General features: G+C 40.9%; 6 protein-coding genes, 1 long non-coding RNA gene, 1 other non-coding gene and 3 pseudogenes across 20 annotated transcripts in view; 6 read left to right on the forward strand and 5 right to left on the reverse strand.

Annotated features, from left to right (window-relative positions):
• Positions 1-15,915: 15,915 nt before the first annotated feature.
• MYOCOS (myocilin opposite strand) lies at positions 15,916-18,613 on the forward strand. The gene is made up of 2 exons (XM_028847778.2): positions 15,916-16,010; positions 18,172-18,613. Exons 1-2 carry the CDS (start codon positions 15,916-15,918, stop codon positions 18,317-18,319), a joined length of 243 nt encoding a protein of 80 aa, XP_028703611.1. The 3' UTR covers positions 18,320-18,613.
• A 7,544-nt stretch (positions 18,614-26,157) lies between these two features.
• MYOC (myocilin) lies at positions 26,158-42,219 on the reverse strand. The gene is made up of 3 exons (XM_001099905.5): positions 41,536-42,219; positions 29,357-29,482; positions 26,158-27,454 (listed from the first exon to the last, which is right to left on the reverse strand). The coding sequence occupies exons 1-3, from the start codon at positions 42,098-42,100 to the stop codon at positions 26,670-26,672; spliced, it is 1,476 nt and encodes a 491-aa protein (XP_001099905.2). The 5' UTR covers positions 42,101-42,219; the 3' UTR covers positions 26,158-26,669.
• A 15,827-nt stretch (positions 42,220-58,046) lies between these two features.
• Positions 58,047-65,649, reverse strand: LOC106994707 (uncharacterized; annotated as a pseudogene).
• A 5,136-nt stretch (positions 65,650-70,785) lies between these two features.
• On the reverse strand, positions 70,786-72,480 carry LOC707072 (large ribosomal subunit protein uL4 pseudogene; annotated as a pseudogene).
• A 7,255-nt stretch (positions 72,481-79,735) lies between these two features.
• On the reverse strand, positions 79,736-120,629 carry VAMP4 (vesicle associated membrane protein 4). Of its 7 annotated transcripts, none has more exons than XR_013416386.1 (9): positions 120,570-120,629; positions 116,860-116,974; positions 109,794-109,840; positions 99,477-99,527; positions 90,942-91,042; positions 89,898-89,977; positions 86,167-86,218; positions 84,186-84,333; positions 79,736-81,656 (listed from the first exon to the last, which is right to left on the reverse strand). XR_013416386.1 is itself a non-coding variant. In XM_028850383.2 (8 exons), the coding sequence occupies exons 2-8, from the start codon at positions 116,923-116,925 to the stop codon at positions 84,305-84,307; spliced, it is 426 nt and encodes a 141-aa protein (XP_028706216.1). In that variant the 5' UTR covers positions 116,926-116,974; positions 120,570-120,629; the 3' UTR covers positions 82,585-84,304. The 7 variants fall into 7 exon arrangements, 4 of the variants coding, with proteins under 4 accessions (XP_077856043.1, XP_028706216.1, XP_014979620.1 ...); XR_003730926.2 differs by having other exon boundaries at positions 120,441-120,629; XR_013416385.1 differs by lacking the exon at positions 120,570-120,629 and adding an exon at positions 120,157-120,499.
• On the forward strand, positions 120,320-137,546 carry LOC106994782 (uncharacterized). Its single transcript, XM_077982072.1, has 4 exons — positions 120,320-120,828; positions 122,725-122,849; positions 133,384-134,412; positions 136,917-137,546. The coding sequence occupies exons 1-2, from the start codon at positions 120,320-120,322 to the stop codon at positions 122,846-122,848; spliced, it is 633 nt and encodes a 210-aa protein (XP_077838198.1). The 3' UTR covers position 122,849; positions 133,384-134,412; positions 136,917-137,546.
• A 5,981-nt stretch (positions 137,547-143,527) lies between these two features.
• LOC114675182 (small Cajal body-specific RNA 20) lies at positions 143,528-143,633 on the forward strand. The gene has a single exon (XR_003726282.1).
• Positions 143,634-157,411: 13,778 nt separating this feature from the next.
• METTL13 (methyltransferase 13, eEF1A N-terminus and K55) lies at positions 157,412-173,822 on the forward strand. Of its 2 annotated transcripts, none has more exons than XM_015124123.3 (8): positions 157,412-157,876; positions 159,478-160,237; positions 161,642-161,841; positions 163,504-163,699; positions 166,224-166,388; positions 167,794-168,012; positions 170,190-170,321; positions 172,268-173,822. In XM_015124123.3, exons 1-8 carry the CDS (start codon positions 157,724-157,726, stop codon positions 172,540-172,542), a joined length of 2,100 nt encoding a protein of 699 aa, XP_014979609.3. In that variant the 5' UTR covers positions 157,412-157,723; the 3' UTR covers positions 172,543-173,822. The 2 variants fall into 2 exon arrangements, with proteins under 2 accessions (XP_014979609.3, XP_077856049.1); XM_077999923.1 differs by having other exon boundaries at positions 159,478-159,777; positions 161,650-161,841.
• Positions 173,823-198,949: 25,127 nt separating this feature from the next.
• On the forward strand, positions 198,950-210,378 carry LOC144340354 (uncharacterized). Its single transcript, XR_013416395.1, has 2 exons — positions 198,950-199,138; positions 209,789-210,378. It is a non-coding gene; the product is annotated as an uncharacterized LOC144340354 (long non-coding RNA).
• On the reverse strand, positions 201,735-202,138 carry LOC100425715 (large ribosomal subunit protein P1 pseudogene; annotated as a pseudogene).
• An 8,013-nt stretch (positions 210,379-218,391) lies between the features above and the next one.
• The window catches only part of DNM3 (dynamin 3), a 563,268-nt gene continuing 493,301 nt past the window's right edge, over positions 218,392-288,358 (forward strand). For all 6 annotated transcript variants that reach the window (XM_028850447.2, XM_077999966.1, XM_015124070.3 and 3 more), the window contains exon 1: positions 218,392-218,701. In XM_028850447.2, the coding sequence (XP_028706280.1) occupies positions 218,541-218,701 (161 nt within the window). In that variant the 5' untranslated portion in view covers positions 218,392-218,540. The remainder of the gene's footprint in view (positions 218,702-288,358) is intronic.

Genomic DNA, 288,358 nt, shown 5'->3' on the forward strand with positions numbered 1-288,358 from the left:
CAGCTAATTTTGTTTTTGTATTTTTAGTAGAGATGGGGTTTCACCATGTTAGCCAGGATGGTCTTGATCTCCTGACCTCATGATCTGCCCGCCTCAGCCTCCCAAAGTGCTGGGATTACAATCGTGAGCCACCGCGCCTGGCTGGGGAACCAGACTTTTATACCCTCACATTTTCCAGTTATTGCCCAAGGATGGGCATGTGGGAAGGGAATACATGATCTTGGATGAGTCATTCTCTGCTGAGGGCAATTCCCAGAAAGGATTGTGCTCAGAACAAGAGCCAACACTCCCAGCAGCTGGGGAAATGAGTCCCTCAGTCCAGAAGAGGATCTAGGTGGTGCACATAGCATCCACTTTAGTTCACCTTTCGCTGCTCAGTGATAAGCTCTGGAAATAACTCCTCCAGATTCGGATTGGTCTCTTCCTGGGAAACCTGAAGAAGATTAGTGGGTTAAGTATACACCCTGCCATTACAGCTGGTCTCAGCCACAGCTGATGTCTTCCTCTCCTAGCCATTCTAGATTTCCCACACCCTCAGCTAGCACCTCTACTGCCCCTGATGGCTTACCCGGGCCCTAATATCTGAGAGGGTCTAAGCCCTTAGTCACTTTGCCTTTCTATGACTGGAAGCTACATTTATTTCTTGTCAAAACTAGACAAGCATGTACTAAAAAGATCCATCACAGATAACCTGGGAGTCACATGTATTCCTCCTTGGCCCTATCTCTTCCTAGTGACTAGAGTCAAGTATCCCTGCTGTATAACTTCTTTCCTTACCTACTGGTCTCTTGGCAAAATAAGCTCAAAGTGACTAGGTGGAAGCTATGTCTCTTCCTGTGTCTCTGGTGGATGTACTCCCCTCCTGCAAATGAGAACCTCTAAACATACAGGTCTCAGAGTTGAGAAGGATGAGAAACACAAATACCCCAAGTGGGTCACTGGGAGCGATGGTGAGACACTTCTTTCCACACTTAGTTCCTTGAAGGGCAATCTATTATTATCTATTGCTGCGTAGCATATTACCCCGAAACTTAGTAGCTCAAGACAGCACATATTTCTTTCTTTTTTGTGTCTGTGTTCGTAGAGACAGGGTATGTCAGTGTTGCTGGTCTCCAACTCTTGACCTCCAGTGATCCTTCCTCCTTGGCCTCCCAAAGTGCTGGGATTATAGGCGTGAGCCATTGCACCCGGCCAACAAGTGTTTGTTATTGCACAGTTCCTATGGGCCAGGAATACAGGTGCAGCTTAACTAGGTCCCTGTGGCTCAAGATCTTTCATGAATTTGCTGTCGGGTTGTTTGACCAAGACTGCAGTCTCATTGTGAGGCTCAAATGAGGGAATATTATTTTCCAAGATCACTCACATGGTTGTTAGTAGGCCCCAGCCCCCTTTCACATGGGTCTGTCCACAGGGATACCTCACATTATGACATCCAGCTTCCAAGCAAGCAAGCCAAAAGATGGTGAAAAAGAAAGCATCTGAAACAAATCTTCTTATAATTTAGTGTTAGAAGTGACAGCCTATCACTTCTACCATATTCTGTTATTATAAGTCAGTCAATAAGTTCACACTCAAGAGGCAGAGATTACACGAAGATGTGAATAATAGGAGTCAGGGATCACTGAGTCTCATCTTAGAGGCTGCTTGTCCCACCATGTTTGCAGGGTATTGTCTCCAAGTTGGTACCTCAATTTTATCTTCAAAGGTCATTCCATTATGCTATCAGGCTGGCAGCTTCTAGATGTTACAGAATGTGATAATGCCACACTAGATACCCATGCTTAGTATCTGTCTTAGTCTGCTTTAAGTGCTAAGGCTGCATACCACAGGACTGGATACTTTATAAAGAAAACTTTATTTAGAGTTCCAGAGGCTGGGAAGCCCAGGAGCATGGTGCTAGCATCTGGAGAGGGCCTTCTTGCTGAGTCATAATATGGCAGAAGGGCAAGTGAGCATGAGAAAGAGAGAGAGAGAAAGAGAGAGAGAGCTGCTTGTATAACAAGCCCACTCTTGTGATAAGTAACCCATTTCTGCAATAATGACATTGATCCATTCATGAGGGCTTTGCTGTCATGGCCTAATCACCTCTTAAAGGCCCTACCTCTCAACACTGTTGCATTAGGGATTAAGTTTCCAATGCATGAATTTTGTGGGGACACATTCAAACCATAGCATTCAGTCACTGCCAATCCCCTTCATTGTAATGTGGGTACCTTGGTCCAATGAGGTATTATGCTGGATCTCATGAAGGTAAAACAAACACTTAACACTTTAAGCCCTCTGATAATGGTGCTAGTTTAGGTCTTGCCCAATTTTACATAGAATACGTTTCAAATCTAGTCATCCAGTGGTTGGGTGGTTTTCCAGTTGTTTTCCTTAGAAGCCTCTGACCAATCATCCAACCCATTTACCATCATTCATGAGTTTGTATGAGTTCTTCTCTTGGGCCAGCCACTTCTCTTTCCACACAAAGTAGATGATCAAATGCGTTGCTTGAAACTGCCCACTGGGACAATTTTCCCTTGCTGCTATCGTTTAGGGCCACCCTGAGAAGAGCTGCAGGGCGGCAGTTTTCCAATGCTGGCTTGCACTTACCTACTGAATTGACAAAACCAAACTTGAGGGGTTCTTTTTGTTTTTTTTTTTGTTTTGTTTTTGTCTTTAAGCTGACTATAAGAGACTCCTTGAGCAAACAAAGAGATAAATTGAGGGAGAGGTGCTGGTACAATATGAATGAATAATATGGGGGTCTGGGCTACCTGCTTGTTCCCTTGGGCCCTACTTGTGCACAATTCTCAGTGTACCACTTCCATCTTGTAGATTGCTCCTGGGCCTGCTCAAAAGCATGGTTTTCAGGATCTAATAGAACTACGCAAAATGGGCTGTTCTGGCCATTTGCTCACCTCCCAGGAACTTTGCATCAAACTTCATTGCAGATAAAATTGCATTGTAATTCTCCTACTGGAGCTTGCCACAAAACGTCCTTGTGAGCCACCAATACCTCTTACCAGAAGGTCTTCTGCTTAGTATCAACCAAGTGGCTGTGGGACCACTTGCCCCACTGCCTGGACCTGCAGGGTCCTTTCCTGCACTAATATCTGCTCAAAGTCAGCAGACTTTCATGTTCGTCAGTATGTGGGTTGCAGCAGTATTCCTAAATACGGACTATGCTACCTCAGAATCCAAAGAGGCCTACCAGGCATTGTGCTTCTTTCTTAGTGGTGGGAGGTACAAGGTGCAACATTTTGTCCTTCAATTTGCAGGGGATGGAAAATCATTCCCCAGACCTCTGGATCCCTAAAACAAAAATCTGACTGATGGGTAAACTGACATTAATCTACCCTAACAAATATATTACTTCTGTCTCAGCAATTACAATTACAGCTACAACTTGGTTGAATTTGCAGTAGTCTTCAGGCTGGTTTTTGTAGGGGCCAGAGAAATAAATTCAATAGGGATATTACGAGAACTGCTGGCCCTGTATCCTTTAGGTTTGTTTTCTTTTTCTTTTTCTTTTTTCTCTTTTTTTTTTTTTTTTGAGATGGAGTCTCATTCTGTAGCCCAGACTGGAGTGCAGTGCAGTGGCACGATCTCGGCTCACTGCAACCTCTGTCTCCCGGATTCAAGCAATTCTCCTGCCTCACAGCCTCCTGAGTAACTGGGATTACAGGCGTCCACCACCATGCCTGGCTAATTTTTGTATTTTTAGTAGAGATGGGGTTTCATCATGTTGACCCGTCTGGTCTCGAACTCCTGACCTCAGGCGATCCGCCTGCCTAGGCCTCCCAAAGTGCTGGGATTACAGGCATGAGCCACCGAACCCGGCCTGTACCCTTTAGGTTTCTAACAGTGGCATCAGTCAGAGCTATTCCTACCCACCGCATGACATTTTATTTACTACATTGACTGGGCGGAAGCCGAAAGACTTTCATTTAGCAACTTAGCATTTCCCACTGCAATAATTCCTACCTCAGGTCAAAAACGAATGTGCAGCCAGGTGCGGTGGCTCACACCTGTAATCTCAGCACTTTGGGAGGCCAAGGCGGGTGGATCAGGAGGTCAAGAGTTCGAGACCAGCCTGACCAACATGGTGAAACACCATCTCTACTAAAAATACTAATACTACTACTACTAATAATAATAAATTAGCCAGGCATGGTGGTGCACACCTGTAATCCCAGCTACTTGGGAGGCTGAGGCAGGAGAATCACTTGAACCCGGGAGGAGGAGGTTGCAGTGAGCTGAGATCGTGCTGTTGCACTCCAACCTGGGCAACAAGAGTAAAACTCCATCTCAAAACAAAACAAAACAAAACAACAACAAAAAAACAAAACCTAATGTGGGAGTACTATCAACTTCCAAGTATGTCCATTCCAAGTATACATTCAAAGAGCAAGGAAATAACCACTTGATAGGACTTGGACCAAGTGGACTCACTGTGAGTTAGAACTGGGCCACAATTCTATTTATTTCTAGCCTTCATGTGTCTTCAACTCTGATGGAGGGTCCATGTTTACACTTTGAATACCAGTGTCATCTTGAATGTTACATTCCACAACCTTCAAAATGTATGGGTGTTCCTCTGTCTCCAGTGGATGGTTCCTTGACTAAATGTCCCTAGATCTCTGTGGGAAATCATTACTATACACTTGTCATGGTATTATAAGATCCTTCCTCCTGAGGACCCAATTTATCTTTTACCCAGTGGGTTCTGAGTCCAGAAACTGAACAAAGGATGGTGACCCTAGATATTCATCTGGTTGCGCAAAGGGAGGTCCCAAGGAAAACACATGTTGCCTTACAAGGTAGAAGCCTCTGCAGCATCTTCAAGCCAAGTGAGTTCTAGTCTCTGTTTAACAGAGAGGACCAAACCATTTCTGCAGGCCTGGAGGGTTCAGGGGGATCTGGGTTTCAAGGTTTCCAAGTATATTAGCCCATTAAGACTTCATCTCAGTCTCAGAATCCCACTTTTTCTTGACTTGCTGGGACTGAGAATTCAACATTCTCTGTGATGCTTTTTTTTTTTTTTTTTTTTGGCGAGACAGGGTCTTGCTCTGTCACCCAGGTTGGAGTGCAGTGGCACGATCACAGCTTGCTGCAACCTTGAACTCCTGGGCTCAAGTGATCCTCCCACCTCAGCTTCCTGAGTAGCTGGGACTACAGGCACATGTCATCACACCTGGCTAACGTTTTCATTTTTTGTAGATTATAGGGTCTCACTATGTTGCCCCAGTTGGTCTTGAACTCCTGGGCTCAAGCAATCCTCCTGCCTTGGCCTCCCAAAGTGCTAGGATTACAGGTGTGAGCCACCACACCTAAATCCTCAGCCTTATCCTCAGCTTTTACTGCCCTTTGGCTGTGGGAAATGAAAGCCTCTTTATTATGCTGCCAAAGAGGCCTCTGACTTGGTCACTTCACCTGCAATGACTGATTGGGAGTCCAGTCTTTCATTGTCTTTCTCAAATTCATCAATAGCACCCAGCAAGAGGCATTATATTTAGTACTTCCCCCTGAATCTCGCAAAAGCTTGAGATAATGCACCTGCCAGTTTGTCCCCTTCCAACAGTATCCCCTCCCAATTCAACACCAGGGAAAAATTTAACAATTGTGCCATTACAGTTTTCCAAGGGATACTAATGCTCAATTACTGCCAGTGATGAGGTCCACATTACTTGGTAATCTAGTGCCAAAAGTCTTTTTAGAGTTTACTTCCTCTATCCCCTACTGATACAAATGGTGTTAGGTCAAGTTTCTAACAGAATACTAGGAACAGACACTGAAATCAAGATTTATGTGCAGAAAGCTCATTGAGGGAGTGCCCTCTGCATCAATATCTGGGAGAATTAAGTAAGTAGGATTGGGCAAAGGGAGCCGTTGAACCATGGTGCAGTTACAATAAAGGCCTCAGCTGACCCTACTGGCAGCTCTGCAGCTGGGGATGAATCTTTAGAGTCATCCCAAGTTGAGGCAAGGGGGCTGAGCCTTCATATCCCCAGTGGTGGGCAAGTCATTTGTTGCGGGCTAGCCTTTAGCTCTAGGAGAGGAGCAGAAACATGGCTAAGGCAACTTTCTTCAGCTGAGAGCAATGCCTGGAGAGGCACTCAGCTGAGGGTCATCACCACCAACACTCCCAGCAGCGCAACAACTGCCTCAGCTGCAAAGGGGATGTGGATGGGAGCCCCATAGCGTTCACTGCAACATCATTGTTTTAGGTGTTGAGATATGGCAGTGAACATGGTAGACAAAAATGCGTGCTTTTTTTCTACATTTTAGATGCAGTAGTCAAAGAAGGCCTCACTGTGCAGACAACACTGAGCAAAGACTTGAAGGAAGAGAGGGAACAGATATCAAGATATTTGGGAAAAGCATATTCCAGGCAGAGGTATGAGCAAATGCAAAGACCTGACTTGAAGGGAGAATATCTCTGGGTGTTCAAGGAATGGTAAGGAGGCCAGATGGTTGAAACTGACTGAGAAAAGGGAGAGTAATAGGAGTTGACAGATCAAAGAAATCGGGGTCGGGGGAAGAACGCAGATTCTATCAGACCTTGAAGGCCATTGTAAGGCTTTTGGCTTTTACTCTGTGAAATAAAAAGCCATGGAGAGTTTGGAACAGAGTAGTAACATGACATAATTTTAAAGATTGCTCTGGCTGCATGTTGCAAATAGATTGAAAGTGACAAGGATGAAAGCAGGGAACCAGACAGGCTTAATCTATGCCAAAGATAATGGTGAGTTGGACCAGGATGGTAACAGTGGAGGTGATAAGAAGTGGCTGGATTCTAAGTATAACTGAAGAGTAGAGTTGAAAATCCATTGCTGACGGACTGAATGTTGGTTTGAGAGAGAGAAAGAGATAAGACAAAGATGACTTCTAGATTTGGAGCTTGTGCTGCCAAAAGGATGGGGTTGCCATTAACAGAAATGAGGGGCCAGGCGCGGTAGTTCACACCTGTCATCCCAGCACTTTGGGAGGCCGAGGCAGGTGGACCACTTGAGGTCAGGAGTTCGAAACCAGCCTGGCCAACGTGGTGAAACCCTGTCTCTACTAAAAATACAAAACTTTGCCGGGCATGGTGGCACACACTCGTAATCCCAGCTACTCGGGAGGCTGAGGCAGGAGAACCACTTGAGCCCCGGAGGCAGAGGTTGCAGTGAGCCGAGATCATGCCACTGCACTCCAGCCTGGGTGACAAGAGTAAAACTCCATCTCAAAACAAACAAACAAACGAACAAACAAAACAAAGAGCCAGGTGCGGTGGCTCATGCTTGTAATCTCAGCACTTTGGGAGGCCGAGGCAGGTGGATCACATGAGGTAGGGAGTTTGAGACCAGCCTGGCCAACATGGCGAAACCCTGTCTCTATTAAAAATATAAAAATTAGCCCAGTGTGGTGGCGCACACCTGTAATCCCAGCTACTGGGGAGGCTGAGGTAGGAGAATCGCTTGAACCCGGGGAGGCAGGGGTTGTAGTGAGCTGAGACCATGCCATTGCACTCCAGCCTGGGTGACAGAGTGAGACTCTGTCTCAAATAAATAACAACAACAACAACAACAAAGAGGAAGACAGCTGCTGGAACAGGTTTGAAGGAGGTGATCAGGAGTTCAGTCTTGGACACGTGGAATTTACAGGTTTATTGGTTATATTGAGATGTCAAGTCAGTAGCTGATATATTGGTTGAGTTCAGGAGAGAGATCGGGGCTGGAGAGACAGATCGATAGATGTCATCTCCTATAGATGGATGGCATTGTAAGGAACATGGCTGTGCTTTGGTCAAGGATAGGCCGAGGTAAACATCCAGAGTGACTCAGTGAGTTTAGAGTGCAGGCATATAACTCCACTTGTTATCACAGCCATGTAGCCATAACATGGGAAGTCTCATCATTTGGCTTTAAGCCACTGTTGTCTGTAAAAGGTATAATTGTCCTGCTGACACTATACAGGCATGCTGGCACCTAGAGAAAGAGAACCAAAGCTGTCCATTTTGCAGACAGTGGGAAGCCAGGGTACAGCATGGCTCAGCTTGAGCCTGGAGAGAGAAAGAGTTAAGCTGCTGACCCTGAGGCAGGGGGCAGCTGTCTGGGCAGCGGTGTGTGGGAGCCACTGGACTAAGCAGCTGAGACAGCGCAGATAGTGTGAGAAAGTTGTTGATGAGAGCTGCTGCTGAATAAAATCATCTTTCACCTGCCTACAGCTTCCCAAATGTTCTTGCTGCTCATCTACCTACTCCCTTCGGACCTCAGCATGGACTGGAAGCTGACCCCAAGCATGATAATTGGCATAGTTGTGAACCCAACAGGCAATTAAGTGATGAGACTAGGTGAGATCAACAGGGAAATGAGTGTAGAGAATAGAAGAGATTCAAGGACTGAGGCTTGGATGCTGTCCTGTTACGAGTATAGCAAAATAAGAGGAAACAAGCAGAGGGAACTGAGAAAGAGTTGCCAGTGACTTTGGACCAAGTGAGAGGGCGGTGTCCTGGAAGTCAATGAAGACAATGCTTCAAGGAGGAGTGAGTTATTTACTGTTTCAACTACTGCTGGTGACTGAGTGATATGAGAAATGTTTTTTAAAGTGGATTTGACAGAGAATTGAAGGAAAGGAATTGGAGGCAATGAATATAGACAAGTCTTTTACAAGCAAATTTTGTCTTTGTTTTGTGGTGGGGAAAAGTGGGAACAAGAGAAGGTTAAAATGGGAGAAATAACATGGTTGTTCACTGATGAGAAAGTTCCAACAGAGAGGGGAAATTTGTTAATAAAGAGACGGGAGAATTGTTCAAACGAAGACCTTGAGTAGATGAGAGGGAACGGAATCTAGTGCTGGAGTGGAAGGGTTGGCCCCTGAAAAGAGTGCCAATAGTTCATCTAGAGTAAGGTGAGAGGAGACAGAGAACATGGGCACGAAGGTTGGAAGGTGGGTAGGTGTGGTGAGTGTGGAATTCTCTTATAATTGCTTCCATTTTCCTCAGCTAAGAATGAGAATTGGGAAGACGTGTTGGAGGTTTGAGGACAGAAGAGAAGGTATCTAGGCCTAGGATGAGCATGCACTGACAGCTGCACTCATGAATTTAAAGGAAGACTGGCTATCAAGGTTGTATGTTTTCCACTAGCCACATACAGCTGCACAGGTGCAGGTGCTGAGTGGGTAGAGAAGTGAATGTCACCTGGGTTGGCACTCAACCAACCAAGTTCAGAGACTCAAGAGCTGGTCAAGGGAGCTGATAGTACACTTGACAGACTCATAACCCCACCTTAGTGCTAACTGTCCTTTATCTCAGATATGCATATATGTCTAGAAAAAGTTATGTTGGCCTTAGACATTTTGCAGAGATTGAGGATAACTGAGTCACATTTGTGATAGTGATCTAGTGCCATAGCCTCTGCTGTTGAGGGGATGACAAGGTAATCTAGTTCCTACATGTGCCTTTGGGGTTCCAGTTCAATTCTTCCTGCAAGGCCCACGAGGGTCACCCATCCTGTTCTTTCAAGAGGATCACTATCGCCTTTTTGTTTGTTGTTTGTTTTTTGAGATGGTGTCTTGCTCTGTCATCCAGGCTGGAGTGCAGTGGCGTGATCTCAGCTCACTGCAACCTCCACCTCCTGGATTCAAGCGGTTCTCCTGCCTCAGCCTCCTGAGTTGCTGGGATTACAGGTGCCCGCCACCACACCCAGCTAATTTTTATATTTTTTAGTGGAGACGGGGTTTCACCATGTTGGCCAGGCTGGTCTCAAACTCCTGACATTGGGTGATCTGCCCACCTCAGCCTCTCAAAGTGCTGAGATTACAGGTGTGAGCTACCACGTCTGGCCTCACTATCTCCTTTTTTTGACATGAGTATCCTTCTTTTTTGACCTGAGTATCTTTTGACATGAGTATCCTCTCAACCAGCCCTTATCATTTGAGATAATTTCAATCTATTTATCAAGTAACTAAGAATCTAAGAAAGCTTTTGGTGCCCTCAATTTGTTTTAAAATTGGTAACAGTATCTTGTCGTTGGATACTTTTCTATTGCTTCTAAAGTATGCATTTTCTTGCTTTATTTTACCCATATATGTATTTGGAGAGTGGAAAATGTGGTTGTTAAATGTATGGACTTTGGTATCAAGCAGACCTTGTTTTGAATCCTAGCTCATTACATCTTATCCCCCCAAATAGCAGATTTCTTCTATTGTGCTTTCATTATCATCAGTGTAAAGAAATAGACTCTCTTATTGTTCAACGGCTTTATTACCAGGACCTCTCCTTGTATGAAATGTAAGCTTCATGTTTAGACGTCAGGATTCAGGAACATGTTTCAGCAAAGTATGACACATCCTAAAGGATGGCTAGTGTGGGAAATAGTGATTTTTTTCTGGATTATACTATTGTCAACACTTTAGATGTATCTGAACTACAACAGACTCCCTGAGGGTTCCTAGCTAAAGCTCAGATTTTGTTTTCAAAAGTCATTGAACTAAAACAGTAGCAAACAAACACACACAAAACAGATTATTTAAAGAAATCAAGACTGGGCGCAGCAGCTCATGCCTGTAATCCCAACATTTTGGGAAGCCAAGATGGGCAGATCACTTAAGGTCAGGAGTTCAAAACCAGCCTGGCCAATGTGGGGAAACCCCCATCTCTACTAAAAATAAAAAAATGTGGTGGGCACCTGTGGTTCTAGCTACTGGGGAGGCTGAGGCACAATAATTGTTTGAAACCGGGAGGTGGAGATTGCAGTGAGCTGACATCACTGCATTCCAGTCTAGGCAACAGAGCGAGACTCCATCTCAAAAACAAAAACAAACAAACAAAAACAAATTATTACGGTGGCTGTATATCTCCTGAAATTTACATACAATAATTGCTTCTGACATATTCAAATACAATGCAAAAATTTGTCTATACTTTGAAAACCCTTCACGATTTAGAGACTTTGGGAATCATATAGCTAAAGGAACAGATGAGAAGACAATGCTTCTGAATCTTCTGATTCAATGTAAGTAATTGTTGGGTCCCCACTAGGAGCTCAGCCTGGCCAAGCCCTGAGATAGGAGGAAGGGAAAAATACTGGGCTCCTGCTTTTTTTTTTTTTCTTTCTTTCTTCCTTTTTTTTTTTTTTTTTTGAGACGAAGTTTCACTCTGTCACCCAGACTGGACTGCAATGGCGCTATCCCAGCTCACTGCAACCTCTGCCTCCCGGGTTCAAGTGATTCTCCTGCCTCAGGCACCCAAGCAGCTGGGATTACAGGTGAACACCACCATGCCCGGCTAATTTTTTTTGTCTCTTTAGTAGAGATGGGGTTTCACCATGTTTTCAGGCTGGTCTCAAACTCTTGACCTCATGATCCATCCGCCTTGGCCTCCCAAAGTGCTGGGATTACAGGCATGAGCCACTGCACCCAGCCCCTGCTTTCAAAAAGTATCTAATTGGGCTCGGAGGGTGTGATTGTCAGAGGCGTGGGAACCAGAGCAACTGCATCTTAAACAGGAGCTGGGGAAAATGAGGCTGAAACCTACCGGGCTCATTCTCAGACAGTGAAGGCATCCTGAGTCACAGGATGAGATAGGAAGTTGGCACAAAACACAGGTCATAAAGACCTTGCTGATAAAACAGTTTGCAGTAAAGGAGCCAGCCAAAACCAAAATGGTGACGAGAGTGACCTCTGGTCATCTTCACTGCTACACTCCCTGCAGCGCCATGACAGTTTACAAATGCCATGACAATGTCAGGAAGTCACCCTATATGGTCTAACAAGGGGAGGCATGAATAATCTACCCCTAGTTTAGCATATCATCAAGAAATAACCATAAAAATGGGCAACCAGTTGCCCTGGGGTTGCTCTGTCTATGGAGTAGCCATTCTTTTATTCATTTACTTTCTTGATAAACTTGCTTTCACTTTGCACTGCGGACTCGCCCTGAATTCTTTCTTGCACAAGATCCAAGAACCCTCTCTTGGAGTCTGCTTCAGGACCCCTTTCCTGTAACATGATGGTTAACACTGAGTGTCAGCTTGATTGGATTGAAGGATACAAAGCATTGATCCTGGGTATGTCTGTGAGGGTGTTGCCAAAGGAGATTAACATTTGAGTTAGGGCCGGGCGTGGTGGCTCACACCTGTAATCCCAGCACTTTGGGAGGCTGAGGTGGGAGGATCGCCTGTCAGGAATTTGAGACCACCTGACCAATATGGTGACGGGGTAAAACCCCGTCTCTACTAAAAATACAAAAATTAGCTGGGCATGGTGGTGTGGGCCTGTAGTCCCAGCTACTGGGGAGGCTGAGACAGGATAATTGCTTCAACCTGGGAGGCAGAGGTTGCAGTGAGCCGAGATTGCGCCACTGCACTCCAGCCTGGGCAACAGAGCAGGGCTCTGTCTCAAAAACAAACAAACAAACAAACAAAAAACGTTTGAGTCACTGGGCTGGGAAAGGCAGACCCACTCTTCCTCTGGGTGGGCACAGTCTACGCAGCTGCCAGCTAGAATATAAGCAGGCAGAAAAATGTGAAAAGGTGAGACTGGCCTAGCCCCCAGCCTACATCTTTCTCCTGTGCTGGATGCTTCCTGCCTTCCAACATCAGACTCCAAGTTCTTCAGTCTTGGGACTCAGACTGGCATTTCTTACTCCTCAGCTTGCAGACAGCTTGTGGGACCTTGTGATCATGTGAGTTAATACTTAATAAACCCCCCTTTTTTTATATATATATATATATATATATATGTGTGTGTGTATATATATATATATATAATCTATCTGTATAAAATCTATCTATCTATCTATCTCCTATTAGCTCTTTCCCTCTAGAGAACCCTGACTAATACAGGGGACAGGGCTTACCTTCATTCCATTATATGAAGGTGAGGACTAAACTCTGATTTTTATTTTGCCCAAATTCCTATCTAAGGGGTGTGGGGTATCAAGCCCTGCAAATCATAAATTCTCTTCAGATGGGTTTTATTTAACACTAATCGTGGCTTAAACTCTCCAACCTGACTCTGGCATAACATTATGAGACAAGAAAGAAAATCAAAATATTTTACCCCCAAACATGTTTCTTCACCATATTTTGAAATGGTCATGCGAAGCCATTCTTTGTGGGGGCAAATTTGCATCTGTAAAGAATCTCTATTAACATAGCTAGATCTTTTTATTCCAGACCCTCCCAATCCTAAGGAGATTAACTGAGATCTAAATAGGAAACATTTGTCATCTATTGTCTCTAAGGTCAGTCACTATAAGACTTTGAAAGAACCTTTGGCCTTCACCATCTTTTATCTTAACCTGAACATTCTCTTTCCATCAATGCCAGGTCTTTAGAAAACTCAACCAATTATAAAAAAGAAAATTTTTAAATTCACCTATAGCCTGGAAGCCCCCCCGCTTTGAGTTGTCCTGCCTTTCTGGACCAAACCAATGTATTTCTTAAATGTATTTGATTGATGTCTCCTGCCTCTCTAAAATGTGTAAAACCAAGCTGCACCCCGATCACCTTGGGCATGTGTTCTCAGGACCTCCTGAGGGCTGTGTCACAGGTCATGATGGTCACTCATATTTGGCTCAGAATCTCTTCAAATGTTTTACAGAGTTTGACTCTTTTCGTTGACAAAGGGAAATAGCTATATCTATCTATGTATATATAGACCTTGTGTCAACCTTGTTTTTAATCCCAGCTTCATTACATCTTATCTTCCCAAATAGCAAATTTCTTCTATTGTGGTTTTATTATCATTGTAAAGAAATCGACTGCAGCCTTGAACTCTTGGCCTCAAATGATCCTCCCACCTCAGCCTGATGGGATCTATGCTATGATCTCACCATTTCACTTCAGCCTGGGTGACAGGGTGAGACCCTGTCTCAATAATTATAATAGTAATAATACATTTTTAAAAGTAAAAAAATGCAAGAAAGGCAAAATTAGGAATTTTTTGCAAATATTTTCTCAACCCTCACGACTGCCCTAGAAGATAGTATTAGTCCTCTTTCACAAATAAGAAAACCAAGGCTTCTAGAGGTTAAATTACTTGCCCGAGATCACTCAGATCAAAAGTGGGAGTTGCGCAGACAACTCCTTTAATTTCAGAGCTGAAACACCTGCCAGCATGGCAGAAGTGCTGTGAATTATCAGGAAGAGGTGGGATCAGTGATGACTGCTGGTGCTGGGAGGCGGGGCGTACGTGAATTAGCTTTTTAAAAAGTAGCCGATAAAGAGACTAGGTCACAATGTCGTGTTTACCAGCGTCTAAGACAGTGCTTCACCACTGCTCACATGACAGAAAGCTCTTTCCCTGCTCTGCCCCCAAGACCCGTTCTCTCCCTGTGACATCTGTGGGGATTTCTCAAGGACATGGCTCCAGGGGTAATTTGTTTCAGCTGATGCTTTCTAAGGTTGCAAATCAGTCTTATTAACCCAAGTTCCTCAGAGAGACTGACTACAGGAGGATAAAAGACTCAAGGGGAGGAAGTTGACGTTGGTGGTCCTTTTTCCACCTTTTCTCTTTCCAAAGTGGTGAAGTAGCTGGTATGTGGGTACAGAGTATGTCATAAGGACATTTCTTAGCAAATCCATGAGTTGACGCGTAAAAGCGGTTATATGCTAAGCTGACCTGGGATTAAAAGGTAAGTTGGGCATCCTTATAAGAACAAACCTTTCCAGCCAAAAGATCAAGCTGGTGAGCTCCGGCTGTTGCAATCTATACTGTAGAATGGCAGAGTCACCACGTTGAGTGTGACCTGGTGTCTAGGAATGGGAATTATTCTAATTCATCTTCTGTTTATTGGGAGATGACTTGGCTCTGTAGTGGAGAGAATATAGTCTTTGAAGTCAGACAGACCTAGTTCTAATTCTAGCTCTGTGACTCCTGAAAAGCTACCTAATTTCTCTACTGCTCAGTTTCCCCATTTGTTGAATGAGGATCATAATACTTACATGTGGGGTTACTGTGGTTATCAAATAACATGAAGTAAAAGGGCCAGGCATGGTGGCTCTCGCCTGTAATCCCAGCACTTTGGAAAGCTAAGGAGGGCAGATTTCTTGATCTCAGGAGTTTGAGACCAACCTGAGCAACATGGTGAAACCCATCTCTACAAAAAATACAAAAATTAGCTGGGCATGGTGGCATGCACCTGTAGTCTCAGCTACTCGGGAGGCGGAGGCTGCAGTGAACCGAGATGGCTCCGATACACTCCAGCCTTCATAACAGAGCCAGACCCTGCCTCAAAAACAAACAAACAAACAAAAAACCCCCCCAAAAAAGGAGGAGGGGGACAAAGTAAAAGGACATCCCAAGGTGGCTGACAGTAAATGGGTGGCCGCTATCTCTGTTATCAAAATCAACCCTCCAGTCTCTATGCCATGTGCGTATCTGGACAAGTTGCTTGGCTCCCAGCCGCAGTCTTGTTTATGTCCCTTTCCTGCTTTTTAGAAGGTAAGTGTTCCAGGAAGAAAGCTCTGCACGTGTCAGTGAGGCCAAACAGCCCTGTGAGGAAAGGGCTCCTCTGGAATGGCGCCATTAGAGGGAAACCAGCATGAGACAGGGCTGCTGTGCAACCTGGGGAGATTCAGTTCACCTCTCTGTGCCTCCACATCCTCGGTGTTATCTGGGGGTAATGAGAGCCGCCCATTGCACGATTGGAATAATCACATTTGTTATATATAAACAACCAACAAGGATTTTACTCTTAGCCGCCCACTCCTCATAATAGGTATTTGAGGAAATATCTGCCTCTTGACCTGGGGGGAAAGAGGATGATGGCCAGGCTGTCCAGAAAACCCACTGAGAGTAAGGCAGTGAATGTTCTCTGCAAACTGCGTCATGCTGGACCTAGCTGGAGCATTCCTGACCCCTGAAGCATGGGTGCTAGCATGTGTGTTTTACACTCACAGGTGCAGTAACTTTAAATTCCTCAAATCCCCTGAGTGCAAGGCCATGGCTCAGAGAAGCCCTGCAGACAACGGCATTAATCTCCCCTACAAGGACTTGACCTCCGAGGTAACCAGGCGCCGAGTCACCATGACCACGAGGTACCTAAAATCTTTCCTCTGGATCGCTTGTGGGGTTGGGATGGAGCATAACACTGAGCCCCAGCAAGTGCCTGAAACTGTAGCTGGCACTGGTTATTTAAATGTATTTAATGCTGCTGCAAGACACGTCTCACAGAAGAGGAAACTGCTTTGTCATCCATTGTGGAAAACAGACTTTTCTCACATGGCCCTTCAAAGGGTGATGACACCCATTTGTGTATGTTCACTGCGTGGGTGGTGGTGCGATAAACTTCACATTGGTGGCTCTTGATAGAGGGTGGGGAGTGGGGATCACTTTGTTTTGTTTTGTTTTTTCGAGACAGGGTCTCGCTCTGTCACCTGGGCTGGAGTTCAGTAGTGCAATCACAGCTCACTGTAGCCTCAGCCTCAGCCTCAACCTCCTGGGGTTTAAGCAATCCTCCCACCTCAGCCTCCCACTAGCCATGCGCCACCATGTCTGGTTAATATTTTGTATTTTTAACAGAAACAGGGTTTTGCCATGTTGCCCAGGCTGGTCTCAAACTCCTGGGCTCAAGTGGTCCACCTGCCTCGGCCTCCCAAAGTGCTGGGATTACAGATGAGAGCCACTGTGCCTGGCCCAAGCTGACACCTCTAGCTTGAGCTCTTCGTCGGGTACATTATGAGATTAAAAATAATAATCTTACTAAATCTGTTAAGAAGTTGGTCAAAAAAATCAAAATTATTGATTTGAAATAAAAAATACAGATTCCATCTAATGTTGTTTACAATGCCCTTTGACCTTAGAATTTATTAGGATTTAAGATACTAACAAATGAATAGGAATTAGGTACCATTTCTTAGTTACCATACATGGGAATGTTAACTCCTTGTTGATAGTGGTGCACGGCCAGTTTTACACCACGGGTTTAGACCGTGAGAGTGGGCATTGTCTGCAGGAAGTGTGGTCCCTGCGCTCTAATGTCCATCCAAGGACGAGATGGCACAATTCTGCGGCCTGTCCTAGCCACCAAACAATTCCTTTCCTATCATCCCACATCCTTTCAGCAACATTAGGGATCAGCTTTGACTGGGAGATGGCAGCCGTGAACTTGTGGCCAGATTAAAATTTAAATTTGGATTCCAGTTCTGCCTTCTACTGGTCACATGATCTGGGTAAATCACCTTCTGTCTCAGCTTGCTCAGCTGAAAGATTTAATGTGGGGGTTGAGATTCTACATGTGGTTACTTTCTAGGTAATTTCTAGTCCCTGGAACATAGTAAATGTTCAGGGAACAGTTAAATCTGAACCTGTAAAAGCTTGACAGGCTAGTCCTATGCGCTTGATGGCAAGGTTTGCCCAGCCCTGGAGAGGATGGGAAGACTCCAGCAGAAGGGGAGGTGAACCTCGCAGCCTGGCGATGGGGACAAGTTAGGCCAAAGCTGTGAAGTGAACCTGAGAATGGACTGGCCCTACGAATAGCTGGAATGCAAATGCAAGATTTAGACACAGCCTGTCCCAGGATGAAATGCACAGAGGCCAGTAGGGGATGGAGAAAGCTAATTGATGGGAAGAACTCCTGCTCTAATCCTAAGAGACCCTTGGAGGATGGGGGTGGAGGAGTGAGGGTGCAGACTCCAACTCTGTTGGTTCCATGGCACCAACGGGGACAGCTGAGCTCACTCTGAGGAGAGCTGACTGACAAAGTGTTCATAAAGTAGATCTCATTTCTGCAAGGTGAGTGTGGCTGGAGGAGCTTGAAAGGATGTCCTCTAAAATGTTAACTATTCTCTTTAGATGCTGGCATCTGGGGTATTTCTTTTGTTCCTTCTTTTTGGTTGTTTTGAGACAGGGTCTCACTCTGTCACCCAGGCTAAAGTACAATGGTACAATCACAGCTCACTGTATCCTCGATCTCCCAGGCTCAAGCAATCCTCCCACCTCAGCCTCCCGAGTAGCTGGGACCACAGGTACATGCTACCATACCTGGCTAATTTTTATTTTCTTGTGGAGAGGGGGTCTCCCTATGTTGTCCAGGCTGGTCTTGAACTCCTGGGCTCAAGTGATCCTTCTACCTCAGCCTCCCAAAGTGCTGGGATTATCTGTATCTGCATGAAACACCATGCCCAGTCTGTTCTTTCTCTCTATTTATTTAAACCCCTATCTTTATTCAAATGGCATTCAATGTGCCTTTCTTCCTAGAAAAGAGATAATTACCCAGAAAAGTGATGAAGCCAAGGAGATGCTCTCCCACTTGGATTTGGAACAAACCCCTCCCCCTCGCAGGACCCACCTCACAGTACCTCCTGCCCCACCTCCTTCTCCAGCTGAGGATCCCACAGTCTCCTAAGATGTGAAACTTATTTTGAAGTGAATTCTTACACAGAACTCCAGAAAACAGTTTCAGTGGCATTCTTGAGGTTTGTCTTAGAAGATTCTTGAAGATCTTTGTTCTTTCCTATTTTTCTTCATCACCTAGAACCACTATAGAGCATGGTTTACCCTTGCTAATATACTTAGCCGTTTTTGGTTTTTCAATCCAAGTCTCTGATATGATATGCATATATTTTGATCTTTCATTCATGTTATGTTATAGAACTGTTGCTGTCGTCAGTTGTATTCAAATTAATAAACAATTATCAGGCCTCGTTGTTTATTACTAAATCTGAATCAGTGAAAAGTCTAGGCCTTTGAAGTCCAGAATTTAAAGATCTTAGGTCCTGGGAAGCCTGAGGTAGCTGGATTTTCAAAACACAACCTGAGACACTACAGTTGTGTGGCCCTGTATTTTGGAGCTGCATTCCCATGCCATGTGCTGGGGCTACGGTGGTTGAGTTTCACGTTTATTGACAGTGTTTTTAAAGTTTGCTTCCGGGAGATTTGAAGTGATTTTCAAACTCTGTAACAGAAAACTCTGCCCTGAAAAGCAGCCAAGTGTAGAGTGGTTCTGCTGGGGAGAAGTCTATTGCTTGAGTCCTCTCCAAGCTCCTTGACAGGCCCCAGTGCACCTCTAAGGACTTCCAGGGCTCTTCAAAATTGTTTGAAGGCTTCAAAAATGTGATAATTCTGGCATACATATACATATAAAAAGTATCCCCACGTGTCATCCTTTATTTCATCTGCTTCTTCCTAGAGTCCTTGCAGCTGTTCTCTCTCCGGGCCTGCGCTTATACATGTGCTCTGACTCCCCTGTGAGAAAGGGAGCCAAAACTTCTGTACCCCATTGTGGAGTTGGGGCAATCACTCTGTGATCTCCCTGACCCCATGCATTTAATAAAACCAACGTGCCTTCTTTAAAAACAAAAAGTGCTCCAGTCCTTCTACCCCCATAGTAGCGGACTGTGCCGTTGGTGTGGAAGTTAGGCTTCTTACCTGTGGCCTTCGGCAGTGTGGGGCAGGGAAGGAGCCTGCACTGAGTGTCTGTCTTTGCCAGCTGGATGCTGGACATACACATCTCTCTCTCCTCAGTCTGGTGAGGAAACAGGCCTGCAGTGTCCAATAGGACGACCACTAGCCACTTGTGACTACTTCGATTTAAATTCATTAAAATAAAATAAAATAAATTCAGTTCTTCAGTCATTCTAGTCACATTTCAAGTGCTTAGTAGCTTTGTGCAGCCAATGGCTACCCTATGGGATGTTGCAGATATAGAATGTGACTGCCATTAAAGAGAGTGCTATGTGGCTGGGTGTGGTGGCTCACCCCTGTAATCCCAGCACTCTGGGAGGCAGAGGTGGGTGGATCACCTGAGGTCAGGAGTTTGAGACCAGGCTGGCCAACTTGGTGAAACCCTGTCTCCACTAAAAATACAAAAATTAGCTGGGTGTGGTGGTGTACACTTGTAATCCTAGCTACTTGGGAGGCTGAGGCAGGAGAATCACTTGAACTTGGGAGGTGGAGGTTGTGGTGAATTGAGATTGCATCCTGTGCTTCAGCCTAGGCAACAGGGTGAGACTCTGTCTCAAAAAAAAAAAAAAAAAGTTCTGTTAAACAGTGATGGGGCAGAGGTTAAACATGTCCGAGGACACACAGCCAGTTAGCAATAGAATCAAAGAGAGGTCAGGCTGGGAAAGGCTAATTCTTGTGCTTTATTTCCATTTGGTTTCTGAACACATTCTAGGATGTTCTCTCTGTTCATTTGTTTGAATATCGAGTACCTACTATGTGAGCACGGCACTGTTCTAGGGATATATCACTGTACAAAACAATCCCTACCCCATGAGGTTTATATTCCAATGGGGAAAGACTAACAAAAAACATACACAATGTAAGGCCAGGTGCAGTGACTCACGTCTCTAGTCCCAGCACTTTGGGAGGTCAAGGTGGGCAGATTGCTTCAGCTCAGGAGTTTGAGACCAGCCTGGACAATGTAGCAACCTCATATCTACAAAAACATACAAAAATAATTTAGCTGGGCATGGTGGCGGGCTCCTGTAGTCCCAGCTACTTGGGAGGCTAAAGTGCAAGGATCACTTGAGCCTGGGAGGTGGAGGTTGCAATAAGCTGAGATTATGCCACTGCACTTCAGCCTGGGTAACAGAGTGAGACCGTCTCTCAAAAACAAGACAAATACACAATGAAGAAATAGTGAATTATACATCAGGAGGTGATAAGTATAATGGAAAAGATGTGTTAAAGCAGTGAAACAGGGTAAGGGAGATTAGAAGTGCAGGTTGGTTGTCGTGTTAAACAGTGTGGTCTGGGTAGGTGTATGAGTCCATTGTAATGCCACTGATAAAGGCATACCCGAGACTAGGAAGAATAAGAGGTTTAATTGGACTTATGTTCCACATGATTCTGAGGGGAGGCCTCAGAATCATGGCGGAGGGCAAAAGGCACCTCTTACATGGTGGCAGCAAGAGAAAATGAGGAATATGCAAAAGCAGAAACCCCTAATAAAACCATCAGATCTTGAGAGACTTATTCACTGCTCGGGAACAGTGTAAGTGGAAACTGTCCCCGTGATTCAGATTATCTCTCACCAGGTTCCTCCCACAGTATGTGGGAATTAAGGGAATATAATTCAAGTCGAGATTTGGGTGAGGACACAGCCAAAACGTATCGTTCTGTCCCTGGCCCCTTAAAATCTAATGTCCTCACATTTCAAAACTAATAATGCCTTCCCAGCAGTCCTCCAAAGTCTTAACTCATTTCAGCATTAACCCAAAAGTCCATAGTCCAAAGTGTCATCTGAGACAAGGCAAGTCCACCTATGAGCCTGTAAAATCAAAAGCAAGCTAGTTACTTCCTGGATACAGGAGGGTACAGGTATTTTGGTAAATACAGCCATTCCAAATAAGAGAAACTGGCCAAAACAAAGGGGTTACAGGGCCCATGCAAGTCTGAAATCCAGCGGGGTAGTCAAATTTTAAAGCTCGAAAATGATCTCCTTTGACTCCAGGTCTGTAGGGCCTCTTGAGGAAGGTGGCATTTGAACAAAGACTTGAAGCCAGTGATGAAGTTAGGTGTGTGGACATTTGGGACAGAGGGAAGAGCTAGTGCAAAGATTCAAAGGTAGAAGCGTGCCTGGTGCATTCAAGGAGAGCAAGGAAGCTTGAGTAGAGTGGATCAGGGAGTTTTGTGGGATGAAGGCACAGTGGTGGAGGAAGGAGGCAGATGATGTGGGGTTTTGTAAGAACTCTGACTTTGACTTTGAATGAGATGGGAAGCCATAGAGGTTTTCAGAAAAAGAGGCGTGATCTGGTTTGTGTCTTAATGGGATTGTTCTGGCTACAGCATTGAGAGTAGGCTGCATTGGTCGGGGGAACAGAAGCAGGTCAGCTGCTATTGTAGTAATCCAGGAACAAGACGATGGTCATTTAGACCAGTTACAATTGGGGTGATGAGAAATATGGGCAGATTCTGGATCTATGTGTTTGAAGATGAAACCTACAAAAGCTGCCGATGGATTGGATGTGGGGTATGAGAGAGAGGTGGGTAAAGGATAACTCCAAGATTTTTGGCCCGAGCAACTAGAGGGATGGAGTTTCCTCAGCCACAAGAAGAGCAGATTTACCTGGGTGCAATGGTTCATGCTTGTGGGGGCTGAGGCAGGAGGATTGCTTGAGGCCAGGAGTTTGAAACCAGCCTCGTCAACATAGGGAGACCCTGTCTCTACAAAAAAAAAAAAAAAAAAAAAAAAAAAAGCCAAGCATAGTGGCTTAAACCTGCAGTCCCACCTACTTGGGAGGCTCAAGCTGCTTCTTGCTTGAGCCCAGGAGTTTGAGGATACAGTGAGCTATAATTTGCCACTGCCCTCCAGCCTGGGTGATAGAGTGAGACTTTGTCTCAAAAAAAAAATTAAAAAATAGTAATAAAACCAGCAGATTTGATGTGTCTGATGAGGAAAGAGGAGAAGGTCAGATGTTCAATATGTGCTAGTTTGACATGCCTAACAGACATCTAAATGGAGATGCCAAGGGGGCAGGTGATGTGTGAATCTGGAGTTGAGGAGTAATCACTAGGCTGGAGACATAAGCATGAGGTTCGTTAGCATATGTGAGTTGGAATCTAAAGCCCTGATGTTAGATGAAATGCCCAAAGGAATGAGTAGATAAGAAGAGACCCTAAACTGAGCCCTGGGGTGCTTCAATCTTGACAGAGAGCTAACCTGTAATCCCAGCACTTTGGGAGGCTGAGGCGGGTGGACTGCCTGAGGTCAGAAATTCAAGACTAGCCTGACCAACATGGTGAAACCCCGTCTGTACTAAACATACAAAAATTAGCTGGGCGTGGTGGCAGGTGCCTGTAATCCCAGCTACTCAGGAAGCTGAGGCAGGAGAATCGGTTGAACCTGGGAGGCAGAGGTTGCAGTGAGTCGAGATCACACCATAGCACTCCAGCCTGGGCAACAACAGCGAGACTTAATCTCAGAAAATAAAAATTAAAATTAAAATTAAAAGTCGGGGTTAAAAGGAGGAACCAGCAAAAGAAACAAAGAAGGAACAGTCAAAAATGGAAGAGGAGTCTAACATTCTGGAAGCTTCATGAAGAAAAAGTTTTTCTTCCTTTTGTTTCCTCTTCCTGTTTCTTCTTCCTCTACCCTCTTCTTCCCTACCAAAGCCTGATGCAGTGGGTTATGGAGAGAAAGAACAGGAGCCATGGGAAGGGCTGTGCAAACAGGATTGGCTCATCTCAGCATCTCAGTGTCTTTCTACCTTCCACTTTTCATTCAAACACCTGGCAGGTAGAGGTGCTTAGTAGGATCAGTGAGCTCATGCATTCTGATTTCTGGACTTTCCAGTTTTTAAGAGTCTGCTGTCAGTGGGGGAGAGTGGTTGACACCCAGATGTTATGGGCTAAATGGTATCCCCACCCCAAATTCATATCTGAAAGTCCTAATCCTAACACTTTAACTTTTAGGTCTTTTTTAAGACAGAAACTTGCTCTGTTGCCCAGGCTGGAGTGTGGTGACATGATCTCTGCTCACTGCAGGCTTCGCCTCCCAGGTTCAAGCAATTCTCCTGCCTCAGCCTCTCAAGTAGCTGGGATTACAGGTGTGCACTACCACACCTGGCTAATTTTTATATTTTTAGTAGAGACGGGGTTTCACTATGTTGCCAGGCTGGTCTTGAACCCCTAACCTCAAGTGATCCTCCCGCCTTGGCCCCCCAAAATCCTGGGACTACAGGTATAAGCCACCGTACCTGGCCCTAATCCTAATACTTTAGAATGTAACTGTCTTTGGAGACAGGGCCTTCAAAGAGGTGATTAAGCTAAGCTTAGGTCATTAGGGTGAAAAGAGATTGTACATGTACAGACATGTACAGAGGGAAGATAATGTGAAGATGTAGAGAACAGCCAGTCATCTATAAGCCAAGGAGAGAGGCCTCAGAAGAAACCAACCCTGCTGACAACTTGATCTTGGACTTCCAGCCTCCAGAATTGTGAGAAAATTAATTTCTGTTGTTTAAGCTATGAAAGGAAAATAAATCTTGGGGTCCCCAAATCACTAAGCTAAAGTGAAAAGTCAAGCTGAAAACTACTTAGGGTAAACCTGCCTCCCATTCTGTTCAAAGTCACCCCTCTGCTCACTGAGACAAATGCATATCTGATTGTCTCTTTTGGAGAGGCTAATCAGAAACTCAGAAAAATGCAACTGTTTGTCTCTCACCTACCCGTGACCTGGAAGCCCCCTCCCTTCTTGAGTTGCCCCACCTTTTGGACAGAACCAATGTACATCTTGATTGGTGTCTCATGTCTCCCTAAAATGTATAAAACCAAGCTGTTCCCCAACCACCTTGGGCACATGTCATCAGGATCTCTCCTGAGGCTCTGTCATGGTGCCCTCAACCTTGGCAAAATAAACTTTCTAAATTAACTGAGACTTGTCTCAGCTATTCAGGGTTCAAAAGCCACCCTGTCGGTGGTATTTGTTATGGGGGTTCAAGTATATTAATACACCAGTGGAGAGGCATTTTGAGATCTCATCCTCTCCCTCCTCATTCATGGCATGTGTAACCTTAATGAGAATAAACTCCCAGGGGAAAAGAAAAGCCAGGCCTGGTACAGTGGCTCACGCCTGTAATCCCAGCACTTTGGGATGCTGAGACAAGCAGATTACTTGAGGTCAGGAGTTTGAGACCAACATGGTGAAACCCCTGTCTCTACCAAAAATACAAAGATTAGTTAGGCATGGTGGCACATACCTGTAATCCCAGCTACATGGAAGGCTGAGGCAGGAGAATCAATTGGATCCCGGAGGCGGAGGTTGCAGTGAGCTGAGATAGCACCACGGCACTCCAGCCTGGGTGACAGAGTGAGACTCCTGGGGAAAAAAAAAAAAAAAAAAAAAAAAAAAAAAAAAAAAAAAAAAAAAGCTGCCTCATGGGTCTGGCCATTGGAACTCAGAGGACACCAAATCTGGAACTGGAAACAGAGATGTGGATGCCAGCAGCAAAGCTGGAATCTGCCTGATGGCTAAAATCAGGTGTGAGACACTCTGCCTGGGTCCTTCCCCCTGAGTGCCAGGTGCCAGTGTGCCCTCACCCTCACTTGTCTCAAGCATAGATGCCACCTCAAAGACGTGGGGAGATGAAAGGCCTGAATTGGTTGACAACACACTGATGTGGTGGAATCCAAGCTGAACTGGCAAATGAAGTGTTCTACCATTAGGTACAATGGCAACTGAAGAGGGAAATTAAGTTTGTCATTAAAACATAATGCAGCCAGGTGTGGTGGCTCGTGACTGTAATCCCAGCACTTTGGAGGCTGAGGTGGGAGGATTATTTCAGGCCAGGAGTTTGAGACAAGCTGAGGAACATAGTGCAATCCTGTCTCCACAAAAAAATTTAGAAAATAATATTGCTATAAGGGCTGGGAGGATAATGGACTTATTAATGGGTGTAGAGTTTCAGTTTTACAAAATGAAAAATGTTCTGGAGATGGATGGTCGTGATAGTTGCCCGATAATATGAATGTGTTTAACACCACTGAGCTGTGCCCTTATAAATGACTGGGATGGTACATTTTGTTATATTTTACTACAGTTTTAAGAGTTGGAAGAACAAAACAATGCTATAAGGTTTCTCCACCTGAGGTTGAGGCTTATAAAATTCATGCTCCTGATGACTGATAAAAACTGAAGTGGAAGGCCAGGCGTGGTGGCTCACACCTGTAATCCCAGCACTTTGGGAGGCAGAGGCGGGCGGATCACGAGGTCAGGAGATCAAGACCATCCTGGCTAATATGGTGAAACCTCATCTCTACTAAAAAAAAAAAAAAAAAAATCAGCCGGGCGTGGTGGCGGGCACCTGTAGTCCCAGCTACTTGGGAGGCTGAGGCAGGAGAATGGCGTGAACCCGGGAGGTGGAGTTGCAGTGAGCTGAGATCGTGCCACTGCACTCCAGCCTGGGCAACAGAGTGAGACTCCGTCTCAAAACAACAACAACAACAACAACAACAAACCAAACTGAAGTGGAGTTAGGGCGAATAGAGGGTGGGTTCAGGGGAGAGATTGAAAGATTGCTCAGGTAGTACCGAGAGCACCAGGAGATGTAGGTGGGAAGGTGTGATTGCTGCTATTTGCTTGGTGTCATCCTGCACAACACCTCAAAACCAGGCACAAGCCTCTCAGTTACACACACACACATCCTGCAATCACGTCTCCCAACCTGAAGGAATGACTTGATGGTTGGAATCTGTACCCTTCTCTTAAGCAAAGATTCCCACAAAGTTCAAGGCAGAGAATGTTGGGTAAGAAAATTTTATTTCACAATGCAAAGGGTTATGTGAGATCCAACTGTATTCTATCTGAAGCATTAGAAGCCAATTGTAGTAAATGCATCTTACTTATGTTCGATGCTGGCCAGAGGAGCTATTCTGCTTCCTTTAGAAGTTATGCTTTTCATTGTGGCTTGTGGTAACCATGTAACATGCAAGAGCAATGGTTTTCAGGAAGAAACTACTATACCTTATAGCTTTTGCCCCAAATCACAAGAAAACTTGAACTATGTCATTAAACATCCCATAAATGCTGACAGAAGAAAAGGATATTTATTCTCATATGAAATTGTCTATGCCCTCAGACTACAATTCCTGCATAGTCAGATGGTGACCATGTTCATCCTTGTGGATTAATGAAAACCTGGAAAGCAGTCAGAGCTGCCTGGGCCCTGGCTGGCTGGCTCTCCCTTCAGCCTGCTCCCCTCAGGAGCCCTGAGCATCTCCTTCTGACATTGCTGGTACAGCTTGAAGGCTTTTCACATCTTGGAGAGCTTGATGTCATAAGTGACCATGTTCAAGTTGTCCCAGGCAAAGAGTTTCTTCTCCAGGGGGTTGTAGTCAATCATGCTGCTGTACTTGTAGCGGTTCTTGAATGGGATGGTCAGGGTCTTGCTGATACCTGTGCCTGTGTCATAAGCAAAGTTGACGGTTGCATCTGCTGAGGAGTAGCTGCTAACGGTGTACAAGGTGCCACAGATGATGAAGGCATTGGCGACTGACTGCTTACGAATGTTCGTCTCCCAGGTTTGTTCAAGTTCCAGATTCTCTGGGTTCAGTTTGGAGAGGACAATGGCACCTTTGGCCTCATCAGTACTGTAAATGACCCAGAGGCCTGATTCATCCACAGCCAAGTCAATGTCTGTGTAGCCACCCCAAGAATACGGGAACTGTCCGTGGTAGCCGGCTCCAGGGATTTCCTTCTCAGCCTTCACTGTCTCGGTATTCAGCTCATATCTTATGACAGTTCTGGACTCAGCGCCCTGGAAATAGAGGCTCCCCGAGTACACCACAGCACCGGTGCTTTCCAGTGGCCTGGGCAGTATGTGAACCTTAGAAGGGTAGCCCTGCATAAACTGGCTGATGAGGTCATACTCAAAAACCTGGCGGACATCTGTGCCAACTGTGTCAATTCTCCATGTGGTCTCCCGGGTGTAGGGGTAGGTGGGCTTGGGATCTCGCATCCACACACCATACTTGCCAGTAATTGTTTCTGCTGTTCTCAGCGTGAGAGGCTCTCCTACCCAAACTAGTTCTCCACATCCTGGTGAATTCAGAAAAGAAAACGAAGCACCACTTAATCCATAATCTTTCCAAACACAGACAGTGATCATGCGGAAGCTTGGCAGAGCCAGTAGATGTGACAGCCCTAGGGACAAATCGTCTGGGTTTAAAGACAGGCTCTGCCACCCACTGGCTGTGTGACTTTCAGTAAGTTACTTAGCTCTCTATGCCTCAGTTATCGCATTTGTAAAAGGGGATACTAATAGTCTTTTGGGTAGTAGGGCTGTTGTAAATTTTGAATGTAATTATATATGTTAAGTGCTTGGTATAGAGTAAATATGTGGTAAATGCTATGTGATCAATCTGTGCTTCATGTTATTGACAATTATTGCTACCACTGAGGGGCATGCATGGGAGTGGGAGCTACAAATATTTAAAGTACAATTCACTCAGTATCAGTTGTAAGGATGAAAGTTGCACGGAGGGCTTCAACTGCATTTGTAATATTCTACTTAAGCTGAGCAGGGACTCATGGGTATTCATTGTATTACTTATTGTGACTTTCATGCCTGGTTTGTTTCATTACTATAAGATAGGAGAGAGAAAAATCAACTCATAAGAATAATCTCCATACAACAAAGTTTTTCGAGCCCGATCTGATGAGTCATATATTTCATACATCATTTTAATATAATAAACATGAAAATAATTATTTTTTTGAGACAGGGTCTTGCACTGTTACCTAGGCTGGAGTGCAGTGGTGCAATCACAGTGCACTGCAGCCTCGACCTCCCAGGTTCAAGCAGTTCTCCCATCTCAGCCTCCTGAGTTGCTGGGACTACAGGTGCCTGCTATCACTCCTGGCTAATTTGGTTTAGAAAATAATTTTTTAAATGTAGTGAAGAGACTGTTGAAAATTTAGAGTTACCAGAATCACAACGGATGTCTGTAATTTTTTTTTTTTTTTTTTTTTTTTTTGAGACGGAGTCTCACTCTGTCACCCAGGCTGGAGGGTAGTGGCGTGATCTTGGCTCACTGCAACCTCTGTCTCCTGGGTTCAAGCAATTCTCCGGCCTCAGCCTCCCAAGTAGCTGGGATTACAGATGCGTGCCACCATGCCTGGCTGATTTTTGTATTTTTAGTAGAGACAGTGTTTCACCATGTTGGCCAGGCTGGTCTTGAACTCCTGACCTCAAGTGATCCGCCAGCCTCAGCCTCCCAAAGCACTGGGATAACAGGAGTGAGCCACCGCGCCTGGCCCAGATTTCTCTACTTTTAATGGGCACCTTCGGTTTCCTCATAGAAGGTAGAAACACTTTGCTGCTCATATCTTAGAGAACCGTGTTTTAAATATTTTATAACCACTCTTTGCGTGCATGCCCTTCAGTGCCAGTAATCATTGTCAATAACATGGATAGTCAAAGTTTCTGGAAATCACAGTATTAGTCATAAAGTTGGACTTTCAGGGAACACTTTGAAGAGAGCCAAACTGTACTTTTCCTAAGTGGCCAAAGTTCAGAAAACATACTGTTAGTAACAGATTGTGGCTGAGATGGTGCTTGGTGTACACCTGTCCCTAAAATAAAGATATGAAGGCGCTACTGAAAAATGTAACTTCTCAAGTATACTTAATTCTACATGACAATCAAGGGGATGAAATCAACACATCTCTCATCTTGCCCTGTGCAGCCCAGCCCAGCCTCCCAAGTGTGGGTGATTGGATAGAGGGCTTTGTTAGGGAAAGGCTGGCTCCTGCAGACCTGCTCTGACAAGGGAACAGAGCGAGAGAGAGTTCTGTTCTTCTCCTCCCCTCCCTCTGCTCCCAGGGAAGTTAGTTTCCCCTTTGGGTGGGCATTTACCCTATACTGATTCTCTGAAACACAGCACTAGACATGAATAAAGACCATATGGGCACAAAAGGGAAGAAACCTTAACTTCATACCGTTGTCTCCCTCTCTACTCTGGAGATGGCCAGATGGGCTCTCCTTCAAAATTCGGGAAGCAGGAACTTCAGTTAGCTCGGACTTCAGTTCCTGGAAGGCCAAAGTGTCCAAATTCCATGTAGAAACTGCATTAAAAGAAAGAGACAAAATTTTACTATAAGAAAAATATGGCCCAAGGATTGACTATGTTGAGGATGACATTTGAATAGGCTGCCGGCTGGGCATGGTGGCTCATGCCTATAATTCCAGTACTTTGGGAGGCTGAGGCAGGCAGATCACCAGAGGTCAGGAGTTCGAGACCAGCCTGGCCAACATGGTGAAACCCTGTCTTTGCTAAAAATACCAAAAACCAGCTGGGTGTGGTGGCAGGCTCCCGTAATCCCAGCTTCTTGGGAGGCTGAGGCAGGAGAATTGCTTGAACCCAGGAGGTGGAAGTTGCAGTGAGCCAAGACTGCACTATTGCGTTTCAGCTTGGGCAACAAGAATGAAACTCTGTCTCAAAACTAACTAACTAGATAAGTAGGCTCCCAAAGATATGGTGTTTGAGATTTGATTTTAAATAAGGACTGGGGATGGGGTAGGGGTCAGAGAAGGGAAGATAAAAACTGATTGGACTGTGCTGATAACGGTTGGGCCTGAGTGATGGCTACATTGGAGTTCATTGTAGTCTCTATACTTTTGTGAATGTTTGAACAATCCCATAATTAAAAATCTCATAAATAATAAATTGCATAGCAATGTGCCTGCCTTACAGTAGGATATTCAAAATCAAATAAGGTTTTAATTAATTTCCACTAGAAGGGCTGATTTGTGAATAGGTGAGCTGTAATTTCAGGAATATGGAGACAGTCCTCAGCATCTTCTTAGATGTCTGAATTTCAACAATTAAAAATTCACGAAAAATTAGCTGGGCATGGTGGTAAGCATCTGCAGTCCTAGGTACTTGGGAGGCAGATGTGGGAGGATTGCTTGAGCCCAGGAGTTCAAGGCTGCATTGAGCTATGATCCTGCCACTGCACTCCAGCCTGGGTAACAGAGCAAGGCCCGGTCTCAAAAACAAACAAACAAACAAACAAACAAAGAGGCCAGGCACAGTGACACACGCCTGAAATCCCAGCACTTTGGGAGGCCAAGGCGGGAGGATCACTTGAGGCCAGGAGTTCAAGATTAGCATCTCTACTAAAAATACAAGAATTAGCCGGGTGTGGTGACACGTGCCTGTAGTTCCAGATACTCAGGAGGCTGAGGATCATTGAACCCAGGAGGCAGAGGTTGCAGGGAGCCGGGATTGTGCAACTATACTCCAGCCTGGGCAACAGAGCAAGACTCTGTCTCAAGAACAACAACAAAAAGAATTTAATTGTGGCTCGTATCTGTAATCCCAACACTTTGGGAGGCCAAGACGGGAGGAGCACTTGAGCCCAGTTGTTCAAGACCAGCTTGGGCAACATAGGGAGACTCCTTCTCTTAAAAAAAAAAAAAAAAAGATTAAAATGTACTGCATGACTTAAGGGTCCTTCCCTTGTTATATGCAAATATTCTTGTAAGAAGTAACATATTAAACTTTATACTTTCAGTAGAAATATTCTGCCTGATTCCTTTCTGAGACCAGTTTTGCATAATGGAGAGGCAGCGTGTGCACAGTTCCTACAGGAGTTTGGGGTGGGGGCGGTGCGCCATACAGAAGGGAAGTGGGTGGGCAGCACTGGTTAGACAGTAAGTGATCACAGTGTGCTACATGTCTCTACTCTTGCTTAGGATTATGATCTCACAACAGTTCTTGAATACGAGGATGAGGCAACAGCCACAAGGAACAGGCTTGGCTGTTTTAAAATGCAGTTTGGCCAGGCATGGTGGCTCACACCTGTAATCCCAGCATTTTGGGAAGCCAAGGCAAACAGATCACTGGAGCCCAGGAGTTCAAGACAAACCTGGGTAACATGGTGAAACCCCATCTCTACAAAAAATACAAAAAGTTAGCCAGGTGTGGTGATGTGTACCTGCAGTCCCAGCTACTTGGGAGGCTGAGGTGGGAGGATCACTGGAGCCCAGGAGGTCAAGGCTGTGGTGAGCAGTGACCGTACCACTGCACTCCAGCCCTGGCATAGAGTGAGACCCTGTCCTCCCCTCCAACCTCCCAAAAAACCCATCACATGCACACAAAAACAAATAAAACGCAGGTTTGATGAGTATTCAGGTATGGCAAGGCCAACATCCCAGGAGGCAATTGTCACTGAAAAACAAGTTAAAGCCAAATTATGGAGACAGTAAAAAGATCAGCAGTTTTTGGGTGAGGAAGGGATGACGAGGTGAGGCACAGAGGATTTTTAGAGCAATGAATACTGTGTATGACGCTATAATGGTGGACACACGGCACTATGCATTTGTCCAAACCCATAGAAGGCGCAACACCAAAAATGAACCCTAATTTAAACTGTGGACCTTGGGTGATGTGATGCAGGTTCATCAGCTGTAACAACTGCTCTGGCGGGAGACGATGATAATCGGGGAGGCTGTGCATGTGTGGGGGGCAGTAGTATCTGGGAACTCTGTGTACTTTTCTCTCGATTTTGTTGTGAACATAAAACTGCTCTAAAAAAAAAAATCATTTTTACAAGTTGTTGTACTCACGGATCCCAAGAGGAAGGGGGCCACACTAAGCCCAGGAGGCCACCTGGGGAAGCACCAGGGTTGCTCCAGAGGAAGAGGGTGCCAGGGGAAAGTGTGGGAAAGAGCCTTTATTCTTTCTATGGGAAGAAAAGGGGAGGCAGGATAAGCAGGTTTAGGGTTGGGGAGTTTGAATAATTTCAGCAGGCTCTGAGGTCATAGGCATTTTCTCTAATTGTCTGGAACCAGGCCCTGGGGTGATTAGGTCAGGGGGACAGTGGCCTTGAGTTTGAGCCAGATGGAGGAGGTCACAGGGTGTGGGCTGTGGACTGGTTGGTTTGCATATGAAAGCTGTGCTCCCAGGCGAGTCCTTTGCTATCTGTAGGAACTGGAGGGGCAGTCCCTCCAGTGTTTGCAAGGCCCAGACAGCAAAGCATCAGAATAAAAACACACGCTTAATACACTGGGCTTTTCTCTTGCTGAACCTCTGAGTCACTTCTCTGCCCTTTGAGCAACTGATTCCCCACTCAGGATTCTCCGGTGTTCAGGACAGTGGGAGGAAAGTGAGTGCATCCCCTGAGGCCGGGGCGCCTACACAGCTGAGGGTCAGGAACACATGTTCTGCCTTTGATCATTTGTTTGCTCAACTCTCCTAAATTTAGATTTCTGGCAGAGAGGATCACCACAGCAGTCTTAGTCCTCTGGTTGTACCACATTTCATCAAACCCACACATTATTTTACATTTTCACATCTCCGGAATCAGAGTACCTTGTTTGAGTTGCTGGGGTTCGGCTTCAACAAATTATAGTACTGGAAAAAAATTCTCCCTGGAAGGAGCGGAAGAAAACATTCAGCGAGCTCTCAGGTATGGGCTGGGCCAGACAGCCCTGCTGCCCACGGTGAGCCAGCTCAGCAGCTGCTCAGCTGCCTACTCCCGATCCCAGCTACCCTTCTCTCCTCTCCACCCCTGCCTCTGTGGCTGCAGTTGTTCAACAAGCCTCCCTGAAAGTTTTAATGCCCTGGAGTTGGGTGGGTCCTCCATCCCTGGGATATCCCTCAGTCTAGAGTGCACCATGTGAGTAGTTAAAACCCATAAGCTGGCCAGGCGCAGTGGCTCATGCCTGTAAACGCAGCACTTTGGGAGGCCGAGGTGGCGGAATTGCATAAGGCCAAGAGTTTGGGACCAGGCTGGGCAACATAGCGAGACCCCATCTCTACAAAAAATTAAAAAGTTAACTGGGTGTGGTGGTGCAGCCTGTGGTCTCAGCTACTCAGGAGGCTGAGGCAGGAGGATGGCTCTTGAGTCCAAGAGGGTAAGGCTGCAGTGAGCCATGATCATGCCACTGCACTCCAGCCTGGGTGACAGAATGAGACCCTGTCTTTAAAAAAAAAAAAAAAAAAAAAGTCTCATAAGCCAAAATGTATAGGCAACTGAGGACATCCTCAGTGTGCATTCCAAACTCCAGGGGCAATTGGGAGTAGCCCCAGGGACATGGCAGGCTTTCATTATCCCTAGCCTCAAATCCACAGAGCTATTTATCCATCCTTTCAGTCACATTACTGGAGCACCTATTGAGTAGAAGGCTGTGCTAGGTGCTCAAGATAAAAGGTGTCTAAGACACAAGTTTGTCTAATAGGCTAGTCTATGTTAAACACACACACACACACACACACACAGTTGGTCCATGCCCTTAAGGAAATCATAATCTGGCAAAGTCCTCATAGCCGAGAAGGAAAATGGTTTATTCCGGGCTGCTGCAGAAACCAGAGTCTCTTGGACAATCCCAATGGCTCCTGAAGAGTCCTGGAAATTTTATTTCGTTCCCTGACTCTCCTTCTCCCTATCTGAGGTTCTGCGGGGATGAGGAAACCCCTTTGTTCTTCATTCTAAAGGTTGCATTGGCCTAGGAGGGTATCCAGGGCAGGGACTGATTCACTAGGTCAAATGGAGGTTCCTTAGACCAACCTGAGACCACTACCAGCTGCTTCCCTTCTCCCCTGGTGCAGGCACCACACACCTCTGGCAGGGACTTGGTGCTGCCCATGGGGGAGAGGGACAGGGTGCCCGAGGTTCCCTGTTCTTCTGTGCTGCCAGGGGGAGGTAAGAGAGCGTGACCCCCTTCCTGTACACAGGGTGGCAGAACCATCTGTAACCCCCCTCTGTGCTGCTGCCTCGCCCATTGCCACGCCTTCTCTCTTAGGCCCAAAACACACACCCAGGCTGTTAGGAGCAGGCCACCGCTGCCTGGCCTCCCCAGCCTCCTGTAATGTGCAGAGGCTTATATGATGTGGCAAACTCTTGCCAGGACAATTTTTCAAAATCAGGGCATTAAGCAAGTTCCTTGAATTGAGCTGGTTTCCTTTCATCTGTACCTTTTCTCAGATCACTGCAGACTCTGCCTCAGGACAATTCAAATTTCATTGTCTCGACTCTTAGAATATAAGAGTTGCTGGGCTCTTAGAATATAAGAATTACAGGCTCACGCCTGTAATTCCAACACTTTGGGAGGCTGAGGTGGGTGGATCATGAGGTCAGGAGTTTGAGACCAGCCTGACCAACATGCTGAAACCCCATCTCTACTAAAAATACAAAAATTCGCCGGGCATGGTGGCGCATGCCTGTGATTCCAGCAACTAGGGAGTCTAAGGCAGGACAATCGTTTGAACCTGGAAGGCGAAGGTTGCAGTGAGCTGAGATCGTACCATTGGACTCCAGCCTGGGTGACAGAGAGAGACTGCAGACAGCACCTGATAAAGTTTAACTATCGCTACCACTTATTAAGTGTCTCTTATGAGCCAGTACTGTGCTGGGTGCTTGCTACTCACTACTTTCAAATAACGGTCCTAAAAGTGAACGTTAATATCCCGTTTTGCAAATGAGGAAACCGAGGTTCAGAAAGGTTAAGTAACATGCCCAAGGTCACACAGCTAAGTGGTGTAGCTGGGACTTGAACCCATGTCTTCCAAGGCCATGGCAGCTGTGAACTCTTCTATCCTGTGCTGAGGAGGTGTGTCAGTTAGAAACGTATTGCCTCTCAGAGCTGAGTGCACCCTTGCACGCATGCTGTCTGAAGAACAAGAGCTTTAAAGTGAGCACGATATTGAACTATCTCAGTAGAGGGCGCTGGAGGGACATCGTGGGAGGAAGAAGGTCTGCAGGTTTCCTGCCCTGCGTCCATAGGCGGTGCGACCGTGAGGACATTTGGTGGAGTCCTGCCCCAGCCACGGACCCAGAGCGAAGTTCTTCTGTGACCTCACAGCCACAGCCTGGCCATAGCCTTTCCACAGCCCTCCCAGCAAGGAACCCAGAGTCCCTGCACAGGGACCTCAGTGCTCGGGAGGCCTCCTGCCTGTGCCTGCCCTGACTCCCACCATACCCATGCCACGCGTTGCAGGTTGCCCTCCTCACCTGCACTGGGAGGCGGCCTATTGCAGCTGCAGACCAGATGAGGCCTGCGCACATCAGCCACCTTCTCTCCTAGCTGATGTGCTGAACCTCACCTTCCCCTTCCAAGCTTGTCCGGCACCCTCCCTCAGCCCTAGGTGCCTGTGGAGTTCACTTCTATCTACAGTTGCTCTTTCATCACGGTCAGTAATCCTTCAAAGTAAACTTCCCCAGCTTAACCCACTGTGTGATTTCTATCTCCTGACTGGACCCAGATTTCTCCTGGAGGCTTTAGAAGAGCCTCAAAATGCTGCTCACCACTTTGTGCGGTGACCCACTCCTGGGGCTGAGCTCAGGTCCCAGTGGGTTGCCCTATAAACTCTCAGCTCCCGGGCTGTGCACTCAATCCTCTTATCAGTTCTTCCACGCTCACTGGCAAAGAAGAGGCAGCAAAGGTGCCTGACTGGTGCTGGGTTCCCCGCCGGCTCCCACCATGGCCCTTACGGCTCTGAGCAAGGAGCCATTCAGTTTGTGCCTTGCAGGAGCCACTCCTTTTGTGCATTAGCTGGAATAAACATGAACTGCAATAAAACATAACGTCAGGAAATGGCTTCCAGGATGACTGCAAGGCCAGTTCCCAGTTGGCAGGGGAGATGGTTAAATTATGAGCCTGCTGGCTTCTTCTAGGTCATGTCAGCCAGGAGCATCTGGCAATGGTCAGCCTCCAGGAATGGAGCCATCTGGCATGCGGGTGGAAGCCCAGAATAGAGGATACAAGACCCAAAGGCAGAGAAGCAATCTCGTAAAGGGGCCTGGACCTAAGCCAGAAGTCGTAGCTCCTAGTTCAGCTCTTCCACGTCCTAGCTGTGTGACTTAGGATAAATGACTCCACCTCTCTGAGTCCCAGTATTCTGAGCTGAGTTGTTTAGATGATCACATAAGTATAAATGAAATGGCCCTCAATAAAGATGTGTCAACACTAAAATTTCTCTGGAATGTTTTAAAATCACTAACATTTCATTGTGAATGTGGAGGAAAACCAAAAAGAGGTTGTGAAAATATAAGGACTGGACTGTGTCAGAGAGTTAGCATTTTTAGGGTTTTTATGTTTTAGGTTTGTGTTTTTTTTTTTTTTTTTTTTTTGAGACAGAGTCTCACTCTGTCACCCAGGCTGGAGTACAGTGGCATGATCTCAGCTCATTACAACCTCTGCCTCCTGGGTTTAAGCAATTCTTCTGCCTCAGCCTCCCGAGTAGCTGGGATTACAGGTGCCTGCCACCATGCCTGGTTAATTTGTGTATTTTTAGTAGAGACACGGTTTTACCATATTGGCCAGGCTGATGTCAAACTCCTGACCTCGTGATCCACCTGCCTCAGCCTCCCAAAGTGCTGGGATTTACAGGCGTGAGCCACTGCGCCCAGCTGTTTTTTTTTTTTTTTTTTTTCCTAGGTTTTTAAAAATGTTAAATTCAGTCCTGTGGTTTAAAGGTTCATGTCTATTACAAAATTCTGGAAATGTTCTGTGTTCTCTGCCCTCACTTCTTTATAGACTTGCATTTTAGAGACCTCAGTCTGGAAACTGAATTTATTAACTCATTTGCCTATAGACATAGGCATTGTAATAATTTTCATAGATATTTTCTACCACTGATAAGTTCAGTCCATATTACATAAATGAAAGGAATGAAATAAAACAAGCTATGCCTACATATCTACAGGTTGTCAGAAACATCTTAGGAAAGTGAAGACTAGCTAATTGACTATTGTCCTGAGTACTGCTCTAACTTGTACTGTCTCTAGAATCAATGCATGTTATTAAAATGTTATGCACATGTTGCCATATTGATTATTGAATGATGCTTTAAAACAATAGTGGAACTCTGGCCGGGTGCAGTGGCTCATGCCTGTAATCCCAGCACTTTAGGAGGCCGAGGTGGGTGGATCACAAGGTCAGGAGTTCAAGACCAGCTTGACCAACATGGTGAAACCTCATTTCCACTAAAAATACAAAAATTAGCTGGGCATGGTGGTGTGTGCCTGTAATCCCAGCTACTTGGGAGGCTGAGGCAGGAGAATCGCTTGAACCCAGGAGGCAGAGGTTGCAGTGAGCCGAGATCGTGCCACTGCACTCCAGACCGGTGACAGAGCAAGACTCCATCTCCAAAAAAAAAAAAAAAGGTGGAGCTTAAGCAAAAGAAGCCTTTCTAGTTATATTTTATCCACTGAATGACCACTGTTCAGCACTGCAATGGGTGCTTCCCTGTGTGACTGCTAATTTGCATGATGACTCCCATGAGGGATTATCATCCCCATCCTATTCTGGGTAAGGAAAGGGAATCTGCAGCACTTGTGTTGAACATCTCGGGTTTCTCCCCTCCACCCTCCACTCACATCCTGCCCACCTTTTTGCAGTCATTGCTGAGGCAACCTGCCTCTTGCAGGTATCACCTGCGGGGACCTCGCCTCAGCCACCCTGGCCCAGCTTCTCTGACTTTCTGCATAGAAAATCTATAAGAACAGGCCGGATGCAGTAGCTCATGCCTGTAATCCCAGCACTTTGGGAGGTAAACATGGGTGGATACTTGAGGTCAGGAGTTCAAGAAGTTCAAGACCAGCCTGGCCAACATGGTGAAACCCTGTCTCTACTGAAGAAGAAAAAAAAATACAAAAGTTAGCCGGGCGTGGTGGTGTGCACCTGTAATCCCAGCTACTCGGGAGGCTGAGACAGGAGATTGCAGAGAGAAATCCAGGAGATGGAGGTTGCAGTGAGCCAAGATCGTGCCACCGCTCTCCAGCCCGGGGGACAGAGCAAGACTCCATCTAAAAAAAAAAACAGTCCACAAGAACAAACCTTGTCCCCACATCCGAGTATCATGGAAATGCAATATACTCCATGGGATAGCCCTTGGCCAAGAGGGTATCAAATCCATGGGGAAACACTCCCCTCTTCTGTCGCAGTCTACACAGCCCCTCTGAAGGGCTTGACGGGTTCAAACCTCCATTGCCCACTGTGGTGACCAGCTTGAGAAGGCCCCCACTTTGTGGCTTTCCTGCCTTCCCTGTCTCACTCTCCCCTGTCTCCACTTCTCTAGGATCATGGTTCATATAAACCAACTGCACACAAGCCCTCTCTTCCTGGCTCTGTTCAACAGGAGACCAGTCCAAAGCAGGGGCTAAATAACAAAGCAGGCCTTCTCTTGTGACAGTAATAACCAACTCTAATGTATCTTCTGGTAAATTATATCAATTATATATATTTTATTTTATATACAATAAAATTATATATTATACACAATAAAATTATATATAAAATTGTATATATTTATATGTATTATATGTAACATATATATATTTTTTGAGACGGAGTCTCCCTGTGTCACCCAGGCTGGAGTGCAGTGGCGTGATCTTGGCTCACTGCAACGTCTGCCCCCCAGGTTCAAGCGATTCTCCTGCCTCAGCCTCTGGAGTACCTGGATTACAGGTGCCCACCACCACACCCGACTAATTTTTATATTTTTAGTAGAGACAAAGTTTCACCATGTTGGCCAGGCTGGTCTCAAACTCCTGACCTCAAGTGATCTGCCCACCTCAGCCTCCCAAAGTGCTAAGGTTACAGGTGTGAGCCACCATACCTGGCCAATTATATATTTTTTCTACTTTTCAAAAACTATTATATATACATAAAATTTATATATGTACATATATGAAACTTTTATATAAGCCCAGAGTAGAAAAATTTCTATATAACTTTGTAATAATAGTTATGTAGTAAAATATGTCATATTATATATATGTATAAACAAGTGATTTCCATTGTTACAATGGAAAAAATTGTAGTTTTTTCCTACATAACAACTATTAATACATGATCAAGAAAGTGGTGGTAACAATTTGAGCTGCAGGTGGAATACGGAAAGGCTGCCTTCTCAGGCCTTACCTTTGTCCACTCAGCCTCACTAAGCTTCTCTACCCAAACCTCCACACCTAGTTCTTGCCACTCCTACAGACTTATATTCCAGCCTCCAGAATGCTCCCTTTTCCCTAGATCTGGAACCTTGAAACAGATCTTTTGTTCCAAGCATTCCTGTACCTTTCTGTCTTTTACCTTTAGGGTCTGTAAACCAGAGGTCAGCTAAATGTCCTGAAAGTCACTGAACCTCATGGCCAGGTGCAGTGGCTCACACCTGTAATCCCAGTGCTTTGGAAAGCCAAGGTGGGTGGATCACCTGAGGTTAGGAGTTCGAGACTAGCCTGACCAACATGGTGAAACCCCGTCTGTACTAAAAATACAAAATTGTCCTGGCATGGTGGCATATGCCTTTAATCCCAGCTACTTAGGAGGTTGAGGTAGGAAAATTGCTTGAACCCAGGAGGCAGAGGTTTCAGTGAGCTGAGATCATGCCATTACACTCTAGCCTGGGCGACAAGAGTGAAACTCTGCGAGAGAGAGAGAGAGAGAGAGAGAGAGAGAGAGAGAGAGAGAGAGAGAGAGAAAGGAAAAGAAAGGAAAGAAAAGGAAGTCACTGAACCTCAGAGGAAGAGGCCAGAATTCTAGCTTTGCCACTAACTGGTAGGCGGCTATCAACAAACTGAATAACCTCTCTGGGCCTCAGTTTCCATATCTGCAAAAATCAGCCAGTGGTACCGGATGCTCGTTAGGTCCCTTTCCAGTTCCACATTCTTGTACTAATATAATTTCCTTCTTTTGAAAACCATCCGCTACTAGAAAAGAACTTCCATGTTTGGTCTTCAATATAATGGGATGTTGCCCTTATTTCAAAAGTGGAGTAGCTGGAAAGATCAAGAAGAAATATAAAATTAGGAAACACATCTAATAAATCCCCAAAGACTTGTTAAATGACCACAAAAGAAGTTTTTCAAGCCTGTAGAAAGACTGAAAGAATAGTACAATAAGCTCCCCATATACTTAGACTCACCAGTTTGCAATTCACCAGTTATTAATATGTTGCCACAGTTGTTTTACCTTTCTTTCTCTCATTATCTGTATATTTGCAGTCTTTCTTCAACTATCTGAAAGCAAATTGCAGACATCCTGACGCTTCACCCCTGGGTACTTAAGCATGTATCTCCTTAGAACAAAGATTTTATCCTTCACAACCACAGTATCATTATCTCACCAAGAAACTGAACATTAATACAGTAACATAGTAATGAGCAGTCTATATTCAAATTGCCTCAGTTACCCCAAACCTGTTCCTCATAGCCTTTTTCCCCCTTGGATGAACACACCAATCAAGACTCATGCACTACATTTGGTTAACACATTTCTTTAGTATCTTTAATATAGAAAAAACCCATCCCAACCCCTTTTTTCTTTCTTCCTTGGCACTGACATCTCTGACCCATCCAAACTAATTGTCCAACAACTGGATTTACTTGCTTAGTTCCTCATGATTAGACCACTTCCTCAACAGCGAATATTTGGGAGCACACTTTCACAAACAGTGACACAAATACTGTCTTCCCAGCTAGTAAGAGGAGCATTCTCCCTCCCCCAACACACACACACACACACACACACACACACACACAGACTCACCTTCAGGCAAGAAGGAACCAGGATGAACAGAAGAGCCTATCAGTCATCTCAAGAATTTGGTGACTTAAAAGCAGAGGTTCTCAGATTGGACTGAGTAAGAAAACTTTCAGAACAACATATTGAGGAAACTGACAGAGAGGTGCCACTTCTTTATTTTACCAAGGAAGAACAGTTAAAAATAAACAAAAACTTACCACTTATTATCATTTCCTAAATCTATTGTAATTTCATAAATAAAGGTCATTTTAACACCAAAAGTTATGAATAACAATCTAAACAAAGGTTCAGAAAAGGATAGTGTTTTTCAAAAGGGACAGTGGGCAACTTTCTACTGCTCACATGCAGACACGTCTCACCCAGTCCTTTTATTTCTCCTTTTGCTACAGACTATCAAAACTGTTGTGGAGGGGCACAAGAACTCTGAACCACTAACCTAAATGAAGCTCTCAGGAGCTAAATTACTAGTAATATTTGAAGGTAATCGCTGTGCTTTCCTTATCTGTCTTGTGCTAGCTGTGCAGTCTCTGAGAGAAAGGGCAGGCAGGGAGGCCTGGGGCACCTGTAACAGGTCACTATGAGCCATATCACCTGCTGAACTCAGAGTCCCCCCACTCTGCATTCTTACCTTCTCTGGAGCCTGGTGGCACATCCCGAGCAGTGTCTCGGGTCTGGGGACACTGGCCCCTTCTCAGCCTTGCTACCTCCTGGCTGCTGCTTTCCAACCTCCTGGCCAGATTCTCATTCTCTTGCCTCAGTCTCTTCTTCTCTTCCTCCAGAACTGACTTGTCTCGGAGGAGGTTGCTATAGGCAGTCTCTAACTCTCTGGTTTGGGTTTCCAGCTGGTCCCGCTCCCGCCTCAGGGTACCCAGCTCCCTCTGCAGCCCCTCCGGGGTCTCCTGGGGCCCGGCAGCCCGGTCCAAGGTCAACTGGTGGTGGAGGAGGCTCTCCAGGGAGCTGAGCCGAGCTTTGGTGGCCTCCAGGTCTAAGCGCTGGGTGCTGCTGTCTTTCTGTAGGTTATGGATGACTGACATGGCCTGGCTTTGCTCTGGGCAGCTGGATTCATTGGGACTGGCCACACTGAACGTATACTGGCATCGGCCACTCCGGTCATTGGCCTTCCGGAGCTGAGCTGTCCTGGCCCCCACATCCCACACCAGGCAGGCCAGAAGCAGCAGCTGGACAGCTGGCATCTCGGACCCAAAGCTGCAGCAACGTGCACAGAAGAACCTCAGTGCAGACGCTGGGTGAGGCTTCCTCTGGAAAGCTCTGCTGTGCTGAGAGGTGTCCGGATGGGTGGCCTTGCTGGCTCATGCCCGAGCTCCAGAGAGGTTTATATATACTGGGGAGCCAGCCCTTCATGAGGGAAAAGAGAGGTGGCCACGTGAGGCCGGGTGGGGCTGTGCACAGCGGGGGTTGCCTTCACACTGCCAGCAAGATTCTTAGAAAATAACCTTCCAGAAGTCTGTTTGGAGTTTCTTTTGAAAAAGAACATCCCGATTTATATACCCACACCCCAATAATAGTCCCTATGTCCCCACCTGATTTTACACACACACACACACACAAACACATATACAGACACACAAACACATGCACACACACACACTCTTACACATGTCCCCCTCATTCAACAGGACTACCAGTGTGCTGATTTCAACAAGGATATATTTCTAGTGTATATTTCCATTCACTCTACAAACTCATTGAGAACCGGCACTGTGCTAGGTACTATGCTAGGAAGTGGAGATCCAGACAAGTCCTTTAAGACACGTAGCAGGGACAGAGACAAATAACAGCCAGCCAGAACACAAGGACGGCACCCCACCAGGCTCCAGGGAGAGCATTCCTATGGAATCTGCAGATTTCCTCCCTCACCCCTAGCTTTAAAACAACTGTGTATCTTTGGGAGAACTTTCTAATTTCAGTCTTGTGTCTCAGGCACCAATGTCAATGTTAGTCTCTAAATCAGTTCTTACCCTGTGTGTGTGCATGCGTATGTGTGTCTGTGTGTGTGTGTGCATGCCATGAACCTCACTGGTGAAACCTGGGGGACCCGTCTCAGAAAGATGTTTTTAAATATATAAAATATAGATTATAAAGGAAACAAATGATAATGAAATATAATTATCAAAATATTAAAAATTTAAAATAAACATATGTTTTGTTAACACGTTAAAAACAAGATCCAGCAGGAGGTCTAATTTCAAAGCAGTTTTTAGTGTAAATGATATTTCACTTACAACGTATCTGCAACAACTGTAATGTAGTGTAAAATGTCTGTGATTTCTATCAGTAATGACAAAATCACAGGTACTGTTATTAACTCTTTGACTTTATGGCTTTATTCACAATGAAATAAAATGTTAAATTTAGTTAGAAGGTGGTAAAAATAAAAATGTAATTTTTTCCCCATTCAAATTCACAGGCTTTCTGGACTGTAGGTTAATAATCCCTGCTTTACATTAATAAACCCAAAGAGAAAAACCAAAAGCAAATGGCAATAGCCGATAAATATACCAAAACTGTGGGAAATAACTTTAAGCCACTTAAAATAATGCTTGCATTTGAGCAACTGCATGTTGTTAATACCAACAATAATGTCAATACTTGTGAAGTAAATATTTCCAATCTGCCCTGGCCGACTCACCTCCAGAATGGAGAAACACAGTTTGCTCTAAAGATTCTATTCTTATTTGATTGGTTCTGAAGCTAAGCCTAAACTCGAGACATTTACAAATGGGTGTCTGTTTACAGCTGACCAAAGGGTACTATTCTCACTTTCTGAATCAGATAGTGAACATCGTCGAAATGATTTTTCAAAAAACCAATCATATAGTCAGCAAGATCTAGGCTTGAATCTGTTTGGCTTTACTCATAGGAATGTTTTCTTTCTCTTAAAAGAAAGAGAGTTTCCAATAAGGAGAAATGTAAGTAATCTTACAGCCTCCAATTACTACCTTGTGACTTGCTCAGAATTACTCTGTAAAGGAAAAATATAGTATTAGAAATTGGGTCTCCTGACTTCCCTTGATTTTTTTTCCCCCCACAATATAGCCCTGCCTCCTAAAACCCGGGATCATGTGGCCTATAATCCCTGTGGTCAGTTCCCACCGCCCTTGAATGAATCTTTGTCTTTTTTGCCCATACACTACCCCTCTCTTTTTCTTCTCCCCTGCTTTGCAGGTTACTCCGTGCTGTCAGCAGTCACTGCTGAGCTGCGTGGGTGCTGGTCAGGGTGAAAAGTTTAACAATGTCTGGCATTTTCCACTTGCTCTGGCCCAGTTTTTGAATGCCAGGCAAAAGCTACCACCAGTTAGTCTCTGCATCCTTTTTGGTTCTTGGCAAATGCCATTGTATATGCTTAGGGAAAGAAAATGTGGCTGTTGGGTTCATTGAGCTTTCCTGAAGCATTGTGGCTCTCAGTCCTGGAGTCTGATGTGATCAGTGAGGACTGATGGATCGCCCAGGTTCTGCCTACCTTCCTGTGCTCCTCCACCTCCCCTGTGGCTCAGCTGCTCCAGCTCTGCCTCCTTCCCCTCTCAACATCCCCCCTCACAGAGAATCACAGGGAAGTGTTCACCGAACACGACAGCTGCAAGGGTCTTTACAGCCGAGAAGACTATGGCCCAGGGAAGGAGAGAGACTTGCCCATGGTCTCACAGCCAACAAATGGCCCGAACCAGAAAGAAAACCAAGTCTCCTGATTGCAAGGTTTTTGAACGTCTTGCATAAGCCAAGTCCACCAAAGGGCTGAGTAGTTGGCCAGAAGACATGAAAGAAATGACTCCAGTCACTTCTCCCATAAATGAATGGCCTAGGAAATGAGCTTGCTTCCTATATTCCCATTAAATAGAGGCCTTCGTGAAGGAAAACCCATGCACACCCCGAAATTCTAACAGCTGACTTTATGAAACTGCATCCCTTCATGAAATAGACTTATTCTCCTCCAAGCAGAGAAAAGAGAAAAAAAAAAAAAAGGCTCACAGGAAGCAACGGAAAACTCCCAACCCCGTGAACGGCACTGAACATCTGGGCAGCTTCAGCCTTGCCCTTTTCACCTTCCTGCCTTTAGCACCCGCTCAGCCCCAGCATCCCCAATCCCTGCAGCCCCCACCTCCTGGAATACTCCTGGACGTGGAGGCCCCTTTCCCTGTGAGGAAACACTGTCCCCTCCAGATTCTCCGTTAGACTAGTTTCCATCTCCATTTCCTTTCTGCAGCCTGGAGCCAAGGAGTCTCCAGCTCAGATGCACCAGGACCATTCACGGGACATGAGGCAGGCCAACTGCAGCCCTGTGGCTGTTAAGGGATACTGCACACAGTTCTTCAAGGTAGTGGTTATTTCCCTTCTTTCAGCACTGGGTTTAAGTTGGCTGGCTATTAATTTTCTTCTGCATGTCTTCCATGAGAAACTGTCACCTCCACGAAGGTAGGGCAGTGACTGCTTTGCTCACCATTTTGTCTCTGTTGTCTGGCAGCTATAAATACTCAATAAGTTGTCAATGAATGCCTGGATGAATGAATGGGTCACACAGAAATAGAAAGCAACAGGCCCCTGAAGAGTGAAACCAAAACAACCAGTTGCGCTGGCTGGCCGTTTGCTCCGGACACCCAGGACCCCGGGTGCTTGCAGGGCTCTCCCAGCTGGAGAGGAAACCTCTGCCGCGGGCTTCAAGGAGTCTCTGGGATACAACCTCCTCCCCTAAACACACACACAGATGGCCCCAAATGGAACTAGTTTATGTATACTCTTATTTCAGTAATGATGTGGAGGCTTACCACAAAAGCATGGGGAATACAATGGTAACTTAGCCTGAAAATGAGGCTGAGGGAAGGAAGTGATGAGGACCAGTGGTCTCGGACTCGGCAGGCAGCTCATGGCACCATTCCCCATCCCAGGAATCCCTGAAATTATCACAGCTTTTGGCTGTTTCCCTGTTGGTTTAGTAAACCATTCAAGTCATTCATTATTAAACACCCACCCTTGGCCGGGCGCGGTGACTCACACCTGTAATCCCAGCACTTTAGGAGGCTGAGGTAGGGGGATCACCTGTGGTCAGGAGTTCAAGACCAGCCTGACCAATATGATGAAACTCCATCTCTACTAACAATGCAAAAATTATCCGGGCGTGTGCCTGTAGTCCCAGCTACTCAGGAGGCTGAGACAGGAGAATTGCTTGAACCAGGGAGGCAGAGGTTGTAGTGAGCCGAGATGTAGAGCATACGGGTATATGTAAGACACAGAGCCTCACCCCCATGGAGCTTCTGGCTGTAACATCGTGAGGCAGAAATCTAGAGTGGGGAGACTTCCTGTGGAGCGGGATGGATGCACAGGGGAGGTGGCATTTGTAATGGGACCTACTGAGATGCCATGTTAACAATGGTTGAGACTCTTGGGTTATAGACTTGGTTGTAGGTCAGACACATCGGGCCTGTGTGTGAGGGCCATGACAGATCATTCTGAAAAAGTGAGGAAGGGGAGACAGTGATTTCTAATGATTTCTAACCTATCCGGAGCTGGGACACAGTATCCTTTTATGCCTGACTTTATAAAATTGTGACTCATGTCTAAACTGATTATGCATCACATATTTGTTTTATACTTAAAATGATTAAAATTCATGATCTTTCAAGAGTTTCTTAAGATTCCTTAAGAAAACTGGCCTTCCTAAAGGCAAATGCCTCAGGGTCCCTGCCAAGGGGCACTGCTGCTTTGAAGGCTCACAAAGTTCTAGTTGCCTTTTAACCGTGTCTTTTGTTTTGCTCTCAGTTTTTCATATTTCCCTTAAAAATGCAGCCTTAGCCCAGTCAATTTTTGTGTTCCCAGATATAGACGGGAGGTGTTGCAAACATGCTCAACTGCCTAATCACCCTGTTGTGAAAGCTTTCCCAGTCCCCATTTTCCTCCTGCATTTGGGGAATTTTTATTTTCCTGTTATTGTTATGTCCTTTGCTAACATGACCTTCCTGAACTTGCCTCCCCAGAGCGATGCCATCTGGTTTTTAAAATAATAATCCACTTTGGGATCTGATCAGATCATGCTTTTGACATTTTTCCCATTTTTCCGTCAAGCTCACATGGAGGTCTCTTCCCAAGGAACAAATACTTAATGACCAATTTAGAAACATCTTTTTCTCTGAGCCGTTTTCCTTATTCATTGACTTTTGGTCCTCATCATTTTTTTCCTGAAATTAAAAACAAAGGGAAAAGTTTAGTTTTCATCATTATTTGCTCTCCTGGCATTTTTCCTTGGACAAGTGCCCATCTCATTCCTGTTTCTTAGCTCCTGTTTGATGGATTTACCATATTGGATGTGATGTTTCCTGAAGAATAGCTTCTGTCCGGAGCAACGTCAGTCACTAATATAAGAGCAGACACAGCCTGGACACTTTGCTAACATGGATACTCCTTCTTCCTGATTCTTTATCATCCTGCCAAAGACATACATCCGAATGGAGGCTAGACAGTTTATAGGACATTTTCATATTGCTTATCTCATTTCATTTCACGATAGCCCTGAGGTAAACTGAATAAAGATCAGAATTCTTCCTTCACAAGTGGAGAAACTGTGGATCAGAATAATTAGCTGATTTATTTAAGGTCACATAGATAGTCCACATAGCTGTGTGTGTGTGTGTGTGTGTGTGTGTGTAAACAAAAACTATATATATATATTTAAACATATACACACATATATACTATATATATGACTATACATACACACACACACACATATATATATATATGGAGAGAGAGAGAGAGAGTCACCCTAAAATGAGCTACAGCGTGATCAACTCCCCAAAACAAAGAGTTTATTCAGGAATAGCAAGGGATTGTAATTCGGGATATGTGTGCTATATGGCAAACCCCTGTTGCATCTGAGGAGTTTGAGCAAGGGGAAACTTTTAAAGGCAAAAAGGAGAAGTCCACGTAAACTGTTTGGAAACAAATATCATAGGTTATAGGGACTTATTGCAGGTAGTGGCGTTTGTTCGTTGGTGGTACTGGCTATGGCTACAAAAGGGTCTTCATAGAAGTGGCTTAACAGGAAAGTTCAGTTGGAAAAGTCTTGTCACAGTTCCTGTTATAGGGTATATGTGTGTGAGAGCCCTTTCCTCTTGGCCTCGTGACTCTATTTTGTTAGGATTTGATATAAGCGACTCCATTTTGGTACTGACAATTTTCCCAGTAACTATATATATAGCTGATCATATAGCTGAAATACAGCCTTCTAATGCCATCTAATTTCTAAATTTTATGCTGTTTATTCTTGAGGAAAGCCCTCAAGAATGAACTTTAGGCCAGGCGTGGTGGTTCATGCCAGTAATTCTACCACTTTGGGAGGTCAAGGCAGGCGGATCACCTGGGGTCTGGAGTTTGAGAGCAGCCTGGCCAACATGGCAAAAACCCTGTCTCTACTGAAAATACAAAAATTAGCCAGACGTGGTGGCGGGTGTCTGTAATCCCAGCTACTCAGGAGGCTGAGGCAGGAGAATCACTTGAACCCAGGAGGCCGAGGTTGAAGTGAGCCGAGATTGCACCACTACACTCCAGCCTGGGCGACAGAATGAGACTCTGTCTCAAAAAAAAAAAAACAAAAAACAAAAACAAACAAAAAAAACTTTATGGAGGTTCTTCAGATATTTTTCTTTCACCCAATCTATTGACTAACAACTTGAGGACTAGATTTGCCCAAACATATGTAGGACATCTGCTTCGGACTTGCCCTGTGGTGTGGGATTATGTGTCCTATGCTGTACAGGGCCAGAGTGGAAACTATGAGCAGCTGTGGGGAGACCCAGCGCTGGTCGAGTCTTGGGCCAACCTGAGGGCAGCTACAGACTCGTTCTGAGTCTTTGCAAAGGCTGCCGGCAGTAATCTCCTTTAGGTGCAGCACAGAGCTTCTCCCATCTTACTTCCAAGGTACAGAGTTTCTTGAGGGAAATGTTTCAAGTTTCTTTAGGGAAATGGGAAAGAGTGTGACGGTGAAGGGGGGTTTAGTCCATTCTTGCATTACTATAAATAAATGCCTGAGGCTGGATAATTTATAAAGAAAAGAGGTTTAATTGGCTTACAGTTCTGTAGGCTGTACAGGAAGCATAGCACCAGCATCTGTTTCTGGGGAGGCCTCAGGAGGCTTACACTCATGGCAGAAGGCAAAGAGGGAGCAGGAATCTCACATGGCAGGAGCAGGAGTGAGAAAGAGAGTGGGGTGGGGGGAGGTGCCACACACTTTTAAATTATCAGATCATGTGAGAACTCACTATCCCTAGGATAGCACCAAGCCATGAGGGATCCACACCCATGACCCAAACACTTCCTTGTGTAATATAGTAAGTATTCTCCAAAACCAAAACAGAAACTGGCCTTTCAAAAAAGGTCAAGTCTACTATTCTCCCTGTCTCTTAGGAGCTGCAAAGTCTCACTCAGCATGGTTCTTGTTGACAAGAAAATCCATACTCTATAAAATATTTGAAGAGATTTATTCGAGACAAATGTGAGTACCATGACCCATGACCCAGCCTCAAGAAGTCCTGAGAACACGTGCCCAAGGTGGTTGGGTAACAGCTTGGTTTTATACATTTTAGGGAGATATAAGACATCAATCAATACAAGTGAGGTACACACTAGGTTGGCCCAGACCCAAGGGAGTAAGGGCTTTCAGGTCATAGGTGGAATTAAAAGATTTCCTGATTGGCAATTAGTTAAAAGAGTTAAGCTTTCCCTAAAGTTGAAGTCAGCAGGAGGAAATACTTGGGATTAAGATAAGAGGGGTTGTGGAAGCCAAGGTTCTTGTTATGGATGAAGCCTCCAGGTAGCAGGCTTTAGAAAGAATAGATGATAAATGTCTCTTTTTCAGACCTTAAATGGTGCCAGATTTAGTTAATCTCTTTGGGGTTGGGAGGACCTGGAAGGGGAAATACCTAGTTACATTAATTGAGATTTTTTACAGATGCAAATAGTCATTCCAAAATATGGCAAAGAAACATATTTTGGGGTAAAATATTTTGATTTCCTTCTTTATCTGTCATGTGATGCTATACTAGAGTCAGGTTGGATTTTGGTATCTTATTGCTAAAGAGTTCATTTGGTAGGTCTTAAGATCTGTGTTTTAATGTTAATGTTTGTCAGTTGTGTCTAAATTCTAAAGGGAGGAGGGTATAATAAAGCATGTCTGACTCCTCCTTCTGGTGGTCTTAGTTCAGGTTAGTTTTTCAGGTTTCTTTGGAATCCCCGTGGTCCCATTCAGCAAGTTGGAGGGCTTAGAATTTTATTTTTGGTTTACAGAATGTTTCTCAGCATCAACTCCATTCTCCACTTCACCAATATCTAGCTGCTGACTTCAGCTGTAGTCCCTGATAGCCACCCCAGCCCTGAGCCTACCTCCCGCGTGTGACCTTTCAGCTCATTTCCTCCATTAACTGACCCAGCTTCTGTGTTTCCCAAACCCCTTCTTAGAAGAGCGCTTATTGGCTGAGCTCCTTCTTTCAAGTGACCATACCAGCAGGAAGTTGTCCAGTAGGCAACTGAAGCACTGCCCTGGGACAGAAACTCAACTTTGATTCATGAAATTATGTTTTATAGAGAGGGATGAGGGCCTATTTAGAGCAGAAAGATCTGTAGGCAAAGAAGAATCCCTTAGAAGGAGATGTGGGTAGGCAAAGGATCATCATCAACTGTAGTTCAGTGCCTAAAAGTAATCTCTTTCTCACTGTGTTTAGGCAGTATGTTTCTTACCATGGAGGTAAAAAGTGTGGGACATTCAATAACATGCTTGGGCCTTCTGTGTGCCTGACACTGTGCTAGGCATGGAAAAGATATTTCCAGGGTTGTCGGTAAAGGTTGTGGGGTGAAAAGAGATAAAGGGAAGATGGAGACAACTTCCTAATGACTTGGGCTTCCCTTCTCACTCACATATAGGAAAAATAATAGTGTACATGGTGGCCACATAGCAACAGCATAGGTAAAATAGGCTTTTATGGTTTTTTTTTTTTTTCTAGGGCTCTCCTTACCATTTACACTTTTTTTTTTTTTGAGACGGAGTCTTGCTCTGTCGCCCAGGCTGGAGTGCAGTGGCCGGATCTCAGCTCACTGCAAGCTCCGCCTCCCGGGTTCATGCCATTCTCCTGCCTCAGCCTCCTGAGTAGCTGGGACTATAGGCACCCGCCATCTCGCCCAGCTAGTTTTTTTGTATTTTTTAGTAGAGATGGGGTTTCACCATGTTAGCCAGGATGGTCTTGATCTCCTGACCTCGTGATCCGCCCATCTCGGCCTCCCAAAGTGCTGGGATTACAGGCTTGAGCCACCACGCCTGGCCCGTTTACACTTTTCTATGAGAAAATGCTTCTCATGGCTTGCATCAAAAAAGAAAAATATACTTTTTTCTTAAATGCACTCAAAGACTGTATTTGTGGGGGTGAATAGGAGAAGAAAAGATGAACAGGTGTTCCGTTTGGGCAGGTGTTAGAGCCTGGAGCCTTAATTGCGCAGGTCATGCGTGAATATACATTTTTTCTTTTTCTTTTCTTTTTTTTTTTGAGACGGAGTTTCACTCTTGTTGCCCAGGCTGGAGTGCAATGGTGTGATTTCGGCTCACTGCAACCTCTGCCTCCCAGATTCAAGTGATTCTCCTGCCTCAGCCTCCCAAGAAGCTGGGATTATAAGCATGCACCACTATGTCCAGCTAATTTTGTATTTTTAGTACAGACGGGGTTTCTCCATGTTGGCCAGGCTGGCTTTGAACCCCTGACCTCGGGTAATCCACCAGCCCCGGCCTTCCAAAGTGCTGGGATTACAGGTATGAGTCACCATGCCCAGCCGTAAATTTTTTCAATCAATACATATTAAAAGTCTAACAGGTACTCCAGTGGGGTTATGTAAAATATTTTGATGTTTACAATAGCTTCTCATACATTAAAAGTTTTTAAATTACTGACCAAGCATAATCTACTTGCTGTCTTTGGTATGGAATCAAGACTATTTTCAATCTATCATTAAGTGGTCAGTACTCAGTGGAGGGGTAGTCAGAGGCTCAGAGTGCCGTGTTGAAGAGTAACGTGTTGGAAAGTGTCCCTAGCCAGAAATGTGGACTGGCTTGGGGGGTGTGAAGATGTACTGCAACCTCTGCCTCCCAGGCAAAACCTTTTGGCTTTTGGGAAAGTTCACAAATAGATAAAATATTGCTTTACCTCATTGAATAGTTCCTTGTTCCTAAAACGTATGTTCACACGTGAAGACACATGAAATATCTATCATTCTTTCAACCACCCAACTAGATGGTTCATATTTTCTCCATGTTACTGTTAAGGAAATTCAGTTTCTACATCTCAAAGAAAAACGTTGGTAACTATAGGAGCTGGGTATGAACGCAACTTTTCCCCAGGGCCTGGGCTCTCTGAGCGACTGGTTAGTTCTTCTGATTTGACTGAAGTTAAGTAAACTTACCAGTAGATAATACTTCATTGTGGCAAGTATTATTAAAGGGAGGGATTTCATGACTGGAACATTTTCATCTATTCATTTCCTTTCTAAGTTCTTCAATTCCACAGAGAACAGAAAATCTCTTCCCTGCAGATCAGTTAAATCCATGTAACAGATTTCAGTAAGCATGACTCAAAGGGTTTTTAATTAAGAAAGCATTACAATATAATTTGTTTTTGAAGATGGAACTGTGATCTCCCACTAGCAAAATTAAATGATGAGAGACAGCCAAGGAGGCAATCACACACAGTCACTCTAAGTCAGCTATTTGGCTTTACGTGAGAACAGTGTGTCCTTTAAAAAATCCAGTTCGGGTAGGTTAGATCCAATTCTCAGGCTGGGGAGGGGATTATCTCAACAGAAAGAGCTATCTTCTCTGTGGCTCTTTGGTCTATGTAAAAGTGAAATAACATCCGATATGGAAAATCAGGAGACGTCTTCATGTCAGTGGCCTCTGAGCATCCTCCTGGGAACTGTGTGCATTGCAGATTATCTGTGGTTATAGTTCCGGTCCAGCTAGCTCCCTACCGAGCTCCTCGTCTTGCAGAATCTAGCCAGCCTATGCTCAGGAAATTCAGAATGATTTTTGCTATTAGCACCAGCAAGACTGAATTGAAAAGGTAAATCTGCTAAAAACAAAAACAAACAAATAAACAAAGAACATAATGTGACCAAGTCACCTAACAGGACCCAAGTTAAATATAACTTTGGATTAAAATTTTAAAAATAGTTTATATGCTTTTCTCTGCAACATTTAGTGTTGATTCTGCACTCTTTTAGGAATCTGCCTCCTGGGTTCAAGTGATTCTTCTGCCTCAGCCTCCCAAGTAGCTGGGACTACAGGCATGGGCCACCACACCTGGCTAATTTTTGTATTTTTAATAGAGGTGGGTTGTTACCATGTTGGCCAGTCTGGTCTCGAACTCCTGACCTCAGGTGATCTGCCCACCTTGCCCTCCCAAAGTGCTGGGAGATCCTGGGCATGAGCCACCACGCCCGGCACAAAGTTGTTTTTTTAATAACTTATTTTTTTCAGTGAAGTCAAAGGCTTCAACACACACTCCCTCTTTGTTCTTAAAGGCGGCGACAGACACCTCTCAACTTGCTCTCAAATCATTTTTCATGCATCAGTCTTATCACCTCAACAAGATTGCAAGTTGCAATGAACTTTATATTTTTGGTGATAATTATTTCTTACTGTGCATTGCATTGTGCTGTATACTTTATGTGCATTATGCGTTTTAACCTCACTGCAGTCCTGCAAGGCAGATGTTTTTATCTCTAGCTTATTGGTGAGAAAGCTGAAGTTCAGAGATGATAAGAAATTTGCCTAAGGTCACACACCTAGAAAGTTGCAGAGCCAAGATTTGAACAGATGACACCCTGGCTCATAACCTCATGCGCTTCTTCTAGGCCACATGCTTTCCTTGCTCCTACACCTTGGTCAGGTGAATATTACTGACTCCTTAGTCATTGACGTTGGCTATGTGTATGTGGCCAAAGCCGAAGTGGAGGATATGACCAGAGAAAAATAAATTGAAGGAGAAAAAGAAATAAAAGGTAATATCGAAGGGATATTATTTATTTTAGGTGGAAAAAACTTAAGGTGTTTATATGCTAGAGGGAAAGAGCCGACAGAGCAGAAAAGGCACAAGTTATGACGCTAATAATAGCTGACATTTATTAGGCACATCCATGTGCCAGGAGCCACGCTGAGCACTTTACCAGGATTGCTTCACTAATCTTTCATAACACTCTTATAAAGTAGGTACTATTATTATCATAATATTTTACAGAGGAAAAAGTGACACTTTATCCAAGCTCACACAATGGGTGGTAATTTAAAAACAGGGCGTCTGAACTGCTGTGCCTAGGAATGAAGAGGTAGACAGACGCCTATTCTGGTGTGGAAGCTAAGCTTCTGTGTCACCAGCACCCAGTAAATATAATACCCAAGTGCTTTATTGACATTAGTTAATCATGTTTATAGTATCCTTTCGGGTAAGTCTGTATACATCCCCTTTTTACAAGTAAGAAAACCAAGATTCAGGGGCTAGTGACTTGCTCCAAGTCTTTTTCATGTTTAACATGAATTACAATATATGTGGGGGTCTGTATCCTGAAAACATTATCAACCTTTGTTTCCAACACTTCTCATCTAGTGAATTGGAATGAAAATTCCTAGCTCAGGAAAGTAATGCACTTGGAAGCAGTCACTTGGGATATCTGACTCTTCTAAAGGTGTCTGATCATCTAAATGATACAGGCGTGGTACTGTTTTACAACACATCTCTCTGAATAAGACAACTAAATCTTTGTATTTAAAAAAAAAAATATGCACAGAATATTTTGGTTAATTATATACATTTTAAAAAATAATCACAGCATTATACAATTGAAAATAATGTTGAAAGAGTATAGGAAATGTAATATAAACTCTAGATGAATGAGAAGCTTGGAGAGAAAAAAAACAGATCACAAGTAGAAAGACAACATTTAAAAAAAACTTTTAAAAAAAAAATTTATAGAGATGGAGTTTCACTCTGTTGCCTAGGCTAGTCTCAAATTCCTGGGCTTAAGTGACCCTCCTGCCTCAGCCTCCTAAAGTGCTGGGATTATTGGTGTGAGCCACCGTGCCTGGCCAGTCAGCCTGCTATTTATTTTATTTTATTTTATTTTATTTTATTTTATTTTATTTTATTTCATTTTATTTTATTTTATTTCATTTCATTTCATTTCATTTCATTTCATTTTTTGAGACAGAGTCTGGCTCTGTCCCCCAGGCTGGAGTGCAGTGGCGCAATCTCGGCTCACTGCAACCTCTGCCTCCCGTGTTGAGCCATTCCCCTGCTTCAGCTTCTTGAGTAGCTGAACTCAAGTAGCTGAACTTGAGGGACTGCAGGCGCCCGCCACCACACCTGACTAATTTTTTTGTATTTTTAGTAGCGACGAGGTTTCACTGTGTTAGCCAGGATGGTCTCGATCGATCCTGACCACTTTGGCCTCCCAAAGTGCTAGGATTACAGGCGTGAGCCACTGTGCCCGGCCTAATTTTATATTTAATTGTTCAGCAATACATTGGTTCCCATTTTATAAAGCACTGTCCTGTATATACCTCATTTGCCTTCACAATAATTGGTATATTAGCTCTAATATCTTTAATCTACAAGTAACAGAAAACCTGGTTTAAACAGATGGAGGTTGTTTTCCTCATTCAAAAGAGGCCTGGAGGTGGCATTCTGGGACTGGTGCGGGAGGACCTACATGTCTTCAAGGATCCAGGCCTCTTAGACCTTCCACGTCACCACTCTTACCATGTTAGCCACTTACACTCATGAATGTCACCTGGCTGTGGGACAGCTGCTCCAGTTGTTACACTTGTGTTCACAACTGGAAGGAGGAGGAAGGGAAGGAGCAGGCACCAGGGCATCTTTGCTTTTATTAAAAGGCAAAAGCTTTCCCAACAGACTTTGTTTTCTAAATTTTTTTTTTTTTTTTAGGGACAGGGCTTCACTCTGTCACCCAGGCAGGTGTGGAGTGGTGTGATCATAGCTCACTGCAGCCTCGAACTCCTGAGCTCAAGTGATCCTCCCACCTCAGCCTCCTGAGAAGCTGGGACTTTAGAAACATGCCACCATGCCCAGCTAAATAAAAAAAAAAAATTTTTTTTTTTGGTACACATGGGTCTTGCTATATCGCCAAGGCTGATCTCAAACTACTGGACTCACGCAATCCTCCTGCCTTGGCTTCCCAAAGTGCTGGGATTACAGGCGTGAGCCACCACACCTGGCCCTCTCAACAGACTTTTCATTGGCCAGAACTATGTCACCTGGCCATCCTTACTACAAAGGAGAATGATAAAGCAATTATTTAGCGTTTACAGCCTGTCTCTAGTGGAGGTAGGCAAGAGAGAAGCTCACCAATTTACAGATGAGGAAGCTAATGTGCTTTCTCATTACTCAGCACAAACCCAAGTCCCATGACTCCAGCACCTATGTTATTTCACTATACTACTCAGCCTTTCTAAATTCTGCCACAGGAAAGTATAAGTCAAAAAGAGGACAACTCTCAAAAATATGTAGTAATGGGGGCTGGGTGCGGTGGTTCATGCACCTGTAGTTCCAGCTACATGGGAGGCTGAGGCAGGAGGATCATTTGAGCCCAGGTGTTCAAGTTCGATGCTGTAGTGAGCTATGACCCGGCCACTGCACTCTAACTCAGGTTACAGAGTAAGACCCTGTCTCTGAAAAAAAAAAAAAAAAAAAAAAAAAAGTATAGCAATGGGATATATTATATTAAGAAATAGATTACTTTTTAAATTAATAATTTTAATATATGATACCTCTCATTTAACAAAAATCATGATTCCATTTTTATAGATTAAATAGCAACTAAGCTTTAAAGAGATTGATTGAAGCATTATTATTGCAAAACATTGCAAGGAAACCCACAGGTGTTTGTTTGTTTGCTTGAGACGGAGTCTCACTCTGTCGCCTAGGCTGGAGTGCAGTGGTGGGATCACGGCTCCTTGCAGCCTCGACATCCTGAGCTTAAGTGATCCTCCCACTTTAGCCTCCCAAGTAGTTGGGACTACAGGTATGTGCCACCATGCCCGGCTGATTTTGTTTTTCAAATTTTTAGTAGGGACAAGGTCTCTCTATGTTGCCTAGGCTGGTCTTGAACTCCTCAGCTGAAGCAATCCTTCCACCTTTGCTTCCCATAGTGCTGGGATTACAGATGTGACCCACTGCACCCAGCAACCCCCAGTTTTCAACAACAGGGCATTGGTTGAAGAAACTGCAGCATATCTATACCCTATGAAATAAATAGTCAGACATAAAATTTCAGAATAATATTGTTATTTACAATATTTTGTTAAATGAAATAAGTAAATCATAAAACTTGATATACAATGTCACCCTATACTTTTAAATATATATTATCTATATAAAAGCTAGATTTAAATATAGCAAAATGTTCATAGTGATTATATTTAGGTGATGAGAATATATGATATTTTGGCTTCCATCTTTGTATTTTTTGTAATATAATTTTTAGGAGTCAGGTTTATTGAAGGATTATTTACATCTAAAACTCACCCATTTTAGGTGTATGTGTTTTGACCAATATCTACAATAATGTATCCACTACCATAATCAAAATACAGAATATTCCTTTGCCCCTAAAAGTTCCTTTGTGCCGTTTTGTAGCCAATTCCCTCCCCCTAGTTACCGGCCCTTGGCAACCACTGATCTTATTTTAGTCTTGACAGTTTTGCCTTTTCTTTAATGTCATATAAATAAAAACATATATAGACTGTAGCCTTTTGTTGCTGGCTTATGTCAATTGGCATGAGTGCTTTTGAGAGTCAGCCATGTTGTTGCACTTACAAGTAGTTCGTTTCTTTGCATTAATAAGCCATACTTCACAGCATAGAGGTACCGTAATGTGTTTTCATCGGTTAGTGGACATTGGGTTGTCTTCAATTTTGGACTAATTATATCAACTTGCTAGTGCTGCCCTAACTAAGTACCACTCACTGGGTAGCTTAAACAACAGAAATATACTGTTCGACAGTTCTAAAGGCTACAAATCGAAAATCGAGGTTCCAGCAAGATTTGTTCCTGTTTTTTTTTTTTTTTTTTTTTTTTTTTTTTTTTTTGGGGGGGGGTAGAATCTTTTTTATTCAGAAAAAAAATTCCCCCAAAAAAGTTTTCCAACCACACACAGAAGGGGTATGGGTAGGGGGACGTGTCTGGGCATCAGCCCTGTCCCCCAGCCCATGTGGTTTTGGCAGCAATAAGGGGTGTGGGATAATGGTCCCCCAAATAAAATGGTGTATGGGTAGGGAAGGGGGATGCAAAGCTGTAGGGGGCGGTAAAGGGCAAGAGAGGGACGAAGGCAGTACTGGGAACGCCAAAAGTGGGAGGTCATTTCATAACATTTCTTGTTGATCAAACCACCGTGGACACTTTCTTTGCCCATCAGCAGGACTAGCGTCAGTCTTGGTGACAGTGACATTGAAAGTGGGGGCTCCAGCGGTACTCTTGGTATACTAAGATCCATGCAAAATTCCCCATCCTGCAGCAGTGAGTCCCGGATCACTGAACATTTCTGGCCCCCAAGCGTCAGCCCATTCACAAAAACACTTGACCGGTCTTTGCCAGCTAGGACACTAGCCTCAGCTGGCGTGATGCTAGCGAAGGTTTTCCAGGAGATGGCGGCCCAGATGGAGGGCGAGTCCTTGTAGCCCATGATGGCCGCGTCCTGACAGACGGAAGGGACTTCTGCCATGAGGTTGTCGATGTAGGCGTCCACCCGTCCATGGCGCTGCTGCTGGGGCCGCGGGCTGCGCTTGGGCTGCCTTCCCTGGCGGGCAGCGGGAGGTGGAGGTGGAGGTGGAGAGCTGGGGGCACGTGCTGCAGTCCAGACCCTGGCTCCGCTCGCTGTGCAGCAGCCTTCATACCGCCCCCGGTTTGTTCCTTCCCTGGGTCATGAGGGAAGAAGGATCTTTTCCCGTTCTCTCTCTCTGGCTATCTTTATGTTTACATGGCATGCTCCCTGTATCTGTGCCTGTGTTCACGTTTCTCCTTTTAAAAAGACTCCAGTCATACTGGATTAAAAGCCCACTCTACTCCAGTATGATTTCATGTTAATTAATTATATCTGTAACCACCGTATTTCCAAATAAGGTCACATTCTGAGGTACTGGGGTTAGGACTTCATCATATTAAGTGAGGAACAGGGGGTAATTCAACCCATAACAAATAGTAAAGCTGCTATAAGCATTTGTGTATAAGTCTTTGTGTAGTCATATATTTTCATTTCTCTTGGGTAAATACATAGGAATAGAATTGCTGGATCATAGGGTAATTGTATGTTTAACTTTATAAGAAACTGCCAAACTGTTTTCCAGGATGGCTGTACTATTTCATATTCCTACCAGCGGTGTATAAGAGTTCCTGTGGCTCCACATCCTTGTCAACATTTGGTATTGTCAGGTTTTTAAAAATTGTAGTCATTCTGACAAGTGTGTGGTAGTATCTCCTTGTGGCTTTAATTTCACATCCCTAAAGACTAATGATGTTATTTATCATCCGTATATTTTCACTGACAAAGTGAAACTTTGAACAAAGTGAAATGGTACACATCTTTTGCCCATTTTCAAAATTAGATTACTTTTTTTTAGTGAGTCATGAGACTCACTACATATATATGTCTTATATATATTATATATTCTAGATACGAGTCCTTTGGCAAACATGAGATTTGTAAATATTTTCATTCAGTCTGTAGCTTGTCTTTTCATTTTCTTTTTTTCCCCTGAGAAAAATAGTCTTTTCATTTTCTTAAGAATGTCTTGAAAAGCAGAAAATTTTCATTTTGATAAAGTCCATTTTATCTTCTTTTAAAATGTTTGTTTATGCTTTTTATGCTTAGTGATAAAGTCCATTTTATCTTCTTTTAAAATTTTTGTTCATGCTTTTTGTGTCTTATCTAAGAAATTTGCCTAAGTCAACATCACAGAGATTTTTCTCCTGTCTTCTTCTAAAAATTTTATGATTTTATGTTTCACATTTAGACCTATGGTTCATTTTGTGTTAAGTTTTGTATGTGGTATGGAGTATTTTTTCTTAAAATTTCAACAATATAACATTTTTGGTTCTGGAAAGATGACATAATGTTATTTATTATCTGTATCTTTCCTTTCGTAAAGTATACACATCTTTTGTACTGGTAGCACCAGATATACTAGATAAAATAAAACAAAAACTACTTTTAATACAAAGCTTGGTTTATAAGAAAAACCAGGAAATTTCCTGAGCAAAAAATGAGAAGGGATCTGAAAGCAGTGTGCTGAGTATATGGATCAATACAGGTAGCTGCCTGTATTTTTTCATGCGGGTAAGGATCAGGGTACAAAGTTTCTACTGACCTAGGGACTTGGGGTAAACAACCATGTGAGCACAGGAGAGGAGTCTCGGGTTTACTTACAGTTGCCTATTGTGGCTGAGACGCTATATAAAGTAGGAATCCCTGAGGGGGTGTGCTTTCAGTGAGAGAAAGGCAAAAGGAAAACAATCATTTACCTACTTAAGAAAATGAAAAGTAAGCTTGAGTCACTTCTGAGAAGTCTCTTGAAAAACTGAAACTGCCTTGCACCTTGCACAGATTTGATGATTGAGTTGATAATGCCTGAGGGGTCCAGAAACCTCCACTGTTTAAAAGAAATAATCATTTAAAAATTGATACCTGGCCCAGGCATGGTGGCTCATGCCTGTAATCCCAGCTTGGGATCCCAGTTTGGGAGGCTAAGGTGAGTGGATCACCTGAGGTCAGGAGTTTGAGACCAGCCTGGCCAACATGGTGCAACCCCATCTCTACTAAAAATACAAAATTAGCTGGGTGTGGTGGCAGATGCCTGTAGTCCCAGCTAGTCAGGAGGCTGAGACAGGAGAATCACTTGAAACTGGGAGGCAGAAACTGCATTGAGCCAAGATTCGCACCACTGCATTCCAGCCTGGGCCAGACAGAGTGAGACTCTCTCTCTCAAAAAAAAAAAAAAAAAATTGATACCTGATACCTGATAATTCCCTCTGAATGCTTGGCACAATTCATGTAAAACAGGAGAGCAATTTCTACTGAGATTCCCACAGGAAAAAAATACCCCTATTAAAGATAAGTTACTGATAAAAATGTATAAAACAAGGCAGAACCCATTAGGCACACCATAGATGTCTTCTTAACTTGTGTGTTGCACGCAGCAAGGGCACATGGAGGATGATGAGAACAGAGCCCCTACAGTGTATATATGTTGTGGTGGCCCCAGAAACCGTTTACCATCAGCAAGAACCAGCAGGCATTGCAACAGGGGGATTAGAGCCCAAGAACTTCATAATATTGCCACAACAATAATATCAAAGAGAACTCAAAACAGACATTTAAAAATAATTGAAGACTTGACATAAATACTTAAAATCCTAAGAAAATAATATGACATTATAAAAATAAAAGAACAAGCAGATTTGAAATTTTGGAAAAAGATAATATATGTTGTCAAGATGGCACCACAGAGAGCTAAAGAGAGAAAATATGACAGAAAAGAAGGTGCTTGGGGGATGATTGACATGCTCTTTTAAGATGTGGCTCTTTAGCAGTTTTTTTCGATAGAAAGAGACTATTACAGGGCAAGAAGTTCTTTAGCTTTCTCCATTTTCTGAGCTGAAAAAGAAAATTGCACAAAGAAAAATCTTAAGGGATCTGGACTTTAGATATTATATATCACGATAAAACCCCAAGAAAGGGTCTTTTATTAGAGAATTAGAATTAATAGCAAGGTGACAAACTGCAGAATATAGTTGTTATTAAGGCAGACACGGTTGGAACAGACAGAACTGTTTAGGCATCTGATAAACTCCAAGTGGAAGAAGTTTTTAAACATCTTTATGGAAAAATGGGAGAAATAAGAATTAAGTGGTGATACTTAATGCTTCAGTTTCATGGAAAAAGAGAGCCTAGATTGTATCTGGGGTTTCTTTAAGTCTTTCTAAAATTATTTATTTATATTAAGCAAAGTAGTTGTGGGGAAAGTTACATTCATATTTACACTTTTCATTGTTAGATCATACTTTGGATTATTTCAATCACATCTGGAGTATGTTTACAATTGGGGGCTGTTGCCAAATGCAGGGATCCAATATTTACTTGGTAATATCATCTACAATCACAAGCAGAACGCCAAGAAGGAAATCATCAGTCTCTTCAGAGCTGACATATACTTCCAATTAATACAGTACAGCAAGTATCTTATCAAAATTTCCTTTCAAATATAATATGAACTACTGGTGAATGGACAAAAGTAGGAAGCACTAAAGACTAGAGCGAGGACGAAGGCCTTCAGCAAGAGACAACGTGCTTACAAAAACAGGCCTGGACTGCTTTAGAAAGTCATCACCAATGGTCTTCAGCCTTCCTTATAATAAAATAAGGAAGGAAGAAATCACTTCAAATTTTAAAAGTAGATTAGTTAGAATTTTAGCTGCACACTTCTGGGAAAGTGATTTTCTCTCCTTCTAACGTCTCCCATTAAGTAGGGCATACTGTTCAGAATTCAAAACCTGCTGGCCAAGTTTCCAGGGTAAACAAGACTTTGTGGCTCTAGAATGAGCCCTGTTTTGAAAGCTGAATGATTTTTTGGGAGAAGAGAGAGGAAGAAGAGTTCTTAAATAAAAGGAATATGGACTTTAAAAATAAACAATGAAGTCTGAAATGCCTGAAGTTTGTTCCTGGCACCAGGATGTCTCCAGGCAACTTGAGGCACATACAATACTGAGCCAACTTGGCTGAGCCCAGAGCAGGCGGTGGACCTGAAAACAGCTCGGTGTAAAAGCCATCAAGAACTGGGATTTGGGCTATGTTTACAGAGATTGATCTTAGGAGACAACATACGCTTTTTGGGAAAGCAGCATAACAAAATTTTGGGGACAACAAACTTTTTAGGAAGGCTAGGAAACGATGAACACTACTTGAAGGAAAGACATAGTATGGGGAAATGCTCCATTGAATAAATTAGATAGAAGAATGTAAGGTTAAGTATCAGAAATGAAAGAAAACTAAGTAAATAGTTGGCTTTTCATTGTTGTTGGCTGATCTTTGTCTGAAATAGAGGATTTTAAACTTTTGTTTTAAATCTACCTTGACAATGCTGAAGAAACTCCTTGACTCAAGGAAGGTAAGATGGGAAATAAAAGTTTCACCTTACAGGATAATAAACAGGTTTAGTTTAAGGATAGCCAGCAAGATTGAGAGTTAAAGAGAAAAAGTTGCAAAACAATGATATTTTCCCAGTTTTCTTATGAAAGAAGCCATTGTTCACTGAGCTAGTAACATTTTTTTCGTTAAGAAAATTATGTTTTTATAAGGCTAACAGCCCTACTTTTTTGCTCTTCACTTTATGGAGATAAAATGTGCTTTGATTTGTAGTTGTTTTATGTCTTTTTTTTTTTTTTTTTTTTTTGGTTTGGAGACAGAGTTTCGTTCTTTTGCCCAGGCTGGAATGAAGTGGCGCGATCTCGGCTCACTGCAACCTCTGTCCCCCGGGTTCAAGCGATTCTCCTGCCTTAGCCTCCTGAGTAGCTGGGATTACAGGTGTAAGCTACCATGCCTAGCCAGTAGGCATGGTGGCAGCGCCTATAATCCCAGCACTTTGGGAGGCCGAGGTGGGCAGATCTCCTGAGGTCAGGAGTTCAAGACCAGCCTAGCCAACATGGTGAAACCCCGTCTCTACTAAAAATATAAAAATTAGCCGGGTATGATGGTGCATGCCTGTGATCCCAGCTACTTGGGAGGCTGAGGCAGCAGAATTGTTTGAACCTGGGAGGCGGAGGCTGCAGTGGGTTGAGATTGTGCCACTTCACCCTAGCCTGGGCAACAAAGTGAGACTTCGTCTCAAAAAAAAAAAAAAAAAAAAAAAAAAAAAGAAAGAAATGTAGTTATCATGACTGCAGCAAGGTGTGAAAATTGTTTTAAAAATTGTATAATTTGATGTAAAAGAGTTAATGGCAACCTAAGTTTTTCTTAGTGGTGCATTTTTTTCTAATCCCTATAAAAATTAGTTTATCTCAGGGTTTATCACCATTAGCACTCTTAACATTTTGGGCCAGATATTTCTTTGAAGTGGGGGGCTGTTCTGTGCATCGAAGGATGCTCAGGGCCTCCCCTAACTAGAGCATCCCCTCTAGCTATGAGAACCAAAAATGTCTCCAGATAGTGACAGATGTTCTCTAAAGGGCAAAATCATCTCCAGTTGTGAACCACTGGTTTATTTTAATAGTGTTAAGATATGCTACTTAAGATTCACTTTCTAATTACAGTAGCAGTACAGTAAGCTTGTTTAGTTAATATGCTCAACAATAGTGTGCTTGTGACAAAGTAATTGGAGTTGAGATAATCCATATAAAGAACCTAGACTGTGCCTGGCACCACTTCAGTACTTAAAAATACCAGTGATGATAATGATGGCTCTGAAGGCAATGGAAAGGGGGAAGGAAGGAGAGGAGGGACGGAGAAGAGGAGGAGAAAGGAAATGAGTGAGAGGATGAGCACAGGCATATGTTATACTCTCTCTGCTTGGAAATGTATAGAATCAGCTGATTCTGATTCTCACTTGGTACCAACTCAGAGCTGGTGAGCAGGGAGGAGGCAGAGGAGAGGGGAGCAGTCATGTGGGAGGTAAAAGAATTGGATGGGTTTGGCCAGGTGTGGTGGCTCACTCCTGTAATTCCAGCACTTTGGGAGGCCGAGGTGGGTGGATCACCTGAGGTCAGGAGTTCAGGACCAGCCTGGCCAACATGGTGAAACTCTGTCTCTACTAAAAATACAAAAATTAGCCAGCTGTGGTGGCGGGCGCCTGTAATCCCAGCTACTTGGGCGGCTGAGGCAGGAGAATTACTTGAACCTGGGAGGCGGAAGTTGCAGTGAGCCAAGATCATGCCACTGCACTCCAGCCTGGGTGACAGAGCAAGACTCTGTCTCAAAAAAAAAAAAGAAAAAAAGGGATGAGTTTTTCATTCAAAATATTATTTTTTCTTGTTACAGTTATCTCTAGGGCTTAACTTCCTTACACACAGGGCATTTTCTGGTACAAATTAAGATCAACTTGGTGTTAGAAAAATACACACCCATCAGACAAGTAGGATTTATTTCCAGGGCAGATTAGAGAAAGTAGATGTACATTACTTGATTCATTAAGGCATTAAATGTTCTCATATTACATTTGTATTTACTTAAGTTCACACTCATTTTGTGTATAGATTCCATAAATATTTAATGTGTGTGACACACTAATAAATGTTAATTGCATGCACTTCTATTAACTTTACTTCAGTGAATACCAGCAAGCATCTTGGGAGGAAGATGTCCTACCCATTTAAAGGGAGGATACGAGACTCAGAAAAGATAAGTGGTTGCCCAGGATAACTCTCAACTTATTCTGACACGTGAGCACAGGTCTTTCTTCCCTCAGGCCGTGGCCCTTTCTGCCACCACACAGCTGCTCTTCATGAACTCAATTGCGTACAACTGGACGCGGGCAAACCATGCTGCTCCTGAGAAATGGCAGATGGCTTATTTTCTTCCCCTCATACCTTTTTTCTCTTTGTTGTCTCTTTTCCTCCATCTCCCTCTTCCACTCCTTAGGCCTGTCAGCAACACCCTGTTGCTCGCTTATACTGCTAAAGGGAGCCAGAGTTAAAGACATTGTTGTGGATGGCGTTCTACTAGGGATCCGGCTGCTGCATTAAGAAGGACAACCATTAAGGTAGTTTGTTTGTTTGTTTTTGAGACACAGTTTTGCTCTTGTCACCCAGGCTGGAGTGCAATGGCACAATCTCGGCTCACTGCAACCTCCGCCTCCTGGGTTCAAGTGATTCTCCTGCCTCAGCCTCCTGAGTAACTGGGATTACAGGCACCCACAACCATGCCCAGCTAAATTTTGTATTTTTAAAGTAGAGACAGGGTTTCACCATGTTGCTTAGGCTAGTCTTGAACTCCTGACCTCTGGTGATCCACCCGCGTTGGCCTCCCAAAATGCTGAGATTATAGGTGTGAGCCATCATGCCCAGCCAAATAGTTCTAATAGAGATTTCTTATTGGTTTTGTACCATTGCAGAAAGCAAGAAGAACCCTCAGGGGTGTCAATAGAAGCCTACTGTAGTGCCTGCCTGATATTAGCCAGTGGGTATATGTGAGTACAGCTATACTAGTTTTGTTTGTTTGTTTGTTTAGATGGGGGTCTCGCTCTATTGCCCAGGCTAGAGTGCAGTGGTATGATCATGACTCACTGCAGCCTCAACCTCCTGTGCTCAAGTGATCCTCCTGCCTCAGGCTCCTGAGTAGCTGGGACTACAGGCGGGCTTTAGTGTCCGGCTAGTTATTTTTTGTACAGACAGGTCTCACTATGTTACCCAGGCTGGTCTTGAACTCCTGACTTCAAGTGATCCTACTGCCTCAGCTTCTCAGAATTCTGGGATAATAGGAGTGAGCCACCATGCCTGGTCAGCTGTACTAGTCTTAACTTATTTAACTACTTCTTTTTCTTTGGTAAACAGTTGCTTTCCTGAGCCCCTGAGTGCTCCTACCCTGAGCCCTGGGCCCAGTCCTCCCAATTCCTCATTGTACAGTACCAATTTTAAAGTATTTGGAGTATCACCCTGCTTTGGGCTAGTGCTTCGAATGCTTTTAGCTAATAACTAAGTTCTATAAAAAACATATTTCATTGAGCTTGCAGGTCACACTAAGGAGGGTAGACTATTAAGAGGACAAATTTGCCAATTAAAAGGGAGTATATGGCTAGTAAAAATGGGAAGAAATTTAAGAGAAGTGGGATGAAAATATAGCAGTAATCTGGCCAGGCGCGGTGGCTCAAACCTGTAATCCCAGCACTTTGGGAGGCCGAGACGGGCAGATCACGACGTTAGGAGATCGAGACCATCCTGGCTAACATGGTGAAACCCCATCTCTACTAAAAAATACAAAAAACTAGCCGGGCGAGGTGGCGGGCGCCTGTAGTCCCAGCTACTCGGGAGGCTGAGGCAGGAGAATGGCGTAAACCCGGGAGGCGGAGCTTGCAGTGAGCTGAGATCCAGCCACTGCACTCCAGCCTGGGCGACAGAGTGAGACTCCATCTCAAAAAAAAAGAAAATATAGCAGTAATCTCTCTGCACCTTGATGTTGATGTCATCACCATTCCTCAACTTTGATCTAAAGAGAAAGGTGAGAGGAATGAGGAAGAGGCCTGAAAGGGAAGGAGAGAGGGCCTGGCATGGTGTAGATGCACCAGAAATATTTGTAACTGAATAGATAATTGAATACATGACTGAATGACAGTAGAACTGCCACCACAGAATATTTGCTTCTGAGCACTGAATAAGATAATCCATCAATGCAACAAGTGTAAAGCACATGCCCTGTGTTAGGTTTGGGCTAGGATACAAAGTGGAATCAAGCATGGTCTTACCAAAGACTATTAATTAATTCAGAAGAAAAATATAAGGTTGAGAAATGAGAAATGTATGCAGCAAGGACTTGATGGGCCAGAGAAAGTTCTGGATTAAAAAGAAAAAGAAATTAACATGATACTGGTATTAGCAGAAGTAAAACCACCAAGTTTTATGAGATCCTTCTCCCACTCTACCCAACCTTGCTAAACTGACACTCAGTATGGGGCCCACCTTTTAAGACAATGTCGAGAATGTGAAAATGCTCCAAGAGAGTAGCCAGAAGCAGGGCTGACTTCATGGGCATACGACAAGCGCAGTCCCAGCAGGCCACTCTCAGAAGGGCACTGCACTTGGTGGTTAAAAGCTCTGTCATCTTGAAATTTTTAATATTTTATCTTTGAACTTGTGTGCTGTGAGTGAAGTCCAGTGGGACAATGGAGCACGCATGTGAGCAGAGGAGATACGGGCATGTTTGTTTCCCTCATGCCTTGCAATTCATTTGCACATAACATTCATGATTGCTACCCCACTCCCATGACACACAAGAAGTGTGTCTACTTGCTTGTGCTTGCTTTGAGTCTTGCCCAACTCCTATGTATGTGGGTCCACCAGAATTCTGTGCTCATGTCTACACACCTCATATCAGCAGATGCTCATACTGGCATATGCTCCACATGTATCAACATGTGCCCAGACCAACACATCTACAATAGCAGAAGTGCTGATAGCACCAAGAGGCCATCCTTTCCATTAGAACCAGAACTTGTTTCCAATGCAGAAAGAAGGTAATGGTATTCAGAGAAATAAGAATGACCTAGCAACCCTATCATATACAGTTTTTTATTTTTTTAAGACGGAGTCTTGCTCTGTCACCCAGGCTTGAGTGCAGTGGCATGATCTCGGATCACTGCAACCTCTGCCTCTCGAGTTTAAGCGATTACAGGCATGTGCCACCAAATCCAGCTAATTTTTGTATTTTTTAGTAGAAATGAGGTTTTGCCATGTTGGCCAGGCTGGTCTTGAACTCCTGGCCTCAGGTGATCCACCTACCTCGGCCTCCCAAAGTTCTGGGGTTATAGGCATGAGCCACTGAGTCCGGCCTCTATCATATACACTTTTACTTGCATTATTTCCTGTATGACCCAATCACTTATGTTAAAAATGTTGACATAGAAGGAAAGGGGAAATAGGTCCATCCCTAGTTGCCATATTATAAGGAATAAGTTATTTCTTTTTTTTTTTTTTTAGACAGAGTGTCTCTCTGTTGACCAGGCTGGAGTACAGTGGCATGATCTTGGCTCACTGCAACCTCTGCCTCCCAGGTTCAAGCAATTCTCCTGCCTCAGCCTCACGAGTAGCTGAGAGTACAGGCGTGCACCACCAGGACCAGCTAACTTTTGTATTTTTAGTAGAGATGGGGTTTTGCCATATTGGCCAGGCTGGTCTCAAACTCCTGACCTCAGGTGATCTACCTGCCTTGACCTCTCAAAGTGCTGGGATTACAGGTGGGAGACACTGCACCCAGCCAGGAATAAGTTCTTTCTTAATCATCAGTGATCCAAAGGTAGAGAGTGTTGGTAGAATGTGAACATATCAAGAAATTAAAAAAAAAACCACCAGTTTTATGTAGTATTATCATCCTTGTTCTAATAAGAATGAAACAATTTATATTTATGAGCTGTAAAATGCAAACTGTGAAATTTTAGTGATTCCGCATATAAGATAAAAGCTCTTGTAATTTCTATTTAAAACTGGCATTGCATAAAATAAGATGAATGGTAAAATTCATTCTAATAATTAAATTTAAACTTTAAAATTTAGAATACTTCTATTACACTTAAAAAACATTATTTTTAAATGTGGTAAAATACATATAACATAAAATTTACTATCTTAACCATTTTTAAGTGTACAGTTTGGTGACATTAAGCACATTCACATTGTTGTGCAATGATCACCACGATCCAATTCTAGAATTTTTTAAACTAGCAAAACTGAAATTCTGTACCTATTATATACATATACATGTGTGTGTGTGTGTGTGTGTGTGCGTGCGCGCACATATATATATATATATATAGAGAGAGAGATGGAGTCTCGCTCTGTCGTCCAGGTTGGAGTGCAGTGACGCGATCTCCGCTCACTGCAAGCTCTGCCCCCTGGGTTCATGCCATTCTCCTGCCTCAGCCTCCTGAGTAGCTGGGACTACAGGAGCCTTCCACCATGTCTGGCTAATTTTTTTGTATTCTTAGTAGAGATGGGGTTTCACCATGTTTGCCAGGATGGTCTCGATCTCCTGACCTCGTGATCTGCCTGCCTCGGCCTCCAAAAGTGCTGGGATTACAGGTCATGAGCCACTGCACCTGTCCATCTGTACCTAGTAAATATTAACTCCTCATTCTCTCCTCTCTCCAGCCCCTGCCAACCACCATTCTACTTTGACTACTGAATTTGATTACTCTAGATACCTCATAGAAGTGGAATCGTAAAATATTTGTCCTTTTGGGACTGACTGGCTTATTCTACTTTATATAATGTCCTCAAAATTCATCCGTCTTTTAGAAGTGTCAGAATTCCCTTCCTTTATTTAAAGCTGCATAATATTCCATTGTATGTACATTCCACATTTTGTTATCCATTCATCTGTCAGTGCACACTTGGTTGCTTCTACTCCTTGATTATTGTGAATGGTGCTGTCATGAACATGAGTATACCAGTATCTGTTTGAACCCCTGCTTTCAATTATTTTGGGTATATACCCAGAAGTGGAATTGCAGGATCATATGGTACTTCTATTTTTAGTTTTTTGAGGAACTGGCACAATGTTTTCCCTAAAGTCTATAACAATTTACCTTCCCAACAACAGTGTACAAGGGTTCCAATTTTCCCACATCCTCACCAATACTTATTTATTTATTTTTTTAATAGTATCCATTCTAGTAAGTGTGAGGTGGTATTTCTTTTTTTGTTTTTTGAGACAGTCCTACTTTGTCACCCAGGCTGGAGTGCAGTGGCGTGATCTCGGCTCACTGCAGCCTCCGCCTCCCAGGTTCAAAAGATTCTGCTGCCTCAGCCTCATGAGTAGCTGGGACTACAGGCATGCACCCCTACATCTGGCTAATTTTGTATTTTTAGTACAGATGGGGTTTCACCATGTTGGCCAGGCTGGTCTCCATCTCCTGACCTCAAGTGATCCACCCACCTCCGCCTCCCAAAGTGCTGGGATTACAGGCATGAGCCACCGTGCCTGACCTGAGGTAGTATTTCATTGTGATTTTGATTTTGATTTCCGCAATAATTACTGATGTTGACCCTCTTATGCTTTGTAATTAATAAAAATATTTTTAAAGGAAAAAGCCATATATTGGTACTTTAACATCATTTTCTCTGTGCTCTTTTTTTCTCACTGCCTCTTTGATCAGGTCTTTATTCAAAAGAAGCTGTCCAAAATGATTTGATCTTTATGGAATAGTCAAATTTAAGAGTTTATGCAGCAGACTTCTCTTCCTCTGTAGTAGGCTTCTTTTCTGCTGGCTTCTTTTCAGGGGCTGGTTTTTTGGTAGCTGCTGCCTTTTTTCCCACCAGAGGTTTCTTCTGCTTTTTAACATCAACAGCAAGCTTCTTTCCTTTCTTACCTACCACAGGCTTCTTGCCTGCAACCTACTTCTCATCCAATTTGGCTTCTAGTGCGGCAGCTGCCGCTGCTGCCTTATCCACCCCGAGCTTGTGATTCCTGGCCTGGCGAAGAATGGTGTTCCGACGCATGGTCTTTGCGTATGGGTTTAGCTTCAACATGATTCTCACATTTTTCAGTGGGTTCTTCTTTAGGACTCTGCAATGAATCTCCTTGCGTGGTGCTCGAAGGGCTCTCTGGATCTCTGGGCTTTTTAAGATTTTGCTACGATCTGTATTGATCATCTTGTGGATGGGAAGATTGTAGTTACTCTTGGGGGAAGCAGCTTTACGGCAAATGCCATACAATTCATCTAACTTCCGGAAAGCACTTTCGGTCCAAATGCAGAAACGTCCCACAGGCCCACCAGGAGCAAGTTTCAAAATGTTCAGTTTGCTTACGTTAAGCAGAGTAATTCCAGGGATGTTTCTGAAGGCCTTGATGATACCATTATCCTCATGATGGATGATGCAGGGGCCTCTGTGCTGGATACGGTGACGGTTTCTCATTTTGCCCTTGCCAACTCTCATTTGCTGAGAGGCATAGTCCTTTTTGATATCATTCCAGGCTTTAAGTTTCTTAAGAAGCAAAACAGCCTCCTTGATCTTCTTGTATCCTCCAACTTTATCTTCGACTACCAAAGGAAGTTCAGGAACTTCCTCAATACGATGACCTTTAGATATGACCAGTGCTAGTAAGGCTGAGGCAGCCAGGGTAGAACAGATGGCATATCGTTTTTGGGTTGGGTTCACTCTATGATGCTAACGGCATCAGGTTTTGGTTGGTGCAAACATTCGGCCTCCATAACACGTTTCCAGAAGCACCCTGGCCAGAAAGGTGAGTCCCACCACCTCGAACTCTGGGAATTTGAGCCACAGCTCTGTCAGTACCCAAAGACTCAGCACTGGTCTGATGACCTGCTAATTCACCGACAGCATACAGCTGCCTGTTGTGTTTGTGCAAGTTGGTGTGAACAAAGTTCACAATATCTGGTCGAATAGGAGCCTTGAATACAGCAGGCAAAGTGACATTTTTGTCAGATGACTCCCCCTTTTCAGAGTACAGCGATATCAGTGGGCGAGCACACACCATGGCGGAGAGGAGAGAGCCATGCTCCTCTCAGCACCGCTGCTGCCACAGGAAAAGTTTTCTGTGCTTTTAAAAATGTGCCCCACATTTTAATTTTGCACTGGGTCCTGGAAATTATGTAGCCAGCCTTGCATATGGGAAATGTCAATGAAAAAAAAAATGGACTGGGTAGTAACTTAATAATCTGAGTGTATGATACTTGTTTATAGGGAGATAGTGATCATCACCGGTTTCCCATCTCTATTGACTCAGTGAAAGTCTGAGAGATTTTAGAAAGGAAAACTGCCTTAGTGAATGCAGCTTGCTGTAAAGAATCTCATCACTAGTTCCACTTTGGATTACAGCCTTGCTCTGTCACACATCACCTGTGTAAGTGCTGGGCAAATCATTAAACCTCTCTCTTGAGCCTTGATTTCAGAGGAGTTATGGGTCTGGTGGCCAGGCAGGTAGGAGGGGGCAGATCCTGAGATGGGCCAGCATCCTCCTGGAAGTTACTTGCCTTGTTTAGAGGCTACTGAATAGCTTTCAAACAAGCAAGAGTGAAGGGGGAAATGGGGTTTATCTTTCAACAAGGGGGACTGGGCCACTTCTGCAGGCCCAGGGAGTTCTGTGGAATCTGAGCATTCAAGATCCTCAAGTGGGCTGAGTGCAGTGACTCACGTCTGTAATCTCAGCACTTTGGGAAGCCGAGGCAGGAGGACTGTTTGAGCCCAGGAGTTTGAGATCAGCCTAAGTAACATAGCGAGACCTCATCCCAATAAAAAACAAAACAATTAGCCAGGCATGGTGGCATGTGCCTGTAGACCTAACTACTCAGGAGGGTGAGGCAGGAGGATTGCTTAAGCCCAGGATGTTGAGGCTGCAGTGAGCTGTGATCGTGCCACTGCATTCCAGCCTGGGCAACAGAGTGAAATCCTGTCTCAAAAAAAAAAAAAAAAAAAAGACCCTCAGGGGCATCTACCCAGATATCCCATCCCAAGTGTCTAGGCCCTGTTCTTTCCCTAACAAGATCCTGACTTTGGCATAGGAAACTTGCTGAGGCTGAAAATTCACTGTTCTTTGAAATTCTGCCACCTTAAAATGAATTCTGGGCCTGGTCTTCAACTCTCTCTGCTCTTCAGCTTCAGGAAATAAAGGTCTCTTTAAATACTTTCAATTAGAGAATTAGAGAATCTCTGATTCTCATATTTTGCTTTAAATTCACAATTGATTGCCCTGCATCTGTCACATCTGTCATTTTCTTTTTTCCAAGCTAAGAATGGAGTTTAGCAGGAGCTGCTCCATTTCAAAATCCTTAAAATGACCGTATCTCCTGTTCCTCTCAAATGCTAGAGATGGCATGACTTTCACATTCCCCTCTACTTGTATCCCTCTCACTTCACCAGAGGTGAACATTTTAGCAATGAATGCCACTGCTACTGCATGTCAGAGACTACTGATAACAGTACTTACTCCACCTACCACCAGTGATGTGATCCTTATTGCTCTCTCTTCAGTCGGTGATCTAATTCCAGAATCCCATCCTTAGAACCTGTTTTCTGGGACCAATACGGGTACTAATCTTCTTCAGTTGGGCCCTTTAGAAACAGTTGGCTACAAGGATTCAGACGCATGTGATTTATCGAAGGAGTGCTCAGCTCTCTAAGAGACGAAGAGATGAAAGACAACGAAGGGAAAAGGCCGAGCAAAAATGGTCTCAGATAAAGTCTAGCCTTGGCCAGATTCAAGGGCGTGTGTGGCATCTCAAGCATATATCACAACATCGAGTTGTCCCACCTTCAGATAAGGGGTTCAGGCTTTTGGACCCCAATATCAGTCTACCATTGGCTCCAAGGTACCCCCAGGGATGAGACTCAATTCAGAGGTGAAGTGGCTCCCATTGGCAGACAGCAGTTCTCCAGAGAAGGGGGAAACTGTGAGCCATTGGCAGCAACGTTAACATCCACAATAGCTGGGGAATGGAATCTGGCATCAGATGCACTTTCTACCCTCCTTTCAGGATGGTGACCAGTGTGGCTTACACCGCTAGGATTCCTTGCCGTTTCTTTTTTAATCAGGTTCAAAAATAGGGGAGTCTGGCCAGGCGTGGTGGCTCATGCCTGTAACCCCAGCACTTTGGGAGGCTGAGGTGGGATCACTTGAGGTCCAGAGTATGAGACTGGCCTGGCCAGTCGATACGGTGAAACCCCATCTCTACTAAAAAAACAAAAATTAGCCTGGTGTGTCGCGCGTGCCTGTAATCCCAGCTACTCAGGAAGCGGAGGCAGGTGAATTGCTTGAACCTGGGAGGCGGAGTTAGCAGTGAGCTGAGATTGCACCACTGCACTCCAGTCGGGGCGACAGAGTAAAACTTTATCTCCAAAAAAAAAAAAATTATAGATAGATAGATAGATAGATAGATAGATAGATAGATAGATAGATAATAGGGAAGTCCTAGCACCAGATCACAGGGAATAAAACAACTAGGCCAGGTTATTTATTCCCCTGGTGTCCTCCCCGTAAGATCACCTTAGGCTGGCTGCATCCCTTGGCCAAAAGTCAAGGTAGCCCTCTTCATGTGACTTTGTCCTTCCAGGTGTCGGTAACCTCTGCCTTCCCTCAACCCTTCAAGCTGTACTATCCTTTGTAGTTTCTTTAAGCCCTACCACCTTTATAAATTTACCTTTATTAAATTCTCCTTGAGTTATTTTGAGTGTCCTGTGGCATAAAACAGAATGCTACCCTGGTAGTAACTGATGAGATCAAGGAAGGTAAGCAGTTCAGTTTTCACTGTAAGTGCAATGAGACTTCATCAAAGGGTTTCAAGTAGAAGAATTGTCTGTTTTCGAACTCTCAATTTTGATTTCTCTCTTAGCTGCCTGTATAACGTAAATTTTCCAGTAATGTTTTTATCAAGAAAAGAGACAAGGACGTCATGTTTTCTGAACTCTCATATTTTAAGAGTATTGTGTTTGTGGTTTTCATTTTTTTTAAGACAGGGTATTGCTCTGTCACCCAGGCTGGAATGCAATGGTGCCATCATGGCTCAATGCAGCCTTGAATTCCAGAGCTCAAATGATTCTCCCACCTCAGCCTCCTGAGTCGCTGGGACTCCAGGCATGTGCCACCATGCTTGGCTAATTTTTTAAATTTTTGTAGAGACAGGGTCTCACTGTGTTGTCCAGGCTGGTCTCAAACTCCTGGGCTCAAGTGATCCTCCTGCTTCAGCCTCCCAAAGTGTTGGAATTACAGGTGTGAGCCACTGAGCCCAGCCTGGTTTGCGTTCTTTTTAAAAATTTTTCCAATGGTCCACAGAATCCTCAATGGTTTTCATTCTTAAGTGACAACTGATTTGGTATAAAAATTCTTGAGTCACAGCTATATCCTCTCAAAAATCTACAGATGCTGTTTTACTACTCTATAATTCAGTGGCAGAAAAGACAGAGGTAAGCTTAATTTTTGCTTCCTTGTAGGTAACACATTTTTCAGGTGTCAATGCTTATAGAATTTACCCCTTTAATCTTATGATTCATATACTCTACTACAATGTAGCTTACTGTGTCTTTTGACAATTTTGTTTTCTCCCGAAGGACTTTATAAAAGCTTAAGTTTTCATCAAAGAATACATCAAAGAATAATGTTTTTTGATGACTTCTCTGTTCCACTCTTTTTGGATTTCTTCCACAGGAACACTATGTAAATTCTTGTCTTTTTTTGGTCTCCTAGATCTAACATCACACTGTCCATTTACAGTTTTGATCTTTTTCCTCTGTGTTCTGTGGCAGCTTCTTGAACCTCTCTTCTGCATTACTGATTTTCTTCAATCAATTCTACTCCTCACTGCTTCAGTGAAGGGCTTAATGTTTGTGTTGCAATTTGTTTCCTGGCAAATTATTTTAACCTCCTCCCCTTATGGCTGACCTAATTGTCTACATAACACATTTAATTGTACTTTTTTTATTGCCTTTTCTCTCTTTATGACTTTTGGAATTCCAAAAGCATCAGTTTCATCCTGCTGCAGATGCTGAGGTGCTCAAAATCAATTTAGTTCTTGTAGTACATCATTTTCAAAACTACCATCTTCCTTTGCATCTTCAGGATAATTAATACATTCAATAATTATTTCAGCACTCACTATGACACTTGCTGTTGTAGTGAGTGGTTTGGGATATATCAGAGAAAATTCTGGAATATTAGAATGTTCTGGAAAAACAGAGGGTAAAGGGATTGGATGGTGTACTCGGGGAGATTTTGAGAAAGTCATTCAAGAGAACTGTTCACGCAGTGGTTGAGGAAGAAGGGCTTTTCTGGCAGGAGAAACAGCAAGTCCAAGGCCTGGAGCTGGTTTGTCTGAGGAACAGCAAAGAGGCTGGTGTGGCGACAGCACAGCAAAGAAGGCAAAGACAAGGGCAGAGGTCAGCAAGGTGACTTGGGGATGCATCACGAGACCCTGTAGGCCACTGAAAGAATTTTGGCTTTCACTCCGAGGAAGATGGGAAGCCATTGAAAAGTTTTGAGCAAAGCAATGGCATAATCTGATTACATTTTGAAAGAATTATTTTCACCATTCTGTTGAGAACAGACTCTGGGGAGAGGGGGAACAGTAGCCTGAGACCAGTTAGAAAGCTACTGCAGTATTCCAGGTGAGAGATGATGGTAGGAAAGGACCAGGTGGTCATGATGTAGGCAGTGCGAACTGGTCAGATTCTAAAGATATTTTAAAGGTAGCACCAGAGGATTTCCTGATGAATTAGAGGTGAGTTGAGAGAGAAATTATGAAGTCAGTATGACTCCACAGTTTTTGGTCTAAGTAATTGGAAGGATTCAGTTGCCATCAACTGAGATGGGGCAGAATGCATGTGGAGGAGGTCTATGAAAGGAGACTGGAATGCGTTTGGGACATGCTAAACTTGAAATAATAAAGACATCAAAAAGAGTACTGGATGACTCCAAATTCAAGGGAAGTCAAGTGGGAGACAACAACTTGAGATTTGTCAGCACAAAGATGTGATTTCGAATGACACAATTAGGTAAGCTTTCTAAGGGAATGTGTGTAAAGACTGGACCAAGAGCTGAATCCTGGACACTCCGATATTAAGAGCTGAGGAGAACAGGAGGAACAACCATGAGGGCAAGAAGAAACAAAGCCCTGGAAGCACTTATGAAGGAGAAGAGAGTAATTAACTGCATCAAATGATGCTGCTGCACAGAGATCAGGGCTGACAATGGACCACTGGATCTAGCAATGCAGAAGTCACTGGTCACCTTCCCAAGAGTAAGTGTGGTGGAGTGTGGAGGGAAAATCTTGACTGAACTGTTTAGGAGAATAAACAAAAAAACTGGAAATAGCAAGTATACTGAAATCTTTCAAGGACTATTACTATAAAGAGGAGTAAAGACATGGAGTGGAGCCAGGTGTGGTGGCATGCACCTGTAATGCTAGCTACAAGTGAGACGGAGACAGGAGGAGTGCTTGAGCCCAGGAGTTCAAGGCTGCAATGAGCTATGATTGTGCCACTGTACTCCAGCTTGGGTGACAGAGTGAGACCCTGTCTCAAAAACAAGACAAAAAATTCCCTGTAGCCAGGCATGGTACTTTACTCCTATAATCCCAGCACTTTGGGAGGCCAAAGTGGGAGGACCACTTGAGCCCAGGAGTTCAAGACTAGCCTGGGCAACATAGTGAGAACCCGTCTCTAAAAACAAACAAACAAAAACCCAGAGCCCATGATTTCAGCACCCATGTTATTTCTACTATATTAGTCATATACTATTCTGCCTCTCTAAATTCTGCCACAGGAAAGTATATGTCAGGAAGAGGACAATTATCAAAAATGTATAGCAATGAGGGCTGGTTGCATTGGCTCATGCCTGTAATCCCATCTACTCGGGAGGCTGAGGCAGGAGGATCACTTGGGAGTTCAAGGCTGCAGTGGGCTATGATTGTGCCACTGCACTCCAGCTTACATGCTGGAGCAAGACCTTGCCTCTAAAAAAAAAAGAAAAGAAAAAAGAAAAAAATGTATGGATGTATAGATGTGTGTATGTATGTATCTATAGTGGAATTTGGCAGGGGGCTGGGGGGAAGTGGAGAAAAGAGATGGAGCTTTTTAAAGAAGACAGAGTATGTTGCTGGGGAATGATTGGGAGGATGTTCTCTTTTCTGTGTTTTTTTTTTTTTTTTTTTTTTTTTTGAGACGGAGTCTCACGCTGTTGCCCAGGCTGGAGTGCAGTGGCGCGATCTCGGCTCACTGCAAGCTCCGCCTCCCGGGTTCCCGCCATTCTCCTGCCTCAGCCTCCTGAGTAGCTGGGACTACAGGCGCCCGCCACCGCGCCCGGCTAATTTTTTGTATTTTTAGTAGAGACGGGGTTTCACTGTGGTCTCGATCTCCTGACCTTGTGATCCGCCCGCCTCGGCCTCCCAAAGTGCTGGGATTACAGGCTTGAGCCACCGCGCCCGGCCTTTTCTGTGTTTTTACAATGTTACTCACAGGTCCATGTGCATCTTCTTAGACATCCTCAGATGAGATCTTGCCCAGTTACTCAAAAAATAGGGTAAGTGCACCACCACTGACTGCTCAGTCTCTGCTTACTAGTCAGAATCCCTTCTTATACTGACAACTGAAAAGCAGGCCGATAGTCACAGCTCCTCAGCAATTTTTAGTGTGTGATGGGCACACTAAGTATGATTCTGTTGGATTCAGGTAGTATCTGATCTTCCTGCCCGGTTCTCTCATCTGTTGATGGTGGATTGTATTAAACACCATCATTCTCAGAGTGCACTTACCAGGCTGCTTCCCATCTCCATTTCTGACTACAGCACTTTATCTATCTCAGGGTACAATGTGCCTCCAATGTCATCTCCCCTCCCATGCCTTTTTGTAGTATTAAGACAATAAAGGCCTGATGTGGTGGCTCATACCTGTAATCGTAGCATTTTGGGACACTGAGGCAGAAGGATGGCAGTAGTCTAGGAATTTGAGACCAGCCTGGGTAACACAGTGAGACCCTGTCTATAAAAAAAATTAAAAACTTAGCTGGGCATGGTGGTGCATGCCTGTAGTCCCAGCCACTTGGGAGAACTGAGGTGGGAGGATGGCTTGAGCCCAGGAGTTCAAGGCTGCAGTGAGTTGTGATCGCGCCACTGCACTTCAACCTGGGAGACAGAACAAGATCCTGTCTCAAAAACAAAAACAAAAAGACACAGTTTAGTGTGTGGATGGAGGGAGGCTAGAGAGAATGAACATTACTCTGGTTGCCTAAAGCACCAGGCAGCTGAGGGACAGGACCAGGTTTTCTGATTAGGGCATGTAAGTTTACAGACACTTACATGCCTTCCTCTCTTACACACTATTGACTGAGATAAAGACATTGCTATACTAAGTTAAAAATCACTGAGAAATTCCTCTTAGATTTCGTCAGTATCAGGCATAAGTTTTGGTGAAAGAATGCCTTTTCTTTTTCTTATTTTTCCTCCATTGCACTTTATTGGGAAAATAGGATAGATTAAATCAGGGGTGATTATCCAGATGTTATTATTAAATAAGCTATGCTTTGAAGTTAAGGCAACAGGTAACACATATTGAATAAGCCAAAGTGCTTAATTTTTGTTTTCTATGAAATAGTTTATTTCACTGTTCACTATGGAGGGGCTACAAATACATTTCTGATATTAACACAAAGGACTAAACTTTGCCAACACTGGTAAAAATGGTTATGAGGAATTGAGAAGCTAGGGAACAGGGCACATGACATTTACATTTACTCATCTCCCACTATACATCTCAAAACAAACATCAAAGGCACTTACCAAAGTGATTCAGTAAGGGAGCGTGGAATTTAAAATAATGACAGATACTCAAGACACAAAATAAATGGCTTGAGTTTTCTTATAGTTTGATTTCTAACATTTTACTGACTAAAATCTCTGCTAATTATGTAATCTACTTTGTGGCTTTAAAATATTTGATACTTTAAGACTACTTTAAATGAAAAGAACCTAATGGAATACCATAAAGCCAGAGTTTTTCCACACCCAATTACAGTAGAAGAGCACCACTATATCCAGGCAAAAGCGAAAGGCTCATGTTGCTTCTCCAGGGAGCACTATGGAGTCAGCTCTCACTGATATACTAACATGTGGCATCTCTGTGGCTTCATAGGCACATTCATTCAACACACATTTATCTAGCATCTGCCAAGGTACACAGCACTGTGCTGGGTGCTGGGGAGACAGAAACATGGTGTGGTGCTTACTTTCACAAGCTTACACTTATCCCCTGTAACTGGGTGGGTCATGCTTTCTTTTCAATTCCTACTGATTTGTTCCAAGAAGTTTCATGGAATAAAACAGGAGCCAGAATAAATGCATTTGTGTTCCCATCCCTAATTCTACTTGGTTTCCAGAAAAAGAAGTCAGAATAAGACTAACATCAGAGTATTAAAGAGGACCTAAACTCTACATCAATCTAAGGCATGATGTCATTTGTCTACAACATGGGAAAAAACGAGAAGTAGAGCACCTTTCAGCCCTTAGAATCCAGTGTCTTTCCACTGCTTTGTGGCAATTTCCTGCACAAATATAAGCCCTACACTACATTCTAAAACAAACTTGTAAATGCTTTCAAAGTGACTTATGCTCTTACTCTCAACTCACAGAAAAATGGAGTCCAATCACATTTCCATGTGAAAACACAAAATTAGGTTAACAGAACAATCATCCTTGACATAGTAATACTCTGACAATACAATTAAGGGGACATCTTCTATTGGCATTTGTTCTTGACATGGAAAAACCATTTCTTGCGTATTTTCTAATCATAGTGTATATACAGATTACAGAGTCAATGTGGGCAATGATGCTGACAAGGCATCAAGCCTGTTTTAGAGTATACCGGCAATGAGAGATTTCAATTTCTTTATATTATATTCCTGCCTTCTCAGTCTGTACACGTATTATCATTTACAGGATACCCACATACTATACAGAATTGAAAGATGCCAGTTTTTGCTATCAAAAGTGCTGAAGTTATAATTTTCTAATACAGAGTACTGAAATGCACAGAAAGACTAAAATAGGCAATCTATAGGAGGGCTAACAAAGTATTTCTATATCTCATGTGTATTAATTACCCTTCCTCCATCTTATATAATATTCCATCTTTAATAGTGAACTTTCATCTAATTAAGAAATCCCCCAGTTTATAAAATCTGAGGGCAATTTCCAGTGAACTTTGTCAGGATAGAGGAACCAAACGACCACAGGTATTACTGAGTTATAAGAAGAAGGAGTAACTAATTATCAGTATTATAACAACAAAATTGCTGCAAGGCAATAGGCTTCTGTAATTAAACATAAATCACAAGGGTATGGATTCAGGCATGAAAATAGTGACGTGATTTCACTGAGAATCAACTAGTATTTGCAAAGCTACTTGAATTTTTCTGTTGATCTTCACTTGTTGTTAAATAATGATAGTTTTGATGATGGTAAAACTTCATTTTTCAAGTGCAGGATGATCTGAGCTGAATGAGAAAAACAGTAATTAAGGGAGGTAATGAAGGTAGGCCTGGCATCAGTTTGAACAATGTATTTTTTCTTCTGTTTTTGATCATAAGAGGGCTTACATCTCTGAGGTTACCACAATAAAGTCATAACCATGCCAGCCATTTTAAAAGGATTTCAGGATTAATCAAGACCAAGAAAGATGAAATGACAAACTACAAACCAAGCCATCACTACTACAAAGTTCCATGAGTGATATGTCTGTTACCCATATCCCAGGTAACAATATGTTTAAATTACAAAGACAGTGACATATATATTGTCAAATAAATATTACTTTTACTTATTTAAACTTTAAAAAATTTATAATTTTACTTTTTGTAATTTATTTAAAAGTGGCATACTTTATTAAAAGAAACACTGGAAATATGGATGCTTTTTGAGAAGTAATCTTCATCTTCACTTGTAGATATTATGGAGGAACTGGATTTCTACATCAACTAATGGAAAATTAAAACTTACAAGCCTAGTTCCAATTCAAATAAAGAACATACATACAAATGTTAGGACTGATTCTGTCCATTCAGTTAAGATATTTCCATTTCTGAATTATTAGCTACTGAAATTCTAAAAATGCTCATTTTTCTGGGTATCTTGTTAAAAGATTTATTAGCAGTTCAGACGCTGTTTACATTGACATTTACAAAGAGCATAGAGACCAGAGACAATATGCTATAGTATGTAAGACCTTTATCTCCTCCTTAATGCTCTAAGCAAACTATAAAGTTTAGAAATTCTATTTAGATCTTCTTAGATAACTTGCAGGTGTCTTGAGTGTCTCAGTCTGCTTTTTCTCTTCAAATTTCTTTCCATTCTAAATAACATTTTTTGCCTCCTAGTAATAATCCTGTAGAATTTTAAAAACAAACAAAAAACAAAACACCAAACCCAGATTCTATGCTTTATTCATTTCGCATTAAGATGACCAAAGAAATAAAACTTAAATAAAATAAACATAAAATCATTTTTCCCTATTTAAATACTGGTAATTTCTATTAACCCTATTTTTAATGTAGGGAGTTTTATATTCATATTCTCAAGATATCCAGTGCACAAGTTTCTGCAGAATCACTAATTTTATTATAAAGCTTCCTCTCCCCACACCTTAGGGGACAATATATTTTCACTCTGACTTGTTTAAAAGACACAAGGAGGTTGGCATATTTTAAAGTTAACACATTTTTTTATTATAAAAACAGGCTTAGGTTAATGGTCACTCTCTAGCATCTGGTGACTGACTGATTATCCTGTATATATATATATATACACCTAGGTTCCTGACTTTCTACTACTCATTATTGTTGGCTGATGCAAAACTTGATTGTGCAACATACATCTCCTCAAGGATGAACAGGAAATGCAAAGATATAAAATTCAAAGTATTAATAGATGGTTTTGCTACTTTTCATACTTTTGGTAAATGAGATAGTTGGAAGTTAGAGGCTATTAACTAAAATAAAATTAAGGAGTAAGTTACCTGTGAATTTCATTTACTCACATTAGGACTGCCTCGTCTCTCTTTATTGGAGTTTAACTGAAAACAGACTGGACCATGACTGGCAGCTATATATTGGTCATTTTCAAATACTCCAATGACACTCTTCAATAACTTTATTATGTCCAGTTTTATGGTGCCATACTGTTTTTTCACACTGTTTAAAAATTTCCATTTCCATAATCCAAACGCCAAAAAAATTACTACACATTCTCTTACACAGTCAAAAATATATTTACTGGAATGTTTTTAGTTATAGCTGAAGGCAACAACATTTACAACATTTAGCTTTTGTTACACCTATAAATATGGAAATTGCTTGCAAAACAACTGTAATATGAAAAGAATGATATTTCTGCAAATATTGACAGAATGGTTATGCATCTCTTTCAGCATATAATTTGGTACTCTACACAGGTTTCCTGACCCCCAGCATGACCCACTCCCTATTGCAATAATGCAAGTGCTTATGCCATTAAATTACTAGTATGAAATATTATCATCAGTGTTTATTTTTATTTATTTATTTATTTTTTTTTTGAGACGGAGTCTCGCTCTGTCGCCCAGGCTGGAGTGCAGTGGCGCGATCTCGGCTCACTGCAAGCTCCGCCTCCTGGGTTTACGCCATTCTCCTGCCTCAGCCTCCTGAGTAGCTGAGACTACAGGCGCCCGCCACCGCACCCGGCTAATTTTTTGTATTTTTAGTAGAGACGGGGTTTCACCGTGGTCTCGATCTCCTGACCTTGTGATCCGCCCGCCTCGGCCTCCCAAAGTGCTGGGATTACAGGCGTGAGCCACCGCGCCCGGCATCAGTGTTTAACTATATACACAAATAATGAACTGGCAAGTATCTCGTTTCAAATTAGATCCTTGAAATATGGAAAAATAGAGGCTAGTTCTCTTTGCCTTAAACATAATTATTAAAAGAACATTTTGTTAGAAGGGGAGAAGATAATTGGACATTCTCAACGTTCCAATTTGAAGTGATACTTGCCTCTTAGTTTCTTGAAAAAGAAGTTTTGAAAGTTATATACACAAAGGTTTCATTTAAATTATGCAGCAATCTTTTATTACTGTCCCAGATCTTGTTTAATGAAGATCTCTGTCATCAAATCAAGTACGGTATTTCATGACTATAAGAACTGTAAGAGAAAACATGAAAAAAGCAATATATCAACATCATATATATATGCCATGTTTGAAGCAATATTCCTAAATGTAGTTGTGTCTACTTTTAGAAATGGGTAATGAGGATTGACTGAACTTTTATCTGAGGTAATAAATAATAAATGGGAAAGGAGAAGCAAAAAAATCATAAAACAACCTAAATGTCTAACATTGGCATCTTAAGTAAATAATGGCATAGCCATAGCTTGTATCTGCTGTTAAAATATTAATAAAAATTTTGATAACCTGGGAAAATATTCACAATATATTTATTAGAAAGTATATATAATATAGTCTTAGTTTTTTAAAAAAACATGCTTGTATATTAATAGGAAAAGAGAAGTATATATAATAGTTATATTTGTAGTAGTAGCTATCTCTGTGTTGTAGTTGTAGATTATAGTTGAATTTTTCTTTTTGTTTTTAATATTTCACATTTTCCAATTGCCCACCATATATACATGATTAAGTCTTGGTTTTTGAGGTAGTTATTTTCTATAAGGTCACTACAAACACGAAATTAGTGAATACTGAACCACTACTGCTAGGGAAGATACAAGGTTAAGTTCCTGTGAGTCTCTGGCTACTAGATTTTTGTCAATCAATACATAACCTTGTTTTATATGTGTTTCTGTTTAAAGACATTTTATTTAATACGTATGATTGATTCAGTAACACTGAGCTCAAGGCCAGCAGCACTGTAACTCATGCCTGAACAAAGTCTGCCTACTATGTATTTTCTCCAGGAACACACATCACAGCTCGCTTGTACTGAGCAACACTAGAGAGCACTTCAGCTCTACGCACGGGGCTGTTTTAAACAGTGAAATCACCAACGAAAAGCACGGCAATGCAGAAAATGTGGTACTAAATAGACTACAAAAAGAACATGTTTATGTTATGAGTGCTGAAATAAAAAGGCAGAAATGGCTTTGTTTAACCTCAGCTAGGGATGTGTGGGTTGGGGGACTTAAATTTTTTGTTACTCTGAACATGTTTGTAAATGACTGTGAAAGCACCATGAGTACTGATTTTGGGGTTACAAATAATTTTACCTGGTAAGTGGATTTGCAAACACAGAATCTATGAATAATGAGGACTGACTGTATTTCTTTGTAATAAAACATTTTTTTTCTGTTTAAAAAAATAACAGCATAATAGAATTTTTCAAATGATTATTTTTAGATACTTTCCAAATCTTCATAAAACCTCTGTAACCACAGGTAGAGAGGCCTTGAAGAAAAAGAGATATTTAAAATGATCTGATTTTCAAAAGAATATTAAGGGGAAAAGGAAGGGAAGGAGTCATGCTTTAATGATAGAAATTATGCTCAACTACAGAACAAAACAAAAACCAAACAAAAATCATCTGGAGAATGCATTTGGATGTATCCTTCCAAAACAATATTACAAGATGCAAACTGCCATTCCTGAGAGTTAATAATAAATAGAAGAACATGAGTATTTTAGACCTTAGTGTAACAGGAACCAGATTTGGCCTGGAACAAATCACTTAGCCCTGGATTTGGGGGTAAGGGTTGGGGGCAGAACAGGAGTTCCCTTTGAGAATCTGATAAAAGATATAGACTCTCTATAAAAATGTACATATACATAGTCACAAAAAATTTTACATATTACTTAAGAGCATTTTCAGAGATCTATAGATTCTAAGAGCTCCTGAGACAGGTCAGAAGTCATTACTCAATCCTGACTTCAGACATGCTAGGTCAACTGAAAATAAAAAGGGAATTAAAATGAACTCTAAAACAAATGATACCCTACGAAGTAATAATCCAATAAATACTTACTGATAATCACTAGCAAAAGGATAGCAGCAACCAAAGCCATGATGGCTTTTATCTACAACACACAAAAGGCCATATAAAGATATTAATATTTGACTCGTTAATAAAGTCAAGACTATTTGTTGTTCTATTTACTGCATCATACTAAATCATCTCAATAAATAGGCACATTTCTTGAAATGTCTTCAAATTTTTGCCATATGAATTTGCTGGCTATTTTTCATTCTTTGGGAAACAATCAGAATTCCCCAAATTTGAGGTGTTTTTCTTTACTGGATTTTGTTGGTCAAAAGCTGTACTGCAGAGAAAACAGTAACAATCAAAGCCTTCATGGGCTTGAACCGCTATGATTTGATGCGCTTATTACTAATGTGAGACCAGAGAAAACATACAGTATTTTAGCAACTCTGTTCAAGTGTCAAGATACGATGAATAACATAGGCCATGCAATTCAAATGGTTCAATACATATAAAGTAGCAGTTTATAGCAGTTTTTTTCAAAGTAAATGAGAATTCTGTTAGTTTTTTCTCCCCTTACTTTCTTCTTGGCATTTTTATCTCCATTTTGAGGCATATATTTTAGATTATTTATGAATAGCCTCATTTAATAAGCAACTTTGCCTAAGAGCATTCTGTGTCAGTTTTGTAGTTAAGAAACCTTAAGGTCAGTTCTTGGTCAGCTCCTTAATATGTTATAACAAAGTGACCCAGAGAATATATGGAAGATTTGTAATTTGGATACCAGTGCCTATTACAATTATTATGGTAACAAAAAAATGTAGACAGAGAATCAGAATGGATTGGAGATAGGAGCTGTATTTTTAGTAGGTGTCTGGGTCCACATTATACGATAAACTAAAGTACTTTAATCCGTTTTTATTAATCTGAAACATTTCTAAAATAATTTGGAATTTCTACAGTAGTTTTTCAACCTTACCTAAAATGTACATTAATTTGCCGTTAAATGTGTGTTCGGCTTTACTTAAGATTTGAATGAGAACATCAATATCAATTTAAAAACACCTCAATGAATAGTTTTCTTCCTTGGGTTTCTAACACTGGGCAGAAAATGTTTACAATTGCAAATGGCAGTATTGTATTCATGCAAGTCCAAAGCTCATGAACAAAAATCTGTGTGGCATTAAACATATAAGAGCTTCACGACCCCCCAGATACATTAAAAGGTGTTAGCGATTCTCTTTCCCCACCCATGAATAATTTTATTAATTCATTTATTTTTAAAGCCAGGTATATTGAGATACACTTTACACAGAATAAAACTTATCCTCTAAAAGTGCTTTTGATAGGTTTTGACAAATATATCCAGCTGTTAATAGGCATGAGCACCATCAAATATAGGACATTTCCACCACCACCCTCAACAAGTTTCCTCATGACCTGTTGTCAGTCTCCAACCGCACCACATTCCCCTTAGCCACTGGAAACTCCTGATCTGTATTCTGCCCTTATATCCTTTTTCTTAAAACCCTTCAGAAATTACTCATTATGGAAGTCAATCTAGAAAATGGCAGGCACAGGGAGGCTGCCCCAGATGAATAGTAGCACAATGAAGTATTAATGGGGTACAGTAAAATTGAAGGAAGCATTAGAAAATAATAAATGAAGAATACTTGCTACTGTAAATGGTCTTTGTTATGTTATGGAACAATGGTTTTCATTACATGGTCAATGCTATTCATGGTCTCCAGAGGTCCTCAAGGTGATGACTATTTAAAAATATAACTCAATGTTTTTTCCTCCTCAAAAGCACACTATTCCTCTGACCCAAACCCCATAAAGTACAAAGCAAACATTTTTAGAAATGGTTAAAAAAAAAAGTTAGGCAAAATGTTCATTATGACCATCTTTTTTGTGGATACATGAATGGGGTACATGAGTTTGGGGGGAGAGAAGGGGTGAATGGTTCATAGACCTTTTGTTTTTCCAAATTAGCCCATAGAATAGAAAATTTCTATAGATATAGAAACTTTAGGCCAGGTGTGGTGGCTCATGCCTGTAATCCAGCACTTTGGGAGGCTGAGGTGGGCAGATTGTAAATTTCTATAGATATAGAAACTTTAGGCCAGGTGTGGTGGCTCATGCCTGTAATCCAGCACTTTGGGAGGCTGAGGTGGGCAGATTGTTTGAGGCCAGAAGTTCAAGACCAGCCTGGCCAACACAGTGAAACCCCGTCTCTACTAAAAATACAAAAATTAGCCAGGTGTGGTGGCACATGTCTGTAATCCCAGCTACTCGGGAGGCCAAGGCAGGAGAATTGCTTGAACCTGGGCTACTTGTGAGGCTGAGGCATGAGAATCACTTGAACCTGGGAGGCAGAAGTTGCAGTGAGCCGAGATTGCGCCACTGCATTCCAGCTTGGGAGACACATCAAGACTGCCTCAAAAAAAAAAAAAAAAAAAGAAAAAGAAAAAGAAAAAGACTTTAAAGAAAATAAATTCATTCTTTAAAGAATAAAGTAATTTTGAATAGAAAATTTAAATTCTGAACAAGGGGAGAAATGAAACAGTTTGTTTCTTTCCTCAGTTCCACTTCTGAAAGTAGGACAATTCAATAGGTAGACAGATAAAAATAAATAAATCCAAGGTAACTCTTGGAAAAAATCCTTAGCATATGGCTAAGTCAGGTTTAGAAAGTTACTGCTGGCTGGCACAGTAGCTCATGCCTGTAATTTCAGCACTTTGGGAGGTCGAGGCAGGCGGATCACCTGAGGTCGGGAGTTCGAGACCAGCTTGATCAACATGGAGAAACCCCGTCTCTACTAAAAAAACAAAAAACAACAACAACAAAAAAACCCAAAATTAGCCAGATGTGGTGGTGCAGGCCTGTTAATCCAAGCTACTCGGGAGGCTGAGGCAGGAGAATCGCTTGAACCCTGGAGGTGGAGATTACACTCCAGCCTGGGCAACAAGTGCAAAACTCTATCTCAAAAAAAAAAAAATAAAGAAAGAAAGAAAAGAAAGTTATTGCTAAACTTGAAAATGAGAGACTAAAAACAGTTCTTGTCTAAATTTTTAACAAAGCCAAAAATTATACCTAGAATCAGAAAAAAAGATTTGCTTATATAACATGAAAAACATTTTCTGTTAATGATTAGTAGCCACAGTTGATTTAAGAAGTAAATGTATTTCTATACAATGTTTTGGAGGAGTATATTAGTATGTAGACATTCTCAATGTTTTCCTTGTTAAAAATGTTAAAAATTTCCTTTACTTTTTATTTTTCTGGAATAATGAGGGAAGTGGAGTTTTTTCTTAACTCCATTTGCCTTAACAGATTCGGATATGTAAGCTGCTGTTATTATTTCCCCTTTCAACTAAAAGTCGTATTTTTCTCTAGCTCTCACTTTATTTTTTTGATATCTCTATATAATGCTAGAGGTTGCTCAAAAAAGTACTAACAGTAAATTTCAAGAAAAAAATGTATATTTGTTACAAGTTAATAAGTCTAGAGGTAGCCAAATATTAATAAAATGTGGATTACTCTCATGAAAAAAAATCTATGAAAACATCCTTTTAGGCATACTGATTTATTTAGTTATCCCTATCCCAAAAGCAATTAAGTTAACAAGTATTTACTGAATTTCTACCATGTCTCAGGACAGTTATAGGCCCTGTTCTCACAGATGTTATGCTCTAGAGGCCCTTTTTCCTTCATGTGTTTGAATACCACTTCAGATGCTGACCAATCTATCCAGGAGCTTCTGATTTACTTACTTTGCATCCGCGCCACCACATTTGCCTTCGAAGTTGTTTGGATCTGTTGCTAAAAGCTGTTGCATTATCCGATAAGCTTTCTATATCACATAGAGGATGGAGAGAAGGATTAAACGACATAACAGGATTCTTTTATCTAGTCACACAAAGATAAGAAAATATTAATTTCTACTTCTGCAAATTTATTCCCTTTTAAGCATGAAAACAACATTCTCCCTTTTTTCCACCCACAAACTCTGGCATTCTACATTATAAAAAAAACAAAAACAAAAACAAAAAGTAAAAAACAGTTTGCAGATCAGTTTGCTCAATCCTTTTTTATTATAAAATTAAGAAAAGTCTTTTTAGGGCCTTAATGCTTATAAATAAGCTTAGGAATTCTAATAAGAAAATACTCTTTAAAAATTCAAACACTTGGCACACCTCTAGAAAAAAAATTACATGTAGAGAAGTTAGCTTTTTAGAAGATATCAAAAGTGACTGATTTTAAAGGAAAACAATATACATTTTAAAAGTGACTAAGCGAGGTTGTCTTTTTTTTAAGTCTGTCAAAGATTAATCAGGTATTCAGCCATTCACCATTCAAACAATATTTGAGTGCCAAGTACATGCCAGGTATGGGTATATAGGTTATAGGTGTAATGACTGAAAGTAAAGAAAGGTGACTAAGTTACCAAATGAAACATAAAATAAAAATAGCAGATAAGTTTGAAACAAGTGTTGAAAAGTGAGTAGGTCTTTTGGCCCTGAGATCGTGAGAAACACAAAGTTCATCAACATCAAAGTGCGAAAGAAAAAACAGCTCTACTCTTCACTCTTCAACAATGAAATTTTAAATTCTTCATTCTCCAATGAACAATTAAAAAATAATGTAACAATAAGATGACTCAAAGTAAAGGAGTTAAAATTAAACCATTAAAATCATACACTTAAGAACCAAATACCAGTTTCCTAAGCCAAGATTTGTAAATGCTGGCTAGATAAGTAGAAGAAAAAAACTAGCAAACAGATTAGTAATATCAAGGAATACATGAAGATCTGTACCTGATTTGTCCTGTAGTTCATCTAGTCTCTCCCCTCTCTCAATTACCTTTGTAATATTTTCTTGCATGACATCAATAACTTCATCCACTTGATTCTGAACACTAGTTTAAAAAAGTTAAACAATTATTTATCCTTCTTTTGAGAATATTTACAATTTCTGAAATTTCATTAGACATAATAAAGAACAGCAAATTCTCGGAGAATTATTCAACTATTAAATTTAAATTTAGGACTTTATAGCAATGTTCTTCCATTTGTGGGCTTCAGTATTCAGATAATGAAAGACAATTTGATATAAATTAAAGTAATATTTAAAGATAGCTTACTTTTAGCCCTGCTTCTGACTTGCAACCCATAAGCAAGTTAAATGTACTGTCAGCATGCTCATTAAGTGCAGAGTTTAAACCGCTTCACTAAAAATAATCAGGTTTTCTTTTCAACAGGCTATTGAGGCTGCACCCTACTTTTGCTATATATTTCATACACGAAGGCTAACAAAGGAGGTATGTTAACATACTTTTTAACATACCTTTTGCTCAGGTACGGTAAAGGCTTATGAAACATTCCTAGTTTCCAGAATGGAAATGTAGGGCATATTCTAAGAGATACTGATGCTCAATGGGTAGAATTCTTCACTGCTCATCAGATTTTTCTTAAACAGGGTGTAAGATAACTGGGGACACCTGGGAATATTTTGAAGAACCCACCAGGAAGCAAAAAGGAAAAAATTGTTTTCTGTTTTTCGATTGTTTGTTCATCCTTTATATTAGATGATGGGGGTCTGTTTTAACCAAATTTCAGGCTGTTCAGTAAAGACTTAACCTAAACTTAAAATTGTAATAACTGTCTTCAGCTATCCACTCTCATTCAGGAGTTAACTCCAGAGTACACAAACATGGACATGTTTAATCATTTTAAGTGTCTTATTCTCCTCTGTGGCTCTAACCACAAGACAAAAAGTTATCTTAAATTACTTTATGAAATAAGTCACAACAATGAAATATTTAAAAGGAGAAATAAAGCAAATCCATGGTCCTCACAACTAAACACTGTTTAAAGTGCACTGGATTACTTACTGCAGACATGTGCTGCATAACATTTTGGTCAATGATAAAGCACATTTACAACAGTGGTCCTATAAGTTATAATACCATATGTTTACTGCATGTTTTCTACGTTTAGATAAGTTTAGACACACAGATACTTACCATTGTGTTATAATTACCTGCAGTATTGAGTGCAGTCACACGCTGTATGGCTTTGTAGCCTAGGAGCTACAGGCCATACCATATAACCTAGGTGTGTAGTAGACTACACTCTGTAGGTTTGTGTAAGTACTCTATGATGTTCACACAATGAAACTGCTTAATGATGCATGTCTCCAAACGTAGCCTGTCATTAAGGGTCCATGACGGTTATAAACATTAAATGTATAAATATTTAAATAAATGAAGATATGCAATTGCGTTTCTAGTTGGAAAAGGAAGAAGTGAGTAGGGGGCTTTAACAATTTTTTACAATACACAGATATGGTCTCCGCCCTCTACCCCACACAAGTCCCCAAACTAATGTAGTAAGTGAGGAGTGAGGCACGGTCATGTTTAATTTTGAAAGAGTTCTATCCTTTCCGATCACTGAGCTAGTTCTTTAAAAAATTTGCTATAAAAACAAAATGAAGGCCCATTTAGACATAGGTGGATTCAGAAGTACTCTCAGATTCAAGTAGCAATTACTAAGCTTGATGACAGTAACCTCCATCCCAGGTTAAAAGCATTATGTACACCCACTGATTACCCACACATAAACTTCAAGATTTTTCACAGCATCCCAGAGTTCTGTGCTTCCCACATATTATTCCACTGGAGGATATAAGACTGAAGCTCAACCAAGTTGGGCATGCAGAGTTCTCTTCTGTCCAAACAGATCTGAAAGAACCCCTAAGTCTCTAAGACATCTTGTTGCAACTCCCAGTCCCCTAAGTAGAGAGTTGAAGGTGTTCATCTTATTTAAGAACAATGGCACAAATACACAACTAATTAATTTCTTCAACAAATAACGAGAACCTACTACGTACTGTTTTAGGTACTGAGGAAGTAACATTGAACAAAATAGACAAGTAATCCCAGCCCTTACGGAACATATGTTCGAACGTACATTGAATGCACTGTATTAACCTTATAGCTGTGAAACAGCATGCTCTACCCCATTACTCTATCTTATTTATAGCATGTAAGCAAATATAAAGTGATAGTAATTGTACCTATTTACTTATTTACATGCTTATTTTCTGCCTCTCCCCACCAGAAGGTAAGCTCAATGAATGCAGTGACCTTGCCTATTTTGTTCACTTTTGTAAGTCCAGTACCTATAGTCGTGCATGGGGCACAGTGGCCATTCAACAAATATTTGCTGAATAAATGAACAATTTGAGTATAAATCCTATAAAGCATATCCAGCTACTTGAGGGGGAGATATAAAGCAGTGAGTGTAGAGACCTCCATTTAACTACAAACAAAAGTAAAGCTACTGTTCATCAAGGATCAATTTTGAAATTCCCAGCTAGTTTTTTTTGTCATATGCAAATGATGATAATTAATGGCTTAAAGTAGGGTGCTATGGCAGGACAGGAATGGACAAAATGTACTAAGGCTCCTACACACGATCAGATTATAGCTATTATGGATATTAATATACATATACTATATATACTTTTAGACGAGATTGGGTACGTTCAGGGTGGTATGGCCGTAGACATTATATATACTTTTAAAATGAAAACAAAAAGCTAATAAAATAGTTATGGTCCCAGAATCTCTCTAAGGCCAGGCCTGGTGATTCATGCCTGTAATCTCAACACTTCTGCAAGGCGGATGGATCCACTGAGCCTGGGAGTTTGAGACCAGACTAGGCAACACAGTGAGGCCCCGTCTTTACAAAAAGATTTAAAAATAAGCTGGTTATGGTGGCATGTGCCTGTGGTCCCAGCCACTTGGGAGGCTGGGGTGGGAGATTTCCTTGAGTCCAGGAGGTTGAGGTGCAGTGAACTGTGACTGCACCACTGCATTTCAGCCTGAGCAACAGAGTGAGACCTGTCTCAAAGGAAACAAACAAACAAAAAAAAAAAAAAACCCCCAACAAAACCCTTTAAGGATAACATTCCATGGATATAGGCAGATTAATTGGGACAGACCCATAAAATTCCAGATTCTTACTAGAGTATCATAAACCTACAAGTATTCCAACAACATGGCACACATGTAATAAATCACTATTGATAATGGAAACCCCAAATAATATTTTAATTTTTCTGCTACATGATTCGTGAGTTATTGCTGCTTTGTCCTTCACACATTACTATCTGCTGGTGTAACACTCTGAATCCAGCTACTGTGTAACCTTCACTCAATGATGAAAAATCTCATGACTGTTTTCTGTGTGTCAGGATATTTCCCCACCCAGAACACAATTTTTGTAGAATAAAGAAAATGATCTACTTATTTACTTTAATATGGAGATAGTTTGGTTTACAAAGCAAGTGATAACATACTTCCCCACGATCTTTTACATTTTCACAATAGTTATAGTCCTTTGATTTCTATTTGTATTTCACACTGGTCTTGTCCCCATTGTTATACTACAAATGCCTTAAAAACAGAGACTGACCCACTTATCCCTTTATTTCCCAGGTCATGTGAAATGTGGTTGGTACAAGGTAAGCATTTAACAAACATTTTCAAATCTGAGTTAAATATATCATTCACTCAAAAAACATTTATTAAAAAGTTATGGCTAGGTGTGGTGGCTCAGGGCTATAATCCCAGCACTTCAGGAGGCTGAGGCGGGAGGATCGCTTGAGCCCAGGAGTTTGAGACGCCTTGCCAACATGTCAAAACCCTGTCTCTACAAAAAATACAAAATTAGCTGAGCATTGTGGTATGTGCCTGTAGTCTCAGCTACTCAGGAAGCTGAGGTGGGAGGATCCTCCTCCGGGAGGTGGAGGTTGCAGTGAGCCAAGATTGTACTATTGCACTCCAGCCTGGGTGACAAGACTGAGAACGTGTGTCTAAGAATAAAAAAAAGTTGTTATTATGCTATTCATCAAGGTTACCATCATGAAGGTTACGAGCCTGGTATTTAGAAAGATTATATTCCAGTAGGGAAAACTGATATCCATGATTATACTACCATGTGTTAAGGGATATAATGGAAGGAAGCCCACAGTATCTGACATGTAGCCTAGATGAATTCAGCCTGGACCAGAGACGACATCAAGACCCCTGTGCTGAGTTTTGAGGAGTCAAGAGTTAATCAGGGAGAGTAAAAGAGGCCGTGGATGGTGAGAAGGTTCTAGGATAAGGAGATATATGTAAGAGGAGGCAATATTTTAAGAACTAGGAGATTAACTTGATGTGAGTGAAGGAATTGGGAAAAGACTAGATAACTCCTAGATTTATAATTTGAGCAATTAAGTGGTAGTAGACGATGGCTATGAACTAAAATAAAAAATTAAGAATGCAAAGGAAAAGGTAATTTGTGAAGGAAGGGTGGAGATTTTTATATCATGGCCAGTCAAAGGCGATTCATATGAGATAATAAAAGACATGAGAGAGAACATAATGAGGAAAAGACATTTTCAATACTGTTTTCCATCCTTTTAAGAGTCTGAGAGCACCTGTGTTTCTGAAATGGCTCTATTCTAATTACCGACAGAGAAGCTGTAAGGTATAGTGTAGAACCCCTGGGTTCTGTATTCAGACAAACCTGGGTTTGCAGTACAACTTTATCACTTACTACGTATGTGACTTTGGAATTCACCTTGCAAGTCTGTTTTAGCCTCACGTTTTCTCACCTTTAAAATGAAGCTGATAAACTCTACTTTATTTGTGAGAATTAAATGAGATAGTGTTTTTCAAATACTTAGCATAGTGCCTAACACATAGCACATACCTGATAAAATATCAGTGCTCTTCGGTTAAGAAACAAATTTACGCTCTGCAATATGCACCTCTTATTTTATAAAGAAAACACTGGCCAGGTGCAGTGGCTCATGCCTGCAATCCAGCATTTTGGGAGACTGAAGTGGGAGGATCACTTGAGCCCAGGAGTTCGAGATCAGTCCAGGCAACATAGGGAAACCCCGTCTCTACAAAAAATTAGCCAAGCATGGTGGTACCTGCCTGAAGTTTCCAGTTACTCAGGAGTTGAGGTGGAAGGATCAATTGAGCCCAGGATTTCAAGGCTGCAGTGAGCTGTGATTGTGCCACTGCACTCTAGCCTGGGTGACAGAGCAAAACCCTGTTTCAAAAAACAGACAAAGTGAAAAACCCCTGAAATCAAATATTTATTTTCATAGTTAATATCCCCATCTTCTGGTTTTTTAAGGTACTGCTGACAAAAGAAATTTTAAAGTTAAGCTGTATTTTTTGCAACTACATATGGCTGTTACACCATGGAACATTCCCTGGGATGTGGGGGAGGGAATCTCATAAAAGTTAAGCTGGTCTGACCAAGGCTATAATTAGGAGATTCCCTACCCCTAACACAGAATGTCTACAGTTCACTAGAGTGGCATTTATAATGCTACTGTTTAATTTAAAGGCAAAGGAAATTTAATCCTGCTAAAAGTTCCTGCCTGCTTATATAAATGAAATCTTAACGTCCCTACTCTCGATTGCTGACTCCATTCCCTTGGAGCTGGTATTTCCAGGTGGTCCATCTCCATACTTTATGCTTGAACAAACTCTCTTTAAAAACAAAGCAAAATTTAAAAAGCAAAGGAAACATTTCAAAGAGAAGCATAAATTTTATGTAGACATGTGAATATTTAAAAATTTTCCTCAAAAAGAGTCTTTCCTAAGAAGTGATGTCAAATATTTTTTGTGGGATTAATCTGTTAACAACACTAATAAATGTGGCCAACCAAGTTCAAAGAAAGCAACGATGTTGCTAATCTATGCAGTAGAAAACACTCTGTATTGAAATGTTATAAATTAAGTGGTGATAACAGCTTAAGTAAAGAAACTGACCAGTGCTAGCAATTTTGTGTACTAAAATAATGCCAGGGATTTGTCCTTGGGTAAATTGTGTGGCAAGTTGTGCTTCTCCATCTTGGGCACACTGGTGAGTCATGTCCTGCTTAGATAAGCATTAATCAAGGTTTAATTCATGCTTGATGAATGACCTTATTCTAATTAGATCCAGCAAGCTTTCAGCTCTACAGTAAAAACACAAATATACTTAACAATCCCTTACTAGTCTAAAATTCTGTGATCACCAAAGTTATTGTGATATTAATAGTGTAATACATAAATATACATATACAAATTCATGTGTGTATGTTTGGCATTTACTAACATAGACATATATTCTTTAATGCCTACTCTGTACAACTGGTTGTGGTTTGGGGATTCAGCTGGAAAATCATACTCAAAAGACCCCAATCGGCAACACTCCTTACTAGGTTCACTCTTCAGAAGGATATCAGACAGGAAACAGAGCATACTGGCAGGACAAAAAATAGGTGTGTCATTAGCGGAGCCCTCTTCTCCAGTGGCAGCTTAGGTAAAAGGGAACATGTGAGTCGATACAGAAGTCACTCTGGCTCAGTGGGGGAGAATGGCTCAGTCATTACACATTGGCATCCACATATGCCATACAGGCTTGAACTACAGCTAATTTGAGTCTTGGTAGAATGCTTGTGACCTCCCTGGAACATGAGAGAATGAGTGGCTCATGAGGTCTTCTTCCATCCACCTCCCTGTTTCCCTTATGAGACTATCATAAGGCAGTTTCTCATCACCTCCCAGGTTCTGATGAGGTATAAACTTTCTGCAGGCTCTATGTGCAGACTATAAAAACCACAGTTTAGAAATAGCTCCTTGCAATAGAGTATCCCACAATTTGTACTGCAGCCATTGACCACCCCCCCTCTTTTTTTTAAGAGAAGGGGGTCTCACTTTGTTGCTCAGGCTGGTCTCAAAACTTTTGGCTTCCAGCAATCCTCCTTTGAAGGAGAATTCCAAAGTGCTGTGATTACAGGCGTGAAACACTGCACCCAGCTGTATCATTATTTTTGGTGTGTGGGACAATGACCCTGAGAGCTACTAACTTTAGCTACTCTTCCTTTTACTATATAAGCAATAAATTGCATCTAAAAGTGGCTTGTTACATCTTTAGTCAAATCAGAGACTTGAAATAGTACCGATTCTCTCTCCTACTGGCCTTGAAGAAGCACTATGAAATCTATAGCTGCAGAAAATAAATTCTGACAACTACCTGAGTTGGTCATACCTGGTGATACCCTGATTGCCATCTTGTTAAACCTGAGCAAAAGGCTCACCTAAGAAGTGCCTGAATTCCTGACCCAAGGAAACTGTGAGGTGATAAATGTGTGTTGTTTTAAGCTGCTAAATTTATGGCAATTTGTTACCTTGCAACAGAAATCTAATACATCCAGTCTAGTACTTGTAATCATTTGTTGGTTCTTTGGTTCCATATCTCAAAATCCATTAGTTAGAATTAGGCTAAGTATGGAAATATTTCTTCACGCCAACAGCTACCTGAGTAAAGCCCAAGTATCTCACCAATAACCAGATACTCCATTATAGAACCCTTCCCACAATGTGCCATCTATACCCAGACTTAGGGTAGTGACTATTATGCCTCCTTAGGTCTTGAACCTGGGCCATGCAGTTCACCTTCCACAGTTAGTCTTTATAGCTTGGTCAGTTTCCAGAGTCTTCCCTCAAGTGACTCACTGCTCTTTCCATTCCTTCTCCCGTCCTGTCAGGACTCATATCTTTCCAACATTAGACACATTGATTACAGCATATTATCTCCATCTATCACCAAATAATATATACCTCAAAGGTTTTAAACTGCAAATTAATTAGCCATAAAGCTTAGTTCAATATATAGGTTACAATAAATAAGAGATATGAAAAAATTCTGGAAGTAGATAAAAACATGCAGTAGATCAACAAATTAAATCTATTATATTACCTTTATTATCATTATGAAAATAGGAATCAAGCTATGGATTTAAAAACAAAATAGACCTTCAGACTATCCTAAATAAATGGATTTGACATAAGGTAATCAAGTCATTAAAAAAACCCAACAATCCTGCATTTCTTTAGCTATAATTCTGAGAAAATAAAAAGAATTTAGATTTTATAACCCAGCAGTTATATTTAGTCTATAAAATAAAATGAATTAGGTTTTTATAACCTAGCAGTTGTATTTAGTCTTATCAGGGGTCAACAACTTTTTCTGTAAAGGACCAGACACTCAGCAGATATTTTAGATTTTGTGGGCCATAAAATCTGCCACAGATTTGTCACAACTACTCAACTTTGCCATTGTAGCTTGATAGCACCTATCGATAATATGAAAACAAATGGGCATAGCTATGTTCCAATAAAACTTTATTTACAAAAACAGGCTGTAGCCAAATTTGGCTCACAGGCTGCAGTTTGCCAATCTCTAGTCTACACAGAAATATGATTATCATTTAAACAAATGAACAAAACTTACTGCTTAATTTTATCATTTCTAGGTCCAAATCTTGGTCCAGATGGTCCCCTTCTGAAAATAAGTGCATACCAAGTACATATTAGTAGTTATAGGATTAAAACAAAACAAAAAAAAGAGAAAGTATAAACAAATGCAAACAATCAAGCTGAACTCTAAACATGGATCAGTTATTTATCATAAGGGACCACATTTTACTGATACTGGTAAAACTGAATAATAGGTAATCATGTCTTTACTTCATTGGTACTTATTACTAGCCACATTTAAGCTAATTCTTCTGAATGTTAAAACTTTCAGAGAAATTAGGGTTTATATTATCTTATATAACAAAGTTACACAGAGTTTGTTCTGATCATTAAACTCTGAAATATCCTAACTACTTAACTGCTAGTGAATATTAATATCTTTATGGTCAACTGTAGAACTAAAAGCGCAATTCACCTTGAATTTAGACTATAATGAAATGAGGAAACTACGAAGTGAAATGCTGATTGACAAAGATGGATATAGAGAAAAACTCATTCAAAACACTAACAATTTTAAGTATGTTTTTGATTACCCATTTTAAACTTATCAACATAGCAAAAGGGAAATGCAAGATATTAAGAAAATATTAACATTACTCAGACTATTATCTCCTTATTGTAGTTGAATGTATATCACACCTTAACCAATCCATTTTAATATTCTTGAAATGAAAACATTTGGTTAAAGTAATTATGATTCTTCCGGAGATTGAGAATAAGATATAAACTACAAAACTCAAAAGAAACTAGGTTCTTAAATTTCTAGACATGGCAATTTCTAAAGGAAGTGAAAAAATACAGCAATTGATAAAAAAATTTTGAAAACAAAATAAAACTGTTTACTGAAACTTATTTAACATAATGTATAAGTGTGAATATATCATCTTGCCTTAGTTCCTCTAAGCTTTTTCCTTAAAGTCTTTTAAGCTCCAGCGAAGCCTCAGAATACTGGAACGGTATTCCATTCCAAAATGATGTTAAACATTGAATTTCATAGAGAAAACTAATATTCTGAACCAGAGGCCATTCCTAAAAATTAGGCAAGAACTTACAAGAGCTGGTCAACCGAAAAACAAAGAAAAGCAGTTATTAAATGAGGAAACTATATATAAAGTGAAATAGAATCTGAAAATTATTGAATTAAAATTATCCCACTACAGTTTAAAAAAAAAGCAGCAGCTATGTCTGTTTCATCTATCAAGTAACATGAGACTTCAAAATACTTATAGAAAAACACAAAATCAAAAGCTGGTTCTTTGAAAATTAAAACTTGATAAACTTCTAGCCAGACTGATTAGGAAAAAAAGAGAGAAGGCATAAATTAGTAATAGGAATGGAAGAGGGAACATCACTACAGACAAATGTACCATGGTTATATAAGACTTATTAACAGAAGCTAAGTGAAGCGTAGATAGGAACTCTCCATACTATCTGTGCAACTCTTCTGTGGATCTAAAATTACTTTAAAAAAATCCCCCAAAGAAAATTCCAGGACTGGATTTGTTCAGTCATGAATTCTACCAAACATTTAATGAAGAAAAAATATGAATTCTATGCAAACTCTTCTGGAAAACTAAAAAAGACAGAACCTTCCCAACTCATTATCCCGGGGCCAGTATGAATCTACCACAAAAACCAGATAAAGACACAACAAGAAAAAGACATAACTATCAACCAACCAACATATCCTAACGAACACAGATGCAAAAATTCTTAACAAACTCTTAACAAATTGATTCCAACAATGTTTTAAAAGAATAATACATGATGACCAAGTAGGGTTTACATCAGAAATGCAACAATTGTTTAAAATTTCAAAATCAACATAATTCACCACATTCACAGACAAAAAAAACACAAAAAACATATGATCATCTCAACAGATACAAAATAAATGCTTGACAAAATCCAACATCAGCTAATGATAAAAACTCTTCACAAACTAGGAATAGAAGGAAACATCCTCAACCTGATAAATCTACAAACAACCATAACAACATACAATGAAAATGAAACATAATATGAAAGATGAATGCTTCCCCTAAAGGAGATCAGGAACAAAGCAAGGACATTCACTCTCACCATCTATACCCAATATTGTACTGGATGTTCTAGTCAGAGCAATAAGGTAATAAAAAATGAAAGGCAAACATAGACAAGGAGGAAATAAAACTGTTTTTATTTGCAGAAAGTATAATTGTTCTATGTAGAAAATCCAATAGGATCTATAAAAACACTACTAAAACTACTAAGGGGGTTTGGCAAGATTGTAGAATACAAGGTTAATTTACAAAAATGATATTTATACTAGCAATGAGTACGACATTTAAAAATTTTGAAACACCATTTGAAATGTCATTTTTAGTAGCATCAGAAATTATGAAAATCATTGTGCAAAAATCACAAGCATTCCTATACACCAATAACAAACAAACAGAGAGCCAAATCATGAGTGAACTCCCATTCACAATTGCTTCAAAGAGAATAAAATACCTAGGAATCCAACTTACAAGGGATGTGAAGGACCTCTTCAAGGAGAACTACAAACCACTGCTCAATGAGATAAAAGAGGACACAAACAAATGGAAGAACATTCCATACTCATGGATAGGAAGAATCAATACTGTGAAAATGGCCATACTGCCCAAGGTAATTTATAGATTCAATGCCATCCCCATCAAGCTACCAATGACTTTCTTCACAGAATTGGAAAACACTACTTTAAAGTTCATATGGAACCAAAAGAGCCTGCATTGCCAAGACAATCCTAAGCCAAAAGAACAAAGCTGGAGGCATCATACTACCTGACTTCAAACTATGCTACAAGGCTACAGTAACCAAAACACCATGGTACTGGTACCAAAACAGAGATGTATACCAATGGAATAGAATAGAACCCTCGGAAATAATACCACACATCTACAACTATCTGCTCTTTGACAAACCTGACAAAAACAAGAAATGGGGAAAGGATTCCCTATTTAATAAATGGTGCTGGGAAAACTGGCTAGCCATATGTAGAAAGCTGAAACTGGATCCCTTCCTTACACTTTATACAAAAATTAATTCAAGATGGATTAGAGACTTAAATGTTAGACCTAAAACCATAAAAACCCTAGAAGAAAACCTAGGCAATACCATTTAGGACATAGGCATAGGCAAGGACTTCATGACTAAAACACCAAAAGCAATGGCAACAAAAGCCAAAATAGACAAATGGGATCTAATTAAACTAAAGAGCTTCTGCACAGCAAAAGAAACTACCATCAGAGTGAACAGGCAACCTACAGAATGGGAGAAAATTTTTACAATCTGCCTATCTGACAAACGGCTAATATCCAGAACCTACAAAGAACTCAATCAAATTTACAAGAAAAAAACAAACAACCCCATCAAAAAGTAAGCAAAGGATATGAACAGACACTTCTCAAAAGAAGACATTTATGCAGCCAATAGACATATGAAAAAATGCTCATCATCACTGGCCATCAGAGAAATGCAAATCAAAACCACAATGAGATACCATCTCACCCCAGTTAGAATGGCAATCATTAAAAAGTCAGGAAACAACAGGTGCTGGAGAGGATGTGGAGAAATAACAACACTTTTACACTGCTGGTGGGACTGTAAACTAGTTCAACCACTGTGGAAGACAGTGTGGTAATTCCTCAAGGATCTAGAACTAGAAATACCATTTGACCCAGCCATCCCCTTACTGAGCATATACTCAAAGGTTTATAAATCATGCTGCTACAAAGACACATGTACATGTATGTTTATTGCGGCACTATTCACAATAGCAAAGACTTGGAACCAACCCAAATATCCATCAATGATAGACTGGATTAAGAAAATGTGGCACATATATACCATGGAATACTATGCAGCCATAAAAAAGGATGAGTTCATGTCCTTTGTAAGCACATGGATGAAACTGGAAACCATCATTCTGAGCAAACTATCGCAAGGACAGAAAACCAAACACCGTATGTTCTCACTCATAGGTGGGAACTGAACAATAAGAACACTTGGACACAGGGTGGGGAACATCATGCACTGGGGCCAGTCTTGAGGTGGGGAGAGAGGGGAGGGATAGCATTAGGAGATATACCTAATGTAAATGACAAGTTAACGGGTGCAGCACACCAACATGGCACATCTATACATACATAACAAACCTGCACATTGTGCACATGTACCCTAGAACTTAAAGTATAATAATAAAAAATAATTAAAAAAAGAAAATACTTAAGGATCAATTTGACAAAAAAAAAAAAAAAAAAAAAAAAAACATCTGGACACTGAAAACCACAAAACACTGCTGGAAGAAATTACCCAAATAAATAAAAAGATATACCATTTCATGGGTCTCAAAACCAAATATTAAAATGTGAATTATCCCCAAACTGATCTACAGGTTCAATACAATCTCAACCAAAATTCCAGCAGGCTTGTTGGAAACTGACAAGATGATTCTAAAATTCATATGAAAATGCTTAGAGCCTCCAATAGCCAAAAGAACTTTGAAAAGGCAATGCAAAGTTGAAGGATATACACTATACTACCTCACAACTTACTATAAAGTCGCAGTACTCAAGACAGTGATCACTATGGTATTGATGTAAGAAAGACATAGAGTCCAGAAATAGAGCCACACATATATGGTCAATAAATTTTTATTGTGGTAAATATATATAACATATATTTACTATTTTAACTATTTTTAAGCATACAGTTCTGTGGCATTAAGTAATTCACTTAATGAACTATCATCACCATTCATCTCTAGAACTTTTTCATCTTGCAAAACTGAAACTCTGTCCCCTAACTCGCCATTCCCTTCTCCTCAAAGGCCCTGGCAAACACCATTCTATTTTGTGTTTCTATGAATTTGATTACTCTAGGTACCTCATATAAGTGGAATCATGCAGTATTTTTCCTTTTATGACTGGTTTCTTTTACTTAGCATACAGTCTTCAAGGTTCATCCATGTTTTAACATATGTCAGAATTTCCTTCCAAACTTTTTAAGGCTGAATAAATTCCATGTATGTATTCAATATTGAGTTCCTGGGTGTAGAGGCTTGTGCTATTAATTCTAGCTACTCTGGTAGGGGAATTGAGGCAGGAGAAGCACTTGAAGTGAGGAGTTCAAGACCATCCTGGCCAACATAATGAGACCCTGTCTCAGTCAGTCAATCAATCAGCAAACAATTTAAAAAATTAAAAAAACTGAGTTCCCTTTTGAGAGGTAGCTACTGCTCTAATCTAAGGCTTTGCACCACAAGTAGCATTGTAGGCAATTCACACGACTCTATAGAAATCTTGTCACCCATATTGCCACACATCAACAGCCATCTGATCTTTGATAAACCTGACAAAAACAAGAAATGGGGAAAGGATTCCCTATTTAATAAATGGTGCTGGGAAAATTGGCTAGCCATAAGTAGAAAGCTGAAACAGGATCCTTTCCTTACTCCTTATATGAAAATTAATTCAAGATGGATTAGAGATTTAAACGTTAGACCTAAAACCATAAAAACCCTAGAAGAAAACCTAGGTAATACCATTCAGGACATAGGCATGGGCAAGGACTTCATGTCTAAAATACCAAAAGCAATGGCAACAAAAGCCAAAATTGACAAATGGGATCTAATTAAACTAAAGAGCTTCTGCACAGCAAAAGAAACTACCATCAGAGTGAACAGGCAACCTACAGAATGGGAGAAAATTTTTGCAATCTACTCATCTGACAAAGGGCTAATATCCAGAACCTATAAAGAACTCAATCAAATTTACAAGAAAAAAACAAACAACCCCATCAAAAAGTAAGCAAAGGATATGAACAGACACTTCTCAAAAGAAGACATTCATACAACCAACAGACACATGAAAAAATGCTCATCATCACTGGCCATCAGAGAAATGCAAATCAAAACCACAATGAGATACCATCTCACACCAGTTAGAATGGCAATCATTAAAAAGTCAGGAAACAACAGGTGCTGGAGAGGATGTGGAGAAATAACAACACTTTTACACTGCTGGTGGGACTGTAAACTAGTTCAACCACTGTGGAAGACAGTGTGGTAATTCCTCAAGGATCTAGAACTAGAAATACCGTTTGACCCAGCCATCCCATTACTGGGTATATACCCAAAGGATTATAAATCATGCTGCTATGAAGACACATGCACACGTATGTTTATTGCAGCACTATTCACAATAGCAAAGACTTGGAATCAACCCAGATGTCCATCAGTGACAGACTGGATTAAGAAAATGTGGCACATGTACACCATGGAATACTATGCAGCCATAAAAGGGATGAGTTCGTGTCCTTTGTAGGGACATGGATGCAGTTGGAAACCATCATTCTCAGCAAACTATCACAAGAACAGAAAACCAAACATCGCATGTTCTCACTCATAGGTGGGAACTGAACAATGAGAACACTTGGACACAGGAAGGGGAACATCACACACCGGGGCCTATTGTGGGGAGGGGGGAGGGTGGAGGAATAGCATTAGGAGATACACCTAATGTAAATAACGAGTTAATGGGTGCAGCACACCAACATGGCACATGTATACATATGTAACAAACCTGCACATTGTGCACATGTACCTTAGAACTTAAAGTATAATAAAATAAATGAATAAATAAATAAAAAGAAAATTATCTCCCCACATTATCTGACATTCTGCCAAAAATGATACTATTTTCTGTTACTAGATTTGCTGCTATCTATCCTGTAAGCTCTTTCTTCATTGCTTCATGGGTTTCCTCTTTTTTTAAAATTTTTTTAATTTTTTAGATGGAGTCTTTTTCTCTGTCACCCAGGCTAGAATGCAGTGTTGTGATCTTGGCTCACTGCAACCTCCGCCTCTCAGGTTCAAGCGATTCTCCTGCCTTAGCCTCCTGAGTAGCTAGGATTTACAGGTGTACACCGCCATGCCTGGCTAATTTTTGTATTTTTAGCAGAGATGCTTCACTGTGTTGGCCAGGCTGGTCTCGAACTCCTGACCTCAGGTGATCTGCCTGCCTCAGTCTCCCAAAGTGCTGCGATTACAGGCACGAGCCACCGTGCCTGGCCAGGTTTCTGTTAATTTTTATAAAATGTTTTCATTTGGAAAAAAACCCAGCCTCAATAAAAGAAGTCACAATTTTTTTTTTTTTTTTTTTTTTTTTTGAGATGAAGTGTCACTCTGTTGCCAAAGCTGGAGTGCAGTGGTGCAATCTCGGCTCACTGCAACCTCCAACTCCTGGGTTCAAGCGATTCTCCTGCCTCAGTCTCCCAAGTAGGTGGGACTATAGGCACGAGCCACCATACCTGGCTAATTTTTGTATTTTTAGTAGAGACGGGTTTTCACTATGTTGGCCAGGCTGGTCTTGAACTCCTGACCTTGTGATCCGCCTGCCTCGGCCTGCCAAAGAGCTGGGATTACAGGCGTGAGCCACGGCCAAATTACAATATTTTAACAAAGTAAGAGGTAAATGTTTCCTCTCACGCATATTTCCCTCTACATCAATCCCCAGAGAAAACTCCCACAACGTTGTCCTTCCTGACTTGACAAATGTAAACCTAGACCTGTTCGAGAACTCTTTCTAATCATAACTACAAAGGATTGATCAGTTCAACTAATTTTTTATGAGATGCCAAGGTAATTCAGTGGGGAAAGGATGATCTTTTTATCAAATTACAATGAAACAGCTGGATGGCCATATTCTCCCAGTTTCATCCTTACCTCAAATATATACAAAAATTAACTTAAAAGGGATTGTAGGCCTAAATGTAAAAATCGAAACTATAAAAGTCCTAGAAGAAAATACAGGTAACAATCTTAGTGACTTTGAGTTGGGGAAAGATTTCTTGTATATGAAAAAAATAGCAAAAACAATAGGAAAAAAATTCAATAAACTGATGCCATCAAAATCAAAATTTTAATCTTCAAAAGCTACTATTACAAAATGAAAAGGTTAAGTTATAGATTTGTAGTAAATATTTACAGAACACATATCTGACAGAAAACTTGTATCTTGTATAAAAACTCTTGGCCAGGCATAGTGGCTCATCCCTGTAATCCCAGCACTTTAGGAGGCTGAGGTGGGAGGATCAATTGAGGCCAGGAGTTTGAGACCAGCCTGGGAAACAAAGTGAGACCTAATCTCTGCAAAATATAAATAAATATAATAATTAGTCGGGTGTGATGGCACATACCCATAGTCCCAGCTACTTGGGAGGCTGAGGCGAGAAAATCATTTGAGTCCAGGAGTTTGAAGCTGCGGTGAGCCAAGACTGCGCCACGACACTCCACCAACCTGAGCAAGAGTAATACCTTGCCTCAAAAAAATAATAATAAATAAAATAAAAATAAAAAGCAAAAAAACACAACTCAATGAGAAAAAGTTTAAAATGGGCAAGATTTGAACACATACTTCACCAAAGAAGGTATGAGGGTGAAAAATAAGCACACTAACATATTCAACATCACATATCATTAAGGAAATGCAAATTAAAACCACAACAAGATACCATTACACACCCACTAGAATGGCTAGAACGAAAAAGACTGAAGAAGACTGACCATACGTAGTGTTGATGAGGATATGGAGCAACTGGAATTCTCATACAATGCTGGTGACAATATAATATGGTACAACCACTTTGGAAAACAATTGTAAACTTACACCAGCCATTCTACTCCTAGGTATTTTTATTTCCAAGAGAAATAATAGCATATATCCACACAAAAACCTGCACACAAATGTTTGTTAACAGCTTTATATGTAAAAGCCAAAAAGTAGAAACAACCCAAAAATCCACACACAAGTGACTGCATAAACAAACCGCAGCATCATACAATGGAATACTACTCAGAAAATTAAAAACCCAACTATTTTTTTTTTTTTTTTTTTTTTTTGAGACGGAGTCTCGCTATGTCGCCCAGGGTGGAGTGCAGTGGCCGGATCTCAGCTCACTGCAAGCTCCGCCTCCTGGGTTTTTACGCCATTCTCCTGCCTCAGCCTCCTGAGTAGCCGGGACTACAGGCGCCCACCACCTCGCCCGGCTAGTTTTTTGTATTTTTTAGTAGAGACGGGGTTTCACCGTGTTAGCCAGGATGGTCTCGAACTCCTGACCTCGTGATCCGCCCGTCTCGGCCTCCCAAAGTGCTGGGATTACAGGCTTGAGCCACCGCGCCCGGCCAAAAAACCCAACTATTAACACATGGATGAATCTCAAAAACCATGCTGAATAAAGCCAGGTTTTAAAAAGGGGGCATACTACATGATTTCATTTATAAAAAATTTTAGAAAATACAAACTACGGTGACAGAAAGCAGAGCACTGGTTGCCTAGGGACTGCGACAGCAATGGATTACCAAGGGTTATGAGGAAATCTGCAGGGCAACAGATGGTTCATTATTTGATTTTGGTGATGATGTCACAGGTATATAGTACAGTAAGCTCTCCCTCACCCATGGTTTTGCTTTCCACAGTTTCAGTTACCCATGGTCAACTGCAGTCTGAAAATATTAAATGGAAAATTCCAGAAATAAACAATTTTTAAGTTTTAAATTGTGCACCATTCTGAGTAGCATGATGAAACCTCAAGTTGCCCTGCTTTGTCCCACCTGAAATGTGAATCACCCCTTTGTCCTGCATATCCACATTGTATATGCTACTCATCCCTTTAGTTATCAACATCTTCTTGGCTTCATGATCCAAGACCACCTAAATAGATGATGATTCTTCTGACATATCATCAGAGGTCAACAGTACCTAATGTTATGTCATAATGTCTATATCCTTCACCTCACTTCATCTTATCATGTACGCATTTTATTATCTCACATCATCACAAGAAGAAAGGTGAGCATAGGATGATATTTTAAGAGAGAGACAGAGACCATGTGTACAAAAGTTTTATTATAGTATATTGTTATAAGTGTTCTATTATTAGCTTTTGCTGTTAATCTCTTACAGTGCCTAATTTATAAATTAAACTTTATGATAGGTATGTATGTATAGGGAAAAAACATATATATGTGTGTGTATACATACACACACACATATATATATAAAACATATATGTATGTATATATACACATACATATATATATATGGTTTGCTACTCTGTGTTTTCACATATCCACTGGGGGATCTTGGAATGCATCTCTCATGTATAAGGGAGACTACTGTATGTCTGTCAAAATGTATACAGTATACTTTAGATATATGCATGTATTATATGTCAATTACACCCTAATAAAGCTGTAAAAAAGACTTACAGAAAAAAGTCCTCTTCTTCATCTGAATCATCTTCCAAAAGATTTCTCTGTCAAAAAAACAAAAAGACTTGAGTTTTCAGATTCAGAGGGCTTACAAAATGCCACAGAGGAGTAATGAAATAAGTCCTATACTAGTGAAATATCTTAACTCCAAGTGTCCATAAAGAGGGAAAAGTAATTACATATCCTTCACTGGAACCTAGAAGATTTGGGACAACATTTATAGACTTTGCAAAGAAAATGCTCATAATTATAGAATCCTATAACTGACTTAAAAAGGTAGAAAGGTCACTGAAGCTGGTATGGGAGTGAGGAACTGCAGGTAGTCAGGAGGGAGCAAGTCCCCTCTCCTTCCTTCTGACTGCCAGTGTCTGTCTATTGGCAGAACTTAGGGAGCCAGGTGGAAAGAAGAAATATAATTTGTGGATTCCAATTGCAGCATCAGAGAAGAGTACAGAGGGATAGTTTGGAGCTGAGGACAAGGGCTTAAAAATGGTCATGTTCTACTTTTTAGCTACTCTACCCACAAACAGTCCCCTAAACAAATCTGAACTTCCAAACAAAAGCAACCTTACTTTTACAACATACAACAATTTTCCTTAAAATGAGGACAGTCTCACCTTCTCCCCAAAAGGGGTGGGTATAAAGTCCAAAAGGTGGCTAAAGAAGAGTAAAACCCAGACCTTTTCAGACACACAAGAGCTCAAATAGTATACAAGGAGCCCTCATCCTAAATGCTTGGGACCAGAAGTATTTCAAATTTTGGATTTTAGAATATTTGCATATATATAAGGAAACATCTTGGGGATGGGACCGAAGTCTCAACACAAAATTCATCATGCTTCATAAAGACCTTGAGTTTCAAATACACCTTATATACATGGCCTAAGGGTAATTTTACACAATATTTTTTAATACCTTTGTGCATGAAACAAAATTTTGACTGCGTTTTGACTGCAACCCATCACATAAGGTCAGGTGTGGAATTTTCCATTGTGGCATCATGCTGGTACTTAAAAAGTTTCAGATTTGGGAGCATTTTGGATTTTCAGATTAGGGATGCTCAAACTGTACCACTTGTTGTAGGCGGCATAATAGCTCCCAAAGATGTTCATTTCCTAATTACGAAAACCTGTTTTTTTGTTTTGTTTTGTTTGAGATGGAGTCTTGCTCTGTCGCATAGGCTGGAGTGCAGTGGTGCAATCTCGGCTCACTGCAACCTCCACCTCCCGGGTTCAAGCGATTCTCCTGCTTTAGCCTCCCAAGTAGCTGGGACTACAGGTGCGTGCCACCACGCCTGGCTAATATAATCACCAAAACCTGTGAATGTGTTACCTTGAATGGTAAAAGGGACTTTGCAGATGTGATTACGGATCTTGAGAAGAAAAGATCATTATGAATTATTCATATGGGCCCAATGCAGAGAAGAGACAGACAGACAGACAGACAGACATTACACTGATGGTTTTGAAGACACAGGAAGGGGCATGAGCCTAAAAAGGTAAACAGCCTCTAGGAGCTAGGAAAAGCAAAAGAACAGTTTCTTCCCTAAAGCCTCCAGAAAGAACACAGCCCTACTGGCACCTTGATTTTAGCCCCATAAGCTCATTTTAGACCTCTGGTCACCAGAACCATAAGACAATAAATTTGTGTTGTTTCAAGTCTGTGGTAATTTGTAGCAGCAGCAATGGGAAATTAATACACTACCCATGTACTTTTTCTGAGGAAATTCCTCAAGGAATTACAGCAGCCAAAAAGAAAATGAAATCAAAACAAAGACCTTAAGACTGAGATGGATGATGCGATCAACGAATCTAATACAATGTGTGGCCAAATCTAAATAGTTGATGATAATGTGACTGTAAACAATAAGTTAAAGCTTTTGAAAAAAATACGTATTATACAGAAAAGCTTAAAAAGAATCTAAAACTTTTCCAACAAAGCCCAGAAGCTGGGAGTGGGAGAGTGAAGTGAGGAAGTGAAAGCATTGCCAATATGGTCATCTTGACGAGGAGTGGAATGGAGGAAGTGGGAACAGGACTAGAATTAAAAAGTAAAACAAGGGAAGGGGCTTAGTTTTTGGTATGTTGACAGAGAACACAGATTAATACTACCATTAAAATATAAAGTTAGTAACAAAAGAGAGAGGGAAGGAGGCGGAAGGGAGTAAAATATCTAAACTGTGGTTTAGATATGGTGGTTCTGGGGGCAAGGAGGAAGATGAGTGAAAATAATCAATCTAGCATAAGGGAAGGCATAAGAGAATCTAGCATAAAAGGCATACGGGAAAAGGAAAATATAAGAAATACAATGAATATCACTATATCTACGTATAATATATGACATATACTAAAGAGTGAAAAAAATGAAAGAAGGATGTATTCAATATTCATTTAACAAGTATTTTTGGGCATCTTTTACGTGCTTCTATGTGCACTGTTTTAAGTACTAAGCACTGGTTTTGAACAAAAAGTCTGAGCTCTCACAGAAAAACAAGATTGCGACAAATGCTACGCAGAGAATTAAAACAGTGATGGGACAGAAAGTGATGGGGTGACTATGTGAGATTAGGCTGTCATAAAAAATCACTCTGAAGAGGTGAAATTTAAGCTGAGATCCAAATAACAAAGAGTCAGCCAAAGATTAGGGTGAAGAGCATTCACTGCTGCAGGACTAGCTGGCTGGCACAGAAAAAGTCCGAGTGTATTAGTTATTCACAATAAATGTGACTAGTTTGAATGTCCCCATTTAATAACAAAAACTGTATGTAATCAGGGTTCAAAAAAATTCTAGCCAATATCTGTTTGCAAGAAATTCATCTAAAACAAATATCGAATAAAGGATGGGGAAAAGCAGGGGTAGAAAACATACATCAGCAAATTCTAACAAAAAGACTGTTACAGTTAGCAATATAAAGAGGAATTTTAGGACAAAGTATTAAACAATCAAATAAGATGATTTTACAATAATAAAATGTACAATCCATCAAGAAGATTTAATAGCAACGAATGTTTAAATACCTAATAATATAGCTTAAAATATCTAAAACAAAAGCTGTGCAAATTATGAGAAAGCTAGTAAGAAAAAGAGACATTATAGAAGAACAAAGAATAGAAATAGATAATACCCAATAGAAGAAATGGCCAATGACCACATGAAATGTTTAAAACCAATTAATATTCAAGGAAATGCATTAGGTCATTTTTTAAATAAGTATTTCTTGAGTAATATTCCAGCTAACAAGTAACAGTTACATCAAAATCATAGGAAGGATTTAACATAACCTTCAGAGATGGAGAGGCCAAATACAAAAAAAAACTAGAACTTTGAAACTAAACAGCAAATCTTATTTTATTTTCCTTTATGGGTAAGCCATAAATGACATTTAATAAAATCCAAAAAATAGAAATTACGCAAGTCATATTCTCTGACCATAATGCGATGGAAAAAGGAAGTTTAAAAATACTCTTCTCAGCTGGGTGCAGTGGCTCACACCTATAATCCCAGCACTCTGGGAGGCCAAAGTAGGGGGACTGCTTGAGCCCAGGAGTTCAAGACCAGCATGGGCAACATGGCAAGACCGTGTCTCTATGAAAAAAAAAAAAAATTAGCCAGGCATGGTGGCTCATGCCTGTAGTCCTAGCTATTCAGTAGGCTGAGCTGGGAGGATCTTTTGAGCCCAGGAATTTGAGGTTACAGTGGGCTATGATCATGCCACTGCACTCCAACTTGGGTGACAAAACGAGACCCTGTAGCAAAAAAACTCACAAAAAACAAAAAACACTCTTCTCATGAACTCTTATGTTAAAATGTAAATAAAATTAGATTATTTTGAAATGAAAGACACTGGGAAGATCACAGGTCAAAATCTGCAGAGTACGGCCACAGCAGTACTTAAAGGAAAATGGGACTTTAGATATATTTTGTTATGAAATCACAAAGATTGAAAATATATAAAATAAATATTTAACTTTTAAGATGGGTAAGTTATTCCTAAAAAACACATAACTCCAGAAATCTGAAAGAAAAAGATTAACATATTTGATTACATAAAAATTTGAAACTTGAACATACTATACATTGAATTTGGCTACAACTTTCTCTGCTTTACATACATTTTTCAAAATTGACATAGATTGTATGAATTACAAACAAGTTCCGAGAGGTGATTTTACTGCATACATTTCCATACTTCAGTCTTCATCTTACACAAAGTTAGATGTGACTTAGAGGCTCTCTGTCCAGGACTGAGGTATTTACCTGACATATCTCAGATATCAGTCAATCAACTGTCAGCATTTATTGATCATCTTCCAGGATATTAATGCTTTGCAAGCATCTCTGGGTAAGTGACTAAAAATTTCCTTGGGACAATAAGAAAGAGGCTCAGATTATTCTAACCGATGATTTAAAAAATATTTCAACATATTTTGTGCACGCTGATCACTGAATATTCATCAGGAGCTTTCAGTCAGCTTGTACTGAATGCACATCAAGTCTGTGTTGTTTTACACTGAATTCCTTTATAGGTTCACAATTGGTATCATTTACTTTAACAAACTGACATTTATTCTCTGAATGGGTTTAGTATTTCTCCAAACCTTCTGCTTTGTAAAGACATGCTTTTTTTTTTTCCTTTTTGAGATGGAATTTCACTCTGTCACCCAGGCTGAAGTGCAATGGCACAATCTCAGCTCAGTGCAACCTCTGCCTCCCAGATTCAAGCGATTCTCCTGCCTCAGCCTCCTGGGTAGCTAGGATTATAGGTGTGCACCACTGCACCCAACTAATTTTTGTATTTTTGGTAGAGATGGGTTTCACCATGTTGGCCAGACTGGTCTCCAACTCCTGACCTCGTGATCTGCCTGCCTCGGCCTCCCAAAGTGTTGGGATTACAGGCGTAAGCCACCATGCCTGGCCAAGACATGCTTTTGATAGTAATTCTTCAGTGTATGGAATTCCAGCACAGGTATGTCAAATTTTCTGAATCACTTTTTCTTGGAGGTTTATCTTGAAAGATATTACATAAAGAAAGAGACCCTGGCTTATCCCTGTGAGTGATTTCTCAATCCCTGATCATTCTCTGCCTTCTCTCTGCCACAGCCTTCCCAGTTCACCCAGATTGGTTTATTTCCTCAAGGCATTTCTCAATTCCTTGCATGGGGAAATAGCTCAAGCAGACACTAAGAGTTTCACCATGGCGTGGAGGCAAAGACAGGTGACCAAAATTGTTGAAACTGCACCAAATGCTGGTAAGCAGTTGAAATTATGGCAAAGAAGGAATAATTGGATTTGGTAACATGGAAATCATTGGTGACTCCTTAAAGTTTATTTTTTAAAGCTTGCTAACAATTAGTCTATTGGTGGATTCTATTCCCCATAAAAAAAAAAAAAAAAAAAAAAAAAAAACAGGCTGAGAACAGTGTCAAATGTCTGTAATCCCAGCACTTTCCAGCACTTTGGGAGGCCAAGGCAGATGGATCACTTGAGCTGAGGAATTGGAGACCAGCGTGAGCAACACGGCGAGACCCCATCTCTATAAGAAAAACAAAAACTAGCCGGGTGTGGTATCATGCACCTGTAGTCCTTGCTACTCAGGAGGCTATGGTGGGAGGATAGCTTCAGCCCAAAAGGTGGAGGCTGCAGTGAGCCGTGATAGCACCACTGCACTTCAGCCTCAACGACAGAGTGAGACCCTGGTCTCAAAAAATAAAAACAAACCATCAAAAACACACAAAACCCAAAAAGCTGTACAAAGGGTTAGATTAAGGGGAAGAAAACGTTTCCTGTGTTGTACTAAAATAAACTTAGGGCTAAAAGTCATAAGATGGTGGACAGAGTGGATAATATGAAGTTCTGAGGTTGTCCAAAAAGAGCATGTAAAACAAAGCAGACTAAAAGCTTTGCAAAGGCACAGATTATGTCATCCAATTTTTAGCCCAGTGCCTAGCACACAGTAGGCGGTCAATATATATTTGTCGAATGAATCAAGGCAAGAAGGAAGGGAAGGAGGGCTTCAGAATGGTGCATTAAAAAAATAAGAATGTGAATTATTTCCCCCAATAAATATGTATTATTTATTCTAAAAGTAATCTGCCTACAACATTCATATAAAATGTCTTTCAAAATGCTGCATAATTTCTAGGTTCATGTATCTTTGCACAGAATGTTCTGGAATAAACTAGAAATTGAAGCATTATGTGAAAGATACTCTGGAACCTAAGATAATTACAGGTCTGGAGACCTTTATTTGGAATTCCAAAATCTAAAAGCTTCTGAAAATCAAAAGGTTTTGGAGGAAACTCTGACCTGAACTGATGTTAGCTAGTTTATTTACACACTTTATTTACATTAGTTAGGTATAACTAAATATACACTTCACTGAGAAATACTAATATTTTTGGAGGCACTGGTCCAGGCCCCAAAAATGCTGTTACATAATATGTTCTTAACTTTCTAAAATCTGAAAAATTCCAAATATATTCAGCTTCAAAGTTCTTAAAAAGATATTGTGTATTTGTATAAAACTCCCTTTCAAAAACTAGAAAGAAGCTATGAGAATAATGATTTGATCAATAATAGAAGTAGGATTCAGTTGTCACCAATCTAAGTAACATGTTTTTAAATACATTTACTATGAAGAAAACAATTAGGATTAGAATATAGTCATAAACTTTTGATTTTCCTATTATTAATTAATTAATTAATTTTTGAGACAGGGTCTTGCTCTGTTGCTCAGGTTGGAGTGCAGATCACAGTTCACCACAGCCTTTATCTCTCAGGCTCAGGTGATCCTCCTGCCTTAGCCTCCCAAATAGCTGGAACCACAGGCGCGTGCTACCATGCCTCACTAATTTTTAAAAAAATCTTTGTAGAGACAGGGTCTCCCTAGGTTGTCCAAGATGGTCTTGAACTTCCGGGCTCGAGCTATTCTGCTGCAGTGTCCCAAGTGCTGCGACTGCAGGCATGAGCAACCGTGCCCGGATGGTTTTTTTCTATTATTTACAAAGGGAATGAAAACATATTTTGAATCTTTTGTTTTTAAAGCTTAAGATTCTGAACTTACCCTTTCACTTTTCACAGAACCCGTGACATCATCATCATTGAGGTGGCGCTTAAACTTGGGAGGCATATTTTTTACTTGTGAAGTATTTTCTACTTCTCAACAGGATAATGACTGCCTTAAAGAGAAAATAAATTTCATCAGATTTGAGACTTTGGGGTATAAGCTAAAGTACTTAAAACAATATACACAAGACCCCGTATAATGGTGACTCCCTCATTTTTCTGACTTCAGTTCCTCCCCTCTCACTTGTTCCATTCCAGTGAATGGGGCCTCCATGCTAGACCTCAACACATAAGAAATAGTTAAAACTATGAGAAAATGGATGTAATTGCCCTAAGAGAACATGTGTAGGATATGAGTGACTTAAGATAGATTTTTATAAAATGAAAGAGCAGACAGTAGAGGGAAGATGTCTCACTGAGACATTAAATGCTTTACAATTTAAATTTGGAGTCAGAAGACAGGATAACATGTCTATTTCTCTCACTTTTAGTTGGCTGCTTAAACAATGATTCAGTTTCCTCATGTGTAAAATAGTGATTTTCAGGCTTCGGCAGAGTTGGGATGGTCAAATTGGATAATACATGCAAAAATATTCTGCAAACTATAATGTCCCATTGGTACTCCATAAAAAGGGGTAAGTTTGGTAAGTACTGTGTGATATTGTGATTTATAAAATATATATATATATATTTGGTTTTAATCCCCATTTCCTGACATATCCTTGGAATCCCTGCAGTGATGTGTCTTGTGTATGCTAGTAAGATGCCTGGTAGCTTAGCCCCCACATAGATTCAAGATGGAGGCTGGTCACAGAAAAACCTAGGTATGATTATAAGACTGTGACTTTTCAGCCCCACCCCCTAGCTTCCTGGGAGGGGAGGAGGGCTCCAGGTTGAACTGATTTCCAATGGCCAATGATGTAATCAATCATGCCTACTAATGAAGACTCCATAGAACCCAAAAAGGACAGGGTTCAGAGAGCTTCCCGAAAGCTGAACAAGTAGAGGGTTCCTGGATGGTGGCACACCTGGAGAGGGCACAGAAGCTCTGTACCCCTTGCCCTATGCACCTCTTCCATCTGGCTGTTGATCTCTATCCTTTATAATAAACCAGTAAACAAAGTGTTTCTCTGAATTCTGTGAGCCACTCTAGCAAATAAATGGAACACAAGGAAGGGATTGTGGGAACTATGATTTATAGCCAGTCAGTTGGAAGCACAGGTAAAACAACCTGGAACTTGTGACTGGCACCTGAAGGGGGGAATCTTGTAGGCTTAAGCCCTCAACCTGCCCGATCTGATGCTATCTCTAGGTATACAGTATCAGAATTGAATGAGAGAACACCCAGCTGGAGAACCTGCTGCAGAACTGCCTGCTTGCTTGTGAGGAGAAGTCTTTTTGGGGTCACAGGAGTATTCTGTGTTGAGAGAGAATAGGAGAAACTCAATTTTTCTTCTATCAAAACAACTGGATTAAACAAAACTAGTTTTCTTTGCTACAGAATGACTCACATCCTGTTATATGCTAATATGCATTGTGACTTTCCAGGAAAATGCTTGTGTATGCAACATATTAAAAATTTTTTTTGAGAAAAAGTTGTTCTATGCAAATAATGAATTTTCAGTATTTTTGACTAGATGGTAGATGAATACTCAGCAATTCAGGATAGCTCAGAAATAATGTTATACTGTGTGCTAGGCACTGTGCTCAGTGATATGCATGCATTTTCTTTTACTCTTTATGACCCTTCTTTGAAGTAGGCACCAAGAAACTAGGAGAAAACTAAAGTTTAGTAACGATAACGTTAGTCACTACACTCATTGAAACAGCAGAGATACAGGCCTAAATTAATCAATGGCTGTGCATTATCAGTTTTAACTGTTTTTTTCAATTAGTTGCTCATCAGGTTTACAGAATTCTGTTCTAGAAAGACCCACTTCCTGGTAACAACCCAATAGTCCTGTTTCCTTCTCCACAAGAAGAAACACAGCCCTTTAAATTAGGTATAGTTAGATATCAGTTTGTTGGTTAATGATATACACTTAAAAAAGAATAATCCCAGAATCATGTTTCACGAACCAAATAAAAGTAATATTTTAAGTCAGCTGCTTGTCAAAACAAACGGACACAAACACTTTTCTTTGGTAAGAAATGCTTCCAAATCAGAAATTATTCACTTGTAACAAAAACCAAACTCTTGCTGCCTAACAGCTCTTGAGTTCTTGGTTCCACAATATTTCTGTCACATACATCTGGCCCTTTTATTCCTCATACTTTGATTTCAGAATACTTAATTCTTGCAGAAATGTAACAGAATGCATGGAAAAACAGATGACAAGGCAAATTACTGAAGAACTTGTGCTTTTAACTATATCTGTATTTAGATTTTAACCCCTGCAAAGAGGCTCCCTCAACATCTCAAAGCAAACAACAGGCTGACTTATATAATGCCTTTATGAGACATAGGGTAAAACTACAATCTTAAGGAGGAGCAAACCCCATATTCAGGTCTCTTAATCCCAGGAAACCATGTGCAACAAATAGAAAGCCCATCAGCAAAGCAGTAGGCAGATTAATTAGCTACGTTGATGAACTTTGACGTTATTTGCAACTGGTGATTATTAGTAACTGATGACATGTGTATCAAACAACTAGTAGAAATGAATCATGCTCAGAAAGTAGACAAGGATATCGTCCGCCTAAGATTCTCCTACAAAAAAGACATGTGAATTCAGGTGTTTGTGACTAGGTATACATGTAAATAAGAGAGCTATCATGTACTTCCACATTGAGGATAGACCACCACTATAAAATTCACTTAAAAAAGTCACATCACCGTATGCTTCTTATACATCGGCATATACTTAAATGTCTATGTATGCATTTTTGTAAGTAGTACGTTATCTAGTCAACAGCTTTGAATCTGGGCAGAGGCTCTCCTTTTCCCAGCCTCCATTCCCTTTCTGACTCGTCTTCCTTGTCTGTCATCAGCCGTCTTGCTTGATGCAGTTTCACAGAAATAAAGTGACTTGGATGGACACAAACCGGAGATGTCATTTGCAAAACCTGTCAAGTGTAACGATTCACCCCCACCTTCCGGTCATTATAAACACAGCAGGGTTGGCGCTCTTTCTCCTGAGCCCTTTAAATACACAATTCCAGGCAGCTCCGTTCACCCCCCACACCCAATCTGTCGCACCAGGCCACGTCCCTGGATATATCTGCTCCTAACACTGGCCCTTCCTGCCCCACGGTACCCCCTGGCATTCCTGACTGCATCCCACTCTTAACAAACCTTCCCCATCCATGGCACTGTTTTCTTCCCATCACCCAGAGTTCCCTTCCATTCCAAGTCTTCTCTTCCTCAACTGCTCCCCGTCCGCACACCCCTGTCCTCGTCTTCCTTCCTCACGACACCCCGGGCCCCAGCCTTTTCCCACTCCGGGGTCCCTTCCTAGATGCCGGAGGCCGGCCGACCAGCCCGACTAGGACGTCGGGGGGCGGCGAGGCAGGGCGTCTTCTTCGTTTCCTTCCTCCTCACACCAGCCCCTCCCGCTGGGAACAGGCCAGCGCCAGTACCTGAGGCTCCCGGGGAACTCCCGGCAGCTCTCCCGGGCTGGCGGTGCTGGGCGGGCGGTGCTGGGCGGGCGGGGGAAGGAGTGGGAAGCCGAGGTAAAAAGCTGGGAGGGGGAGACAGTGGATGCAGACCCGGCGTCGGCCGCAGCGCCGCAGAAGCGCCTCCGCTCATCGAGCCGATCGGCGCTCGGCGGCCTGGCGCCAGGCGGAGAGGGCGGGTCCAGGGCACGGAGATAGTCGAGGAAGTCGATTCCGCCGAACGCGCTTCGCCTAAAAGAGCCCGGACCCACACGCAGTTTAGGTGCAGCTTTCCAAGGTTATGCTCTGCTTTAGGGGAGGAACGACCACCGGTTCTCCAGGTTCCGGTCGCGATCCGGTGGACCTGCTTCGGGTTCGTCTGGGGCCTTTTCTGAAGAAAGGAGATCTGTTCGATCCCTTGTTTACAGAATTAGCTACACTTGGAAAGAGATGTTAGGGGTTCCTAGGCCAGGCTCCTCCCTTTAGATAGGTGGAATATCTGGTTCAGAGAGGAGACTGACTTAAAGTTACACAGCTAGTTTAGATAGATACGGAACGAGGGCTCGGTGTTCTTTTCCTGGTATCCCTTAGTTGTAACCTGAAAGCCTTCAGGTTTCAGGGAAATCGCCCTTGCCAGGCCATTCCGCCACTCTGCCCATTCCTCCCTCACTCCCTCCCCCTCCGCCCAATTTGGTATCATGTTTAGATCTCGAAGCCCGCTGTAGCTGGCTACCAAAAACAATTCCTAATTTTGTTTTTCCGTTCTCTTATTTGTTTTATTATCCATTCCTCCCACGCCCCAGCTGGATTATTTTACTCATTGAATCATATTCACTACACATCTTTTAAAATGAATACAGTGTCTATGGGTCCTTTGTTGATAGAGTATTTTAACTGTCTGAAATGCTTTGCCAGGCACTTTCTAAAGATATAAAAATAAGAGGGGGTGTTCAAGAACAAGAGTAGACAAAACAGCAGGAGGAAAGATCTGAGGACACTAAAGGAAAGGAAAGAATAGACACCCTCTTACCAAAAAGTTGCTCTTCTTTTGATTTTTTTTTTAATGTAAAACTGTACTAACGAATTTGAAAAATGCCATGACTAAGGCAATGATGCTCAACTCTGATTCACTTGGAGTTGAATCACTTGGAAAGCTTTTAAAACTGCGTAGGTGCCCACGTGTTACCTAGATTCTGATTTAAATGGTCTGAGATTTAGAAACAGCCGTTGGGTTGTCAGTTGAAGGTTCTGAAAGCTTGATGCTAAACTCAGTTGCCTATGTTTATGCCAAGTTGCTGACTTGGACTGAAACGGCCCACTTAGAAACCTCTCATGGTTTATATCTCTGTCTAGGCGTGATAGTGGGACTACCCCCAGACTCCACAGGTAACCCAGACATCATTTTTCCTTTTACAGCTGATTTTTTCTTTTGAGACGAGTTATCACTTCTTCTCCCAGGCTGGAGTGCGGTGACACAATTATACCTCACAGCAGCTGTGAACTCCTGGTCTAAAGTGATCTTCCTGCCTCTGCCTCCCAAGTAGTTGGAATTACAGGCACAAGCAGCTGTGCCCAGCACTTACAGTTGATTTTATGTCTATATATTTGCATGTTATAGGATATTTTCTGGCTTTGGTGCCTTAGCCAGTTGGAGCTTTAGCTAGTTATAGCCTCGTCTTTTGTGCATAGACAACTTAAGGTGTGGTCAGTGAGCTCCAACAGCACGTCATTGCATAGCTTTTATGGATAATCCTTTCTTTGGGTTTCTTTGTTTTTTAACCATAATTCTTTAGTCCCACCAGTCATTTTGGAATGGTCACTTAGGAGAGGGGTAATGCAAGTCCCACCCTTTAATCACCTGAACAAAGTCCCTTTGACTATCCCCAATATTTGCGAAACTTAGAAAATGTCATTTTACAGTTAACGTGAATCAAATATACCAGTAAGCCTAAAAGATTATAAGTAGCACTGAGCTTAGAATCAGAACTCTAAATAAGTAACTCAATAAGCAACTTGAGTTACTTATTTCCTCCATTTTCTTTTTAGTGAGCTTCAGTTATTCAGATGTTAGTCCTCTAATTTTCTTTTCCCCTTTTGCAACATGACACCTTCATCCTTAAGAGTGCCTGCTGTCCTCCGAGCTAGAGAATCAGCGTTTTGCTTATTCTCCCAAGACTAAATCTCTGGGCTTTTGATGGGATAACAAAGGGAATCTGAGCATCTGATTCATTCTTAAACAGACTTTCTACCATTCCCCCTTTATTTCTAGCTCACATCATGCTCTCTTCAGCTTTACCCGGTGCTTCCAATTCCTGAGCCTTGTGCAGGGTTTCACTGTGTGCATCAGGTTGCTTCATGGCCTGCTTGGAATTCCTACTTTTCAAGTCTGCTAAGGTAATTGCTTCTTGATTCATCTCCCTTCTAGCTTTCAATATTTAATTGCTAAATGTTCAACATTACTTAAAATGTAAAAGTAAACAAGGAAATACCATTTTTCTTCTATCAGTGACTGAGAAAGGAGTTGAGCAGAAGATCTTCAATCCAGTCTCTCCTCTCGTAGGGAAATACTCTCAGGAAAGCAAGCAAGCGAGCGTGTAATTTTTATAAATATGGTAATTACAGACCTCCTGGCAAACAGACCAGTGGTATTTGCTAGCTGAAGAGTCCATATTTATGGAATTCCTCTATCAAGATGTCCCGGATTGTCCTGGGATTGTTTATGGTAAACACATTAAGAATCGATCTGGTAATCCCAGCACTTTGGGAAGCTGAGGCAGGCGGATCACTTGAGGTCAGGACTTACCAGCCTGGCCAACATGGTACAACCCCATCTCTACCAAAAATACAAAAATTGGCTGGGTGTGGGGGCATACACTTGTAATCCCATCTGCTCAGGAGGCTGAGGCAGGAGACTCGCTTGCACCGGAGAGGCAGAGGTTGCAGTGAGCAGAGAGCGCGCCACCGCACTCCAGCCTGGTAGACAGATCGAGACTCCCTCTCACAAAACGAAACAGAATCAGTGTGGATTTCAGGGGTACGATTAACTGGAAAATACCGCGGAAGTTATATAACTTAGCGTAAAATGGAAGTGTTTTGTAACTGAGTTGGCTCCTTCTGTGTAAGTGGGATGACTATATTCTTGATTTAGAAACCACATCTGTCCTGGGCCAGGATGCATCCAAAGCAAGAAGAAAGGACCTGGGAATTACTGGTGTTCTTGAAATTATTAGTAAAGCTTGATACTGAGTAAAATCTCTGATTTGACAGTTTGGTCCTTTGTGTCAGCTCAATGACAAAAATAAAAAAATTGATACTACAGTATTGGGGGGGTGTGTGTGTGTGTAGTATGAGAGCAGGGTGGGAGGAACAAGCATTCTTAAACACTTAGTAGGAGTATAAAAATTGGTGCATTTTTTTAAAAGTTCACGGTAATTATATGTATCAAAACTTTATATGAAGTTCTTTTTGATCTAACAATTTTACTTCTAAAATTTATCCCATGGGTATACAGGTTGTATATAAAAGTATTCTATAAAAATATCTGTTACAGGATTTTTGTAATAGAGTGAAAAAAAACCTCTTAACTGTTCAGCAATAGGAAATCGCTGAAATAAGTCATAATGTAGCCATTCAATAGAATAGTATGTAGCCATTAAAATAAACTAGATAGATCTATATGTGCTCACATGGAATACCTGTATGATGCTATAAGGTGAGAAAAGTAAGGTGCAAAATAATGTGTAGACTCTACTTCCATTTGAGCATCACACACACACACATCAGTAGGACGGTGATTCTGGCATGGAAAGTATTACAGACTGAATTATATCCCCTCAAAATTCATATGTTGAAGTCCTAACTTCCAGTGTGACTAGATTTGGAGATAGGGCCTTTAGGACAATAATTAAGGTTAAATGAAGTCAGAAGGGCAAAACCCTAATCCTGTGGAGCTAGTGTCTGAGTGCATGGGCACAGAGAATAGGCCATATGAGAACACAGAAGATGGCCATTTGCAGTCCAGAAAGAGAGGCCACACCGTAAACCAAGCCTGATGGCCCCTTGATCCTGGACTTTTAGCCTCTAGTACTGTGAGAAAATAAATTTCTGTAATTAAGCCACCTAGTCCATATTATTTCATTATAGCAGCCCTAGAAGACTAATACAGAAGGGAAACTTTCTTGATGTGTAGTGTTTTGTACCATTCGAATATCTTTACCATGTATAGTACTTTTTCAATTAAAACAATAGTAGAGGCACTCTCTTCCCCTAAAATTGGGACCAATTGATCAGTTAATTTAAAAAGTCAGTTATAGTGGTACATATTTTAAAATGGCAAATATATACTTTAGTCATTTTATTTTGACTCAAATGTATAATTATATGTTCACTCACCAGTCTTGGTAGTAGGCCCAAGACCTTTTATCTGAGCATGAGTTTGCTTGTTGGAACAATTTGTCTTTGTTACAATTTGCATTGTTTACAGTTTACAGTTTCATTTTCTTCAAAGTGGAACAAGAAGTTAAAGACACCTTTCAAGCAGTTTGAATGCCCAGTCAGTCTAGATTTTTGTACAATTTTTTCTCCAAAGTTTTACAGATTTGCCTTACCTATGCCTAGTTCTACAGTAATTTTTATTTGTTGTTCATGTTAATCAACTTAGTTTTCATAGAAAATAACTTTCTATTTGTATTTCATTAGAAATCTATTTACATATTTAAATAGATTCTATAAGTATAATAGACATAAATACTTTGGAGTACAAATGCAAATTGACTCTTGTAAGCATATAACTCGATTAGTTTGGAGAGGAAGTATACAGGTATCATGTAGTTAACCATTATCTTTTCATGCTTAGAGTGCCTTGGTGTTATATAAATATGGTATTAGTTTATTTTAGTTTTGATTTTAAATGCTTTTAAATCCTTTATCCAGATTCATTAATAACACTTTTCTAATGCTGACCTCAACTCCTAAATGGATTTCATGAAAGTGTGAATAAAACCAAAATAGTTCAGCCCTCTTTTTATCTCCAAGCAGATGAAGAAACAGAGTGCCAGAGAGTTTACGTGGTTTGTTAACATTTCACTAAGTTTGCTTTATTACTTCTCTTTGAAATATGTATCTCCCCCCAGCATGCATTATTTGAGAATTAGTTATAGATGTCATGCCTCTTTTCCCCTAAATACTTCAGTAGGTATCACCAAGAACAAGAACATTCTCTTCATAACTCTAATTCAGTTGTCAAATTCAGAAAATTTAACATTGATACAATATTATTTTCTATCAAAGCATCCATATCAAAGTTTGCCAGCAGTCTCAGTTATGTCCTTTGCAATGTGAGTATAGTCTACAGAGAGAATGGAGAGTAATGAGTAACAAAGCAAGTGGAATTTAGTTTTTAAGGATAAGTTCAACTATAGTTTAATTATTTTTAATATATATAATAATGTGGGAAATGCCCTGATGCCTTCCTCATGAAACTTTAGACGTGACATTATAAGATGGACTCAGAGAGGTGCTTTGTTTCTCTTCTAACTGTTCTTGTTTATTGATGTAGTGACATGTTGCAAGAATTTTATCTTGGAGAAATTACCTTCCACAAAGATGGCAACATTAGAAGAACCTGCATAATAATATGCTGTAATTGTGTTGTGAATTTATTTTACTACTTCTCTGAAAGTTAAAAATGGTTGCCATTTATTTTCTTGGTTTCACACCTATTTTCTTAAGAACTATGCTTCATGATTAGCATATGTTTCTGCACAAATCCTCTCTGATATCAAGTGTCATTTTCTTCATTTTATCATTTGGACCTCAAGGTTCTGAGATGACATGTGATTTGTCCAAAGTTAGAGAGTGGTACAACTGAGAACACTAGAAAATATTGCAGAGCAATAAGCTTAAATTTAGATAAATATTTTCTCTAAATGAATCACATGCTTTTCCCTTATAATAGAGATTAGGCTGCTGGGCGCAGTGGCTCACACCTGTAATCTCAGCACTTTGGGAGGCCGAGGTGTGCAGATTGCCCGAGGTCAGGAGTTCCAGACCAGCCTGGCTAACATGGTGAAACCCCGTTTCTACTAAAAATACAAAAAAAAATTAGCCCAGCCTGGTGGCACACACCTGTAGTCCCAGCTACTCAGGAGGCTGAGGCAGGAGAATTGCTTCAACCCAGGAGGTGGAGGTTGCGGTGAGTGAGCCAAAATCGTGACACTGCACCTGGGTGACAGAGGGAGACTCTGTCTTAAAAAAAAAAAGAGATTAGGCAGTTTTTTCTTAAAGCTTCACATAGGTAGAATCCATCAAGCATAATGTCTTATTATGATCTCACTTAATTCAAGAGGCTTTAGTCGCTCAAGGTAAAATACAACTGTAATTTCTTGCTGAAGATGGTAATATTAATCTTGAGTGAAGACTGTACTTTCAGGGATCATTTCTATAGTTTGTTAATCTTGGGTGCTATATCAAAGAGAATCAATTTGTCCATCAGATATGTGTGACAGGTATTCTGTTAAAGTCTGGGGATACAAAAATGGCAAACCACCTTTACTGTCCTCTAAAAACTTACAAGCTTGCACAGAAAAACAAGAGTAAGCAACTACAGCCATGTGCCACAGAACGACGTTTCAGGCAACAAAGGACTGCATATATGTAAGATTATCATCTGAAAAATTCCACCTAGCGATGTTGTTGCTGTTGTAGTGCCATGGATTACTCAAGAGTTTGTGGTGATGTTGGTGTGAACAAACCCGCCCTGCCAATCTTATAAAAGTGTAGCATACACAATTATGTACAGTCTGTGATAATTGATCATAAATGACTCTTACCAGTTTATGTATTTGTTATACTATATATCATTATTTTAGAATATATACAAAATATACTTATACGAAAAGTTAACTGTAAAACAGCCTCAGGCAGGTCCTTCGGGAAGCATTCCAGAAGAAAACATTGTTAAATTAGTGTGTGTTAAAACAGTGTGTGTTATTGTTCCTGAAGACCTTCCAGTGGTACAAGATGTGGAGGGAAACAGCAATATTGGTGATCCTGACCCTGTGTAGACCTAGATTAATGGGCGTGGCTGTGCCTTAATTTTTAACAAAAAAGTTTAGACAGTAAAAATATATACAATAAAAAAATTTAAAAATAGTAAAAAATGGTCCAGGTGTGGTGGCTCATGCCTGTAATCCCAGTACTTTGGGAGGCCAGGGCGAGTGGATTGCTTGAGCCCAGGAGTTTGAGACTAGCCAGGGGAACACGGTGAGACCCCATTTCTACAAAAAATGTAAAAAGTAGCCAGGCATGGTGGCACACACCTGTAGTTCCAGCTACTCAGGAGGCTGAGGTAGGAGGATTGCTTGATCCTGGGAGGTTGAGGCTGCATTGGGCCCTAATTGTGCTGCCCTCCAGCCTGGGTGGCAGAGTAAGACTCTGTCTCAAAAAAAAAAGAAAAACACAAAAAACAAAAAAAAAGTAAAAATAGTAAAAGCTTATAGAGTGAAAATAGAAAAAGTTTTTATACAGCTATACAATGTATTTGTGTTTTAAGCTAAGTGTTATCAGTCAAAAAGTTTAAAAGTTTATAGAGTAAAAAATTACAGTAAGCTAAGGTTAATTTATTGAAGAAAAAGTTTTTAGAAATATATTTAGTGTAACCTAAGTGTACAGTGTTTATCAAGTATACAGTGGTGTACAGTAATGTCCTAGGTCTTCCAGTTCACTCACCACTCACTCACTGACTTGCCCAGAGCAACTTCCGGTCCTGCCAGCTTCATTCAGGAAGTGCCCTATACAAGTGTATCATCTTTAAACCTTTTATACATATTTTTATTGTGCCTTTCCTATGTGTATCTAAACAAATACTTATTATTTATAATTGCCTGCAGTATTCAATACAGTAACATGCTAGACAGGCTTGTAGCCTAGGAGCAATAGGCTATGCCGTATAGCCTAGGTGTGTAGTAGGCTATACCATCTAGGTTTGTGTGCCTACACTCTGTGATGTTTACATCTTTTCTTTCTTTCTTTCTTTTTTTTTTTGAGACCGAGTCTCACTCTGTCACCAGGCTGGAGTGCAGTGGCGTGATCTTGGCTCACTGCAACCTCGGCCTCCCAGGTTCAAGCAATTCTTCTGCCTCAGCCTCCCGAGTAGCTGGGACTACAGGCGCCTGCCACCACGCCCAGCTAATTTTTTGTATTTTTAGTAGAGATGGGGTTTCACCATGTTGGCTAGGATGGTCTCCATCTCTTGATGTCATAATCCACCCCCCTCGGCCTCCCAAAGGGCTGGCATTATAGATGTGAGCCACCGCAGCTGGCCTTCTTTCCTTTTCTTTTATAAATGAACATGCTTTAACATTTACTTATGAGTCATGGCTCACATGTATAGCAAGAAAGGGTTTGGTAAACAGGGAAATTCTCAGAATAGTCGGGATGAATACAAAAAGGACCATAATGATGAAGTACAGGCAGCACACTCCATCTCAGAACAGTCACCAGCCACCAAGGAATTCCCTGATCATCTGAATGGGACTGAAAACAATCCAGTGAGTCCCCAGAGGCTCCTGCTCATTGACTCTTTTACAGTAGATGACACGCAGAAAAATAGCTAAAAATAGAGGCCCAAAGTAACTAGCCATTGACCCTGTGTAATGGAAGAGTGACCCATTTGGAGATATCTGTACCATTGAAACCCAAACAATGTGGTTGAGCATTATAAGGATGATAACCTTTAGGCCTAGGTGCCCAGTTTATCCCACTCAATGTAGGAACTGTGAAGCAGGGGGGATTCCATGTGAAGGGGAGAATAGCAGAGCTTCTGTTTCTCTCTTAGCCAATTGGGAAGGCTGTACAAATCAGGGCCGATCATCCCTGGTCTCCCCCTGAGAAACATGGGCAGCAGCTTTAGGTGGCCACAGAGGATGCAGGCAGCCTTCTTAAAAGACTTCTCCATGCTTGATAGGCAGTGCTGCGCAATAACATCAGTGCCAGAATTTCTTCATCCTGTCTTTTCTACATGTAAATTGATTTGCTCCCCTGTACTGCTCTGAGGAGCCCAACACAGGCGATACAGCACACCTACTCAGCTATAGATTTCCAGTTTTTGTTTCTGTGTATAATAGTTTTGGTATTTTCCTGCAAAATTCTAAAAACACACTTAAAACTTTTCCTTCAGGACTCACAATTTCAAAAAAATCAAATTTTGGGTTCATTACAAAATCATTCTACTTGTCTCTGCTGCCCAACTCTTATTATCTCATTATTATTTTCAGTTTGTCTAGTGGTTATGTTTGTAACTTTTAAAGTGCTTTCTCAAGCTGTATTTCTGGATCTATCATGTTTACTATGTATCCATGTACTTAATATTCACAAGGTCCCATAACAATTGGAATCCTTACATGTTCCTTATACATCCTACCCCCAAATTCTGTCAACTCTAACTTCTTCTTTTTTTTTTTTTTTTGAGATGGAGTCTCGCTCTCTCATCCTGGCTGGAGTGCAGTGGCGTGATCTCAGCTCACTGCAACCTTCACATCCTGGGTTCAAGTGATTCTCCTGCCTCAGCCTCCCAAGTAGCTGGGACTACAGGTGCATGCCACCACTCGCTGCTAATTTTTGTACTTTTTAATAGAGATGAGGTTTTGCTATGTTGGCCAGGCTGGTCTCAAACTCTTTACCTCAGGTGATCCACCTGCCTCGGTCTCCCAAAGTGCTGGGATTACAGGCATGAACCACCACACCTAGCCAACTCTAACGTTATTTTTAAACAGCTAATTTTCATAGAGTTTAAATGGTTCTCTGTAATTGTAATTAAGTTGTCCATACTTTGTTTCTATGTTGATTTAATAGAATTTTTGCTATTAAGATTGTGTAAAATTCTTTCTCCATAGATCCAAGACATACATGTGATTGACCACAATGAATAAAAATCACACCTGGGAAGTTCCAAGGTAATATTTTAGGGTATCATTTTTTAAAATAAATACAATTTTTAAAAAATTTTCTTGAGACGGCGTTTCTCTCTGTTGCCCAGGTTGAGTGCAGTGGTGCGATCACAACTCACTGCAGCCTCGACCTCCTGCACTCAAGTGACCCTGCCACCTTGGCCTCCAAAGTGCTGGGATTACATGTGTGAGCCACCATGCCTGGCCATGTATTGTTTTTTAATGTTTATAATCTCTTGTATTCTCAAAGTAATGCTCATCGTAATTAACTTTATACTTAGCCCTTGTTTTATTGCACAGATTTGTTTTTTCAGAATTTGTAATTGTCTTTTTAAATTTGTTATTGATATAACTAACATACAATTTCTTTTTGAAATTTTTAAAACTTTTTCTCTTAAAAAATTTTTTTTGTATTCTATTTTCTTTTTTTCTTTTTCTTCAGGGTAACAGTTATTAATAACACACAATTTCACCTTCTCACTAACGTTGCTGTTAATAGGTTCTAAAGTTTCTTAATCATTGCATTTCTTCTACTAAATCCACTTTTATTTTTTGGAAAGGGAAAACGCTCTTTCGGGGCTTCTTGAAATTATTTTGTAACTTGAATCAGGTACTACTTATTTCTGCTAAAAATCTGTCATGTTATTTCTGTTTACTGGACTGCTGGACTAGGTCCATAATGATATTCATGACCTTCTCTAAAATAACTACTGCGACTTTAAGTCAGTTTTTAAAGTTCACAGATCATAGTGTATTTGTTTAAGAGCATTGGGAATTATTTATTTCCAAAATTCATGATTGCAGACATTGTGTGGTCAGCAAATGGTCACAAAGAAAGTCCACTGTATATATTCGACCTAGAAGGAAAAACACTGATAGAACAGTGAATTCTTTGGCTTCCTTATCCAGGCCATGCATGTCAGTGCTTCTGTCCCCTTGTTGGCCAGTATCTCAGTGTCTAGGCAGATGAAGTTCTTAGAAGGGTGCTGGTCAGCCAGAGATCACAGATACGCAAAAGTTGGCTTTAAAAAAAATTCAGTGTCCTATAATTGGATTCTCCACTGCTGCAAACTCTGCTGTGTGCCACTGTCTGCCATTTGCCTATGCCTGTCCTAGGCTGCTCTTCTAAATTTCCCTTGACAGTAGCTTTAAGTCCCTGTCTCACTCGACACTGGACTTCCTTGATTTGTGAGTGGAATTTGCAAGTGTAAAGGTGTCCTGTACTGTTTGTTCCTGAGGCATAGTTTCAAGTAAAATGGCATTTTACAGCCTGCATTAATGGGAAATTACTTTCTATTAGAATTCTGAATAATGTGCACATAATGTTTATAAAGTAAAGGAAAGATGTCAAGCATTTCACTAACAAATGAAAGCAAAGCTGACAAGAGTCTGCCAGAAGTGAATTCTAAGAACATTTTCTTCATCATTTCTCCTTTCAGCTCACAAATCTATAGGTTGGTGATTCAGCCTGGGCAGCTCTTCAGGTCTCAGCTGGGCTCACTCATGAGACTGGGGAACAGCTGGCTATCAGCTGGTGCCTCCCAGGTCTGGAGGTTGGCTGGGGTGACTTAGTTCTGCTCCACATGTCTCCCTCCATACATAGCCCTGGTATGTTCTCACAGTGAAGGCAGAGCTTCCATTGGAGTACTTGTCTCCGGGTACTGTTTTTCCCCAAGCTCCCAACATAGGCTTCTTTAGTGTGTTCCCAAGTCTACTTCACAATTTCTCCAAAAGATTCCAGTCATTTTACATGGATTACAGAGACAGTCTTGCAGACCCTCTTCTTGGCCATAGGAAGTCACCAAAGTAAGGAAGGGAAGAAGAGGTGAGGAAGGCAACAGGGCCAACTCCTCTTGGTAAAGCACAAACAGTAACTAGAAAGTACCCACCACAGAGAAGGCAGGAGAGCAACTTAAGGGCAAACACCCCAGGCTCTAGAGAAAAGCAGATGCCGATTCCAGTCCTAGCTTCTCCACTCACCATGGGCAAGTTATTTATCCCCCAGCCTCAGATTCCTTGGAGGTAAAATGGGAAATGCCACTAACTACTGCCTTATGGCAGTAGTAGTTTGTGAAGATCAAATACAATCATGGAGTTTGGCATAGCAGCTGTTGCATGTGCACTCATGGAAATGATGGTTATACTGGGACTTAGGTGGGGGAATACTGTGGGCTTTAAAAGGAATCCTTAGCCTGTGGCGTATACTGCTAGCATTAGGACAAGGACAGAGATAAACATTTCCCTTGACTTCTTTTCACTTTCACAAGTCCACAGGCAACTTGCCCCAGTCTCCTGTCCCGAACACCACTACCCCACCCCAAATCCCGGACCTGGGCACTGTATTATACCCACAGCTGTGGAGCTCTTAGTTCCCCAGGCTGGTTCATACGAGGGGGCACCAGGGACCCGGCCAAGAGGTGCCCCTGCTGGATCAACCATCTGTGGCCCCTGGGCAGTGAGTGCTCTGGAGTCCACTGGTTCTTGCCTGGGGCCTGTGCTGGGAGGCAGAGGTGTCAATAATCCCAGCTGCTGGCCTCGCGGCCAGGGGCAAGGAGCATTCCAGCCAAGTGTCACCATCACCATCGTTCTGAGTGGCCTGGGCCGACCCACAGATGGCCTCTTAGCTCCTCTCTTGGTGCCCTGGGCTCAGGCAGAGAGCATGGTGCCCAAGCACATAGTCTCATAGTGAATTAATGAAACAGCAACAAAGCAGATAAATGGTTTCACTGGTCCTTTACGTAGGTTCTTTCCAACAGCTTTGGAGAGTGAGGATGTCTTCTCATCCTCATCAGCACAAGATGTCATTCATGTTGGACAGTTTTGACAGTATGTACAACAGGAATGAGTTTAGTGAACAGAGAGATTCCCAGGATAACTAGGATGGATAGAAGAATGAAAAAGACAAAAATGGCAAAGCTCAGATAGTGTACTCCACTTATTTAGGACAGTCACTAAACTAAAAGCAGTTTTCTATTCTATAGGTGAACTCTGATCCTATGAATAAGGCTGACCACAAGTTCACTGAGACCCTGGAACCCACTGTTGATTGACTCTTTTACAGTAGATGGCAAGGAGGAAAACATCTGTAATTAGAGTCTCAAGGTAATGAGCAATTTAGTCTATGTAACAGAAGAGTGGCCCATTTGGATATATCTGTACTGATGGGACCCATATGATGCAATGAGAGTTATCAGGATGAGAAATAACTTTCTAGCTGTAAGGAGCTCCATCTCTGTCTCTCACTCTGATGTCTGCTTAGGGACCTTGGTGTAGAGGTTCCCGCTGAAGAGTGTACTGGTGATGTGAAGGTGGTCAGGGAGCTGGAGAGTCCTCCTCACCACTTATCCTCTTCAGAATCCACTTACTTTCCCCTGAAGTTGATGATATATTGCCAGCATCTTCTTTTCAGATCTGTAAAATGTGCAGAACGAGGTCATTGTGCACATGATCCTCACGGGAAGCTGAAGCATCATCCTCATCGCTGCTGAAATTCTCCAGAATCCACTCAAGATTCCATGAAGTTGACATATGGGAACCAAAGATTATGTGAAATTGACATATGGGAACCATCTTCTTCCTTATCCATTGATTTGCCAGATGTTATGCTGAGATCTTTCAGGAGCAGCTGAATAGTCTTCATCCTTAGAGCTACCTTCATAAATGATGTCCAGAGGAGAATTGTATTCCATGTTCTTGAAGCTGCCTTGGTCTTCCATGGGACCTTCTCCAATGCCCTGTAACAAGGAAGCTGCTTCAGTATGTCCTCGACAGAAAGATTTTCACTTGCTTTTGAGTCCACGTTGACCACAGATGAGACCTCCTTCTCTGACCTCTCACTTGGAAAATCCCCTACCAGGTCTTCGGCAGAAGCTCCAGTGAATTGCTCCCCAGTGTGTACTCTGTTATGTGACCAGATGGTTTTGACCCACTGCTTGGGGCAGGCAGCATATCTTCTGGACCACTGAAGATATGTTTCTCACAGATGCGACTGTCTGCGGCTGTTGTCACAGGTAGTAGAGGAATTTACCAAGACAGCTATAGGTAAAGAAAGGCAGGTTTGTTAAAGAAAGTATGAAAATACGTTGCAAGATTACAATGGGCAGCACAGCAGAGAAGGGGCTGTCTGCAAAGAGGCAGGGGCAGAAGGAAAGTTTTATAGGGTTGTACTGGACAGGGTTATGTGCAGAACAAGGTCATTGTGTGGAATGAGGTCATCTCTCAGAACAATTATTTATTCTTCTTCCCCACCTGGAGCCCCTCCCCACCTGAGGCCCCTTCCTCATTTTTGCTTACTTATCAGGAATCCACGTTCCCCCTATGACAGAACAGCAATGACAAAGCTTTGGCATTGGGGTAGAGGTCTCATCTTCCAACTGCTTCCTGCTGACCAGGGGCATGGAGTTGACCCAACCTATGGTTGTTGGTCTGTCAGGAGACCTTGTGAGCCATTGTCCTGGGTTGTAGGACCTAGGATATTGGATCATGCTGGAGGAGAGCATTCATTGGAGAGGGGGAGCATGTCTAGGCAAAACTGGCCTTCAGCTGAATGGGAGACTCCTAAAGGTAGCAGACATCATTGAGGAGAGTCCAATATCCTGTTCATAGCACCATTTGAAGGTGAAACTACTGAATTCTAGAAGATAAAATTTTGTTTCTTGAACCAGTTACCAAAAAGGCAAAGAAAAACCCTTTGTAGTGTGACTGTTTTTCCTTATTGGAAGCCCATTTAGATAACCTGGAAGTTACACTTGATGAAAAAGTGTTTGAATTTAATTAGACACAGCATAGGGAGCCAATTTTAGAGAGACTATTATATCTTAATTACATATAATGTTCCTTTTATGAATTTCACAAATTTTCTCATGATTTACACAGACCATCTATGATGTGCCCAGACTTTCTGACTTGTCCTAAGCATCCCTCTTTCTTAAACAAGCAGTCATTTTACTTTAGGACAAGAATTTACCATACAAATCCTTTCTCATGTAAAACCTTCATAACCTTCATTACCAAAAACAACTCTTTACCTTTATAACTTTCTTTATGTTTCTTTTATTTCCTGGTTCCATTTTATCTTGTTTTACATATAACAATTAACCTTTGAATTAGACAAAAGTTATTTTCCTTTATTTATTTATTTATTTATTATTATACTTTAAGTTGTAGGGAGTTATTTTCCTTTTTTTAGGAGTTTGTGGTTTATGCTGTGTGTTTCTATGTGAGTTCTGTGGAAGGGAAGCAAATGAGGAGGTTATTTACATATTGTAGAAGTTGTTCCATCAAGAGATTACTCAGTTAGCTTTCTTGCTAGGGCTTGTCTGAATAAGTATGGGCTATTTTAAACCCCTGAAATAAGACTATCTAGGTTGAAGTTATTTGTTAAAGATTTAGATAGCTTTCCCAGGAGAAATGGGTCTATTAGAGGGAAAGATGAATTCAGAGGTTGGGTAAATATGAAGCAGGCACCCATCTTGGAAAGTATGTTTTTGCCCCAAAGGGGTGTGTGGTATTTAGATATTACCAGGGCATGTTGGGAAAATGGTAATTGAGCCCTTACATAGTATAAAGGGATATGAATTTTTCTTTTGGAGGGAGAGGGTGCCACTTTTTCCATTACCCAACAGGATTTGGAGGAGAGTTGCTTAGAGAAGGAGATTAGTACAAAGTTACTATAAGTCATTTAGCCAAAATAATAAGTCCAAAATTTTTAAAAGGCAAAAATCTTTACTCGCTGATAGAGGGGAGACTCAACTTTCAAAACAGGCTGCAATAAAGACAGCATGAGGACAACTGGATCTGTCTCCTTTTTCTTCCCTCCTTTTTCTGTCATTCATTTAAAAGGCAAACAAAATTCTTTCATTTTTGTTTATATCACATGAAAATCTTGTTTAAAAGAGAAAGCCAAATTACATCTTTGTACTAGTGTTCTATTAATGTTAAATCCAATTATTAATAAAACCTTATAAACAAATCTGTCCGATCTTTATTAGCTTGACCATAAGGTAAGATTTCCATAAGCCTCTTATAACCTTTTATCGTTTTCTGTTAAACGGCAGATTAATTATCTAAGAAAACTATTATTCAGACACATGGGCCCAGATTCTGGACCCGCATTAGTGTGCTTTTATTTCAATTTGCAACCCATGGGAAAACTAAATACTTCCCTTCAAGTCTTAGCCAGTGTTTTAATACCCACAGAACTTTACAAGATCAGCCCTCCACAACTTACTTTTTAACTTGCTTAAACCTTCAGCTTTATTCCATTACTCCTGTAGGTTAGGCCAATCCTTAAAACCCTCTGAGCAAGACAAAAGTACATTCCCTTTAACGAAAGCCATATTTTCATGCCTTCTTATAACCTCCCACCAAAAGCATATTCTACTTTCCTTCTATACTTTGCATGTAAACTGTTTCTCCAGCAGTCTCAAGTACCTGTTACAATGTTAACTCTTAGCAACTGTTATTTTTGGCGAAAAATCTCATGAGTAATTTTTTTTTTTTTTTTTTTTTTGAGATGGAGTCTAGCTCTGTCGTCCATGCTGGAGTGCAATGGCGCGATCTTGGCTCACTGCAACCTCCGCCTCCCCTGGGTTCAAGCAGTTCTCCTGCCTCGGCATCCCCCCCACCAACAAGTAGCTGGGATTACAGGTGCCCGCCACCATGCTCAGCTAATTTTTGTATTTTTCGTAGAGACAGAGTTTCACTGTGTTGGCCAGGCTGGTCTCGAGCTCCTGACCTCATGATCCACCCGCCTCAGCCTCCCAAAGTGCTGGGATTACAAGCATGAGCCACCGTGCTCTGCCCTGATGAGTAATTTTAACCATGTATAAGATTGCAGAGCTCAGGACAAGCTGTAGATTATGTCAGACTCTTCCCAGACTAACCAGGGGACTAGGCTAACTTCATATGTCCCCAGGCCTTATCTGGAATCTAATGGCTATAAAACAAGTCAATTATTAAAAGTCATAGAAGCAGTTTATGGCCTTAAAGCATCTAGTAAGCAGTATCCGACTGCCTAATTTAGTTTAAATGTGTGAACTTTGATGACATATTTTATTTTACTTTACCAATAATCTTTAAACTGTCTTTTTAAAAGATTATGTCACGTGACCTAAAAGGCATTAAAGTTTTATTTTTCTGACAATATGTTTAAGTGCTTATTTTTCTTTAAGCCAATTAGAACTCTTTTATATAATCACACATAAATACACAGACAGAAATGGAGAATTAAGACAAAACTCCATCAACTGAGAAGTTTTTAGAGAGAAAGCAGGGGCTTTCTCTATAAAACCAATATCTGTATACATGCAGACCAAATATCAGCTTTAAGTTGATTTCTAACTACAGAGCTTTTAAAAGAACAATCTTTTAAAAATCTTTTATTGCCAGATTTCAGTCAGGACAAATGGCTAGTATTTCTGGCTTTTGAATATTTTACTAAAGGTAATTTATAACATGATATTAGTAAGCCTTAACCAAGAAGAAGACTTCAACACAGACACATGAGCTGTCTCCAAAGAGATGGTCAGTGATTTACAAGATCTAGAATTGCCCCAAAGGTAATTCAGAGAAAAGAAAATTTCAAGACAGGAAATCAGAAGCTGTTCATGGAGGGGAAAAGAATCAATAAAGAGCAAAAATACCACAAGTATTAAACCACAAAGGACTCACTTTGAAAGACAAGACTTGAACACATTGTGATAGGGCAAAGCTTTAGCCACTGATCTACAGCACAAGGTGACTGCCGTTTTTTCCAGAAGGAGTTTAAAGCGTTTTCAAGCTTGTGAAGGATTTTAACTGCTCAAGATAATTTTCTAAGACTAGCCATGTTGTTATTTTGCATCCTTCTTTCAATTTAACCTTTTTCTTTTATCCGTCTACCCAGTTCCAGTAGTGACCCAATCTAAAAGGCTGTTAACATCCAGATAGTAATTTTCTAGGTTTTTATCATGTAAGCAAAAGGTTATTTCCAGAAAGGGGTAGAGGAGGCGCCTCCATGACAGACAGCTTTTGAACTCAAAAGGGAAATTTATAATTTTATTTGCTGCCTGCGGAGTTGCCCTTGGCTTTGTTTTGTTGGTAATGATGTTTGAGTTGGAAGCCAGCTGGAGCGGAGACCCCCACCCCAGCAGAGGGCCATCAGGGGTGTCTGATGGGATTCTGTCCTGGGGGCCCTTCAAGCAGTCCCATTTCCATGGCCAAGCTTGTGGCTGAGGGGGCAAACTGTGTAAGGCTTTTCCCCATTTGTCCCATTGGGACAGTTTGCCTTTCAGTGGCCTGGCCTTCTGCACTGATGGCAGTTACCTGGAGGATATTCTGAGGGCAACCTAGACAGGGCTGGGGGCTCATAAAGCAGCCAGCAGTTGAGCCTGCCTTTTGTCCTTGTGTTTTCTGTGTTTTTCTTTCCCCTTAGCTCTGTCCTTTTTATTCTGCTCTCAGTTATAAAAGACTGAGGAGGCTAATTTGAGAATTTCCTGCATAGGGGCCATGCTATTAATGTATTACACAAGAAAATTAGATGTGCCCTGTTTTCTCTGCACCTCTGAGCTCACTGTCTGTTCGACTTTTTTAAGTTTTAATTTCCAAGACTTGAACTCGCTGCCATGTCCACTGAAGAAGGGTTCAACTTTAACACTGATGGGCAGGTGCTGGAAGGCCACTTCAGCACCTTCAGGCCTATCTCTGTGGTGGTTGTCAAGGAAACTCAGCGGTCCAGGGTTTTGGTTTCGTCACCATCACCAACCCAGAGCATGCCTCAGATGCCATGAGAGCCATGAACAGAGAGTCCCTGGATGGTCACCAGATCTGCGTGGATCATGCAGGCAAGTCTGCTGCGGAACCAGAGGAGGTGCTTTTGGGACCCATGGGCATGGTCGCAGCTACTCTAGAAGTGGTGGGAACCAGGACTATGGGAGTGGCAGGTGTGACAGTTGACCTGGAGGATATAGATATGGATATGGACAGTCCAGCTACTATAATGTCAGAAACCAGGGTAGTTATGAATGCTACTCAGAAGGAATTACAGAGGCAGTTATGACAACTGAAATGATACATGTGCACATAATATACACAAGGAATAGCTCTTCTGATCCAGGATCATCCTTCCAAAAGGCTGTATTTATAAAGGTTTTTCGAGCTGCATGGAAACATTTTATTTTATAGTATATCAACCTCTTGTTTTTAAATTGAGCTCCCAAGGTAGCTAGTTAAAGACCTTTTAGACAGCTCCATCTTTATTTAAATTTTTTCCTCCCATTTGAAGCCAAATTATAAAACATTTGCAGGGTCTGAGTATTTTTCTTTTTACCAGTTTTTTAGTTTGAGCTCTCTGGATTATTGGATCTAGCAATAACTGGTCCTGGCATTTGACCAGACTGGTTTTTGAAAATTAATGTGTATCCAGGGACATTTTAAAAACCTTTACACAGTATTTATTGTGGTTAGGAAGCAATTTCCAAATGTACCTATAAGAAATCTGCATCAAGAACATGATTATCTAGGGATTTTCTTTAATTCAGATCACCAAACTGACTATATAGAAGAGTTGCTTTAAAATGTTTGCAAATGTCTTTTTTTTTTTAATACCAGAAGAAAAAAATGTTGTTTGTCTTATATACTGCTTAGGATGTCCTTCACAGAGCTTATTAAAAAGATGAAACTGGAAAAAAAAAAAAAGGAAAATTAGATGTTTCTTTTTGAGAATCTGAGAGTTAAATTTGTCTTAATGTTTTAGGATGTAGCCCAGAGGTGAGTCTGAAGAAATAGATGGGGTTTGTCCCATGTTGGGACTAGAAAATGATGAGCTGCTGGGGGGTAATGTCTGCTGGGAACATGAACCACACTTTCTTTAGGGGCATCCTGCTGAGGAAAAGGGTTCTGCTCACATCACAAAGGGATACAAGTGCACTTTCTAAAGGGGCGTTTGACCCCCATTAGAATGGACCTTTCAGTGCTGGCGCCTTAAGTTGGGTGATCAGCCCAGGTATGAGGAAAAAGGGTAAAGAGAGAGACAGAGTGCTGCCAGCCCTGGAGAAGGGACAGGAATGGGGACACTCACTGCTCTGAGGCCGCTTGAGATCACCTGATTTGGGAGCATCCAGAGCAGGATGTCTGGCTGTCTTCATGGGAGAATTTAGAGTGAGAAAGAGGGCGTCTGAGTTCCCCAAAACCTGTGTGCCAATTGTGCCACACAAAGGGATTGGGGACTTTTAACCAGAAAGGATAGGAGAGGGTCTTCTTCCCTTCTGGGCAAGGCAGCCAAAGTTGTTCACCCTCTGGCCTTCAGGCTACACCAAGGTGTGGGCCTGGCCAGTTGTGATCAGTTGCCAGAGGGATGCTGGAGTTCGTCTGCTGGAAGAGTCCCTGGATGAGGGAAAGGAAAGCAAAAACTCTGAACTCTCACCTAATCAGGCAGTGGTGGTCAGACATCTTTTCACAGGGACCTTCTGGTCTGCTGAGGAGTGGCCCCGGCTGGGGACCTTCAGCTGTCTCTGTGCTTGGATGCTGTCACCAAGAGGTTGGAGTTGGAGGACAGGAAAGGGAGAGAGTAGAGGAAGAGGTCCCCGAACAGTCCCTGTATGGGCCACCAAAACATCACAGATGTGACTATCTGGGGCCGGGCTGGTGTTGCAGGTGGTAAAGGAATTTACCAAGATAGTTGTAGGTAAAGAAAGGCAGATTTATTAGAGAAAATATGAAAATACATTGCAAGATTGCAACAGGCAGCACAGCAGAGAAGGGGCTGCCTGCAAAAAGGCAAGGGCTGGAGGGAAGTTTTATAGGGTTGTGCTAGAGGGGGCTGCATGCAGAGGTCATCTCTCAGAACAGTTGTTCATTGTTCTCCACCTGGGGCCCTTCCCCACCTGAGGCCCCTTCTTTATTGTCGCTTACTTATCAGGACTCCACAACATTCTCATATTCTTGAGGCAAGATTCTGTCCATGAAGAGAGGAAGGGATAAAGAAAATGCAATATATATACACAATGGAATGCTCTTCAGCCTTAAAAATTCATGAAATCATATCATTACAGCAACATGTATGGATGAGGTAGGAAAAATGCCCCAGAGAATCCACACCAAAGTTTCCTCCTCAGCAGCTGTGCCCACAGACAGAAGCTGTTTCTTCCCCGGGATGGTGCCCCAGGTCCTCCTGAAGCTGCCATGGTGCCCCCTCAGGAGGGTTCTGAAGGAACTGGAGCTCTTCTCCTCACAGGCCGAGTAGTATTTCTTTGTATATAAGCACCACATTTTCTTTATCCATTCATCTGTCAATGGACACTTAGGCTGCTTCTATACGCTGTTGTGAATAATGCTGCAATAAACATGGGAGCACAGATGTCCCTCCCACATACTGATTTCATTTCATTTGGATAGATACCCAGCAGTGGAATGGTGGCAACACGGACGAACCTGGAGGACACTATGCTAAGTGGAATAAGCAAGACACAGAAAGACAAACATGATTTCAATCGTGTATGGAATCTTAAAAAGTTTATCTCACAGAAGTAGAGAATAGAATAGTTGTTACCAGAGGCTGTGGAGGGGAAAGGGAATGGGGGCATAGGAAGCAATTGGTCAAAAAGTACAAAGCGACTGTTAGAAGAAGTTCTGGTGTTCTAGTCACAGTAGGGTGACAATGGTTAACAATATTGTATATTTCAAAAAAGCTAGAAGAGAGGATTTTGAATGTTCTCACCAGAAAGAAATGATAAACGTGGCCAGGCATGGTGGCTCACGCCTGTAATCCTAGCACTTTGGGAAGCTGAGGAGTGTGTATCAACTGAAGTCAGGAGTTCCAGATCAGCCTGGCCAACATGGCAAAACCCCAACTCTACTAAAAATACAAAATTAGCTGGGCATGGTGGCAGGCGCCTATAATCCTACATGGTGGCAGGTGCCTGTAAGCTACTTGGGAGGCTGAGGCAGGAGAATCGCTTGAACCTGGCAGGCAGAGGTTGCAGTAAGCTGAGATTGCACCGTTGCACTCCAGCCTGAGAGACGGAGCAAGACTTCATCTAAAAAAAAAAAAAAAGAAAAGAAAGACCAGCAAAGTCAAGAGTCAAAGGAGCAGTGTTGAAGTTGGGAGCTTTAAGAAAAAGGAGTTTTGGAACAGTTATCTTAGCAGATAAATATGCATGGCAAATGGTAAACAAGTGAGTGACTGAGCAGCTGTGAGGATTCAGGCTAGAATAGTGATTTTTAACTACTCCTTTAAATCAAGGACTGTCCTGCATGATACTTTGTGTAGAACAAACACACACTAAATATTGTTGAATTGATTCTAATTTTTTAAAGTTTTCTTTTGAATGAGAGGAAAAGACAAGAGAAAAAAAGAAAACAAGGAAAGTGAAAGCAAGAGAGTGTTTCAGCTTTCCCAGGGCATGGGAATCTCAGAAGCGCTTTGCTTCAGCTTTCCCAGGGCATGGGAATCTCAGAAGTGCTTTGCTTGCTTAATGACCTTTACCAAGTCACCTTTTCAATACTGGCTTCATTTCCTAGGCAGCAAAACAGGGGAAATAATCTCTGCCTCCTTTTTGTCTTCCAAGAACATCATAAATAAATAATATTATTTAGTAAAATAATATTTGTATACTCTTAGTAAAATAATATTTGTATACTCTTTTGGTTGCCTTATAGAAAAGAGAATATTTAATTTCCTCATTTTTATAGATTTGCTTCTCTTTTCTGGGCTGTTTATTATTATAGATTGCTTAGCAAGAGTTTGGCCTGTTGACATTGATTTTAAGACAATAGAAGGGGAAATAATACGAGCAATGAAAATTTGTGCCAAAAATAAAATGGAGAAATGAAATGAAAGGAAAGGATGTTTGATTACTTTCAACCTTACCAGTCAATATCATTGTCTTTAAATATCTCTTGGAGTTTCATGCAATTATTCTATCTCATCAGTACACTTGAAGTTGCATTTTAATTTCATGATTGATTTCCAGGAGACAGTTTCCCTTTGTATTTTACTCATAAAGTATAAATAAGCAAAATGATTATTTTTAAAAGTTAACCAGACAATAGCTTTCTAAATATCATCCATGGTTTGCCAAGTCACCTATCCAAGTTTCCCTATGCTGAGGTAGATCACATGTCTATTTTTGATCATTAATAATAAGCTACCCCTTTTCTCCTCAGCCAAGGCTGGAGGCCAAGATCAGCCCTCAGGGATCATCATCAGGACTGCCATGAGCTGAGCCACCTTGTTTTCCTGCCGCAAACATGTGAAAAGAAAGAAAAAAGAAATAATAATAGTAATAATAATAAAGCAGTTTTCCTTCTGGCTCTGGGTTTGTTGTTATTTTGTGTAAGACCAACCCCTCCCCGCTTTTAAAGGGAATTATTTAACCAAAAAACTCCCTAGCATCTTTTCTGTGACTCTGAATTCATAATGTTGGTTATAATGTATGCTTTAATGTTAGGCAGGTCCAAGTCTGAAATATGGATTATAAAATTAACTGTAGGAAATCTGGCCGCAGCCCCAGGGATAGCCACTGTGTTAGTCTGTTCTCACATTGCTATAAAGAACTACCTGAGACTGAGTAATTTATAAAGAAAAGAGGTTTAATTGGCTCATGGTTCCACAGGCTGTACAGAAAGCATGGCTGGAAGGTCTCAGGAAATTTACAATCATGGCAGAAGGGCAAAGGGAAAGCAAGCATGTCTTCAGGAGGAAAAGAATGAAGTGGGGAGTGCCACACACTTTTAAACCATTGGATCCTGTGAGGACCCACTGCCATGAGAACACCAAGGGGAAAATCTGCTCTTAAGATCCAGTCACCTCCCACCAGGTCCCTCCCCCAGCACTGGGAATTACATTTCAACATGGGATTTGGAAGGGACACAGAGCCAAACTGTATCAGCCACCCTTATGTAGTAATTTTAAAGAAAGCTTTTTGGCAATTGCTGTGCCATCATTTTTTCCCTAATCCTTTATAAATAGAGCAACAGTTAATTGTCCAACTATTTTAAAAATGTCATGATAGAAAATTTTAAAATGTACTTGGGTTTAGAATCATTTTGACAATTTTGGGTTGGGGGGCATGGGGAGACTAGATCTTACTCCATCACCTAAGTTGGAGTGCAGTGGCGTGATCATGGCTCACTGTAGCCTTGGACCCCTGGGCTTAAGGCATCCTCCCATCTCAGCCTCCTGAGCAGCTGGGACTATAGGCATGTGCTTCTTGAAGAATTGCTCTTGACAGAGAACTTTATGTTTTGGTACCTATTAACTGCAATGTAGTACTAGGAGGATACTCTTGAAGATAAATGTCAGAGTTTACATTTTTGAAGTTTTATTTTTTAAAATGGGTGCACAAGTTTTTTGAGTCTGCATTAGATTTCAGGGTTCCGGCCTGACACAGGGCTCCAGAGGTGCAGCTGAGTCAGCGTCAGCATCCATGTGCATAGCAACATTTCCCCATCTGCTCTGTGGTTGCTGTTGCCATATGCCCTTGATTTTCCTGGCTTCTCTTAATTTTAGTTATTGTAAATTTTTTGGTTCCATAATTTACATTGAAAAATAGATTATAATTCTCTGGTGAATTTCTATATCTTTTTGTCTATTTTCTTGAACATTTCAGTCAGTCCTTGTTTGCTAATCTAATACACAGATTACCTATGGGTTACTTTCTGTTGTCTATTTTTTCTTGACTTTTGATCGTACGACTCTGTCTTTTAGCATGCCTAATAAGTTTGGATATTTCTTCAATATTAAATACTGAATATAAAATATTGAGTATAAAATAATTCATCATTAGTTTGAGTATTTGGCATTGCAGTTTTCCTTTGTTAGAGTTAAGAATGTTTTTATGTTTTCAATTTTTACTCTTTTATAAGCAAGGAGATTCTACATCCTCTGCTGACATTCATTTGAAACATTAAAACAAAATCCATGAAAAGTTGGTCTCGGAGTCATAGTTATACTTCACTGAATTAAAATGACATCACAAATCACAAGGGCTCCATTAGAGTTCCTTGCCTGAGGTGCTATAGTCATAAGTGGTATATAAGCAGTTATTTAGAAGGAATGGAATGGTGTCAGCAAAATACCTTAAATAGATACATTTCAGATTTTCTTCACATGATGAAAAATTGAAGTGAAACAATAAGTCTTTTGCTAACAAGATTAAAAAAAAAACATAGGCAAATTATCCCTAAGAACCAAACTGGCCTTTCTAATTTATTCTTTACATGATTACAGAGTCAAAGTAGAACCCAAAGTATGAGAATATAATGTCTTATGATCATGAAGAATCATTCATGGAACCTCTGTTGTGTGAGAGGAATTGTGTAATGTGATGGGTCCTCAGATATTTTATTGTTGTTGTTTTGAGATGGGGGTCTTGTTCTGTTGCCCAGGCTGGAGTGCAGTGGCGTGATCTTGGCTCACTGCAACCTCTGCCTTCCAGGTTCAAGTGATTCTGTTGCCTCAGTCTCTCAAGTAGCTGGTACTACAGACATGAACTATCACACCCAGCTAATTTTTGTATTTTAAATAGAGATGGGGTTTCACTATGTTGGCCTGGCTGGTCTCAAACTCCTGATCTCAAGTGATCTGCCTGCCTCAGCTCCCAAAGTGTTAGGATTACACCATGCCCAGCCAGGTCCTCAGGTTATTTAAAGGTGTATGTCTACTGTCTGAACCCTGAAGCCTGGGTGGTGAGCCACGGCTATGGTGCCCAGCCAAGAAGCAGGTGTCCCTGAGAACCTACCAAGAAAAAGTTTCATTGCTCAAATGCAGTAGGCAAAGAGCCAGAAAATTAGCTTAGAAGGAGCTTAAAGACAGGTGGTAGTTGCGAACCTCTAGAGCTCTCCTGCGGCCGTCCAGGAGTGCCCTGCATGTAAGTCCTAATAAACTCATCTACTTGTCGAACTGGACATCTGAGTCATTCTTTGTTCTCTCGGCACCCTCCTGATTTGAATGGGGAGCAGGGTGGCGGGACTTATAGTCCCAAGTTTTTCTCATAACAAGCTCTGTGCATAATTAACACATAAATGTACCAAGAACCCTTTTGGCAATCTGGTGAAGTTAATGGACCACTTAGAATGTTTCCAGATATATCAAAATAAAATACACAGAATTACAGAGTAACCCTGTGATATTGAAATAATGTTATCACACATTTTAAAGGTAAAATTTGTGAAATATTAATATCTATGCTTTTTAACTTATTAAATAACAAAATCTAATGGCAGGCCTAATTTTTGTCATAATTTTGAATTAATAATGAGCATAAACTATTTCAAGACAGTTACGATTGTAATGTAGGACCATCTTAGTGATTTGGTAACAAAATCGCAGGTACAGCTAGTACTACTGAGGGTTTTGATTTTTTGAGGAGGGCAACATTTATAATAAAGGAAATGCTGACTTAATGGAAATAAAGATGTCATTTGTTCCCCATCCAAGTTCACAGACCTTCTGAATTCTCTCCATGGTTCCTCAAGCCTCCCTAGGTTTGGAACTCCTACTTTAAGTATTTTATCCTTTTCCACAAGGTGTGGACAACTTTGAGAATACTGGGAGGTTCTGAGCAAAGAACAATGACTTCCTCACCTGTAGGGCCCAGGCATGAAAGATCTTACTTGTTGGCAGGGTTGCACTTCCTGACCAGAATGCAGGTGTTCTGCTTGCTAGTCTGCCTATAGCCCTGCCTTGCCCGGTACCCTTGTATCATTGAGAACCTTGGAGTTGGACTGACAATCAAAAATCATCTCGTACAATCAACATACCTTTTCATGAAAAAAATGGTTGAGTTTTTACCAGGAGGCAGGCCCTGAGCTATACATGTAACACACCTGACTATCACAGCAACTCCATGAGGTAGAAGTGATTCTTCCCAGTTTACATAGACTCATTTGTTCATTCAGAAAGAAAAATATATTAGTTATCTATTGTGTATCCATTACTAAGGTAGGTGTGTGGTTTAAAATTCAGACATAGGCCAGTCACGATGGCTCACGCCTGTAATCCTAGCGCTTTGAGAGGCTGAGGTGGGCAGATCGCTTGAGCCCAAGAGTTCGAGACCAGCGTGGGCAACATGGTGAAACCCCATCTTTCCAAAAATAAAAATAAAAAAAAATCCCTAAAACCACAAAAATCAGCCAGGCATGGTGGCAAGCGTCTGTAGTCCTGGCTACTCAGCAGGCTGCGGTAGAAGGATCACCGGAGCCTGGGAGGTCAAGGTTACAAGTGAACTGAGACCACACCACTGCACTCCAGCCTGGCTGATAGAGTGACAGCCTATTTCAATAATAATAATAATAATAATAATAATAATAATAAAATAAGAAGAAGAATAATAAAGAATAAAATACAGACATAGTTGCTGTCCTAATAGACTTTATATTCTAGTAGGAAAGACAGACAAAAATATATAAATTATCTAATTACAAATTGTGATAAGTCTTTTAAAAAGAACAAACAAGCTGTTGAGACTGAGACTCATGGGGGACCTACTTAAAGGAATAGGATTGTGAAGGGAGCTATCTCTGAGGAAGTAACATTTACGCTGAAAGTAGAAGTATGAAAAGAAACCAATCATGCAAAAAGCAAGAGTGTCCCAGGCAGAAAGGACAGCAAGAGCGAAGGCTGTTAGGCAGGAAAGATTTTGGCATTTTAAAAAAGTATTATTTTTAAAAGTGTAGTAAAAAACATCACAAACAATTTACCATCTTAAGCCAGGCACAGTGGTACACACCTGTAATCCCAGCACTTTGGGAGGCAGAGGAGAGATGATCACTTGAGGCCAGGAGTTCGAGACCACACTGGCCAACACGGTGAAACCCCATCTCTAGCAAAACAATACAAAAAATTAGCTGGGTGTGGTGGCACACCCCTGTAATCCCAGCTACTTGGGAGGCTGAAGCACAAGAATCTCTTGAACCCAGGAGGTGGAGGTTTCGGTGAGCCAAGATTGCACCACTGCACTCCAGCCTGGGCAACAGATTGAGACTCCATCTCAAACAAAACAAAACCCGATTTACCATCTTAACCATTTCTAAGTGTACAGTTCAGTGGTGTTAACTACATTCACATTGTTGTGCAATAGATGTCTAGAACTTCCTCATCTTACAATACTGAAATCTATACCTATTGAAAAACAACTCCTCATGCCTGGTCCCCGAGCCCTTGGCAACTACAATTCTACTTTCTGCTTCTATCATTTGACTACTTTAGATACCTCATATAAGTGGAATCATTCAGTATTTATCTTTTCTGTGACTGGTTTATGTCACTTAGCATAATGTTCTCAAGGTTTATCCATATTGTATCATGTGACAGGATTTCTCTCTTTTTCAAGCAGAATAATATTCCACAGCACGTATACACCACGTTGTTTATCCATTCATCCATCCATGGACATTTGGGTTGCTTCCAACTCTTGGCTATTGTGAATAGTGCTGCAGTGAACATGGGTATGCGAATATCTATTCAAGAGTCTGCTTTAAATTATTTTGAATATATACCCAGTGGTGGGTTTGCCAGATCATGTGGTAATTCTCCTTTTACATTTTGAGGAACTTCCATACTGGTTTCCACAGTGACTGCACTGTTTTATATTCCTACCAATAGTTCACAGGGTTCCAGTTTTTCCACATCCTCAATACTTGTTTTCTGTTTTCTTTTTTGTTTGTTTGCTTGTTTTGCCATACTAATGGGTGTGAGATGCTATCTGTTTTTTTAAAATTTGCATTTCTTTAATGATTAGTGATGTTGAACACCTTCTCACATGCTGTTGGCCATTTGTATATCTTCTTTGGAGAAATTTCAAGTCCTTTGCCCTTTTTAAAAATTTGCTGCTGCTGTTGTTGTTGCTTGTGTTTGTGTAGTCTAGATATTAACAACTTATCAGATATATGATTTGTAAGTATTTTCTTCCATCACATAGGTTGCCTTTTCACTCTCTGATTGTTTCCTTTGATGCACAGGAGATTTTAAGTTTAATGTAGTCCCATTTGTCTATTTTTGCTTTTGTTACCTATGCTTTTGGTGTCATAACCAAAAAGTTACTACCAAATCTTATGTTTTGAAACTTTCCCCCTAAGTTTTCCTCTAGAAGTTTTACAGTCTTATCCATTTTTAGTTTTTGTGTATGGTGTTGGGTAAGGGTCCAACTTCATTCTTTTGCATATAGATATCCAGTTTCCCCAACACCAAGGGAATTGGCATTTTTGAGAAGGAAGGGGCAGGTGAGTGTGTCTGGAGCTTGGTGAACAAAGAGAATGATAGAAGATAAGGTTGGATCATGAAAGGGTATGCTAAGATTCTAGATTTCTTTCTCAATGCATTGGGAAGCCACTGGAGAGTGACATGGACAGATTTATACTTTTAAATGATCATTGTGTTCCTCAAAAAGTTAAACATAAAATTACCACGTGATCCGGCAGTTCTACTCCTTTATATTCTAAATAACTAAAAACACATTTTTCACACAAATTCTTTCACACAAATCTTGTTCATAGCAAGATTATTCATAATAGCCAAATAGTGGAAACAACCCAAACTCCCTCCATGGATAAATAGATATACCACATTTATCTACACAATGGAATATTATCAGTCATAAAATGGAATATATATATACTGTTATATGCTATGACAAAGATGAACCTTGAAAACAGTATACTAAGTGGAAGAAGTCAGACACAAAAGACCACATAATATATAATTCTATTTATGTCAAACATCCAGAATAGGCACATCTATTAAAGACAGAAAATAGGTAAGTGGTTTCGAGGGGAAGGAGGGGAAAATAGGACTAATTGCTAAGAGGTAGGAATGATGGAAATGTTCTGGAATTAGACAGCGGTAATGATTGCACAGCATTGTGAATGTACTAAAAAATACGGAAGTGTATACCTTTTAATTTTTTATGTTTTGAGACAGGGTCTCACTCTGTCACCCAGGCTGGAGTATAGTAGTACAATCACAGCTCACTGTAGTTTTGAACCACTCCCACCCCTAACCCTGCCAGCCCCAGGCTCTAGTGATTCTCACACCTCAACTTCCCAAGTAGCTGGGATCATATGCATACACCATCGTGCCCTGCTAATTTTTTTTTTTTTTTTTTTTTTGAGACGGAGTCTCACTCTGTAGCCCAGGCTGGAGTGCAGTGGCCGGATCTCAGCTCACTGCAAGCTCCGCCTCCCGGGTTCACGCCATTCTCCGGCCTCAGCCTCCCAAGTAGCTGGGACTACAGGCGCCCGCCACCTCGCCTGGCTAGTTTTTTGTATTTCTTAGTAGAGACGGGGTTTCACCGTGTTAGCCAGGATGGTCTCGATCTCCTGACCTCGTGATCCACCCGTCTCGGCCTCCCAAAGTGCTGGGATTACAGGCTTGAGCCACCGTGCCCGGCCGTGCCCTGCTAATTTTTAAATTGTTTTGTAGAGACAGGGTCACCCTATGTTGCCCAGGCTGGTCTTGAACTCCTGGCTTCAAGTGATCCTCCTGCTTCAGATTCCCAAAGTTCTGGGATTACAGGTGTGAGTCACCATGCTTGCCCAGTGTACACTTTTAAATGGTAAATTTTATGTGAAGCATATCTCAGTTCAAAAATATCCTGTTTTAAAATCAGCCCAGCATGGTGGCTCCTGTCGAGATCATTCTGATTCCAAATCCCAAGCTTAACTTCTATGCTATATAGTTTCTAGCTAAGGATTCCCTCTTCTGTCAGCTCTCTTCAGAAATATACCATATTCTCTGAGGACATTTCTCTTTTGAGTCTTCAAACACCAGAGCTTACATGATGAACTGTTTAAAATGTTTTAAAAATTAAAAAAATGAAAAACATCAGAACTGCTGCTTGGATGAAATTTTGACATATTTGGAAAATTTTTTCTATGTCAGCAATGAGGATGAAGATATACTATTTAAAGATGAGATGAATTAAGAACAGTAAGATGTTTTGGCACCATAATGTGTGATTCTTCTTAGGAAAAGGTCATTCTTGCAGCCCCATGGCAAGAAAACAGTTTTAGTTTTAGAGAAGTATTACATACTATAATATTTTTTTGTTGGACTAAAGGGAATTTTGTTCTTCTAGTTTATTTGAGGACTCTGGATCTGAACGTTAAAAAATACTCTGGGTGGAGTACTCAAGTGAATTTTATTTATTAAATGCTGTTTTAAAATCCGTTCCCTTAGTGGTGGAAAAATATTGTTATGGGCTGAGGACAGAGATCATCTATAAAAATCGGATACGTGAAATGGTCATGGGTTAGGCACCCAAGTGCTAGAGTGTAGGAGAAAAACAAAAATGTTTTTCAAGTTTTTCTTTTCCTGCAAAGAAACTGAAGTTTGGAATAAAATTAGGAAGAAAACAGTCTAATAGCTTACCCTTGTGGTTTTTCCCAGTATCCAGGCTGTAGAAAACAAAAGACAGTCAAAAGGAGGCCTTGTGAGCCCCCTCATATAGTGGTCAAATGTATTCAGGCACAGCCTGTTAACCTTGGCATCATTCCTTCATCTCCCCAGACTTCCAGCTTTCAAAATGTTATTGCCTACTGGCCCCAAAGGCAAACAACTTGCCGTGTATAATATGCCCTATATTAATGCCTTGCAGTCCATGCATATGAGGAAACCAATCCATCAACAGATGTCCTTAGTGACAGAGTAGGAAACTACTGCACAAAGAAAATCATGGGAATCAAATATAATACCCAGAGGCAGTCATGGCTGAATTCGCTCAGTCATATATAACTTTTTTTCACTTATTTTTAATCAATTGGAATTTTGCCTTAATTACATATGTGTGTATATATATATATATTTACCTATATATTTTAGAAAGCAGTGTGTAATCATCTATGTTGAAACTAATTTGTTAATCTTGTACAAGGCTGGCACATTCTCCCAAAGGGATTCTCTGCCAATGTGAAAATTAACTCTGTAGCTCTGAACCTCCTTCCCATGGATTCAAAGTAATGTATGAGAAAAATTCTTGGCCAATCACAAATGCTATACAAACTAAAAAATACTATTGTGCACTGGGCATGGTGGCTTACATCTGTAATCCTAGCACTTTGAGAGACTGAGGTGGGAGGATCCCTTGAAGCCAGGAGTTTGAGAACAGCCTGGGCAACATAGGGAGACCCTGTCTCTACAAAAATATATATATATTTAAACTAGCCAGGCATGGAGGCTGATACCTGTAGTCCCAGCTACTTGGGAGACTGAGGTGGAAGGCTTGCTTGAGCCCAGGAAGTCGAGGCTGCAGTAAGCTGTAATTGCACCACTGCACTCCAGCCTGGGTGATAGAGTGAGACCCTGTCTTAAACAAATAAATAAATAAGTAGCTATTATCATCAACCCAATCTTAGGAATCCATTATCAGCTTGATAGTCACTTTTCAGGTCAACAATACCATCAAGAAAAGTGTTGACACTCAGCTAATAAAATGGTATAATGTTACCCTAGGATGTTATTATGTCTGCCTTCTATTATCCCAAGACACAGGAGAACATTCATTTTTAAACTTTTCAAATGTGGAAAACAAACCCATTGGCTAAGATGATTTCCAATTTGAAATAGTTTCCAGCATTGTATGAGCCACTCCCTGTACACCAAAGAGACATTCCCTTTACTCAATTTTATATCCCACTCATGAAACATTTTCATGTCTTGGACCTACCAACTCCAACTGGATACCACTGGCAGGAAGTGAGAAGGGTATGAGCCCTGGGCTAGGCACAGCAGGGTGGGGAGACTGGCTTTTAGCTCTGGCTCTGGTTTTTACTGGAGTGATAACCTCTAAATTCTTTTCAAGTAACAGTTCTACAAATAATACCCCTTTCTCCTTCCCCGTTTCTTTCTACAGACTATTTCTTCAGTCATCCAGAGGCCAATGTAGGAGTCACTTATGAGTCCCTCAGTCTTTTATTCCCCCTATTCAATCAGTCATCAAGCGCCTCAGTCTTTCCTGAGAACATCTCTCAGATCAGGTCTTTCTGTCATGACCCTGGTTCTCTGTTATTTCCTGTGGCCCAACAGGCTGAAGCTAAATATGTGGAATAGAAGACTCCTCAAAACCTGCTCTTTACCTCAGCCTCTAGTTGTATCTTCTGCTGCTTTCTTCCCACTGTGACCTTCTGCCCCAACCGCACATACTCTCTCTCTCTCTCTTTCTCTCTCCTGTTTATGTTCTGTATTAGTTTCCTATCACTACTGTAACAAATTACCAAAAACTAGTGCCATACGCAATACAAATTTATTATCTTACAGTTGGATCAGTCAGAAGTCTGACAAGTCTCAGTAAATTAAAATCAAGGTGTCAACAGGGCCGTATTTCTTCTGGAGGCTCTATAGGAGCAACCATTTCTTTCCCTTTTCCAGGTTCTAGAGGCCACCCCCTTTCCTTGGTTCATGGCTGCCTTCCTTCAAAGCCAGAAACATTGGGCCAAGCCCTTCTGTCTCTCCCTCTTCCACTCTAAAGGACCTTGTGACCCAGCCTGGCCAACATGGTGAGAACTCGTCTCTACTAAAAATACAAAAATTAGCTGGGTGTGTGGACGCCTGTAATCCCCAGCTACTCAGGAGGCTGAGGCAGGAGAATTGCTTGAACCTGGGAGGCGGAGGTTGCAGTGAGCCAAGATTGTGCCACTGCACTCCAGACTGGGCAACAGAGTAAGACTCCATCTTAAAAAAAAAAGAAATGAAAAAGGATTCTTGTGATTACATTGAGCTCAGTTAGATAGTTTTGCTACTTCAGCTGATTAGCATCCTTAATGGCATCTACAATCTTAATTCTTCTTTGCCTTGTAACCTGTTACCTTCACAGTTTCGGTTCTGGGGATTAGGAGGTAGACATTTTTGGGGGAGCATTATTTTGCCTCTCTCATCCTCTGCCTCCCAAATTGTCAAGAGATGCTTTTTATTTCCTCTTTTTTAATTTTACAATTAATCGTAGTAACAATCAACTGAATATTATTACCACAATAATGAGTATGTTTCAATTAAGTAAATTTGACTGTAAATTATATATCCAGAGGTCTGGATTTATATTTTTAGGAAAAAACTCCACAATACTGAAGGGCTTTATCTAAAATTAACTTGCATTTTAAATCATATTGGTAACCACTCTGGGGATCCTAACAAAACACAAAGCATTTTAACATCTTATTGGCTTAAATTAACTAACTATAATAATGATAACACATACCTATCAATTATATTTCATAGTTAAACCTTGAGAGAAATAAGCTTCAAATAAGTATTTTGAAAGGTTAATGCTAGGGTCTAATGTTACAATATATCTAAAATATTTCTGTGTTAATCTTACAATTTTAGAAAATCTCTAGTATGTTTTAGCTTAAAATGTTCTGGTTGTTATCACTTTTTTAGGCTCACAGAAGGGAGGCAGGCACCGATGGAAAAAGGTAAGTTACTTATCCTCTTGGTCTGAAAAACATTGCAAACAGTAATCATACTTTTAGAGCATCAAATATGGGGCTGGAGCCTGGGCTGTGATAGAAATAACTTTGTCTTTTCTAATAACATGACCTTAACAGAACAGACAATAGAGACAGAGGGAAAAGCAGCAGCCAAAAGTTCTTGTAAAGGTTCTAGAGGGTGAACCATGCTTTTTGTTTTCTCACCTATGTCATGCTGATATTAAGCAGTCAGATTATATAGCATTTTTGTCCCTTCCTCAGGGAAGCCTTCTCTGGTCACCCCCTAGATCAGTAGGGGTCACAAAGATATACTATTTTGGACTGGTATGGTTCTCCTTCACAGCACTTATAACCCCCATTACAGGTTATTTTTGTAATTGTTTAATGTGCCCTCCACGTGATTAACATGCTTACCATTGCATCCTTAGCTTCTACCACAGTGATTGGCTCCTATTAGACAATTAAAATATTTGTTGAATTGAATTGAATAAAGCTTTGGGGGGCACAGAGCAGCTGCTATGGATTTGCTTGTTTTTGTTGTTGTTTTTGAGACGGAGTCTCCCTCTGTTGGCCAGGATGGAGTGCGGTGGCGCGATCTCTTGGCTCACTGCAACCTCTGCCTCCCGGGTTCAAGCGATTCTCCTGCCTCAGCCTCCTGAGTAGCTGGGACTACAGGCATACATAACTACACCCGGCTAATTTTTGTATTTTTATTAGAGACATGGTTTCACCATGTTAGTCAGGTTGATCTGAAACTCCTGATCTCAAGTGATCAGCCCGCCTCCGCCTACCAAAGTGGTGGGATTACAGGCGTGAACCACCGCGCCTGGCTGCGATGGTGTTTTGCTTCTTTGGAATTGTGTAGCACATTCAGTACCAAGTGATGTCCTCTGCTCTCAATACGTGCTTCCTAAAGAACCCACATTTCACCCATTCGGAACCTTGCATGGTGTAGTAGCTGAAGCTACTTCAAGGACTCCTTCTCTTTATCTTGGGTAGAAAGGAACAATGTGAACTCAGCAAGGGGAGCATGAAAACAGATTTTCTCTTATGTTACTTGTAGAAAGCTTTTAGATTTACCATTGAAAATAGCGAATTTGGAACCATATCCATTTTGACTTATCTCTTAATTGTATTTTAAAACAGTGGTTCTAAGTGTGGTTCCGGGACCAACATCATCAGCATTGTGGGAACTTGTTAGAAACACAAATCCTTGGGCCTCACCACTGAACTAACGACTCGGAACTGGGATGTGACTGGGGGAATTCTGTGTTTTAACAAGTTCTCCAGGTGATTCTGATGCATGCCAGTTTGAGAATCACTTTTTAAAACCAATGTTTAAGTCCAATCTAACCTACTTAACTATTAACAGTCTACCTGGCTAGTGTAGTATATAACAGCCCACAGTACACATGCTCAATTCCAAGCCTATCTGCTCTCCTCAATCTGTATATTTCTCCTGCAATTTATTATGGTGTGAAAGGCGCAATGATACACATGTTTGATCATTTTCAAATAATGCCTGGGCTCACACCAGTCATCCCAGCACTTTGGTAGGCTGAGGCGAGATGGTCGCTTGAGTTTGAGACCAGCCTGGACAACATGACGAAACCCCATTTCTAAAAAAAAAAAAAAAAAAAAAAAAAAAAAAAATTAGCCACCTGTAGTGGCGTGCACCTGTATTCCCAGCTACTTCGGAGGCTGAGGTGGGAGGATCCCCTGACCCCTGGGAGGTGGAGACTGCAGTGAGCCATGACTGCATCACCGCCCTGCAGTCTGGGCGAGAGTGAGACCCTGTCTGAAAAAAAAAGTGCCCTTCACAGAAGCTTCCTCAGGGTATTAGCATGAGCATGTGAAAGTACAGTATGTTTATCAAACAATAAAATAAGCAGTTATAGGTAACGTCAGAATAACAAGGAGGCCAATTATCAAAATGAAAGGCTAGAGTTTTGCATGTTGTGCTTTGAGGGGAGAAGGAAGAAGGAGGGGAGGCACCTCTGAATGCCTACTTGTTACTTTTTCGTCCTGAATTTTCACGTTATTACACTTTTGATAGCAGAATCCTGTATTTTGGTGCAGAGGTGGCAAAATAAGGCGGGGGCTGGTGGTGCGCAGAAGCTGACAAGGTTAGAATGTGCAGCGTTTTTACGACAGACTGGTTTTACTCATTTCCTGCCTCACTTCTCTCCGATCTGCATAGGTTTTTCTTTTCATCTTCCGTTATCAGTACGCTCCCGTATGCCGCGCTCCGCCCCTGTGTGGCGCACGATCGCAGTCAGTGGATTAAGCCGGCTCCAAGACAAAGCGGACGCCGAGCCCGGGAAGGAAGCGCGCTCTCCGCCCCGCCTAGAGGGAAGGCCCAGCCTCAGCACAGCAGCGCTCCCTCGGCACCCGGACGTGACCTAGTTCTCACAGAGGCCCGGCCTCTTCCGCCACAAGTGCAGCCCGCGGTCCCGCCCCGTCCCGTGAATGGTCGGCCGGCCTCACGTCTAAAAAGCGTTTAGGTGCCTGCGACCGAGCCTCGGGAGAAAGGCGAGCACGTCTCAGCCAATGAGGTGATAGAAATGCAAAGCAGCGACCAACGACTAGCTGGGATGGGCTGGGCCGGCCGACGAATCACGAGGTCTCGCACCCGGATATGGTTGCTGGGCTCGGAAATCTAGCTCGGGAAAAGCGTGAGGGACTCTTCACGTGGGGCAAGGACAGCAGGCGCGGAGGAGGGGGCGAGCGTGTGTGAGATTCAGTGGCCCGTGCGTTTGTTGTGTAAGGGTCATCCAGGGGGAACAAATCAATGTGGCTGTTTTTCCGTGGAAAGAATTGCCACTGCAGCGTCCCGGAGCCTGCGTGTGGTGGGCAAGCTCCTCAGATGGTATCTCACAGGGAGTAGGGGAGTCTTGAAAACGCAGCTCCGGCGGTAGGAACATGAACCTCTTACCTAAAAGTTCCAAGGAGTTTGGCTCCGTTGACTACTGGGAGAAGTTCTTCCAGCAGCGAGGAAAGAAAGCTTTCGAGTGGTATGGAACCTACCTGGAACTGTGCGGGGTTCTACACAAATACATCAAGCCCAGGGAAAAGGTGAGGAGCGCGGCCTGTCAGCCCTTCGTACGTGCTCCGGAAGGTGGGAACTAGTAACAGGAGTCTTGCACTTGGTGGACAGTGACAGGCGGGAGGACCCTAGCTGGACGCATATTTCAGCATTTCCTGAATTGTCCCTGCTAAAAGACAAACTAAAATACTCTTTCAGCCTGGGCGTGGTGGCTCACGCCTGTAATCCCAACACTTTGGGAGAGCGAGGTGGGAGGATCGCTTGAACCCAGGAGTTCGAGACCAGCCGGGGTAACATAATGAGACCTCGTCTCTACAAAAAATGAAAAAAATAGCTGGGCGTGGTGGCGCGCATCTGTAGTTCCAGCTACTCAGGAGGCTTAGGTGGGAGGATCGCTTGAGCCCAGGAGGTTGAGGCTGCAGTGAGCCATGATCACTCCACTGCCCTCCAACCTGGGTGACAGAGTGAGACGCTGTCTCAAAATTTTTTTTAAAGGTTTGCAGGTAATAAACCTCCCACCCCAACTCATTCTTGGATTAATGACCCTACTTGAAGAGTGACTTCCAATCTTCTGTCACTGTATTCCTGTGCAACCTGCGGCAGTTGTGACCTTGTGTATGAATTTGTTTTTCAAATAGTTGTTCAGTGCTCTCCGAGTTTCAGGCACTGTGCCCAGTCCTTAAGCTATAAGAGCATTAAGACATAAACCCTGCACATGTTCCAGAAGTGAAACATGATAAGTACAATAATGGGTTTGGTAATAGGTGAGATTGTACTGGAGGTTGGGAAGGAGGAAAGGTAGAAAACTAACATTTGCGGGTAAGCTTTATGTGCCAGACCTTTATTGGGTGCCGTGTATATGCATGTGCAGTCTTTCAATTCTCATCATAAACTCAGGTGAGTGGCCCTGGATGCATTTTACAGATGAGGAAACTGAGGCCTTGAGAGCCACTTTTTTTTTTTTTGGCCCAAGATCATGCCCAAGTGGTCATGTGGGGATTTAAACTCAGGCCTGTCTGGCTCAAAAGCATATGCACATCTCTTTGTACCATGCTTTTCCAGAGATGGCAATATCAGAATTTCTAAGTTTGAATGGAAGATTGCTCCCTGGAGAGGGAGACAACAATCTGAATTTTAAGTTTGGCTTCAGAAAATAGCTGAATATTGTGAGATGGAATCTGTGATGGAAGTAAGATTTGAATCCTCACAAAGTGTACTTTATTGTCTAATGGAGCCAAAGGCATGAGTAGATTGAGGAAATATGGTTATACCCGGCCTAAGATTTCAACTGTAACTCTATATTTGGATTCTCTGACTTCCTATTAATTCCCAAGTAATAAGTGCATGTTTTAGAGAAAAGAACAATTATGATTAATTTGTTTCTGCAACACAAAGCCCATTCTTATATAACTTGTATTGTAGCTGAATGTGGTTTTCACTAGTGAGTATCTATGTGGTGGTTCAAGATAGAGTCTAGAATCAGCTCTGCAATGTTGCTGTTTCCCTGGTAGTAGCATCTCCACCTTCTGCAAATGTGCCTCAGCCAAGGTGAGACTTGATTCCTTGAAGTACCTGAAGCACAGTCCTTTGCTTTGATTACCTTCCTCTTGTCTGCGAATTTTTTCTCCAGGTGCTGGTGATTGGGTGTGGCAACTCAGAACTGAGTGAGCAACTGTATGATGTGGGCTATCGGGATATAGTGAACATCGACATCAGTGAGGTTGTCATCAAGCAAATGAAGGAATGCAATGCCACGCGACGGCCCCAGATGAGCTTCTTGAAGATGGACATGACACAGATGGAGTTTCCCGATGCCTCGTTCCAGGTGGTGTTGGACAAGGGCACCCTGGATGCTGTCCTGACAGATGAGGAAGAGAAGACCCTGCAACAGGTGGACAGGATGCTGGCTGAGGTTGGCCGTGTCCTGCAGGTGGGCGGTCGCTATCTCTGCATCTCCCTGGCTCAGGCTCACATCCTGAAGAAAGCAGTGGGCCACTTCTCCCGGGAGGGGTGGATGGTGAGGGTGCACCAAGTGGCCAACAGCCAGGACCAGGTGTTGGAAGCAGAGCCTCAGTTCTCCTTGCCTGTCTTTGCCTTCATCATGACCAAGTTCAGGCCAGTCCCTGGCTCTGCCCTTCAGATCTTTGAGCTGTGTGCTCAGGAGCAGGGCAAGCCTGTGCGGCTGGAGAGTGCCGAGCAGCTGGCCGAGGCGGTGCGGGAGCGGCAGCAGTATGCCTGGCTGTGCAGCCAGCTGCGCCGCAAGGCCAAGCTGGGGAGTGTGTCTCTGGACTTGTGCGATGGGGACACGGGGGAGCCACGCTACACCCTCCACGTGGTGGACAGCCCCACTGTGAAACCATCGCGGGACAATCATTTTGCGATTTTCATCAGTGAGTTGGGATTGCTCCCTCTCTTCCCTGGAGGGGCTGGCTTACAGGGGCTGGGACTTGGGCTGGGGTTTGGGCTGGGGCTGAGGCTAGGTTGGGGCTTTGGTGGGATTCTTGACTGTTTTTATCTTGCAGGGGTTTGTACTTCCAGAGGATTAGACTACCCAAGGCATGATGAAAAGAGAGTAATAGCTTTCTAGCAACCTACTGCGAGTTGAGACCTATTCCTTCTCATTTGCCATTGCAAAGGCTTGATGAATTGTGAGAATGGGGTTGGTAGGGGAGAGAGAATAGAGATACATTTAGGAGGTCACATATGACATAGAGATGCTAGTTTCTTGGTAGCATGGAGTAATGGAAGTAATGCTGGACTAGCAAGTCTAAGACATAGGTTCTAGTCCCAGCTGTATCCTGTGAGCTGCAGGACCTGGGAAAGTTGCTGTGCTTGTCTGCAAAATTTAGAGAGGCAGCATAGGATAGCAGCTAAAAAAGTGAGCTCTGGAACCAGACTGTTTGGGTTTCAGTTTTGGCTCAGTCATTTCCTGATGGTATGACATTAGACAGGTTACTTTTCTTTCTCTGCCTTGGTTTTCTCACCTATAAAGTGGGAGTGTAACTCTGGTATAGTGGTGAGAAGTATAAAAGCTCTTAGAAATGGTACCTGGCCTTGGAAGTGCTGTGTAAATATTAACCATTATTATTGAAAGCAGTAAGTGATACCACCAGATTTACCTTAAAAAGGATAAAAAAGATAGCAGGAGGAAATGCTTTCAAAAGTAGAACATTCTAGACAAATGCAAAGTGTTTATGGTCTTGGTGTTATGGTAGTTTGTTTCCTGGTGACTGAACCAGTTTTTCAAGTATTCTGTAATTCTATCCATCCATGGGTGGAAATAAATAGTGTAGTGAATACAAGCGTGGGTAGAGTCTGGGGCTAGACTGCCTGGGTTTGAGTCCCAGCTTCACCATTTACTTACTGTGTGAAGTTGGGCAAATAGTGTAACTTCTGTTTCTCAATTTCCTCATTTGTAAAAATGGGGATAATACTACTACCTGCAGCTTGGGCTGTTGGAGGATTCCATTAATATGTATTTGTCAACAGCTTGGAGTCATGCCTGGCATGACTTATTTGTGTTGGCATTATTGCTGTTTTTCTTGTGGTAGGTGCCTGCCTCCTTCCCCTACAGACATGCCCACACTTCTTCTCCACCCTTGGTCCTACGTCTTGTCTGGTGGGCTGCTTTGCCCTAGGTGTTGTGAACTAGAGAGTCGTTATCTCCTCAGTGGGTCACAGTTGGGGAAGATGCTGGTCTTGGACAGGGACTGGCTCCCTTCCATTTGGGCCATATTGGTTGTGGGCTTGAACACTCTTTCCAGGACTCCCTGTAACCAAGTTCTTTTTTCTAGTCCCCCAGGGCCGGGAGACTGAGTGGCTCTTTGGCATGGATGAGGGCCGGAAACAGCTGGCGGCCAGTGCTGGCTTCAGGAGGCTGATTACAGTGGCCCTTCACCGAGGTCAGCAGTATGAAAGCATGGACCACATCCAAGCTGAGCTGTCGGCTAGAGTCATGGAGCTGGCCCCAGCTGGGATGCCCGCCCAGCAGCAGGTAACACAGCTTTCGTACAGCTTTCATGGGTCTCTGAGGTCATGTTAGCAGCCAGGGAGGCAGAGGGAGCCTTGTCAGGATCTAGGACTAGAGTCTGTGACTCTCATCTAATCCTGGATGGGTATCAGCAGCTAAGGGTTACATGGCAGGGAAACCCTGTCCTTTGCCCCAGGCAATGAGAGGAAAGTGAGTACAGTAGGGTCTGTGTCTGGGGGAGCCTCTCAGACTCGATAGACATGGCAGGACGGAAATGCTCTATACATTGCGGGCTCCAGTTCTTCTTAATTTGAGTTGCTCTGACTGTGGGTTTCTTCTTCCACACTTTTTGAGCTGGATTTTCTTGGTCATTTTGCTTCTTAGAACTATCATTATCTAAGGGTATAAATGGGAAAGGGCCAAAACAGCTCAGCACGGTTATCCAGGTATTCACGTTGCTGGTCAGGTGTTTTATTGGGAAGGAAACTGAAGGTTTTTGCCTAAATGGTGATACGGTATTATCAGTTAACACCAACTGTGCCATCCTGGTCACCATGGGTAATGAACAAGTGATTTTACTGCAAGAACTTCATGTTGAGGAGTTGATCCTTTTTTTTTCTTTTTTGAGATAGGGTCTTGCTCTGTTGCCCAGGCTGGACTGGAGTTCAGTGGTGTGATCACGGCTCACTGCAGCCTCAGCCTCAACCTCCTGGGTTCAGACCGTCCTCCCACCTCAGCCTCTGGTAGTAACTGGGACTATAGGTGCAAACCACCATACCTGGCTAGTTTTTTTACATTTTTTTTAGAGACAGGGTCTCCCTGTGTTGGCCAAGCTTTGATCCTTCTTGATAGGTGGGAAAGCAAAGGTATCTAGAGGCTTGGTGCAAATAGTAACAGTTCTGAAAAAAAGAACCTAGGCTTCTGGGTGCCTGGCCTGTGGTTCTGTCCACTAGGCTGACTTGTGTTTACAGAAGAATGTGTGTTTGATTCTTCCTGGCCAACTTTGGGGTTGGTGACCCCTATTTCAGGGAAGCCCAGATCCTCTGGGGAGCTTCATTTGTGACCTCTCACCAGTGCCTGAGTCTGCAGGGTCAGGAGATACTGGTGATTATTAAATAGTCTTATAGGTCTTTAAAAAAAGAAATAGATATAAAGATAGGGGGAAGGAGTGGGAAAGTTTAGGGGGAAAGTATATCTTTCTCGTAAGGTTTAGAAAAATGGGGGAAAAATAGATGAGAATAATTAGGGGAAAGGAAAATTTCTCTAGATTTGGAGTGGTTGTTTCCCCCATGGATTTTGTTATCTTTATTCTTGTGTAGATTCCTTCTCATAATCACAGCCTCTTCCTGAGGGTTCCCTCTAGCTTGTGTTATTCTGGACTATTGAGAGTTCTTTTAGGGTTTACTGATGAGAAACCCCTAAAAGAACTTGGGGAGAATCAACTGCATCTCACTAGTTGTTTGGAAGATACTTATGTGTTCAGTTGATTTTCAAAAGATAAGTTAAACCTCTTAGATCGGTTCAAAGGCTCCAGAAAAGTGCTTTCATAGAATGGCAAATCTTTGGAGTAGTTGTTGTTTAGAACCATGGTATAGGGATATATACACACAAAGAGGAAGGGGTTATAATTTCTCTTATTTCTTAAATGAACTACTGTTTTGACCACATCTCTGGTTGTACCTTCAGGTGCCCTTTCTGTCTGTGGGTGGGGACATTGGGGTCCGGACTGTTCAGCACCAAGACTGCAGTGCCTTGAGCGGTAACTATGTCATCGAGGACGTGCAAGGGGATGACAAGCGATACTTCCGGCGACTGATTTTCCTTAGCAACAGGAATGTGGTGCAGTCAGAAGCCAGGTTGCTGAAGGATGTGTCTTACAAAGGTGAGATGTCATAGGCGCCGTGGTGGGACCCAGGTCGCCGTGGCATGGACTACATTTCCTGGGAGCTTGGCCGAGATGTAGGATGGACCTGGGTGTCTGTGAATTCTTAACCATCTGGACTCTTAGGGTGTGAGCAGTGATAAGCAGAGTACATTCTGTTCTTGAGCAGAGTCTGGCTCTGAAGTGATAAGGGGTGTGGGTAGTGAAGCCAAATACATGTGATAATCGCCTTAATGTCTTCAGTTTAAGGGCATCTGTTTTGCAGGTGCTCCATGTACATCTGTGTATTGTCTCAGTAGGCGTCTGTGAGGTGAGCCAGAACCATGGAAGTTGCAGGTGAGCCCTGCCCTTCATCGTGTGACTCACCTGTTTCAGAGGGTTTTGGAGTTGGCGGGTGACTTAGAGGCCATCTAGTATAGCACTGTTCAGTAGAACTGTCTGTGATGAAGGAGATGTTTATTACCTGAGTTTCTAATGTGGTCGTGACTAACCTTATGTAGTGCTGAGCGTTTGGAATGTGGCTAGTGTAACTGAGGAATTGAATTTTTATTTTCTTTAATTCTAATTAATTTACATTTACATTTCAACAGACACAGGGAGCTAGTGGCTAGTATTGGGCAGTGTAGATCTAAACCATCTCCTCTAGGATCCCTTTAAGTGGTCTCCCAGCTGTCACTCAGAAACTCCCCCTGATGGGGAATCAATAGTTTGTTTTTACCTGTGTTTCTCACAGGCTGTGTTAGTTTGTGTTTTAAAGGTGATACTCATTGAAATCACTTCAAAAGTCAAATGTAGAGAGTGAAAAGTGAACGCCCCTCACCTCTCCGTCTCTAGTGCATTTTCCCTGTCTGAGGCACAGAGATTCAGGGATGGAAGCTGAAATGGCTCTCCTGATTCCCAGTTGTTCCCTTTGCCTGGCTTGCCTGCCCTCATAGCAAGGCCATCTGGGAGGAGGGTGGAGACAGAGAATTCAGATGCTTGAGGTTGTGGACTTGCTCTGAACTAGGATCAAGTTACCCAGCGAAATGGTTTTTTTCTTTAGGGGTTTTCCCTGGCCAAGAGCACCCAAGATTGTTGGGTTTCTGCCCTATTATTTGGTCACTCTGGCTACAGGTTGGTCCAGTTTCATCTCACTAAAATCTCAGTAAAATTGCTTAAAAGGACATTTTGCCCCTTTCAGTTTGGGTTTCAGGTTTTTTCACCATTGTCATGTTCCTTGACTTCTTGGTAGCACTTTGTTCTCATGGAAGGAATGTTCCCTCTCATGGGAGTATTGGTGAGCAAGAAGGAGAGCATATTAAAAAGTGATTTAATATCTGAAAAGCACCCCGACCCCACTCATCAATGCCTTTTGCTGCTGGGGAATGCAGCTGATCCCTATGAAGACACAACCATCTGTTTAGTATGATATCCTGCAGCAGTGAAGGGAGTGGGGAGAGGGAAATGGGAGTGGCTTTTTCGGATTTATTTCTTTTTGAATACTTGTGATTTTCTTCTTCAGCAGAGGTTGGTAGTGCTACCTGTGTGGCATAGCAGAAAGATGATAGGTGATGGAGACAGGCAGTCCGAGGTTCAACTCCTGTCTCTACCATCTGCTGATTCCCTATTTACTTAACACTTCAGTGGCTCAGTGTGTTCATGTGCCAAGAATTGGAATGATAAGGTTGTTAGAAGAGCGAAAAGAATAAAAGTTACGGTATAGTAATTGGCACATAGGAGGTGATTAGTAACTTTACCTTTCTTTAAAGGACTTTATGAGTAATCTTTTCTCCTGTTAGTGGCCTTACATTTCTCAGAGGGGAGGTACCAAGGCTCCTCAGTTGAGTTTTCCCAGGTTTTTGAGTGTGCATTTGCCATTTCCTTTTCCAGGTTCCTTGCATCCATTGTATATGTTAAATGTTTAACAACTGTCTCGTTGTGGGGCAGGGTTGGGGGGGGCACATCCTGATTTATAGTGTTTATCAGTTCTCTAGTATAAATACCACCACTGTGTTTGTTTGTTTTACGTTGCTTATAAAGGAATACCTGAGACTGGGTAGTTTATAAAGAAAAAAAGTTTATTTTGGCTTATGGTTCTGCAGACTGTACAAGAAGCATGGTACCAACATCTGCTTCTGGTGAGGCTTCAGGAAGCTTACAATTATCACAGAAGGTGAAGGGAGAGCAAGCACATCGCATAGCAAGAGAGATGCCAGGCTTTTTTCAACAACAGCTCTAGAGTGAGAACTCACTCAATACCATGGGGAAGGCACCCAGCCATTCATGAGGGATCTGCCCTCATGACCAGCATGGTGGCTGTGACATTGGGGATCACATTTCAACATGAGGTTTGTAGGGGACAAACGTCTAAATGATTTCACTATGGCCAGTTTCAGGCTATCAACATGATGTCAACCAGTTTGCAAAATTTTTAACGATTAGGTCTTTTGAGTCTATTCAAGCCATCTGGAGCACACTGCTGCTGGTAACCCTTGCTTCCTGAGGACTAGTGTACTAAGCATGGAACTTCATATCTCTTGTTTAGCCCAGAAGAAGCGGAAAAAGGACAGGAAGAAGCAGCGGCCTGCTGATGTGGAGGACTTCCCTGCAGCCCCAGGACAGTCCATTGATAAGAGTTACCTGTGTTGTGAACACCACAAAGCCATGATCGCTGGCCTTGCCCTGCTGAGAAACCCAGAGCTACTCCTAGGTGAGAGAGATGTCACTGCCTTCCACAGAAGGGAGCATAAAGATTACAGACCTAAACAATTGGTGTCACCTGCATTGTAGTTGAAGAACAGCGATTATAAGCTGACAGTGTATCTTTCTTCATCTCAACCATGTTAAAAGTTAATGAGCAGTCTAATTAACTGTTGCCTCCAACTCAACCTGTTATATTGAAATTGTATTGAAATATGTTAGGGTCTAAATGGCATTTTTTCTGTTCATTTCTTTTTAAAATTAAGGTATATCGTGTATTCAGTGAGACATGTAAAAATACACAGTTTAATTGTTCAGCTTTTCTATAATGCATCACTTGAACATAAGATGCAATTGTATCTTGAAGTTCTACTTTCTAAAAAGATTCATATTATAGTTAATGCAGTCATAGCCTTATTACTAATAGCAGGTTTGGATCTGACTGCATTAGTAAAAATGTTCATGTTTCTGTCTGTGATTATAACCATTTTCACCTGAAGTCCCTGAATGTGCCTTCTTGGAACACCCTATACTTTTGTCCTATTGTAGTGTTGATATATGTCACTAGAACCTCAGTTCTTAGATTTAATTCTCAGGGATTGTCTCCTTTGGGTGACTTGTTTTTTTGTTGTCTTCCTTTGATCCCCCTGTGGTGGCTGTGCTGTATGCTTAGGAGCAGGAGTTGGGCCTTTGTTTTCCTGTGATGTGTGGAACTTGAATGGCTTACCCTTACTTGGTGAGGGTGTCTGAGAAGACAGTGTGGCCTTTTGAGTCAGGGGCAAGGGGCATTGCACTTCTCTTGCCTTTTAATCATGAGCAGGATTGCTTGGCCACTCTTCCTCCCTTTCCTAGAGAGGGTCTAATAACTCTTATAGTGAGGAATCTTCTTTTTTTTGAGACAGGGATTCACTCTTGCCCAGGCTAGAGTGCAGTGGTACGATCACAGCTCACTGCAGCCTTGACCTCCTCAGGCTCCCACCTCAGCTTACCATGTAGCTGGTACCACCGGTGTGTGTCACCATGCCCAGCTAATTTTTCTACTTTCTATAGACAGGATTTCACCATGTTGCCCAGGCTGGTCTCGAACTCCTGAGCTCAAGTAATCTGCCCACCTCGACCTCCCAAAGTGCTGGGATTACAGGTGTGAGCTACTGCCCCGGCCACTTTGAGATCTTTAAGAGACCATAATAATAACACATTAGTTCACCTTCTGGATCTAGTCATCATGAATCCAGGATTGAGTTATCAGATGTCAAATTGACTCTTAGATTTCTGGAATGAGACGGGGAGACCTCTAAATCTTGTATCCCCTGAGTGGAGACAGTGAGCTGACCTAGGCTTTTGCCTTCCCTGAGGCTGGTACAGAATTTTCCAGTGAACAGATGGCAATGTGATGCTCTATTCTTTTTTTACAGAGATCCCACTGGCATTGTTGGTGGTAGGCCTGGGCGGAGGCAGCCTCCCCCTCTTTGTCCACGATCATTTCCCAAAGTCCTGCATCGATGCTGTGGAGATTGACCCCTCCATGTTGGAAGTGGCCACCCAGTGGTTTGGCTTCTCCCAGAGTGACCGAATGAAGGTCCACATTGCAGACGGCCTGGACTATATCGCCAGCCTGGCAGGAGGAGGAGAAGGTACTGCTCTTGGAGCATTTGAAGAGGTGTTGAAGGATGATTGGTCTGACATTGTCAGGCCCGTAAGGGCCTCTACAATTTATCTCTAAGAGAGTGGCATGAGTTCATTCCAGTCTTCAGCCTGTTCATTTGTTGATATACTTACTCACTAGAGCACCAGCTATATGCTTAGCACTGTGTCAGGTATGAATGTATAGCAATAAGTAAAACAGGCCATTCCTGCCCTTATGGTGCTAACAGACCAGTGGGCTTTTTTCTGACCTGTAAGCTTGCCATTTCCTCACCATCTTAAGAAACCTGAAGTCTAACTGGGCAAAGAAACAGAGAAGAAAAGGTGGAATGTGTGTTGGGAGGTGTTTCTTGTAAATATTTCAACTGGAGGTAAAGCCAGAAATAGAGCAAAACAGTATTCATGTAAGATCAGTGGTTTACAACCTCAGGGTCCGACATTTGGTAATGTATGGAGACAATTTTTGGTTGTCACAGATCAGGGGGTGAGGGATGTTGCTACTGACATCTAACTGGTAGAGATCTAGGATGCTAGTAAACATTTTACAATGTGCAGGACAGGCACTGATGATAGAATTATCTGGCCTAGAATTTCCACGGTGCTGAGGTGGAGAAACCTTGATGCAGATGCTACTCTATGGGAATTCTGATAGGCCTTCTGCAACTAGAATTAAGGTTCCATTTGCTCTAGTAATTTGCATCCCAGATTTAGGACAAAAACCATAAGCATAATAATTTTCTGCAAAATACTAGGGACAGTAACTCTGCTTATTATACAAATAGGCTGCTGGTGACTTTAGTACTTTCTGGAGCTTAAGTCCTTCGGGGAGAAGGCAGTTAGGTTGGTTCAGTTCTGCTGGGGAGCTCAGGACACCCTTCCTGGTCTGCTTATTCCATAACAGATACTCTGGTCTCATTGGATTAGAATATTTTCCAGTAAGAGTGTGGCAAACTAGGATGCCTGGGACGAGTATTGAACCGATGCTATCTTAATTTTAATTGCAAGCTGAATTGAATTATAACAGTTTCACAGGTTCCCTCTCTGAGGCTAGGGTTAGTTTAGGTGCCCAAGCCCAGATAGCTAATACGGTGAAGTATTTACGACAGTGCCTTGCACATGGTAAGTACTTAATCCACGATGTTACTGCTGTTGTTATCTATAGATTAATTTTCAATGGCTCTGCCCATCTTCTGTAACACTAAAATGTTTTAGATTACTGGAGGGCTCAAGGCTGCAAATGCAGGCTATTGTTTTCCTTGGACTTTGATGAGCCAACGTGTTCTCTTTGTAAGAAACCAAAATCAGATCTGTGCTATGAACAATGATAAGCATGCAGCAGTCCTAATTAAATACTTATTAATTATTGAATAATTACTACCACAGTCTCAAAATTTTCTAAAAACATGTCAGTGGCATTGCAGACCTGCCCCTATAAAAACAATTTAACATTATAGTAAGGAGCAGATCCAATTCTTCATCAGTTCTTTCTCACCCATTTAGCAAAATCATTTCTTTCTTGAGTCAGCTCTTGTTCATGGAACTATAAAGATAACACTAACTGAAATTTCAGAACATTTTCTCCTATGAGGTAAAATACGCTGTTTTCAGAGTTAAAAGTTACCATTTACTGGGTCAGCCTTTAAAGGCTTAGTCAGCTGCTTTGTCTAGATCAGTGGTCCTCAACTCTGACTGTATTTAGAATTACCTGGAAAGCTCAAGAAAAATACCAGAGGCTTCCCATCTCTCCTCTCATCTGCCCCCTACCACTCCAGGGTGTTTTATTCTGTTGGTCACAGTGTAGTCCGCATTAGAAGCTTCCCAAGGTGATTGTAATGTTCTGCCACAGTCAAAAGCCACTGGTGTTGATGGCCTCTTAACCAAGAAATATTCATGCTAAAGTGGACCCCATTAATGTTTTTGCCTTTGGAAGGTGCTTTTAAATGTGGAAGAATGTTCCATCTTTACTATGGGACACTCTGAACCCTGATGACAAGGACTGCCTTGGGCCATGATGTCAGTGCCCTTATAGGCAAACCACATCCTCTGTGTCATCCTTCTGACTTAGTCACCATGCCCACCACTGGTAAAGAGGAGGTATAGTGTAGGAATGTAAAATGGTATTATTTTATCCAGCAAAGACAAGGACTTGTTTCCTTCTTTTTCCCAGCACGGCCTTGCTACGATGTCATAATGTTTGATGTTGACAGTAAGGACCCAACACTGGGAATGAGTTGTCCACCCCCAGCATTTGTGGAGCAATCTTTTCTACAGAACGTTAAAAGCATCTTGACTCCTGAAGGTATGGAGAACAAAAGGTTGGAGAGGGAGGAGGGAAGGGACCATTAAAAGAAAAATTTATCTTTTTAATGAGAAATGCACAGAAGTGCGAGCTCGATCAGCTTTTCCAAATTGAATACACCCATTTACTAGCACCAGACACAGAAAATTTCCAGCTTGCCAGAAGTCTATCTCTTATCCCCTTTCAGTAACTTGTCCTCGCAAGAGTAATCACTATCTTAACATCTGTCCGCCCAGCTTAATTGTGCCTGTTCTTGTTCTTTATATAAATGGAATCATATGGAATGTTGGAATGTTCTTTTTTTTTTTGAGACAGGGTGTTGCTTTGTTTCCCAGGCTGGAGTGCAGTGGCATGATCATGGCTCACTGTAGCCTCAAACTCCTGGTCTCAAGGAATCCTCCCACCTCAGTCATCTGAGTAGCTGGGACTACAGGTGGATGCCACCAGGCCTGGCTAATTTTTTTATTTTTATTTTTTGTAGAGACAGGATCTCACTATGTTGCCGAGGCTGGTCTCAAACTCCTAGCCTCAAGCGATCCTCCTACCTTGGCCTCCCAAAGTGCTGGGATTACAGGCATGAGCCACTGCACTTGGCTGAATGTACTCTTTCAGTGCCCATTTTCTTTCACTCAACATGATGTTTGTGAGACTCATTCACAGTGTTGTGTTTACATGGCTTATTTTTATTGCTGTGTTGTATCATGTGACTTAACGCAATTCATTTATCCATTCTGCTGTTGGTATTTGGTTTGTTTCCTGTGTGGGTCTATTATAAGTAGTGCTGCCATTAGCATGTTAGTATATGCCTTTTGATGAATTATGTTTTCAGATCTCTTGGGTCTATACACAGGGTTGTAATTGCTGGATCATAGGTTATGGGTATGTTTGGCTTTTGTAGATGCTACCACACAGTTTTACAAAGTGGTTGTAGCAGTTCACACTCCCCCTAGCATGGTGATGCTAGCTGCTACGTGATGCTTCCTACACGTGCTGTACCAGGCAGTGTGTTATTTAATCTTCATAGCAGTCCATTGTTTGAATGAGGAAACTGAGGTTGAAGATTTCCCAAGGTGACGCAAGGTAACAGTTGGGGCTCCAACCCAGTGCCTTGTCACCTCAAAACTGGAGCCTTTAATCCTTATGTTAACAGCCCTCTAGGTGTTTTTGATTTGGTGTAAGGCACTGTGGTAACTGACTTGATTTGGAATCTTAATTGTCAGAAGTCAAGGTAACCTTGGCCCTCTCACTGGTTAATAAATACTCTATGGTATGTATGTCAAGAATGTAATATCCCTGTAGAGTTGGTAAATTTTACTTTTGTAGGGAATCACTTTCTATGAATTGATTGAGACGAAGTCTCATTCTGTCACCCAGGCTGGATTTTGGCTCACTGCAACCTCTGCCTCCCAGGTTCAAGAGATTCTCCTGCCTCAGCCCCCCTAGCAGCTCCTGCCTCAGCCTCCCTAGCAGCTGGGATTACAGGGGTTCACCACCATGCCCAGCTAATTTTTATATTTTTAGTAGAGCCGAGGTTTCACCATTTTGGCCAGGCTGGTCTCAAACTCATGACTTTCAGTGATATGCCTGCCTCAGCCTCCCAAAGTGATATGATCATAGACCTGAGCCACCGTGCCCAGCTGGGAATCACTTCTTTCTCAAAGCAATTCTTTGGGAAACTGAGGCGTGGAGAATGGTAAGATAATGTGTGAGTAGCACAGAAGAGCAAGAAATAAAGCTGAAGTTTGTCTATGGCTCACATGCTCCCCATGCTTTTCTCCATCTGCCTTTCTATGCTGTGTATTCTCTGCAAACTCACCACCATCATAAGTGCGTTTTAGCCCATCAGTCTCCTTGGGACAGGAATTGGTATTTTCCTCAAAGCCGATCCTTATCTTTGATATGTCTCCTGATGTGAGGTCATTCTGACTTTTCTTCCTACCCTATAGGTGTTTTTATTCTCAACCTCGTGTGCCGAGACTTGGGGCTAAAGGACTCAGTGCTGGCTGGGCTCAAGGCAGTGTTCCCCCTCCTATATGTCCGGCGAATTGAGGGTGAAGTGAATGAGATCCTGTTCTGTCAGCTGCACCCTGAGCAAAAACTTGCCACACCAGAGCTCCTAGAAACAGCCCAGGCTTTGGAGCAGACCCTGAGGAAGCCTGGGAGGGGTTGGGATGACACGTATGTCTTGTCAGATATGCTCAAGACGGTGAAGATTGTATGATTGCTTAGGCCAAGCAGCCCTCCTGCCTAGACTGACCTTGGACTCCCAGCCTGCCAGAGATTGAAGAAATACAACGCACAGTACTTTTTAAGCTTCATATTTTTCTCGGTTTCACACTCAGCTACATGTGACCTCCAGCTTGGTGAGGTTGCCTGAAGATTAGGGAAAATAAAAATGTCCTTCCCATCTTGTCCTCTTTAGTACCACTTGGGTTGGTTCGTCTTTGCTTCCTACACCATGTCCTTGTGTAGAATTCCCTGCTGAAGCCCCTAGCACACACTGCATGCCTTAACAAGTATGTGCAAGCCCCTCAGGATTCAAGACAGCCAGATTTTATTGCATCTCTACTTATACTGGTTTGCTTTTTTTTTTTTTTTTTTTGGAGACGGAGTCTCGCTCTGCCGCCCAGGCTGGAGTGCAGTGGCCAGATCTCGGCTCACTGCAAGCTCTGCCTCCCGGGTTCACGCCATTCTCCTGCCTCAGCCTCCTGAGTAGCTGGGACTACAGGCGCCCGCCACCTCGCCCGGCTAGTTTTTTTTTTTTTTGTATTTTTTAGTAGAGACGGGGTTTCACCATATCAGCCAGGATGGTCTCGATCTCCTGACCTCGTGATCCGCCCGTCTCGGCCTCCCAAAGTGCTGGGATTACAGGCTTGAGCCACCGCGCCCGGCCACTGGTTTGCTTTTGATTTATTCCTCTATTAGTTCTGTAGGAGTGATCTCAAGTGAGATAGCAGAGCAAGATGCCAAAAGACTATAAACAGAGTAAGGTTTCTATAGATGTGAGACAGATCTGAGAGAGCATTTACTCTGTCTCCCTGTGGGTGAAACTGCTGCTGAAATGGTTCCAATTTTTAGGAATCTGCTAACCCACTTCATTATTTGACAGCTTTCCTTGATGACCCAAACCTTGTAGCCTAAGCCATTTGTCTTTTGCTCAGTGGAGGGAGTGTATGGACCCGGCCCCATGGCTTTGCATGTCAAAGACCTGGCAGACTAAAGTGTCTGGTGTTTGTTTACTCACATTCGTTGAGTGACAGCTATGTGCCAGACTCTGCGTAAAGAGTGGTGGCAGAAGTGAAAATGTTTAAGAATGACCAAAAACATTACTAATGAAAGTTAATGTGTTCCAGGCATTCTTCTAAGTGGTTTACATGCACTGTCTCATTTAATCTGAGATAAAGGATAGTTAAACCCAAACTGTATCTAAACCCAAATCTCACTTGGCTGGAAACATCAATCTTAACCATTTATTGAGAACCATTAAACCAATGATTCCAAGACTGGCTTGAATTTTGTCTTTCCTAATTATACCAATGTTGATTTAATGAGCAGTGCCGTGGAAAATAGGCATTGTCACCATTCACCACCTGGCTTATCTTTCCACAGACCCTTTAAAAATGGACCCCAACCTTTCAGGTGAAGCATACAGATGCTCTTCATCCTACGATGGGGTTATACCCTCATAAATCTATCATAAATAGAAAATGCATTTAATACCCTGATAAGCCGTTGTAAACTTGAAAAGTTGTAAGTCAGAGACTGTCTGTATTTCAGTGAGGTTGTCATCCTTAGAAAATAGTGTCAGTCCATTAAGGAGAGGAGAGAGTGCAGAGAAGTGTTTTTAGATCTTATCCATTAGAAATACTTGGTGCTCTTTCTTTAGGCCGGAGTCTTCCCCGGAACCCCGTAATGGGAAGATTATCCCTCATGTCAGGTCTGTGTACCCCAGAGGACCTTACTTGGCAAGTCTTTTCTTTTTTCTTCTTTTTTTTTGAGACAGGGTCTCTCTGTCACCCAGGCTGGAGTGCATTGGCACCATCACGGCTCACTACAGCCTTGACCTTTTGGGCTCAGATGATCCTCCCAACTCTCAGCCTCCCAGGTAGCTGGGGCTACAGCATGTACCACCACACCTGGCTCATTTTTTCGTAGAGACACAGTTTCGCCATGTTGCCCAGGCTGGTCTCTTGACTCCTGGGCTGAAGCCATCCACCTGCCTTGGCCTCCCAAAGTGTTGAGATTACAGGCGTGAGCCACTGTGCCTGGCCACTTCACTTTTTTTTTTTTTTTTTTTTTTTTTAAATCTCTGAGCTCGTGCAGTGTCAGGATGGGTTATAGAGGCCCAGGGTCTGAGTCAGAGGAGCTTGTCTGCCTGTCCTTGGTCATATCACCCTCATGCTGTGCAGAGTTTGGAGCAGCACATTTGGGTGGCACGGCCAAGCTCGGCATCATCAGAATGATAAGGTTTCAGTTACATCTTAGGGGGAATGGTCCACAGAGTTAGGCACGGATTTACATGTCGCTTCCCACATTCGGAGGTGGGAAGAGCCACTCATGGGTGATGATTATCAAGACTTAAGTATAAAAGAAGAAGGAAATTGGTTATGTGCTGAAGGCTTGAGAAAGACCAAGGGACAGGAGTCAGTTTTTGGCTTAATTTCCTACAAAGGAAATTTGTACCAATGGAGACCAGTATGTTCACCAGAACACTTGGTGGCTGCAGCCTGCTTACTCAAACCCTAGTCTGACTGCCCTCTGGAGCTTGCTGGATTGTGAGGAAAGTTGTGTGTGTACAGACAGCCATTGGCCTGAATCCCATCTTTTCCACTGGAGAGCTTTTCGCTTTTGCACTAATGACAGGCAAATGGTTCCTTATGGGAATTTTGCCTAACTTTAGGGGTGAGAGCTCTAGAGGAGGGGGAGGGTTGGAAGCTTCAATGCCTACCAGACCAAGCAAGTAACAAATATGTAGAGCAAGTGAACCAGGTATAAAACAAAAAGGCTAGGATGAGACCTGTGGCAAACCAGAGAATAAATGTCTCCTCTAAAGGCAGCGGCTGTCCCAGCTGAGTTGTCTTGCAGGAGCACTGTCTTAGCATAGCTAGGTCTTTTAAGAGAAGCCAGAAATCTCGTGTGTGTGTGTGTTGACATTAAAATGTTGGCCAATCAGTATACATCTTCAAGCTATAATCTATTTTGCATAGAGACAGATTATAGGGGAGACAGCCTACAAAATGCCTGAGAATCTGGCATGCACCCTGGTTCTGAGTACAAAACAAGGAGCAAGCCGATAGCAATGAGTTACAAAAGTCTGGAAAAGTCTTATCTATGACCTCAATTTTCTTTAATGGCTACAGCTGAGTGGGGATGGTCCCATCATCCTTGGGAGAGTGTACAATTTAGCTTCCCAGGACTATCAGAGAACTGAATGAGAATAAATCACATGACAGTTTGCGCCTCTGCCCCCCCCCCTTCCTAAACAAGTTCTGTGACAATGTAAAATTGGTAAGGCTGCCTATTGCCCTTCTCTGCCTTTTTGCCCTTGTTCCCTACCAATTTTTCAGTGTGTGCCTCCAGTCTTCTGTCATGGCTGCCTGCTAACTGGGCCTCTTCTCTAAGTCTGTCTTCTTATGGGTTGGGTAGACCAGTAGTTACTCTTTTTTTTTTTTTTTTTTGAGATAGGGTCTCACTCTGTTGCCCAGACTGGAGTGAAGAGGCACGATTTTGGCTTACTGCCACCTCTGCCTCCCAGTCTCAAGGAGCCCTCTCGCCTCAGCCTCCTGAGTAGCTGGGACTACAGGCGCACACCACCATGCCCAGCTCATTTTTGTATTTTTGGTGGAGACAGGGTTTCACCATGTTGTCCAGGCTGGTCTTGAACTCCTGGGCTCAAGCAATCTGCCTGCCTTGGCCTCCCAAAGTGCTAGGATTACAGATGTGAGCCACGGTGCCTGGCACAACCAGCAGTTATTCTCAGCTGCACATTGGAGTCATCGGATATGGTAAGCAAAATAATGTTCTCCCAAAGATGTCCATGTCCTAATCCTTGCAACCTATGAATGTTACATTACACTACATGACAAAGGGAAATTAATGTAGCAGATGGATTTGGTGTTGTTAATGAGTTGTCTTCAAAACAGGGAGATTATTTTGAGTAATCAAATTCAGACACTTGGTGGACTCCACATAATCTCAAGAGTCTTAAAATGTGGAAGAGGGAGGCAGAAGAGTCAGTGTCAGAGTGAAGCAATGTGAGGAAGACTCACCACTCACTGCTAGCTTTGAAGACCATAGGCCACTAGCTAAGGAACGTGGGCAGCCTCTAGAAGCTGGAGAAGGTAAGAAAACTAGAGCTTCCCTAGAGCTTCCGGCAGGGAGTGCAACTCCACCAATACCTTGAGTGTAGCTCAGTGAGACCCATTTTGGACTTCTGATACGGAACTATAAGATAATGAATTTGTGTTGTTTTAAGCCCCTACATTTGCAGTAACTTTACAGCACCCCTAGAAATGGAATTTACCTGGGAAGCTTTAAAAAATGCCTAGGCCTGGCCCCACCCCCACAGACTGATTTAATTGGCCTGGAGTGCAGCCTGTGCATCAGAATTTTAAAAAAGCTTTCCAGGTGATGGATGCTGTTTTGCAGCCAAAATTGAGGACCCCTGGGGTAGAGGTTCTGTGGATGGATATGTTACAAGGTAAGGGGGAAGGAATTGCTAGTCTCATTAATGACTGCTGGCTTAGCTCTGAAATGCAAACATCAGCAGTCACTTGGTGATTGGAACATACTCCCCTCCCACCTTCACACTAGCCCACACCTTTTAGCTCTTTGCCCTTTGAGTGGATGGCAGTAGTGTGAGGAGTCAACTTGTTGCATTGGGCGATTTCCTCCATGGGGCACAGCACCCTCACTCCCTGCTATAATTGGGCCCTGAGTGTACCTCCCAAGGACTGCTTAATAAAGCTCAAAGTCTAGCAAACCATAAGTCATGCAGTTTCCCTCTTGTGGCTTGTCTTGCCATTTGGTTCCTGCAGATTTTTAACAGCTAAATGGTCGATCATAAAAAGAATCATTAAGTTGGATTTTTCTTTTTTTTTATACCCAATTGGCATTTTTTTTGGAGAGGTTGTTCTGTGCCAGACACTGTGCTTGTGCTAATAAAAAGAAAGACAGCTTCTGCTCACCAACTAGCTGGGGAGAACAAATTACACAGCACGTGGATGAGTTCAGCAACCACCTGTGCATAAAGCGTAAGGGCAGCATACGAGATGGTCAGATGTTTGGTAAGAGTCTTCTTAGATCCTCCCGCTGGGCAGACAAAAAAATCCAGCCTCAATAAAAACTGCCCCCTTAAAGTGACGGAAGGCTGGACTCATGGTTTTGTTTTTCCATCCCAGGTCTCACTTGGTTCCTGTGCTTCCCACTAGATGGCACTAGAAATCACATTTAAGTGCTTGGGTGCTGTAAATAATTCTTCTTGGGAACATGGCACTTCCAGGGGCTCTTTCACCTGAGCCATATTTCCTGTGTCTTTCTCTGGTCAGTAAAGACAGACTTCTACTTGACCTATTGTTCTCTTGCTTCACCTGGTAGCCTATGCCCTCTGCTCTTCCACTGTCACCTGTTTTCCTTGCCACGCACATGGAGACAGCACCATTTTTTCCAACGGTGGAAGCCTGTATAAGGCAGAGATCCTTTTACCCCTACATCCCTGATTTTAGAAGTAATGGCAGGAAATACAGCAATGGAATAATGCTAGTAAGACGTGAAGCTAGCGGCATATAAGAAGACAAAAATGTAACAACATACATCTGGGCCTGAGCTGGCATGTCTTCAAGTTTTCTGCCAAGATGTAAGTCATTTTTATCATAGTAGTAAACTGGTAGATAAATGCTAGTAGAAGTAAAATTTGATTGAAATGGATTTTTTTTTGGAAACCTACCTGCAGTGGGTTGAATAGTGACTCTAAAAAGAAATATCCAAGCGTTAAACCCCAGAACCTATAAATGTGAGCTTATTTGGAAAAAGGGCCTTTTGCAGATGTAATTAAGTTGAGAATCTCAAGCTGAGATTATGTTGGATTGGCGTGGACCTTAAATCCAATGATAAGGACTTAGAATGGAAGGGGAAACGAGACAAGGGAGACACGGGAGAAGGACATATGAAGACAGAGGTAGACTGGGGAGACATCCCCGCAAGCCAAAGAATGACAGGGATTGCTAGCAGCTACCAGAAGCTAGGAAAGAGGCAAGGAATGATTCTCCCTCAGAGCCTCCAGAGGGACCCACCCGCTGACACTTTGCAGACTTCTGGCCTTTACAGTTGTGAGAGAATAAATGTCAATTGGCTTAAGCCATCAAGTTTTTTTAATTTGTTTCAGCAGCCTTGGGGAATGAATATATAGCCTAAAAGGGCTTTGTGCCACCCCATAGAACCATTAATGCTAGTCTCATTAATGACTGCTGGTTTGGCTCTGAAATGCAAACATCAGCAGTCACTTGGTAATTGGAATATATTCCCCTCCCACCTTCACACTAGCCCACACCTTAGCTCCTTGCCCTTTGAGTGAATGGCAGTGGTGTGAGGAGTTTGGCCTCCCAAAGTGCATGGGCTCCGGGCCACATGCTACCCCAGATGTGTTTAGCCTTCACCAGACATTTTAAATAAAATCGATAGATTAGAAAATCATTTTATACAAAATCTTTAAAATCTCTGGATTCTTTTGAGAATTTAGAAGTTCCTGTGATGACAGGCCCATGTTCATGCTTGGCTGGAACTGGCAAGCATCTGTGCCTTGTGGATGGGTGGTGTTTGCCACAGTCCTCACTGCTTTCTGTGTCTTTCATGCATTTATGTTACATGCCTGGTCCTGCAGGCATTATAGTTTGTAGCTCCTACAAATGTGGCAGGATAGGTAGGCTGGGAGACACAATCCCTTTTTTAGAATATGGGGAAAGGAGTTCCTGGTTTTGTAGTCAGTAGTTCTGGGTGTTTTTTTGTTATATAGCAGCACAGCTTAGAAGGTGGTTTCAAAATCTGGTTGCACAACAAAACCATCTGGGGTCCATTTCCTATGTACTGATTCTGGACCATATCCCAGACCTACTATGTCAGAATCTTGGGGGGGTGTGTGTGTGGGTTGGGGTGGGGGGCGGGTGATGGAGTAGGACGGTGGTAGAGCCAAGGAATCTGCATTTATAAAACTCTTCAAGCAATTCTGATAATAAACAGGCCTAGAAATAGCTGCCATAGGATATTATTTTTCAGCACTGGAAAGGGAGGCAGTTTGGGTTTTCTATTTCACTGGAGATCTTTGAGGCATGTTGTTTTAAAAAAAAGTCAAGATGGCAGAAGTGGAGCAGAAAAAGCAGCGAAGCAGAAGCAGCAGACCTTCTGCAAGTTCACCTCCTGCGGCGTGCACCCCGACCTGCTGCGGGACTTGTCACGCGAGCAGCGAATGAAGCTGCACTGTGGCCTATGGCAGAACCAGCAGTCGCTGCTGAAGGGCCTGTGCAAGGTCAAGAAGTGGGCACTGCCTATGCAGAAGCCAGAGGTGGTGAACGCGCACCTGCAGGACATGATCATCCTGCCCGAGATGGGAGACAAGATGGTGGATAGCATGGTGGGCGTCTACAACGGCAAAGCCTTCAACCAAGTGGAGGGCAAGCCCGAGAGGATTGGCCATTACCTCGATCACCTACAAGCTTGTGAAGCACTGCCCGGCCAGGCATCAGAACCACCCACTCTTCCCGTTTCACCGCCCTCAAGGAGTCTGCTCAGCCAATAAAGGCACACACATTTCTTAAATAAAAAAATAAATAAATAAGAAAATGTCTTTTCTCACGGAAATTTGAATGATTGCAATATTTTGTGGAGCTAAGGCTTTGAATTAGATTCGTTCTATTTATGAAACCAAGAAACTTGGTTTCTAGCTACAAACCAAGAGTGGCAAAACAAGATTGGTTCTTTAATGAAGGCATAAAATAAACACCTAATCAATATAGTGATATCTTTTATTTATCTAGGCAAGATGGTACAATACTCTGCAGGACCCCTTCAGCACATCAACAAGTCCTATAGCCCGTCTTCTCTGTTTATTCTCATAAAAGCTGGAAATAGTTATTTCAGAGTTGTAGATTAAATCTCAGCTGAACCAGTACTATGCCTACAAGATGGTACTGTCCTCTGCAGGGCCTCTTCAGCAGGTCAACAAGTCCTATAGCCCACCCGGGTTCTGTTGAGATTTAATCTATAACGCTGAAAAAAGCTGGAAATAATTATTTCCAGCTTTTATTCTTGAAAATAAGGCTTGGATCTCTACCAGTCTTCTGAGGATGCTAATAGACTACCCAGGAAGGAAGAAGGAAATTGTGAGGGTATTTAAAGAAAGTTGTTAGGGGAAATGAAGTTGCCGTTATTTTGGTCAAGGAAGGTTACAATACTACAAAGCACTGCATACAGATTCAACTCATAAAGACTTTATTAAATGATTCTTTTATTCAATTAACATTTATTGGAGTGCCTACTATGTATCAGGCACTTTTCTATTGCACTAGGAGTACTGTAATGAATAAAAGTAATACAAGTCCTTGTTCATGAGCCTTATACTTAAGAAAAATGAAAGGATAGCTTCATTAATGTGTGGCAGGTGCTTTTCATAGGAAGTATGACTGTTATGTGGTCTATATTAATTTATTAATTTTTAAGGCTCTTATATTAGCATGTCCTGCAGAGAAACAAGGCTGAGCCCCCATTGAATGCTATTAATTTGCAGAAGCCATTAGGTGCAATTTTCAAGTTAAATTTCAGGGGTACCGCCAACTGAATGTTTGCATACCTAGCACTTTGCTTACCAGAAGAGCTATTTTCTCATGGCCATCACAGCATCTGCTTCCCCATAGGAGAATGAATAAGCCCCAGGCCATTTGAAAAATGGACCACAGAAAAATTTCCTATAAAGGGCCCTGTGGATGGGCTAGGCCACTCAACCCATCTTCTAGTTATCACGTGGCAGATCTAGGGCTTACCCCCAACCCAAGGCTGGTGATGTGACTCTTAAACATTTTGCCTCCCATGAAACAGCACAGTTGTGGTAAGGAAGGCTGGCCAATGAGTTACAAGTATAGACTAGGTTGATTCCAGGTCATTCATTGGTGAGAGGGCAGAGCCAGGACTAGCTACATGTCTCTAGGTTTCCAGTTCAGCGCTTGCCACTATGATAACCATCTTGTTTCTTTGAATGCAAAAGTTGAGAACCCTAGCAACATGAAGATGTTAAAATGTCATCTGTTTTGCTGTCCAATCAAGATTGATGGACCGAGAATGGTTGTGATGCCCTAGCAGAGTGCTCAGTAGACCCAGCAAGTGAAGTAGTTGTGGAAAGGCATTGGTGTGAAAGCTGTGGGTGTTATCAGGACCCAGAGCTGCAGTGGTCTGGTACCTCAGCCAGAGCAGAGAATTTCCTTTATTGAGACTTAGCTGAGACCTGCACTACACGAAGACCTGGAGGTCACCATGCAGGCACACAGGCACAGGGATAGAAGCTTTACTCTTTTCCTTCACTCCTCTCTTTGATCCTTTGTTAAGCTCTAGCCACACGCCAAACAGTATGCTGGGGCAATGGGGGTACAAACATCAAGAACCTTGCGTTTTCATAAGCCATCAAATTGGGTTAGGTTGCCAAGGTGATGGCTCTGAGGGGTGAGGGTGGAGAGGAGGAAAGCTAGGCTGGCCTCACTCACTTTGCCTGGCTCTTTGGGGGCGTTGCTGATATAGAGAGCTGCCAGCCTTAGTAAAACCGAAAGCAAAGATGACCAAACAGTTCAGCCTTTCAAAAATAGTTCCTATACTTTTCTAGTGAGAAAGACTTCCCCTAGTCAGGAATTATGATCCTATTAGTTCCTAGTTGTAAAACATAGTTGTTAAAAGAAAGAGAACTAACATTTATTAAGGACTTACTATGTTAGAGGTACCGTAGAAACATCAGGAAATTTTAAAAGCAACTTTATTGAAGTGTGATTGACATATAACAAACTGCACATGTTTAAATCATACCACTTAATAAGTTTTTACCTTTGTATATACCCATGAAATCATCACCACAATCATGATAATGATTAGCCAGGCTTGGTGGCACATGCCTGTAGTCCCAGCTGCTTGGGAAGCTGAGGTAGGAGGATTGTTTGAGCCACTGGAGTTTAGGCTGCAGTGAGCCCTGATCGTGCCACTGCACTCCAGCCTGGGTGACAGAGAGACTCCGCCTCTAAAATATATATATGATTAATATATATGATATGTATATACATGTCCATCACTCCACAAAGTTACCTTATGCTCCTTGTAATTCCTTCATCCCACTTTTCCCACCCCTAGTCTTGTCCTTAGACAACCAGTGGTCTGCTTCCTATCACTACAAATTCGTTTACATTTTCTAGAATTTTACATTAACGAAATCATATAGTATATATTCTTTTTTGCTTGATGACTTCTTCCTTTCTTCCTTCCTCTTATTTCTTTCTTTTCTTTCCTTCCTTTTTCTTTTCTTTCTCTCTCTCTTTTCTTTCTTTCTTTCTTTTTCTTTCTTCCTCTTTCTTTTTCTCTTTCTCTTTTTCTCTCTCTCGCTCTTTCTCTCCCTTCCTTTTTTTCCCTTTCTTTCCCCTTCCTTCCTTCCTTCCTTCCTTCCTTCCTTCCTTCCTTCCTTCCTTCCTTCCTTCCTTCCTTCCTTCCTTCCTTCCTCCCTCCCTCCCTCCCTCTCTCTCTCTCTCTCTCTTTCTCTCTCTCTTTCTTTCTTTCTTTCTTTCTTTCTTTCTTTCTTTCTTTCTTTCTTTCTTTCTTTCTTTCTTTCTTTTTTCATAAAGGCAGAGATTGGTCAGTCTCTCTGGACTTTCAGCTGTGTCTTTACAACTCATGGACTCTATAAGGCTATATGTCAGTTTCCACTCTCTGGGCCATAACCTGGAAACCCTCTCAAGGGAGTAACTTGTCTCAATCATAGGGTTCATCTCATTTGTTTCCCTTCTCTCAGGGATTATTGCTTTTTATTGACCGATGTCCAATGTCTTGAAAACCATTGTTTCAGGCTGGGCGCAGTGGCTCATGCCTGTAATCCCAGCAATTTGGGAGGCCGAGGCAGGCAGATCACTTGGGGTCAGGAGTTCGAGACCAGCCTGTTCAACATGGTGAAACACCATCTTTACTAAAAATACAAAAATTAGCCGGGTGTGGTGGCATGTGTCTGTAATCCCAGCTACTTGGGAGGCTGAGGCAGAGAATCATTTGAACCTGGGAGGAAAAGGTTGCAGTGAGCAGTGATGGCACCACTGCACTCCAGCCTGGGCAATAGAAGGAGACTCTGTCTCAGAAAAAAAAAAAAAAAAAGAAACCATTGTTTCATATATTTTGTCTTGTATCAACTGGGAAAGAAAATCTGGACTCTACTACTCCATTTTTCTTGTAGCAGAAATCACAGCATGTATTTTAATCCTATAGTAACCACATTTTACAATGAATATTTTTTATCACTATTTTTTTTACATGCAATACTATAGCTCAGAGGGGTTTAGTTCTAAAGTAACTGAAGGTAAAAGCAGGGTTTAAATCAAGGTATTTTTCTTTCCAAGGTCTGAGTTCTTTTCACTGTACTAGGTTGATGGGGTCATCTGAAAGGCACTCAGGCTGGGTTTTAGGCCAGTCTCTGACTTCAAAGATCTGTATGATCTTAGTTAAGTCATGTAAATTTTCTATGCCACAGAACCCAAGAGAACTTTCAATTGCTTTGCCCCAGGGCTACTCTTTAGGCCAAGGCTGTCTTTTCTTCCTCTTTTTACAGGCCCCATAATTTCAGCCTGATTTCCAGTTCTCTTTAAAAAGATAACCCTATTCTATAAAGTTGTTCTCCTTTAAAACTTCTTTCTTCCCCAAGTGCTTAGTGCAGTGTTGGGCATGCAAACAGGTTCTCAATAAACGACAGGTGAATGAATAAATAAATGAGTGCATACATAATTGACTATAGAGTAAGTAGGGTACAGTCTCCTTCCTTGCCTTCTCCCAGTGAACACAGAAGGAGTTCTCGGGCCTCTGCAATCCCTGGATGCCAGTGAAATCCTATTAGCATCAGTGGTTCGTTGTCTGGCCCCACTAGCTCAACCAGGATCTCTGGCTTTCTTGAGACTCCCTCCCCTATGCCCTAACATTATTTCTGAGTTTATAAGAATTCACAAAGGAAGAACTACCAAGTACATTGAACTGTTGGGGGGAAAAAGTCACCAATTATAGTTACGTGAATTGAAGGCGGTTATTTCTTTGTTCTTTTCCTCAAGTCAGAAACCTAAGTCTGAAATTCAGATTGTACTTGTTTTGGACTGTAAATGTTAGCAAGAAAGCCATGAAATTAATAAAAGGACACTTTTCTTCCTAAGACACTTCTGGCATAAATAGCTCCTGCTGACCAGGTGATGAGATGATTCAAAGCCTCTGTTTCTGGCATGCCCAGCCATTGCAAAGAAAGCTGAGCACGTTCTTCCTAGGAGGTCCTTTGTAGCCCAGTGGGCTATGGAACAAAGGGGAGGGACCAGATTGAAAAGTTCTGTCCCAATCCCACACACGTGTCTGTGTCTTGTAGGCATGGTCGCATCTCCATCCGTTGCTTGTTTCCACAAAATGGTAAGTCATAGAGGCTGCCCTTTAGGAAATCCAGGACCCTTTAGAATTCAGTTCAATTTACCCTCTATTCATGAAGCATATGCCATGCCCTCAGCTTCATGCTCTTATAGAAGTGGTCTTTGGCTTCCTGTTGGGTAGATGTCCCACTCCTTAACTCCTCAGTCTGAGGCCAGAACACTCAGCGCTAATACATGGGAGCCTAGAAGGGTCAGCTTTGGAGGGAGGTTGATAACCCTGATAGCTTAAGAGCCCCTGTTAGTTTTAGAAGTGCCCAAAACGTTATCTAGCCTTTCTAACTAACACCCACCTAGGTCTTGAAGATGCTATGGTGGTTATTTAATAGAAATGTGATTAGGTAAATCCAGTGAAATACATAAGTACTTTAATTTGTATTTTTATTTTATTAAAATTCACATGTAAAAGTGGGTGTTTAATGTTTTAGTTATATCTGTATGTTTATCATTTAATCTTTATTATAGTTATTTGAAAAAGATGCTAGCATTTTCTCCATTTACCTCAGATAAGACAACTGAAAGTCAAGGGAGGATTTACCAAATACGTTAGAAATGAAAACTTAATTACAAATTTGGCCTGCTGATTCTAGTTCCAGTGCTCTTCTCACTATACCCCTTTCTCTCAACAGGCTCTTTATGGACCAATAACATTTGTTTTAGCTCTTGGATTTACCTGTCAGTAGTAAGCAGCAAGGTAGCAGAAAAAGCACCAACTTTAGCATCAGATAAAGCTTACTTTCAATTCTGGATTTATCACTTAAAAGACCTGTGACTTTGGGCAAACTACTTAACCTCTCTGATCTTCAGTTTCTTTACCTATTAAGTGATGACTCCTGGGTTGTTGCTTTAGGGCTTCTGAGTGATTATGGGTAAATGTGCCTGGTACACTAAATACACGGGGGGGATCTATGAGTAGCCATATGGTCTTCATTTCTTTCATGATGCATCTTCTCATTTTAGCTGAAGCTTTTCCTCCATAAAATCTCTCTTTATTATTTCAGACCCCACGAATCTACCTTTTCTCTGAACTACTTCAGCATCTATGATTTCTTCTGTCCAATTTAAAATTAATTATGTATTATTTTATATTCTTAGTCTCAGTCCCTGACTAGACTGGAAGCTTTTGGGGGCCATTAGACTAGGTCTTAGATCCTAGTATATTCTATGGTTTTGAATACATTCTAGGTATACAATAAATATTTGATGGAGTGAGATAGCTTGGATTCTTTTGGAGGTCTTTACCTCCAAAGTGACTACTATTCTAGTAGTCATAGTAGACAGCAGAAGCCGGGTTATTCTAGTGCCATTGGCTTGTACCAGCACATCTAGCTCCTATCATAGAGACAGTGAGAGGATAGAAGGCAGCCTTCCCTATGTCCCAGCACACCTGTATCTACATTGACATGAAATTTTGGTAATGTATCTCCTCCCCTAGTTGCTCAACATATAGTGACCCATGTACTAAGTCAAGGTGGCAGAGACCAAACCATGAATTTCAAAGCAGCAGAAATGGAGTCTCAGATTCATTCTAACTGCCTTTGGGTCCTTGGGCGGGTGTTGTCAGCTCTCTGAATCTGTTTTCGCATCTTCAAAATGGGAATAACAGTCCTTCGCAAAGCTATTGTAAAGTTAAAATGAGATGTATTAAGTGGGAGTGTTTAATAAAAGATAATGTATTGTAAAATGTTTTTAAAAATTATGGCGGGCGCCTGTAGTCCCAGCTACTCGGGAGGCTGAGGCAGGAGAATGGCGTAAACCCAGGAGGCGGAGCTTGCAGTGAGCTGAGATCCGGCCACTGCACTCCAGCCTGGGCGACAGAGCCAGACTCCGTCTCAAACAAACAAACAAACAAACAAAAAAAAAAAAAAAAAAAAAAGAGAAAGATTTGGGGAGCCAGCAGTGGTGGTGCATGCCTATAGACCCAGTTGTTTGAGAGGCTGAGGTGAGATGATCTCTTGAGCCCAGGAATATGAGGCTGTAGTGTGTGTCATGATCATGTCTGTGAGTAGTTACTACCTCCAGCCTGGGCAACAAAATGAGACCCCGTCTCTTAAAATAAGAAGAAGGATAGAAGGATTTAGGATTTGGGTGCTTGTTACTACTATATGAAAAAGGCAAAGAATAAATGGAAGGAAATGAAAAGAGAGATAACTTGGGGGTATCCAAATTGTGCTGGTTCATCATCAAGAAGGGTGGATGAGACAATTTCTGGGAAGGGAACCTGGGAATTACTAGCAAGTCTATGAGCCAGGTGCAAAGAAGGAGCCCAGTTAGAAAAAGGGTTTCCTTTTCCATAGGCCTGTAGTACTGAGGGAACTGCCTATGGCTTGGGTATGTGATGTGAAGAGCAAGAAACAGGTGTGATATTTTTTCTTTTTTTTTTTTTTTGAGACAGGGTCTTACACTCTGTTATTCAGGCTGGAGTGCAGAGGTGTAATCACAGCTCAATGCAGCCTCAACCTTCTGGGGTCAAGGGATTCTCCCTCCTCAGCCTACTGGGTAGCTGGGACTACAGGCATGCACCACCCTGCCCAGCTAATTAAACATTTTTTTTTTTTTTTTTGGTAAAGACAGGGTCTTGCTGTGTTACTCAGGCTGGTCTCAAACTCCTGGCCTCAAGCGATTCTCCAGCGTTGCCTTCTCAAAGTGCTGAGGTTACAGGCATGAGCCACTGCACCTGGCCTAGGAATTATCTTGAAGGTCAGGGCTAGGGAAAGAGCCTGCAAAAGGAGAAGAACCTGTGCCAAACTCATGTGCTAAGTAGAATGACATTGACAATGATTGGCTGATACTTACCAAGCACTGTATGTACCAGGCATTGTGGTGTTTTACAGGCTGTATCTCATTTAATCTGCACAACATTTGAGGTGGTGATATTGCTGTTCCCACTTCACTGATGAGGAACCAGGAGCTTAGGGAAGTTAAGTCATCATAAGATCAGATCTTGTCCTGCCTAGCTGGAGATCTTAGCTTTCAATCACTTGAACCTTGTGAACTTACATCTCCACTTAGACAGTTTGTTTCTTCCATTTACTTTGGAGTAAAAACTACTTATGCATGTGAGCATACCAGAGGATGCAGTGATTGTGGTCTTGGAAGAGAAAGTGTGGGAAGGGCCATAATCCCAGAGAGAAAATTGTTTGAAAACACACACACACACACACACACACACACACACACACACACGCGTGCACATGCATGTGCATCATTTTCCTTGATTCCCTGTGTTGTAGTGGAAAATTTGCCAAGCAGTAATGGAAACCCAGATTGGCAGAGACCAGGAAAAGAGTGGTGAATTTTGGGTTGGGGGCTTCCCTACAGGAGCCGCATTTCTTCTCAGTGGTGTGTGGGTCCAGATCACAAGCTGTTCTCTAACGCACATTCACTTCTTCCTGATCAAAGCTTATTTCCAGAGCTATGCAGGGCCTCTTACACATCCTGACCAGCTCCTGGCATGTGACCCTAATATATCACTCTTCATATTGCTTATTAACTGAACATGACAGTACAGTTGAATGGAATGGGCCTGGGAGAGAAAAAAGAGGTTTGTTTGTTTGTTTGTTTGTTTGTTTTTTACTGGTTAGAAGAATCATTTAATCTCAATATAAAAAAAGATTTATCAGTTTATTCCTTGAATCTTTTCTTGAGTCACCGCTTTATGACAACTGTACCAGGTACAGAGATGAATAAGTAACAGCCTCCAGTCCTAAGACCCCAGTATAAAAAATGTGTATATGATACATTGTGATTTTTACTGGAATAGAAATTCCAATAATTAAAGCTTCTCACAAGTAGAATAAATTTCGAAGTAAAGCTGTAAGCTTTCCCATCCTCGGAGTTTCAAGCAGATGCTGGATGATCTCTTGGTCATGATAGAGTAGACTGGATTCTAGCATTAGATGGGGATATGCACTACATGACTTGAAAAGATTCTCTTCCTGGGATGTTAAGACTGTATTAGTTTCTTTTTTTTTTTTGAGATGGAGTTTCACTCTTTTTGCCCAGGCTGGAGTGCAGTGGCGCGATCTCAGCTCACCGCAACCTCTGCCTCCTGGGTTCAAGCGATTCTCCTGCCTCAGCCTCTCAAGTAGCTGGGATTACAGGCATGTGCCACCATGCCCGGCTAATTTTTGTATTTTTAGTAGAGGCGGGGTTTCTCCATGTTGGTCAGGCTGGTCTTGAACTCCCGACCTCAGGTGATCCACCCGCCTCGGCCTCCCAAAGTGCTGGGATTACAGGCGTGAGCCACGGCGCCCGGCAAGACTGCATTAGTTTCTGTAGTAGCTACAATGCTGTGGTAGTTCTGGGGTTAAGACAGAAGCAATGTGGCAGATATTCCTGGTTGCATCCACTGAATTCAATTTCTGCTTCTTAATTAGGAGAAATCCAGTTTTGTCCCAACTATGCCCAGCTTAAAGTACACAGCTTGCGGCTACAGGTGGGGTTTGTGGCACAATTCTGGCCAATGAGATTCAAGATCAAGTTACCAGGTGGGGCTCCTGAAAAAGCTATTAAACGGGGCTGAGTAAGGGCCTTTTTAGCTTTTATCTTTTGTCCTTCCTCCCATTTTTATTTTCTTGTAGGAATAGAGCTGTGATGCCTGAGGTAGAAATATCTATTTTGTGACAAAAACTACTTACTAAAGATGGCAGGATAGAAGGAGAGAAGAAACCTGTGTCCCTGGTACTATTATAGAACCTCTTTACCAGCCTGGATTCCATGCATGGGGACGTTTTGTTACAGAAAAAAATAAACCACTATCCAGTTAAATCATTGTGACTGAATTTCTGTTCCCTTGCAGCTAAATATACTCTTAACTGATATAGATACATAATATAGTGGAAAACATTAGAAACCTGGATTCACATTTGTTTTTCATTATTTGTTATCTATGAGACATTAGGCAACCTACATGGATCTCACTGAATTTCAGTCTCCAAATATGTAATTTGTTATTAATAATATCTATCTTGCAGGGTTACTAGGTGGATTACATGAGATAATATGGGGTAAAATAGTCTAGCACAGTCCCTGGTACACAGAAGAACCTCAATAGATAAAAAAAAACTGTGTAGTTGGACATGTCCCTAAATGAGGCCCTCGAGACCATTAAAATAGATGCTGATTTTACTGAGGGGCAGCCTTGCTCTTGGGATGCACATTGATACATACTTGGGATGATCCATTGATGGGTGGAAAGATAATGTTAAAAATTATATTTAGATTTATTTTCATTTTATCTTTTGAATATTTTAATTCTGATATGTTCTATGTATAGGTGCAGAAACACAGAGTACAATTTATGAATAAAAAATTAAATATATGGGGTGTGTAATAAAAAAGCTTTGGAGACCACTTTAAGCATTGTTTACATTATTATCACTTGGGTTGCTTGTTGGAAAAAGAAAATTTCCAGGCCCCCCTGTATCAGTGGCTCTATGATGGGAACTTGAAAACTTAAAAACCTGCTGAGATGATTCTTATATTAACCCAAGTTTTAGAATCACTTATTAGAGGAATTTCTCTTTCTATTCCTAAGAGTCATGGTGCTAATTTTTATAGAATTCTGAGCCCTTAATATTTAGTTTCTTTCCTAGCTGCATGTAGTAGCATAACACTGATAAACTCATGATTAATATTCAGGGTTATTAAGCCTGAACCTCAAATACATCTGCTTGACTCTAGACCTGCCAAAAGTAAAATTAGAAAGTAGGTAAGATTTATCTTCTTGACCTTTGTTTCCTCGTTTCAGATCCTCCTCCTCCTGCAGGCTCACCATGCCTTCAAAATAACTCAGGGTTCTGCGAGACTCTTCACTCCTCCTACTGCTCTCTATTGAGGTTGGATCATGTGCCCATAATCCAAGAGATTTCCTTCAAATCTCTGTACCAGGTGAAACCACCCTTGTGGTAATAATGAACAACTGAGGGAGACAGTCTGGGCAATAAATGAAAAGAGCCTGGGTTTGGGAATTATTCATATAACAAACACTTAAAAATACATACTGAAGCCTTTTTTATGTGACAGGCACCATCCTCGGCACTGTGAATCTAAAATTAGAAGTGGCTGGTGCAGGCCGGGTGTGGTGGCTCACGCCTGTAATTCCAACACTTTGGGAGGCTGAGGCAGGAAGATTCCTTGAGGTCAGGAGTTCAAGACTTGCCTGGCCAACATGAAACCCCATCTCTACTAAAAATACAAAAATTAGTAGTGGTGGTGCGCACCTGTAATCCCAGCTACTTGGGAGGCTGAGGCGGGAGAATCACTTGAACCTGAAAGGTGGTGGTTGCAGTGAGCTGAGATTGCGCCTCTGCATTCCAGCCAGGGCTGCAGAATGAGGCTCCATCTAAAAAAAAAAAAAAAAAAAAAAAAGTGGCTGATGTAGCAGTGCAATGCAGTGGTGTTTATAACCAATTGATCACAACCAGTAACAGATTTCTTTGTTCCTTCCTGTTCCCACTGCTTCATTTGACTAAATTAAAAATAAAATAAAATTAGAGTCAATTACTGTTATTCTTACTTTAAAAGAATGTGAAGATTAATGTGGAGAAACACACAAAAACCATTCATGACCACGAAGTGACTGCTTTTGTATAGTTATGAACAAAAACACAGGCAAAGACTGTGCCATTCTGCTTGGGGGAGACATGAATGGCTTCCAGAAAAGGTATCACATGAGCTGAAGATGGGGAGTTTGCCAAGGGAGAGAAGAGTGGTTTAGCCAGAGGACTTGGCTGGGCAAAGACCCAGAACAGAAGACATCTGGAGGATTCTAGAGACTTGAAGTGGTTTGGTTTTTCTGTAGCATTAGGTTTGTGGTGGGAATGTCAGGAAATGTGAGTAGGGCTCAACTATGCCTTGCAAAGGAGTTAGGTTTCATACTGTTAGCAACTGGGATCCTTGGAAGGATTTTGAGGCAGAGAGATACCATCAGATTTATGTGTTATAAAGATCACTCCGGCAGCAGAATGGAGGCTACATTGCAGGCAACCTCAGCTTAGAGAGAGGAAGACCAGTCAGAAATCTAGGTCTTGACCAGGTGAGAGACAATGATGGGGTGGAGAGGAGGGAATGGATTTGAAAGATAATAACAGGCTCAGATCAATAGGACTTGGTGATTAACCTCATGTGAGCTGAGAGGGATTCAGGTTTCTAGCTCTAGCAATTAGGTGAATAGTAGAACCATTTCGCTGAAATAGGATTCTGGAGGAGGCGGCACTGCCTCCCTCCGCTGACCCTGGTTCTGCCACTCACTAGCTGTCTGCACCTGACAAGTTACTTGAATTTTCTAAGTCTCATTTCTCTTCAACTATAAAATGAAGTTGTGACCTTAGCTGTAATGATATGTAGGGGACACTCCATCCATGAAGACTACCAACAATAACAATCAATGTATTTTACTTTCTCCAAGTAACACAATGCTTTACTGTAGTAAAAAATGCATACACCTTCAGAAAGCCTTGGATTATGTGCATATATATAGTCGTATTGACTTGTATCTGCATAAAGAAGCAGTGGAAGGACATCCAAAGGACTATTTCATAATAGTTACAGGTGCATGGGCTGGGGCGAATGGGGAGGACGAAGATAGGTACAGGTACAAGTTTTTTCAGTAGGTTCCCTTTCATATTGTTTTAATTTTTGAGCCATGGTTGTATCACCTATTTAAAAATATAAAAATAAGGTTGATAGGCGCAGCAAACCACCATGGCACATGTATACCTATGTAACAAACCTGCACGTTCAGCACAAGTATCCTGGAACTTAAAGTAAAATTATTAAATAAAATAAAATAAAATATATAAAAGTTAAAACAATTTCAGGCAAGTATTCAATGGTTCTCACCAAAAGGCCTTGGGTTCTTTTACCCCCATTTTTTTTTTGCTTAACCTGTGTACTTTCTGGAGTTTTTCTCCCAACTTTTCCTCTTGGCTAACTCCCACTTCACCTCAGGTCTTGGCTCAAATATCACTTTCTTCCCTTATCCTCACTTTCTCTGCTATCCCGTGTTCATTACATTTTCCTCTCCTGTTTTCACATGGGGTGTTACGAGAACTGCTATGATTTTTCTCACATTGGGCTGTAATTGTTGATTAACTTGTCCTTCTACCCATTTGACTATGAACCCTTTGGCTCTATTCGTATCTTATAATAAATGTTCAAGAAATTTTTGTTGAATGAATCCTGCCATGTAGGTATAGTGACCTTATACTATGGAATTCTGGAGACAGCTTCAATTTCAAGCATTTGTTCCTTTGTTTCCTTAAGCACTAATCAGGCCAATGTACTGATTCTTCCTTTTCTCCCTTCTTTCCTCCCTATCTCCCTACTTCCTTCCCTTCCCTTCCGTTCCCTTCCCTTCCCTTCCCTTCCCTTCTCTTCCCTTCCCCTCCTCCTTCCCTCTCCTCCCTCCCTCCTTCCCTCCTTCCCTCCTTTTTTTTCTTTCTTTTTCCTTTCTTCCTTTTTCTAAAATACACACAAAGGTGATCATCTATTCTGGTCTTAATTGTAGTTGCTGAGTAAGAAGTAGAAATCTTTCAGCTATGATGTTGACACAAACAAAGGGAAAAATTATTTTTATATAGTCCTAGGGTTGAAGGGAAACCAGGGGACTTAAAAGAAATTTAGAAGCTGTGTCGCTATGTTGCTATGTAGACTGTGAGATCTTTCAAAGCAGAGATGGCATCTTTTCCACTTTTGTGCCCCTGGTATATTGCACATGACCTGGGACCTAGTATGTGCTCAATAAATGAGTGCTAAACTTAATTACAAAAATTAACATGGCATATTTTGCCTTCTCTTGAGAATTTTTGTCTGAAGTTGAAGAACTCTGTATTTTGAAAATTTAATTAAATCTATACTGAAGTAGGAAAATGGTAAAGAGTATGGAATTGAGGGATAGATAGACCTAGATTCAAATTTACATTCTGTTTTCATCATTAACTGTAACTACATGGCCATAGCTAAATCACTTAACTCATCTGAGCCTGTCCTCATTTAATCACACACACACACACACAGTCTCCCATGGTTATTAAAATAATTAAATGAGATAACCTAAGTAAAGGCCTTAGCACATGCTGAACACTTGGTACTTGCTCATTGTTATTTCATTGAACATGTTATGCTCAACATGTTATCTAGCTAATATATGCAAAGTTTTGCAAGGCCATGCCAAAGGCACAGGTCTTAAAATTATAAAAGCTGAAGGAACTCCAACAAATAGAGGAAATAATTAGGGAAGAGAGACTGGATCAGAAGCCAGTCAGCTAAGTGTACTTGCTTTTCAAATTGTGTTCTTTCGTTAAGACTAAAATTGGAAGACAGGAGAAGCAGGGCTTTTGGAATTGTGGATACCAAGCACCACTAAATGATTAAAGCAAAGTGCAGTGCTGGCTGGTGGCCGTGGGCTTGTTATCTTGGAAGTGCAGCCCTTGTGTCCTCTATCTGATTTATTTTCAACAATTTTTTTTTTTTTTTTTTTTTTTTTTGTGGGTGGGGAAGAAAGGGGCGGGATGACAAAGAAAGGCTGGAAGATACACAGGAGAGATATTTGAGGGGAGGAGCAAATAGACTAATATTCTCAGTGCTTTTAAACTCATTGATTGCCAGGAGCCTGGGTGAGGCAAATCATTGGTTTATTCAGCTTTTATTCAGCTCAGTGCCCTGTTGACAACACAATGTGTCTGAGTCACAGGAGGTCAAGTGACTGTAGCTTCTCTGATGAGTCACTGTCTTGCTTCCACTAATGTATCTGTGGCTGGGGCCAATTTGTTTACTGAGAGAAAGCTACAGCTGTCTGCAGGTACAGATATTTGTACTCCAGAACTTACCAGCAGAGCTGAGCAGGGTGGATGTGAGGAGCTTTTGCACTCCTGGAAGGTCCTCACGGGTAACAGCCAGTGGGAGCTGCTTGATGTGATGTGATGATGCTCTTTCCTTTGATTTGGTATCAAGAGAAGCAACTGCTTAGAATTAGAGCCCAGAGGATTGAGCAAGAGTTAGAAGGTGGGAACAGGACTAACATATCACCCAGGAACCCAGTAAGACACATGGCATAGTCACAATGGGCAACTGAAGAGTGCTGGGTAGAGAGACTATTCACAAGGGTGTGAGCAGGGTTCAGGGAAACCAACAAGGGATGGTGTAAGGTCTCAGAGAAAGCAAGTGTGGGGAGCCATTACTTGGCTGATGAAGCAAGAGTGGGGAGAGTGGCTATTTGAGCAGGGGGGAGTAGAAGTTGGAGAAAGTCACCTGAGAGGAGCGGTGACCATCATCTCAAGGCCACACGCAACTTAGAGTGAACCAACAGGGATGGAGTCAGGGTTATACATACCCACTTCACTGTCCTCCCACTCTCCCATTGGAGACCCTTCCATTGGCCACATCTTACCAAAAGTCAGAGAGAAGGGAGTCGTTGATGTTGGCCACGCAGACCAGCTCCTGAGGAAGACAGCAGGGTGGAGAAGCTGGAGAGTGGCTCTGGGGGGATGCAGAAAACATCTAGCACAAGCCACTAGCTAGACAAGCCAGTTACCTCATGTGGGTCTCAGTTTTATTCATCAGTGAAATGGGAAAATCACTCTACCTTCTTGGCAGCGTTGTGAGAGTGGAGTTAGATAAAAGGATTTGAAAGGCCCTGAAGTGCTCTGCAAATGTTGAGTATGAAGTTGCTCTACAGCTGCTACTTTTCACAGAGAAGGGAAACACTATGTTACTCAAGTAAATTCCTTCCCTCCTGGTTGGTTCACCACCCCTTCTTGAGATCTTACTTTGCATGTAGCACATACTGGATGCCAGGAGTGAGCATGGGGAACAAAGATGGGTGGGCTATAAAAAAATGTGATGACAGTTGTAAGACATAGCCAATGCTCCCTCAATAGCCTATAATATAGTTACAAAGAAAGATATGAATAGGTGTGTAGAGAGAGAGAGTGTGTGTGTGTGTGTGTATGTGTCTGTGTGTGTATTCAAATATCAATGTATGAAATGCATGGAAAGATATGAAGGTAATTATCTATGTAATCATCCATTTATCTATCCATCCATCTACACAAAGTAATGCAACCACATATGCAAAATGAAACAATACATATAGAAATAATTAGAACTGGATAGGAACAATAAAAAAGGGTGTTCAGAAGAATAGAGTTTTGCATTGGAAACTAGGTCTTGAGGTGCCAACCTACTGACCTGTTGGGGATGTTATTGTCTGTCCAGGTTTAGAAGTAGACTTTTATTTTTTTTATTTTTTTATTTTTATTTATTTATTTTTTTGAGACGGAGTCTGGCTCTGTCGCCCAGGCTGGAGTGCAGTGGCCGGATCTCAGCTCACTGCAAGCTCCGCCTCCCGGGTTTACGCCATTCTCCTGCCTCAGCCTCCCGAGTAGCTGGGACTACAGGCGCCCGCCACCTCGCCTGGCTAAGTTTTTGTATTTTTTAGTAGAGATGGGGTTTCACCGTGTCAGCCAGGATGGTCTCGATCTCCTGACCTCGTGATCCGCCCGTCTCGGCCTCCCAAAGTGCTGGGATTACAGGCTTGAGCCACCGCGCCCGGCAAGTAGACTTTTAAAGAAAGAGAGTAAAGTATTTAAATTTTTTGAGTTTATATATTTGCTTATTATTCTTTTTATCTCCAATGCTTGGAACAGTATTTTAAAGGCCCTCAAGAAGTGTTTATTAAATGAATCAGTTAACAAAAAAGGTATTTGTACTACTTTATTAAATGGGAGAAGAAAATACATTTAATAACAATGCCTTCCTATAGCGTGGTCTCTATGAGAATTCTTCCAATGCTGTTTGAAATACTGTACCACTGAGGCCACAGAAGACACAGTGATTGAGCTTAGCATATGCTTTAGGTAAGTGATTTGTGTAAGATTAATGTGTGTGTAGGTGCAATCTCAAAATTTCAAGACAGAAGATGACTGTTCTTTGGGAGATGTTTAGTTTATTAAGAGCCTATGGCATGGCAGACATGCATGTCCTACCCATGCTTCTGGAGCTCAGTAGAAAGAAGTTGAGTGAGGTTGGTGATAGTTTCCTCATATGCTTGTCAGGTTATTGCAAAGCTTAAAAATAGTGTTCCTTTTCTGCCATGGGCTTGAAAACAAACAAACAAACAAAAACAAAACAAAAATAGTGTTTAGCACTCAAATACCTTTGCATAAATATTAATAGTCTAGGACTCAGGGTGTGGTAATAAAAGGGAAAGTTGAAGTAACACCATCTAAACATTTCTAGGCAAATATAAGTGGAAATCATACTGGTGTGGGACTATTCAGAATCAGTGCTGCAGATGCAGAGAGCACTGGCTCTGAGCCCATGGGGCACAGCCCAGAGAACAGAGCTCTGCTGCAAGGCCAAGGCTTCTTGGTCTTTGGATAAGTTGATAACTCGTAGGAGCTCTTGGGATTGTCTGAAGGTTGTGGGGGAAAAGCACAGCCTGCACCTACCATCAGCTCCCTGCAGAAGAAAGAAGAGAACATGGCCCATTCAAAGTCGTATTTTTTTCCAGCCCTGCTCTCTTCCCCAGTCTCCACGCGGCAGGCATGCAAGGCGGAAATCAGGCTTCCAATGACCAAAGAAAAACTGTGCCACATCCCAACCTAAATCAAGGCTGTCAAGCCTTGATCAAGGGCTGTGGATGATACAGGGTTTATATGTATAGATGGGGCCTCTCTGTTGATTATTTAAATTCAGGTAACAGTCACATAACATAGAATCATTTAAAAGTATACAATTCGGTGGCATTTAGTAAGTTCACTGAGTTGTGCAACCATCATCACTATCTAGCTCCAAGACATTTTATTTTCATCACCCCAAAAGGAAATGCATATACATTAAGTAGTTGCTTCCCATTCTCCCCCGAATCCTATTTCTGGTAACCACCAATCTGATTTGTCTCTAGGGATTTATCTATTCTGGATGTTTCATATCAGTGGAATAATATAAAACGTGATCTTTTGTGTCTGGCTTTTTTCACTTCGCATAATGTTTCCAAGGTTCATCCATGTTGTAACATGTTGGTGCTTCATCCGACACATTTTTTTGGCTGAATAATATTCCACTGTATGGACGTACCACATTTTGTTTATCTTTTATCAGTTGATGGATATTTGGGTTATTTCTACCTTTTGGCTATTGTGAATAGTGCTACTACAAACATTTGTGTACAAGATTTTTTAAAATACCCATTTTCAATTATTTTGGGTATATATCTAGAAGTGGAATTGCTAGGTCATATAATAATTTTAGTTTAACTTATTGAGGAGCCACCAAACTGTTTTCCACAGTAACAGCACCATTTTACATTCCAACTAGCAATGTATGATGGTCCTAATTTCTCCACATCTTTGCCAACACTTATTTTCCATTTAAAAAATGTTAGCTATCCTAGTGCATATGAAGTAGTTTCTCATTGTGATTTTGACTTGCTTTTCCTGGTGACTAATGATGTTGAACATCTTTTCATTCCCTGTTGCATTTTAACTCAACCAAAGTATTTTAAATATATGTCTTTTTTTTCCCTTGAGTAGATCTGTAGCAGGATTTAGATGGTATATTCTCACATGTAGATTTTATTCAGCTCTCTTTGAGTCACATGGAGAAGGATACCATTTGCAAATAGAGCCTAACAAACATTCCTAGATGATGGTGTGGATATGGAAACAGATGAAGGACTTTCTCAGAGGCAACATTTATTAAAACTATGCTATTAATGGAACTTTTTTTTTTGCTTTGAAGTTTTATTTTAAAATATGCCCTAGAAAGACAAATGGATCAAATAGCAAACCCTCACTTGGTGGGCTTGAGCATCTCTTAAAGTGGAGCAACCAAAACCCATGAGTTTCCATCTTAACTTTGTTGCTGAGTAATCTCTGATTTTTGGCAAGACTTCCAACTTGTATTTAATGTTAAGATATCCCTCTATGCTTCATTTCTCATCAGTTCACATGTGGAGGATGATGAGCTCTTGCAAAGTCTTGTGGGAGACCCACAGATAAACTTATTATGGTGAAGTGTTGAGGATCTTCTCATGTGAGCCATCGATTTCAACATCTCTGGCTTGGACCGGATTTCTCCTTCACTTGGCCATCACCTCTTTCTGATGCGCATTTTTTGAGGCAAATGGACAAGGTAATGTGTGTTCCATGTGAGCAGGAGAAAACTGAGCATCCCAGGAATAGTCTCACATCACAGTTAGGTTTTTTATCTGCAAAAATAGATTTATACTAAAACAGAGAAATGTGGAAAATGATATGAAAATAGAAACCATATTGTGTGCTACCTTTCTTAATAAGTAGGTTAACTCTCTAGAATTGTTAAGTTTAGATGAGTTCAGAAACTATATAATTTAGCACCCACATTCTCAACTGACCTAGCACTGGCCCAGGTATTGGGGTGATGTCTGCAATCAGGCTCTTCTTGGTAGTAATTTATTTTTCCCACTACTAGTAACCAACCTCCCTTCCCTAATACTTAAAATTTCTTCTGATAATTAAAAACATTCTAAGATGTTTTAAATTGAGAGCTGAGACTAAATCTTTAGGCAATTAAAAAATTTCAGGGTCACTCTGAAGAATAATACTTCTCTCACCCTGCCAGTCATACTCAGCTTTTCCTGAGCTAATCACTTAGTTAGTAGGGTCCTAGCTGGGGGCCCTTTGTAGGCTTTGTGGAACATACCTGAATAAAAATTGTCAGAATAACTGTTTTTCCTGGAGGTAAAGTTATGTTAAAATGATTACCTTGGTAGCAGAAGAAGACAGCTAAGAAGGGTTGATGATCTCCAGATAGAAGGTCATGATAAAGTTCCTAAAATCTGTTGTCTCCTTTCCACCATCTCCTGTTAGCAACATATAAGGTCAAACATTCTTGCCACAGAAATAAATGAGGCCAATAAATAGTCATTGGATAAATCTACTTTAGATGTTTTGATAATTTTTTTTTTACAGATGAGTTACAAGGGCTTTCCAAATATGGCCATTATCTTTAGCAGTACTAGCGATGTCTTTATTTCCCTTTCTCTGTAGTTTCTTACCTCTGTGTTTTCTTCAGTGAAAACTTCTGTGAGTTCGTAAGTGCCATCAGTAATCACACTGATTTTGAGTTGTTAGAAACTGGTCTTGAGCATTCTGCAATAGATGCCATCAAAGGGCCAGGACATATTAAGAATATAGTGGGATCTCATTCCTACATTCTTATTTGGATACTCTCTGTTTGACAGAAATGTTCTTTTTTTTTCCTGGTATAATAACCAGATAAGTACACTGTAGTTTGTTTTATTTTGTATTTTCCCTAAATCTGGCAAATCTACTTCCTGAGCTCTTAGCTAAACTATACTTCCCAGTGGATGTGGCCATGTGACTGAGTCCCGCCAGTGAAATTTTTGTAGATGTGATGGGCCACTTCTAAGACTGGCCCACGAAAACCTCCCATATGTGCTCCTGCATGTTCTTTCCATTTTTGTTTGGTTAGGATGGAGAAAACTTCTAGGGTGACTTTGGAAGCTACGTGTTGAAGAAAACAGAGGTTCTATTAGACTTGACTTCATGGAGGAAGACCTCCTCACCCTATCTACTTTCCCTGTACTGTTATGCAAGCAAAAAATACTTTTATATTGTTGTTGGACTCTTGTACATTTTGTGATCTATTACATTTGCTGCATAAATGGCCTACTTAACCGATAAAGATATGCAGTGAGTTAAATCATTTTGTTGGTACGTAAATTACTAGATAGGGAGAAAACATGGAACAGCTAACTTGATAATATGGGAATTACCCATAATTTCTAAAAGCAATGCTACAAAATTGTCTCACTAGGCTTCTATTGTGTAATAGATGACTCTGAAACTTATTGTTTTCTGGGGATTCCAAAAGGAGAGAGGTAGGGAGGGCAGAAAGGGTTGAAAATCTACCTATTGGGTACTGTGTCAACTACCTGGGCTATGAGATCATTAGAAGCCCAAACCACAGCATCATGCAATATACCCACATAACAAACTTGCACATGTACCCCCGCCAAAACTAAAAGTTTTAAAATGTTTTTAAAAATGTCTTGAAACAACAACCATTTTATTATTTCTCTTAGGAATTTGTGAAGGACTCAGCTGAATGCTGATCAGGATATTTATTGTGCAGTTCAATTCAGTAGGCATTTAAAGTGGAAGCTGATCTTTATAATTTGTGCTGTGGAGGGAAGTCAGCAAAGTAAGTGTCATGATTCTGGCCATCAAGAAGCTTACAATACTGCCAGACTTGTACACCTGAATAGGTACAAAATAATATAGAACACCTAGTTAAGATGTTAAAATCATTCCTTTAGCAAATATGTAAGCATCTACAATGTGGCAGGCATTCTACTAGGTGCTGGGTATATAGCTGTAAACCAACTGACCAACCAAACAAACAAAAAGTCTTACTTCGTGGAGTTTACTTTCAGGAGTCTGTGTGTCAAACAGGAAAAATACAATAACAACCAATAAAACAGTTAATTATATGGGATATTAGAAGATGATAAGAGCCATGAAGAAAAACAAAACAGGGAGAATAGAAAGTGTGTCTGATAGAGTATAATTAAAACCCTTTTTCTGAGTTCATTTTCTTTTTCTATTTTTGTGTTGTTTTGTTTTTTTGAGACTTGCTCTGTCACCCAGGTTGGAGTGCAGTGGCACAGTCTTTGTTCACTGCAGCCTCAAACTCCTGGGCTCGAGATGGTACTGCCCAAGCCTCCAGAGTAGCTGGGACTACAGGTTTGAGCCACTATAGCCAACGGAATTCAGCTTTTTATTGAACATGTCATAAAAGACCAAAGCTCTTGTCCTCAACAGACTCCTCAGATTCTTTATTTGCTTCCGCTTTTTTCTCTGTGGTTAAGGCAGTGGTGGTGGAGAGGGCAGGACCTCCTGCTGGTGCAGCACCAGCTGCTGGAGCAGGTCCACCAGCCCCTTCATTGCAGATGAGGCTCCTGATGCAGACATTGACCAGGGCCTTTGCAAACAAGCCAGGCTGAAAAGCTTTAACGTTTACATTAGCTGCTTTAATGAGGGCATTGATCTTATCCTCCCTGATGGTCACTTAATTCTCATGTAGAATGAAGGCCGAATAGATGCAGGCAAGCTGGGAGATTAAGGCCATAGTGTGGGCAAGCCCCTCACCTCCATGCAGCCTTAGCTTCCTGGGAAGGGTGCAGAACCTTGGTGGCAGCAGAGAAAAGGACAATTTCAAGAACAGTGTCAAATAAGATGTTCCTGAGAAAGTAACATTTGAGAAAAGACTTTAAAAGGAGGGGAGAGGATGAGCTTCATGACTACTGGAACAAGAGCGTTTCAAGCAGAGGGAAGAGCACGTGAGAAAACCCTCATGAAGAGATGTATTGGGTATTTTCAAGAAACAAGAAAGTCACTATGGCTATAGCAAAGTGAGTGAAGGGCAGAGGTGGAGACAAAGTCAAAGTGGGAACAGGAGAGTAGGGGACAAATAGCAAAGGCTCTTTAGGTCTTTGTAAGGACTTACTTAGGCTTTTGGTCTGAGTCAGATGGGCAGACATTGGAGAGCTTTGAGTAGGGGGGTGACAAGACAAGGATTACTTTGGCTGCTGCACTGAGAATAGTAGGAGGGTAAAGATAGAAGTAGGGAGGTCAGCTAGGAAGCCATGGTAATCATCTAGACACTAAATGCTTGCTTAGACCAGGGCATAATAGAAGAAATGGTGAGAAGTAACCAGTTTTTGAAGGTAGAGTCAGTGGGATTTCTTGATGAACTGGATATGTGGTGTGAGAAAAAGAGAGGTCAGGAATGACCATGCTTTTTGCTTGAGAAACTCAAAAGGTAGAGTTTTCATTAATTAGAATAGGTCAGAAAAATGACAGATTGAATGCTGACTGGAAAATAGCATGTTTGAATGCTGTTGGAATGATCCAACAGAGAGGAAAAAAAAGTAATGATGCGGTAAACAAGAGAGAATATCTGTAATCAAATAATGAAAGTAGAATCTAGTGCATATATGCAGACAGTCATAGGCAGAGATTTGGATGGTCCATCTACAGAAGCACTAGGAAAGGAAGAGTATATGGTGCAGAAGCTGGTGAGTTTGTATTGAGATAATAACAGAATTTCTCTTTTGATTGTTTCTATTTTCTCAGTGAAATAGGATACGATTTGCCATTTGAGAATAAGGATGTGGGAAGAAGCATGGGAGGTCTCAGGAGAGAAGAGAAAAGTATGAAATTGTCATCTAGAAGAGTAAGAAAGTGAATGAACCATGGAAAGGCAGTAGTATTACTGGGTTCATTTGAGATTCAAAGTCATTAACAAAAAATGATTCCTGTCAACCTGTATATTAGTCCATTCTTACACTGCTATGAAGAAATACCCAAGACTGGGTAATTTTTAAAGAAGAGAGGTTTAATTGACTTACAGCTCCACATGGCTGGGGAGGCCTCAGGGAACTTACAATATGGTGGAAGGCACCTCTTTACAGGGTGATAGGAGAGAGAATGAGTGCAAGCAGGGGAAATTCCATATGCTTATAAAACCATCAGATCTCATGAGACTTACTATCATGAGAACAGCATGGAGAACTGCCCCCATGATCCAATTACCTCCAACTTGTCCCACCCTTGACACATGGGGATTATGGGGATTACAATACAAGGTGAAATTTGGGTGAGGAACGGAGCCAAATCATATTACTCTGCCCCTGGCCCCTCCCACATCTCATGTTCTCACATTTCAAAACACAATCATGCCTTTCCAACCATCCCCCATAGTCTTAACTCATTCCAGTATTAACCCAAAAGTCCAAGTCCAAAGTCTCATCTGAGACAAGGCAAGTCCCTTCCATTTATGAGCCCGTAAAATCAAAAGCAAGTTAGTTATTTCCTAGGTAAAATGAGGGTACAGGCATTGGGTAAATACACCCATTCCAAATGGGAAAAATTGGCCAAAACAAAGGGTCTGTAGGCCCCATGTGTTTCCAAAATCCAATAGGGCAGTCATTAAACCTTGAAGTTTCAAAATGATCTACTTTGACTCCATGTCTCACATCCAGGATGCAAGAGGTGGGCTCCCATGGCCTTGGGCAGGTCTGCCTCTGTGGCTTTTCAGGGTACAGCCTCCCTCCAGGTTGCTTTCAAGGTCTAGTGTTGAGTGTCTGCAGCTTTTCCAGGCCCATAGTGCAAGTTATTGGTTGATCTACCATTCCGGTGTCTGGAGGATGGTGACCCTCTTCTCACAGCTTCACTAGGCAGTGCCCCAGTGGGGACTCTGTGTGGGGGTTCCCACCCCTCATTTCCCTTCTGCACTGCCCTAGCAGAGGTTCTACATGAGGGCTACACCCCTGCAGCAAAATTCTGCCCGGACATCCAGGCATTTCCATATGTCCTCTGAAATCTAGGTGGAGGTTCTCAAACCTCAATTCTTGATTTCTGTGCATCCACAAGCTCAACACCACATAGAAGCCACAGAGGCTTGGGGTTTGGTGGTAATGAGGCACCTCTGAATGAGGCAATGGCCTGAGCTGTACCTAGGCCCCTCAGCCATGACTGGAGCTGAAGCAATTGGAACACTGGGCACCGTGTCCTGAAGCTGCACAGAGCAGGGGGTCCCTGGGCCTGGCCCACAAAACCATTTTTTCCCTCCTAGACCTCCCAGTCTGTGATGGGAGGGGCTGCCACAAAGGTCTCTGACATGTCCTGAAGACATTTTCCCCATTGTCTTGGTGATTAACATTTTGGCTCCTCGTCACTTATGCAAATTTCTGTAGCAGACTTGAATTTCTCTCCCAGAAAATTGGTTTTTCTTTTCTATCTCATCATCAGGGTCCAAAATTTTTCAAACTTATATGTTCTGCTTCCTCTTGAATGCTTTCACCTAGAAATGTCTTCTGTCAGATACCCTAAATAATGTCTCTCAAGTTCAAAGTTTCACAGATCTCTAGGGGGCCACCAGTCTCTTTGCTAAAGCATAGCAAGAGTCACCTTTACTCTGGTTCCCAAAAGGTTCCTTATCTCCATCTGAGACCACCTCAGCCTGGACTTCATTGTCTATATCACTATCAGCATTTCGGTCAAAACCATTCCACAAGTCTCTAGGAAGTTCCAAACTTTCCCATATATTCCCGTCTTCTGAGCCCTCCAAGTCTCTAGGAAGTTCCAGAATTTCCTATATCTTCCTGTCGTCTTCTGAGCCCTCCATACTGTCTGAACCTCTGTCTGTTATCCAGTTCCAAAGTCACTTCAACATTTTTGGGTATCTTTACAGCAGCACCCCACTGTACCCAGTACCAATTTACTATATTAGTCTGTTCTCATGCTACTATGAAGAAATACTGGAGACTGGGTAATTTATAAAGAAAAGAGGTTTAATTAACTCATAGTTCCACATTGCTAGAGAGCCCTCTGGAAACTTACAATCATAGCAGAAGGCACCTCTTTATGGGGCAGCAGGAGAGAATGAGTGCAAGCAGGGGAAATGTCAGACATGTATAAAACCATCAGATCTTGTGAGACTGACTCCCTATCATAAGAACAGCATGGGGGAAACAACCCCAATGATACAATTACTTCCACCTGGTCCCACCCTCGACACCTGGGGATTATGGGGATTACAATTTGAGGTGAGATTTGGGTGGGGACACAGAGCCAAATCATATTAGCATGGTAGTGCATTTTTCTATAGCCTTGTTCAGCTACATGGGTGCCAGCATACAGTGGGAGAAGAGTTGTATTTTCCCAGGCCTAAAGTTTTCTAAGCAAGTATAATAAGAGAGAGAAGCAAGAGGGTGGAGGGTGTATGTAAGAGAGTTTTCATAATGATAGAGTATGGCATTTAAACAGAATCACGGAAGTGAGGACATGAAGTCGGGAGGGACAGCGAGCAGATGGTACAATTAATGGATTGTATTCCATAGAGGGGCTGAAGGATTATTGCAGATGGACAAAATAGGGAGTGAACTGGAAAGAGAGTAGATGGAGGTCTGAGTGGAGTGTTCAAATTTGCTGTGATGGGTGGTTGTAGATTTTGGAAATAAGGACTAGGGATTGACCCTTGGAAGATTGGTAGAGGTAGAGTAAAGAATAAAGTCACTGGAGAAGATCAAAGAGCAATGAGGGCAGTGTTGAAAGTAACATCAGTATGGAATTGAAATTACCAAGAATGAAAAACAGGCATATTGTTAGAAAGTGGCAGTGAGTCATGAGCTAAAATCTTGGACACATGAGGAGGAATGACCAAGAGGTTGATAGATGTCTACAGAAAAAAAAAAAAAAAAAAAAAAGGAAGTGATGATAGACTGCTTATACAGATTCAAAGCTGGAAAACTCTAGAGAAAGGGAGAGAGAATGGTATAAAAGCAGCAATGTGGAACATGAAGTATTCCTTCGCTGTGTTTAAGCCTAGGAGTTTAGGAGGCATGAGAGAGATGGAAGTGACCACTTGAGACTACTCCAGTAGAAACGGAATTCTCAGGGGAGAACCAGATTTCTGTTACTGAGTTTGCAGAAAAGTTGAGGGTATAGAGGTTTTACTGCTAATGGACTGTAGGGTGCAGAGTGCACAAGGAAGGGTTTCAAGAGTTGGGGACTGGAGAAAGAAGAGACATACCCTTATGACAGACCCTCGGTGGAGCCTGATGAAAATAATGACATTGTCATATGTAAGATACTGATTATTAATGATGGTGTGAGAAAATTCTTTCCCTCACTTTCTTCTATTATTGTTTTCCACAAACCGGGTCTCTGCCTGTGGCAAGTAGTGTGTCCCAGTTCTCTCCTCTCTAAAACGGAACCAGCTCCTGGGACAGAAAGGGAAAGCAGATAATAAAGAGGCCCTCAGTCAATGAATACTGCAGAATTAGAGATAGCCCTCAGCCTACTCTCTAGCCAACTGCCCTGAAAGAGGACTCTGATTTTCTCCCTCTGTTTGGATGGAGGTACTGGGGTACTTTTGGAGTAGGAAAGAAAAATATTTGACAGGCCCATTTCAACTGCAGAAGACTTGGCACTGGAAAACTGTCCTGTCTCACTGTAGTGTTAGCCCCTTTGGATTGTGAGATAAATTGTGTCAGTGGATGGAGGGTCATCACCAACACTCCAGCCAAACCCTTCTCTAACCAGCTATCAATGAAGATTAGTTTTAAAAAGGAAAGAAACAAGAAAGAAAATGAATTTCTACTGGGAGAGATGATAAATGACTCTTCTGAAACTTGTGCATACTCACAGGAAGCATAATTGTTTTCTGGCTCCTGTCATGGCCTCCTTGGTGGAGATGTCATTTTGCTGATGTCAATGGCTTGCAGGGGACTTTCAGTGCTCGTGTGTGTGTGTGCGTGTGTGACAAATTCTCATTCTGTAGCAGGGAGTAAGTAGCGCATGTCCTAATGGAATCGGAGATATCATATCCACTGGAATTGGAGCTCAGTTTTCTCAGTTCAATTTTTGTTTTTCAGAACATATTTCTTCAGCAATAACCTGTTTTCTGGCAACTTTCACCAATTTTAAAAAATAAAATTGTGTAAGAGGAAGATGGCTTCAAGCCTGCCTATTACTATTTATTTGAATTTTCTCTTTCTGTTTTCTCAGCATGTATCTGCCAACATTTACACTCCTAAAATCAAGTTATGTTGTGACAGAAGAAAAAGAGAAAAGAAAATTTTCTCTTTCTACTTGAGAATGAGGAGATTTTGAGGGTCATCAGGGAAGCATGGAGTCTTTTATCAGAGTGATTAGTGCATGACTAGTGCAGTGATAAAATCTAGGGTCTGTAGTTTGACTTTTTTCCAGGTTCAGCTATGGGGCTTTGGGATATTGACTTCTCACAATGAATTGCTCTTTGACAGACTTGATAAAGGACTAATTTTCAGATCTGCAAATACTTTTCAAAGGCAAATGAGAAAGATAGCCAGGAGGAAGGTCAGCAGGCTGAGGACACAGGATAGGAGCTCTGCTGAGACAGACACTAACGAAAGTCTAAACAAGAGACCTCTGCAGGAAGGGGGCATTTTGGGGGATCCTTGGCTGCAGAAATATTGGGTTCCTTTGCACAGTTTTGCTAGCGAATCCGGAAATTAGACTTGTCAGTGGCTACTGTGATTCTATTTTAAGCCCTTTTCAGCAGTACAAGAAGAACAACAAAAGTTAAAAAGGAATTAAGCTTAATTGTATTTTCTCCATCAAAGCCAATCTTAGCCCATTTTTGCCTCTTCTTAGCTTACTGCTTCCTGGATGTCATCACATATTTGTGAAAACTTATCTTGCTTTCCATTACTGTATCATGTTTGATTTCTGCTGAATTGTTATTTTCAGTGGCACACTCTGGTTATTTCTGGGCTCTTTCTGAGAGCAAAATATTCCACAATCCTAATTTAACAGATGAAAGGAATCCTAAAATTGATGATACACATGAGTAGTAAGTTATCCGAAAATATTTTTATTACCTAGATCTTTATCACATAATTCATTTTAAAATTACAATTAATCTAGAAAACACCTTTTGGTAATTAACAAAATGTATTTACAATCTCTATTTAGTTATAAGTAAAACATCTAATAGTCATTCAGTGCCAAGCAATTCACAGAATATTTTAGTGTTCATCATTTATTTGATTTCACAAAAGTTCTATGAATAAGAACAGACATTAATATGCTCATTTTACTGAAGAAATTAAGGCCTAGGATGGTGAATCTTACAGCCAGTAGGAATTTGAATCCCAGTCTGCTGATTCTAAACCATGGAAATTGAAATAATTTATATAAAGATAAAACCTGCTTTTGTTCATAAGCATGTTCAGGGCAATAATTTACCATGCATTTTCCAATCTCCATATCAGGTTGGCAAAGGTTGACAGTATGTGTTACCGTGTTCAAGGTTTTGTGAGGACAATCCAAGTATGGTCTATTGAAGCACATCAGGGAGCATTTCTGGTAGCTCTTACCTGTGGGGCATTGGTTAAGTCCACTAATGGCTCCGATTTCTCTCGGTTTTCTTAACTATAGAATAGGAATGCTACTGCTACCTACCCATTAGTTATTACTTCAAAGGTAGTTGAGTTGATCTAATGAAATAACTGATGTGAAAATAGTTGGTGGATGGAAAGAAGTATTCAGGAGCCGGGGATGTTGCTCATCACCACCATCTTGGACAAAACTTCTAGGAGGGAGGAAAGTGGGATTCAACTGGGCTTCACATGCATACTTAGGGGATGAGCTTTTCTAAGGTTTATATTTCTAAGGTTTATATTTCGCCTGTAAAATGAAAGACAGGCGACTATGTGAAATAGGCAAAATTTGTCTTAGAACACTCTCTGGGGTATCTCTCAGACCCTCTCCATTCTTGTCTCTTTGCCCCACTCCTAGACCTTCCTTCCATAGCTGATACTGCTGGAAAGTTCTTTTCTTTTTTCTTTTTTTTTTTGAGATGGAGTCTCACTCTGTTGCCTGACTGGAGTGCAGTGACATGATCTTGGCTCACTGCAACCTCTGCCTTTCAGGTTCAAGCAATTCTCATGTCTCAGCCTCCCAAGTAGCTGGGATTAAAATTAACCGGGTGCCTGCTACCATGTCCAGCTAATTTTTGTATTTTTAGTAGAGGTGGGGTTTCACCATGTTTGCCAGGCTCCAGGCTGGTCTCAAAACTCCTGGCCTCAAGTGATCCGCCCGCCTCGGCCTCCCAAAGTGCTGGGATTACAGGCATGAACCACCATGGTCGGCCTGGAAAGCAATTTTTTGTAAGAGATAGTTGATAGTGGTTTGAGGTTGTTTTATTGTTTTTTGTTTTTTTCCAAGGCAGACTCTCGCTCTGTCTTCCAAACTGGAGTGCAGTGGCGTGATCAGCTCACTACAGCCTTGACTTCCTGGCCTCAAGAGATCCTCTAGCCTCAGCCCCTCAAGGTAGCTGGAACTACAGGTATGTGCCACCACCCTTGGTTAATTTTTGTATTTTTTTGTAGAGAGGGGATTTTGCCATGTTGGCTAGGGTGGTCTTGAATTCCTAGACTCAAGTGATCCACGCATCTTGGCCTCCCAAGGTGCTGGGATTACAAGCATTAGCTGCTGTTCCTGGCTAGGCTTGAAGTCTTACTCTCCTCTTCTTCAAGTGATGTTTTCCCATCAACAAAATACTCAGAGATTCCATAAGAATGACTCTACATTGGTAGAATCGTGGAGTCACTGGAAGCTTCTTGGAGTGGGTGGGAATATTTTTGTTTTGAACTCTCAAAACATAGCCTGATTATGGCTGCCTATTACCAAGATTGCCCCAGAGTGAGACTGTCATACTCTGTATTATCATTACATGCCATATGAGAATATATCATAAATCCCAAAGGTTGTTTTATTAAAGTGTAATTTACATAAAATAAAATACACCATTTAAAACAATGTACCGTTTGATGAGTTTGGACAAACATATCCAACCATATAGTCAGTACCACAGACAAGATAGTTTCCACATGCCTCCTTACAGTCAATCCCCTGTCCCTACCCTCAACCCAGCTGCTTTTTGTCATTATAGATTAGTTCTGCTTTCTCTGGAATGTCCTATAGATGGGTTCATACAATTTTGTAATATTTTGTGCCTTGCTTATTGTGCCATAGATTATGACATTGTACCTACTCCCTTTATGAACTATACATTTATGGAGAATCTGCAGTTTAGTATATTGAATGCATTCTTGACTAACAAAAGTCCATGTGACCATGGTAGCCTGGGTGTGTGGCATTCTGCTCTTCAAGTCAGAAAGAAATGTTTCCAGTTAAAACATCTTGGATATCTTTTTTTTTTTTTTGAGATGACGTCTCGGTCTGTTACCCAGGCTGGAGTGCTGTGGTATGATCTTGGCTCACTGCAGCCTCCAGCTCCTGGGTTCAAGAGATTCTTGTGCCTCAGCCTCCTGAGTAGCTGGGACTACAGTCACGTGTCACCAGACCTGGCTAATTTTTGTGTTTTTAGTAAAGATGGGGTTTCACCATGTTGGCCAGGCTGGTCTTGAATTCCTGATGTCAAGTGATCCGCCCACCTTGGCCTCCCAAAGTGCTGAGATTTTAGGCCTGAGCCACTGCCTGGCTAAATCTTGGTTATCTTCAGACAGTTATCAGCTACTAGTTAGTGGCAAAGGTTTAGGGACAGGCGAGTTTGTGGATTCCTCTGTTTCTATTTGCAAAGTTATTTTAACCTTATACTACATAACATTTTTGTTGCTGATAAGCTGGCGTGTATATAAACCAATTTGATTCAATCAAATGACATTTATTTTATTTTTTTAAGTTATAGAAATAATACATACTTGTAGTAGAAAGTTGGGAAATAAAAGGAAAAGCACAATAAATCTTTTTCCATATTATCTGATAGAGAATAACATTGAACTTCTTGGTACATTTATTTCTAGGTTTTTTTTTCTAGACATAGTTTTTTTATATAGCTATGATAATACTTTATATACAATTTTGTACTCTTTTCTCATTTACTATTTTACTTATTTCATTTCTGTGTCATTGAAAACTTCATAAACATAATCTTAAATGGGCATTTACAGTTTGCCTAATATATAGATATAGAGATAGAGATATAGATTGATATATAGAGAGGGTTTCATTTTTTTAAAAAAAAGAGATTTAAAAAGCACTAGAGATGTTCCCTTTAAAGGCACCCTGTGTGGTTCTTGTTTTCCATCAGTATATATGGATTATGCTTACAAGAGAACATAGCTATACCTACTTGATAGAAAAACGCACAAACTGGCTGCTTAATCAGACTTATGTGCTGGAGAGAGTTATCCCTAACCCTTTTTTCTTAACACCTTAAATTGCCTACTGGAATTTTCTACCCTGCATGTGTGCTGATTTATCCATGCTTCAATGAGACTACTGGTGAGTTTCCATCTGTCGAATGTCAAATGGACAGAAGTAATTGGGATAGGAGACCAGAGTTATGTTACTTCCTGATGGTAGCTGATGAAGAATATGGCAATAAAGTTCGGAGTCTTTGCCTTCTGAAGGAGAGTAGCCCTGAGAGACGTAAGTGTCAACCATAATGGCAACAGTATTGAAAGTCTGTGTGTCTGCATTGGATGTTCACTGAGCTTAATGGAACTCAAAAGACACCTGCAGATAGGCTGATTTTCAGTAAGATCTCAAATACATCCAAGAGAAAACCTTTGGAGAAAGAACTGAAGGACCTGAATAGGTCATAAATTGTATATGGAGTAACAATATTACTTTCCCAGTGATGCAATGGACATGAAAAATGCTTAAAAATTTGGTTTGGTTCTGCTTCATAAATATTTATTGAGCTGGCCACTGTGTGAAATATATGAGATGTGACTCTGCAGTAATGTGACCGATTTTTTAAAAACATGAATTCCTAAATTCACATATTTGATTATATGCTCTTCTTAGAGAGTTTAAATATTTTTCCAGAGATATTTTTACTACTCAAAAATTTTCTAAGGCTGGGTGTGGTGTAATTCCAGTACTTTGGGAGGCCAAGGCAGGCAGATCAGGAGTTAGAGGCCAGGAGTTAGAGATCAGCCTGGCCAACATGGTGAAACACCATCTCTACTAAAAATACAAAAATTAGCCGGGTGTGGTGGTGCGCACCTATAATCTCAGCTACTTGGGAGGCTGAGACATGAGAATCACTTGAACTCAGCAGGCAGAGGCTGCAGTGAGCCAAGATCATGCCACTGCACTCTAGCCTGGGCAAAAGAGTGAGACTCTGTCTCAAAAAAAAAAAAAAAAAAAATTCTAACTCCTCTCTTAGAGCTTGCCTTCAACCTTCAATGTATTTAAAAATTTATGTATATAATATGTATCTATATGTGTATGTATATATATATGTAATACATATTTAAGTTTTGTAACTAGTAGGTGTTATTTAGTGCTATGTCTTATGAATGAGGTAGGAAATCAAGATGGGTAATACTCTATCTAAAATGAAGTATGACTGTGGATTACTGAGTCTGACTCTTTTTCAGACTTGGTAAGGCTTTTCACTTTCAAAGGAGGAGTTCCACTTATATTGTGTGAAAAAAGCAGCATTATTACAATAAGTTTGTTGCTTTTCAAATGAACCTGAAGGAAAATACTCATTTAGATATGTGTTCTGATGTGTTTATTAAAAGTTCTAACTCTATATATAGAGCCACACCTAAAAAAGGCTGTGAACTTTTTGCTTGCTAGGAAAGTGGTATGGAAACAAACATGAAAGCCTGAGAGCAGGAGCTGGCATTGATTACATGGTGCTGAAATAGGGCTGTGGTGATTGTGTGGTAGGTTAGGAAGCCAGGCGACTGACTGGGCTCCCCTCTTTGATTTTACACACACCCTCTGCGTTAGTCTGTTTTCATACTGCTGATGGGGACATACCAGAGACTGGGTAATTTATAAAGAAAAAGAGGTTTAATGAACTCACAGTTCCATGTGGGTAAGGAGGCCTCACAATCATGGCAGAAAGCAAAAGGCATGTCTTACATGGCAGCCAACAAGAGAGAAATGAGAACCAAGTGAAAGGGGTTTCCCCTTATAAAACCATCAGATATTGTTAGACTTTTTCACTACCACGAGAACAGTATGGGGGAAACCGCCCTCATGATTCAATTATCTCCTGCTGGGTCCCTCCCACAACATATGGGAATTATGGGAACTACAATTCAAGATGAGATTTGGGTGGGAACACAGCCATACCATATCACCTTCAAAGGTGAAAGTTTGTTTTTGTCAAAATTTTCCCTCTGCTTTTTCCCTTCAGGTTTTCTTTTGCTTTTTCTTTTATCCATATTACCTTATAAGAAAAGGTCTACATCACTGTAAGACTTGAGTGTTTTTGTGCGTTAAATTTCTCTTAGTTCTATGTTATCACAGTACTGATTCTAGAAATGGGAAGTAAAGAAGGAAAGCAATTGGCAAGAGTAGTTTAGGATGGTTTCTTAAAGTAGGTGGGTGAAACTGATTTGAACTAAGTTCTGGAGGATAGAGATGACAGGCATTGCTTCAGTGCATACAAACTTTAAATTTGTATAATGGCTATACATTTTCCATCTAATGCATGGTAGCATTGTCTCCTACATTAGAACACAAAATACTTAGGGCAAGGGCTAGTGCTCCTGATCTTTTCTACCTTACAGCAAGTAGCAGAGTGCGGGATGTACTCATCAAGGCTCAGGTCAAGTGTCAGCTCCTCTCTGAAGCTTTCCATGACCCTCTCCTGACAGAGTTGTTACTCCTCGGTTTTCATCACATGTTTCTTTAAGCAAACTCTGTGTCTTGGTCAGCATGGGCTGCTATAACAAAATACCATGGACTGGGTAGCTTAAACAATAGACATTTATTTCTTATAGTTCTCAAGGCTGAGATGTTTAAGATCAAGGTACTCACTGATTCTATTCCTGATGAGGACTCTCTTGCCTTGTAGATGGCCACTTTCCTGCTGTGTCCTCATACAATGAGGGGGGAGTGGAGGGAGGAAGAGAGAGACAGACACAGAGAAAGAGAAAGGGAGCTAGCCAGCACGAAAGCGCTCTGATGTCTCCTCTTATAAGGCCGCTTATCCTATTGAATCAGTGTTTCATCCTTATGACTTCATTTAACTGTAATTGCTGATAGAGTTTGGCTGTGTCCTTACCCAAAATCTCATCTTGAATCGTAATCCCCATAATCCCCACGTGTCAAGGGTGGGACCAGGTGGAGGTGATTCAATCATGGAGGTGGTTTACCCCGTGCTGTTCTCGTGATAGTGAGTGAGTTCTCATGAGATCTGATGGTTTTATAAGCATCTGGCATTTCCCGTGCTTCCACTCACTCAGTCCTGCCACCCTGTAAAAAGTTGCCTCTCACCATGATTGTAAGTTTCCTGAGGAATGTGGAACTGTGAGTCTATAAAACTTCTTTCCTTTATAAATTACCCAGTCTCAGGTATTTCTTCATAACAGTGTGAGAATGGACTAATACAATTAATTTCTCACTCCAAATATAGCCACACTGGGGGTTAGGTTATTAACATATGAATTTGGGGGAGGCACAGTTCAGTCTGTTGTACCCTTGAACATCTTATGTGTGTTGTAACAATTTGTTTACGTCTGCTGCTAGGGGACTGTGGTCTTCTTAGGTGCTGTGCACTGTGCCGGACATTTGAGAATCACAAAGATGGATCCTGCCCTCAAGGAGTTGTATTAATTTTCTATTGCTGCTGTAACAAGTTATGACAAACTTAGTGTTTTCAAACAACATAGATTTATTTTCTTACAGTACCATGGGTTAGAAGTCTGATGCAGGGCTGGGCATGGTGGCTCATGCCTGTAATTCCAGCACTTTGGGAGGCCGAGGCAGGTGGATCACTTGAGGTCAGGAGTTCGAGACCAGCCTGGTCAACATGGTGAAAACCCATTTCTACTAAAAGTACAAAACAAAAAAAAATTAGCTAGATGTGGTGGTGCACACCTGCAGTCCCAGCTACTCGGGAGGCTGAGGTGGGAGAATCCCTTGAACCCGGGAGGCAGAGGTTGCAGTGAGCTGAGATCATGCCATTGCACTCCAGCCTGGACAACAAAGTGAGACTGCATCTCAAATAAATAAATAAATAAATAAATAAAAAGTCTGATGCAGGTCTCCCCGGAATAAAATCAACGTGTCAGCAGGGCTATGTTCTTTTTGGAGGCTCTGAGGGAGAATGTGTTTCCTGCCTTTCCCACTTTCTAGAGGCTGCCTGCATTCCTTGGCTTCTGGTCCCCTTTCTCCATGCATCTCTGAGACTCTTCCCCAGTTATATCTCCCTCTGATGCAGATTGGAAAGGTTCTCTGCTCTGAAGAATTCATGTGCGTAGACCGCATCCACTTGGATAATCTAGAATAATCTTCCCATTCCAAGGTCCTTAGTTATATATACAAAGAACCATTTGCCACTTCAGGTAACATTCACAGGTTCCAGGGATTAAAAAGTGGGCATCTTTGGGAAGGGCATCAGAGTGAAAGAGAGGGACATGTAAATTAGTGACTTAATGCAATATGCCAAGGGCAATAATGAAAATCTATTCAGGGTACATATATATACGAAGAGCATAGAGGAAGATGGTTGTTGATAAATGATGGTTATAACTGAGGCTCTGGCAGCAAGGATGGAGAGAAAATGGGTTCTAGGAAGGTAGAATGGGTATTATTTGGGTACCAATTTGGTGTAGGTGATGAAGGAGAGAGAGGGAAAAGCGAAGTGAGAATGACTTCCAGATTCTGGATTGGGATTGGGCAGGCTTCTCCCTGAGATAGGGAGCACACTAACTCTAGCATGAGAACGTGTTTATAGGATTCTTTGATTGCAAGTAAAAGAAATCTGAGTTGAATTAGGTTAGGCAAAGAGGAGAATTTATTATAAGTTTATTGGGGGGGAGGTTGTACAAGGAACTCAGGACAGGATTATAGTTGGGCATCAGACATGAACAAGATTGAGGATACAAGTACTATCAGGATCTTCCCTCTTCTTTCCCTCTGCTCCTCTCCTTGTGTCTTTTTACTTTTCTGTTTCTCTGAAGATGAGCACTTCCCTTCTACTGGTGAAATCTTACTAACCATAGTTGCTGATGTTATTCCTCATTTATAGTTCAGTCACTCAGACAAAGGCCAATCTCTCTCTCAATTGCATATTCCTGGGAAAGGGCTTTGATTTGTACAGCTCGAGTCAGGTGCCCAGTCTGGTGCACACAGCTATGGCCAGGGCTCAGTTTTTCTTCATGCCTTTCTATCTTCATGACTGCTCTGGCTACAACCATGCATTGGATGGAGTGTTTCTTAGAAAATGTTTCCTGGGCAGACATTCTAATAGAGATCCACTTCAGTGGAGATGCATTCAGTTTTGTCTTTTTCTGCTGCTTTAAAAAAAAGTTGAGATGTAATGTACAGTAAAATACACATCACTTAAAAGTTTAGTCTGAGGAGTTTTGACGAATGTATGCCCACATCCCAGTCAAGACATAGGACATTTCCGTCACTCCAAAAAGTTTCCTCATGCCTCCTACAGTCAATCTCCACTCCTCAAAGACAACCACAGTTCTGATTTCTATCACCGTAGAATAGCTTTGCTGGTTGTAGAACTTCACGTACATGAAATCAAATAATATATGCTCTTTGGCCTTTTTCATTCTACATAATGTATCTGAGATTGTTGCTATATCAAAAGTCTTCTTTTTGTTGCAGATAATATTTCACTATATATACATACCACATTTGTTTATTCATTCACCTGTTGATAGACATTTGGGTTATTTTCAGGTTTTTTTTTGGTCATTATGAACATTTTAATACAAGTCTTTTTAGAGTTAGAAGGAACTGTACATTAAAGGCTGAGATTACAAAAGATGACTTCAGTTTTGAATAAATTGAGTTTGTGGTACTTGTCGGACACTCAGGTAGTAGTCTGGGCCCCTCTTGGAGTACAGTCTAAGTTGCAGAAGAGAGACAGGGTCTAGCAATGTAAATTTCTGTAGTCGCCAGCCTTTATGTAGAGTTAAAGCTATGGGAAAGTCCTCAGCTGAAGGACAAGCATTAGACAAGAAAATGCCCATATATTAAATCCTGAGAAGCATCAGTATTTGAGGAGCAGACTAAAAAGGAACCCTCTGTGGAGGCTAAGAGAAGCATGGCCATTTATCTTTGTGTCCCGATCATCAGGCACAGGACCCCACACACAGTCACTTCTCAATGTGCTAAATTTCACAGAATGCGTCCAGGGTACCTGGTTCTGGATAGACTCCGTAGAAGGAGATAGACCGGGAGGGCAAATGGCATGAGAAGTCTCACAGGCCAGAGTGATTGAAGGGGTGTGTAGGGGCAGGTAAACCCTACAGACTCTACCTGTGCTTATGCGGGGCTGGGGAGGACGAGTCATTACAGATGAAGAATTAGGTAAGGTCAGACCACTCAGGGCCTTAGATGGATGTCACATGAAGAATTTAGACTCCAACAGGCCTGCCACCCTGGGAGGAGTCATCGCGGGTTCTGGAGAAGGGCGTGACAGAGATTTCCTTTTGGGAAGTGTACTCTGGCAGCTGTGCCCCGGTGGTGGCGGCGGCGGTGCTGCTCCTGCTGGTGACCGTGTGGTGTTGTTAGCGGAGATAGTGCTTTCCACTGGGCTTTGGCTTGGTAGCCGCTGAAAGAGAACAACGCTGCCGCTGCTGCTGATTTCATGCCATTCCCTGACCTGGCTCTGTAACTTGGCCTCTGAGCCTTGGCCACAGAACGCAGAGGCCGTGGCATCTGGCCGCAGCTGGGAGGCAGTGCTTGCGCGCGGGGCCGGGTGGTGGGTTGGGAAGCCTGGGGCGGGGTAGCCGCGGGCCGGGGGCGGGGCACCGCGGAGCCAGGCCACGCCCCTGCTCGCCCGCGCAGGCGCGCTGCGGGCCGTTAGCTGTCAGAGCCAAGCGGCGGGCTGGCGGCGGGCTCCGACGTCTGCGCCAGGACCCGGCGGGCTGAGCCCGGCGCAGCAGCCGCAGCCAGGGCAGCGCGGCCCCTACTCCCGGTCAGGTCGTAGAGGCGAGCTGGTCGCTGGCGCCTCGGGCAAGATGGGGAACCGGGAGATGGAGGAGCTGATCCCACTGGTGAACCGTCTGCAGGACGCCTTTTCGGCGCTGGGACAGAGCTGCCTGCTGGAGCTGCCGCAGATCGCCGTAGTGGGCGGCCAGAGCGCCGGCAAGAGCTCGGTGCTCGAGAACTTCGTGGGCAGGTGAGCGCGCAGGGCGCTGAGTGAGGATGCGGCGGGGGGCGACCCCGCTCCGGGCCGTTGGAACGTGGACGGGCAGCGGGAGCCAGAGGGTGTGTGGACCAGGCGCTGTGGTGGAATGGGGGGCAGAGTGGCGGTGTCCGTGGGGCGGGCGGGGTCCTCCAGCTCTGGGCATCCTCCGTCCCCTGCCACCCCCCGCCGGGTGGCCCTCCTGCCTGCCTTTCATCGTGCGATACAAAGCCATTTCCTCCCTGTCCTCCAGTCGGGGAGTCGGGGGAGGGTTCCGCCCCGGGATCGACCCCCACCCCCTCGGTGCGCGCCAGCCCCGGGCAGCCTCCCTGCGTAGCGCGCCGAAAGCTTCCCAGTGCCCCTCTCCTGTTTTCCCGGCTCAACACCCGCCTCCTTTTCCTGTCGCCCTCCGCGAGGCTCCCTGCGAGGCTGTGGGGCTTTATCCCCCGAGCCCCCTCCCCTAGGTGGAGATGCTTTCCTTCTGCCTGGGTTCTCGTTCCTCTCAGCTGTCTACTGTTGCCTGCCTCTAGCTGGGGAGGCGGGGTGCGAGGAGAAAGACGTCGTTTGTTGTGGTGAAGCTTTATCCGGAGACGCTCCCCCACCATTCTCCTCTCGGAGAGTCGAAGAATAAAAGGTGGTGTGTTTGCGTGTGCACCTATTCACAGCTCCAGACAACTGTGAGAGAGCCCTAGGCACAGACTTGGCAGTGGGTGGACTTGTGTTGTCCAGGTGCCATGTCATTCCTGCATCATCTCGGAACTGACCAGCATCTTTCTCGCACTCTCACTGCGCCCCCTCCCCCAGCATCATCTTCCGTTCTCTAAGCTCCTATTTGTCTTGCTAGCCTTCAAGATAACGTTCTGAATCTAAATTGTAGTTGTGGTTTTCCTCATGACTCTTAATACAGAAACAGCTAAAGAATTAATTTTTGAATTGGGAATCAGCATTTCTTCCACTGAGCAATTCATGAGGGATTAAGTTACCTTAATGGCCTAGACTGAAGAGTGCAGACATTTGCTAAGAAGAGCCCATTTGAAAGCATTATGAAAGCTGAAATCTGTTTCCTAGTAGTAGAAAACCAGGTAGAAATATACAGTATCCAAGAAAAAATGCTGGCGAGATTGTACTTTATTCTTTTTATTTGACTCATTTGTGACTTGGAATGCAGAAGATTCCTGTTTCTGTTCCTTTTTTCTTTTTTTGTTAGTGTTTGGTGATGTGTAAAATTTAGAGCTGGATATGCCCACATTTCCTTTGGAAATGCCAGTGTTCATAAAGTACATATTCCTTTCTCCCAAATGATGTTCCATCTTTCAGATGATACTTTTTTTTCCTGTATGAACTAGAAAGATAAGAAACCTAATAAAGTAAAAATTGCTTTGTATCCTTGAGTAATTCACTTAATTACTACACCCCATTTTTATACATTTTTTTGATTAACGAGCAAAGTGAAGGTAAAGTATTTTGCCTACGTCATCTTAGCCTTCTGGTGAAGTGATGGATAAATGTGTTATTTCAAACATATAACAGTTACTTTCTTTGATTTGTTGCCAATGAAATTTACTAGATTTAAAGTGGCATCCAAAGAGTGAGTTTTGATAATATATTTTTGGTTTTCCAAATGCCAGGGCATTTTTGTCATGACACTTTAAGAGTTATTTAACTATTTTTGTTTTTTAAACAAATACTTAGATTAAAATTGTAAGTATTTCAAATGAAATTACCATATTTTTATGCATCTTCCATATATTTACTTGGATGAGCCTATATTATATGTAAGTGCATTGTTTGTAGTCAGAGCTTTTGAACTTAATGTCAATTTTATGCACATATCACAATTCTACTTTCTAGGTTTTGAAATCCTAACATTCTTCTTAATGTTATAATAAAATTGTACACATTTCCCCACAGTAGCTATGTTCTTTTGAAATGATAATTTGAAAAAAGAAATATAGAAGAGTAAAATATTTAAGCTTGAATATTTTTCAAGATGGAATAAAAAATAGGGACATTACAAGTATAACAATCAGAACACTTACCAGAATGCATTAGTAATTTGTTGTACTTTAAAAAGTTTTACCTCTAATTAACCGTTAGAATGTCAAATCAAAGAAAAGGGTGAACACAGAGGAAAAAGGTCATTTAATCCATATGTAAAGTCTGTATTATATGTAGAGATAACACCTGCCTAGCAGAGCTTATATATTAAGGAGAAAATTTAATTAGGAAGGTCATTTGACTTTAATAAAGATTTCGGTCATTGAATTATTGAGGAATCTAATTTCCAATTATAAGCCAACCTTAGGGAAAATGGAGTTTTCTATTTTGATAAGATATTCAGCCTAGGTGGAAAAAATTGTATCCATTTTCTACTATAACATCTTAGTGCTTTCTTGTCATTATCCAGGAATTTTGCAGTAAAAATACGTTTCTTTACTAAGGATGCAACTTTACTCTTTTACACGAAACTGTTTTCATTTTAAGACTCTGATCTAATGTGCAGTTATTGAATGCAGCCATAAAAACCAAGGGTCATCACTTGTGTAAATTAATTGTGTTTGCTCTTGACTTAAGCTTCTTCTCTACAAAATCATGATGCATTTTCTCAACAATCCTTATTTAGTGGACTAACTGTATCTTCTCTCAGATAGTTTGTTTATATTGAGTTTTTTTGACACCAATGAATGAATTCGGATGTGAATATGTTTACTTCATTTAGCGATCGCTGTAAAAGCTGGTTTTTGGGTGACAGGTTTGAGATTGTTATGAATAAAATGAGTCATGAATGAACCACTTGTTTGTGATTTTCTTGCTGAAGTGATGAACGTGCATATTAATTTGATATAGCATGAGTAACCAGATTGTTCTTTTGGTGGTGCAGAATGAGATATATGTTGGCAATGAGAGGCAGCTTAAGATCTAATGAATAGAACCTGAGACCTCTAATCTCAACATAGGGGTTTACTAGCTGGCTTAGGTCTGCCTATTGGTCTGGTTTGTATACAGAAGAATTAAATTTATTCAACTATTTTCATTATACATATACATATATTTATAGTACAGTGGTGATGATAATAATGGTTAACATTTATTGACTGCTTGTTATTTGTAGGTACTATTCTGGGTGCTTTTATATGAATAATCTCGTTTAGTCCTCATAAAACCCCAAAGAGGTAGGTACTCTTATGATTTCCATTTTACAGAAGAGGAAATTAAGATTTAGAGAGTTTGAGTAACTCACTCAAGGATAATTTAATTTAATATGAAAACAATGGAGCTAAGATTCAACTAGAGGTGTTGATCACTATAACCCATGTTCTAGAATCTCTGTGCCATATTGCATCCTCCATATTGAAGTTTACTGTTTCCTCTGATAAATACTTTTAACTTCTTTCTTGCTCCCTATATAAATGCTGCCTGTATTAATAAGAAGCTGGCCAGGCACAGTGCTCATGCCTGTAACCCCAGCATTTTGGGAAGCCAAGGCGGGAGGATTGCTTGAGCTCAGGAGTTTGAGACCAGTCTAGGCAACATAGTGAGATCTTGTCTCTACAAAAAAACAAAAAAAATTAGCCAGGTATGGTGGAGCATGCCTGTAGTGCCAACTACTCGGGATGCTGAGGTAGGAGGATCACTTGAGTCCAGGAGGTCAAGGCTGTAGTGAGCCAGGATCGTGCCACTGCACTCCGGCATGGCTGACAGAGCAAGACTCTGTCTCAAATAATAATAGTGAACAAGAAGTTAACTATGTTAATGATTTTATTCATATTTATTTATATATGTTTACCTTGCCTCGTTTCACAGAAAATTTGAGGTGACCCTTTAGGTAGAAGCAACATTTATTAAAAGATAAGTATTTTTCTTTGCTATTTTAGACATTGTTAAAGAGAGTTTTAAAATGTAATTGGATTGTTTATTTAAGTATGTTTTTCGAATGCATATAACTCGTTTATAGAGGTGTTAAGTGAAAACTGTACTGGTTGCTAATACGCAGATGTTTTAAAATGACACACTTGTTAGAAGCATTAGTTTTTCAATGCTAATTATATAGGCAGAAGAGTCCACATTATTTTATTCTAGTCTGAGTTGTAAATAGACTCTCAATTCTGCACAAATAGAAAAAGTTTTGTGATTAATGGGAATGAAATAAAACATTTTAAAAAAGTGATTATGCTGATATTTTTCAAGAAATTGCTTCTAAGTATTATTAGATAAATGGTGCTAAGAATTAAAATGTCATAATTATTGAGAACCATACTTCATAGTTCCCAAGGGTCTATAAATAAAGTGTCAAAACATGAACTTTTCTTCATCCAACAATGAATTGGTAGAACTTGAAATCACAAAAATATTTTTGCTGAATTAACATTATATAATATATGTTTAGGTTATCACAAATTCACAGTTGGTGGTACTTAATTACCACCGTCAAATGAATTCTTTTTTTATTAACAATGTGTGAGAAGCAATACAACTAAGGTAACTGGACTGGATAGGATATCTCTGTTTTAGAATCTACTTATGATTAACAGTTATCCAAAAATGCACTTGATTTAACTTCTTTACGAATGAAGTTGGGCAGTCACCCAGAACCTTGGAGGAATGGAAACTTAATCTTTAGCTGGATTAGAGGGTAGGCTATCGGGTTCTCTATCAATGGAGCATACATTTAGAGTGTTAGATCTTCTTAGGTAGTACCTTTTGCAGGGCTAGTAAGTTAAATTATGAAGTTTTATTCATTATTGTGATTTATGTTAGAGGGACTTCAAGTATCTAGAAAGAAATAGATTATTTTTTTTCCTCTGCTACCAGAGCCAAGTCAAGAGAGTCCCAAGCTCATATGCTATATAGAATGATCCAATTTAATTTTCTGTATGGCCAAAGTTTTGCAATTTATCCTAGTCCAAGTTTGCATTGCAATTTCATACACTCTCTGCATTGATTTAAAAATTCTTGTGGATTATGTTATGCTAAATACATTTTATAAAGTAGAGGGGAAAAAGGGGGCCAACATTTGCTTAGCCATTATGGGGTGGCAGACGTGGATTCTGCTAGACACTTTTCATACCTTCTATTCCTTACCTGTTTCCATATCCCCATGTCAATAGGGGAGAAAATTCAGGGTTGGAGAGACAAGTCATTCACCCAGAATCATATGGCTAGTAAGCAGCCAAGCTGGCATTCGGTATGACTCCTACTGGAACTCTTGAGAAATATGGACACATAAAACCAATGAACATGTATTTATTGAGTTCTAAGTATACTGGGTAAGAATATATAAGAAAATATGAAGCTGATGTATGTATAAAAAGAGAACTGACAGGATAAAGTATGAGACAACTTTCAAATGCCTATGTAAAATGAAGGTAGTCAGATATAATGCAAACTAATCAGGATAAAAAATTATAGTATGTCAATTTATTTTTACAAAAATCCCCAAAAAACTACAGTTCTGAAATTGAACTGAATATAAGTGGAAAGTAGACAATATATGAGTTTCCAGTGGCATCTGGCAGCCCGTATCATTTTAGCTCAAGCCTGCATGTACTGAAGTATCTATGTCAAAGCAGGAAGGTGGTGATCTGTGTCTCAGTTTCTGAGTTGAGAACAAGGCATTGAATTTAGACTGTGACTTTATCACAAAGAGATACTGTATATTGGAGAGGGCCCTAAAGAAGAACAGCAAGGAAAAAAAAGAGGTTGGAGAGATTAAAAATATAACTGGATGCAGTGAAGGTTAATTGAGAGTGGGATGGATCAGATCAACTATTTTATAAGGACCTCCAAGACACTAATACTTAAGGGAGGTGAATTCTATTTTCGTTTTAAAGAATAAGTTATTTAGTTAAAGGAGTAGAATAAGTCGAAGATACAAATGTCAGGGAAAATGTCCTAAAGGCAAACCTGAAAATGGAATGAATTGTTTAGAATGGGAGGAGGGTAAAGGAATTGACACCAAATGATTTGCATTTCATGAATTAAAAATCATTTCCAACAAATTAGAGGGTTCATTAATACCATATTTATTACTCTCTGTGTGTGTGTGTGTGTGTGTGGTCATAGGTAGCTTAGCTTTTTCTTCCTCTATTAGTAGCAAGACTGGCATTTGATGACATTATTATAAGAAGCTTTCCTCTGGCTTGATTTTCTCTGACTTGCTGGAGCCACAGTAAGATACAGAGAAACCAGAGATTTGCCCAAGGTCAGAAAAAATCAGAGCTAGGTTTGGAACTTAATGTTAGGAACTGGGAGGCCTGTGCCAGTTCATCATCTTCTCTTCCTCCTCTTATTGTTTTAGAGCACCTCCCTCCAACCCTTACCCTGCCTCCTCCTTTTCCCATCCCTTTGCATTGGGCCAGCCTTTTTCTCTTCCATGATACTCTCCTTCATTACTCTTCTTGATAGTTGACCAGCAGTGACATTACATTTTATTACATTTTTTTTTTCCCCATACAGAATAGTGGAGACAGGGAGCAGAATTTTTCTCAGACTTAGGGAAGTTAATTTGACTGAAATAGCATACTCGTGAGTAAAGTGTGACTTTTAGGGAACAGATGGGCCCAGGGAAAGACTGAATAAGATATTGGATGTTTTTACACATTATTAATATTTATCCACAAGGTGGGCATTAGCTAGAAAGATATGCCTGAGATGGTCATCAATAGGCCTTGCTTAAACCAACACAAGCTTCTGAAAAGTTGTATGTAAATAAATAATCTAAACAGAAATGTTATTATTTAAACAAGTGGGTGAACTTTTAGGTAAATTAAAGATATTTTTGTGTAGCAAATCTGCTTCCTTCAGTTTGCCTGTTTTCTATTCTTTGTGTGTGTGTGTTTGTATTCTTAGAGTGCATTGGGTGACACTGAGGTCCATTAATGTTATAGAGATTATTTTAACAATTAATTTTTCAGCAAGCATTAATGTGTTAAATCTTTAGTGTTAATTGATAATAAAAACAGAGCAGTTGTTGAGGAAAATGATGATACATTTAATGCCTGAATTATATGAATGATACAGGATTGCTTTAGATCTTGTTTTTCCCTAGTATCCCTGCTGCAAGTCCTCTATTTCCAAGGGTTGAAAATGTGCCTCAGTGCTCCTTTGTGACAGTGTGTCATTTTTATTTCCCACTGCTTCAAGGTCATGATATACCCATGAATAGCATATACACACATGATAGCAGTAGCTAGGGCTTCTGAAGGACCTCTTTGTTTATCCTTTCAGTGGCTTGGAATTGAAAGACTAATGTATTTAATAAGTAATTTAGTAGGTGACTAAACTTGTTTATGGTGCTTGTTTTTTTAGATTCCCCAAAAGTGAATATTTGAAGAGGAATCATCACAGTGTGGTGATGGAGTGCAGGCTTTGCTGGCTGCTCTTGAGTCCTGCCTCTGACTCTCGCTGGTAGCATGGCTCCTCATTACGGAACCTAGCCTCACTTGGCCTCAGTTTCTTCATCTGCAAAATAGGGATTGCAGACTTCACCTTTTAATCTCTGTGCGAGTTCTGAGTAAGATGGTATCAAGTGCCTGGCCCATAGTATGCATTCAATAACTGATTGGTCTTAATTTAAATCAGTTATTTAGACTGGACATTTTTTGAGTATTTTAAAAACAAAAGTAAGTTGAGGCAGATGGTAATGCATATTTGCAAATTCTTTTTGTGAATGTTGGAAAATTACAGTTGCATCAAAATGCTTACTTGTAGACAAGGCTAATAGAATATATATATATATGAGCCTTCTTTAAAGAAAGCATTGCCCACGTTCGTTAAATGCATTGTCACAGTGCGTTCTTGTTTTTTTTAAATCGATATATGCAAAGTGAACCCAGTTTGTATACTCTTCCCTTCCAAGAGTTCCGAAGCAGTTTCTGTTATTTCATTAATCCTTCGAATTTCTGTGAGAAGATAGCAAAAGCATGTTTTGTTTACTTTAATTTAGAAATAAAAAAAGATTAAGCTGGAAAAAAGTTAGGTGACATACTAGGGGTCACATGGTGAGTACTAGAGATTAATGAACAAAATAGAATTAATAACAGAGATAATGGAATTCAAATGAATTTTTCTGACGTTATTTTTAGCTTTTTCCTAGAGAATAGATTTTAAGGAAGATAGTCGATTCTGTGATATAAAGTAAACCATTCTTAGCATGTTCCTTTTCTTTTGGAAGTGTTAGATGAAATTGCAGGCAAAGGTGGGATAGAAGGGGGAAAAACAATTGAGGAAGTCTAGTTGGTGAAGCAGAACTACTTAGCAAGAGTATGGTCTGAGCCCAAGGAAAACATCTACAACCAAGGGTTCAGGAGGTAAGATGTAATTAGACCTTAAAAGAAGTACCAACATTTTTGTAGTAGATGTTGAAATAATACCCAATAGCTCCTTTTTTTTTTCCAGTGTAAAGATTCATATTCTGATTTGATTGATATTCCCATAACTTGTTAACCGTCAGTTTTAGCTCTGAGCTAGTTAGCTGGTTCTATTTGGAATTACATTATTTTTAAGTTACTAGATATACCTCAGAGGCTTTGAAAAGGATAGCTTTGGGTTTCTTATCTAGTGGAGGTTTAGAACCCTGTATATGTGTGTCTGTTTATGTTTTCTGGTTAATAAAACTGAAACCCATTCTCTTCATATTTTGAAGAGAGGGACAAAGGCTTGCAATTATTTTTATGGATCCTAGCCTTCATGGTTCTGAGTCCTACTACCAGGACAGCAACAATTGTGTGGTGAGATTTCTGCACTCGTATCTGAATACCAATAGAATGACCTGCATACTGAAGTCCTTGTAAGTTCAACTTAAGAAACTTTAGCCTGTTTATTTAATCCTAAAAACATATCACGTAAAATATATGTGTGGGTACTTGATTTGAATTATGTACTTTGAATGTTAAATATTCTCTTAGGGCTTTTTTTTCCCCCCAGAGTCAATTAAGAAGGGAAGTGGCAGAAGGATCATGAGTGCCTCGCTTGCAGAGCAAGCGGGGAGATGAGAAGGAGGAAGCAATGCTTTTGTGAGTGTCCACTAGATTGTAGTGACATACGAAGAGAAAAGACCCATAAGGTTCAACTGCTGTGGGAATTAGGAGTATCTGTGAATGAGTTAGTTTGGGGTGTATTTGGTTCCCCCCCCAACTCCCTGTGGCAGGTGGTCCCTGCGTATTTGTTGAAGGTGTGCCAAAGGTAAGTAAGATTGCACGCCAAGAACAGTGAGAGCTGGGTTTAGTCTGGCCTCTGCTGTCATCCGCTGGTCTTCCTCAGCTCTCTCTGTCTGATTTAGAGGCCCCTCCTTGGTGGCCCTTGTTAACACTTCACTGCACAGGAATCTACTGAACAGTTGGTTGCCTCATCTGTCTGCCCAACTATTTGCAGCTTCCATGAAGCCAGGAGCTGTGTCTCCTTTATCATTTTCCATAGTGCAGTGCTGGCATACGGCAGGAGCTAACTGAATGAATCAGCTACTTGACTCTGTACAAGCCATTTATCTAAGCTGAAACATAACCTTTGTCATCAATAAATTGGTCGAAAATAGTAGAGTGGGCTTGGATTAGAACAGTGGTTTTTTTTTTTGAGACTGAGTCTCGCTCTGTCGCCCAGGCTGAAGTGCAGTGAATGGCATGATCTCTGCTCACTGCAACCTCTGCCTCCCAGGTTCAAGCAATTCTCATGCCTCAGCCTCCTAAGTAGCTGGGACTACAGGGGTGCACCACCACACCTGGCTAATTTTCATATGTTTAGTAGAGATGGGGTTTCGCTATGTTGGCCAGGCTTGTCTTCAACTCCTGACCTCAGGTGATCCGCCCGCCTCGGCCTCCCAAAATGCTGGGATTATAGGCATGAGCCACTGCACCCGGCCTGAACGGTGTTTTTTAAACTGTAGATTGTGACCTAATAGTGGGCCATGATATCAATTTAGTGAGATTGTGTTTGACAGTGTTAAATAAAGTATCAGACTACATCCAAGGTAGTTATAAGTACTGCTTTGTGAAAGTTTTGTATTAGTTGCATATTTGTATATGCATACTAGGCTGCAATATAAAATGTATTTCTTACTGTGGGTTATCTTCAAAATTGTTGAATGCCTCTGGTCTAGATTAAATCTAATATTACTTCTAGGTGCTTATTTGGTTATTCTCTGTTTAAATGGCAGGACATATCTTTTTTTTTTTTTTTGAGACGGAGTCTCGCTCTGTCGCCCAGGCTGGAGTGCAGTGGCCTGATCTCCGCTCACTGTAAGCTCCGTCTCCCAGGTTCATGCCATTCTCCTGCCTCAGCCTCCTAAGTAGCTGGGACTACAAGCACCTGCCACCGTGCCCGGCTCATTTTTTGTATTTTTTTTTTTTTGGTAGAGACAGGGTTTCACTGTGTTAGCCAGGGTGGTCTCGATCTCCTGACCTCGTGATCCACCTGCCTCGACCTCCCAAAGTGCTGGGATTACACACGTGAGCCACCGTGCCCGGCCCAGGACACATCTTTTTATTAGAGAAGGCACAATTCACACTATACCGTTACTATTCCACTAGGATGAATTAAAATGGAAATAACTTTATTATTTTAATAATAAATAAATCACTTTATTATTTATGTCTTTTAATCGAAAAAGTGATATGTACATGTAATACAAATTCAGACATTCCAAAATACCTTTTATGTATACCATACAAATGCCTTTCCCCTATTGAGGTTTCCTAGTAAGATGTTTCATTTACCTGCCTGTCTTCCAGATTACTTCTTAATTTGTATTTTCTTTATATGAAATTTATTTGAGTTTTGAGGACAGACAGAATTTAATAAAGTTGTTTGTAGGTAGATGATACAACCAGTTAAGAAAGGCCATGTTTGAAAATTCTATTAGCAGATGGATTTGTGCATTTACTGAGTCATTTACAAAGAATCATATGTTGCGAGTCCACAGTATGCCAGAAATTGTGCGAGGCTCTGATGTGCAGCAGCTCCTTCAACGAGCTTGCTGATCCAGTGGGTACAGGATTGCTATGCACTGTGTTGTCAGGATACCCAGGCTAACAATTGTTATGAGAGCCATTTGTCAGAGAATCGTTGGTGAGTTCATGATACTGTCTCTAAATATTTGAGGAGCTGTTACTTGGAAAAAGATTAGACTGACTCAGTATCTCCCCAGAAGACATCATTAGAACAAATGGGTGAACGTTACAGGCAGACAGACTTAAACTTAACGTAGGGGAGACTGTTCAATAGAACACTTTAAAACATGGAATGGATTGCCTGTGAAACAGTAAGTATTCCATCCCCATAAGGGTAGAGACTGGCGATTGATGACTTGCTGGCTGCTTGGCATGGTGTAGTCAGGAGGGGGGTTGAGCAAAAGGAGGTTTTTTTTTTTTTGTTGTTGTTTGTTTGTTTTGAACAGTCTTATGATTAGGCTTGATGGATGCCAGAAACCTGGCCTTAAAAAAATGTGTGTTTTCTATAGGTTATCTGTAGGTAGGTAAGAAATGACAGACTTATAAAAGAGTTAAGACCTCTCTGGGTCTAGCCCTTCAAAAAATCATTGTGCCTGTCAGCGTATGGAATGGCCAATTCCATGAAGCAGCTGTGATTAAGGGTGTTTTACAGGTAAACTGTATTTCTTCTTCTTCTTCTTTTTTTTTTTTTTTTTTTTTTTTGAGACAGGGTCTAGCTCTGTCACCCAGGCTGTGGGGCAATAGCAGGAAAACTGCTCACTGTAGCCTCAATCTCCCTGGCTGATGAGATCCTCCCACCTCAGCCTTCCAAGTAGCTGAGACCACAAGTGTGCACCACCATGCCCAGCTAATTTTAAATTTTTTTTTGTAGACACAGGGTCTCCCTACGTTGCCCAGGCTGGTCTTGAACTCCTTCCTGGGCTCAAGTAATTATCTTGCCTTGGCCTCCCAAAGTGCTGGGATTATAGGTATGAGCCACTGTGCCTGGTCTGTATTTATTTATTTATTTTTTTAGAAAGCTCAATTTTAAAATCTGCTTTTCTAATTGATGCAGTTTCTTTCAGTGGTGTACCAGTCTAGAAACTTAGAAAATAAACATAGTTTAGTTTCCTTTTTTATTTTTAAAATCTTCCTATATCTAACACATATTGTAATTTCTTTATTCAAAACATCTTTTTGAATAAAGGAAACACCTTTTCCTCTTTCTTCTCATTCTGACCATCAGAGTCTCAGCTGTCCTCCTTTCGCACGTGGGATAACTCTGACAGCATCCTGCCCTCTCACTCTCTCCATTTCTTATTCATCCATTCCATGTAAACATTGCTGCTCTCAGGTTAATCTTCCAAAGCACAAGTTTAATGTCTCTGTCCTCAATAACCTGCAGTCCCCTCCCTCCCCTTTAAAAATCTCTACTTGGTTTTCAAAACTTTCTACCCATTCAACTTTTGCTTTCCACTCCTCCCAGAGGTTTTCACCTCATTTTTTTTCATCTTTTCTGTGTATGCAGTGGCCATTTCTGATTACTTAAGAACAGGCATAGCTTGAGTAGAACATATTTTGTGACCAAAAGGAGTTTAAACAATCCACTTATACTTGAGTTCCTACCTTGTGAAAGACACTGTTTTGGGATAGAAAAAAAAAATTTGCCCTTAACAAAATCGAGTGTAGACTAGCATAGAGTGTAGTCAGAACTTACACAGTGTTGAGGTAAAGAACATGTATTCTGTGGAGCCTGACGCCCTGGGTTCACATCCCCGTTCTGCCACTTAATAGTTCTGCGATCTAAGTAATCACTTAACCTGCCTGTGCCTCAGCTTCCTCACCGGTACAATGGGACAATAGTAGTACCCTCCTCATGTGGTGGTTGTAAAAATTAAATTAATACATGTGAAACACTTAGGAGAGTGTCTGTCACATGGGAACATAGTTACCTGTTTGTGAGTATTATTATTGGGGATGGAAGTTTAGACAGAATTTGGGTGCCTTTAGAGGTGCAGAGTGTTCTGGATGATCAAAGGAAAAGAACAATTTTTCCCTTTTTTTTTTGAGACAGAGTCTCGTTCTTGTCACCCAGGCTGGAGTGCAGTGGCGCGATCTTGGCTCAATCTATCAAATTCTTACTATTTAATGCCCATTTCAAATACTGCTAGTTTACATGGAATCTTTCTTGGACTCTCCAAAGAAAACTTGAAAGACCTCCGCCTCCCAGATTCAAAGATTCAAGCGATTCTCCTGCCTCAGCCTCCTGAGTAGCTGGGGTTACAGGCACCCGCCAGCATGCCAGGCTAATTTTATTTATTTATTTATTTTTTGTAGAGATAGAGTTTCACCATGTTGGCTAGGCTGGTCTCAAACTTCTGACCTCAGGTGATTCGCCTGCCTCCACCTCCCAAAGTGCTGGGATTACAGGTGTGAGCCTCCGTCCCAATTTTTCCTTTTTTGAAAATTATTATTTTAGGTTCAGGGGCACATGTGCAGGTTTGTTTTATAGGTAAACTCGTGTCATGGGGGCTTGTACAGATTATTTCTTCACCCAGGTACTAAATCTAGTACCTAATAGTTATTTTTTCTGATCCTCTCCCTTCTCCCACCCTTCACCCTCAAGGAGGCCCCAGTGTCTATTGTTTCCTTTGTGTTTATGTGTTCTAATCATTTAGCTCCCGCTAATGAGTGAGAACAGGCAACATTTGGTTTTCTGCTCCTGCATTAGTTTGCTAAACATAGCGGTCTCCAGCTCCGTCCGTGTTCCTGCAAAGAACATAATCTCATTCCTTTAAGGCTACATGGTATTCCATGGTGTATATGTACCACATTTTCTTTATCTAGTCTGTCACTGATGGGCATTTAGGTTGATTCCATGTCTTTGCTATTGTGAATAGTGCTGCAGTGAACATTCATATTCATGTGTCTTTATGATAGAATGACATAGTTATATTTCTCTGGGTATATACCCAGTAATGGGATTGTTGGATTGAATGGTACTTCTGTTTTTAGTTCTTTGAGGAATTGCCATATCCTTTCTGCAATGGTTGAAATAATTTACACTCTCACCAACAGTGTATAAGTGTTACCATTTCTCCATATCCTTGTCAGCATCTGTTATTTTTTGACTTTTATATAGTAGCCATTCTGACTGGTGTGAGATGGTATCTTCATTGTGGTTTTGATTTGCATTTTTTCTGATGATCAGTGATGTTGAGCTGTTTTTTTTTTTTTAATTTTTTCATATCCCTGTTGGCCGTATGTATGTCTTCTTTTGAAAAATGTCTGTTCATGTCCTTTGCCCACTTTTTTCTTGTAAATTTAAGTTACTTACAGATGCTGGATATTAGACCTTTGTCAGATGCATAGTTTGCAAAAATTTTCTCCCATTCTGTAGGTTGTCTGTTTACTCTATTGATAGTTTCTTTTGCAGAAGCTCTTAAGTTTAATTAGAATCCCTCTTGTCAATTTTTGCTTTTGTTGTGATTGCTTTTGGTGTCTTTGTTATGTATGAAATCTTTGCCCATTCCTACATCTCAGATGGTATTGCCTAAGTTGTCTTCCAGGGTTTTTATAATTTTGCGTTTTACGTTTAAGTCCTTAATCTATCTTGAGTTGATTTTTATATATGGTGTAAGGAAGGGGTCCAGCTTCAATCTTCTGCATATGGCTAACCAGTTATCCCAGCACTATTTATTGAATAGGTAGTCCTTTCCACATTGCTTGTTTTTGTCAGCTTTGTTGAAGATCAGATAGTCATAGGTGTGTGGACTTATTTCTGGGCTCTCTATTCTGTATTCTGTCCCATCAGTCTATGTGTTTGTTTTTGTACCAGTACCATGTTGTTTTGATTACTGTTGCCCTGTAGTATAGTTTGAAGTCAGGTAGTATAATTACTTTAGCTGTGTTCTTTTTGCTTAGCATTGCCTTGGCTATTTGGGCTCTTTTTTGGTTCCATTTAAATTTTAAAATAGTTTTTTTCTAGTTCTGTTCAAGTCAGGAAGACAGCCCACACCAGAACCTGAACCAGCTGAATCTTAATTTTGGACTTCTAGCTTCCAGAACTTTAATAAATAAATCTCTTTTATTTAAGTGACCCAGCATGTGGTATTTTGTTATGGTAGCCTGAACAGACTAATACAAGTACTTAACTTTTATTGAGTTTTTGCTAATTAAATTGTTGATCTGACTTAGATGGGTTGGTACTGAGAGTGAGGATCATGGGTTTAAATAAGAGATTTATTTTTACATTTATGAGAAAAAATTGACTGATGCACTAATATTCTTAGCTTGATAAACTAGTATCCTTAGCCCATGTGCCTCAGTTTTTGAGGTATCTATTCTTTCACCTGTACTTCTCTCTTCATTTTCTTAATGATGTAAGCTACTTGTGATTCTCCCATCTTAACCTTTGCCCTCTTCAGCTGCTGACTTAGCTTTCCTTCCCTTCATAACCGTCACACAACTCTCACTGTCTGAATGCAGGAACCTAATGGATTTGAAAAAAAAGATTATGATACTGAAAAGATTGGTCCATCCCAGCATCTCTCAAAGAAGTATATGGATATCTGTGTAAGATTTACCTGAGGAACTTATGAAATAAAGGTTCCTGGGCTCCACTGAGGGAGGCCCACTCAGTGGGTCTGGAGGTAAGCCAGGGTAATCAGTATTTTTCAGAAGTTCTCCTCATGCTCCTGATAAGCAGCCAGATATGGGAGCTATTAATCACCACTTCCACAATTCCCATTATTTCTGCAGCTGAGGATAAGGAATGCAGTGTGTCTTCCTTCCTCGTCAGTACACTGAAACTGCCCTTCCCAAGGTCACCAACGACCTCCAGACAGCTTAATTTACTTTCCAAATATGTCTGAAACTGATCATCTATGCTTAATTCCTACAACTACAGGCTGAATACAAGTTGTCATCGTTCATCTTCTGGACTATAACAATAGACTCATAATACTTTCCCCATCTGTAACCTTCCAATCTGGCTTTCACACAGCCATAGCATAATTGATATGGAATTCAAATTAAATCACATCACTGTCATAGTTAAAATTTTTCAGTTCCTAATGCCAACAGCATAAAATCATCAAAGCTTCTTGGGATGTCATACAAGGCCCTGTGTAGCCCAGCCTCTCCAGGTTGTGAGTTGTTATTCTTTTACCTGGCTGCACAGCGTACCCCCTAGACACCCACCGCACTGTTTCATTGCCTTTGTTCACGTCATTATTGTTTTTCTCCCCACTATTATTATCTCGAATTTGGGTCTCCTTTCCTCTGGGATACCCCAACTGCCTCCCACCTCCTCATGTCTCCTGGGTTTCCTGTCCCTCTTCTGGGTACACATCATTCTCTGAGCATTTCTCTCACGTTATACTTACCACATTGTGTTAAATTATCTTATCTGCTTCTATCACTAAATTGTGAGCCTCTTGAGGGTAGAGTCTCTTTTATTTATTTGTTGATTTTCACTTCTAGCATATGGTAATTTCTGAATAAATATTGAATGCATTAATCTACAAATATAATGGAGAGCTTTCAGCCTTTTTCATACCTGATTTATCTGCAACATATGATGCCTTTTATTGAACACCCACTGTGTGCCAGGCACTGTCTTAAGCACCAGAAAGACAGTAATAAGTGAAAAAGCACACTCCTTGTCATTTCAGAGCTTGCAGTCTAATGAAGAGACATATAATAAACTAATAAAAATGTATAATTATAAATCAGTATGGATGCCATGACAGAAATGATCAGGATAGTGATAAAACATGGCAGAGAGGGACGTATTTATCAGTTGGTCAGGGAAGTCAGTCTGATCAGATGACATTTCAGCTGAAGGACAAAGAATCAGTCATAAGAAGAGCTAGTAAAAAGCATTCCTTGCAGAAGGAATAGTAGGTGCTAAGACTTTGAGGGGTCAGAGAAGTCTGTGTGTTGGAGGAACTTAAGGTAAGTCAATGTCTCCAGAGCTCAGTCGAGAGGGAGAATTATAGCAAGGAAAGATAGCAGAGGGAAGTTTAGGTAGGCTCTGTTGGTGCCAAAAATAGATTTTATCCAGAGTGCTATGGTAAGTGACTGAAGGAAGGATTTTAATCAGGTTAGTTATGTAATCTGATTTACATTAGAGAAAGATTACTCTAGGTCAGTGCTTTTCAAGACAATAGTCACTACCCCAGGTAGCTATTGTAACTAATGCTACTGATAAACTGAATTTCCAATTTAATTTTAATTACTTTAAATCTGCATTTAAAAACATAATGAATTCAGTTAAGTATGTTTTGGCACATGAAGCTACTTTTTCCAACTATAAATTTTGTGAAATTTAAATATAGATCAGGTATTTCTGATAAAAATTTTAGCATCCAAGTTGAGATGTGCTCTAAGTGTAAAATACACATGAAATTTCAGAGATTTGCTATGAAAAAGAATACAAACTGCCTTATTAATGATTTTATATTGATTATTAATACATATTGAAATGATTATAATTTGGAGAAATTGGGCTAAATAAAATGTATTGTTTAATTTTACTTGCTTCTTTTTACTTTTTGTAATGTGGCTATTAGAATATTTAAAATTATTTGCATGGCTTATATTATATTTCCATTAGACTTGCATTGCACTAGATGCTGTGATGATAATAAATGGGAGGGAGACAAAGTAGCAGCAGAGAGACGGGTTAGGAATCTTTTGCAGTTGTCTAGGTGGGTGATAATGATATCTTTGATTAGGGAGTGGCAGTGGAAACGGAAAGAAGTGTAAAGAGTCTACAAATGTTTTGGAAGTAGAGTCATCATGACTTGCTGATGGACTAGATGGGGAAGGGAAGAATGAAAAACGACTCTCAAGATTTTGACTTGTGACTGGTATAGTTGGAAGACTGAGAAAAAAGTTGGGAGTTGAACATCTAGGGTATGGATTTGGACATGTTAGAACCTGTAAGGTATGCAGGTGGTTGGATATAAGAGCCTGGGGCACAGAGGAGAGTTTAACTGAAGATGTTAATCAGTACTTGTCAATATATCATTGGTATTTAAAACCTTAAGACTGTACACCAAAAACTATGCAACATCATTGAAAAAAATTAAAGAAGACCAACTAAAATGGAAAGATATCCTATGTTCATGAACTTGAAAACTTAAGTGTTAAAATGGCAATACACCTCAAATCAATCTGCAGACTCAATGAAATTTCTATTAAAATTCCAGGTGCCATTTTTGCAGAAATTGACAAACTGATCTTAAAGTTTTTATGGAGTTGCGTAGGATTCAGAATGACCAAAACAATGTTGAAAGCAAAACAAAACAATTAAGTTGAAGGACTTACACTTCCCAGTTCTAAAACTTACTACAAATCAGTGTAATACTGGTGTGAAGATACACATGCTAAATGAATGGAATAGACTTGAGAGTCCAGAAATAAACTGTTACATTCATGGTCAATTGATTTTTAACAAGAGTACCAAGACAATTCAATGGAGGAAAGAGTAGCCTTTTCAACAAATGGTACTGGGATAGCAGTATATCCATGTGCAAAAGAATACATTGAGGCCCCTACCTCACATCGTATATACAGATTAACTCAAAATGGATCAAAGACCTAAATGTAAGAGCTAAAGCTACAAAATTCTTAGAAGAAAACACAAGTATAAATCTTGGCGATTTTAGATTAGACAGTAGTTTCTTAGCTATGATACCCAAAGCATAAGTGACAAAATAAAAAATTGTTAAACTGAACAGCATCAAAATTAAAAACTTTTGTGCTTCAAGGGACACTATTAAGGATGTAAAAAGATAACCCAGAGAATGGGGGGAAAGTTTTGCAAATTATATATGTTATAAGGAACTCTTATAACAAAACAATAAAAAGACAACCCAATTAAAAAAATAGACAGAAGACTTGATTTTCTAAAGAATGTATAAATAGCTAATATGCACATGGAAAGATGCTTAACATCAGTAGTCAGTAGGGAAGCAAATTAAAATGCAATGATATGCCACCAGGTATCTCACTAGGATGGCTATGATAAAAAGGATGGATAGTAACAACTGCTGGTGACGATGTGGAGAAATTGGAACACTCATGCATTACTGGTGGGAGTGTCAGATTGTATAGACCCTTTGGAAAACAGTTTGGCAAACTCCTCAAAAGTTAAACATAGTTATCTTAATGTTATACAAAGCAATTCAACTCCTAGATTCATGCTGAAGACAAATTAAAACACAAATATGTACACACAAAAACTTGTGCATAAATGTTTATAGTAGCATTGTTCATAATAGCCCAAAGGTGGAAACACCCAAATGCCCATCAATTGATCAAAGAATAAACAAAATGTGACATACATTGAATACAATAGAGTATTATTCAACCATAAAAGGGAATTAAGTACTGATACATGCATGCTACAACATGAATAAATCTTAAAAACATTATATACTAAGTGAAAGAAGTCAATGCAAGAGGCCACAGAATATATTATTCCATTTATATGAAATGTACAGAGTAGAGACAGAAAGCAGATTGGTGTTTGCCAGGGCCTAGGGAGAGGAAAGAATAGAGAATGACTGGTAATGGGTATGGAATTTTTCTTGGGTGATAAAAATGTTCTGGAATTAAATAGAGATGGTGTTTTATAATATCATGAATATACTAAAAAATCACCAAATTACACTTCCAAAGGGTAACTTTTATGATCTTTAAATTATATCTCAATTAAAAGAAAACCTTAGTACAGAGTTAAATCACTTTGAGGGAGAGTATATGAAAGAAGGGAAAGAGAAGCAGTAGAAGAAGGACCCTGCAAAGGAGCCCAAGAAGGAGAGGCCAAAGAAGTAGAAAGAATCTAGAGACTCTTTCGAACTGAGAGAAAAGAGTACTTTTGTCGGAGTGGTAGGAATTGGGAAGCCTGACTGGAGTGGGTTGAGGAGATGAGACGTGAGTAAATGGGGACAGAGTGTGTAGATAACTCTTCTGAAAAGTTGGAGGAGAGTGTAGGGCAAAGGAGTGTGTGCTTTTTTTTTTGTTTTTTAAAAACAATACATAACATTCAAAGGGGATGCTTTTTTTTGATGGTAGATATTAGAGCATTTTTGTTTGCTAGTGGGAATGACCCAGAAGTAAGACCCAAGAAGTAAGGTAAGACCAAGAAGAAGATACAGATGACAAAGTACAGAAAGGCAGGAGAGAGAGGTAGGACATGCTTGAGAAAGTATTGTGAGGTGGGACTCCCACAGAGGAGTAGGGGTATCTTATCCACTGTAACTGAAAGGTAAAGAAGCTGGTGCAGACAAGAAGGGTGTATTGATTTGGTGGGGAATGTAGGGAAGCTCCAGTTTGATGAAGTGATAGCATCAGCCGATGGTAGGGTAGGAAGCAGAGGGAGGGGCAGAAAAACAGGAAAAGGTATACAAAGACTATTTGAGGAAATGGGAATGTGAGCTTAGTAGAGAAATATATTCAAAATATTTATGAAATTTCCCTTTTCATAAATCAACAACAGTTACATGAATTTTCTAAAATGCATGTTTTATCCAACCACTGTACTGCTAAAATCCCCATTACCCAGCTTCTTAGCAAGCTGTAGAGTTTCCTTCATGATCTGCCATCTGCCTTTATGTCTGTTCTCTCCTTCTCCTTCTATGCACTGAGGTATGTAGTCCTGCTGAACAACTCAGGTTCCTAGAATGCAGCAAGCCCTTTCATGTCTCCGTAGCGTTACACATGTTCCCCTCTACATGGAAGGCTCTTTGGGTTCCCCGTTGCCAGTCTAACTCTACTTACAAGAACTAGCTATCGCGTCTCCTTGAAAGCCTTCACTAAGCCCACAGGTAGAAGGTACTTACTAAATATGTGTTGAAAAACTGGAGATACTTAGTATGAGCCTTATTGAATGAATGAACTCTTTGAACACAGAATAGTTATCCAGAGAGTCTGGGCTGTATGTGCAAAATGCCAAGGACTTTAAAATTTACTCATGGCTTTCTTGGTTTATTTACTCATCTGCAGAATGGAGTCAATAAACATTATCTCAATTCCCTTTGCAGAGTCTAAAAAGTGGGTTTTAAATGTCTAATATACTCATCAATAAATGATCATTTAAAAATAGTACTTAAGTGAAGATTTGCATGTAGCAAAACATGCCTGAGAGATTGCTTTCATTGCAGGGATTGCAAGGACACCTGCTGTATTTAAAATGCTGCATTTTCTTGGCATACCATTTAAGACAAATTACAAAAACCTGTAACTGAAGCCTGTTTTTCCAAAAGGTAATTTCCTGGTTTGGACCTGTGGGTAGTGAGTGGAAGAACACATTTGGTATAGAAGGAAAAAATATATATATATTCCGATCTACTCTACATATTTTCCATTAAGGTCTCCAGCTGCCTGAACATTAAGGAGCTGTGCCAGTAAGGAGGACAAGACCTGGTAACTGGTTAAAAGAAGCTAACAGAGCTCATGATAAGGCTTGCCAGCCTAGAGGACAAACTGCCAGTTGTCTATAGAACAGACAGGACTTGTGGAAGCATAGTGTGTTAAGTGTAGGCCCCTGAGCTTGGAAAAAGGGGCTTTCCTATTAGGCAGGAACCAAGAGAAGCATAAAGAGATCATAGTTTATAAATATGCAACAGACACCTCTGTTTGGAATGAGGCACAACACTTATTGTGGAATTGTCGTTGTGTGGCTTGCTTTTTTCAATAAATTCCCTCAAAAATTTTTATATAGATTGAATATTTGTAAATAGTGTTTTATTATTGATTTACATTATTATGTTAGTAATGCGTTAATCTTCAGTTTTGCTTGCCAAAAATTTTCTAATTCTTGCTTAAATTAAAAAAAACTAATTGTATAGCTTGGAGTTCCAAATTTAGAATGAGAATCTTTTTGTGAGGCTAAATTGTTTTGTAATGAAATCAATCATTCATTAAGTTGCCTTTTAAAATACAGACTTATTTAAAATCTAGTGGGTTTTCTTAATTGCACAGAGACATTCTTGTAGTTCATAAGAAGTTATCTTCTCTGCAAATGAAATTATTTTTAAATTTAAATTTATTTATGTCTTGCTTTTCTGCAAAAGAATTGAGGTGGCTTCCTACAAACTGTATTCATTTATTCATTCATTCTTTTCTATAACTATTTGTGGAATTATTGGACATGTAAAATAAAACAATAAAGTAAAACAGAAGTGAAGAGGCAGGGCTGGGTGTGGTAACCTTATGCCTGTAACCCCAGTACTCTGGGAGGCTGAGGCAGGCAGATCGCTTGAGCCCAGGAGTTCCAGACAAGCCTGGGCAACGTGGTGAAACCTCATGTCTACAAAAAAAATACAAGAATTAGCCAGGTATAGTGGTGCATGCCTGTACTCCCAGTACTTGAGAGGCTGGGACTGGAGGATCTCTTGAGACTGGGAGGTTGAGGCTGCAGTGAGCCGTGATCATACCACTGCACTCCAGCCTGGGTGACAGAGTGAGAACCTGTCTCAAAAAAAAAAAAAAAAAAAAAAAAAAAAAAAAAAGAAAAGAAAAAAGAACTGAAGAGGCAGGACCAAGAGAAAAAAAGTAAGATAAAACCAAGACATGGAGAATGAAAAATCCCCAAACCTAAATATTGACCTAATAATAGGATTAAGCACATGTAAACACCCCATTAGGGGAAAAAGTGAAATATGATCACTTAGACAGTTTTGTTATCTTCAAGGATTAAGAAACATTGTTATTCATACACATTCCTTTAGAGGTGAGTAAAAAACAATGTCTCATATTTTATAATAGCAAATATAGTAGCTTCCTTTCTCTGTGATCTCACTTCTCATCAGGGTTTAACTGGGTGGGCTTAGCAGAGTTTAGCTTGGATCTTGAGTCTGGATCCCTTTCCTACATTTTCAGATCCATGTTGAGATTTCAACATAAATACTCATACTTTTACTAATGGATTCAGCATCTTCCCCAGAGAGGTCATTTCCTCTGTATATTCTCTTAATCAACAAACCTTGAAGCTTTCATATTTTCTTCATCTTTCCTTTCCCCACATCTACTAAATTTTGTGCGTTCTACTTGAGTGGTGCCTTTGCTCTCTGTTGGTGCCCTTCCATTTCTGTTGCTGTTGTCCCAGCTCAGAGCTTTTCTCTTGCCTGATTTATCTTAATAACTTATTTAATAGCATCAGTTCTTCCAGCGTCAACCCCCACCTTAGTCATTGTAAATACTCTTGCCAGAATTCTCGCAAACTCTAATCACTCCCTTTCCCTACACAATACAATCCTAACTTCTTGGAATAACTTTAAAAGCTTTTAATGATCTGGCCACCAACTACTTCCCAGCATAATTTTCCATTTCCTTTATAGGTAATGGCTACCATCATAGGTAGCCATTCTCTGAAACAGTCCTTGTACTTTCTCTCCTTTGTATCATCACTCATACCATTCCCTCCATCTAGAATGCTTTTGCTCCTTCTATTCTTCCTGTTTCAATTGAATCCATCAAATCTGTACTGAGCGTTTGCTACATGCCGAAGAATTGTGCCAACTACTGTGGTTCCAAAGATGAGGATAATTATCCTTTCCCTCAAAGATCTCACAGACTTACGTAGAAGAATTGGTAAGTTGAAGTTGACATATTACTTCCTCTATAAAGTTTTCCTAATTTTCAAGTTTAAATTAATTTTTCTTTTTTATATGCTTTTTTTTTTTTTTAAAATAACCCTTACTCGTACTTTTCAAATAGAATGTATGGACGTTTTAAATATAAATTATTTCATATGCCCCATTTTATTATAAGCTTCTATGGCATCATGTTATCTGGGTCCTTAGGTCTTTAGGCATGCCACATTATAACTGTCACATAGTAGGTATTCTACATGGTCAGCGTGCTGAGATGGCCCATAGATCATGAGAGGTAGGTATCACTGTCAAAGCAGTCACACTCAGTTGTACTTTTAGGGTCTTGTTTTAAAAGCTGCTTTTAGGTCTTATTTTAAAAGTTTAGGTGCACATAAGGTTCCAACAAAGGCTAAATGTTTTTAAACTTTTAAGTGACGTGTGTAAGCACACATGGAGTTCAGCCTTTGAAGTCAGCAGGAACTCCACACAGCATGTAGAGAAGAGCCTGGAACACTTAGGACAGGGATAGTAGTGTGGCCTTTAGGGCAGGGCTCCCTAAAGGATAAAGGAGCTGAAGGTCAGCCTTTGAACTGATTTGAAGAAAACTTGTGTCTATGTTAGAGGTGATTGCTTTTGAAATTTGATATAATTCTGGCTAATCCATTGTGAAAACGGCTACTGGTTAAGTAGTTGAGGAATACTCTGCTTCTTGCCCCTCCGTGATTGCTTTATTTCACTAAAAAATTGTATTTTAATATGACTGTTCAGGCTTGAAACCTCATATATTTGGGATATGAAGTCACATCTGCGATAGTCTCCAGTAGGCTGCATCCCTGGTTTATCCAGTCCATGATTCTTCTGCTAATAGCCAAGTGGCATGCCATGGGGAGACGCAGGACACATTGTTTTTCTTTCAGATATTAACTCTATGCTAAGGTTGGAGGCACCCAAACTAGTTTTTGTGTATAGTATTGTCACTCATAAATTTTTCCATACCTCCTTTGGATCTACTTTTATTTAAATATAATCTCTTCGTGGAATAATATTTATTATTCATCATATTTATTATCCACTTTGGACATTTTTAATAGGTTCCAAACTCACATGAACTGAGTGTCAAAAACATCCCCATCATCCAAGTATTTGGCATTTGTGGGTTTTACTTCAGTGGTACCTTTGGTCATGTATCACATATATAGGTTCTGTATTTACCATAACCTACCGTATTTTACCCATCAAAGATGTCACAAACTTAAGATGCAGCATTATTTTATATACAGCTAAGAAAGAAAAAGAAAATCATTGTTAATTAAACTAAGATACTTTCTTATCACTTAACATTTTTGTTTTATAGTTAGTGGAAAAGCTCTTGGGTTGTAGAAAGATTTGTATCATATGCCACTCTTATGGGTATACACACTGTAAGATATAAACGAAATAAATTGGTAAACTACTTCACATTGAGTCCAACTCTTTATAAATCTTCCTTCAGCTCACAATTGTTATCTGTGTTTTTCTACCCATTGTCATCCCCCATGCTACTAAGAATATTGGTGGTGAAGCATTTCTCAAAAGGATGCTTCTTGCTTGAGTGAGTGTTATTTTCTAAGAGACAGGATCTCTTGGGGTAATCAGTTTGGGAATTCTTTGGTCAAGCCCTGGGTCCTACCCTCCCTGATAAGGGTGACAAGAGGTGTCCCGCACACAGCTCCTGGCATGCCAGGCATTCATCTTCTCTGTGGTCTGCTCAGGCCAAGAGGCAGAAACTGAACTGCCCTCAAATACTTGGTACCCAGCCAAGTGATTTTTCCTGTTTTCAACCTTGACACTGCAATCTGCGCATTGCGTGAATAAGTGGAAATTTTTGAGCAAGAAATAGCTTCATGCCAGTTCTATTTGAAATGTTCAAACCACCTATTTAATGGCATCTTCACAGCCATGCATAATTGAGTTAGAGATGTCACAGCTTAGACAATTTTTCAGGCAGGAAGAAAGGAGAATTGACTGTCTTCTAAGTTAGTACCTTCTGGCAACTCTGGCTTGTTCTATCCAGCAGGGATGAACCTCTCTATTGAAAAACTTAATTTTTGGTGTACCCTTGTACATTCATTGAGCATTTGTGGTGTGAGAAGGAACAAAAGATGCTTCTGGTGTCCTTTGTACAATTTCTTTTTTTCTTTTTTCTTTTTTCCGTTCTTTTTTTTTTTTTTTTTTTTTTTTTTTTTTTTTTTTGTGAGATGGAGTATTACGCTGTCACCCAGGCTGGAGTGCAGTGGTGCAGTCTCGGCTCACTGCAACCTCTGCCTCCTGGGTTCAAGCAATTCTCCTGCCTCAGCCTCTGCAGTAGCTGGGATTACAGGCATGCGCCACCACGCCCAGCTGATTTTGTATTTTTAGTAGAGACAGGGTTTCTCCATGTTGGTCAGGCTGGTCTCGAACTCCTGACCTCAGGTGATCCACCTGCCTCAGTCTCCCAAAGTGCTGGGATTATAGGCATGAGCCACCGCGCCTGGCCTGTACAATTTCTTAAACTACAATTGCAGAGCTAATTGTTCTTGCATGTGCTTTTATAAGGCTGTGTATCTAAACATCATGTGTTTGGTTTTTTTGGAGAAACCCATTTTATGAATGCTTTTGGATACAAATAATTGCTTTCCACTCTGAATTAAGGTATGTGAAAACACCTGGCACAGAGCCCAAGCGCTGTTTCCTTTGCCCTCGCCATCTAGTGCTGCCCTCCCCATGCCTGAGGAGCTGTGGGCTGCTTGCTTACAGCTCAGCCACATAGGATCTTAGCAGAGTTCAAATTTCCCCAAGATCTCCAGTGTGTGATTTTCAGTCTCGCTCGAGTGTGTCTCTCCAGAAGCATTTCCTCATAAGGAAAGAAGGTAGTTATATCTGTCAGTTACAATTAGCTGTAGAATTGTGCTGTTTTACCCTAGAATTCCTCTTCTCTAGTTATACTAACCAGGTTTTTCCTGTACTAATATCCATATAGAAACTTAAGCTCTTGACCTGAATTTTTCTGGCTGTTCATTTCTCCTTTTTCCACTTACTTAATTACAAATGGATTCGTATCATGAAGGGTAATCATTAGTTCTCACTGACAGATGATGCTGAGTTATAGCTGCTAAAATATTTCACTGCCCTGCCTTATTGTTATTGTTTGAAAATGTGAAGTAATGCTTATAGGCAATCATGCTACCTCAGGACAGAAATTGAATCCTGACCAATGACTTTGAGTTTAATTTAACCTTCATCTAGTTAAAAGTGGAGACTGATAACTTTTACATGAACGCAAGATAATTTTTAGATTAGGGAAGTTCTGACGATTCCTATAATTTTAATTACAGTAGCTCATATCTGACCCTCAGTTTTCTTCTCTAATCATTTGGGTTGTAAAGCTATAGTTAGGCTCATTAGACGAAGTGCAGAAGTGCAGATATAGTGTCTAGGAAGACATAAATGTCCACTGAAGAACTAGCCATGGAAGAACTCTCCTTGCTCAGGGAAGAACTAGTCTTAACTAGGTCTGATGGCTTGCTTCAGGACCTACTTAAACACTAGCACGTCTGCTATTACATTTTCCATTATTCTGAAAAAATGATTAAATAACAATAGCTGTTTGACACGAATTGCCTTTTATATTCCTTACTGATTTAAAGTAAAATTGGGGTAACATATAATTTTTATAGACTCTCACTCTGTTCTCATTAAGAAGGCATTACTGAAGATAAATTTTAGGTGAGACCAATTACAAACTAACGCGGTCTAGCTGAAGACCAGGAGTCTTTTACTCAGTTAAAAGCCTCTGCAGCCTGGGTGAGACTCATCTCAGAGTGAGACTCCATCTCAAAAAAAGAAAAACCTCTGAAGTCTCTCATGCACTATTCTGTGTTCTGTAAAAGGTTGGCCCTAATTCCCTGAAATAAAAAGTGAGGAACTGATCTTCAGTAAGAGTCTTTCGAATGCTTATTATATGCCTATCACTTTGCAAATTAGATTACGTATCAAAGGAGGTTTAGAGTGGTTCTCGAGCTCACAATTATATACTTCTGGGGAAAGATAAGACATGAAACAATAAGAAAACAGCATAAGGCTAGAAAAATAAGATGCTAAACTGAACACAGTCAGGTACCCAAACTGCCTGTATTTGTAATGTGAAGTCCACAGGGAAATAATCTGTGTTGAAAGGTAGTACCCAGGAAGAGTTTTTGAAAGAAGTATCATTTGAGATGGGCCCCAGAGCACGACAGAAGTTGAGAAGACAGAGAAAAAGGTGGAAGGTGTGTCTGGAGAAAGAATGGCACGAATAAACACTTGAAGACAAATTCTGGAGTTTTCAGGGAATAACTTGGGCAGAGGGTTGACTAAAGAGGCTAAAGAGGCAAGATGTGCTGAAGAGGCAAGATTCCAAAAGATCTCAAATGGTAAAAATCAAAAGTTTGCAATGGACATTGTCAGAAGTATTGGGCTAGAGAGGGAGGTCAGGAAGGGATCAGTACATGTTGTCGAGAGACAAGTGACATGATGTGCAATTATGTATGTGCTCACCACTCTATACTCAATGCCCAGAGCCCCAGGATACAGAGGGTGTTATTTTGGCAACTCACATTCCACCGGGAGCATTGCTGTCAGGGACCTGATTTTTCAAAACACGAAACAACTCTTTATAAAGTTCCCAACAAAACAAAGTATAGTCTTCTCTCAATTTACATGATAGTTGCATTTCCAGAAAATTCAATGCATTGCCTAAATCTTTGGTGTTTCTGGATAAAACAGGATTAGGCTCCAGCCCAGATAATTTCACCTACATGAATGTGCAGCAAAAGACTGAAAAATCATGCAGGATATGGGATCATTGTTCAGTGCATAGGATTCTCCCAAGAACTGTGGGATGTTTAACATTCCTGGTCCTATGAACACCATGAAACATCCTCACAAATTTTTTAATTGGTCACCTTCCCTCTAGTAACTATTGCCTTATTTCTATATTAGTGACCATGTAAGTTATATATCCTAATTTGCCTTTTTTGGTTAAAATTTTAGTTGTTGCTTTATTTTTTTTTTTACTTGCTAAATAGAATATTTAAAATGTATTTTCTCTGGAAAGTTAGATTATGTGGGTTTAAGAGGTAGTAAATTATTTCTTTATTGGTGACTATATAAGTTACATATCCTAATTTCTCTTTTTCTATTAAAATTTTAGTTGTCGTCTTGTTTTTATTTGCTAAATAGAATATTCAAAGTGTATTTTTCTCTAGAAAGATAGATTCAGTGGGTTAAGAGGTAGTAAATGTTTTTTTTCAATTTAGCCAACAATTGCTAAGCCCCTACTGACTGCTGGGCTCCACGCAGACAAGCTATGGCCATTGAGCTCACATAGCTGGCTGATAACCCATCAGGAAAGGAATGTGATAAAGTGTGTAGGGAGAATTTGAGAGATGACAAAGCATTGTAGAGGGTTGAGGGAAGATCAGGGAAAATGACAGAGATCATCACATTTGAGTTAGAGCTTAAAGAATAATTTTAACAGGATTTAAGAGTGTACTTCTTTATAACAGAAAGTTGAATTTGAAGTGACTCTCAAATCCTATTAATTATATAGACTTTGCAATGAATTACCAAATGCCTAATATATTTCGAGATGAAGAAGCTTCTTTGTTATCTCCCACCCCAAAATAGTTTTTCCTTTTTTTTCTTTCTGCAGTTCTCTATCATTTGTTTTTTCATATTTAGATCTGGTCTTTATGAGGATAGACTTTATGAGGATAGAAACTATGCCACATACTTTACTGGATCTCCTGTAGTGCTAGGCATATTGGGCTTCAGATATTGTCAAAATAATGTATGTAGGAATGAATAAGCTATTCTTAGGTGCAAATTGTTTGTTTATTTTTCTGTTAGCATTTCCTAGGAAAGTGAAGTCAAGATATTAGTAATGAAGACACCAAGAGTATGCCCCTGCTAGTCTGTCAGCATGCTGGCCAGACCCCAGTTGTGCTCTGTCTCAGTCCACAGAATCACATTGTTTTTCTCCTAGTCCCTATCTGTAGGTAAGAGAAAATACGGAAAGTTGATGTCTGCCCTGGAAGTTATAGAAATTTCCACTCAGAAGGTCCTTCTTTCTGAAGAACTGTTTTTTTTTTTTTTTTTTTTTAATTCAGGTCCAATTTGGACAAGATATTCTTTTGCTTTTTCGAGTTAATTGAAGAGCAAGATAACAAGTGTACTTTTCAAGGGTTCAGATCAAACTTGATAAAATTTGTAAAACCGGGTTATGAACTGTAAAGTATTACAGAAATTATTATTATTTTGTTGTTATTAAGACAGAAGGAGGAGCAGAATCATCCCATAATTACTCTTGGGGTCTGAGTCTTGTGTTTGATTAGCTTTAACTCACATTTTATTATTGTAGTTATCAGATGGATTTGGATATTTGGAAGATATAAAAGTGTCTATTCTTTAAGAAGTCAAGTTGAATCATATAAGATAAAGAGATCTTGAAAGGAGCTTCACTAGCTGTGAAGTTATCCAATCTCTGTAAGTAGCACATTTCTCATCAGAAAAATGATCTGTATTTCCCAGGGTGTTGAAGAGTTCCTTTAGTGGGTTTGAAGGGTACAGCATGGTGCCTGGCCTGTAGTAGGTGGTCCATAAATGTTAGCTATAAAATATTACTATTATTTAAAACGTTATTTAAAACCCTGAATTCAGCAGACATTTATTGAACACCTACTGTGTGTCAGGCACTGTTTTAAGAGCTAGAAAAAAAGCTGTAAAGCAAACACAGACTCCTGTGTTTGAGGAACTCACGTTTTAACTGGGGAGATGGATAAACAATACTCAAAGTAAACACGTAAATTATGTGGCAGATTACAAGATTATTAGGGCCACGGACCGAAGGAAAGGCAAAGCAGGGTAAGGGGGATCAGGCATGTCCAGGAAGAGGAGGTGAGATGTAAGCAAGGACTTGAGGGAGGTGACAGCTCGTGTTTTCATCTCCTTAGTCAAGAGTTGACGTTTCAAATGGCAAGATAAATGACTGTGAAAATGCCTGATGTTCTTAACTGTTAGACTTAAAACATATGAAAAAACTGTACGCTTTTTCTTTTCTCATTCTCCGCAAAGTAAGAAAATACTGTCCCTTTCTTTTTCCCCTCAGTGACAATAAAATAAGTATCCCTGATGATATTATCAAATCTTTTTTAGAAGCTGTTTTCTTTACTTCCTAATGGATTAACTCTAATCCAAACCAGAAGCACCTTTTGAGTCTTTTCTGATACGACATTATTATAGTGAGTGGTTTCTATTTTTCTTGTAAGTGTCACTCGAACACAGGAAAGGAATGTGAGAAGGCCTCTTGCCACAGCTGAAGTATGTATTAGAGTACATTATTTAGTAAATGGTAGACCGTTATTTCCTTGAAACTCATTTGAACATTTATTGTAATGTGAACTACGTTTTTTCAATTCCTAATTAGAGATGGTAGTTTTTCTGTATTTTAAAATTGGATATCACATCCCTGTACATATATACAAACACACATAAATTTCTCAGATATTAAAATGGGATGTCATTAATATGTGTATATATATGCATCTATATATACATATGTGTATATGTGTAGATGTACACATATGCATAGTTTAGTTGATTAGGTTATCTCTTAATTTCTTAATTAATTCAAAGAATTGGGGAAACCAGCATTTTTTACAGTTAAATATTCCTTGAAATTAATTAATTATAGCATTGGTGCAAGTTAAAATAATTCAGTGTTTTGGTAGTGATAGTATCTGTGATAGTTCTTAGGCTTAGATGTTGCAGTGAGAAAGTATCCAGTGGTAGAGTTTATGAAATTGGATTTTTATCACATATTTGAGACTATTATGCTTTTATCATCAAAATATAATATTCATATAGTTCATTACATGGCAAATGCACATGGATGATTAGTGAGCCTGGATTAGTGTAGCCTTGCTAGTCAACCACTTAAAAAAATAATGTCAACTTTTATTTTAGATTCAGGGGGCATATATGAAGTTTGTTACATGGGTAGATTGCATGATGCTGAGGTTTGGAGTATGAATGATCCTGTCACCCAGGTAGTGAGCATAGTACCCATAGTATCCAGTAGGTCATTTTTCAGGACATGATTTTGTTTCTTTTTAATGGCTGCATAGTATTCCACGGTGTATAGCTGTCATATTTTCTTTATCCAATTTACTGTTGATGGGCACCTAGGTTGATTCCATGTCTTTGTTATTGTGAATAGTGCTGTGATGAACATATGAGTGCATGTGTCCTTTTGGTAGAGCAATTTATTTTCCTTTGGTTATATGCCCAGTAATGGGATTGCTGGGCCGAATGGTAGTTCTGTTTTAAGTTCTTTGAGAAATATCCAAACTGCTTTCCACAGTGGCTGAACTAATTTACATTCCCACCAGCAGCGTGTAAGCCTTCCCTTTCCTCTGCAGCCTTGCCAGCATCTTACTCAGCCACTTCTAGAGTTCATTATTACTTTGTCTGAATGTTTGTACCAAAGTTACTTAAAAAGCCAGTATTATTTCATTGAAATCATTGTGCTGTTGTACCTTTTTTTCTTAGTTGTCTTTTTAAGATGAGTTGGAATATAGTATGTAAGAATGACACATAAGTTAGGTTTGGCATCTGAAGGAGTAAACCAAATATTTACTGGCAATAGAGTGTGCCACAGTGTTTGAGAGCATTGGAATGAGCCCGAATACCTGGGTTCAAATCTTGCCTTGCCACTTACAACCTTGGGGAAGTTAATTAGCCTTCTAGAATTTACTTTCCTCATCTGTGAAAGTATAAAAATAGTAGTGCCTACCTTACTGCATTGTGTTAAGAATTAAATGAGTTGTTGGTAAAGCACTTAGTACAGTGTTTATTAAGTAGATATAAATAAATACCCCAGCAAGTCTAAGAAAAGAGTTATCTCTTTTGTCTTTTCTTTTTCTTTTTTTTGAGATGGAGTCTTGCTCTGTCACCAGGCTGGAGTGCAGTGGTGTGATCTGGGCTCACTGCAGCCTCCGCCTCCTGGGTTCAAGTGATTCTCATGCCTCAGCCTCCCAAGTAGCTGGGACTACAGGCACGGGCCACTGTGCCCAGCTAATTTTTGCATTTTTAGTAGAGATGGGGTTTCACCATGTTGGCCAGGATGATCTTGATCTCTTGACCTTGTGATCTGCCCCCCTCGGCCTCCCGAAGTGCTGGGATTACAGGCGTGAGCCACTGCGCCCCGCCAAAAAGAGTTGTCTTTTAAAGATACATACTTATGTATTTATTGATGAAATGATGGGACATCTTAGATTTGTTTGAAAGTAATCTGGTCAGAGAGTGGGGCATGAAGTGGTGGGAGAGTAGATGGATCAAGATGGCCCATGGGCTGATAACCATTGCACTGGAATATAGGATTTATTATACTACTAGGCCTCATTTATGTAAGCCTTGTAATTTTCCAAATAAAAAGTCAAAACGAAATAAAGGACAGTTCACTTCTTCCAATGTTCTTTCCTTTTTTTTTCTTGTCTTTTTCTCCCCTAAATCTGGCATATCATTCCTGTATTTTGGGTTATAGTTCAACTGCTACCTGTTGTGAAGCCTCCTTGATAACCCCAGCCACATCTCATCTCTTCTCTTCTCCTCATGCAGCCCCCTGGACTCTTCTTGAGCACCTGTACATGTTGTGGCTTTGTATTTATTCCTGAGCATCCTTTCCTTCTTCCAGGCTAACCTCCAAGTGGATTAGGATAATCTTAGTGACTTTCAGGGCAGACACCTTGCACACAGTAGGTGCCCATCAAACCTTTGTTGAACAAATGACATCTGTTGACTATAATCTAGAAAGAGCAAAAACAATTATTTTGTGTGTCACAGTTATTACTAAAGAACCATGTTTTGGGATGAAAAGTTGTTATTCAAATTTTTTAGTGGTACTTTGAAATAGGAATACCTGTGACTTTATATTAAAATGTTTTTGCTGTTTGGGGGCATATTTAAAAATTCTTTTCAAGGACTTCATTTAGAAAGTTAATGTTGTTCCAAGCTATTAGCAAAATTACAAATATGTCCTTCTAATTCTGGCATGTTGAGAATCTGAACATGTGAAATACTTGTGTTCTATTTTATGGTTATGGAAAGTAATATTTTTTCATCTGTGGGCCCACATTATTTTTTCTATTTACTCACTTAAATGATGCAGAGAAGAGCCTAGTATGAAACTGGAAAAAGTTAACATTGAAAACCTAAATCACAGAACTTTGTTTTGCTTTAGGATACTTCCTGAAACCATGGGAATAAATTATAATTTTAGCCATTCTCCCTTCCCTCATAACATAGGTAAGCTTTTCTTTAGGCGTGTTCTTAAAACACCTGTAAAACACCTGTTGGTAAGTTAAGGAATATTTTAAACCCAAGAATTTTATGTCTGTTAAACATATTCTTAAATGAAATAATTTTATAAAGCAAAGACTATTTTAGAGCAAAGAATTCTCCTTAACCTCTCATTTAGATGTTTTGCAAGTTTACTTGTTTATAAGTTGAACTTATCTAAGGTGAGTACTTCATTTTAGTCTCTTCTCCACAATAAATCATTTTTGTTGAACTTCAACAAAAGTCAAGTAGTGAAATTGGGCTACCTTGAGTTTCACTTTGACCTCCTTTCTATTTCCATCCTCAATGGAGGTGCTAATTATAAGTGAAATAGTTTAAAACTGATACTAAGAGCAAAAAGTGCCAAAGAATATAGGTAATCTATAAACTAAGTAATCGAATTCCTCAAAACATCAAGAATGGGGTTATATTGCCTGAAGGCATTATTGCCATGACTTTCTCACTTGCAATGGAGAGTTAAAAAAAAAAAATCTGCTTTTGATTTTTCTCCACTTGCTGCTCTGTTACCAACCCAGTGGCATGTTCTCATTAACCCAATTCCTTGACCTTTGGCTATTACACTGAAGAATTCAAATTCACAAGATGTGAATTGCCTCATTCATATCTGCAAGGTTTGGATCATGGTTAGGACTTAGGCTGGTGTCTGATTATGAGCAGGCTGCAAGTGAGAGTGGGTGTTCCTTTGTGAAGATCTGTACTTGCTCAGCTGTGTTGCTTCGTTGACTCATTTAGAGTTTCTGTAGTACTTACGACAATGATTCTCAGCACTGTCGTTGTGGCCTATCATGCTGTCTTTGGCTGACAAATGTGATTTTGAGATAATTTAAAAGTAAAGTAAAATTTTTATTTAAAAACATAACACATGAAATTATTAAGAAAAATGAAAGAGTAGGTATTAAAGATAAGACTTCCAACTCCCCAAAAGGAAAATTACTAACAGCTTGTTGAAGCTTTAATGAAATTAGTTTTAACATGGATTGAAAAAAAAAGATGTGAGATCATTTCTCCCTGTAGATCATAATTCCTGGGGAATAGGGACCTTGTTTCCTGTTCTGTTGTATCTCTCCATGGCAGTTAATAAGGTACTTTGTACAAATTGAATAATCAGAAAAAATTCCTTTCGTTTTTTTTTTAGAAATTTGGAAAAACTCAGATCTGTTGGGAAATTGGCTTTTTGGAAATTTATTCATAAAAGATTATTGTAACTGAAGCTTACCTCTCTCAGATACCAAGCATGTTTCTGTAGAAGGTTCTGCTGGACTACCTCTGTTTCCCTCATGAACTGGAGAGATTTGTGTTAAGTGACAGAGAGAAAGCAAGCCCTAATCTATTCCCTTCTTTTTCTGCATGGGTGTGAACTCAGATTGTTTGATTTATTACCCAGAGGAAAGCCAGGTGGCCACAACTTTATTTTCTTTTATATGGTATTTTTACATGAAAGGGCATACCATTAGTACTCTTAAGGAATAAGCATATCGTTTTAATCCCTAGTGGTACTTGGGTACTGTTGGGACCTTCATCAAGCAGATTCCAACTACTTCACTGAATGTATTTCTGACTTTTCCGGCTCAAGCTTTCTTTTTTTTTTTTGAATATATAAAACAAAACTATATGAAAAAATGGAAATAACCAGGGGGAATGAATGATCCATCTGATTAGATCCTTTGTCATTGTGGGAAATTATTACATTATTCCAACCTATAGAAATTTCCTAAAATCCCCACATGGAGTCCCCTGTCTTTTCTATCAGAGTATATATAGTTATGGAAGTGCACTTAATTTTATGGAACATCCTCATGATTCAATCTGCTGCTCCCAAATCAAAACTAATATGCTTTTGGCTTATGTACTAGTTTGAATCATTTATATTATTCTGCCCATACTCAGTAAAACTAACATATATTCAGGGTCTGCCATATGAAAGGTGCTGTTTTAGTTGTTCAAAGAAGCAAGGGCTGGAAGTAGTTAGAATGTTCTTCCTTTGCTATTGTTTTCAAATATCAAATCATCACAAGTTTGAGTGAAAAATAATTTAATGTATTTAGTAGCTATGTTTTAAAAGTCTAGGGTTCTTTTTGTTATTGCTCAGAGAGAAGAATTAAAAATTATATGATGTACTTTGATTAGTGCTGTCTACTGAAAATCTACACCACTTTAGATTATTTTGAATATTTGAAAGCATGAAAGTGTTTGCAGTTGAATGTTTCCAAGTAGTTGTCTTAATATTTTATCACTTAGGAGTCAGTTACAGATAATGGAAATAGTTCTAATTTAAGAACAAAATAGAATAATAAAAACGAAAGCATTTAGCATAAGGAATTCGGTGCTTACTAATCTAATCACTGGACTCTAGACTGGGCCTCCAAGAATAGCTTCCAGAAAGGCACAGTAGACTGAGTGCCAGGGGCGTTACTTCCATTGTTACTCCTAGGAAGCTGGGAACTGAAAAAGTCTGTATGCCAACTGCTGGTTTCAAATCACACCACAACCAGGAGTCACGAAGCAACTGTTGTCTTCTGGAATATTCTATTTTAGCTGTGATTCAGGGATCAGACTGCTACCAGCATTGTTAGCTTCAGAGCTGTCTGCTGCCTGTTAGATCTGCACTAGCAAGACAACACCTTGGGTGCTTCTTCTTTTGCAGTTAACTCTGAATTCACGTTTTATGTAAGTGCCTCTCATGGTGAAACCCAAACTGGAATTCAGGTCTTATGGAAGTGCATCATAATGGTGACACCTAAATTGTGTTGAGAATGCTAGTTACGAGCAAGTCTGGGGAATAAGGTTTTTAGTTTTCTGGCATCTGCAGCATAAGAAGGCAAATATGGAGACTGGAACAGAAGTTGAGCTGGCCAATGTGCTGTATCAGCCACAGATGCTTTTCTGTTATTTCCTGTGATGGCTAGAAAACAAACTTAGACTCTGGCTGATTGAGTAAGGAAACAATTTTCAGATGTAAACCTTATATATTACAGTCTCCAAGTAGATTTTTAAAATATATTTTTTTTGTTTGCATTATCTGAGAATCCAGAAGAGCATACAGTAATCAGTAATTGCATAGTCAGATGTGCCAGTTGGAATGATTCAGGTATCTGTATGTGTTTGTAGCTTGAATCCTATATTTCTTCTGTTTAGAACTTAGCCATCTTTTGAAATTAAGCTTTTTCTTACTGGTGATTATGTTAGTGCATTTAATTGGGATTATTTTTTGGCACAGCGAACATTAATTAGAGCAAATGGAGCATAAGCAACGTTAGTTGAATAAATAATGAATTTAAGGAGTCTATAAAGGTTAAACAGCATACTCTGGAATGTTCTATCAAGTAATTTTTCCTTTCCATGCTACATACTGTCAGGATAACTAGTCTAACCCAAGGTTAGATAGAAAACAATATGTAGAGTGTTTCCTGCAATATTTTCATGAAAAATATATGTGTAACAATGTCTAGGATAGTCTAAGAGAAAATATTTGCATTGCTTCTTGTGAATTAGAATAGTTTTTTTGGTTTATTTATATTAAAAACATTGAATCCCATGAGTACATCATCTTATAAGAAAGTGATTCCAAAAAGTTCTTCTATGAGTTTTATCAACCAGGAGTTCTATTCAAAATACATAGGCAGAATAAATAGTAAAATAAAAAAAACCTATGTGTCTTTTATTTCTCTGCTATCTTTGAATAGATACATGTGACAGACTTTAATTATTTTGTGGCTAATTTATTGAAAAGTATTTTTTCGTTGGGAATAAATGTCTTTTGTTGATATCTCCCCAAGTCTTAGGGCATAATCATAAATTATTTATTTTATTAAAGGCAGTTAGATACCATCTTGTCACTTTTCCTAATAACTGTATAATAATAAGTTGCATTCACATTATATTGATCTATTTACTTTTTCAGTTAATTCCATATAAAACATTTGTTTAGTCTACTAAGATATCAAATCAACCACAGATTACCATTCATAGATACAATGGAATTAATTCTTAATGATGCAGCCTTTTTAGGACATAGTTAAAATCTTTTAATTTTGTGATTATGATATTTAGTATACATTAAGTATGATATGGAATATACTTATGATATTGGCCATTCTTTCAGGAAATTAAAATTTAAGGAAATGGGCAATGTATGATGCTATTTAATTATGAAAATTCTTCTGTGAAGTTTTGTCTTTTCATGTTAGGCCTAAGCAGAGGGCCTGAAGGGTGTGGTTGTCAGTTACACTTGGGAAAATTTATAGGAGTGGGAAATTCTCAAATGAGATAACAGGGGACTCCAGGCAGAGGGCCAGGGTGAGCCACAAGCAGCACCACAGAGCCAGGGTCAGGGAGCTGGAGAGTCAGGATGAAGATCATGGGTAAAATATAATTCTGGGCATTCTGCTGAAATGGCAGACCTCTCTGTACAGTATAGATATGCAAATTCTAGCACCCAGAGTGTCTGACTTTGATGTGCTACCAAGCACCTTTGGCCTCCAGTGGGTGTTGAGTTGGAGAGATTCCAGACTCAGCAAAGATGTCTGTTAGCAGAGGAGCAGGATTAATGAAGGGATTTGTCCCTCTGTTACCTCAGTTTACTCAAGGAGAGGGTTTTGTTAATTGGCATGAAAATGTTGCATAACATTTTAGGAATTAAATCCTAGAATTTCCTTTAAAATAGTACATTTACAATAATTATCAAAGATTTTTTCTTTAAAAGTATTTTTTTAAAAAGTATTTTTTTTAAAAAAATACTTTAAAAGTATTTTTTTCAGATCTAGAGTTATTTTAACTTTATTTTGAAATAATTTCAAACTTGTAGAAGAGTTGCAAGAAGAGTATTAAAAAGCCCTCTTGAGGCCGGGCGCGGTAGCTCACGCCTGTAATCCCAGCACTCTGGGAGGCCGAGGCGGGTAGATCACGAGCTCAGATCGAGAGCATCCTGGTTAACACGGTGAAACCCCGTCTCTACTAAAAATACAAAAAATTAGCCGGGCGTGGTGGCGGGTGCCTGTAGTCCCAGCTACTCCAGGAGAATGGTGTGAACCCGGAACGCGGAACTTGCAGTGAGCCGAGATTGCGCCACTGCACTCCAGTCTGGGTGACAGAGCGAGACTCCATCTCAAAAAAAAAAAAAAAAAAAAAAAAGCCCTCTTGCATAGCACCTATGAATGCTTTGCCACATTTGCTTTATTTATCTCACTTTGTCTCTGTCTCTCTCTCCACACACACACGCACACGCACACGCGCACACACACGCACCATTTGAGAGTTAATGGTCAACATCACACCCCTTTACTCCTAATCATTTCAGCATATATTTCGTAAGAACAAGGACATTCTCTTATATAACCACATATACAGCCCATATTCAAAATTTGCCTATTATCCCAATAATATTTTTAAGAGCATATTTCCTCTTGGCCAAATAAGTCATGACTACATATTACATTTAGTTGTCATGTCTTTTAAATCTTTAATCTGGAATAATCTCGTAGCTCCATTTTCTTTCATGACATTGATATTTTTGAAGAGTATTTACCACTTGTTGTATAGACCAATCTTTATTTTGATTTGTATGATTCAATATTTTTTATCAATGACTTTATACTTTAATTTGAAAAACTTGGAAATAGGAAGAAAACATTCACCCTTGATCCTGCTGTACAAGGATACTTCTGACATTTAGGCATTAGGCATACTTTTAGGCATTTAGGCATACTTCCATTTTTCCTATGACTATATTTTTATACATATAATATGTATAAAAATTATAAGTGTATAAATGTATAAAGTACATAAAAATAATATGTATACATATTAATATGTATAAAAATATGAGATTATTCTGTATGTTCAATTTTTGTATCTGATTTTATGAGTATTTTTCCATCTCATTAAATGCTCTTTGAAAGCATATTTTCGTAGCTCCCTAATGTTCCTTATTACAGTTATACTATCATATATCTAAATATTCTCTTATTGTTGGACATTTAAATTGTTTCTATTTTTCTTATTACAAAAACACTGTGACTGCATGCAGTGGCTCGCCCGTATAATCCCTGATACTCAGGAGGCTGAGGTGAAAGGATCATTTGATGCTAGGGGTTTGAGATTAGCCTAGACAACACAGTGAGACTCCATTTCTATAAAAACAGAAAAGAGCAACACACACATACACACACACACCCACACACCCACACACCCACACACACCCTGTTAGAACGAATACCATCAATCTATAAACTGCATTTGATTCCTCTTTTTCTTTCTCTTTTCTTTTTTTTTTTGAGACGGAGTCTCACTCTGTTGCTCAGGCTGAAGTGTAATAGCGCGATCTTGGCTCACTGCAACCTCCACCTCCCAGGTTCTTGCGATTCTCCTGCCTCAGCCTCCTGAGTAGCTGAGATTACAGGCACACACCACCACACCTGTCTAATTTTTGAATTTTTAGTAGAAGCAGAGTTTTACCATGTTGGTCAGGCTGGTCTCGAACTCCTCACCTTGTGAACTGCCTGCCTCGGCCTCCCAAAGTGCTGGGATTACAGGCATAAGCCACTGCACCCAACCCCTGATTCCTCTTTTTCCTAAAATTACTTAAGCACATGTATATTAAACAAATGACTTTTCATGGTGGACTTACTCGTAAACCAGTAATTAAAGTCTTGATGTGTGCAGAAACACAAAACATTTCCCAGTCTGATTTTTGGGGCCTCTATCTCGTAAAAGTTTGCTTTCCCGTAGTGTATCATCTGCTCAGTGTGCTTACCACACCATCTGTGGTGACAATGTATTGTCATTCTCTCAGTCTGACTGCTGGGCGATCACAGGGAGCTGAGTGCTGCTGAGTTAAACAGATGTTCAACATGGCTGCATCTTCAAAGTCTTGTCCGGTTCCAGTCCTGACGAAACTTCTAGGGCTCTGGGAGAAAGAGAAAGTTTGTGGTTGAAGGAATATCCCATCGTTTCTTAGTGGAAACAGAAGCGCATGGATTCTGATTAGTTTCTGGTGTTCTCTTTGGAGATTTGTATCAGTGATGAAAAGAAGGAAAGGTTGGTTAAGTCTGTTGCCTCCTGAAGTGGTTCTTTTTTTTTTTTTTTTAAGGGCTGTTAATTCTCTATTTTAATTTTTAAAATTTAATAACATTGTGTTGTTTTCACTGTTCATTTTTTTTGGCCTGGATTGGTTTTTATTTATTTTTTTATTTTATTTTTTTTATTATACTTTAAGTTCTAGGGTACATGTGCACAACGTGCAGATTTGTTACATATGTATACATGTGCCATGTTTGTGTGCTGCACCCATTAACTCATCGTTTACATTAGGTATATCTCCTAATGCTATGCCTCCCCTCTCCCTGCTCCGCACAATAGGCCCCGGTGTGTGATGTTCCCCTTCCTGTGTCCAAGTGATCTCATTGTTCAGTTCCCACCTATGAGTGAGAACATGCGGTGTTTGATTTTCTGTTCTTGCGATAGTTTGCTGAGAATGATGGTTCTTTTTATCAGAATAAAGACTAGGCATCATTTCCTGTATGAACTTTTTCCTGACACTCCTGTTCATCTTCCATGCTGGACCCAGCAGGGTTAATCACCTTCTCCTTTGAGTTACCCATATATGTTATATTTAGGTCTATTACAGCCTTTGCACTGTCTTACATCCAATTGTATACAAGTCTAGCTTCCCTGTGAGGCACTGGATTTTATATCCATTAGATCCGTTAGCCCTGCAATAAACCACCCCAAAACTTAGTGGCTTAGAACAATAGTCATTAATTTAGCTCATGATTCTGTGGAATCAGCAGTTTGGTCTGGGCTCAGTAGGGCTCAGCTGCTTTCTGATGGGACTCACTCATATGGTCGGCTGGGGGCTGGCTGATGGATGACTGGGATACCTCACTTATTCTCTTGTGGTTTCCCATCCTTCAACAGGCTAGTTCAGACTTGTTCACATGATGTCAACAGGGTTCCCAAAAGCATCAGCAGAGCATATCCTTTAATGTATAAGAACTTTCAAATTTCTGCTTCTGATATATTTGCTTCTGTCCCACTGTCCAGAACAAGTCACATGGCTAAGCCCAGAGTTATTGTGTGAGAGCACTACAAAAGGGTGTGGATACAGGGATGTGTGAACAAATGAGGCATTACTGCAATCAGTTCAGTACATGTTCCTTGATGTCAGGGTTACATCTCCACCATCTTTTCATCTCTAGATCCTATCATGTTGCTTGGCACAAGGTAGTTGCTTGGGGAATGGCGAATTCATCTATATAGTTATCTAGCCCATTTAGCATCCCCTGAAACTTGAGTAATCTCCAGGGCACAAGGAGGGCATCAGGCAATACTCTTGGATGCTGAGCTTTAAGGGAGGTTTTGCAGCTGGCTTTTAGTGAGGAAAGTCTATGGAGAGAAAATGGGTATGGTACTTGGTAAAAAAAAAAAAAAAATCAGGAGATTGTTTTATGGAATGCTAATAACACTTTTTATCTCCTAAGCAAAACATACATACTTAATGTTGTGCTTTTATTTTTCTTTCAAAGGATGTTCCTCATGTTAATTTAATCTGGTTTTATTTTGTGAATAAGTAGGGAGAGAGTACGTAGCCATGTTTGACCTGGCCCCACATTCTCAGAGTCAAGGCCTCTGAATCTTTTTTTGAAATTTTGAATAACCAGAAATAGAATCATCCTTAAACCTACGTGATGTGGGTTGCTTTCTTAGGCCTAAAATTTTAGAGGGCCTTGCTATTTTTTCTGGCTTTGCCTATCCCCATGTTGCTAGTATTGGGGGGGTCAGAGATGTGACAGGGGATATGCCCACCTAGAGCTTGAACCCTTCCACCTTCTAACCCATGTTGCAGGAAACTAGGACTGTAAAATTCTCTGCCTAAATGGGCTCAAGCTGCTTTCAGGACCTGCGTGGGCTCCTTTGCTTTTCTCCTAAAGGCAGACTCTACCAGTGTGTACCCTTTCTAGGCCCAAGGGGTAGCCAAGGGTAGCTGTTTGCACAGTGAGGGCTAGGGGGTGGATAGATCTTGGACTTTGGTTTGGGGTGCTTATAACCTTGCTTTGGAGACCCCTGAGGGTACAGGATGAAACTGAGAGTAGGATGAGACGTTGACAGGCCTTAGGCTAGGGACCACTTTGACCTGACTGCGAAGACTGGGGTTGGCCTGATCCGGGATCTCATAAAGCTGTTGACAGGAGTGGAATCTTCCATGGGAGCAATAGTCAGACTTGTCTCAACTTAAATTTGGGAATTTTGCTAAAATAAGTATGGCTTCTGAGATATAATGAGCTACACCTGAAATATTGGTTCTTGTAAATATATGGCAAAAGCGTGAGATTAGAATTTATCTTTTAGGAAACCTGTCAAATTGTTAAGTTCCTTTTCCTCTTTTGTTTGTGGTCTAAGTGATTTGTCTATACAGTCTCACAGATAGTAGATCCAGTCAGTACCAGGAACATGTGACTTTAGTGTTTGTCTATAAATCAGATGGCCACTTAATGGGTATATAATAGAGGGGATGGTAATAGAGATTCACAAAGAGGCATTTAAAATTGTTTTAAGAAGATTCAGAGAGGGAAAGTTTGAGGGCAAAGTGGACACAAAAAACAATTAGGGGGTACTGGTATCACTGTGGCTGGAACAAATTTTAGTGATGCTTTTCTGGTTCCCACTTCCCCAACCCATTTTTTTTTTTTTTTTTTAAAGAATCTATGGCCAGTCACTGCTTGCCTGAAAAATTGCCTTTGCCTTTGTTATTTACATTATGCTTTTAGGAATTTTAGAATGATATGAGAGTCTATAATAGAAGAGTAAGAATCAAAGCTTATTGTTTCCAGGCTATGGCTTGAATTTGAAATGAGAAAGGCAGAAGTACAAGTTTTAATCTTTCTAACCTGAAGATTAGGTTAAGAAGTCAGTAGTAGTGAACAAGTGTCTAGTAATTCCATTTACAAGGCATTTGATTAGTGACTACACTAAAAACATTACTTCAAATGCACACAGCTCTCTTAAAGCCAACTTTTTTTTTGTGAGTTGGCACAGAGTTGTCATCTTTTCTGGTTTAATGTTTTGAAAGAGTCATTATACAATTCCTTAGTAGAAAGATATTTCCCTTTGGTTATAGTAAAATTGTATTTTAATGTGATGTGATTTGATAATAATGTAAAGTTGTCAAATACGAGGGCAGGAGAAGGTAGATTTATCAGGTAATTGAATTACTAGAGATGCTATTGCTGTGAGAGAAAACCCAATTACCTGTGGGCTGTGGACAAAGAGCTTCCTATTTCCTGATGGGGATCTAAAATTGATTAGCTTCAGGCTAGTAGAAGTCTTCTGCTGTTATTAATAGAATCAAGGATTATAGAAATAGAAGAATCTTAGAAATCATCTAATCTAGTACCCTCACTTTAAAAGTAAGGATATTGAGGTGAAAGTTCCCATGTCCAAGGCCACACTGCAGTCAGTGATTGGGGCCAGAACCCAACACTGTTCTCCTGAACTAGGGACTGTTACTTCGAAATACAGATAGTATCTGTTCTTGGTCCATAGAGTATATATTTTGGGGGCAGGATTTTTCTTAAAAAATGTCTTTTGTGTACTATTTAAAGGATTTTCCATAGTTTTCATGGATGCATGAACTATAAAGCCAAATTCTTGGCCTGCTTGTAAGTTCTTTGGTTTGACTTCATTATTGCCAGGGTATTTCAGGGTAGCAAAATAACTCCATTCTTTATGGATCTTTTTCTGATGATTTATGGGAAACTTAAGATAAACCTTTAATTAATTAATTAATTTTTTGTTTACTTTGTTGACTGGATAAAATTCTTACACGTGGTTCAAAAAAATCTCTGCTGTATTTTAACATTTCTTTTATAATCTCTAAACACTTTTGTGTAACTTAAATATATGTCAATGTATATGCATACCTGTAGATTTGAGAAAATCTGGGGATTTATTTAATTCATTATTAGTTTATTGTAATCAAGTTGGTAAATTATTTTAAGGCATAATCTAATTTTTCTTTCCACCGTCTTTTTTTTCCTCAATAGAGATGAATGGGACCTTCAGGATATATGTAAAACAATCCGTATAGGTGAAAATCTAATTGATTTTTGAAAGTCAAAAAGGATTTTGATTCTATTATGTTCTCTGAAACCTGTCTTGTATTTGAATATCCATATGGTCAAACAGTTCTTGGTTATATCCTACTGAAGCTTTCTTCTTCCTTTTTTTTTTCTTAGTCCTTCTTTTTTCTTCTTCTTATTCTCTTATAGTTAGAAATCAGCATGTTTTGACAATTATATAATAAGAATCTAGGAGTCAAGTAATAGATATTTTTCTTTGTCGTTAGAAAAATCATTTGCTTGTAGAGTGTGAAAAAAGGGTAATGTTATATTTGCAGTAGAATCTCAAGGCTATACAGATCTCAAGCCAGATCTCAAGGCTATACAGTTAAAGGATAGTGGAGCTGGGAATAAAGCCAAGGTCAAATGAAATTCATTCTCACTTAGAGTAAGGGGGGAATAATGTCATTTCCCCAGAGAACATACTCTGTAGCTATTAGAAACATTTAAGAGAATTTTAAATATGGATTATAAAACTGGCATAGATTAAAAAATAATAGCATTTTAATGTTAACTGGGAATCTAATTCTGCAGTGTAGAGGAAAGGATGCAGAAATAGGTCTCAATCTCCATTTGCTTGGCCTCCTGACCTCGAGTAAATAATTTAACTGTTTTCAGCCTTGGGATGATAATACCTGTTTTTCTATACTTCTAAGGTTATTATGAGGATCAAATATGATAATACAACAGTGCTGTATGGATGTGTTAGCATTAAGCCAGAGCATCTGATGCATTCTTGTTTTGTCTTCCCAGCAGCGGTGTCATCTCTTTGAAGGTGGACAAAGCAGTGGGGAGAATTGCAATTCTGCATCTTGTAATAACTAACAAAGATATCTCGGTCATAAGGTCTTAAATGAATTCTGGGAAGAGGTGACCATATTACAGTTTATAATATAAAAACAAGGCAGCATTGGGTATCATTTTTTTAAAGTAGTTTTTAAGAAACTTAGAAACAAAGTAGATATTTTAGAAGGGATTGTGACTCATAAGGATGGTACATAATAAGAAAATGCAATTCCAATGGTTTACTTATGAATGATTTTTTGGTTTCTTTTTGAGACAGGGTGTTTCTCTTTCTCACTGAGGCTGGATTACAGTGGTGCAATCACGGCACACTGTTAGCCTCAATCTGCCTGGCTCAAGTGATCCTCTCACCTCAGTCTCCTTAGTAGCTGGGGCCACAGGCATGCACCCCCACGCCTGGCCAATTTTTTTTGTTTTTGTAGAGACAGGGTCTTGCTATGTTGCCTGGGCTGGTCTGCAACTCCTAGTCTCAAGCAGTCCTCCCACCTTGGCCTCCCAAAGTTCTAGGATTACATGTGTGAGCCACCGTGCTTGGCCATGAATTTGAATAGGAGAGAGAGGTGTATGGACAAGGTGATTTATTACAAACAAAGCAAAACAACCGCAAAAATCCATCCACTGTATTTATATAGACAATTCTCTAGCCATAAAGTATGTGAATAGTATTTTAAAAATCAAGGTAAGGGCATATACTAAGGAAAAATACAAAAGTGGCTTTTAATTAAAAAGGAGCTGGTAACTTTCCAGTAGTAGAATTGGCTTTAATAAACTATGCATTAACAGAACATACTTCAAAGTTAAAAGAATGTCTACTAGCTACTCCCTCACTCTATGACAGAAAGAATTTGCTTGAAGGTTTAGGTATGATAGCGTCAGAGAGGCTAAAACTGAGAATTGGACAAAGTTTTTGAAAAGGTTAAGGTAAAAACAAAACCAAAAATGGGTTAAAGACAGGAGAAAGAATTTTTTAAAAAGTTTATCTAGAAGTCAGAAGAGAGAAAGCCATTGATTAGGGAAGATGGAAAAGCCTCTTTAAAGTTATTCTTTACTGGAAATATATTAGCAGAGACTGACTGAACAGTCATCTGGGATAACTGTAGAAGGTGAAAGTTGGGCTTTAAGTGTCTTTATTTCACCCATTAATATATAATACATTTAGTATAGCTGACATGCTTATATGGACATCTAGGTGTGTTGTAGCTGTCCTGATTTGAGTTTAAGCTTCATTTTGTGTTGTTCTTACCAAGATTTACCAGCCATATTTTACAGATTTGTAGTGACATCAACTGCTGAGAACTAGGATAAGAGGAAAATTCAAAGAGAAAAGCTACAAGTATATCCACCTTTACTCTCCAAACCATTTCTAATTATTTAGAGTATGATGAATGAATCAAACAATGATCTTGGGTATAGTTCTTCAGATATATGTTCTCATACAGTGTGGGATCTACCAATTAGAATGCTAATTGGGTGCTAAAAATAATATTCATAGTAAATCTGCTTTCTGGTTTTATTTTAGACTTGGCTTTTTAAAGTTTTCTCCATCCTTGTTTGGAAGTACTCATTCTGTGAATTTATATAGAAGTAGCATTTCTGGCCAAGTAGAAAAAACAACTAGTTGGTTCATTTTCCTAGAAAACTACCAGATGCTTTCCTAGAGATAAAGCATATTTGAGTTTATTTAAAATTGAGTTGGTGACTTCCTTGTGTAAAATTGACTTTAAAATATGCATTTAACAAACCATATTTCAAAGTTCTAACTAGCTACTTATTCCTTGACTCACTGAATGAAAAAGTATTCACATAAAGTTTTAGGTGTCAGTTGAATTAACTTATAACCAACTTCCACTGCAAAAAGATATCATTAAGTTGTTTTTTTGTTGATACTGTTCCTGAAAAATGTATTCGAGAATTATAAAGGTGGCATAGTTCATGTTAGAATACTACTAATAATAACCTTCAATTCTGTGTGTATGGGGGGAGGGAAATATGTATACATCTATTTAGGAGGATTATTTTTGTGATGATTACTAGAGATGAATCATAGCAGCAAAAAAACAAAAACCAAAACAACAACAACAACAACAAACAGTTACGCATCCTGAATGGAAGGTAAAAATAACACTGGACATGGTTTCTTGAACTCCTGGCCTCAAGTAATCCTCCCACCTTTACCTCCCAAAGCACTGGGATTATAGATGTGAGCCACTGGCACCCAACTGGGACATAGTTTCTAAAAGTCACTCCACATGGCTATTGAAAAGTCTTGTCTTAAAAATAGTTGGTTTCTGAAAATCTTCCCGTATAATTGACTTCATATTGTTTTGCAACTAAATTGTGCTGGAAGGGCCCATAGCCTACCCAAGAGAGGAAGAGCATCGAAGTGAAAAGGCTGCAATGACCAACATAGTCTCCTATGTAAGGAAGGTGAAGGAGGCAGGTGATACAAATTATGGCATTAGAGATGGGGCTGCAGGTATAGATTTGGCAGCCGTCATATACAGTAAACATCACAGCTCTTTCCAAATTATTTTTTTAAATGAACATTTTCTTTAAGAAGAGTTTTAGATTAATAGAAAAACTTACATGGGCAAGTGCTTAAAGAAAAACAGAAAAACTGGCTGGGCGCGGTGGCTCAAGCCTGTAATCCCAGCACTTTGGGAGGCTGAGACGGTCGGATTCACAAGGTCAGGAGATCGAGACCATCCTGGCTAACCCGGTGAAACCCCATCTCTACTAAAAAAAAACCAAAAAACTAGCCGGGCGAGGTGGCGGGCGCCTGTAGTCCCAGCTACTTGGGAGGCTGAGGCAGGAGAATGGCGTAAACCCGGGAGGCGGAGCTCACAGTGAGCTGAGATCCGGCCACTGTGCTCCAGCCTGGGCGACCCAGCGAGACTCCGTCTCAAAAAAAAAAAAAAAAAAAAGAAAAATTACTTACAGAGTCTCTATACATGCCACACCTGTTTTTGCATTTACTAATATCTTACATTAGTATGGTATGTTTGTTGCAATTAATGAACCACTACTGTCACAATATTATTAATTAAAATCCATATTTTATTCAGATTTTTGAGGTTTTTAGCCTACTGGCCTTTTTCTATCCAGGATCATATCCAGGATACCACATTACATTTCATCATCATGTCTCTAGGTTCTTCTTAGATGTGACAATTTCTCAGACTTTATTTCTTATGACCTTGACAGTTTTGAGGAGTACTTGTTAGGTATTTTACAAAATACCTCTTAATTGAGATTTCTCTGACGTTTTTCTCATGGAGTTATGTGTTTTTGGGAGAAAGATCACAGAGGGAAATTACCATCATATCACATCATATCAAAGGTGCATACTGTTAGTGACTTATCACTGTTGATGTCCATCGTCACCTGGCTCTGGTCATGGTTGTCAGGCTTTCTCTTTCTATCCTGTATTCTTTGTAAAGAAGTCACTATGCATAACCCACACTTATGGAGTGGGGAGTTGTGCTCCATCTCCAGAGAGTGTATTGTATTATCTACATAAATTATTTGGAACTCATCTGCATGGGAGGTTTCTCTATTATTCTCCACTTATTTACTTATTCAATAATTTATATCAGTATGGGCTCATGAATAGTTTAAACTTTAGGTTATAATTCAATGCTATAATTTTTGCTCAAACTGTTTCCATGGGAGCTCTTTCAGTGGGTTCTTATGTCCTTTTGACATATTCCCATCATTGTGTGTGTGTGTGTGTGTGGTGTGTGTGTGTGTGTGTGTGTGTGTGTTTTGAGTACTTCCTAATTCTGTCACTATAAGATGCTCCTGGATCATCATCTATATATCCTCCCCTAGTTCTGTAATTGACTATTTTTCCAAGGAGCCCTGGTTCTTTTGTTTGGAAATGGTGTTAGAAACCAAAATCTAGGCACTAGGTGTACTCATTGTTATTGGAGTATAGCTGCTTTTAGGCTCTCACAGCTGACAGAGCAAGGGAATGTATATATGTATACCAACCTGTGTATATACACATATCTATAAATATTTCTGTATGTAATCATCTGTATCTATGTTAAGCTAAATATGAGTTTACATTGATATCTCCAATTCTAATTCATCATTGCATGGATAATTCTAGCCTCCTCCTCTTGCTTACCTATAACTTCCCATTCTAACAGAAACTTGGTTGCCATCCATCCACTTAATTGTTCATTTAAGTATACATGATAACAGTATCAGAATTGTTAACTGATACCCGCAGGGGCAAGAGCTTTATCAACTAGAGCAGCAGTTTCCAACCTTTTTGGCACCAGGGGCTGGTTTTGTGGAAGACAATTTTTCCATGGCTGGCTGTGGTAGGGAGTGTTTTGGGATGAAACTGCCCGTGTGTCACTTGACCTAAGGTGCATGCAACCTACATCCCTTGCATAGGCAGTTCATAATAGGGTTTACACTGCTGTGAGAATCTAATGCCACCACTGATTTGACAGGAAGCAGGGCTCAGGTGGTAATGCTCTCGCCCATGGTTCGCCTCCTGCCATGCAGCCCAGTTCCTAACAGGCCACGGGTAGGTACTGGTCTGTGGCGCAAGAGCTGGGGACCTTTGAACTAGAGAACAGTGGTTATGTGTGGTTCCTTTTCCCTTTAGTCTTGCAGACTCCGCTCATTTCCAAAGTTATTTAGGTCAACTCCCCTCTCCCCTTACCCCTTCAGTGAGGTTGTTTCACACATTTGTAATAGAGTTAGATTGTTTGTTTTGTCACATTCTGCATTCTATTCTGGGGTCCTTTGATGTTCTTCATTATTTTTGTTTAAATTGCATACATTAGGATTTACTTTTTGTGCTGTAAAGTTTTATGGGTTTTGACAATGCCTTGGGCCATGTATTTGCTAATACATACTAAGATAGTTTGAGCTATTTAATTGTATATTATTATATTGTATTATTTTATGTTACTTACCAGTACAATGCATTGTCAAAACCCATAAAGTAGGGTTTTGAAATAGTCCAAACTATTTTCTTTTTTTTTTTTTTAAATTTATTTATTATTATTATACTTTAAGTTGTAGGGTACATGTGCATAACGTGCAGGTTTGTTACATATGTATACTTGTGCCATATTGGTGTGCTGCACCCATCAACTCGTCATTTACATCAGGTATAACTCCCAATGCAATCCTTCCCCCCTCCCCCCTCCCCATGATAGGCCCCAGTGTATGATGTTCCCCTTCCTGAGTCCAGGTGATCTCATTGTTCAGTTCCCACCTATGAGTGAGAACATGCGGTGTTTGGTTTTCTGTTCTTGTGATAGTTTGCTAAGAATGATGGTTTCCAGCTGCATCCATGTCCCTACAAAGGACGCAAACTCATCCTTTTTGATGGCTGCATAGTATTCCATGGTGTATATGTGCCACATTTTCTTAATCCAATCTGTCACTGATGGACATTTGGGTTGATTCCAAGTCTTTGCTATTGTGAATAGTGCTGCAATAAACATACGTGTGCATGTGTCTTTATAGCAGCATAATTTATAATCCTTTGGGTATATACCCAGTAATGGGATGGCTGGGTCATATGGTACATCTAGTTCTAGATCCTTGAGGAATCGCCATACTGATTTCCATAATGGTTGAACTAGTTTACAATCCCACCAACAGTGTAAAAGCGTTCCTATTTCTCCACATCCTCTCCAGCACCTGTTGTTTCCTGACTTTTTAATGATCGCCAGTCTAACTGGTGTGAGATGGTATCTCATTGTGGTTTTGATTTGCATTTCTCTGATGGCCAGTGATGATGAGCATTTTTTCATGTGTCTGTTGGCTGTATGAATGTCTTCTTTTGAGAAATGTCTGTTCATATCCTTTGCCCACTTTTTGATGGGGTTGTTTGTTTTTTTCTTGTAAATTTGTTTGAGTTCTTTGTAGGTTCTGGATATTAGCCCTTTGTCAGATGAGTAGATTGCAAAAATTTTCTCCCATTCTGTAGGTTGCCTGTTCACTCTGATGGTAGTTTCTTTTGCTGTGCAGAAGCTCTTTAGTTTAATGAGATCCCATTTGTCAATTTTGGCTTTTGCTGCCGTTGCTTTTGGTGTTTTAGACATGAAGTCTTTGCCCATGCCTATGTCCTGAATGGTACTACCTAGGTTTTCCTCTAGGATTTTTATGGTATTAGGTCTAACATTTAAGTCTCTAATCCATCTTGAATTAATTTTCATATAAGGGTAAGGAAAGGATCCAGTTTCAGCTTTCTACTTATGGCTAGCCAATTTTCCCAGCACCATTTATTAAATAGGGAATCCTTTCCCCATTTCTTGTTTCTCTCAGGTTTGTCAAAGATCAGATGGCTGTAGATGTGTGGTATTATTTCTGAGGACTCTGTTCTGTTCCATTGGTCTATATCTCTGTTTTGGTACCAGTACCATGCTGTTTTGGTTACTGTAGCCTTGTAGTATAGTTTGAAGTCAGGTGCCTCCAGCTTTGTTCTTTTGACTTAGGATTGTCTTGGAGATACGGGCTCTTTTTTGGTTCCATATGAACTTTAAAGCAGTTTTTTCCAATTCTGTGAAGAAAGTCATTGGTTGCTTGATGGGGATGGCATTGAATCTATAAATTACCTTGGGCAGTATGGCCATTTTCACGATATTGATTCTTCCTATCCATGAGCATGGTATGTTCTTCCATTTGTTTGTGTCCTCTTTTATTTCACTGAGCAGTGGTTTGTAGTTCTCCTTGAAGAGGTCCTTTACATCCCTTGTAAGTTGGATTCCTAGGTATTTTATTCTCTTTGAAGCAATTGTGAATGGAAGTTCATTCCTGATTTGGCTCTCTGTTTGTCTGTTACTGGTGTATAAGAATGCTTGTGATTTTTGCACATTAATTTTGTATCCTGAGACTTTGCTGAAGTTGCTTATCAGCTTAAGGAGATTTTGGGCTGAGACAATGGGGTTTTCTAAATATACAATCATGTCATCTGCAAACAGGGACAATTTGACTTCTTCTTTTCCTAACTGAATACCCTTGATTTCTTTCTCTTGCCTAATTGCCCTAGCTAGAACTTCCAACACTATGTTGAATAGGAGTGGTGAGAGAGGGCATCCCTGTCTTGTGCCAGTTTTCAAAGGGAATTTTTCCAGTTTTTGCCCATTCAGTATGATATTGGCTGTGGGTTTGTCATAAATAGCTCTTATGATTTTGAGGTACGTTCCATCAATACCGAATTTATTGAGCGTTTTTAGCATGAAGGGCTGTTGAATTTTGTCAAAAGCCTTTTCTGCATCAATTGAGATAATCATGTGGTTCTTGTCTTTGGTTCTGTTTATATGCTGGATTATGTTTATTGATTTGCGACTGTTGAACCAGCCTTGCATCCCAGGGATGAAGCCCACTTGATCATGGTGGATAAGCTTTTTGATGTGTTGCTGAATCCGGTTGGCCAGTATTTTATTGAGGATTTTTGCATCGATGTTCATCAGGGATATTGGTCTAAAATTCTCTTTTTTTGTTGTGTCTCTGCCAGGCTTTGGTATCAGGATGATGTTGGCCTCATAAAATGAGTTAGGGAGGATTCCCTCTTTTTCTATTGATTGGAATAGTTTCAGAAAGAATGGTACCAACTCCTCCTTGTACCTCTGGTAGAATTCAGCTGTGAATCCATCTGGTCCTGGACTTTTTTTGGTTGGTAGGCTGTTAATTATTGCCTCAATTTCAGAGCCTGCTATTGGTCTATTCAGGGATTCAACTTCTTCCTGGTTTAGTCTTGGAAGAGTGTAAGGGTCCAGGAAATTATCCATTTCTTCTAGATTTTCCAGTTTATTTGCGTAGAGGTGTTTATAGTATTCTCTGATGGTAGTTTGTATTTCTGTGGGGTCGGTGGTGATATCCCCTTTATCATTTTTAATTGCGTCGATTTGATTCTTCTCTCTTTTCTTCTTTATTAGTCTTGCTAGTGGTCTGTCAATTTTGTTGATCTTTTCAAAAAACCAACTCCTGGATTCATTGATTTTTTGGAGAGTTTTTTGTGTCTCTATCTCCTTCAGTTCTGCTCTGATCTTAGTTATTTCTTGCCTTCTGCTAGCTTTCGAATGTGTTTGCTCTTGCTTCTCTAGTTCTTTTAATTGCGATGTTAGAGTGTCAATTTTTGATCTTTCCTGCTTTCTCTTGCGGGCATTTAGTGCTATAAATTTCCCTCTACACACTGCTTTAAATGTGTCCCAGAGATTCTGGTATGTTGTATCTTTGTTCTCATTGGTGTCAAAGAACATCTTTATTTCTGCCTTCATTTCGTTATGTACCCAGTAGTCATTCAGGAGCAGGTTGTTCAGTTTCCATGTAGTTGAGCGGTTTTGATTGAGTTTCTTAGTCCTGAGTTGTAGTTTGATTGCACTGTGGTCTGAGAGACAGTTTGTTATAATTTCTGTTCTTGTACATTTGCTGAGGAGTGCTTTACTTCCAATTACGTGGTCGATTTTGGAGTAAGTACGATGTGGTGCTGAGAAGAATGTATATTCTGTTGATTTGGGGTGGAGAGTTCTATAGATGTCTATTAGGTCTGCTTGCTGCAGAGATGAGTTCAATTCCTGGATATCCTTGTTAACTTTCTGTCTCGTTGATCTGTCTAATGTTGACAGTGGAGTGTTGAAGTCTCCCATTATTATTGTATGGGAGTCTAAGTCTCTTTGTAAGTCTCTAAGGACTTGCTTTATGAATCTGGGTGCTCCTGTATTGGGTGCATATATATTTAGGATAGTTAGCTCTTCCAGTTGAATTGATCCCTTTACCATTATGTAATGGCCTTCTTTGTCTCTTTTGATCTTTGATGGTTTAAAGTCTGTTTTATCAGAAACTAGTATTGCAACCCCTGCTTTTTTTTGTTCTCCATTTGCTTGGTAAATCTTCCTCCATCCCTTTATTTTGAGCCTATGTATGTCTCTGCGTGTGAGATGGGTCTCCTGAATACAGCAGACTGATGGGTCTTGACTCTTTATCCAGTTTGCCAGTCTGTGTCTTTTACTTGGAGCATTTAGTCCATTTACATTTAAGGTTAAGATTGTTATGTGTGAACTTGATCCTGCCATTATGATATTAACTGGTTATTTTGCTCATTAGTTGATGCAGTTTCTTCCTAGCCTCGATGGTCTTTACATTTTGGCATGTTTTTGCAATGGCTGGTACCGGTTGTTCCTTTCCATGTTTAGTGCTTCCTTCAGGGTCTCTTGTAAGGCAGGCCTAGTGGTGACAAAATCTCTAAGCATTTGCTTATCTGTAAAGGATTTTATTTCTCCTTCACTTATGAAACTTAGTTTGGCTGGATATGAAATTCTGGGTTTAAAATTCTTTTCTTTAAGAATGTTGAATATTGGCCCCCACTCTCTTCTGGCTTGGAGAGTTTCTGCCGAGAGATCTGCTGTTAGTCTGATGGGCTTCCCTTTGTGGGTAACCCGACCTTTCTCTCTGGCTGCCCTTAAGATTTTTTCCTTCATTTCAACTTTGGTGAATCTGGCAATTATGTGTCTTGGAGTTGCTCTTCTCGAGGAGTATCTTTGTGGCGTTCTCTGTATTTCCTGGATTTGAATGTTGGCCTGCCCTACTAGGTTGGGGAAGTTCTCCTGGATGATATCCTGAAGAGTGTTTTCCAACTTGGTTCCATTTTCCCACTCACTTTCAGGCACCCCAATCAGATGTAGATTTGGTCTTTTTACATAATCCCATACTTCTTGCAGGCTTTGTTCATTTCTTTTTGTTCTTTTTTCTTTTGGTTTCTCTTCTCGCTTCATTTCATTCATTTGATCCTCAATCGCAGATACTCTTTCTTCCAGTTGATCGAGTCGGTTACTGAAGCTTGTGCATTTGTCACGTATTTCTCGTGTCATGGTTTTCATCTCTTTCATTTCGTTTAGGACCTTCTCTGCATTAATTACTCTAGCCATCAATTCTTCCACTTTTGTTTCAAGATTTTTAGTTTCTTTACGCTGGGTACGTAATTCCTCCTTTAGCTCTGAGAAATTTGATGGACTGAAGCCTTCTTCTCTCATCTCGTCAAAGTCATTCTCCATCCAGCTTTGATCCGTTGCTGGCGATGAGCTGCGCTCCTTTGCCGGGGGAGATGCGCTCTTATTTTTGGAATTTCCAGCTTTTCTGCCCTGCTTTTTCCCCATCTTTGTGGTTTTATCTGCCTCTGGTCTTTGATGATGGTGATGTACTGATGGGGTTTTGGTGTAGGTGTCCTTCCTGTTTGATAGTTTTCCTTCTAACAGTCAGGACCCTCAGCTGTAGGTCTGTTGGAGATTGCTTGAGGTCCACTCCAGACCCTGTTTGCCTGGGTATCAGCAGCAGAGGCTGCAGAAGATAGAATATTTCTGAACAGCGAGTGTACCTGTCTGATTCTTGCTTTGGAAGCTTCCTCTCAGGGGTGTACTCCTCTCTGTGAGGTGTGGGGTGTCAGACTGCCCCTAGTGGGGGATGTCTCCCAGTTAGGCTACTCAGGGGTCAGGGACCCACTTGAGCAGGGAGTCTGTCCCTTCTCAGATCTCAACCTCCGTGTTGGGAGATCCACTGCTCTCTTCAAAGCTGTCAGACAGAGTCGTTTGCGTCTGCAGAGGTTTCGGCCATGTTTGTTATTGCCCTGTCCCCAGAGGTGGAGTCTACAGAGACAGGCAGGTTTCCTTGAGCTGCTGTGAGCTCCACCCAGTTCGAGCTTCCCAGCAGCTTTGTTTACCTACTTAAGCCTCAGCAATGGCGGGCGCCCCTCCCCCAGCCTCGCTGCTGCCTTGCCGGTAGATCGCAGACTGCTGCGCTAGCAATGAGGGAGGCTCCGTGGGTGTGGGACCCTCCCGGCCAGGTGTGGGATATGATCTCCTGGTGTGCCTGTTTGCTTAAAGCACAGTATTGGTGTGGGAGTTACCCGATTTTCCAGGTGTTGTGTGTCTCAGTTCCCCTGGCTAGGAAAAGGGACTCCCTTCCCCCTCGTGCTTCCCAGGTGAGGCAATGCCTCGCCCTGCTTCAGCTCTCGCTGGTCGGGCTGCAGCAGCTGACCAGCACCGATAGTCCGGCACTCCCCAGTGAGATGAACCCAGTACCTCAGTTGAAAATGCAGAAATCACCGGTCTTCTGTGTGGCTCTCGCTGGGAGTTGGAGACTGGAGCTGCTCCTATTCGGCCATCTTGCTCCGCCCAATCCTCATAATCTTAACTACGTAGTTATATACATATATATTTTCTCCTGCCTCAGCCTCCTGAGTAGTTGGGATTACAGGCACACACCGCCATGCCAAGCTAATTTTGAATTTTTAGTAGAGATGGGATTTCACCATGTTGGCCGGGATGGTCTCGATCTCCTGACCTCATGATCCACCCATATCGGCCTCCCAAAGTGCTGGGATTACAGGCATGAGCCACAGCGCCTGGCCTAATTTTTGTATTTTTAGTAGAGACGAGGTTTTACCATTTTGGCCAGGCTGGTTTGAACTCCTGATCTCAAGTGATCTGCCCACTTTGGCCTCCCAAAGTGCTGGGTTTACAGGCATGAGCCACCACATCTGGCCCCCACCTTTCCTCTCTGTGATTCCTCCCACTGTACTTGAGCAGGGAAAGTTGTGAAAAGAGAAAGAGTCAGGATCTTCTTTGCCACTGGAAAACCAGAAAGCTCTGGTCTTTCCTCAAAAGCTATATGCTTTATTTTTACTTATTTTATTTTATTTTATTTTTGATACAGAAGCTCTCTATATCGCCCAGGCTGGAATGCAGTGGCATGATCTTGGCTCACTGCAACCTCCACTTCCCAGGTTGATGCAGTTCTCCTGCCTCAGCCTTCTGAGTAGCTGGGATTACAGGTGTCCACCACCATGCCTGGCTAATTTGTTTGTATTGATTGACTGATTTTTATTATACTTTAAGTTCTAGGGTACACGTGCACAATGTGCAGGTTTGTTACATAGGTATACATGTGCCATGTTGGTTTGTTGCACCCATCAACTCGTCATTTACATTAGATATTTCTCCTAATGCTATCCCTCCCCCAGCCCTCCACCCCCGACAGGCCCTGGTGTGTGATGTTCCCCACCCTGTGTCCAAGAATTCTCATTGTTCATTTCCCACCTATGAATGAGAACATGCAGTGTTTGGTTTTCTGTCCTTGTGATAGTTTGCTGAGAATGATGGTTTCCGGCTTCATCTATGTCCCTGCAAAGGACATGAGCTCATCCTTTTTAATGGCTGTGTAATATTCCATGATGTATATGTGCCACATTTTCTTAATCCAGTCTATCACTGATGGACATTTGGGTTGGTTCCAAGTCTTTGCTATTGTGAATAGTGCTGTAATAAATGTACCTGTGCATGTATCCTTATAGTAGCATGATTTATAATCCTTTAGGTATATACCCAGTAATGGGATCGCTGGGTGAAATGGTATTTGTAGTTCTAGATCCTTGAGGAATCACCACACTGTCTTCCACAATGGTTGAACTAATTTACACTCCCACCAACACTGTAAAAGCGTTCCTATTTCTCCACATTCTCTCCGGCATCTGTTGTTTCCTGATTTTTAAATGATCACCATTCTAACTGGTATGAGATGGTATCTCATTGTGGTTTTGATTTGCATTTCTCTGATGATCAGTGATGATGAGCATTTTTTCATGTGTCTGTTGGCTGCATAAATGTCTTCTTTTGAGAAGTGTCTGTTCATATCCTTTGCCCACTTTTTGATGGGGTTGTTTTATTTTTTTCTTATACATTTGTTTAAGTTCTTTGTAGATTCTGGATATTAGCCCTTTGTCAGCTGGGTAGATTGCAAAAATTTTCTCCCATTCTGTAGGTTGCCTGTTCACTCTGATGGTAGTTTCTTTTACCATGCAGAAGCTCTTTAGTTTAATAAGATCCCATTTGTCTATTTTGGCTTTTGTTGCCATTGCTTTTGGTGTTTTAGTCATGAAGTCCTTGCCCATGCCTATGTCCTGAATGGTATTGCCTAGGTTTTCTTCCAGGGCTTTTAATGGTTTTAGGTCTAACATTTAAGTCTCTAATTCATATTGAGTTGATTTTCGTATAAGGTGTAAGGAAGGGATCCAGTTTCAGCTTTCTACATATGGCTAGTCAGTTTTCCCAGCACCATTTATTAAACAGGGAATCCTTTCCCCATTTCTTGTTTTTGTCAGGTTTGTCAAAGATCACATGGTTATAGATGGGCGGTGTTATTTCTGAGGCCTCTGTTCTGTTCCATTGGTCTATATCTCTGTTTTGGTACCAGTATTATGCTGTTTTGGTGACTGTAGCCTTGTAGTATAGTTTGAAATCAGGTAGTGTGATGCCTCCAACTTTGTTCTTTTTGCTTAGGATTTTCTTGGCAATGTGGGCTCCTTTCTGGTTCCATATGAATTTTAAAGTAGATTTTTCCAGTTCTGTGAAGAAAGTCATTGGTAGCTTGATGGGGATGGCATTGAATCTATAAATTACCTTGGGCAGTTATGGCCATTTTCATGATATTGATTCCTCCTATCCATGAGCATGGAATATTCTTCCATTTGTTTGGGTACTGTTTTATTTCATTGAGCAGTGGTTTGTAGTTCTCCTTGAAGAGGTCTTTCACATCCCTTGTAAGTTGTATTCCTAGGTATTTTATTCTCTCTGTAGCAATTGTGAATGGGAGTTCACTCATGATTTGGCTCTCTGTCTGTCTATTATTGGTGTATAGGAATGCTTGTGATTTTTGCACATTGATTTTGTATATTTTGTATCCTGAGACTGCTGAAGTTGCTTATCAGCTTAAGGAGATTTTAGGCTGAGATGATGGGATTTTCTAAATATACAATCATGCCATCTGTAAACAGGGACAATCTGACTTCCTCTTTTCCTAATTGAATACCCTTTATTTCTTTCTCTTGCCTGATTGCCCTGGACAGAACTTCCAACACTTACATAGTTATATTTTTATATAGTTAGTAAACACTCTGACAAAAGCCTGCAATTTTTTTCTGATAAAATAGTCATGTTAAATGGTTATATTCCTTCAACATCTCTAAATATGTACATTTTCAATGAAGAGTAGATACTAATTCAAATATGTCCTACCCAGTGTGAGGATTTTAGGCAGGGTTATCAATGAATTAAAAACTTGTAGGCAGTGTGGGGAAATTTTGCTTTCAAAAGGGAAAAATTTGCTCCCTTAATTGTCCGTTACATACTACTGCTTCTCTCATTTCATTTTCTGAAACCACTTAGGTCTTTTGGACCATCTTAAAGCGATCCTGAGCCACATCTACATGAAACAGGGTTGTATTTCTTCGTTCAACACATATTTTTTTTTAGCATCTTCTTCATGTGTTAGGGGCAGAATTCCAAATTGTAGATCAGCCACCTTCTGGGTAGCTAAAATGCACTTGGAACCAGTGGCTTCCAGACTACTGAATTTCATGGATCAGTTTTAAAAAAAATGGCAATTACTGTAGAGTTGCCACCTTTTTATTTTTGTTAAATCAGGTCATAGTAAATGAACACCAAACAAAGTTTTCACTAGGTTGGATTTGTTTTGCTCCTTCCAAATGTCTAATTTAAAATTTATACTATGTACTTTTTTCTAATTAGAATATTTTACATATTTTTCCCTAATTCATTTTTATTTGAAGTGCATTATTCTTAAACACTTTAGCTATTATCCTCTACTCCACAAATGTCAAGGATAGACCTTTAATGAGTAGAACAGATGTCAGGGATTTGACAGTAGTGAATAATCATGTCTATCTCTTGTCAATCTTTTGATTTTAAGTGAGGGAAATGCTGTGGAGAATTGTTTCTTTTGTTGAAAACCTAGATTAGTACATGCTATGCCATAGTGAATGCTTAATGAATACATGCCAAATAAATAAAAAAACTTCCCAAATTCTCATTCATTGACATGAAGATATAAAATCTAGCATGTTAATAACACTGAACTTTCTTAAATAATTCTATAACAAGTTCTGTTCTTTTTGTTTCTTTCCGTGGCTTGTCTCTTCGCCTGGATTTTTCATACTGTGTTAACATTTGCTTGTGAAATCAATTAGACCAACTAGAAAAATACAGTTAAATGTTTAAATTACTTTTGATCAAATGGCTTTTGTTTGATAAATGCTATCAAAAAGAACTAATCAAGTTTCTAGGTTTGAGGTTTATTTTCTTTTGATTAATACTTGTATTTGTACAGAACCTTTTCTTTGGAGTTTATTACTATTGTCTATAACATTTCCAGGATTTAATTAGGAGAGGGATTTTCCTATTCAGGATATGTATAGGTCAGATTATGATGCTGTGGCGTGTAGACCATACCTTGGAATTGTGTTGTATTTGGCAAGAACTTCATTTACTTTTAACAATCTAGCATTTTCTACATTTTATGGATGGAAATAATAAAAATGTGATCTTTGCCGTAATTGGCCAGTGGTAAAATTTAACCTTGGTTTTCATTGTCTTAGACTTTTTCTTAATAAGAAATTTGTTTAAAATTAGTACATTTCTTATTAACCATTTTCATTTTGAATGTAATTTCACAAGTAAGCATTTTTACTGAACATCCGGGATGCCCCCCTGCTGACCTAATGATTCTACAAGTCCTATCCCATCTGTAAGAATCAACAAGACTGATACAATAACATTGATTTTAGATCTTCAAGATACAAATACAAGTGAATATATTTATGAAGATTTAGAGATTTATAAAATTTAATCAAGAGATTATTTCATTTTTAAAACCTGTTTTTTCTTCTTATTAAAGAAATACATGTTCATTAAAGGATATTTTAAAAACAGATAAAACTAAAAGAAAAGAAAAATCACCTATAATCCAGTTACTTGGAAATTAGCCACTTTTAACATTTGGCATAGATTTATCTTATGCTATATTGTATTATACTGTTATATGATTTAAAAGTGTGCATGCATATACATATATATAGATAGAAATCATATTCTACATTTGGGCTCGTTAGCTTTCTTTTTCATTTAATACTAGAGAGTGAATTTTTTTTTCATGTTTACTATTCTGTTACCTCATTCTTAGTGGTTACTTAGTCTACAGTGGGTGAAAATCCTCTCTTTTTGGATGTTTATATTATTTCTGATAACAATTTCATTTTAACTGTCGTTAGTTCGACAGGAGGTTATGCATTTTGCTTTTTACAAGAAAGGGACGATGAGTAGTATTTGAAGCTAACGTGAGTTTGTAGGGCAGTCGTGCCCTCCGGATATTGGGAGCCATTGCTCTGGGGCATTGCTCCTCTTAGCCCCTCCAGACGCTTGCCTAGCTCGGCTGAGGCAGGCTGAGGCCTGTTTGCTGTTAGCCCAGCTGCAAGAGCAGTGGCCTCAGTGGCGTCAGCAGGAACAGAGCAGGCTTCATCTCTGCCCTTTGTCTGGATTTGGTGCTGGTGTGTTTTCCCCGCTGCTGCCATGTGATGGCTCGTAAGCAGCGCTACACACTGGATCTGTAACTCCTTTTGAAAGCTCTATTGTGAGATGCTGCTGCGTTTCAGTGGAGGGGAGATTTTTGCTAGCGTGCCGCTTTTGGTTTCTTTCAAATGTGACTGTGCCTTCCTCTAAAGAATCCTAGGTAAGGAAAGCACTAGTTTTGAGGCGACTAAAAATGAATTAAATTATCCTTTCCTCCATGCTTCCTATGGAGGAACAGTAGTAAAATAGGAAAGTAAGTACTCAGGTTTCCTTGCCTACTTTGCATTATAGTAAATCACCATGGTAGAGGTGGGAAATGAGAGAGTGAGGGTGGGAAATCGGGAAGATTTCCTAAATGAAATAATATTTGAATGAGGGGATAAAGAATAGTAATGGGTGGCAGGAAACACAGAAATGTGGATAATGGAAGTTACTCAGGGATTGTTTGTGAACTCATCCATAAAACATTAGTTGAGGGCCTATGCTGTACCAGGAGTTATACTAGACTTTGTATACCCAAGAATGAATTAAACATGGTTCCTGCTTTTTTACGGGTTGACAATCTGGTTGGGAAGATGGAAAATAGACAAAACATATATAGTGCGTTCTATAGTAAAGGTTTCTACAAATAACATGGAAGTTCGTAGTACAGACTAGGCAGGTTAAGAAAAGTCTTTTCGTAGGGGTTGATACCTGAGATGAGACTTGAAGGACAAGTGGGCAAGGGAGAAGGTACACCAGATAGAAGAAACTGCATGGGGAAAGGCAAGGATGCAAGAAGGAAGCTGGAATATCCAGGCACTGCAAGGAGTTCAGTGTACAGCAAGAGAGAATGTCCAGTGGGGGAGGGTTGCAAGAAGTAATTTATGAGGGCTTGAGTTAAGACAGTAAAGGAGGCAGAGAAAAATCAAGGATGACTCCCAGATTTTTACTTGGTTGGTAGTGCTATTCACACTGTGTTTTCCTTGCAGAAAAATAAACAAGGAGGGGCGGATTCAAAGAGGACAATAGCGTGTTTAAATTAGGACATGATGTGTTTGGGGTGCTTGTGATATATTGACATAACAAGTAGAAATCTGGAGCTCAGAAGAGAGATTGGGGCTGCAGATTCACGGCTGGTAGCCATTAGCAGGGGGTGGATGAAACCACCGAGGGGGAGCACATGGAGAGTGAAAAGATGACTGGAAAAAAAAACCCCAAGAAGGGGCGGACAATGAAAGACACTGAGAAGGAGGCAAGGAGTTGGAGGAAAAGCACAGGAGAAGAGAGGAAAGGAGACAGAGGTCAGCAGTATCAAGTGTTTCTGAAAGAAGAAATCAGATAAATTTTCACCACTTTTAGGAATGAGGCCATTGGTGATCTTGGTGAGGGCGGCTTCCAGTGTCAAGTAGGAAACTGACCTGAATTTCAGCAGGGCAGCAGTCAGGGTGGTGTGGTTTAAGAATTTTCCTTTAAGAATCTTGTCTGTGGAGGAAGGAGTGAGGGATGATGGCAGATCTGGGACTGTATGAAACAAGATGGAGAGAGATGATGGTTTGCTTGTCTTTTTCACCAAGGTTAAAAAGCTGGAACATTTTTATATTAATGCCGATAAAATATGCATATTCTTGATACTTTGAAATGTATGAAGTTCAGCACCTAGGAAAGATGACACTCCTGTAGTCAGTCATATCCTACCTGGCCAGAATTGAGAAATCCAAAAATTTATTGTTCTGTAATTGTGACAGAATATAAATCATGTACGATGCCTTATAAAGCATTTTCACACTCTTGATTTTTCCATATAATCCTGAGAGAAGACAGCACGGAGATACAAGAGGTGAATGAAATAGGCCCTGAGCAGCTGAGGTGGTGGAGCAAAGTTGATATTCAGGGCAAAGTTCCTCTGGATTACTCACCAGTGAACAATTCAGGCGCTTGCACAGAGCCCACTCACCTCCACACAACTCTCACCAGCCAGCTTGTCTGACATCTACACCCATTACAGGGGAGGAGCAAGGAGGAGCCGCGCGGGTCAGGGCAGGCACGCTGATGCCTGGGAGAAGTGGTACCCAATATGCTGATAACAAAGGAGGGACAGACATGTCAGAAAATGCCTCCAAAAGGAATAATAATGCCAATAAAAGCTCACCAATTTGTGCAGGGTTACCAGACTCCTCTGTAATATCAACTGAAGGCATCCCTGTTTTAGCATAGTAACAATAATTGGTATTTCAAATGAATGCTCCATCAAGAAATGCTTAAATACTCGGTATACTATGTTTTAAGAATGTGAACAAGAAAATGCCAACCGCATTTTATAGTTTGACATTAAAATGAAACTTTGGCAATTCAAGTGCTAGCTAGGACCTTTCCTAAAGGGTCTCACTCCGTTACTATTTGTAGGCCATCCAAGACTTAGTGCTTCTTACATCAATTGATGAGAGATAGAGCTGTGATGTGTAGAAGGTATAGAAAACCTGGTTATAGGTGAAAGGAATGCCCAGGAAGCTATATCAGTTCAAGTTTACATTTCCATAGCACATTTTAAAAAATAATCATTTTCAATCTGTATTGCCCTGTGAAATCATAAAAAGGTTAATAAATAGAATTTTTCAAGAATAAATAACCCCATTCTATTCTGAAACCTGGAAAACACATTAACTTTATTAGCTTTCAAGTAGCAAATATTCCTCTTTTAATTCTAAACTATAGTGTTGCCCTTTTAATACATTTAATTGAAAGAGTAACCTATGGTAGAAATTATTAAAAATCAATAATAAAAGGTCCATTAAATTTCTTTAACCAGTTACAAGAAATAAGTATTTTAATTGTTCTTTGAGAACTGCCAATGAACAAAATCAGACTTTTGTAAATTGAAAGTAAAAATGCTCATGATTGAATTGTGGTAGCCCTGTTGATATTCAGGAAGGATAAGCCTTGAAACCTCCTGAGATCCAAAGTTTCTGACGTGAGAAATGTCTTTGTCTTTTATAAGCAAGAGTCTGAAATCTGGACAATGGCTTAAAATCAAAATAGTGATCTGGAATGTTGTTGACTCTACAGAAATGTGTTGAGAAGTGATAATCTTTGCTAAAAGGAGGGAGTATTTTTTTAATTGATCAAAGGCTTAAATCTTTATTATTATTTTACTAACTGTTGGTTCAGTCAGTGTTTGCTGCTGTTTTTTACATTGAAATTTACATGTGGGAGATTTGATAAGCCTGAGACAAAGTCACTATGTCAGAAGCAACATACTTTAGTGATTGACTTATCTGTTGGTGATGACAGGTTGTGACATGTTGTTAGGTGTTTATCAAGGATTGGAAATTCCAATTTGCCATGTAAAAGTACAGTTACTGGTTAAAAACTACTTGTGTTCTTCTGTGCTATGAGTGAAAAATTTCTACAGCATCTATGTTTAAAAATGCTTATTAAAGGGTTGAACTGTCATGCCTGTAATCCCAGCACTTTGGAAGGCTCAGGCAGGAAGATCACTTTAGTCCATGAGTTCAAGACCAGCCTGGGCAGCATAGTGGGACCTCGTTTCTACAAAAAATAAACAAATTATCCAGGCATGGTGGTGGACTGCCAAATAGTCCCAGCTGTTAGGGAGGATGAGGTGGGAGGATTGCTTGAGCGCAGGAGGTCAAGGCTGAGGTGAGCTGAGATCATGCCACTATACTTGATCCTGGGTGACAGAGCGAGACCCTGTCTCAATAAATAAATAAATAAATAAATAAATAAATAAATAAAAATAAAGAGTTTAATTAGGGGTGAAAATGAGGTAGGAGCATAAGGAAAAATTATAATTGAGAGAAATAAGATAAAAGTATCATTCTTAAAAAATGTATGTGTGCCGGGCGCGGTGGCTCAAGCCTGTAATCCCAGCACTTTCGGAGGGCAAGACGGGTGGATCACAAGGTCAGGAGATCGAGACCATCCTGGCTAACACAGTGAAACCCCGTCTCTACTAAAAAATACAAAAAACTAGCTGGGCGAGGTGGCGGGCGCCTGTAATCCCAGCTACTCAGAGGCTGAGGCAGGAGAATGGCGTAAACCTGGGAGGCGGAGCTTGCAGTGAGCTGAGATCTGGCCACTGCACTCCAGCCTGGGCGACAGAGCGAGACTCCGTCTCAAAAAAAAAAAAAAAAAAAAAAAAGTATGTGTATAGTTTGCTGTCATAGACTAGACAGTGGCAAATACTGTAACTTCATCATAGATCTTTCCTTTGTACTTGGATACCATTTTGAATTTTATTTTTCTGTGTGTATTTTTTTCCACTTAAATTTATGCTCCAAGATAGAAGTTAACAGTAATACCACCTTACTTTCTTTTTCCACATTACAATTTTTAGAGATATTTCCCAAGGACTGTCTTATTTATTAATATGCGATTCAAGTACACTGGGGAAGGTAAATATACTATTGTTATTTTACAAATGAAAGTACAGGTAAAAGAGAGTTCAGTAACTTGTTTAAGGCCCTGTAGCTAGCGTCAAGACTAAACTCTTTCTTACGTGTACTTCATTGTCTTTTAATCATAGCACATTATTAATGTGGAAATTGGTTAAGATATTTTTGTTGGAAGTTTAATTGAACTTTGAACTTGAAAATTTATCTTGTAGACATTTTACTCCTGAAAAAGAGGGCTTAAGTAACCTAAACTGAAAAGACATAAGGGCTAGAAATTTTACATAGACCTTGAACATTTTAAAATTTTGCTTAAATACTGCTTAAAATGTTCTGTTATAGCCAAGATAATCACAGAGCTAGAATCCATTCTCTACTAGACATGGGCACTACATTCATTGTAACCAACTAGTGTTTAGTAGAAATATAATTGGGAAAGAAAGAAGACTTAAGTTACTTATACATGTAACAAGGCAGCTTATTAAGAATTTACTAGGCTGGGCGCAGTGGCTCACAGCTGTAATCCCAGCACTTTGAGAGGCTGTGGTGGGTGGATCTCTTGAGCCCAGGAGTTCAAGACTATCCTGGGCAACATGGTGAAACCCCATCTCTACAAAAAATTAAAAACAAAACAGAGCTGGCATGGTGTTGTGTGCCTGTAGTCCCAGCTACTCGGGAGGCTGAGGTGGATCACCTGAGCCCAGGAGATAGAGGTTGCAGTGAGCTGAGATTGTGTCACTGCATTCCAGCCTGGGTGGCAGAGTAAGACCCTGTCTCAAAAAAAAGATTAAAAAAAAAAATTACCATAGCTTGATGGGAACATGCAACTTTATTGTTTGTTCTACAGCATTAAGAGAAGCATACAATCCATCCTTGGGGATGGGAGATTGTCCACTGTGTTCCTAAATAATGAATCCTTCTTATTCCCAAGGAAGGTAAATAGGCTCTTGGATGGTCCTAGAATTCATGGCCCAGGCTTTTAGGATCATCCTGCACCTAAAGCCCTTGGGGGAAACAACCAAACCCTACTGCTGTTGAAAGATAATAGGAAAGACATGAGGGTTGTCTTTAGAAGATTGGCCAATTTCTCCCAGGAAAGAAAGACATTTCCCAGAGAGAGGAAGTCAAAGATGACCTGGTTTTTTTTTTTTTTTTTTTTTTTTTTGGTGGGTCGTTGAAGCTGGTGCTTTACTGAAGCAGTGTCTTGGAGGTCCTGAGGGTAGGTAGGGCTATGTGGGTGTTAGGGAGGACTGAGCACTGAGACCATGACTTTGATATCCATGGCGAAGGTCCTTATAGATAACTTGGTACAGAGGCTGGCATGGAGGGTAAGCAGTGGATGCTGCCGGTGGAAAGAAGAAACCTTCTACAGGACCATCGGATTTAGACAATGAATGTCTCCAGGGGGATTGCCCTGGGCAAGTGACTACAGGCCTTGCCTAATTTTCCTTCATTGTATTATCTTTGAGGCCCTTACACCACTCAGGGGGTGACAGGAGAGCTCTTAGGCATATCTGATATTTAGATTTATTACTGATGTGGCTGACTGTTAGCTTTGAAGTCTGAACTGATTTGAATTTGAAAAATGAAAACGTGGCATTTTTTGTTTCTTGAGTCTTATGGAGCAGTTCATAGCTTTATGTGCATACATTCATTCATACACACATGTATATCTTACTGTATACTGCATACTTCTCTTTAATACCTCTGTGGTCTTTACATATCCACCCTGAAATGTCATCACCCTCATCTGACAACCTAGAAAATGCTAACTCATCACTGAAAATTCATGTCAAATATCAGTCTTCCTTTTTGAGTATGCAGGGAGTAAGGAGTCTAAAAATAATTCTCGGCTTCTTAATTTGTGATATAGAGATATTGCCTGCCTTGCTTAAATCACAGCTGGTTATGAGGATTGAATGAAATGACTTACCTTAAAGAGACAGAAAGTAGCTAAGGGTGGGAGAGTCCGAGTCGCAAAAGCATGGTGTGGAGAAATTTGATATGCATGGGGAGAGAACCTGAGGGAGACCTGTCTCAAGGTAGCTGAGGATTTTTCTTTTTTGGTATATGTGGTGGGGAGGAAAATAGCTAAAAAATATTTACTTCATGTGAGACTAGATTTAGGGGAAAATATTAAAACTCAGGAAGAGGACTTTTAACATAATAAGGTAGTTAAAAGGAGACAACTTCTCAATAGATGAGGGAGGTATTTTGAATAGATTTCTGGAAATGGTACACAAAATTAATTTTATTGAAGAGTGAAAGAGCTGGACAGACAGGAAAATCATCATGGAGACTAGTAGATTGTGAGGGCGAAAACTATGAATAGGCTTAAAAGTATTGTCTCAAGACAAAAAAAATGGGCTATTTTGGAAGTAAAGAGTTTTTCATTCCAGGAGGTGGCCCTCTACTGATGTAAGCAGACTGTGATTTAGTATGTGAAGGATGGATGTACCAGACTCATTTCCCAGAGAGGAGGCTGTTACTAGATTGTTTAGCCTCTTCACATGCTTGTAATATGGTTGCTTTCAAAGGTTTGCTGAAGAAATGAATGAAATAACTTGTCAAGTATTAGTAAGATATTTCTAGCTATAGTTCTGTTGCATTGTGTTTTTTTTTTTTGCGACAGGGTCTCCTGTCACCCAGGCTGGAGTGCAGTGGTGTGAACATGGCTCACTGCGACCTCAAATTCCTGGGCTCAAGCAATTCTCCCATGTCAGCCTCCCATATAGTTGGTACCAAAGCCACATGCCACCACACCTAGCTAATTTTTAAATTTTTGTACAGATGGAGTCTTACCATCTTGCCCAGGCTAGTCTTGAACTCCTGGACCCAAGAGATCCTCCTATCTCAGCCTCTTAAACTCCTGAGATTACAGGTGTGAGCTACTATGTATGCCCTGCCAACAAAACTTTTTTTTTTTTTTGCCTGACCCCCAGCAACAAAACTTTTGATTTCTTCCTTATAATAGTTTCCTTTCAAATAACTTGGACAAGAAATGT

Source organism: Macaca mulatta, chromosome 1, assembly GCF_049350105.2.
Source record: "Macaca mulatta isolate MMU2019108-1 chromosome 1, T2T-MMU8v2.0, whole genome shotgun sequence".
Taxonomy (NCBI): Eukaryota; Metazoa; Chordata; class Mammalia; order Primates; family Cercopithecidae; genus Macaca; species Macaca mulatta.

Excerpts from the sequence above, each read along its gene's own strand:
- MYOCOS (XM_028847778.2), top strand. The coding sequence starts at position 15,916 with ATGGCTCAGAGAAGCCCTGCAGACAACGGCATTAATCTCCCCTACAAG. Across the intron at positions 16,011-18,171 it reads CGAGTCACCATGACCACGAG|AAAAGAGATAATTACCCAGA; the intron begins GTACCTAAAATC and ends CTTTCTTCCTAG.
- MYOC (XM_001099905.5), bottom strand. The coding sequence starts at position 42,100 with ATGCCAGCTGTCCAGCTGCTGCTTCTGGCCTGCCTGGTGTGGGATGTG. Across the intron at positions 29,483-41,535 it reads GCCACCAGGCTCCAGAGAAG|TTTCTACATGGAATTTGGAC; the intron begins GTAAGAATGCAG and ends CTTTTAATGCAG. Across the intron at positions 27,455-29,356 it reads GAGTAGAGAGGGAGACAACG|GATGTGGAGAACTAGTTTGG; the intron begins GTATGAAGTTAA and ends TGAATTCACCAG.
- VAMP4 (XM_028850383.2), bottom strand. The coding sequence starts at position 116,925 with ATGCCTCCCAAGTTTAAGCGCCACCTCAATGATGATGATGTCACGGGT. Across the intron at positions 91,043-99,476 it reads AGAAATGATAAAATTAAGCA|TGTTCAGAATCAAGTGGATG; the intron begins GTAAGTTTTGTT and ends TTTTTAAACTAG. Across the intron at positions 89,978-90,941 it reads TGAACTACAGGACAAATCAG|AAAGCTTATCGGATAATGCA; the intron begins GTACAGATCTTC and ends TATGTGATATAG.
- LOC106994782 (XM_077982072.1), top strand. The coding sequence starts at position 120,320 with ATGCCGGAGGCCGGCCGACCAGCCCGACTAGGACGTCGGGGGGCGGCG. Across the intron at positions 120,829-122,724 it reads ATCCGGTGGACCTGCTTCGG|CTCACATCATGCTCTCTTCA; the intron begins GTTCGTCTGGGG and ends CTTTATTTCTAG.
- METTL13 (XM_015124123.3), top strand. The coding sequence starts at position 157,724 with ATGAACCTCTTACCTAAAAGTTCCAAGGAGTTTGGCTCCGTTGACTAC. Across the intron at positions 160,238-161,641 it reads TCATTTTGCGATTTTCATCA|TCCCCCAGGGCCGGGAGACT; the intron begins GTGAGTTGGGAT and ends TCTTTTTTCTAG. Across the intron at positions 170,322-172,267 it reads AAGCATCTTGACTCCTGAAG|GTGTTTTTATTCTCAACCTC; the intron begins GTATGGAGAACA and ends CCTACCCTATAG.